General features: G+C 37.9%; 1 protein-coding gene and 1 long non-coding RNA gene across 2 annotated transcripts; one reads left to right on the top strand and one right to left on the bottom strand.

Moving 5' to 3' along the window:
* Positions 1 to 51,224: 51,224 nt before the first annotated feature.
* Positions 51,225 to 171,377, top strand: LOC145981577 (uncharacterized). The gene is made up of 3 exons (XR_014440972.1): positions 51,225 to 51,344; positions 117,532 to 117,588; positions 171,203 to 171,377. It is a non-coding gene; the product is annotated as an uncharacterized LOC145981577 (long non-coding RNA).
* Positions 171,378 to 272,181: 100,804 nt separating this feature from the next.
* Positions 272,182 to 272,706, bottom strand: LOC145981154 (uncharacterized). The gene has a single exon (XM_083114282.1). It carries the CDS (start codon positions 272,704 to 272,706, stop codon positions 272,182 to 272,184), a length of 525 nt encoding a protein of 174 aa, XP_082970408.1.
* Positions 272,707 to 288,358: the final 15,652 nt, after the last annotated feature.

Here is a 288,358-nt window from a genome sequence, read left to right as displayed (position 1 = left end):
TAATTGTTCCAAGCTCTTGGAGAAGATATACAAGTGCCTGTTTTTCCAGTCTAACCAGTTGGGTGCCAATAAAAAATTATCAACCATTAGTGTAGTTTTACCACAAGCAGATGGCCCAACAATAAGACACCTAATATTATCAGGTAGCAATTTGCCATTTCTCTTATTCTGTTGTTCAGGTTCTGGCAGCCTTTTTATAACATCCCAGGTGCTCATATTATTATTTTGTTTGCATCGATCCAGCTGTGTTCTGGAAGTCCTAGCCATTTGACAAATAACTTGTTGCCTTTTCTGCGGATAATTTTTTCTATGAGATATGTGTCAGGCTGTTTAGTTTTGCTGAGCTCTTGTTCATAGAACCTGCCTTTGAGAATTTCTCCTCGGTGATCTTTTATTATATATGTGTTAAGGGTCCCGGGTTTAACCTGAACCACTGTAAATAATTCAGTGCTCCAGTTTCTTGTAAAGCCTCTCTTGAATAAGTGCTTATATTTGCTGATTCTTACTTGATCACCCACCCTGTATTTGGCCTTTCTTGTTGTTGGCTGGTATCTAGGATAATAAACAGTGCTGATCAATTTTTGCTCATCAGATGAAGTTACTTCAGAGGGTTTCATGTTGATTGTGGAATGGACAGAATTGTTATATTTATGTAGAAGTTCTGGAAGAATATTAATCCATTTATAATTACCTTGAAGTGTAAATTGTTTATACATATGATTTTTTAAGGTTCTGTTGAATCTCTCTACAATTGAGGCCTTGAGATCACTGTAACTCGAGTAATGTTTTATTGCTTGGCTTTTAATAAATTGTTGAAACACTGAATTATAAAATTCTTTGCCATTATCTGTTTGCAAATAGCGCGGGGATCTTCCACTCTGATTGATGATTGTCCTGTAACACATTTTCCAGTCTTGGATTTGAGTGGCACAGCCCAGGCAAATTTTGAAAATGTGTCTATAACAGTGAGTAGATACTTGTAGCCCTTGTTGATTTTGTCTAAGTTTTTCAACTGCCCACTTGCCATTTCAATCAAGTCGCTTTGCCATAAATCATCTATGCTTTTTGTGACTACTGGGAGTCTCTTAAAATTATGTCGGGCTTGTCTGTGTAATTCATCAACAATAATTTTTCTAGACATAATATGTAAACAAGAATATTGCAACTATGGGGTGTTCAGCAGCTGAAACTGCAGGATTTTCTAAATATAATTTGTCTCCAATATGTATTTTAAATTCCAAAGAGCCATCATCTTCAACATAGGCTGTTTCTAATGTATTGGGGTCTGTAAAATCCTGTAACTCTACACTGGTGATTTTCACTTTGTTATCAGCATTTGTTATTGATAAGGTGGGGTAGTGGTGTGCCTGTGGTTGAAGCCAATATTTGATCTTGATTGGTCTCAATGTGCCCCCAATAAAAAATTGGTAATAAAATTGTGCAGGGGACAGCATATATATTTTGCCTCCTGGTGTAAATGGAGAATCATATTCATTGTTGGGGATGCTGTACAATTCAAGAATTACTGAATGTTTTGGATTCTCGATTATGCCAGTTATTTCTTTTTCTGCTGTGAGCAATCTGCTTGTTACAGATTCAAGGTGCTCATTGATGGTCCTAACAACATCATCATGGCCTGGCTTTATTTTTATGTCCACAACAAGTTTTTTGTATTGTTGCACAATTTCTTGTAGCTGGGTGGCAAAAACAGACAGAGCATTTGCTTGATTGGATTCCATGGTCCCTAGCTGTTGCTTGATATTAGCTACAATTTGTTGCAAATTTTCAACAACTGCCAATTTTGAATTTTGAGCTGTAAGATCATGGACCTGTCTTCTGATATCCTCAAATAGGGCATGCAATTCATTAATATGTTGATTGGTTGGTAGAGTGGCCACTGTCTGAGTGAGATGTTTGATCTCTGCCTGGATATTCTTGATATCTTCTGATTTCAATATGCGATTTACTGCCCTCTTAATATTTTTAAGTTCCTGTGATGTAGGAAGATTTGATACTGTATTTTGCAAAAATTCAAGTGCCAATTTCACATTGTTTAATTCAGAAGCATCAGCCACATTTTGCATAGCATCTTGGAGCAGGGCTATATCTGCCTGAGAGGGTGTTGATTGTTGTAAAATTTCAAGTTTTGTTTGGATATCATCTACCAAGTGATGAAAATGAGATAGTTCAGATTCAGTGTTGAGGTTTTCAAGCTTTGTGATTTGTTGCTGGACACTGACAAGGGTATCTACAATACCGGGCAATCGGGATTCTAGTACATTTGCCAAATCACTTTGCACTGCTGCTATTGTACCTTCAAGATGGGTTATGGAACTTTGAATTTTTCCAAAATCTTCATATGTTTCAAGTTTGCAGCTTAATATTTGCAACACTCCGAGTTATTGCATTCAAAGCATCAGAAGATGGCAAATTGTTCATAAAATTTTCAAGTGTCTCAATTTTTTCTTTAACCTCGGCTATGGCATTGTTCAAGGGGTCCAGATTAGGTATTTGGAGTGACTGAATCTGTTCCTTTAGAGTGGAAATCACTAGATCAAAATCTTCTTGTGATTTTATGCTTTTGACAATTGTTTGGAGTTGTGCCTGGACATTATTTATCTTCTAATTGTTGTTTCAATTGCTCAGAATTGGTGGCTTGGGTCTTAAATTTGGCTTGAAGAGCTGCTACAGCTTCTTCCAAACTTTGAAAATTATCCAATGTAGCCAGGTCAGTATATTTCTGAAGCAGCAATTTGAGTTCAGAATCAATTTTAAGAAGAGGGTCCATGCATTGTGATTGCAAATTTGTAATTTCTAATTGAAGACTGGCATTGAGTGTAGTTTGTAAAGCTTGTAAATCACTTCTTAATTTCTTGACTCTGACATCAAGCATCAAAATCTCATCACTGTGATCTTCATGTCTTGTATGGCCAAAAATATCATTAGGCATTTTTGTTTTAGTGGTTATTTATTATAGAGTATCTGATTCTTAATTCTATAGAAAAGGGTATAAGCTTGTCATAAGATCCAGGGACCTCAATATATAAGCAGTCACCAGCAGAAACAGTATAAACAGTGCCAGAAATCATGTTTGAGTGCTTAATTCTATAAATATTTTTCCCTATTGAAATCTTGACATTGCCCTCAGGGGTTGTAATAAATTGCAATTGCCCACCTACAGGTAATTGGTAATGATTTAAATTATTGTTAAATATGTACAATGTTTTACCTGTTTCATCATCAACATCTGTAAGTATGCTGTTCAGATGAATAATTAACAAGCCACTCAGTTTAGACAGTATAGACTGTATATCAGAAGAGGGTTGTGGTGCTGGCAGATCCATAATACCTTGTTTTTTAAACCCAAATAAGTTCATAGGCATGTTTATTTATTTCAAATCATGCTCTGGAATTGGGCATTGTTTCCCACTTTTCAAATCACAATGACCCCATGGTAAAGTATGTATGCCACATGATAAAATGCATCTCTTATCATCATGTGGGTCCAGAGCCACTTTTCTTACAGTATTGCTAGTCAATAAGTGATTCACACTCTGAATTTTGGATTCTGATGTTTTGATTGTGCTACATGATTTGAGGCAATTTTCATAATCTTCAAATTCAAGCTCTTTATCAACAGTCACTCTGCCAATACCCTTGGCTTTTTTGACAACAGCACTACATGTTTTAAAACTGTACATCTTGGCACTTAACCCAGCAAATGCCACAATAACATCACCAAGTGTCTCATCTTTTAACTTGCCAGGCACCTTTTTGTTGTGGTGTTGAATCTCTGTATGTTCACTGGTATCAAAATATTTAAACAATTCAAAATGTGACATATCTTGATAAACATTTTCTGTTTTAATATCAAGAACAAAACTATCCGTGTCCATGTACATTAATTTTATATTATCACCATAAAAAGGTTTCAACACATCATAATACAATATTAACATATGTGATTTGGCCAATTCCAATATCACAGCCCCTACATAAATAGGTTTATCAAACTTAATCTTTGTTTTTTTCATGTTGAAAATTGCCATATTTTCATCATAAATTCTTCTGTAATTGAAATTAGGCTTTGCAACCAATTTTTTGCTCAGGCTGGGGTCAGTAATTATTTTAACATCGGTATGTTTTCTGACATTTTCAACAGTTTTGCCATACACAGAATTGACCATCAATTTAAACAAGGCCTTATCAAATTGGCTCTTTGCAGATGTTCGAAGCTCTGTATTTGTATTAATATATGATTTCAACCATTCTGAGTGCCTGAACCTCAAAACTTTGCCAATTTTGGTGACTTGAACACCATGTTTTATCAGGAACTGGAGGTTTTTATAATATAAGACATAACCTTGTTTTGGCTCCAGAGTCATCATCAATTTCTTCTGTTTAGAGCCAGGTGAGCACTTAACCTCAGGAATTGGGGGCAGATCAGAAAATTTGTTGTGTAAATCATCAGGAATTGTCAGATCAACCTCTAAGAAGAGGCCATAGTCACTGTCATCAAAGTCCTGAAGATCTTCAATATTGAAATCTTCAACCCATTCAAGCCCTGCATATGGCAGTTTTTGCATCATGGCATAACCATAGAGGCTGTTTGCATCTACATACAGTATATAATTTGATGGTAATTCTGGATCATAATCAGGAATATATTTGTTATTTGCTCTGGCATATCTCTGAGAGCATTGCACCATGCCTCCTCTTATACATTGCTCCATAAACAAGTACATATCTTGATCTTGGATAAGATCCAATTGCTTTTTGGTGTTTAAAAACATTGCAGACCATGCTAGGCCCGGGGCACTGTAAAAATACACTGGGTCAAGCCTATAATTTTGCATAGAAGATTTTCTGAATGCCTGCAATATATCAGCTAAGAGGGTCACATCAAGTTTTAAATATGCCATGTGATAATCACCAAATGTCTGGCATTTTAAATTGTTCCACATCAATTGGGCATGGTGATAATCTTCATCAGTGATTCCAGATCCTCTGATTTTGCTGTAAAACTCTTCTTGTGGTGGCAAAGAACATTCATCAAATTTAGAAAAATCTGTAACATAGTCATATGGATATACACCCTTCCGCCTAATTAATTTCAGGTCCTGATTTGGAAACAAGGCACATGTAATTTTGAATTGATCATCAGATAATTGAGTGGCCAGTGTGGCCAGGCTAGCAGATAAAATTCTGTAAGAATCAAGAAATCTTATGTGAATAGGAACACCATTAACTTTAATTATTTTGCTAATAGATATATATTTCTCATCATTTTCAGCTAAAATATTTAAATTCTGCTTGTCAAACCCCTCATATCTGATCAGATGATGGAAATCATAATTGGATGCTCCATGGCAAAATATAGGGAGAAATTTTGGTCTCTTGATCTTAATATTACAGCTATTACACAGAGCCATTTTGAATTTACCATCTGTATGAGAATGGTGTTTCACCTTGATATTTGTATCTGAAAATTCAGAATCACATACCGGGCATTTTTCTGCATTGTTGGAATCTTCAATCTGTTTCTCTGTTAAAGGCAACATGGGTTTTGATTTTAATAAGATATTAGATGCTATGTCACGGCACTCAATTTCTATTCTATCTGCAAATTTTTTGATGGCATCTGGCCCCATGTATGAATATTCTTTACTAACAACACCATCCTGTACAATGACATAATAAAAGCTGGAAGGTTCATGTAGCTGGTATGGTGTAATTGAAGATTCTTCAGGATCTGGATTGCAGAATGCAAGAGGTTTGAGATTTGATTCAAAATCACAGACAATATATGCTGGGTGTTCCAACAAGGCTTCAAACTTTTTGAATTTTGCATTTTCACTTGGATTAGGCATCACCATATGAACAGGTTTATAGTTGCCACAGTATTTCAGATGCTCAATTAACTTGTTTTTGGCAATTTCTGCATTCACTTTACAAACCCCTTTTATTATTTTTTTACCATCAAATACACTTAAACATCTTCTGCACAACTTAAATATTGTATTGGATTTGACTAGTTGTGTTCTCACTAAAGCTTCAAGACTGTGTATCAGAGTGTAATGATATGTGCCATCCCCTTCAATTAAGAGCAAATCAATCGGAACAGCAGAATCATCATCAAATGTACTGATTCTGAGAGGTTCTATCAAGCAATTGCCACGGCCAGTGGAACAAATAAATACATTAATAGATAATTGTTTGCCATTGATATGCCTGGCCTTTTTTTCAAATTTATCAATATTCTGAACAGACATTGGATATTCTAAACCCTTCATTGCTTCATCAAAATCATGTTCATGCTGTTTATAATAAGTTATTCTCTCAGGATGCCTTGAAACTGGATACAAAGCAGCTAAAATACACCACAAAAAGCATTTCTCATCATTATTTTTTATATTAACCACGGCTGTTTTGTTTTTAATATTGGCAGGTAATGGCAAATATGTAGATCCTTGTAATGGGCTGAATTCAGAAATATTAACATATAACTTGTGTGGAGAGCCGCATAGGCTCCATCCAGACTCTTTTGCTGCAAATTCAGAGTGTTTAATATTCAATTGATCCATTAAACTGCTTATTATTGTGTCTGAATTTGCATTTGAATTTACGCGTACAGTTTCTGTTATGTGGGGCTGTGTAAATTTTGTGCCATTTGGTTTCTTATATTGTGCAAACAATTTGAGGGAGAGCTTATAAGAACCATTTTGTGCATTTAGAATTGCCTGCACATCAGGATTTACACTGTTCAAAAAATTCTCAATACCACATCTTGGCTCTGATACAAACCGATAATCTCTTAATTGGCTATTAAAACTGCTATGGATGGGTTCATAGCGTGGCTGCTTTGCAGGTCCAGCATTAACAGGTGCTTCATGCTTCCTTTTCAGATCAGATGTAGATGGTTGTGGGGGCAATGTTGATGACTGTGCAGAGCAAGTACCTTTATGTTTATATGTGAAATATTCCATGCTATATTTTCTATTGCATTTGGGGCATATTTTTGTGGGAGTTCTGTATTTGTCTGGTTTACAAATCTTTTGGTGCTTGGCCCAATTGGGGCTAGATATATTCTTTTTGCATTGATTACAATATTTTTGACTTGGCATTTTTGTTGTTGTTTATTATATACAATTTCTTGGGATACAAATCAAAATTCTATGCTTAATAAAAAATATCAATTGGGTTCAGCAGTGTGATTTGTGTGTGTATATATGTGTGTATGTGTGTTAATATTTTTGGCGTTGGTATTTTTGTTGTTGGTTTATTATATAAAATTTCTTGGGATTCAAATCAAAATTCTATGCTTAATAAAAAATATCAGTTGGGTTCAGTGCAGACAAAAAAACTGCATAGCTCTATGTCAATTAGTTCTTGAGTTTTGTATTTAGGAACCACTTTGGCCCCCCTGCCAAAAATTGGCTTTTATTGTATCAGTGTATATTGTTTCTATGATCAAAATTCTATGCTTAATAAAAAATATCAGTTGGGTTCAGTGCAGACAAAAAAACTGCATAGCTCTATGTCAATTAGTTCTTGAGATATTAATTATTTTGTATTTAGGAACTACTTTGGCCCCCCCTGCCAAAAATTGGCTTTTATTGTATTAGTGTATATTGTTTCTATGACCTTACTTGGGCTATTCCGCCAAATTATATGCTTCAAGTCTCCTATACTTTGGTGGAGCCTGTTCAGGTTCTGCCCCCCACTTGTGGGTTCCACTGCCGATCCAGCAATGGTGAAGAATCTGCACTGTGCCCTGGCTTATATAGATTTACAGAGCCAATAGAAACACTGCTTATTTAAACCAATCAGAATATAACACATAATCACATTATGTCATAAGCAACCAATCAGAAAACAACACGTATCTAATAATTTATTGGATAATAATTTGTTGCACAGCATGATGCAATATAAATAAACCAGAAATAGGCCAAAAATAGACCGGAAATGGACCGGAAATGGACCGGAAGTGGGCAGAAATGGGTAGAAATGGCCAAAAATATACCGGAAGTGGACCGGAAGTGGACCGGAAGTGGGCAGAAATGGGTAGAAATGGCCAAAAATAGACCGGAAGTGGACCGGAAGTGGACCGAAAGTGGGCAGAAATGGGTAGAAATGGCCAAAAATAGACCGGAAATAGACCGGAAGTGGACCGGAAGTGGGCAGAAATGGGTAGAAATGGCCAAAAATAGACCGGAAGTGGACCGGAAGTGGGCAGAAATGGGTAGAAATGGCCAAAAATAGACCGGAAATAGACCGGAAGTGGACCGGAAGTGGGCAGAAATGGGTAGAAATGGCCAAAATAGACCGGAAATAGACCGGAAGTGGACCGGAAGTGGGCAAAAATGGGTAGAAATGGCCAAAAATAGACCGGAAATGGACCAGAAGTGGACCGGAAGTGGGCAGAAATGGGTAGAAATGGCCAAAAATAGACCGGAAATAGACCGGAAGTAAATATGTATGGGTGGGTGTGGGTGTGGGTGGCTCTTATGAGCATCTTGGCTTAGTTTTAAGTGTGGCCAAAAAAAATATCAAGAGGGGCATATTTTTAACAAATTTATGGACAACAATCTCACAGAAGTGCCTTTTATAAGTATAGCCTCATCAATCTGAGGGGGGTCATACTTTCTCAGGAAATTTTAAGGGAATTTTTACAAAAATCTTGGATTAGACAGGGTTCCACACTTGAGCAAAAAGCTCATATGGGCATGTTGAGCTAGTTTTAAGTATAGGCAAATCTGCCAGAGGGGGGTTCATACTTTCCGGTCCTGGTTATATATACTTTCCCACTACTGAAGCCATTCTACAAGCGGGTCTATCTCAGCTTTTGCATGATATATTTGAGCAAGAGGTGATGTGTTTATAATATTTGTTGGGTTGTAATATGTTATTCCATGATTTGACCTATACTGGTGATACATGGGAATGGTTATAATTTTTGAATTTTGGCTGAATGAAAATATATCAATGTTCTGTGTGAAGTCTTTCAATTCTCTAAATTGATCCAATCTTGTGCTTATAATTGTTGCCCTTACAAGTTTTGCATATTTTATTTTATTTACAATCTGTGCAAACATCTTAAACCTAATAGGACCGAGCTCCATTATATCATAGGTTAAAACATCCAATGCGAGCAGAGATTCAATATTGTTTTTAGCAATAAATATGCTATCTTCTATATCCATCATGTCCATAATTGATAAGAAGACACAAATTTACAACTATTGTAATTGATTGAAGCAATGCGGTGAAACTTGATATTGCATTGATTACATATTTGTTGTGATCAAAGGCATGAGCTATGGCACATCCAGATTGAATGGCTGCATATATTAAGTATAAGCCAAGAAAAACAATCATCTGTAAGAAAATGCACTGCATTAAACACAGACACCATATGTTCCATAATCCTCTGCTGTAATGCCGAGACTCATGGCCTCATGGTTGATGTGATACTCATTCATCATGTACAAATTTACACCTAGATCCTTCAAATCTTTACAGAAATCTGGAATATTACAAATATCTTCTGGTGAGCACAAGCTGTGATACACAGTGACATATTTTAAATTTGGAAATTTCTCTCTGAGGATTTTCCTATCCTCATCTGTGGGGATACTATCAAAATGGATCCATGTGACTGTTTCTGTGTTTGGGATCATGTCATAATATGGGGAGAGGAGGAACATTGCAGGAATTTCTCACCGTACTTATTTAATCTGTATGCATTTTGATATTGTTTCACAACGGGCCTCCCATATTTCAGTGAGAGCTTCTTTCTCAATTCTGGCCTGAGCTGAGACCTGACTTTCTCAATATCAACTTTGTCGTCAAAATAGAGATCAAATTTTTTTATGAATAGGTATATCTGAACTTTCTTCTATTTTTTTCTAGATATATATTTCAACATATGTTGAAACGTTTATATATAAACGTATAATATATATATATATTCCCCTCCCCATCTGTTATAATATCTGCACTATTAAATCTAAACCAACCCCTATTATTTATATGAAGTTGGGGTATGTAGAAAAATACAAAAAATTTATTGTACAATTCAGCAAATGCCTCATAAATGTAAAATTCAACAATTCTTCTTATGCTGCATGTTTTAATGAGTTACTCATGTACATGCTTAGTGTGTAGAATTATATGCTATTAACATAGAAATACCTATTGCATGCAAAGTAATGTATTGATAAATTTTTTTAGATATGGCGCCCCCACCTGATTATAATTCATTTTATGGACCATATGTCTACACGGGCCCATTGTCCGAGTATAAAGAATCTTTTATTGTATTTAATAAGGAAGGGCAACTATTTATAGTTGATTCCATTCAAAATTCCAAAAAACACTATTCACAGCAAGAATAAGATTCTAGGTCTTGACCATGGTGTTACACCCCTATCACATCAGTGTGTAGAGATTCTGCTTCAACACAACATGAGTTTTGTGGGCAAGCAAAATTTGGATTTTGTTTGTGAGGGATTATACTTGGATGTTGATTGCAGAGACATGTTGAGCACCAAGCTTGTATATTTCTCTAAACCAGATTCGCTCAGGAATATTGCTGAGGAGATTAAAAAATTGAACACTGTTGTGAAAATTCTCATAGTGCATCTGAAAAATGAATTTATTGATGATCACACAACCCTGGAGGATCTGGAATTTATATCAAACATAAATCTGGTGTGCATATATAATCTGTCTGCAAAACAAGATGTTATGGATGGGTTTAAGAAAATATTTAGGGGTGATCACTTGTACTGGGACAGATCTGATTACAAACGCAATTATTCCTCACCAGACAAGCAATTTGTATATGCATACTCATATGATTATCTGGACACTATTGGGGGATCCAAAACTGAAAATGCAAAAGTCAAGTGGCTTTTACAAGATACAGATTTTTCAGAAAGCAGGCAATTCAAAAAGGTGTTTAAAAACCTGCACATTGTTCAGTTTGTTGGGGGGGGAATAATAGGAAAATACATGTGAGCCTTAGGGATCAGTTGAGACTCATGCTCCATTATAAGATAATACATCCAATTTTGTATAACATCTATAATATCAACAAGCCTATAGTTCAATTTTTCAGTTTTTAATTTGTATGTTTTGCCTTTTCAGGCAATGAAGGATCCACCACAGTCCATAAAATTTGTTGAGATTGGAGCATCTAGAAAAAAATAGAAGAAAGTTCAGATATACCTATTCATAAAAAAAATTTATCTCTATTTTGACGACAAAGTTGATATTGAGAAAGTCAGGTCTCAGCTCAGGCCAGAATTGAGAAAGAAGCTCTCACTGAAATATGGGAGGCCCGTTGTGAAACAATATCAAAATGCATACAGATTAAATAAGTACGGTGAGAAATTCCTGCAATGTGTAACAAATATGGGTCACACTTTTCTCCTCTCCCCATATTATGACATGATCCCAAACACAGAAACAGTCACATGGATCCATTTTGATAGTATCCCCACAGATGAGGATAGGAAAATCCTCAGAGAGAAATTTCCAAATTTAAAATATGTCACTGTGTATCACAGCTTGTGCTCACCAGAAGATATTTGTAATATTCCAGATTTCTGTAAAGATTTGAAGGATCTAGGTGTAAATTTGTACATGATGAATGAGTATCACATCAACCATGAGGCCATGAGTCTCGGCATTACAGCAGAGGATTATGGAACATATGGTGTCTGTGTTTAATGCAGTGCATTTTCTTACAGATGATTGTTTTTCTTGGCTTATACTTAATATATGCAGCCATTCAATCTGGATGTGCCATAGCTCATGCCTTTGATCACAACAAATATGTAATCAATGCAATATCAAGTTTCACCGCATTGCTTCAATCAATTACAATAGTTGTAAATTTGTGTCTTCTTATCAATTATGGACATGATGGATATAGAAGATAGCATATTTATTGCTAAAAACAATATTGAATCTCTGCTCGCATTGGATGTTTTAACCTATGATATAATGGAGCTCGGTCCTATTAGGTTTAAGATGTTTGCACAGATTGTAAATAAAATAAAATATGCAAAACTTGTAAGGGCAACAATTATAAGCACAAGATTGGATCAATTTAGAGAATTGAAAGACTTCACACAGAACATTGATATATTTTCATTCAGCCAAAATTCAAAAATTATAACCATTCCCATGTATCACCAGTATAGGTCAAATCATGGAATAACATATTACAACCCAACAAATATTATAAACACATCACCTCTTGCTCAAATATATCATGCAAAAGCTGAGATAGACCCGCTTGTAGAATGGCTTCACTTTTATGAACTTCCAGACAGTTTGGATTCTGTTTCAAATTTCAGGAACCTGAAACACATAAGCTTTGGGAGTTTTGTATGCAACCCGTACAATATTATTTTTCCTACATTTGTAGACAATATATTGCACAGTCCCGAATTGTTGAAGCTCCAATTGCAGTATAATTTTTTTGTCTGATATGGAATCGTGGAAAAATGATTACTCCATGCCATCGCTTGGAATTATGATTTTATGCGGTGCGTGCCTTGTAATGGTACTTGTGATATTAATTGTATTAGAATAGGTGTGACAGAATCCAAGGACTTGACATGTTCCACAGCAATGCTGTACTACAAAATTAATGCTGATCTTAGAAACAACATATTCCCACTCAAGGAACTTGAAATTGTTTGCAAAAAAAATATTGTTAGCACGTCTCTGTGCAATTTTCCTATCCTTTCTGTCAAGTGTGATGAGCAAATTAAAATACTCACCCAAAATGTTTCCAGGATACAATACCTGGAGCTTGGCATGGTGCAATTTTTTGAATTTAAAAAAATTGCAGAGATATCAGAATCAAAATACATACATTGTTACATAATTAACACAAACTCATCCCCAGATGACATATGCAGCAATATCGATGTATTTGAGTTTGAGGTTGGGTCATACATTCCAAATTTAATAGGGTATTCTGTCACAAAAACAAACAATAAAATTTATTATCACAGAGTTGATATTTGTTTCAACCCAGTCGACAATGGCCAAGTTCTAAGATTATTTTGCAATGCTTCTCCCGATTTGCTTATGGACTACAGTACAGAATAGATGCATTCTGATCTTGTTGGTGGTTACAAAACTATATACACTAACCTAAAATATTATCCAAACTTGAAATACATCACCATAGGATATAATCTGTATGATTTGAAAGATAAAATCACTTTAAGAGCTATCAATACAAGATACAAGAATGAGGTATTTTTGGGATTGATGTATAGGTTTGGGGTTTATTTTTGATTCTTTTGTAGCATGGATCCATTAACCCAAGCTATTGTTTATTCTTATGAGGATCGCCCTATTAGATTTTTATCTGAAATGCGTGGCATTGGAAGAGGTTTTGTTAGGAATGAAGACACAGAAGAGACATATGTTATGATTATCACAAAAAACAATTACTTCTTCAAGAAATGTACTCTGTCATATTTTAATATTGAACTTGGGGAAGTAATGAGAGTTACAATTTGCCCATCCGAATCTAATTTTTGATAATAGATAGTCAGGAAGATATTGAATATGAGATTGGATGTGATAACATTAAAATGTTTCAATTGTAGATGCCCAGCAGAGATCCCAAAACACATTTTGAGTTGTATAATAGGAGAGGAATTAAATTAAAATCTTATAAGCCACTAACGGGATATGGGACAAGAATAATAAGAAGAACAGACAGAAAATATTTTAAAACAAATTATGTCAAAATTTGCATTCAAGACCCAACAATTCACTATATTGGTGTTGAGTATTTCAACAACCGTGTATTTGTAGGTGAAACTATTCACCCGGGCAAGAGCCGTAAAATTATCATACCCAAGGGTATAAGATATATTGTTGTTAGGGTATATCTTGAATTCAGTGGAAATCACAATAAATTTTGCATTTATGCTTAACTCTTATTTTCTTGTAGATGAGCAAGTTTGTTAAATCTGAGGAGCTTAGCTATTTTGTTGATGAGTTTAATAAAGTTGGGAAGAATGGTGTTGCAACAATAGAGAGTATCAGATCTAGAGGAACACACATACAATATTTAGATTTGGGTAAAATAACACTTGAGGATCTGTGGCTCTATAATTGTTATTCTGGATATTGGGTTGGGTGTGAAATTGATGACAATTATTTTTGCCCTGTTATTCTCACACACCTGTTTCATATCCAAATATTTCATTCCTAACTATAGGATGCATCAACATCTGCTCCCCTAACGATTTAAAAAAAAACATAAGTTTTGCAGACAATTTTGATGTAATTTCTGACAGAAACAAGATATTTTTGTATCTAATATCCTGTTTTAATGTAAATTTTTAATTTCTTGTAGAAATGCAGTATGATTATGCCGGAAACACATACATGATATACCCTATTACAAAAAGGAGAAAAATTACAAAATTTGGCCTTGCAATCCAAGCTATACAGGGCAATCACACAAATATTTCCAATCAATTTTGTTGGGAAATATTGATGACTGTGCAGAAGAAGTATCTGTATGTTTGTATGTGAAGTACTTCATGCTATATTCTCTATGGCATTTGGGGCATATTTTTGTGAGTATTCTGCATTTATCTGGATTACAATTCTTTTGGTGCTTAACCCAATTGGGGCTGGATATATTCTTATTGCATTGATTGCAATATTTTTGATTTGGCATTTTTGTTGTTGGTTTATTATATAAAATTTCTTGGGGTTCAAATCAAAATTCTATGCTTAATAATAAATATCAGTTGGGTTCAGCAGTGTGTATGTGTGTGTATGTGTGTGTGTGTGTGTGTGTGTGTATGTGTGTTAATATTTTTGGCTTTGGTATTTATATAAAATTTCTTGGGGTTCAAATCAAAACTCTATACTTAATAAACCTATGACAGGTTGTCAAAAATTCTGTATATTAAATCAAATAGATTTGTAATTCAATTTATACAAATCTGCAATATTTTTGTGTTTAAAAAATATGAGCAGCACTGCAACAACACACCCTTTCTCTTCAACAACTCTCACAATACTGGCTGATATGCAATGCAAAATCTCTTTATATAGCCTAAACACGGACCGCATTGAAAACATCTGAAACAATAAGCCAATCAGAATATAACACATCATCACATTATGTCATAAGCAACCAATCAGAAAACAACACATGTCTAATAATTTATTGCATAATATTGGATAATAATTTGTTGCACAGCATGATGCAATAGAAATAAACCAGAAATAGGCCACAAGTGGGCCGGAAGTGGACCGGAAGTAGGCAAACCGGAAGTGGACCGGAAGTAGACCGGAAGTAGACCGGAAGTGGACCGGAAGTAGACCGGAAGTGGACCGGAAGTGGACCGGAAGTGTACCGGAAGTAAATATGTGTGGGTGTGTGTGGGTGGGTGTGGGTGTGTGTGGGTGTGGGTGGCCTAGTTTTAAGTGTAGCCAAAAAAAATATCAAGAGGGGCATATTTTTAACAAGCTTATGGACAAAAATCTGGCTGATGCAACTTTTGTAAGTGTAGCCAAATCAATCTGAGGGGGTTCATCTTTTCTACACTAGAATTCAAAATTTCTTAAAAATAAGAGCATATCACACTTGAAGAATTGGGGTATAAGCCCCTCTTGACATTGTTTTAAGTGTAGGCAAATCGGGTTGTTCAATCAAATATCTCTTCTTTTCTACACTTGTAAGTGGTGCTGGTTATATAGCCAATCCTACTACTCATAACAATTTTTGAGCACAAAAACATTCAAAAGTGTGTTCTAATAATTAGTGACATTTGTAATCCGTGAACCTTGAACTTAATTTTCGCTAGTGATTCCAATTGTTCAGATTCTACTTTACTAGGTTAAATACTCAGTGGAGGTACATAGTGGCCTGATTAACTGGGAATTTCTATTTACAACTGTTATCAATTGTACTCTACTGTTTTCTTGGAAATCTACTGAAATTGAATGGTTTTCTACCAAACACCTACAGTAGATCTAATGTACAGCAAAGAGAAAAAAATAATAGGCAATTAGTTCATCGATCTTTTCATTTTTTCATTCCACATCATATGTTGCTTTAAAGAATGGAATTCTGTTGAAGTGAAGAACATATTGTCCTCCACCTTTTTTACATTTTCATTGAAATTTCACATTGTGTAGAACAGACCAAATAAAAACTGTTATGGACAACTCGCCTACCATTTCTTTAACATATTGGCTGTAAATATAAATTGTCATTCCTCATGATAAACGATTTGTTTTCATATCTGCTTGAAAATCTACACACAGTAGATGTTTCAAAACACCTGTTGATGTACTGAAAACAGTACAGAAGAGACACTAAAAGTGTAAATCATTTCTTTAGTATTATTTTTAATGTGTATGTAATGTGCTTAGCATAAGATGATGGCTGCTCAGCAGGGCTATTTGTGCATAAAGTTGAGTAAAGAGAAACAGTTCGTACGAAACTGGCAACGTTAATCTTAATGGGTTTGAACAGGTTAAGAAAACGTAGACGTTCCTGCTACGAACGACTAACTTAAGAAAATGTAATGCCAAACAACTAAAAATTTGACATTTCTAAAAAGAAGAAAATTGAGTTTTCACGAGATATTGAATGGGTGGATAATTTAATGGTTTCTTACTCCCTGCATTATAGATGATAATGGCAAAGAATGAAAAATCAGCTGCCCGACCCTATGGCCGAGTGGTTAGCACATCGCGCTGCGACGCCAAGGGTCCCGGGTTCGAATCCCGGTCGGGCTTGGTTGTTTGTGAATCTCCATTCATTATTTCATCACTCATCCCCATCTTCGCAAATTAGCCAAGAGGCACAAAACGCGAAGTAAAATAAACTAAAGCAATCAATCAATCAATCATGAAAAATCAGCTGCCTTTACATTTTGCATCATTCAATTGCAACATAAGAAAAATAGTATTCCTTATACTATACATATTCTGCCGCATATGTTTCAACAGTGACATACAGTAGAGGGTGAGGTAAAACAGCATCTGTTATTAAATTTCGTGTATTTACACACAATTGCTTTAATTCAATGAGTATTTTCACTTTATACAAATTACTTTACGGTTACGCGTACATTACGATTACTTCGCAGTGCTAATAAACTAAACTAGTTTTCTATGCATTCTGCGTAAACAAACAACTCTCGGAATCTCGAAGTACGACATGCATCGATAATGTCAAGGAAATAGCACAACAATCGATAAAAATATCGATTATTTCCATAGATATTGCTTAGTTTCGCCAAGTTCACCACTTTCCTTGTAGCCGTGCGCTGTAGACAATTAAAGATGTAGTCGATTCTTAGTAGACGGTTTCGTGAATCGCACTTTACTACATCTTATACTACTAAAAACTACTACTTCGTTGTAGACTCGATTTTGTAGTCATTTTCGTGAATCGCCCTGCAGAATACTGTAGCTGCTTTGTCTACTTCTCAGGAAATCAGAGCTATGAGGAGAGCAGTACAACGAATTTTAAAATCTGAGGATATCAAAAACATTCAAGCAGGAATTGCGCAAATCAGATAAACTATTGCTAGTCTCCCCAACAATAAAATAATTAACGAACTACATGCATTATTTACAGAAATCAGAAGTCAAGTACACGATCTTGCTACCCAGAGTTCTAAATTGAAACTTGTAGAAAATTTACAAGAGATTATTTCTAATATTACGTCACAAATTACTACTCTTGAAGCAAGCCAATGATATGCTTTATCAGGTTCTGCTACTCAACTTCACGATCTCAAAGAGGAATATAAACAACTGTATGTTGATGTAAAAATCAAACCCAGCTACGATGAGTTGGTTCGTACTATCAACGAACACTTGGAACCGGTATTAAGCAGACTAGATGACGTAGATACTCGTCATTTTTATTCTATGGAAATTGCTAGGTTACAAAGTGTTCCAAATGCTCGAGGGCACTGGACGTACGCCAATGCTGGCAATGTTTACAAATTATATCCGTACACTCAGGTACATGAATTTTTTTGGTGATTGTAGTTTAGGATTTCTGAAGTTTAGTTTTCTAAAACATGGAAGACATATTGAAGTTCCTCAATTTACTATAGTGCGAAAAGATGGTATACACAAGGCAGTTCAAATACCTATTGCATACTGGGATGAGTCTATCAATAAATATAAAGACGAACAATTATCAGTTTTTGATATTGAAATTGGTGACAAGCTAGTATTTGACATAAAGCGGTTATACCCTGAGGACAATCCATTTTATGCGATATTCTCACTTCGAACTCGATGTCAAGACAAGATTAAATTCATGAATTACACAAACCAGCCCGTCGCAATTACTAGCGATTAAGTGTAGTAACAAAAGGTGTAAATGATCTGTTTCAGGATGATCTGATCGAGATGGCTCCTCGCCTAAAAGAGGGGACTTTAAAAAATTGGATAAGATAAATCATGGTTACAAATATATGCTTACAGTTATTGATACCTTTAGCAAATGTGCATGGGCTGTTCCCCTAAAATCCAAGACTGGTACTTGTGTTACCGAGGCTTTTAAGTCGATATTCAGTGAGGGAAGGATACCAAAATATTTACAGACAGATAGAGGGAAAGAATTTTACAATTCTACATTTGCTAAGTTAATGCAACAACATAACATTAAACATTATTCTACATACAGTGATCTGAAAGCTAGTATAGTGGAACGATTCAACAGAACATTAAAAAATCGCATGTGGAGACAATTCACTCTACAGGGCAATTATAAATGGGTGCAAATTTTACCCGAGCTAGTTCATGATTACAACAATACAGTACACAGTACTATTCGCATGAAACCTGTTGAGGTAACCAAATCTTATGAGCAACTGTTTATTGTAAAAAATATACATACACTACCAAGAAGCCAAAGTTTAAAATAGGGGAACAGGTAAGGGTTAGAAAATATAAACAGTTATTCGAGAAGGGATTCACTAAAAATTGGAGTACGGAGTTATTCTCATTGGTCCAAGTTTTACCAGGGAACAGAAATACATATATCATAGAAGATAATCATAACAAAATATTGAAAGGGAGATTCTATGAAGAGGGACAAAATATCGAGATACATATCTAATCGAGAAAATATTGAAGAAGAAAAATAATAAATTGTATGTGAAATGGCTAGGTCTGCAAGACAAAAGTTGGATAGAAGCAAACCAGGTGATTCTTTGACACCAACATGGAATGTGGTACAACGTTTACCAGATGTAGTGGAAACTAATAAGAAAAATGGAGAGTTGTTACCTGATAACATAAGATGCCTCATTGCAGGCCCATCAGGTTGTGGAAAACCACTTTGCTGGTTGATAATTTCTTGCTTGCCCCAATTGGCTAGATTGGAAAAATAGGCACTTGTATGTATTCTCAAAGAGTTTAGAACAACCGAAATACCAATAACTCATGAAGCTGTACGAGGGACTGGGCATAGCTACATTTGCATCCACAATAAAACCTCTCGACCAATGTTTGAAAAATTCTGTTGTGGTATTCGATGATGTTATTCTTTAAAATCAGAATGAAATTAGAATTTTTTTTACACAGGATCGTCACAAAGAAATAGACTGCTTTTATTTAGCTCACACTTATTCCAAAATTCCAAAACAGTTACTACGAGATAATACAAACTTAATCTGTTTGTTTCGTCAAGATCATAGTAATTTGAAACATGTATACGATGATTATGTGGGAGGAGACTTAAATTACAATCAATTTTCAAAATTCTGTTCATCTTGTTGGAACAGCGACGATTTTGGATTTGTCACTATCGACATTTGTCGTAAACCTAACAATGGTAAATTTAGAAATAAAATCAATGACTTTTTAAACGTTGAAACGATATAAAATAACAACTAATCAAAAAAAATATGACGAAACATAAAATAGAAGATAATTCGAAATTACGAGAGTACTTGTCCAAACGTTTCAAAGGTTGGAAATCAGAGAATCGAGGTTTTTACGAACAACACAAGCGTCAAGACCAACCTATTATCAATGCAATCAGTGGTCTCGGTAAAGAGATTAAGAGTGTGACAGAACAAAATAAAAACCTCATCAATGAATTGGTACCTCTTACTGGTAAAAATTATGCACATTTTCCTCCTACGCCTTTATCTAGTATCCACACTCCTCTGGTACTTAAGGAACCAGTCCTAAGGTAGCTATAGAAGAATCGGATAAAATCGAGTTGGGTCCCCTGGCAAGGGATTATTTGAGTACTTGAAAATTCAAATAAAGATGAAGTATTTGGCTTGTATCCAACTATGGAGGGTAATGAAGGTGTAGTATGGAAAATTTGCAAGTCTAAAGTAACATTCGATGAGGACAGCATAAAAATTAATTTGAGTGGGAGAAACAGCTGGTCCAGATATCCTGGTACCGTAGGGCTAGGGGAGCTCATACCAAAAAACAACCAAAACATTTTACAGAAGATGATTATCAAAGTTAATCTGAAATTTGGACAATCTCTGATGCTTTTTACCAAAATAACGATGCTAGTCAAAAGCGTGTAAAATCGAGCAGCGGGGATAAATACAAAAATCTGATTAAACCTATCTGGAATCAACTCAAAACCAGTAGTGGTATAAAACAATACAATACTCTACCTAAGCAATTTGTCTGGGTAAACGATGTGAGAAAACTTATAGATAAGTTGCTTGTTATAGCAAAGGAGGAAAATGCTGGGAACAATAATTTCCATAATGAGAAAATGGGTATTGTAAACATGATTAGTGACAAATTAGCTAATTTTATCGTAAACGATCCTAAAGGTATAGGATACTTAATTAAAATTATCAATACTTTACGTGCTAGATTCTGGAATATATCAGAGGGTCGAGGTTTAGTGAATTATATTATTAATAAACTTCCGTTCGAGTTACACGTACCTGATTACCAATATTGTGGTCCTGGTACAAAACTTGAGAAACGAATAGAGAGAGGGGACAGGGGTATTAATCCTCTGGATGCAGCTTGCAAAGAACATGATATTGCATACAACACACACAACGATCTGAATGATCGTCATGTGGCTGATCAAAAACTGGAAGAGACTGCATTTGGAAGATTAACAAGCAGAGATGCATCATTTGGTGAAAAAATAACAGAGTTGGGTTCAACTATTGCTATGAATACAAAACAAAAATTAGGGTGGGGTTTGTAATATAAATCCACTGAAATATAATAATAATAACAACAACAACATGAAACCAAAAGGAGTTGTGTACCAAATACCGTATCATGATCTTAAAAAATTAAAACTTAATTCGATTTTAACTAAAAAACAACAAGAAAAGAAGAGGCAATGTATAGCCAAAGGGAACGGAATGAAATTATTACTTAGTACACCACAATTAAAACGATTGCAAAATGCAAGAAAGAAAACACACAGTGGTGGATTCATATTCAGCATTCCAGCTATCCTGGCTGCATTGGGGGCTGTTGGGAGCTTGGCTGGGGGTAGTGCTGCTATTGCCAAAACTGTAATTGATTCGAAAAAGAAAAAGACAGAACTAGAAGAGCAAAAGCGTCATAATCTTGCCATGGAGAAAAAAATAGGCAAAGGTGTGAAGTCTAGAGCACTCAGAAAATTTAAAATAAGAAGAAGCTCTTACCAACTAAGACATTGAATCTTTAGTTAAAATATTTAAAATTAAACACTTCAGGGGGTTTTCATGTCTGATTCTCTCCCTAAAGGTAGTCCTCACTCTCAAGAATGTGGCGTGGTGAATTTGGACAAGTCCGAAAACGTTGGTACTCACTGGATATGCTATTATAAACAAAATAATAATGCTTTTATTTTCGATTCTTTCGGAGGGGTACCCCCTACAGAATTAATTCGTTACTTGAAACATGTTAAAATGTATTATAACGACGATCGTATTCAAGATTTTGATCAAATTATATGTGGCCATGTTTGCATTACGATGCTCAGAATTTTAATTAAAATACCAAACATCATATTAAAAGATTTTCAAAAAGCTGTATTATATATTAAATATGGGAATTTTCCATCTCTCCAGCGAGACTTCGGTTTTGAAACTACATCTTCATGATATTATCTGTCCAAAATCCATAGCTCTAAGAGCATTCTACAGTATGTATCTGATTCCGAATGTAACTACCTACAACAATACTATATTAGTAGGTAATGAAAAAATAATTATTCCTCCTGGACAGTATAACTTATCTACTTTACAGTTTGAACTTCCAAACACTGTCTTGCTTTCTCAAAATTCTGTAACACACAGAGTAGCGATTGTAACTACCAATGAAACAGTGGACTTATCTACCATGGGGGAACTTTTAGGATTTAAGAACAATAGCAAATTAGAACCAGGTCTTAGGGACGTAGATAAATTTATACCAAAATTCTTAGCTATAGAGACATTGAATATTCACTGTAACATTGCCAAAGGTATGATTATCAAAGCAGAAGAAAATTCGATTGGCAGTCACAAGGAGACAGGTATCATTGCTACATTTAAACCGAATTCGGAATGTATGGAACCTATCTTCTATTCCCCAATCCCACCAGTCTATTTCCCTGTTTCTATTGATAAAATTAATTACGTAGAGATAACAATTACGAATGTTAAAAATGAGATCATCGATTTTGCTGGTGCTAATAGCACTGCGATAATAGAAATTAATATTTAAAATATATAAATAAATACCAAAATGGAAAATATCGAGAGTTATGAATTACAGTCCTTCCCTCCAAACAGAAGAACATTTGCAAATTTGAATCAACCCAACAAGGAGATACAGTATGACATCACAGTAGGGGATGGGTTCATTCATCCACATAGATCTGATCTGTATATAAAATTTGATATTGTAAAACAAAGTAATGGTGAAGAATATCCCCTCAATGGGGCTAATATAAAACTTATAGATAATTTTGTTCCATTCTTCTTTGTTTCTCAAATTGAAGTCAGAAAGCATGGTATAGTGATTGACAGGATTGATTGTTCTGGAATTACATCCACTACAGTAGGGACATTGACACTGTCCAAATCAGAGAGTGCATATTATAAAGTTGGTGGGTTCGAAGCTGGAACAAACATTCAAGCAACAAGTCACACAGTACTGTTCCCCATGAGATTGCTATTTGGATTTTTCTCTGATTATAAAGAAATTATGTGGAAAGGTGGTTTGAGTGTCATATTTCGCAGAGCAGCCAATGATCATAATGCTATCATGAGACTTTAAATGCAGATTGAACAGCTAATGAGGCTAGTTTACCCGAAGCTGCGAAATGTGTGAACCAGTCTATGGAGTTGCGAATGCCTATAGTTGAATATGAATCGAATTATGCTCTCAAATACAAAGCCAACATTTTTAAAAATCCCCAAATTCCGATACAGTTTTATACATATCAATGCATTCAGAAACCGGTAGAGGTAAATAGTTTGAAATTTACCTTACTAATCAGTTCCAATCTTTGCAATATGACATGCCAGAGTTCGTAGCTGTGCTGTTTCAGACATGGAGAGATGACAGTCAGGAAAAAGATAGCAGCCAGCTTGATAATTGTGAAGTTAAAAATGTGTATCTGAAGAATGGCAGAAATGAAGTATTTCCTCGTGAATATTACAATTTAAACATTGCAGAACAAGATTAATTAAAATTATATGAAGCTTATAGTGCATTTAAACGAGTATCTGAAGGTAGCATAGATATGTATTATAATCCAGACGAGTTCATAATTCAGAGACCAATGATTTTAATCAATGCATCAAAAAGAAAATTAGTAGTTATAAATAATCGAACTAATATTAAATTAGTATGTGAATTTCATGAAACTCTATCTGAAAATACTACATGCAGTGCAATTTTAATTGTGGAGAAATCATATATTTATGATCTAAAAAATGAAAGAGTTATAGAAAACTTTTAATAGTATAGTAGAGAATAATATATAAAAAATTAAAGTACGTGTAGACTGCAATTATTTTTAACTTCTAAACTAAAGTGCCCCCAAGGCAAAGTACGGATTCCACACTCGAGAATACACCTCTTGTCGTCATGTGGATCCAGGGCTACATTTTTTATTTTATTTGTTGTAATCTCATAGTTTGAGCCTTGTATTCTATTATCCTCTCGAAGTATCCTCGGCTGTGAAGAAAGACAACAAATATAATCCTGGAATGTTCGTTTCTTTTCCACAGTATCTTTGCACGTTCCTTTTGCTTTCTTCGTGACGCTGCTCTCTGTTCTGAATGTATACATCTTCGAACGCAAACCAGCGAACTCAACAATAACATCACCGTTACACTCATCTTTGAACTTGCCAAGAACCTTCTTGTTGTGGGAAGAAATTTCAAATCTGTTGGGTTGAGGATAGGAAGAAGTGTTGAAATACCCAAGCATTGAAGGATGTTTAAGATCTTCGTAGAGGTTAGGTGTTTGTATGTCATAAATAAAACTATCAGTGTCCATGTACAAAATTGACAGCTTATCATTATAGAAAGTTTTCATAATATTATAGTGAAATTCGAACATGTACAGTTTTGACAAGTTGGGAACCGTTGCGCCAACGTAAATAGGTTTTCTGAATTTTATCAATTTTATATCTAGATGAAAAAGTGTTAAATTCTCATTGTAAATTTCTCGCGATTTCAATCTAGGATCAGATACTAATTTTCTACATTTATTGTTATCCGAAACCAATTTTATGTCTACATGCTTTCTGACGTTCTCCATCGTCTTTCCATAAACGGCACTATTCATTAGTTTATAAAAATCTTTATCTAATTCTGAAATGGCAGCTGTTCTGTGTGTCGTGTTGGTCTCAATATAAGATTTTAACCATGCAGAGTGTTTGAACTTGAGAATTCTTCTCACATTTACTACCTGAACACCCTTCCCAATCAAAAACTGGAGATTCTTGTAGTGGACGACCATATCTCTCTCTTCTCTCTAGAGTTAACATAAACTTGCTTTAATTAGAATCAGGTAGATATTTAATTTCTGGAGCCGGAGGCAAATCGGAAAAAGTAGTATGCAAAGTATTTGGAAATTCAATGTCCACCTCAATGAACAGACCAAATTCAAGATCGTCGAAAGTATTAATATCAATTGAAATAGGATCCAGCCACTTGAATCCTCCGTATGGAAGTTTTTGTATCATTGCGAACCCGTAGAGATTATTTACGTTAGCGTAAAATATGTAATTCGATGGTCGATTTGCATCGTATTGATTCTCAGACATGTGAATATTGTTTGCCTTTGCGTATCTCTGCGAACATTGTACCATCCCCCCACGTATCCCCCTTTATATAAAAAGTAACATGTCCACGTCCGATATCAATTCCAACTTGATCCTTGTCTGGAGCAATTTAGCAGACCACGCCAAACCTGGAAGGCAGTAGAAGTGTGCTGGATCTAATTTATAAATATTTATTGCTGTTCTTCTGAATACTTGGAATACATCAGCAAGTATTGTTACTTCTAATTTGAGATACGCATCGTGATAATCGCCGAGAGTATTGCATCTCAATTTCTTCCATATTAATTTCGCATGTTCGTATTCCTCGTTCGTGATTTCGTTTTTTTTTTTTCAGTTGACTGAAGAATTTTGTTTGAGATGGGAGAGTGTCATAGTCAAATTTAGATTCATCAGTTACATATTCGTAAGAATAAATGCCTTTACGTTTAATCAGCTCTAGGTGTACGTTGGGAAAACTAGCTTTTGTAATTTTAAACTGTTCGTCAGTAAGTTTACTCGCTAAAGCATCGAGACTTGCCGATAGGAATCTAAAAGAATCTAGAAACCACATCTCTATGATTTCATTCGTTGCTGGAATTTTTACTTTCTTACTTATAGAAATATAACGCTCTTCGTTTTGAGCAAGAATATCTAATTTATTGGTATCGTATCCAAGATTTCTAATTAAGAAATGGAAATCGTAATCAGATCCATTGTGAAAAAATATTGGTACGAATTTTGGCTTCTGGATCTTGAGGTTGCAGGTGTTACAGATTTCACTAATGTAGTTTCCGGTGAAGTGATTGTGGTGAAATACTTTCCGATTCTCATTCGTGAAATGTTGATCGCACACTGGACACGTCTCAATGTTATTGTGAGATTGAAGTTCATCGCTTGATAGTGGAAGCATTGATTTCGATTGACATAAGAAGCTGCCAATGTTCTCAACCTCCTCCACCATCTTTTTGAAAAAGAGTTCAATGACATTCGGTCCGCGATATATATATATGGCTTATCTATCCTATCTTGCCAAACAACAACATATCCAAAACTATTTGGATCATGAAGCTGGTACGGTGTTGTGGAAGACAATTCTGGATCCGGATCGCAATAAGACAATGGTTTGAGAAAAGCCTCAAAGTCCGCAATGATGATGACCGGATGTTCCAACAAGGCCTTATGCATTTTAAATTCTTCGAATTCATTTGCTTTGGGCATCAACATGCGAGCCGGTCTGTTAACTTTACAGTAGTTTTTATGTTCAGCAAGTTTTTGTTTGGCAATTTCTTGATTTTGGATATCTTGGTAATTACGTCTGTCACGATCCTCGAATACGGTTAAACACCTTGGACAAACTTCGATGTGTGCATCATGCTTGGTTGTTTGGATTCTGATCAAGCGGGAGAGTGAACGAATTAGCGTGTAATGATGAACATCATCGTCAGCAATGAGAAGCAGATTGATTTCCATGGCTTCGTCATCAACAATATTAGTTATCCTAACAGGATGCACAAAATTCTTAACTGAAGTATACGAATATACATTTATCGCTAATCGTTTTCCTTCTCTATTTCGTACCCTGTTTTCAAACTTTGTTATGTCGGAAATAGCAACAGGGTATTCGATGCCTATCATAGCGTATTCAATCTCATCAATATATTGTGTGTAGTGACTAACTCGATATGGATTATTTGAACGATGAACCGGGTGAAGCGCTGCTAAAATGCACCACATGAAACACTTATTGTCAGTGTTATAAATATTTAGCACAGCTTTCTTATGCTGAATTTCTACCGGAAGTGGAAAGTAGCTCGAAGCAGAGAAAGGTGTAAATTTGTTTACATAAGCGATTAACCTGTGAGAACTTCCACATAGAGACCAACCTGATCCCTTAGCCTCGAACTCATCGTGTTTCCTAATCAATTTACTAGTAAGTTTAGAATAAAAAACGTTCAAATTATTAATGTCTGCCAAATAAAGAACTTGGTTTCTCATTTTGTGAAAGAAAATATTTCTTGTACCATTGGGTTTCTCATATTCACTAATTAGATCAACATATACTTTTATGCAGTTGTTTTCTAGTTTATTTTTCAGAATATTTATGATAGATGTTTTAATTTCACTCAAGAAACTAGAAATATCACAGCGTGGGTTCGAAGTAAAACAGAAATCCAAGAGTTGGTTGTTGACTGCAGATCTAATCTGCTTTTGGTCATTAGACATCTTAATTTGTTTAGAAGTAGAAGCTTCAGTTTCAGGATGATCAACTTTTCTTTTCAATGTTCCATGTCCAGTTGATGCCTTGCAACTTTTCATGTGATTACTTAAATTAGCAATGCTAATTATTTTTTCGCATTGAGTACAAGGCCTAGTAGGTAACAAACGATTTACTTTCGAACCTGCTTCAATGCATCTTGCCCTATGCTTGCTAATATTAGTTTTGGAGATGAATTTTCCACAAATGACACATTCGATGAAAGTGGTAGATGACATTTTTTAAAAAACATGCTTTAAATAAATAACAATAAGACGCACAATCAACTCAAAATTCAATAAGGTAATTTTAAACTTGCGATAATTGATAGAATGTAACTTAAAAGAGACAATAGTTATAATAATAATTTTTTTTCAGCTCTGGTATTTATATACAAATTTTCTCCGAAAAAAAAATTCAATACAAATACAAATTCATACAAATTCAATCTGTGTGAAAAGCGACTTGAACCCTTTTCAAAATAAAATAATTGTAGCTATTACTACAAAATCTTCAGCTATGTTATTTATACAGAATTTCCAGAGACAATAGAAGTAGACCGGAAGTAGACCGAAAGTAAATTTGTGTGGGTGTGCGTGGGTGTATACTTAAAAAAAAACTGGAAAAACTCACAAGTGTCTGTCAAGTGGATCGGAAGTAAACCGGAAGTGGACCGGAAGTGGACCGGAAGTGGACCGGAAGTGGACCGGAAGTAGACCGGAAGTAAATTTGTGTAGGTGTAAGTGTAGGTGTGGGTAGGTGTAGGCGTTACGTACTTTAACTCGTAAGAAATTATAACATTCGTACGAAGTACGAGATGAAAAAACACAGATTTACAATAGTATAAAATCAACAAAAACATCATCAAAATAGGTTTTCAATTGTGGTTAAATCAATAAAAATAATAGGCCTCGTAGCAAGTATGATGCAGAACGTACCCGATTAACCTGCTTGGGTTCTCATTCTATTGTAATTATCATACTCTTACCATGAAAAGGTCTCCCGCGTACGAGTATTATCTGCGGTCCCAGGTACAAACTTAGATGAGAGCTCCAAAATATGGGTGATGACGCAACACAATTAATATAATTCAAAGACTTTTTAAGTCACATTCAGACATTATGTGCCTATTTGTTCCAATTTCTATAGAAAGCAAGGCATATACTATAGAAAGTAAACATTTTTCAGTTAAGTGCATCAGTATTAGTAGTTTTATTATTACGCAAAAATTTCGTTTTTTGGCGTTAAAATTACTTTACTTTTTGTTTTAATATTTACACAGTAATGAAACATGAATCATAATTGGATAGTTTCATATGGCCGGGTCGAGAATAGAATTTGACGTCATTTGTATCTCATCTTAGGAAGGTCTGCTTGGGACGATTCCAGACACTTTGGCGCCAGCGGTCAGCTGGGTCGCTCGGAACTTGCTTTTGACGCGGGTACGATTCGAATGGAAACAGACAACTCTGCTAGTGATTGTTGCTGTCTAATTCTTGAATGAATATTTCACTTGCTCTCATTGCCTTCACTAATTATATTTAAACCAGCCTAATAAATCAAAGAACAAAATAGCTATATTGGGAACCTTTCAACAACTCCCATGTTCGCAAAATTGTTCATATTGTGGTTGGTTAAGTCCACTTTATGCACAATAAGGCTAAATTGGACTGGACCTACAGTTTAAAGTGGGATCCGAGGCACTTGTGCCTCCACCGGGTATCGAACCCTGGACCCCTTGATTACAAGGCGACGACGCTACCACTGCGCCAGTGCATATTGATATTGTGACAGAATATTTTAAATAGCAGGTATTAATTGTATTTTTGACTGCAAACACGAGAATCTAATAAAAAATGTTCCTACATTTTTCATCACGTTTTAATGAAGTCAAAAATACAATGTTCAATCTTTCTTGTAATACTTTTCTAGATATCCAAGTTACAAGATGTTGTAATTTCTCAATGATAACTTTGTTGCAACATTAATATATTTCTGTCATTGTAGTCATCATTTCTCAGATAGGGTGTAGTAAACGTTCATGCAACTTCCAATTATGCACTTTTTGCGTGAGGCCCGCCATCATAAATTAGGAGGGAGGAAAAGAAACGGATGACACGCTCACTCAACAAGAGGCCTTGCATCAGTGGTGCTTTCAAATCTGGGCCGAATAACAATTACAAAAGTCGGAACGAGTTTACGCCATAGATTGAGCTGATACACTCGTATCCGGTTATTCTCAATTTTCAGTTTTTCTCATTTGGACAAACACAAATACCCATGCCTTACCCAGGACTCGAACCCGGAACCCCTGGCGTCGTAGCGCGCCGTGATAACCACTCCGCCAAGGAGGTCGACAGGGCCATCGGGGAGGCCTTAGGTGGAACTCGTACCCCTCTTACTTGACTGCGAGAAGAACTACCGAAGTAAGAAAGGACCGGGCGTCCGGTAAAAAAGGCGCGAAAACGAAATGCTTGTGGTCCAGGTGCTAGGACGCAAAGAAGCACCAGCAAACTTCATGGGTGACGTGGAAGTAGAGGTCAGGTGATCAACAGTTACTGTGATTGGGTGGTTGCAAGGAATGAGATTTATAAAACGTTTTATTGTTCGCTCTATTCGCGAAACAAACATTTCTGTACGCTTCACATCAAGTTTATACGTCAATCATTAATTATTAAAATTATGCCCCATTTCATGGGATCCCAAACTTAGTAGTTTCAAATCTTTTCCGCGGCGCCCAACTCAGAATGTAGGCATAGGCCTATCTAAAACTTGCAACGCTAAGTTAGTGTTGTTAGGTTGCTTGTCTTATGTTAAAAAATAAGCACATATTTCAAATTCAGAAACATTGTTTATGTAAAATGGACTAAATAAGCAAATGTTTGAAACAATCATATCTAAAACCATCTGTAGACTAACAAGTAAGTGGCATTTCAGTGAAAATATCTCACCCCGGGGCGCCGCGGAGCACACGTTGGGAACCACTGCCCTATTCAATATTGAATCAGTTTGTGAAGAAAGGTTTAATTAAAATGTCGATTAAGACTCTCACCATTATATACTTGGATAGTTTTACTGTACTGGACCTCTGGTAAATTAACACTTAATTCATTTTACAAATAAATTAAATAAGCTACTTTTCCTTTGCTCGTTTTGTTCAAATGTACAGTCTACATGAAACAGCCATCTCAAGCACCACACTCCTCCCCCAATTTAATAACTCCAACAGAAGTAAATTTTTTGTGGACTATAGTCTCCAAATTCTGTTCTCAACGGGAGAGATAAAATCGTAACAATTCTATTGCGAATGACCCTTCACAACGATGAGAAAAGTGAGATCCTAGTTCCAGCGAATAATTCGTTTAGGCCGCTTCAGTAGATTAAAGTGCACGCTGAGTGTGCACAGAAAATAGAGTTTCAAATATAATGAGTGGCTTCGCAAATGATCTGCGGAGACTGTATTTGTATAAGCATTCTCTTCCTTCCCTGAGGAGAATTGAATAAAACAATGGCTTGGTGTAGCTTTCAGAGGCGAGCGGCACGTGACACGCTTAACTTGCAAACCAGCATTCAGAAATAAATGCAACCTTTCGTATCAAAGCGACAGGACAAGCTGCACGTGTCGCTCCGATTAGGCAGTTTTCTCAATACCGTGCTCTTGTTAGCTCATGCGCGGTGAATGTTTGAATTTAAACTAACTGTGCTAGTGTCGCTTGCCGGTTGCAGCTTCTGTGTGAATTCTCCGTGTCGCTTGTCGCCTGTCACTTGTCGTCTGTCGTTTGCAGCTTTTTTGCTTTGTAAAGGAGATTTCACACAAAAGCGACAACCAACACCTGTCCCTTGGAAGCGAACCAGCAGTAATGAATTGAACCTTTCGAACAGAACCGACACGACAAGATGCAGGTGTCGCTTGTAGCTTGCGTGTCGCTCTGATTGGCCACTTTGTTAATACTTTGCATCATGTCGCTTCGTACTTTTGTTTGCGCATGCGCGTTGAATGTTTTGCCTTATAATGAATGGTCTAATGTCGCTTGTCGCTTTGGTATAAAATCTCCATGTCGCTAGTCGCCTGCCGTTTATGCCGTTTAAGCAGATTCCAGACCGAAGCGTAACGCGACAAGCGACAAGCCTCGGTAATCAATGCTACGTTTCGAACTGATACAGCACGGTAAGCTGCAAATATTGCATGTCGCTTGGTTGTGTCACTCAAATTGGCTATTTTATCAATGTTGTGCATCGTGAAGCCTCCACTTGTTGTCGTGCACGGGCGGTGAATATTTTAGTCTACAAGACAAAAGGGACCCGTGTCTCTTGTCGATGTGGAAGCACACTGTCGCTTGTCGCCTCCGTCAGAATTCTTCCCCTGACCCCTTCAAGGAGACTGGCAACACTGGCATGGACGTCAGCAGGGTTTTTTCCAGGGAGGGGCAAGGAAGGTATTTTTATTCCAGAGGGGCAAATAAGCCACATTTTCCCCAATGTTCCCTCAAAAAACATTGCTTACATTTGAATTTATCATGTTCGTGCATTAATTAAGACATATTATTGTGGCTGAAATGAAATTATATGTGTGAAATATATAATTTTTTATTGACTTTCATTTTCCAGGGGGCACGGCTCCCTTTACCCCCCTTCCGGACACCCATGAACACTGGCGACTTCAATCTAAAGCAAGAAATTCACAGCTCATGCACGAAAAACCTAATGATTCGACCCGCAAGTGACATGTGCAATTTGCCCTGTCGTATCAATGCGAAAGGTCGAATTTATTACTGAGGGTTCAATTCCAAGCGATACGTATCTCTTGTCGCTTGTTACCTATTGTGTTTCGCTTGGTAGCGTTCCAATAAAGAGCTTCGTTTCACGCAGTTGCGGCATGATAGGCCGCACAAGCATGCTTTGATTTCTGAAATCTTTAAACAAAACATAAAAGTATGCAAAGTTAAAATTAATATTCAGCGATTATGGTAAATGTGATTATTTTCTCAATTCCACAGTGGGGCAAAAACTCCTTAAGTACACCACTGACTGCGGAGCAGTTAATCCCTTCCTAACTCCGCCGCGAGAGGAAATCTTCTTTTCCCCCTCCCCCTTCCGAATGCTCTGCGCCGAGACAGATACGTCCAAGTTACGCGCTCTCAATTGACGCCGTAAAGCGCATTTCACAACTATTGCCCAATTCGGTATGGTACGTAGCTGCTTACACACAGGAAGAAATCATGTGACCTACAAGAATTGTGATTGGTTGGACGGTTTGTGCAATATTGATCGGTACCCACAACGGATGCAATTGTATTAAAATTACAACACGTAAATTAGACAGGTGATATTGGTACCAGATTCCAAAAAGAATAGTAACCATTTTTTCGTGAAGAAAACTGCATAAATGAAAATTTTCAAAAACCACGGTGGTATTTGTAATCACATGCATGGTCTCGACATTTTAAAATGAATTTGATTATGCTAATTCATCAAATTATAGTGGTTCCAACAACATATGTACACTCACTCGGGCCTTATAAGACCACGTTTACACGTATGTGTGTGTGTGTGTGTGTGTGTGTGTGTGTGTGGTAGACCCCCCCCCCCCAAAAAAAAAAAAAAACTGACCAACCTTGCGACGTCCCTGTATCTCAGAGTTCCACATTTTCCGCATCCGTAATAATATATTTTAAGAAGGAAAAGTATATAATCTTTTCCGAAATGATCGGGTAAATTATTGATTGATTGATTGCCGCGTGCATTAACCGCATCCTTTGTATTGGAGAATCTGTATGTTTAAGAGCTTTCCCTTTTTAAAATTGCAGTTTCAAAATGCAATTTCGAACACACTATGTATATTTGTTATAATGGACTAGTTAGTTGTAAAGAATGGGAAAGCTTGTGAAGTATACCAGTGAATTTTAGTTCGTTCTCTTAAATAACGTAACACGGATGAAGAAAGTTCACGATAGGTGAGGCTAGTTTATTGTGTCAGCTAATATTGTTCGCGTCATACAAGTTCAAAAATTTCTCGAAACTTGTATTTCGTATGTTCTCATGCATTTTTTTTGCACAACTGTAGTGCTTAAATTTAAGGCTGTAAATTAATTGTTTTGTGATTGTTGAACTGCACGAGAATCTAAATTTATATTCATGTGCAGTGAGGGATATTTCTGCATATATCTGTCATGGTTTTTTTAAGAAAAAAATAAGATAACGAAAAAAGCGTCTCGTTATTTACGCTTTATTTATCTAGAAAAATGCATTAGCTGGTATCCTTAGATGAATTCCAACGGATGTGTTCCGATACTGATACTGCTAATATCGTCCGATACGATAGATCAGCATCGATATCAAATCAGCTCTAGTGTAGACGCATCACCGATGAAATAGTACCAAATCGATTTTCTCTTACGTACTGGAACTTTAATTCTATAGTATTATTTTTGCCATTGCATATTCATATAATATTGAATCATTTCATCAGAACACCTTACAACGCCAATGGCACCTGCTTCGAAACTCGGCCTGGGTATGTGTGTACTTTGTCACTGTTCTATCATCAATGTCATCATATTATCCCTAATGGCAGAAGTACGAGGCAATATGAACTGAATCAATAAACCAATCAGTCAGTACTTAATCATTTGTATTTTCAAAAATGTAATATATTTTATATTCCTTTTGTGCATTTCACACATATACAGAGTGTCTCAAAACAACTTCAACAAGGCTTGGGTGCTCCTAATTTACATAAAAACAAATATATTTTTTTATGAATTTTACCTCAAGAGAGCTTCGTTCCTGCACTATAAGCGCTTAATATCTATCCTGAGTGTATGCAACCCAACACAGCAAACGAGCGCTATGACATATCATCCAGGGACGTGTGGCAGGTTTCGCACTAGCGTTCCTCGTTAACATAAATGACTTGAAAAAAAAAAACAACTTGGGATTCTTACCTGAGCAAAATTCCGATGTTGTAAGAAGCATTTACAGTATTTACAAACAGGCAAAGAATTTTGCAATAAATACGGACTGAAATCCAATAGTGTTCATTCCAAAATGCTTCCATGAACAAATTCACGAATGAACAAACGCAAACGTCAAGTAGTAGTGGTATTGGTGGTATGGAGAGGACAAGAAAGGAAGAGCTCTCCTCAAGCAGAATTGTCTACACTTATACCTAGCTCAACATGCCCATATGAGCTTTTGCTCAAGTGTGGAACCCCCTCTAATCCAAGAATTTTTGTAAAAAAGCCCTCATGGATTCCATGAGAAAGGAAGAGCCTCTCAGATTGATGTGTCTATACTTACAAAAGTCACTTCTGTGAGATTGTTGTCCATAAACTTGTTAAAAATTGGCCACACTTAAAACTAGGCCAAGACACACACCCACACACACATATTTACTTTTTGTTTAAGTTCAATTGGATGCCGGGTTCAAATTGTATATTAAAACAATGCAATTCTTCTAGAATTGCTCCGTGACTCTCTTATTTCTTACATCATATGTTTACATGTTTCATATTGATTAATATGTGAAATTTCTGAGTATTAAAGCTTTGCGTGCAAACAAAATTGCATCAGCCAGGAATTTCCCGTGAAAAATATGCCCCCTCGGAATTTTCTGTGAAAAAACCCTCGGGAAATTCTTGTAAAAAAAAACAAATTTCACGGAAATTTCCCGGCTGATGCAATTTCTGAGTATTTGCGTGCAAACAAAATTGCATCAACCGGGAAATTCCCGTGAAATTAGGGTATATAAAGAGATTTTGCATTGCATTAGCCAGTATTGTGAGAGTGGCTGAGGAGAATAGATGTGTTTTTACAGTGCTCCTCATACTTACAGGCTTGTTTGATTTAATTAAATATATATTGTTGCCTGACATCTAGCTTATTTGTTGTTATTTAGGGTCGGGCCTATACCTGTCACAGCTTGTCATATAAAAATCAATACATAACACTCAGTGCTGGGTCATTGCCATTCAAGATATGCATGTTCGTGCAGGCATTTGCGATAGGTCAGTGTGAATCAATTTTCTACTTGTGGGCTATTGGCCTTACAACTTGTCATAATAGGCATAAAAATTTGATTTAAAAACCCAGGAAATTTTATATAAATACCAAAGCGAGTAATATTAACACACATATACACATACACATACATACAAAGCACAGTGCTGAACCCAACTGATATTTTTTATTCAGTATAAAGTTTTGAATTGAATCCCGGGAAATATATATAATAAACAATAAGAAAAATGCCAAGTCAAAAATATTGCAATCAGTGCAATAAAAATATATCCAGTTCCAATTGGGCCAGACACCAAAAGATTTGTGACCCAAACAAATGCAGAGCTCCCACAAAAATTTGCCCCAAATGCCATAGAAAATACAGCATGCAATACTTCACTTATACACATAAAGATACTTGCTCTGCACAGTCATCAACATTGCCCTCACAACCATCTACATCTGGTCTGAAAAGGAAGCACGAAGCACCTCTTAATGCCAGAGCAGCAAAGCAGCCACGCTATGAGCCCATACATAGCAGTTTTAATGCCCAACTTAGGGATTATCGGTTTGTATCAGAGCCAAGATGTGGTATTCAGAATTTTTTGAACAGTGTAAATCCTGATCTGCAGGCAATTCTAAATGCACAAAATGGCTCTTATAAGCTGTCCCTCAAATTGTTTACTCAATATAAGAAGCCAAACGGCACAAAATTTACACAGCCCCACATAACAGAAACTGTACCGGTATATTCAAATGCAAATTCAGATACAATAATAAACAGTTTGATAGATCAATTGAATATTAAGCACTCTGAATTTGAGGCAAAAGAGTCTGGATGGAGCCTATGCGGCTCTTCACACAGGCTCTATGTTAATATTTCTGAATTCAGCCCATTACAAGGTTCTACATATTTGCCATTACCTGATAATATTAAAAACAAAAGAGCCGTGGTTAATATTAAAAATACCGACCAGAAATGCTTTTTGTGGTGTATTTTAGCTGCTTTGTTTCTAGTTTCAAGGCATCCTGAGAGAATAAGTTGTTATAAACAACATGAACATGATTTTGACGATGCAATGGAGGGTTTAGAATATCCAATGTCTGTTCAGAATATTGATAAATTTGAAAAAAAGGCCCGGGATATCAATGGCAAACAATTATCTATTGATGTATATATTTGTTCTACTGGCAATTGCTTGATAGATCCTCTCAGAATCAGTGCATTTGATGATGAATCTGCTATTCCAATTAAATTGCTCTTAATTGAAGAGGATGGCAAATATCATTACACTCTGATACATAATCTTGAAGCTTTGGTGAGAACACAACTAGACAAAACCAATAGAATATTCAGAATATGCGGAAGATGTTTAACTGTACTTGATGGTCGAAAAATGGTGAAGGGGGTTCGTAAAGAGAGTGCAGAAATTGCCAAAAACAAGTTAATTGAGCATCGGAAATACTGTGGCAATCATAAACCTGTTCATATGGTGATGCCTAATCCAAGTGAGAATTGCAAATTCAAAAAGTTTGAAGCCTTGTTGGAACACCCAGCATATATTGTCTGTGATTTTGAATCAAATCTCAAACCTCTTGCATCCTGCAATCCAGATCCTGAAGAATCTGCAATTACACCATACCAGCTACATGAACCTTCCAGCTTTTGTTATGTGGTTGTACAGGATGGTGTTGTTAGTAAAGAATATTCATACATGGGGCCAGATGCCATCAAAATATTTGCACATAAAATAGAAAATGAGTGCCGTGACATAGCATCTAATATTTTATTAAAATCAAGACGCATGTTGCCTTTAACAGAGAAACAGATTGAAGATTTCAACAATGCAGAAAAATGCCCGGTATGTGATTGTGAATTTTCAGATACAAATATCAAGGTGAAACACCATTCTCATGCAGATGGTCGATATAAACAGGCCCTGTGTAAAAGCTGTAATTTTAAGATCCAGAAACCAAAATTTGTCCCCATATTTTGCCATGGAGCATCCAATTATGATTTCCATCATCTGATCAGATACGAGGGGTTTGAGAAGCAGAATTTAAATATTTTAGCTGAAAATGATGAGAAATATATATCTATTAGCAAAACAATTAAAGTTAATGGTGTTCCTATTCACATGAGATTTCTTGATTCTTACAGATTTTTACCTGCTAGCCTGGCTACACTGGCCTCTCAATTATCTGATGATCAATTCAAAATCACACGTGCATTGTTTCCAAATCAGGACCTGGAATTAATTAGGCGGAAGGGTGTATATCCTTATGATTATGTTACAGATTTTTCTAAATTTGATGAGTGTTCCCTGCCACCACAAGAAGAGTTTTACAGCAAAATCAGAGGATCTGGAATCTCTGATGAAGATTATTACCATGCTCAATTGGTGTGGAACAATTTAAAATGCAAGACATTTGGTGATTATCACATGGCATATTTGAAACTTGATGTGACCATCTTCGCAGATATAAAGCAGGCATTCAGAAAATCTTGCATGCAAAATTATGGACTGGACCCAGTGTATTTTTTCAGTGCCCCGGGCTTAGCATGGGATGCAATGTTTTTAAACACTAACATGCAATTGGATCTGATCAAGAATCAAGATATGTATCTGTTTATGGAGCAACGTATAAGAGGAGGGGTGGTGCAATGTTCTCAGAGATATGCCAGAGCAAATAACAAATATATGCCTGATTATGATCCAGCACGGCCATCAAATTATATATTGTATGTGGATGCAAACAGCCTCTATGGTCACGCAATGATGCAAAAATTGCCATATGCAGGGCTTGAATGGGTCGATTTCAATATTGAAGATCTTCAGGGTTTTGATGACAGAGACTGTGGCCTCTTCTTAGAGGTTGATCTGATATTTCCAGATCATTTACATAACAAATTTTCTGATCTGCCCCCAATTCCTGAGGTTCAGTGCTCACCTGGCTCTAAACAGAAGAAGCTCATGATGACACTGGAGTCAAAACAAGGCTATGTCATATATTACAAAAACCTCCAGTTCCTGATGAAACATGGTGTTCAAGTGACCAAACTTGGAAAAGTTTTGAGATTCAGGCACTCAGAATAGTTGAAACCATATATTAATACAAACACGGAGCTTCGAACATCTGCAAAGAGCGAATTTGATAAGACCTTGTTTAAATTGATGGTTAATTCTGTATATGGCAAAACAATTGAAAATGTCAGAAAACATACCGATGTTAAAATAATTACTGACCCCAGCCTGAGCAAAAAATTGGTTGCAAAGCCTAATTTCAACTACAGAAGAATTTATGATGACAATATGGCACTCTTCAACATGAAAAAAACAAAAATTAAGTTTGATAAACCTATTTATGTAGGGGCTGCAATATTGGATATTTCCAAATTACATATGTTAATATTGTATTATGATGTGCTGAAACCTTTTTATGGTGATAATGTAAAATTGATGTACATGGACACGGATAGTTTTGTTCTTGATATTAAAACAGAAGATGTTTATCAAGATATGTCACAGCCTGAATTGTTCAAATATTTTGACACCAGTGAATTGCCAGGCCATTTGAATATTCAACCCCACAACAAAAGGTGCCCGGCAAGTTAAAAGATGAGACACTTGGTGATGTTATTGTGGAATTTGCTGGGTTAAGTGCCAAGATGTATAGTTTTAAAACATGTAATGCTGTTGTCAAAAAAGCCAAGGGCATTGGCAAAGTAGCTGTGGAAAAAGAGCTCCAATTTGAGGATTATAAAAATTGCCTCAAATCCCAGAGTTCAATCAAAACATCAGAATCCAGAATTCAGAGTGAAGATCACTTATTGACTTCAAATGTTGTAAGAAAAGTGGCTCTGGACCCACATGATGATAAGAGATGCATTTTATCATGTGGCATACATACTTTACCATGGGGTCATTGTGATTTGAAAAATGGCAATCAATGCCCAATCACAGAGCATGATTTGAAATAAATAAACATGCCTATGAACTTATTTGGGTTCAAAAAACAGGCTATTATGGACCTGCCAACACCACAACCCTCTCCTGATATGCTGTCTAAACTGAGTGGCTTGTTAATTATTCATCTGAACAGCATATTTACAGATGTAGATGATGAAACAGGCAAAATATTGTACATATTTAACAATAATTTAAATCATTACCAATTACCTGTAGGTGGGCAATTGCAATTTATTACAACCCCTGAGGGTGATGTTAAAATTTCAGTAGGGAAAAATATTTACAGAATTAAGCACTCAAACATGGTTTCTGGCACTGTTTATACTGTTTCTGCTGGTGACTGCTTATATATTGAGGTCCCTGGATCTTATGATAAGCTTATACCCTTTTTTATAGAATTAAGAATCAGGTATTCAATAATAAATAACTACTAAATCAAAATGCCTAATGATATTTTTGGCCACACAAGACATGAAGATCACAGTGATGAGATTTTGATGCTTGATGTCAGAGTCAAGAAATTAAGAAGTGATTTACAAGCTTTACAAACCACACTCAATGCCAGTCTTCAATTAGAAATTACAAATTTACAATCACAATGCATGGACCCTCTTCTTAAAATTGATTCTGAACTTAAATTATTGCTTCAGAAATATACTGATCTGGCAACATTGGATAATTTTCAAAGTTTGGAAGAAGCTGTTGCAGCTCTTCAAGCCAAATTTAAGACCCAAGCTACCAACTCTGAGCAATTGAAACAGCAATTGGAAGAGCAGATAAATAATGTCCAGTCACAGCTCCAAACAATTGTCAAAAGCATAAAATCACAAGAAGATTTTGATCTAGTAATTTCCACTCTAAAAGAACAGATTCAGTCACTTCAAATACCTAATCTGGACCCTCTGAACAATGCCATAGCCGAGGTTAAAGAAAAAATTGAGACACTTGAAACTTTTATGAACAATTTGCCATCTTCTGATGCTTTGAATGCAATAACTCGGAGTGTAGCAAATATTAAGCTGCAACTTGAAACATATGAAGATTTTGGAAATATTCAAAGTTCCATAACCCATCTTGAAGGTACAATAGCAGCAGTGCAAAGTGATTTGGCAAATGTACTTGAATCCCGATTGCCTGGGATTGTAGATACCCTTGTCAGTGTCCAGCAACAAATCACAAAGCTTGAAAACCTCAACACTGAATCTGAACTGTCTCATTTTCATCACTTGATAGATGATATCCAAACAAAACTTGAAATTTTACAACAATCAACACCCTCTCAGGCAGATATAGCTCTGCTCCAAAATGCTATGCAAAATGTGGCTCATGCTTCTGAATTAAATGATGTGAAATTGGCACTTGAATTTTTGCAAAATACAGTATCAAATTTGCCCACATCACAGGAACTTAAAAATATTAAGAGAGCAGTGAATCGCATATTGAAATCAGAAGATATCAAAAATATCCAGGCAGAGATCAAACAACTCACACAGACAGTGGCCACTCTTCCAATCAATCAACATATTAATGAACTGCATGCCCTGTTTGAGGATATCAGAAGACAGGTCCATGATCTTACAGCTCAAAATTCAAAATTGGCAGTTGTTGAAAATTTGCAACAAATTGTAGCTAATATCAAGCAACAGCTAGGGACCATGGAATCCAATCAAGCAAATGCTCTGTCTGTTTTTGCCACCCAGCTTCAAGAAATTGTGCAACAATACAAGAAACTTGCTGTTGACATAAGAATCAAGCCGGGGCACGATGAGATTGTTAGGACCATCAATGAGCACCTTGAATCTGTAACAAGCAGATTGCTCACAGCAGAAAAAGAAATAACAGGCATAATTGAAAATCCAAAATATTCAGTAATTCTTGAATTGTACAGTATCCCCAACAAAGAATATGATTCTCCATTTACACCAGGTGGCAAAATATATATGCTGTCCCCTGCACAATTTTATTACCAATTTTTTGTTGGGGGCACATTGAGACCAATCAAAATCAAATATTGGCTACAGCCACAGGCACACCACTACCCCACCTTATCAATAACAAATGCTGATAACAAAGTGAAAATCACCAGTGTAGAGTTACAGGATTTTACAGACCCCAATACATTGGAAACAGCCTATGTAGAAGATGATGGCACTCTGGAATTTAAAATACATATTGGAGACAAATTATATTTAGAAAATCCTGCAGTCTCAGCTGCTGAACACCCCATAGTTGCAATATTCTTGTTTACATATTATGTCTAGAGAAATTATTGTTGATGAATTACACAGACAGGCCAGACATAATTTTAAGAGACTCCCAGTAGTCACAAAGGGCATAGATGATTTATGGCAGAGCGACTTGATTGAGTTGTCAAGTGGGCAGTTGAAAAACTTAGACAAAATCAACAAGGGCTACAAGTATCTACTCACTGTAATAGACACATTTTCAAAATTTGCCTGGGCTGTGCCCCTCAAATCCAAGACTGGAAAATGTGTTACAGAAGCTTTTAGAACAATCATCAATCAGAGTGGAAGATCCCCATATTATTTGCAAACAGATAATGGCAAAGAATTTTATAATTCAGTGTTTCAACAATTTATTAAAAGCCAGGCAATTAAACATTACTCAAGTTACAGTGATCTCAAAGCCTCAATTGTAGAGAGATTCAACAGAACCTTAAAAAATCTTATGTATAAACAGTTTACACTTCAAGGTAATTATAAATGGATTAATATTCTTCCAGAACTTCTACATAAATATAACAACTCTGTCCATTCCGCAATCAACATGAAACCCTCCGAAGTAACTTCATCTGATGAGCAAAAATTGATCAGCACTGTTTATTATCCTAGATATCAGCCAACAACAAGAAAGGCCAAATACAGGGTTGGGGATCAAGTAAGAATAAGCAAATATAAGCACTTATTCAAGAGAGGCTTTACAAGAAACTGGAGCACTGAATTATTTACAGTGGTTCAAGTTAAACCCGGGACCCTTAACACATATATAATAAAGGATCACAGAGGAGAAATTCTCAAAGGCAGGTTCTATGAACAAGAGCTCAGCAAAACTAAACAGCCTGACACATATCTCATAGAAAAAATCATCCGCAGAAAAGGCAACAAATTATTTGTCAAATGGCTGGGTCATCCGGAAAACAGCTGGATCGATGCAAACAAAATAATAATATGAACACCTGGGATGTTATAAAAAGGCTGCCAGAACCTGAACAGCAGAATAAGAGAAATGGAGTGCTGTTACCTGATAATATTAGGTGTCTTATTGTTGGGCCATCTGCTTGTGGTAAAACTACACTATTGGTTGATAATTTTTTATTGGCACCCAACTGGTTAGACTGGAAAAACAGGCACTTGTATGTTTTTTCTAAGAGCTTGGAACAATTAAAATATCAGCAGCTGATGAAGCTATATGATGGATTGGATATTGCCACTTTTGAACCAGATGTTAAGCCACTTCATGAATGTCTCGATAATTCTGTTGTTGTGTTTGATGACATTATATTGGATAATCAAAACAAGGTTAGAAACTTCTTTACACAGGGCCGACACAAAAACATTGATTGCTTCTACCTGGCACAGACTTTTTCAAAAATACCCAAGCAGCTGATCCGAGACAACAGCAATTTTATATGTATATTTCATCAAGACCATACCAACCTCAAACACATACATGATGAATATGTAGGTGGGGACCTGAGCTACAATGATTTTTCTAAGATTTGCAGCAGGTGCTGGAACCAGGACAGTTATGGGTTTGTCACAATTGATATGACAAGAACACCCAATAGTGGCAAATACAGAAATAAAATCAAAAATTTTTTAGACATTGAAACATAAATAAATAACCATGAAAAGGCCAATCATTGATGATCTTAAGTTAAGAGATTATCTTGTAAAAAGATTTAAGGGATGGAAATCAGAGAACCGTGGAATTTATGAAAAACACAAACAAACAGAACAGCCTGTAATTGATGCTATTAATAATTTAGGTAAGAATATCAAAACTGTTACAGAGCAAAATCAAAATTTGCTCACAGAGCTTGTACCTGTAGCTGCAAGAAACATATTAGATTATCCAATCACCCCACTTTCCAGTATTCATACACCTAGTCCTCCTAGAAGAATTGAAGCTAGTCAGGATCCTATTGAATTGGGTCTTCTTGCTCAAAAATATTTAACAACACCTAAAGACAATAAAGATGAGGTTTTTGGCTTATATGCTGACACAGAGCTTGATGGCAGCATCATACATAGAATTGGCAATTTCAGAGTAACATTTATGGGAGATGATATAATTGTATATTCAGAATCTCGTCTTGGAGAAAAAGGTGCTTTTGTTAAGTACTCCGGAACACCTGGATTGTGGGAACTGATGACTAGGAAAAGGCCTGGCAGCTATACAGATCAAGATTATGAGGATTACAAAGAAATATTAATAAAATCAGATGCTCTATACCAGAACAATGATCCCACACAAAAAAGAGTCAAGTCTAGCAGTGGGGCAAAATACAACAATTTAATCAAGCCCATATGGTCACAGATCAAGACTGGCAGTGGAATCAAACAATACAACACCCTGCCTAAAGAATTTGTCTGGGTTGATGATGTCAGAAAACTTGTAGATAGGCTATTGGTGATAGCTGGGGAGGAAAATGCTGGGAACAACAATTTTTACAATGAAAAGGTTGGAATTATGGACATGATAAGCACCAAATTGTCTAATTTTATAGTGAATGACACTAAGGGGATTGGATATCTCATAAAAATTATTAATACTCTACCCCCCAAATTTTGGAATATTTCTGAGGGTCGGGGCTTGGTTAATGACATCATAAACAAACTGCCATTTGAATTACATATTCCAGGCTATCAATATCGTGGTCCAGGCACAAAATTGGACCATAGATTAAACAGAGGTGATCCTGGTGTTAATCCCCTAGATGCTGCTTGTAGAGACCATGATATTGCATACAACACACATTCTGATCTTGACAAGAGACATGTTGCAGACAAGAAATTAGAAGAGGCTGCATTTGGTAGATTTGTAAGCAAAGATGCTTCTTTGAGTGAAAAAATAGCAGCATTGGGAACCACCATAGCTATGAGCACCAAACAAAAACTGGGGTGGGGGTTGTGAATATAATAAACCTACAATGAAGGCCAAGGGTGTTATGTATCAAATACCTTATGCAGGTCTCAAATCTCTTAAAACTATTGACAGTCTTTTGACCAAAAAGCAGCGCAAGAAAAAAAATCTTGTCTTGCAAAGGGGCATGGTATGAAATTGTTACTTAGCACCCCCCAATTAAAAAAATTACAGCAATCAAGAAAAAAATCACATGTGGGGGGGTTCATATTTACCATCCCTGCCATCTTAGCTGCTCTCGGGGCTGTGGGGAGCTTGGCTGGGGGTTCAGCTGCAATAGCAAAAACAGTAATAGATGCCAAGAAAAATAGGGCAGAATTAGATGAGCAGAGGCGCCATAACCTGGCCATTGAGAAAAAAGGCAAAGGTGTTAAGAGAGCCATGAATAAGTTTAAAAAAAAACAAGAGCCGCTTACAAACCAAGATATTGAAGCTTTAATCAAGCCACTGGGCATCAAACATTTTAGAGGTGTGTACATGTCTGATTCTTTACCAGAACAACCACTCAACAAAGAGTGTGGCATTGTTAATTTGGATGAGTACAAAAATCAGGGCACTCACTGGATCTGTTATCTTAAATATTTAAAAAATGAGGCATTTGTGTTTGATTCATTTGGAGGTGTTCCACCTGAAAATTTAATAAAATATCTAAATTCAGCTAATCTTTATTACAATAATGCCCGTGTTCAAAATTTCAAAGATGTTAATTGCGGACATTTGTGTTTATCTGTTCTTAGATATATGTCTCAAATAAATAAACCATCAATTGAAGATTTTCAAAAAGCCTTGTGGTATCTGAAACATCATGGGGGTATTCCATCTCACCAGCCAAAATTCAATATTGAAACTCAAATTACATGATGACATAGTGTATCCCAAAACAATAGCTCTCAGAGCATTTTATGGCATGTACCTAATCCCTAATATTACACACCACAACAACACAATTGCAGTTGGGGATGAAAAAATTGTCATCACTCCAGGGCAATATAATCTATCCACTCTAAATGCTCAATTACCCAGAGGTATAGTGTTAAGTCAAAATTCTGTCACTCACAGAGTAGAAATTGTATCTGCTACAGAAACAGTGGATCTGGACACTATAGGAGAGCTGTTAGGCTTTGAGAACAACACAAAACTTGAAGCAGGCATCAAACACACTGCTATGAATATACCTAAATCCTTAGCCATAGAGACTCTGAATATTCACTGTAATGTAGCAGAGGGTATGATCACCAAATCAAATGGCATAGGCACTCACAAACAAACAGGCATAATTGCAACATTTAAACCTAATTCTGAATTTATGGAGCCTATTATCTACAATCCATCCCCAACATTATATTTTCCTGTGTGCCATAATAGAATAGATTATATTGAATTGATGGTCACTAATGAAAAAGAAGAATTAGTTGATTTTGCTGGAGCCACAACAACTGCTATCATAGAGATTAATATTTAAATAAAAATACATACAATGGAAAATATTGAGAGTTATGAGCTACAATCATTCCCTCCAAACAGGAGGACATTTGCAAATTTAAATCAACCCAACACAGAAATTGAGGTTGATCTTGATGTGGGGGATGGATTTATACACCCCCACAGAGCAGATCTATACATCAAATTTGATGTTGTAAAACTCGATGGTACAGATTATCCGGCAAATTCAAATATAAGACTTGTAGACAATTTTGTGCCACATCTATTCTCTGAAATTGAGATCAGAAAGCATGGCGTTGTTATAAACAGAGTGGATTATCCCGGCATTACCTCCACAGCTTTGGCCACACTAAAATTATCCAAAACCGAGGCTTCATACTACAAAATAGGCGGATTTGAGGCTGGTGATAAGATATTATCTAAGAACCACACTGTGCTGTTCCCGATGCGCCTGTTGCCAGGATTCTTCTCAGATTACAAAGATATTATGTGGAAGGGTGGTTTAAGAATCACATTTAGAAGAGCTGCAAATGATAACAATGCCTTGATGAGGTACAGTGCAATAAACCCTACAGGGGAAGCTCTGCCCAATACCCTACCAGATGCAGGCAAATGCATTATTCAGACTATGGAGCTAAGAATCCCTGTTGTTGAATACGAGGCCAGCTATGGTCTTAAATACAAAGCAGATATAATAAAAAATCCACAGATTCCTCTACAATTTTATACATATCAATGTGTACAGAAGCCCGCAACTGGTTCTTATTATGAATTTGATGCCACAAATTCATTCTCCAGTATTCAATACGACATGCCTGATTTTGTAGTGGTATTGTTTCAGACTGGAAGACACAATAATCAGGAAAAAAATTCAAGTAAATTTGATAACTGCAACATCAAGAACATATATCTTAAAAATGGCAGAAATGAGGTCTTTCCCAGAGAAAATTACAATTTAGACATGTCCAAGGATGATTTCCTCAAATTATATGAGGCATTTACGGCTTTCAAGAGGGTCACTACAGGCAATATTGACATGTATTACACACCAGATGAATTCAAAGCACAGAGACCCATGTTTGTAATCAATGCTTCAAAAAGAAAACAAGTTGTGGTGAATGACAGAACAAATATTAAAATTGTCTGTGAATTCCATGAGGCATTACCTGATGACACCATATGTAGTGTTATTCTCATAGGAGAAAAATCATATGTTTATGATGTAAGAAATGAGAGAGTCACGGAGCAATTCTAGAGGGTCTCTGCATATTACATTGTTTTAATATTGGATATGCAAGTTGAGGCTGGGGTCCAATTAAACTTAAATTGGAAGTAAATATGTGTGTATATGAGTGTGTATGTGTGTGTGTCTTGGCCTAGTTTTAAGTGTGGGCAAAAAAAATATCAATTTTTGACAAGTTTATGGACAACAATCTCACGGAAGTGCCTTTTTGTAAGTATAGGCAAATCAATCTGAGGGGCTCTTCCTTTCTCATGGAATCCATGAGGGCTTTTTTACAAAAATCTTGGATTAGAGGGGGTTCCACACTTGAGCAAAAAGCTCATATGGGCATGTTGAGCTAGGTTTAAGTGTAAACAAATCTGCTTGAGGGGGGCTCTTCCTTTCTTGTCCTCTCCATACCACCAATACCACTACTTCAAGTCTTGACCTCATCTTTTCGGACACGCATACTGTAATGTCATAACAGTTTCTTTTTTTATTGATTGGAAATAACACATAGATATTTTAGTCCTGTTTGTAATTGAGTCGCCACATAACACGAGGTAAGTCCCTTACTGAAAATAAAATAATGTAAAGTGTTCTTGCAATCAAATGTGAAACACCGTTTAATAAAAATGAATTCAGAATGAAACTAACAAAAGGATCACCTCCTTAATAAGAACTATGACCAAATAATCCATACTTACTGTATATCAAGCTCTGAGCTGCATAAAATAATAGCACTTCAAGAATTATAAATAAGTATCATTCTCTTGAACGAAATTTCTTATTTGTATGCAAGTAAACTATTATGTGGAAATTTTAGGAAACGTGAGTAAGAAAATACCTCGTCGTTGGTGTCTACAGGGACCGCGTAAGAAACGCAGAGAAAAGTTTTATGAGGCCAAAGTAATAATAATAATAATAATAATAACCAAAACACAATAAATATTCTAGACAACAGTGGCAAAAAGCATTCATCAAACACGTACTACAAACATTATTGACAAGTTCAGTGTCAACTGATATGCGTGTGAGGATAACTATTTGGTGTTACAAAGTGGGTTTCAAGAAATTTACAAACATTATTTGCCATACTTGTGAAACTTGGTCCCTTACATCGAAAGAGGAACATAAATTGAGAGTATTTGAAAATAAGATCCTTAGGAAAATATTTGGACCTAAAAGGGATGAGGAGACAGGTGAGTGGAAAAGGTTACATAATTTAGAACTACATAATTTGTATTCATGTCCGGATATTATTAGAATACTTAAATCAAGAAGACTTAGGTGGGCAGGCCATGTGGCACGAATGGGAGAGGAGAGAGGAGTTTACAGGATTCTTGTCGGGAAACCGATGGTAAGAGACCTGTAGGAAGGCCAAGACGAAGATGGAGGGATAACGTTGAGATGGACCGAAGGGAAATCGGTAGGGATGGAAAAGAGTATATAGATCTTGCTCAAGATAGGGAAAGATGGAAGGCCTGTGTTGCTGCAGCCATGAACCTTCGGGTTTAAGAAGGCTAGAGAGTTAGTTAGTTAGTTATTTGCCATACTAGGAAGATGTGAATTAAAAACTGTCGTAAAGTATAAGGTAAAATGCTCGCCTGTGCTTTATACTAATGCTTGAAGGCGTATAAGAGGTGTGGTGTTAGGGTCCCATATTTTCTTCGTCTCGGCCGAAGAGGAGGGGGTTATGTGATAAGCAAAACGCCACTGGCTACCTTTACCCCGCCGGAGTTTTCTCTAGGTGCCCACTTTTTACGACGGATCCGCTTGAACAGGTGTAAGAAGTAAAAAGAAATCATGAGTTAAAAACTGTCACAAAAAACTATCTTTCGCTCCCACTCTCTCTCTCTCTCTCTCTCTCTCTCTCTCTCTCTATCTATCTATCTATCTATCTATCTAGACAAACTGGGTCATATCAAATGCTCATTAAATGAAGTTATATGAAGAATTAAATTTTCTTCGAAATGAGTTCTGTTCCTTTGCGCGTTTATTCAACACTTCATGATATCTAATCACATACTCGCAATTCATACTGTATTTACGTGGGAATTATTTCCCTCATCTTGTGTTTTTGTAGATGATTTTTATCATCAAACGAGAAAAATTGTTAAGAAAGAAAAAAATGACAGCACATTGTCCATATGTTTCATGATTCATTTTAATGTAAAGGTGACATTTCCGGAAGTCGTCAGAATTTCAACCTTTAATTTACTATGTTGGAGATGACAAGTGAGTTTCTCAATTGGGTCAGTTTCCAGAACAATCCGTGTCTACTTCCATTTTTCTCATTTTATTTAACCTTTCTGCCTTTTCAGGGAAATCACATCGACGACGACAAATATTCCAGTGGCACCTTTATCCAGCCAGGAACTCGAACCCTCACCCTCTGGTGTTGAGATCGTGTGTCGATCATTCACAGTCATCGTCCACTGAGTCGGCTCGAGAATATTCCTTGGCAGGATTCCGCATTGCCTTACGTTATTTCATTGTGCATTCCGAGCGCACCATACAGCTCAGCGCTTGACATAAGTATAGATAATTTGGTTTTAGCTCTTAGTAAGGAGCTGAACTCATTGTATTGAACTAAATGACATTTTTCATTTTATAGCAAAAACCATTAACATTCTTTTCTTTTCAGCAATTGACTTGCTCCTGTATTATGTGAGGAACTCGATTAGAAACTTGGCTACCATATCTAGGTGTAATTTAAAAATAAATGAATTGTTACAACATTACAATCTGCCTGTTCCAAATAAGGCAGCGAACTATTATGTTTGAACTGGTTCGTTCGTCTATTTAATAAACACCTGTTGTCTCTTGCGATTATTCCAGTCCCAATTTGGAATTCTGGCCTGCACATGAGTGTTCTCTTGAGTGTATATTCATTATTTCATTATATAATCACGTAGTTCATCATATCAATTTCATCATATGATCACTCATCCTCATCTTTGCGACAAGCCAAAAGTGGCAGAAAGCGAAGTATATAAAAAAATGAATCAGCCAAGCGATTATTCACGTTGAATAACACTGGGAACACGATGGAGGCATTTTAAAATGAACACTCTTGACTATCAGTTCGTATTTATTGGAAAATCTTGGTGTTGGGCTTTTTGTAAATACCGTAAATACTTCTTACAAATCGCAACTACCATTATTCTTTTGTATTTTACTCGGAAAAGGCTCCCAAGTTGTTGTCTTGAAGTCGTCTCTCTTAACTAGGAACACTATTACCAACCGTGCCACGTGTCCACGGAAGTTACGATCGTTTGCTTTGTTGAGTTGCGTACATACACCATAGATTTTATGCGCAGAAAGTAAGCGCTTTCGAAGTAATTATTTTTAGGAAAAGTTATTTATTTTTATGATATCTACCAACATCCCAACGTTGTTGAAGTAGTTTTGCAACACCCTGTATATTGTATAAGTGGGAACACTGAAATTGAACCTGAATCTATATGCAACTCATCAATATCTTGTGTAAGTTGGGTTGCCTACTGTAACATGTCGTCGTACTATCAGTTTAGGTTAACACTGTACGTTTGATTAGTTTATTGTCAAGAGGGAGATCGTGAAACGTACTAGATACGCGTTAGACTAGAGCCACATCAGCAGGATACGATAATATTACGTAGCCAATGGAAAAATACCTTAATTCTATAGGCGATTTCACAAACGATGTGATGGATCATAATTTCCTTTTGGAGAATGAAAGGACATGTATTTCAAGGGGAAATGGTATTCCATTCCCTGAGCAGCACACTATAACCGAATCAAGAGGAAAACATTAGGAGATAAATATATCCTTCGTCAAGGATTTCCTGTAATGGAAGTATTGCGCGCATTTAGTGGAGTATAAATACGGCACGTAGTGGCTTGGCAACTAGACACACCAGCAAAAAGGCATCCATGGATTCTCTTATCAAGATTGTTCTACTCTTCATTTCATTTTTGGCCATGTCGTTCGCCTGCGAGAAATTGACTGATCCGGTAAGATAACATCTTATTGTAGTACTAAATTAAAAATAGTTTTATGTGTGTTATTCAATCTAGTTGGTACTAAATGCATGATTCATATCATATTAATTGAATATTGAAATATTATACTTGCATAAGTCTGCCTCAATAAATATCTGTGATTCGTTTGAAATCCTAAAAATGCATCCACATTTTCCGATTTTTATTGAACTCGAAGTTACCGAGATTTTACAATTTCCTATGTGGACATTTGTTGTTTTACATTATATTCGTACGTCACGTAATATCAGCAGTTACCTCCAACAAATAGACAAAATTTCGGTTTATTTATGCTTACCTATTATCATAGCCGCGGCAGCTAACTGGTCGACCTCTGTAGCAGAGTGGTTATCACGGCAAGCTCCGACACCAAGGATCCCGGGTTGGAATCCTGGTTAGGACATGGATGTTTGTGTTTGTCGGGGGATATTATCGCATAGGGATATAACATTTTAAAAAAATCGTGAAGGAGTCTGACGACCATGCGAGAGACCGGGTTCGATCCCCGGCGGGGACAACCGGTATTTTTTTACCTATTCAAGCGGCTACGGCGTGTACCCAGAGTCGTATAAAGTGGGTACCTGGAGGACATTATGGGTAGTAAAAGAGGTCATAGCCGTGATGCTGATCTCATCACCCCAGCTTCGGGCAAGATCAAGACAACGTTGGACCCTTTATCCACACTCCCTATTCAGGTATGTAGAGTACAATGGAGCAATTTACTTTCTTCAAAAATGCCATTATCTGTTATTAGTGAACTCACGTGTACTCTATTGATCTTCCTTTCTAAGATAAGCCAATAGATGGGAAGATGCATGTGACGATCACACAATCAGACGGGCACCAGAAAAGTACTGTATTTAGTACTTCATTAACATTGAAATATGAAAACCTAATGTTTATGTAAGTAACGTACATAGTAGTCTAAAGAACACAGTACCCTGTGTTTAGAATGTGACTGATTCCACATCAAATCACGAAGAAAAATTTCAAACTGTAACCAATCGATTCAGATTTTCATGTAACTTGGTGTATTGGTTATTATTAACAAGGTATGAACACATGCAAAAAATGTTCTCTACGTCCCTTAGTTACTGAGAAAGAGAAGGCTAATGTTCCAGAATTTTGCATGGTCAGTCAATACCGAGGGTATGGTGGTAGTCTGCAGTGATTAACAGAGAAAGTTATATCTCAGAGTCAAATCGAGATATCACTTTGCATTCTATTCGTGTAGTTCATACATCTATGTATATTCCACTTGAAAAGATATTCCTTTGTATAGAGAGCCAGAAAAAAATATTGTATTGAAAATAATGTTGATTTCTTGTGTCAACGTCTGACGTTACTAAAATTGCATTGTCACTAAAATGCACTGCAGTTATCATGTCAAGTTTTAAAGTATGTTCTAAATGGCTATGAAATAAAATGAGTGGCTTTTTCAATGCTTCTATTAATAAATCTTCATTGAAACAATTTTTATGTATATTGATATGGGTTATTACATGCCAAATCATCACAAAAAATGACCATTTCAATCTGACCCTTTCAATTTTCATGAAATTTGGTAGGATTGTTGAAGACATGAATTAAATTACATATGTAAATTTTTGGCCGGTGAAGCACGGTATTCATACAGCAAGGTTGCAAATATTATAACAAATGTATAACTTATGTGCTCACAAGGTAAAAAAAACAAAACAATTCATAACTTTGCTTTTAATTATGCTATAACTTCCATCTTGGGCTTGTTTTGAAGCTACGAGAGCATACGTAAAAATGTTCATCGAAAAATGCAGGCAGGACCAGTACATCTCCTGTGTGTGTCTATTCTACACATAAGAAAGCATAGTTTTCATAAAAAATATCTTTATATGGATATATTGAAACTTACACTACAAGGACATGATGTGACGTTGGAACTTGCATATGCAAACATATGTATGTTAAAGTTTGTGGGGAATAAAGTATGTTACACAGTTAAATGCAGTCTCCGTTTGGTAGAAGATTCATTTTGGGATCACGTTGGAAACAGGAATAAAAAATTACGTAGACTGCCCAAAACCCGTGACCACATCAATATAGAGTACGTCGTATAAGAGTTCTGGGTTGAAAATTTGCCAATAAGTTCACATTCTGTTTCCTCCATATAGGTTCTTTGGTAAAGTCATCGATTCGAAAAAAAGAATTTCCAGGTTTGATACCAGGTCGAGGTATAGCATTGATTGGATCCCACTTGCATCTGTGGTATATGTTGCGATCAGCGTGTCTGATTAAAGTGAACTTAAACACTCTAACCAGTGCCGGATCTACAAGCTGCAAAACCCCGCAGCGCGGGGGTGGGGGGGGGGGGCTGACACAAGTCAAGTAAGCCTTTAGGGGGCCCTGAGCCATTGATATAGTAGAGGGTATGTATATTTAAAAATCAACTTAGTTACTCAAGGGTACAGAAACGAATACAATATATACAGGTCAATGTAAATTTAAAGTTGTCTATGAATAAATAGCACCTTGCGAAAAGGCACATTTAGGGTATGTGGGCCCCTCATTTTTTCGATGTCGGCCACCTTGGAATTCATGTAGTGAGCACCACGCTGCGGCCGCCTGTACCCTCCCTCCGGTACCCTTTGATTTGAGGTTGGGTAGGCCCTAGAGCAGCTATATGCGGGGACAAAGCTGGAAAAAATCCAACCTCAGATCACCTACCCCGGGTTTCCCACGTTACAGTCAGACTAGAATCAAATCAGGCTAGAACTTCACGAGAAATACAGTGGTGAAGGTTTCTTCAACCTATCTTTAACCAGGAAAAAGTTATGACTCGATGATTGTAACAAATTTACCATTTTGCAGGTGTGAGAAAACAGTGTCATATGTATATCACATCACCACCTTCCCATTTAAAAATTTGAGTAAAATTCAATATTGTGGCCACAAGTACGGCGGACGTCCACTTGGAACACACCCCTAAGCCTAACCTGTTTCTATCATGACCAATTGTACCCAGCCTAACTCCTATACTTTTTATAGGCGGTGTTAAGGGACTTTTGAATTATCCTCTACGCCCTTATATTTGACTTTGTCAACATGAGATCAAGAATTACACACATACATTATATATGTGTGTGTGTGTATACATATATATATTATTTATATATATATATATATATATATATATATATATATATATATATATATATATATATGTGTGTGTGTGTGTGTGTGTGTGTGTGTGTGTGTGTGTGAGTGTGTGTGTGTGTGTGTGTGCGTGTGTGTGTGTGTGTAAAGGTAGGTAGGTAGAGGGACCTTTGGTAATATTTTGTGGGGGGCAAGTATATTAGAAATAGGGGGTGTTTTGGTTCGAATCCGGTCTTACGTAATTATTAGGCATGGATGTTCAGATATGTAAAAAAAAATGTACCACAATAATTAGACACGGTATTGTACGTCGTGTCGACGGTCCAAGAATTCGGGCCGATGGATAAAGACGCACAGGTTCCTTATACATTGGTCTTCATGTACGAGCCAAGTTCATGCCAAAGTTATTATTACAATAAGAAATCAGAAATCAAGACACTGAAACATATTATGACATAGTATTCAATGCACTGCAGATAACATACTTACAACACCTTGACACTCGTCTACACACGCACCATGCGGACAAAACACTATCGCCGACCCATACGTCTCTGGGTCGGAACAAGTTAGCAGCGGCTGATGGCCAGCGAGTGAGCACCATTTTCTAACAAGTCTAAAAGTTACAGTAGAAATTTCAAAAAGCTAAGATTCTAAACTTTTCAAGAGAGGAGAAAATATTTCCCTCTCCGACACGTTAAGGTGCTGAAACGAGAGTCTTAATCTGAATGTTGAACTGTGAATCTTGCACTGTGAATGTCTAACTGTGAATGTCAAGTCCTTACTTTTTCCTTTTCCCTGAGTTCCTTCGTTCCCCGGAAGAATTGTCTTTTTCTCTATTGGTCGTCGAACTTTGAACTCCGCCCACACGTGGTCATGTTTACACTGAAGGGGTGAGAATCGCATACACTGAAGGGCGTGAAGATGATAATCGCGCAGCACAAAAATACAATAACACCTTGTTTGAGAGCTGATCTCGAGAACGAAAAGTACCTCGTTCTAATTAATTTTTATTGCTCACAACTCGGACACTTCGTTAAAGTTATGCCTTCTGTGACTGTCTAAACTTCGCTGAGGCGAAGAGATATTTTCGGGCAGGGTTGTAGTTCAAGACTCCATATTATTTACCCTTGTCACTTCACTGTCACTGAACCAGACTGGTCGGCGCGATCGTAGAAGTTATGACGTCTCTTCGAGCCTGCTATGTGTAGAGCAATTGTCTCGATTCTGAGCCTGACCAGCTGTGAACTCCCTTGAGAACAGAGAGTCCTTGTTTGGGACGAGGCTGAGAGTCTTCGTTGTGGGTTTTAAATTTTTAAATGCCTGAAATTCCGTGATAAACTATATCTCTAGATTTCAGCCATCAGGCTGAGCTTGAATTGATGTTGACGTGAGCCGAATGTGGACTGGATGGATATGAGAGTTTATTGCGGGACACACTGGCTCCTTTATCTCGAAGTAGAGGCGGTGATATATGCGGGGTTTCATGGGAAAGAATGCTTGTTTACAGAGACAGCTGTCCTTTTCTCAGAGAGCAGAAAAATGAAATATTGGGGAAAAATGCGTAGAAAGACCGATGGTAGTTGTAATTGGTACATCAGATGGTAATGGTAATTGGTACATCGGTTATACATCCCCCTGCTCCCGAATAAAATTTGCTGAAATGTAGTGAAGCAAATTTTTCAGCTTGCTGTTGCAATACTTCATGCAGGACACCTGATGTTTCTTGCCTCATGATGTTGGCTTAGGTCAGAATGTTACTCTAGCACCCGTAGACTTAAGTGTTCGGGTCACATCTGCCTCTTATTGGCAAGTCTGCCTGTCTCTTTCGTTCTCCCATTGGTGGAGTTCTCGGCTGCTGCTTCCCCTCCTGCCTGGATTGGCTCTGGGCAAGTGAGTAGTGCCCCCACTGCTTCATCTGGTGTCCACTGCATCATCTTCCCTCTTCCAACTGCTAACTCTAGTGTCGAGTGGTTCAGGAATACGGTTGGTAATAATGGTGTGCCGCCCTCATTGCAGAGTCATCGTGCACTAGTAGCCCATCCTGGCCTCTTCTTCTGCCATCTGGTCTGCCTAGCTGGAGCTCTCATACCGGCTGGAGAAATGTGTCCGGGTTCTCCTTGGTGCATCTTCTCCTGCCATCTTATTGGCTGTAGTATCCTATTCTGTGAAAGTTCAAAGGCATTAGAATATGCTTAGTTGAAAGTCTTCATTTATCTTCATGCACTTTCTTCACATGTCACAACTTCAAGCCTCTTGACCACTTTAAATTCCTTGTCTTCATGTACTTGACCACTATGTCTCTTGAACTTTATTTCTATATTGTTGCTGTTAGCAATGAAAATTACAAAAAAAAAAAAAAATTGTAGCCTCTACACAAATAGTATAAGTATTAAAATCAATACATGATTTAATAAGATGTATTATATCCAAATTTGTTGGCTAGTTTTGAAATTAAAAATTTGAAAAAGTTACCTATATATATATATTAAAATAAGATAATTCCTTTTATTTTATATTTTTCATGCACCCTTCTCTGCAAATTTATCTCTTAGTATTTTAGTCTTTTTCAAATTCAATTACCGGGCTCAAGGTTTTACCAACCTTATTATATATCAGTCATTTTACAAATACATTTTAGCCCGACCCTGTGGCCGAGTGGTTAGCACATCGCGCTGCGACGCCAAGGGTCCCGGGTTCGAATCCCGGTCGGGCTTGGTTGTTTGTGAATGTCCATTCATCAATTTCATCATTTCATCACTCATCCCCATCTTCGCAAATTAGCCAAGAGGCACAAAACGCGGAGTAAAATAAACTTAATCAAATCAAACAAATACATTTTACAGGTTAAGTAGTATTTAATGCACGGGTATGCAGCCCTTTACATGTGCATATTTAAAACTATAATGGCCACTGTGGGCAAATTTTTTGCTCTATGGCAGGAATTATGTGTGCATCACAGGCACATTCTTTATGCTATGTGAAGCATAGGCCTCCTTGGGCAAATCAAAAATAGCACAACCTTCTTATAACAACAAAAACCCTTGTTGTGTGTTGTTGGCAAGTGTATGTGATAGATGTATTTATTCTGTGTCTTATACCTCACATTAAGTAAAAATATGCAACTTGAGCCACTTTCGATGCAAAATTTAAATATTCTCATTATCAACATAAAAAGCAAACAGTGAATACTTATTATGGAGATCTAACCTCCATTTTTTCCTGATTGAAGCTAAATGGTGCATGAACCTAGTTTTATTATATAAAAAAACATAGTCATTCTTTTGCTATACAGACCCAACATATTTTCTTCATCATCCATCACTGGCCGTTCCATGGCCCTGGTTGGGTTGGTCTGCCTAGCCTATCTAATATTAACTATAATAAATCAAAATACACTTTTAGATATAACATACATGAAAACATATCAGACAATAATCAATTTATATTAATATTTTCCTGTAAATATTGACTAACAAATAAAAAGAATAAAAAAAACTATTTCTCTTAAGGAGATAAAATAAAAAGATTACATGGCACATAACTGTGATAATTATCCTTAATAAACAAAATTATGAGTTTCAGTATTAACTAGATATTAATAAAATTATAAGGTGACTTACTGAGTCACGTGTGTGCATATATTGTGTTGCACCTGATTACGCAAGTTTACAAAAATTAGGATTACAAAATGATAAACAAAACATAAAACTCAAACACATCAAAATAATATAGGATATTATTGTTTAAATATAATAAAGAAGTTAATATGAACAAATGTAAGATATGAGTACAAACAGAAGACCTAACACCACCTTCTGTAAGTTACATCATAAGACACAAATCAAAAGATCAAAATACATCTATATTACAAGTGTAAGTATGCGTATGAATTTTTGCTTTTTGGTCGAGTGTATTTGTTATCTTAATTATTCTTAAGCAATTGTTGCAAAGTTTTAGCCCTACAGGGGTATTTTATGAGGCCTACGTAGTTAGGCCCTAACTTCTAGCAGCCAGATGTCGACCTATCACGTGGCTGATAGAATCCAGGAACCGAATACGTCCAAACCCAACCCGCATGTATATATAAAGAGTCCCCCCTTGAATCCGACAGCAAGATAATATGTTGATAAAAAAAATCCCTTAAAACCTAAAGAAGGCAAAGTGTAACATAAGATATGCTCCGCGCATGAAAACTGTCGAATTCCGCAATGATTAAGTCAATTCCATATTTAAAATCATGTTTAGCTCACGCTGCCATAGCGTCTTATGAGCTGTTGGGAGGACAGGTTACACGCGGTGTGCTCCAGTCTTCCTCTTCCTAACTCCTTAACTTCCACACCAAAAAATCTTTCCAAATAACCGGGGTATATCAAAAGTATTCCGAAATGGTGGCAAAATAAATTTTTGGTTCTAGTCTCCTTTGAGAATAGAAATTTTGATATTTTGAGGTTCTCTATAACAAGAAATTAACCCTAGGGAGATATATGAAACGTAGAAATTGGTCTCCCTTTTTATTAGACATTATTATCTACGGTCAGGCCATCCGTCGCATTCAGCATGTACAAGTGAGCACGCATGCTGAGAGAAATATTAAAGTTGATGGTTGCAAAACCATTTATAATGAATTGTTACTTAGTACTTATTACACTGTATGATTACACAAGTCACAGGTATGCTGGTTTAATCAGTACATCGAAGAAAGGTTATTTTGGAAATGAATTCCTCGGAACGTTGTACATTTTCTACAAAATTAGCGGGCAACACTGATCTTCATTAACTTTAAATGGTAGTTGGTTGCAAAACATCTTGAACACTTATATTAAATAATTAAACAAGTTAGAAGTAAATATCATGAAATAAAAGTAAAATTTTTACATAAATTCGAGGTTTCTCGGTTTACGAGTCTCCGATACGACACCTTCGTATAAAAACTGGATATTTAAAATTAACATTATGCAATTTCTGGTTGATATTTAGTAATTTTCTTCAAGGATAGTCTATTTATGACTCCAGTAATTAGTTTTCATAAAGATTTAACTGTAATTAAGCATTTTATGGTTGATTTAAAATTCAAGTTTTACGTAAAAGTATTAATTCAGACAAAATCTGGATTTTAAGTCAAAATAGTTCAATTTTATGAGGCAATACAAGTTTAACTCTTTATATTTAAGTAACTTAGAGTTTAATTGTTATTATTAAGTTTTGAATGTTTATAATTGTTACAAAAAGTATAGCTTTTATGCTGAAAATTCATTTCAAGTGCTTTATTTAACAGCGTAATGCTTTTAAGTTTGGAAAATGAAAGATAAGCCAAATATTGTTTTCAAGAACCAATTTTTAGGTTGAAGGAGAAATAAAGTACAAGATTCTATTTACGCCATCCTGAGAATCAAGTGTTAAAAAATCTCCCAGCCTCCAGTTCTTTAAGAGGACTTCCCTTTAGGTATGGGATTACGTAATGCTATTTGCGACATATTCTCAGACATCTTCATATTTCTCCAAAATACAGTTTTAAAAATCTTTCTTTTCCTTTTTTGTACTCTATAAATGTATTAAAATATCATTGTAGTGTTTAAACACTACTGTTACCAAAAATTCTGGTATGAAAAGTTTCTATTCGTTCAAAAAAGATAATAAAAATAATCATAGTGGCTACTATGCCATCTTGCAAAAATTTTGTAAAATACAGCTAATTTCTGATCTGATTTAGCTTTTGTTTTGTAAACAACTCAAAAACGGTATGTTGGTAAGAAGTATGGGGCGTTTCTGCTGTTCCGCAGCTACGAAGTTACTGAAAAAATTAATCCTAGAAGAAATTGCTCATTATGCACATGCATATCGGTGTAATATGTGTGTACATTGCACAGTCATCATAAAAATTTGGCCTCTTAACTTCTGGTACATTTGTGTACTTTACCTCTCTTCTTTTTTTCTGTTACCCTTCCATACTTGTACTATCTTATGAATATTTGATGCTGCTTGGCCCATATGGTTACGAGACGAGGCGAAAAAGTCATGCCGCCCTTTACCTGGGACATAATGAAGAGCTGTGCAGGTATTGCTCAGTGCTACTGGGGTCTCGTTAACTAGAATGCTGAGAAAATCTGCTTTAGTAACTTGGCTATATTTAAGTTTCATGAGTAGTGACATACTTTCATTGATGGTAAGGTTAACGCTAGCTTCCGTACATTTACTGCCCTTGACCAGTTCCTTGCAGGCAGGCAAATCATAGAGGGGTATCATTATTTCATTCACGTACTTGCTACCTTGAGCTATCATTAATGTAGATGCATTATTCTTGCCATTACTATCTACTTTCCCCCTTATTCCCCTTCTCTCATAAATTCTCAAACTTCCAAAGCTACGCAGCCTACTCCTAAACTTCTCATTACGGTACATCCATCCTATTTCACCATACTCAATTAGCCTTAATTCATCAGAGATAATCTTCCTAAAGTGGGTCATATCGCCCCTCACTCCTAGCTCAAAAGTTACTTTATTGCTACTAGCAAACTTATGCTTCTTAGCTGTAGGAATATCCATAAGAATAACATTGTCCTCATTAGGCCTAACCTCTACTGGCTGTACCTCACTATCCATTAATTCATCATCATCCACTTTGTTTACATCTAGCACTTCATCATAACAATCTACGAGTGCATCATATTTAGCATTTGTATCTTCTCTACACTTATCTACTTTATTTATCAGTTCTTCAGTTCCTTTAATTAAGGAGTCTAACTTTTCGTAATTCGCTCCTAATCTTTGGCTCAGACTTGCGTTACATGCATCTATTCTTTGGCTCAAACTTGCTTCTAACTTCTCACTTGTATCTTCGAGTATTTCCATTAGGGTAGACCTAATTGCTTCTATTGTCACTGCCATGATTGCAGTTACAATGTCACTTTATTTATGTAACAAACCTATCTCTGCCCCCTGGCATTATAAAACAACACTAGACACTTTTAATGCGTGGTCGTCTATTTATTTATCATACTTCATTTTTATGGTAGCGATTAGGTTATCTCGCCCTCAAAATTAGCTTTTAGGTCCATATTTTCCCCTTTCAGTATGTAACTCGATTTAGAATTTCACTTTTTTAGCATACGTGCTTTTCAATAAATATTAAGAAATCATTCGCTGTCATTTTCTCTAAGCGTGACGTATTCTACTCGGAAGTTAGTTCACTCGCGAGGCATGCTACTACGCAGTGTCCTGATTTCTTTATGAAATTTGTAAAATTTAGGGCAAATTTAGAATATTTAGAATTTTAGAAACGGTACATTAAATTTGGCTTGTAAACAAGTCCCTGTTCGGGCGCCATTTATATTATAAATAGGGGGTGTTTTGGTTCGAATACGGTCTTACGTAATTATTAAGCATGGATGTTCAGTTATGTAAAAAAATAAATGTACCACAATAATTAGACACTTTATTGTACGTCGTGTCGACGGTCCAAGAATTCGGCCGATGGATAAAGACGCACAGGTTCCTTATACATTGGTCTTCATTTACGAGCCAAGTTCATGCCAAAGTTATTATTACAATAAGAAATCAGGAATCAAGACACTGAAACATATTACGACATAGTATTTAATGCACTGCAGATAACATACTTACAACACCTTGACAATCGTCTACACACACACACCATGCGGACAAAACACTATCGCCGACCCATAAGTCTCTGGGTCGGAACAAGTTAGCAGCGGCTGATGGCCAGCGAGTGAGCACCATTTCTTAACAAGTTTAAAAGTTACAGTTGAAATTTCAAAAAGCTAAGATTCTAAACTTTTCAAGAGAGGAGAAAATATTTCCCTCTCCGACCCGTTAAGGTGCTGAAACGAGAGTCTTAATCTGAATGTCGAACTGTGAATCTTCCACTGTGAATGTCTAACTGTGAATGTCAAGTCCTTACTTTTTTCCTTTTCCCTAACTTCGTTAAAGTTATGCCTTCTGTGGCTGTCTATAATTTGTCACGCATGCAATGGCAGTGCCAATTGCCAAGGACGACGTGACTTCCGGTCGGACGTAAGTTTGTATACCCAAATATACTGTAGACAAATGAGGCACAGGCGAAGAAAAACGCACAACCACTGATCGGTCGCACGGCAGCTGCTTTACTGGACCCGACGAACGTCTCGACGCTACTGTCAACTCAACCTCTTTCACAGCGAGCGCGGCTCTGCTCGTCTTACCTAACTGCGAGACTTACTATGTCCGTTACGCGCGCTTATTCACGCATGAGGGTTGACCTTAGCTTTATGTAAGACGCAATTCATCTGCGTAATATATAAAGGGTCTTTCATTAAGAGTGATACTTCTTAAAATTTGAAAAAAAAAAAAAAACACTCAACGTATCAAAGTAAATTGTGCTTTATTTTGAAGCTTAGATATTGCAGTTATGTTCTGAACAAAATATCGTTCAAATGTCCACCACGGCTTTGAACACACTGACGCACACGATGGCTCCAATTGTTAATCTCTCTGTCCAACATTAGTGGCGTTATGTCTGCGATAGCCTGACGAATGTTCGCCTCCAAAGTTCGTGGCGTGTCAGCATAGACCTGGGCTTTGATGTAGCCCCAAAGAAAAAAATCAATGAATGTTAAATCACATGATCGTGGCCAATTCACACATCCACGTCTTGAGATGATCCGGTCGCCAAACGTCTCCCTCAGCAAATCGAGCGTAGCATCAGCTGTGTGGCACGTAATGCTACTCTGCTGGAACCACATGTTTTCAATATTTATGGTCTCAAGCTCTGACCACAAAAATTCGCGTAACATGTATCTGTAGCGGTTGCCATTGACGGTAACAGCTCTTCTATCATCATCTCGAAAGAAATAAGGTCCAATGACCCCGCCACGCCATAAACCGCACCACACAGTAGAGTTTTTCTGAATGCAATGGCAACTCATGGACCACTTGTGGGTTCTTCTCGCTCCAATAATGACAATTTTGCTTATTGACTAAGCCACTAAGACAAAAATGCGCCTCGTCTGAGAAGATGATTTTTCCAGTGAAATCAGGATCAGCTTCCGACTGCTGTACGGCCCAATCAGCGAACTCACGACGCAATCTGTGATCGTTTGGCTTCAACTCTTGAGTCAATACAAGTTTGTATGGATGCAGGACCAAATCCTTTCGCAAGATTCGCCAAGTTGATGTCTCAGATAGCCGCAACCGTTGAGATCGTCTTGAAACTGACACATTCGGCTCTTCCTCAACACTGGCCGGTACTGCTGCGATATTGTCCTCACTTCGTGATTGACGTTGTCTTCTTCGTGGCTTTTGGTCGTGTAGAGTGAAATACCGCTCAAATTTGGCAACAGTGCGGCGTATAGCCTGAATAGAGAAACGGTGATGGTGTCCCAATTCTCTGGTGAACAAACGATGAGCACCCACAACTGAGCTGCCATTTTGGTAAAAAATTTTAATGATTTCTAAACTTTCAGGAAGCATGAGTCGCTGGATGATGAAACTGCAATTTGTGCTGTATATTTTCACACCTGGAAGCACACAAAAAAATATATTAGAAACTGGAAATTACAAATTTAAAAAGTATCACTCTTAATGAAAGACCCTTTATATATGTATGTTCATATAACTATAACTGTGTGTTATTTCACTCTCCACTATAGATAGCCTTTCAGTAACACACACACAGAGAGAGCTGCAAATTATGGTAATCCTAGCCTGCCTCAATCTTCCAAATACCTTATGTTCTAATTTCACCTTGGCTAAAACTCAGACGGCTAAATGGGATACTCTGACCCCTCTCAGGTACGGGCTTGGTGAATAAAGCATTGAGAACTTAAGGGTGTTGTTGGTGAATCATGAAATAAATGAACGACTCTTCTCAAATTTTTAAGATTGGCAACTGCAACCTTCTGGGAGGTTACTTTGACCTTTCTTTTCATTCATTTTTATCCAGGAGATGGTATATTTCCAATACATACGAAAGCTTACATTACACTCAAGTTACAATTTACAGTCCATGAATATCCTTTAATTTAAAAGAAATACAGAATTCCCTGTTCGTTAATATTTGATTCGATGAATCCAGAATTCTAATTTGCTGCATGTCTCCACGGGGAAAAAAATCCAAATATGTATATGTGCAGGGAATAGTTACGTGTGTATGTGTGTCGCTAGAAGGAAGCCGTACCAGGGAAGAGAACCCTGTCGTTTTTTGCAACCGTAGACGAAGCTTACTGCCTACCATTCAGTAGCAGACATAAACTTTCGTACGTGCCCCTTCCTACAGTGTTGCGACCAAAATGTGTCACGAGTATCGATGTTAATAGGGGCAGGATTTAAGCAGAATAGAATCTACGGTCTCCACTGAGTACTTGGGATCGAGAAACGTTAATAGGCAGAGCTTGCATCAAGATACACGCCAATGATGACATTTCCATTGAAAAACGAGACATATTGCATTACATGTCTAATTTTTCTACCTTGTCCAAATAAGTGTACGTTGAATAAATTTTGAAGAAGGCCAAAATAAAGTTCGAAGATCTGAAATTAAATCATTTATCCGTAAGAATGAGAATATATGGGTCAACAGTGACAAATACATGTCCAATAGGCAGGCGTCATTAACCTCAAAGGATTTCGGCCGATCCTAACCTGTCGTCCCATAACATTATAAATTTCGAAGTATAAATTGTGCTTGGCGAAATACAGGTATCTTTATTCCCAAGTGTCATTAGATGTTTATATCGTAGAGCCGACGCTGATGGAATGCGTCTTACATAAAGCTAAGGTCAACCCTCATGCGTGAATAAGCGCGCGTAACGGACATAGTAAGTCTCGCAGTTAGGTAAGACGAGCAGAGCCGCGCTCGCTGTGAAAGAGGTTGAGTTGACAGTAGCGTCGAGACGTTCGTCGCGTCCAGTAAAGCAGCTGCCGTGCGACCGATCAGTGGTTGTGCGTCTTTCTTCGCCTGTGCCTCATTTGTCTACAGTATATTTGGGTATACAAACTTACGTCCGACCGGAAGTCACGTCGTCCTTGGCAATTGGCACTGCCATTGCGTGCGTGACAATTGGCGCCCCACGTTGGGCGCCACTTGATACGTTCTAGTATTTATTTTAAACGCTTGGTATTATTTTACTATTAATATTAACTTAATAATACTCAGCGGTGAACGATGAGACTCTGTGAAGTACACAGACTCCTCTCAGGTACAGGGATAGTGTTAGGCAAAGACAATATTCACAGCACAGAGAAATAAAACCACATTAATGCCGTATGTATAAACTGAAAAGTTTTATTCTTTATTGCAATTATAATGCAACTATACTTGAGACGAAGGCGAGGATTTCGCTTTGTCGATGAATTGACTCAATTAAAACGCATGAACTCAATGCGTGGCTATCGGCAAGCCTATGATTACATAGACCTAGCTTGCGCCCCGAACTACCACACCAAGAGATATGCAATGATAACTGAGCCAATATTTGCTCTTTAGCCTTTTATTTCCAAATTAATCCTTAGGCTAACTTTATTATTTGACGTAGAATGGTTGCAGTATTGTGCATATCATCAATGCATGGCCATCGGCGTACCTATGATCACATAGGCCTAGCTTGCGCCCCGAACTACCATACCAAGATGTATGCACAACACCGATGAGTTCTTTTTAATTTTAGAAGCTTCGTCGATCCGTGGCGAAAAGTGTGATGATTCTTACGCGATATCCTCGCTTTTATACTATTTTCGAGAACACAGATTAAAGTACAGATGAATCACTCACTATCTACAAAAGGATACTATCAACAAAACTGACATCTATACATCTTTAGAAATACAAATTCGTATAGTGCACTCTTTCAAACATGAAGATACATTAAACTACTCCTAACAGAGCATAAAATACAATAAACATTAAACAAAAGATGTACATTACAAACAAGGTGCATTATTACATATAATAACAAAGAAATTACGCTTTCTTTTACAAAAATAAATACATTAGTGACATATCTTCTACTGGGGACGTCACATAAGAATATGGATCATATCACATTCACTGAGGTTAAGAGATATTTTCGGGCAGGGTTATAGTTCAAGATTCCATATTATTTACCCTTGTCACTTCACTGTCACTGAGCCAAACTGGTCGGCGCGATCGTAGAAGTTATGACGTCTCTTCGAGCCTGCTATCTGTAGAGCAATTGTCTTGATTCTGAGCGTGACCAGCTTTGAACTCCCTTGAGAACAGAGAGTCCTTGTTTGGGACAAGGTTGAGAGTCTTCGTTGTGGGTGTTAAATTTTTAAATGCCTGAAGTTCCGTGATTAGCTGCATCTCTAGATTTCAGCCCTCATTCTGAGCTTGAATTGATGTTGAGGTGAGCCGAATGTGGACTGGATGGATATGAGAGTTTATTGCGGGACACACTGGCTCCTTTATCTCGAAGTAGGGGCGGTGATATATGCGGGGCTTCATGGGAAAGAATGCTTGTTTACAGAGTCAGCTGTCCTTTCTCAGAGAGCAGAAAAATGAAATATTGGGGGGAAATGCGTAGAAAGACCGATGGTAGTGGTAATTAGTACATCAGATTGTAGTGGTAATTGGTACATCGGTTATACAAGATTTGTAGATCCGGCGCTGACTCTAACATCTGAGATTTTACAGCGATATCAGAAGCAAAATTAGATATTAAGTAAAAAATTCACATTTTAACTAAACACCTTAGAGGATTGAGTCGGTGTATAATTTGAGTAACATAGGACCAAACTTAATAAGGTGGTTCATAAAATATCCTCCTTTCATGTGGTGCATCCATTCAAACTTCTCCTGGTGCTTTTCTTGAATTCTTTCTTATAATATATTTATGGAACTTCAGAAACTTTTATTTATGTAGAACGGTGTTAATAAACTTTTAAAATATGATTCGTCGTTTTGAAGGAGAGTAGAGACAAAATTATAAATAGTTTCATACTTTAATTGCCGTACAGAATTTTTATGCTGGAATTTTTACAGTATTCTTGTACCCTGGACAGTTGATTCTTGTGACATTCATCCGGGTCTTCTTTCTATATTGCGGACCAAACGTAGATTTCTTCTGTGGTGCTACTACATGAAGTTCTAATCCATTGGTTCAGAATACGTTTTCTTTGAGTGAGAAAGGAAAGTCTAGTCACATATAAGTAATCATACAGATCACGTTTTTCACAGAAATAATATAAGAACTATGTTACGTAATGCGTTATTTCAAAGCGACATGAGAGTCGGATTGTTGAAAGTCGTTAGTTTTATGACCACGATAGTTACATAATACATGTACTACGAACCATGAAATAGGTCAGAGTATTTAAGGAAAGCGAGAGAAATTCAATTCCTTTTAAGTTTAAGCATTTCAAAATCTTCTGATGTTTCATAAAACCTACTAGTCTGCATTTTGATCAGAAATTTTATCGCATAAATTTCAAGTGATTTTATTAAGAGTAGATATTTAATTTTAATTTTCTAATTAGAGGATTATATTATAAATTTTCATGGCTTTCAAATGCTTTGCCACATTTCGTAGGCGGTTAAGTGGTTAACGTTCCAAGTTGGTATTGAAATTCTCGTGTTGAAATCCCAGTATGAAAATGGGTTTAGATTGGCCCGTCATGATTCGTTGGTTGGTTGGTTTCTTGTTTTTAAGTCCATTTTAGGCACAGTAAGGCTAATGGGACTGGACCTACAGTTTAAAGTGGGATCCGAACTACATGTGCCTCCACCGGGTATCGAACCCGGGACTCCTTGATTACAAGGCGACGACGCTACCACTGCACCTTCAGGGAGGCCCTGGCCCGTCATTAAAATTTATTCATGATCAAATTATAAAACTCCGTCATTTTAAGTCATCATGCGACAGTCTACCATGTTTGCAGAATGTTAAAAGCTGCCGGGATATTTACTAGAATATCTTCCCAGTTTTTCACCAGAATGTATTACAATGGGGAACAGAATTGTTCTTGCATTGCTTCCAGCATTTGTTCTAACCTAATTTAGGTGCTCTGATTTCAAATCAGAAGTTAGTTTTTCTAGTATTTTTCAACTCAATATTTTATTTTTAACCTTAATATTATATTTTCAAAATTCTAGTCAACATTTTAAATTTGTGTGCCATCTTAGAATCCATCTTGGCCAAGACATGCTTCATTTATTCACAAAAACATGTACGTGCCACGACACGATGTGCATTACAGTTAAAAAATGCTGCAAAAGTAAATTATTTGATTGAAATATTATACAAATTTTAAATATACAGGGTGCTGCAGAGGAAACAAATGTTTTTCAAATAACAATAACTCAGTATATTTTCAAATTAAAGAACATTTAATGACAGAATTAAAACTAGTTTAATGCAGTTAATGTTGACAATTCGTGAATTACCTCCGAAAGGTGTAGGATGGTTCGCGACATGTAAGATGTATCCTATTTCTACATGTATATACTGGAAGCAAGTGATGAAAATAAAATATATTCGTAGCTTGCAAAGTTCAAGTAAGTTCTAGTCAAGCATGAATTTGCGCTTGTAGTTATTTGTTTGCGAAAATTCTCAGGGCAATCTTATTGGATGTCCCAGCATTAGTCTGCCATCATATTCTTGTCCCATCAACCCTGAAAACGCTCTTCCATCAATTTTAGGTCTTGATGAATGTGCGATCTCTGTTCATTTCTCAGAGTTCCATTGGTTTCGGGGAATTGATCACGGTGACTACTGTTCATGAACTAGATCTTTACACTCATGTTCCAGCCAAAATTGCGGAAAGCCAACACAATTCAAACACAACCTCATAAGTTGTAATTTCAATACATTCTTATCATTTTTATATATCTGCCACGAAAAGAGTCAACGCTGCTTTCTTCTAGTTATTCTATTTCCTCAAAAATTCCCCATCAGATACAATGATACGAATTTCATGTCCATCAAACGCACTTACTTTGATCTTCTTGAAATACAAATCAGGAAAAGCAGAAACTATATGTAACTACCATACTATTAGAATTCAATGATTTCACGAACTGCTTCATCAAAATGAAACGATATGAAACGGAGATAATGATACTGTCTAGGCTGACATTAGCTAATTCACAATGTCTTGCAACCCTGCTTCTAGAATGTTCACAGATGGGCATTACCTGTGTTTCTCTCGAGCATGGATACTTCGTGCAGCCATTCTGCTATTCAAGCTCACCATTTTGAGATTAACTCAAATCATAAAACATTTGATTCACGGCAGTAAACAAAGTATTCGTCTTAAAAAATTTACAAGTGTCTGGTTCCGCTTTCGAAAATATGACTCTTCGGTCAGCAGTGAACAAGATTTATTTCTTGTAACCTGGAGGCTAAAGACTCAGCTGATTTCTTATGTATATTTGTAAAAGATATAATCTGATACGAAAAACTGACAATTACGTATCTTTATCTGTGTTCAAGGTAAATCTAAGTGTCATTGTCAACCTATCCTCACTGTAAATACCAATGGATGTCCATTTCTGCAAACCGGAAAGTTTCAAATTGCATAATAACTATTGCGGGTACGAGAAAAGCCATTTCAGATTTGAAATGAGCATTGGAAGATATTCAGAAACAGTTGAAAAATCTAATGCAACAGAAAATGAGGAAATATTTGTTTTCCAGTATTATCAACAAAGCGACCATCTTTCTTACATGCGGAACATGCTCGATACATTATTTTTCTTCTTAGTTACTATTTTCAACACGTCAATTAATCCCGAATGCGCACATTAAAAAATAGTATCAAAGAAAGCTCCAAAATTTTAATATCTTATTTGATTATCGAGTTGATATTTGATTACAGTTATCCAGAAATTTTATCATGATATTTTACATGTAGGAGAATGTGGCCTATAATGGCACACTCAGTTAAAATAACATAGTTCATGTTTCTCGGATGTGAAGGTCTACAGGCGAGGGCAGTTCAGTCCTTCCGATGCACAGTGTAAAAACCTGGAACTTGTGAAATGGCCAATATGTACGACGAACTTGCTGTTGTTGGAAAGTGATTTTGTGAAAAAGTAGGTGGTGAAGTTTTCTCTTGCAAGTAACGGGAAATGTATTTGCACATTTTAAACTGTACACTATCGGATTAACAATAGGGATTTCTGTGCACAGCGTTCAATGGCTTAAAGAAGAATGTACTGTCGGTGGAATGTTCTATTGGCGTCTGAGAAAAACACTTCATAACTTCTTTTCATCTTGTCGTGCAAAACGACACATTACTGATAAGTCTAAAATTATAGTATGTCATTTTACCCTAATAGAGAAAATGAGGAAAAAATAATTTTATACTTACCGTCGTTTCCGGTGGAGGCGCATAGTGTTTCGGATCCCACTTTAAACTGTATGTCCAGTCCCGATTCGTCTTTCTGTGCATAAAGTTGACTTAAAACAACAATTCAATCAAAATTACACAGTATGTCACCATCACTTACTATGTAATTTTTGGCGTATTATTTCAGTACTTGAAAAATTGCATCTTGCCCTTCAAACGATTTAATCCAGTCCCTGTCCATAAGACCTGCAGAAATTTTGAGGTGGACAAGTTTTCTCTTTTGATCCTGTTAGGGCATGCTTCAAGAAAGGAAAAAATCTTGGGTAGACATCTGGCATACCTGGCCCAAATTTTCTAAGGGCCTATAGTTTCAAGATAGCCTTCGCTTCACGAACCAACAAAAAACATCGATCAAAACTCCTTTAACCTTCCATAACCGGCGCGGCGACCGCCTTTTTTTAAAATTTTGAATTATTTTCCTTATCAGCGCAATAATGATCAGGAAAACACTAGGTAACTTATCTTCACTATTCCCCGGAAAACATAGAGGCGTTGGCACCTCTTATATGTCGTTCTTTCAGTTGCTTACACGCCTGTGAAGTGAGCGGTCCCCCTTTGGCGCACTCAGTATTTCGCGAGGGAATGATTCATGTCTTAAACAACAACACGCCAACCATTCATTTTGGTGAAATAAGAAGAATTAAACAACGGTACGTTGTTCGGAATGCAAATTATTTGTAGGCAGAAACCATTGCAGTACCCATACGAAATGTCGGGGTTGTCAAAATAACGATATTGAAAAGTGACAACGTTCGGTTCCTTATATTTGAGTCAGTCTGTCTTTTCTTACGTGTACCTCGTAAGAGTACGAGAAACGAATTGAGATTTGAACATTTAAAAAATATTTGGTAAGTTTCTTCGAGGTGTATTATCTACATTTGATTGGGAGGCAGTAAGATTTTGACAGAGAGTTTTGGGACAAATAGTTCCTTTTACGCCCATGTAAGTTGCACGATTTCAATCCGATATGAAAAATACATTGAAAATTTTTGGAAAAAAAAAATACGTTGAAATTTTGGGAAAATTCTTTGATAATTTTGTGAATGGTGAGTTAATTCTTGAGTGCCTTTGTTATATGAAAAAGTTTAAATTACTTTTAGAATAATATTTTGGTGCATTTGCTTCAAGGCTAAGCGTGTAATTATATGAAACACTTTCATTTCTTTTACTTTTCCCATACTTTTTACTGATAAAAATGTCCGAAATGGACATGTTTGCGTTTATGTATATTTCACCTGATTTCCAGCACGTGCTTGTGTAATTCAACCTCAATATGCATCAATAATTCACGTAAATAACGTTTGTTTTGATGAGGTGGCACTGAGTGGGACATTTGTGCTGCAATGAGGACGCGGATGACGGAGGGTTAATATTAGTTATTTGACAATTTCGCATCGAGACATATTTTGTTCAGAATTTAAAACGGAACAAAATATATTCTTACAGTTTTTTTATATCTTGCACTGTTATGGAGATATATCCAGTGAAATAATTCCATACCTTTTTCTGCAAGGATTCTAAGCAATATTTTATATTGTTGGTGCGTGAATAGGCGGCCATCTTGAATTTTTGGGCCCCTAGAAAACTTGGGCCCGGTATACCAGATGACTACCCAAGATATTTTCCCTTTCTTTAGACATGCCTTAACAGGATCAAAACAGGATCCACCTCAAAATTTCTGCGGGTCTTATGGCCAGGCACTGGACTAATTCGTATCATTCTACAGAATGATGGAAACGAAACTAGACACCTCTAATGGGTAATGTAGCTTATTCATCATTCATCCCCAATGATGAGAGCATTCGTCATTGACATGACAAGTCAAATGCTTGGCAGTGCGAGAGGCACAACTGAAACAAAATACCTTAACAACTAGAAAAGACAATGGTCACTCATTGGGTTTTATGAACCTTCAAACGTGAATCATGGCTGGGTTAGGATAATTTCCTGTCTATCTGAAGAGTGATGATTCATTCAAAGTAACGTCGAATAAAATAAAACTAAGACCTCTCTAGGCTTCGTTGCACGTTGACCAGGACTCGCCTCACTTTCCCACAAGTCCTTTCTCCAAGCTCCTCTCTATCCTCAATCCAAATCAAAAGTCAGTCCCTTCTCAGTCTGCCTCACTTCTATATCATCCAGGCCATGGAGACCTTCTTTCATGCCGAATGGTGTTTTTTACTACCTCTATTGCAAACAGCTGACTCCATAAACCTGATGGAACGTCCTATATCCTGAATACATCAGGGAGTTTGCATAGCACAACACTGTGCATTATTCACATACCACAGAGGTTGAGACAACTGGAGTAAACAAGTGAATGCCCTGGTCAACCTGAAGCATCCAGAGAGAGTTTAAATAAAATATAATCTTATAGATTAATACGTTCTGCCGCCGTGGAAAAAAAAAAATCCATTTTGAAAATTTTAAATTTAAGTTGCAAATATTGTCATGAACCAGGTTCTCCAGTTTGATATATTTTTAAAAAAGACAAACACAAAATATAAAAACAACAGGATAAAAATAATTGAATAACTAAATATATCTTTCTCTTTTTTCTTTTATCAAAATTTACCTGTTACCCTAATAAACTTTATGCATGTCCTTAAATTGAGTAATATTGCTGGACTCAAATAGCAAGAGTTCATTTAATTATATAAGTGTAGAGAGAGAAAAAACTGATTACGACTGTTGCCTTGTAACTTTCAATGTCAATGTCATTGTAAATAAAAACTGCTGATATACAAATTTGAGGTATTGTCGCTCATTACCACGGAACACACAATCACAATAGCTGTACCGCGAGCGGTCGCCGTTCGTCTTCTGTCTATGTTAGATCGGTGTAGCCACAGGGATCGAGTTGAACAACTGCAGAGCGTTACCAGTGCTTGGTTTCAGCCCGGATGTAAACAAAAGCAATACATGCAAATGACCGCCGTGTGTTGGTATGGAACCAACAGTTCACCAATGTTTTCTATATCATAGAGCGCGAGTTGGACCTTTGAAATAGATATCGTGAACAAAAAAAGGTCCAGAATTAAGTTCACGATAGCGTGGATTCCCAAATATGTAAGTAGTATATAAATAAAGGTATATATTATATATGGAAAATATACGTAGCACATAGCACTGATTGTATGATTATCGTAACCAGATTTCATTGTAAAAATAAAAACGAATACACGTATCACTGTTATTTGGTTGAGTTGTACATGTAGAGAAAACTGGTTATACCAACGTATTGTTCGTCGTGCTTATTTGTGTAGCACCTTCACTTGTTACAAGACGAAACAAAGGATGTTTTCATGCACAGTTTAATTAAATTTTCCCGTCGTTAAAATTTCAAATAAGCTGATGTAAATATATTATAAACTAAATCAAGCTTGCACTGGGAGGTGTGTGTGTGTATATTATATGCACAGAATATCCAATCACTGGTTATTCCTCTATTCATCCATATGAATAGGGAGCTGGTTTGATGCATAAAATTGTTTTGCACTGGGATATAGAAACTGATACTGGCATGAAAACCAAAAAATCAAAAATAACACTTGGTTTTCTTCCCTGCATTGCTATAAATATTGTATTATAGCTTTGTAAGACACTGTTGATGTAAAACTGCATAATACACAACTAAAAAGTCTTGCATGTGTCCAAAAAAAAACTGTCTGTTCTGACTTTAAACATCAGAAATACAATTTCATACATAAAAAAGGAGTGTCATGTGAAAAGTTGTTCTTATCATACTAACATAGCTAAAGTTAAATGTGCATGACATTTTGTCACATATTGTGTTTCATCTTGGTGAAAATAAAATTAATGCTTGCATACTCACATGGTAACAGCTTGTAAATGAGCATATGCATATAAAATTGGGATAACAATGCACATTTCCTGTAACATGTTCAAAAGTACTGTAGAACTAGACTGCTGTAGGAATTCTTTGCTTATATTTGCATGTTCATATCGATGCACTTTGTAACTTCGGGGAGGGGTCATGTGTTTTCCTGGATAAGTTAGAACAAAATCACAATTGCATGTTCTTCTCCTCTTCTTATTCTGGAACAGTAATAGGGAAAAGGAACTTTGAAATTGTAGTGGGAAATTCTTCTTATGAAAGGTGTGGACACTATTTGTAGCTAGCACTTGATAATTTGGCAAAACTGCTTCATGTTGCTTCCATGTGTTATGGTGCATGTTAAAAAAAAAAACTACATGCGTTCATTTCTTGTTCCTTTTTTGTATGCAAGCTACGAGAATTGGCTAGCATGCATCGTAGAGAGCTTGACACATGATGAAGGGCTATGGAAAAGTGTTCTTCTCCGGGGTGCATGGGAAAATACCGCATAAGTACACATGGTAAAGGCTTACATGTGCATATGTGGGGAAATAACGAAGCACAGTTTTAACAACAAATCTGGGATTATTGTTGAAACCAAAACTGCTGCTGCGGGATATCTGGTCTCTCTACATCTCTTCTTGCTTCTCCTCTCATTGTTACTTATCTTCTTAATTTTAAATACGGAGAAACTAGTACTCACTTTTATCCGCGAAGCTGTTTTTTCTTCTTTTTCGATTAATTTCAGTGGCCACTGCCACCATCCTCGTTGGAACTTCTTAATTTTGTTCGGGTCAATGTAAAATGTGTATAGATACCCGTTGAACATGGGAGATGAGGAAAAATGTGTCACAACTGCAAACCATGGGTAGGAAAATTGTATCTGGTCCCTTCAAAAAATTATGGTGGATAATTTGTAGTCTGTGGTTCACTGAACTTGAGGATACATGGTCGAATTCTGTCCTTGCTTGGTAAGATGTAGTCCTATTGTAGCGTGGAAAATATGGTGTCTGCATGTCTCCTTCCAGTTGTTGGTTAGACGAGTCTTGGATTGGATTGATTTGTTATTTTAAGTCCACTTTATGCACAGTAAGGCTAATCGTGACTGGACCTACAGTCTAAAGGTGAATCCGAACCACTATGTGCCTCCACCGGAAATCGAACCCAGGACCCCTTGATTACAAGGCGACGACGCTACCCTGTCTGCATGGTAGTTAACTGCTGCTTGCAGAAGTTCTTAGTAAAAATGCCCGTGACTGGTGTAGGGACTTCTCGTCCAAGTTCTTTTGTATAGACAGGTTGGGTAATTCATAAGGAAAATTGAGATAAAGAAAGAAAGCTATTGGTAGTGGGTTTGATTGATTCAAGTCATGTACACAAAACCAAATTCATTATATTGCTTTTTTTAAAAATTAAATTAAATTAAATTGCCTCATCAAGAATAAAAATACTATTATAAAATATAATTAAAATAAATTGGGCACATATGTGCCACAATTATTTGAAAATAAATAAGGCAAATTTAAATAAAATGCATAATTGTAATTAAATAAGAAAATAATGTCCATGATTTACGTGTTGCCTTGAATAAATATAATATTATAAATTATTGCTGCATTTGTATACAAATGTACGTATATCTGCAAAATATATAGCTATCGCAGCACGAAAATTCATGTAGTTAGGTTGTCGTATTGATTGAGTTGGTGCCACATTCAGCTGACATATTCAGTTATGGAAGTTTGTGTTTTTTTTTTCAGTAAGTAAGGAACTTGTTGCGTTTTTGTAAAATAAATACAAGTATTTACAACAACGGTAAGTACATGTAAACCCTCGTCATTTTTTATAAAGTATATAGTGGAGATAGGGAATAAAGATACGGTTTCTTAGCGGATTCAAAGCTACAAGTACATAAAAGTTTGTTGAAATCCATGCTACTTGGTAACATTTCGGGTATTCATTGGGTGAATTCACATTGAAAGACTTAATATGCATATGACATACACGGGAAGTATTCGTTGTTTTGGTTTGGTTTGAGTTGGTGTTTGAAGTCCACTTTATGCACAGTAAGGCTAATCGAGACTGGACCTACAATTTAAAGTGGGATCCGAACCACTTGTGCCTCCACCGGGTATCGAACCCGGAACCCCTTGATTACAAGGCAATGATGCAAGCACTGCGCCATGGGGGAGGCCCTAAGTATTCGTTGTGAACAGCTATTTGTACAGTTATAAAGCATTTTTCAAGTCTTCGCAAAGAATACGATAACAAAGGATTACTTCAACACTTATGTTAAAAACCAGGGTCACTCAAACTGCGACGTCCAATCCACACATGACCCGCCATAGTTTTCATGTAACCCATCCCAGTATTTACAAAACTGAAATACCTAGGTTGTACGTTTTGCGTAACTTTTAATGCAAGTGTATGATGTACTCTACCCTGAGTCAATGTCTCAAGCACTTACTAGCAATGCATTTTAAAAAACACCCAAAAATATATATAAAAATATAATTTTGTCACACGTTTGCCTAAAACAATGACGACCACTTATCCCCAGAGAAAAAAAAATCCAATGGGGTTGTGACATTCGGGGCCTAGAATCGGACGACTAAGTAAAAACCCATCTTTCCGGAAAGTATTAGTTCAAAACACGAAGAACAATGATGATATACATTGATGAACTGAAAGCCAAAACTAAAAATGCAATGGATATCACTATGCATACCCGAACGTGGGAAGAAATTGATTATAGTCTTCACATTCTCCGTGCCACTAATGAAGCACATGTAGAAGTTTACTGATACAAGACATGTATACATTTTGAGTTCATCTATCTATCATTGCCACTAGTTCATCTCTATCTTAATTAGTTTATAATATATTAATACGTGAAATGTATTAGACACTCTTTGTAGACCGTGTATAACGTTGTTGTGCAACATTCTCTACAGATACTCTGTAGGGAAACGTGATCCCACATTTGTGGCATCATAACCAAAATACACAATATCTTCATGTTGCAGTAAGTTATGTGACGACGTTCACACCTCCCCTAGTATTTGCATTGACACTGTTAGTTACTTGGGTCAGCAGTGTCACTTGGAGACAGAAGCCTTCGTTGACCACACGGATTATGTTACATATGTATCTGTGCTTCCAAGTGATTTCTACAGCTCAGTATATTGATTTCCATTTAGAGAAATGCAAATGAATTGGATTGAATGATTAGTTTCTTGATTTAACTTATTTTACTTCCCTTATCTGCAATTTTAGGTTAATCTCTAGGATGAGGATGAGTGCTGGTATAGCGATTTTCATAAAGGGACACTCACAAAGAACGCACATTCCCAGGCCTGGATTTGAACCCAAAACCCCTGGAGTCATAGTGCGATGTGCTAACCTCTCCTACAAAGAGATTATCAGAAAGGAATTGAAAAATAATATCATCCAAATTCATACAATTTAAGATAATGAAAATATTTAAAAATTATTTTTGCCAAATAAACAGACTTCATTCTTCCAATAACGTACATTCATCTTTTTCAAATTATCCTCAACTGCATCGATCCACATCCCCCTTGATCTTCCTTCGGGCCTTGTTTCCCATATTTTTTTGGTTTAATACCAAGCGTGGTAACATGTCCTCCTCCATTCTCATTACATATCCTGTCCATCTTAAACACTGTGATATGATATATCTTCATCAATTCATCAAGTTGGATCAACTCTTTTAGCTGCGTGTAATTCCTAATTCTAAAGGATCCATCTGAATTCTTAATAGGGACAAAAATCTTTAGTAAGATCTTTCTTTCGAAACACATTACCTTGCTTTCTTCTTTGGTTGTAAGTTTCTAGGATTCTGCACCATATGCTATACCTGGTTTGATGAATGTCCTATGCAGTCTTAATTTTGTATTCCTGGAGAAGCTTTTGGACTTTAATAACTCGGAGTTTACTATCTCTTCTTTTTCTATATTGTTATGAAGAAGAGCTTCAAGGTAGGAAAAAGTGGAGACTCCTTCAAAACACTGTGTGCTTGCATTCTGAGCCACGAGATTTTGTTTGGTTGGCGACCTGGACATTCTCACGTATCTTGTCTTGGTTTCATTAATTAATTGTCCAGTCTTCTGGATTTGCTATCTATCTTCAAGAAAGTACTTTTAACCCTTATCCGGGCAAGCTATTTTGTAATGTGTCCGGGCAAGCAGTGTCTGTCGGACACTTCATTGTTTTAAATGGATCTTGCCCTACCTATGCGAGATTTCTATGTTTCATCGCTGTGGAAACAAGCGAGTAACATGAAATTAAACCTAATCATCATTTTTATGTCCATAATTCTTGTATTCATCATCATCATCATCGTAATTGCATGTTGTTGTAATTTTTGCGGAATAGTATATGAAACATGTTAGGCCGGAAGGTGATGTGAGGAAATTGTTTTATTTGCTCATATATTTTCCATTTTTTCTATTTTAGCGTTGATAATATTTTTATTAAACATTTGTTAATACATATTCAAGTAGACTTTTTTACATATCAATTGTGCACTGTGTCCGACAGACACTGCTTGCCCGTTTGCGTAAGGGAAATGGAAAATATTTTTTTACGCCTAACATTCTTTATCAAAAAAAGTCAAATATTGTGAAATGAAAACGAAGAGAGTAACAAACAAAGTCAAATAATATCATTTTCGCATGAGGTTAAGTTTGGAGTATGTGACAAAAAATATAAGCAACAGTGTCCGATAGACGGTGGTTGGCCAGTTAAGGGTATTTGCAATGGTCCGTGATATTTTCACAATACTGATTGATTGATTTGTTGTTTTTTAAGACCTGTTTGTGCAAAGAAAAAGTAATCGGGACTGGACATACAGTTTAAAGTGGGATCCGAAACACAATGTACGTCCACTTGGTATCGAACTTGGAACCCCTTGATTACAAGGCGATGACGCTACCACTGCGCCATCGAGGAGGCTTTTCACAATATCATCAGCATATGCGAGTATCTGAGTTGTTTTATAGAATATGCATTTCCGTTTTTACAGTGTACTGATAATATAATGTAGCACAATAATAAGAAATAAAGTGTCTCACCTATGTTTCTACTTTATCAGCTGGTGAGACTTCACCCTGCAACATGACTCCAGATGTTGTATTTTCTAAAGTCTTATTAATTTATCTAGGAAATGTACTTTATTTAATACCTTAGTTATCCCTGCTCTGCGCAAGTTCTCAAATGCTCGCTTGCAAGCTATAAACAGAAGGTGCAGATCTATATTATGCCATTCAACTTTTCCATAATTTGGGTTATGGTGAAAATGTGATATATAGTATATCTATATGAACGGAATCTACACTGATATTACCCTAACAATCCTATTTTAGAAGTTCTCATAGATAGATTACTGGATAATATTTTGTATACAATATTTAGCAGGGTTATTCACCTATAGTTACCACAGTTCATGTAATATGTAGAGTTATAAATACATTTATAATACTTAAACATTTTATAGTTCCAAAGATAATGTAAATACAAGATTTATATATATTTTAGATATTCACTGAACGATGAATTGGAGGCTTGAACCTATTCGGCAGGAAATATGAAACACAATATTCAACAGCATTCAATGGGTATCTTTTCTCGACAACATATGAATCTGAAAATTGAAGACAGTAGACATTCCACAAATTTCAGAAAGTTATGTTCGCCTATCTGAGGATAGATTAAAACATATTTTTCACAATTTCTCATACCCTCGAACAAAATCCAACCTGCCATAATGTTTCTGTTTGTGTGTGAATATATCTTCATGTTTCTTCGAAGAACTATATTCGATGCTTGTACTGTAAAAAGTAACTGTACATCAATCATTGAGATGTCAGAAGGATTATTTTTGGAAATAAATCACAAACAATAAATTAATGAATAAAATTAGTGAAATAACTCATGAGTTCAGATTACAAGTCTAATTGGAAAACGAAAGTTCATATAAAAATATATCTGTAAACTAAATTTTTGATGCAATATCAGCGTAACTGGAAACACTAGCTTTGTCATGAAACAAACCCATACAATTACATTGACTCCTGAAATTAAAATGAGCACTGAACTTGTTACAAAAGGTGTTGGAATTGTTGTCGTGCTGCAGTCACACATTTATGGCTTATTTGTGGAAACTTTTACGAACACGTATCAGTTTCTCTTCTGAAATACTTAATTTTCTCTAGTAAAACTTTCTCTACATTTCTAATGTTGGCATCAGGTTTAAGATTTCCACGCAGACGCCATAAAATGACTGTTTATTTGCAAGGCAACGGAGGGATTTTTAAATAGTATTCTCTAAAGTGGTCTGATTTCTTCTCAGTAAGCACACGCTGTTTTGCCCTTCGCTTTTTAATTAGAACAGACCTTGCTTCCCAACGCGTGTTTACAATATCCGTATACCCTCTCTGTGTGGAACGGGAACATCTAGAAATTCTACTGCAAAACGCATTCTACGAGTAACTTCCTTACAATAATTCATAATGACATGAGAGCCTAAACAAATTGTTTTAAATTGTACTACTAGCGTTGCATTATTATACCGCACAAAACACTAACAATACGTAAATTAGTGGGAGCAATATGAAATATTTGGTAACATCTTAACACGCCACCAACAAATGAGAACTGGACTCCAGCTATCTGGATACTGAACGTCCAGTGTCAAGGTCACAGAGTACAGATATGGGTCTCTAAATGTCCATATGCCGGCAGATGCCCTCTCATTGCCCGTCCTATTAGCCGTCGCTCTACGGCCAACTAGACCGTGAGAAGCACTCTATCTATATTTCTATTTATGCGATAACCGGGTTCTTTGAAGCATTGAGAGGCATCGGGACGTGAACGCTTGCTCAACTCGAATGAGTGACATATGTGATCCTCCTCAAATCCGCTTATCGCCCCTGCTTGCATCTATTTAAGGTGTGGAAAGAATAAAAGTCTCTTTGTCGACATATTTACCTTAGTTCAGGCAGTCTGGACAGTTCGTGAGCGACTCGCTGCAGGCAGTTTGTGTCTCGGTGCGTATCTTCGTGTGGAACGACTTGGCCAGGTAAAGTGGCTGAAAAATGTTCTAGCAAATTCCACATCGTGTGTTCCCTGCTACTCATGGAGTGCAGTTGATAGGTGTCGGCAATCTCGCAGGCGGATTGGACCCACGTCGCGACCGAGTGGATGTGAGCGTCAGTCTCGGACGGCCTTCTGTCACATGCCGTCCTTGAGGCGATGGGGATGACAGGCTTACGGATGGTGCCCAGAAGCCAGATCGAAGGGCCGTGATTTGTTCATCGCCCTAACGGTGTAATGTGATTCTCGGCAGAGGCTGGAAGGGTTGCATTCCACGGGATACTCTGCGTATCTCGTGCCGCTGACATTTTACGTCATATTTCGCAATCGTCGATTATCTAAGCGTCTCAATGAAACTATTGTTTCTGACTCCTTCTTCCAAATCTAGTTTCTTTCTTATTTGGTTATGATGTCTGCTGAACAATCTTTTTAGGATTATAGTTGTTTACATGTCTTGATCTCGCAGTTACACCGCCAGTAATTATGGTTTTCCCGGCGTTCGACGACATATAAGTGGCAGTTTGTTTGTCACAGCCTGTCCAAATTTTGGTTCATAATTTGAGACAAAATGATTTTGAGATTCTCCCTTTAACTCTCGACATTCTCTTGACAGCTGAGTATCCATTCTTCGAATGGTTGCTTGGGGGGGAAGAGGATGAAGATAAATACGTGGGTATCCTTTATTTAAAACAAAATTGAATATTACATGAATTTGAAAATGCTTTTTTACAAACATTGATTAGATATTGACATCCCTTAAACGACCTGTAAAGTTTAACAAGTAGTAATGATAAGAATGTGTAATATATTATTGCTTTGATTATCATGCAGTCCCTCTATTTTTCCATTCATAGTGACTCATATATTTTCACTGTGTTCCCTGAATATTTAGAGTTCTCGCGTAGTGGCACATTCAATACCTGTTGTGTCCTTTGGCTGCTCTTCTCAGCTTCGTTCTTGTTTCACATTTTCTGAATGTATATATAACAAGTCACTGAAACTATTAACACTGGGAGTATAAATTCTGGGATGACTGAAGTCTGACCGGGGAATGAGGTATGTAATATTGGGCCGGCAAGATATGCTAAAGTTATCCAGATATATGAACTACGCTTCTTTTCTCTTATTTTAGTTAATACGAGTATTGCAGATGTCTTACATTGTTACCATTCAATGTTCACGTTATTCCTTGTTTACTTTTTTCTGTATGTGTGTCTTGCCTGACTAACGTTGCAAGCAGGAATTCTTGTTTGGTAGCACACAGCGCCGCGACCTTTGCGAAATCGTTTCCGCATGCTTTTTTCTATCTGTCAACACATGCATCTCAGGAGTGTACGCATTCTGTGACTTTGAATCTGTAATTTTTACGTTGTTTCCAGGTTAACTCGAACGAAATAACTTTGCGCTTTATAATTATTTACTTGTTATTATAGCGTTATTATAACGTTTTTTAGTGGTTGCACTCTGTCCAGAATTATTTACTCATTCTTGTGGTTGCATATGCGTAAACGTGGCAATGCTGTCGGTATTCACTTGTTACTCAGCCTCTCCGTTTTTGACAGTTAGAGCGATGTTTTGCTGTCTCAACGTGTTAGTTAAATATTCTGGAAACTGGACAAAGAAAGGTAAGTGAGTGAATAGTAGAATGTGTAATTTATATCTTGTGTGCAAATAGATTTATTTTACATGTGGATTGGGAAAGAGATATTAAAAAAATAAGAAAACATGAAGGGGGTTGAGATGTGTTCGAGTCGATGTACAAAAATTGCTTTGCAGATCGCGGTATGAAATGGTGTGCGTATTAGTCAGTGCCTAAATTATTGTCTTCGTATCGTGCCTTCAGTCGGACTATCGTAATTGTATCCATTTTGTGCTATTTTGGACCATGTATGTAAGATACTTTTCAAAGAGTTTGAGTCCATTCGCGTCGGTACTTGTAAGCGTTTGCAAACGCCTTTGGCGTGTGTGGGACAGGAGAATTTTCTTTTGTTGTTCGGAACGCTTTATGAGACTTTCATGTGCCAATTTGCGAAATTCGGCCTGCTGCACCAAACGCATTTCATTTGTGAGATTCTTGATTTTAGGGGGGTCGAGAGAACTGATCCATAATAGAGTCAGGGTTCAAATGCTTGTGTTTGTTTTGCTCATTGTTGTTCGGCAACATTTGCGACGAGGATGCAGGTGGAAGATAATATTGCCACGTTTTGTCTCTTGCTCACAGTGCAAATCTTATCATGATATCTTGAAAGTAATCGAAAGACGTCTCTACCACTCCATTAGTGTGATAAGCTGCGGTGTTTGCAAATTTTAAATGCACCCCGTTAATTATCCTAGTTCATTCATTAAATTTGGCGCATTTGCTTGTGGACCTGTCTAAGATTATGGTGGACGGGATACCGTACTTGTTTTAGTAACCCGTCCGCGATTAACTGAGCGTCATGGTTAGGTATGGTGCATATCTCTTGCAACTGTCTACAACTGACATACAGTATTTGTAGCCTTTTGTGGTGGAGGCAAGGCCGAATAAGTGCATGTATATTTTCTGAATATTTTCTGTCACTTGGGACAGTATGTTCCAGTGTATGTTGCGTAGCCGGGGGTGGCGTTTAGCTATCTGGCAAGGTACACATTTTCTGACCTGTTCCTGAGTATTTTTTGTTCATGTTTGGAATGTAATACCTATTTACTAAGTGTTGGTAAGTCTTTGTCACTCCTTGGTGTGCGCTTATCATGGGGATTGTGTGAACATTATCAAATAAAAGCTATTTTTGATAGCCGGGTGAGAACCTAGTTAACCTGTAAATTATAATGTTTTCTATCGTAAACGAACGTGCCGTTTTTTAATTATGGATTGGCTCTCTGGTCATCTTTTTGTATTTTAATTATATTGGGGAAGAATGGGTCTTGTCTTATTACGATTGCCATGTCAAAAGTGTCACTTTGGGTTGTAAGAACGTGTTGTGTTATGTCATCGCTGTCGGTGTGAGTGTTATTGTCAGAGTGGTTGGGTATCTAGGACAGAAGAACCGCTTAGTTCATCTGCGAGTGCATTATGTGTTGATGATACATGTTGAATTTCTATATTAAATTTCTGAATAAATAGTGTTATTTTGCTAAAAATAAATTCTGTTCTTTTGTATTTCTTAGGAAAGAGAAAGCATAATTGTCGGTGATTAATAGAAACATCAGTTTATTAAAAAATACCGCACTGTCTTAAGAACATAAAATGCAGCTGTCACCTCGAGTGTGAAAACATCCATTTTTATTGGTGCCTGTGAGACAACGGCTGCAACATGCTGTACGCAAATGTCACCCATCCTCTTCTTCTTGCATTAGGACTCCGACTACTTCTACATTGGACTATTCACAATGATCAATTGTTTATTTTCTTTAGGTACGAGTGGCCGCGGTGGCTCAGTCGGTAACGCGTCTGACTACCTTTTCTAACGATGGAAGCGGCCCCGGCGCCCACTCAGCGTCGAATAACATGGGTACCTGGGGGAAACCCTGGGGGGTAAAGGCGGTCAGGGGCGTGATGCTGATCACATCACCCCCACTCACGACCGGATCAAGGAAGTGTGGGGCGTTACCCCCACACCCCCTATACGCCTTCATGGCGTAGTGCTATGCACAGGGGAGCACTTTACCTTTTTTTTACCTTTAGGTATGAGCGCCCAATTTACTATGAGCGCGCTTCAAATTATAGCCTTTAGTGTTTGAAACGCTTGTTGGCGTATTTCGAGCATTCAAACACTACGTTTCTCTTGAGTAAGCGGAATAAGCCTTCCGCTGAGATATAGATGTTTTTACGTGTATTCTGACAAAGTTGATAACTCCGGGAAAGCCTTTTAAATCTCTCTGCTTTGTCTGAAGGAATTGTGTAATGGCCTTAGTATATTTAGGATACTTTGATTCTCTTTTGAGATAATAAGTGTCCCAATACTGAAGCTTCTGCGAAATCAAAACGTCTTCTTTTGTCCCGGATTTGCAAGCTGCAAGTAGTTTCTGAAACTATTTCTCAATTGTTGGAAGCATTTCCGGAAAGCTATTTGTATAGCAAACGCATCATCATTATAGCAAAATACCTCAATTTTCGGGATATCACCTCGGACCATTTGCATTAAATGATTCATTATAATTGATCTTCTGGCTAAACCCATTTGTAAACGTCTACATTCCGAGTACCGAAGACCATTTATATAAAAATCAGGTAGCTACTTCGACACTTCCCTAATAGGAATTTTAAAGATAGCACCTTTCAGGTTTAGATTCGGGAGCCATTTTTTTAACATGTCCGCCAAAATTTGTTCAGTGTCAGCCAAACCACTGACAATTGTTTGATCCATGTGTTAAATGTTCGGAAATGACATACGATTCTGTATGAATTATCTCATTTTTTAACTAATATCACGAGGTGCCTGTAAGTCGGCCCTGAGGAGGGACGCAATATTTCCTCTTCAGTTAGTTTAGCGATTTAACTTTTCATTTTTGGCCATAAATTTAGTGGGATTTTATATTGCTGTTGCATGTCGGGATTTTCTTCTGTGAGTTCGATGTCATATTAATAACAGTTTGCTAAAACTGTTGGCTCCCCGTCGCACGTCATGACGTCAGCGTATTTTTACAATACATCAAGATTTTTTTCTTTATCTAAATCTGACGATTAGGGATTGAAATTTATTAAATTGACATCGAACTTTGTTGACTTGCATTTGAAGTCTCATTTTCGGTCTCGGTGTACTTGATCGAATATTTGTGGTTAGTCTTAACGGTTTAATTTTGTAAGACTGTCATTTTCGTAATTACTTCGTAAGACGAGTTTTCTCCTTTTGGTGTTACTATTCTCCGCCTCCTCAGCCGTTGAGATGACCATCCATCTTCTTCCGCCTTTGGAGGCGTTGACCGTTAGGTTGCTTCTTAGTCTGGCTCTTTACCCGCTAGCCTGCCCGACATGGGAGACCCTGCCAGTAGCTATGCTACCGCCGGTATAGCCTAGAGGATCATCAGAGCACGCAAGCCCCACCACCAACTACAAGGTCCTGCAACCACTAGGTGGGGGACCTAGAGGAGTAATACCTCTATAAAAAACCTTAGTCCACCTGGCTCCGGATGGTAGCACCTTGTTAGGGCCCCTTTGCCAGGGTTACGACATCTGTGGCGGAGAAGGAGACCTTCGGAACGGCAGAGATGGCGGAAGAGGCAACCCACCCTCTTGGGAGAAGAGGGAAACCACTGCCTTGTGGAGAAGGGGAACTTCAAAGGATAAGGGAGTAAACCCCAAAAGAAAATCCTGGTCCCCCAGGTTGGGGGTTGGAGTGAGAGGCATTAACTCTACCCGTAAAACATAGAGCAGAATAGCTAAGCTATGCTCATTGCAAGCCCAGAGGCAGTAAGGAGGCAGCCCCTCACTGGGCTAAAATGCTGTAGGCCAATCTCCTGCACATTTGAACCTACAATGATTAAAAGAAGAACAAGTGAGCAAGCCGGACAGATCACGATGACGACAAATTGGCGAGGATATGGCTCAGTGAATGTTGGAACATGGAATGTAAGAGCTCTAAATGGGAAAGAATGTGAATTAGTAAGAGAGATAAAGGAAACAAAAGTGAAATACCTTGCAGTTACAGAAACAAAGAAGAAAGGTAATGGAATTGATGAACTTGATGAAAACTTTCTTCTATTCTACAGTGGAGTACCAAAACAAGAAAGAGCAAGATCAGGAGTGGCATGTATGATAGATAAAGATAGAAAGGATAATATCAAGGGATGGAAATTTATAAATGGGAGAATAATGACAGAAGATACATTAGAGCAGAAAGAATTAACTCTAGTGATTGTATGTGCCCCTAACGAGAATGAAACTTCAAACAACAAAGAACTATTGAAAACATAGATAAAGAAGTTATTATCCTAGGAGATATGAATGCCAGAGTGGGAAATAAAACTGATCCATGGGGAAAAGTAATAGGAAAGTATGGAGAAGAAGTTATAAATAACAATGGAGAGAGACTATTGGAACTCTGCATAATAAATGATCTGATTATCACCAACACTATGTATATACATAAAGACATACACAAATATACTAGAGAAGAACCAAGTAGAAATGAAAAATCTATAATAGATTACATCATTGTGCGGAGAGATATGAAAAAGTTCATAAGAGATGCAAGAGTTAAAAGAGGGCCAGAAGGGAACCCTGATCATAAACTTCTCATATTAGATATGGCCATAGGGGTTAAAAGTAAGACATCAAGTATAAATAAAAGGTAGAAAACGATAAATTACAACATAAGAGAGAAGATAAAGGCATACAAGTTGAAAGAGAAAAATGTTCAAGAAGAATTTAGAAAGAAAGTGAAAGAAGAACTAGTAAATGAGCAAGTAGAAGAAAGAGAAGAGGACTTAGAAAAACGCTAGAGTAAATGAAAAGGGGCAATAATATCTGCACCTGAAGAAGTGTGTGGAACATCTAGAGTAGGAAGCAACAAGAAGAAGATAACAAATTGTGTGGAATCCAGAAATAGAAGCAGAGGTAAAAGAAAAAAAAGAAAAATTGAAAAAAATACCTGTCAGTGGGTACTCTGGAGGCATTTGAAGAATATAGAAAACAGAGAGATAAATTGAAGAAAGTGGTTCAAGAGGCAAGGAAAGAAATGTGGGAGCAATTTGGAAGAAATATGGAGCGAAATCGAAAAGAAAATCAAAAACTTTTTTACAAAGTTTTGAAGAACATGGAAAGAAAAAGATTGCCATTTAAAATTTATATATGATGAAAATAAGAAAATATTAACAAATTCTGAAGAAATAATAAAAAGATTGAAAAAATACTTCCAAAAATTATTAAGTGAAAATTAAAGAAGAAACGTACCAAATGAAGAGGAGGAGGAGGAGGAGAGAAGGCCTGAAGAACCAGATGTCCTAGATGTAGAACAAGACGTAATTACACGGGAAGAGTTAAATAATGCTATTAGTAGAAAGAAACTAGGAAAGGCAGCTGGTCATGATGGCATTGCACCAAAAATGATTAAGTATATGGGAAAGGAAGGAGAAGATCTGTTGCTCAGAATAATAAATGTGGCATGGATGGAAAAGAAGATAGTGAAGGATTGGGAAATATCAATACTAATACCAATATATAAGAAAGGAGATAACAGGGAATGCGGAAATCACAGAGGTATTTCACTACTCAGTGTGCCTGGCAAAGTCTATTCAAGAATTTTGGAAACTAGACTAAGACAAGAAATAGAGGATAAATTAGAGGAGACACATAGTGGATTCAGACCAGGTAGAGGTGTCCAAGATCACATATTTACAATAAGACAAATAATAGAGAAAGTTATAGAATACAATAAGTAGTTGTATTGACTGTATTATAAGGACCGGAAAGGAAGAGCTCTCTTCAGCAGATTTGTTTACACTTAAACCTAGCTCAACATGAGCATATGAGCTGTTTGCTCTAGTGTGGAACTCTGCCTAATCCAAGATTTTTGTAAAAATGCCTTCTCAGAAAGGAAGAGCTCCTTAGATTGATTTGTTTACACTTAAACCTAGCTCAACATGAGCATTGCTCTAGTGTGGAACTTTGCCTAATCCAAGATTTTTGCTCAGAAAGGAAGAGCTCCTCTCCAGCAGATTTGTTTACACTTAAACCTAGCTCAACATGAGCATTGCTCTAGTGTGGAACCCCCTCTAATCCAAGATTTTTGCTCGGAAAGGAAGAGCTTCTTGCCCATACTTACAAAAATTGCATCAGCCAGTCCATAAACTTGTCAACACCTGAAATTATGCCAAGACACACACACATACACACCTATATGCACACGTATTTACTTCCAATTTAAGTTCAATTGGACCCTAGCCACTCTCACAACACTGACTGATGCAATGCTCGGGAATTTCTATAACTAGTGGCGCTGGGGAGAACATATAAAACAAAAATCAATACCAGTGCCACTAGTTATAGAAATTCCCGAGCATTGCATCAGTCAGTGTTGTGAGAGTGGCAGGGGAGAACAGATGTGTTGTTAACAGTGCTCCTCATACTTACAGACCTGTTTGGTTTAAATATTCATATTGAACAATATAAAATCTGATATTTGTTGTAATCCACTCTTATTTAGGGTCAGGCTTATATTTGCCCCAGCTTGTTATACAAAAATTAATACATAACAAGGTTATTGCTATTCAAGATATGCATGTTCGTGCAGGCATTTGCGCTAGGTCAGTGTGAATCAATATTTTTCCACTTGTGGGCTATTGGCCTTACAACTTGTCATAATAGGCATAAAAATTTGATTTAAAAACCCAGGAAATTTTATATAAATACCAAAGCTAAAAATATTAACACACACACACACATACACACATACACACACACACACACAAAGCACAGTGCTGAACCCAACTGATCTAGTATAAAGTTTTGAATTGAAACCCGGGAAATTGTATATAATAAACAAACAACAAAAATGCCAAATCAAAAATATTGCAATCAGTGCAATAAAAATATATTTAGCTCTAATTGGGCCAGACACCAAAAGATTTGTGACCCAGACAAATACAGAACTCCCACGAAAATTTGCCCCAAATGCAATAGAAAATACAGCATGCAATACTTCACATATACACATAAAAATACTTGTTCTGCACAGCCATCAACATTGCCCTCACAACCATCTACATCTGGTCTGAAAAGAAAGCATGAAGCACCTCTTAATGCCAGAGCAGCAAAGCAGCTACGCTATGAACCTATCCATAGCAGTTTTAATAGCCAATTAAGAGATTACCGGTTTGTATCAGAGCCAAGATGTGGCATTGAGAATTTTTTGAACAGTAAAAAACCTGATGTACAGGCAATTCTAAATGCACAAAATGGCTCTTATAAGCTGTCCCTCAAATTGTTTACAGAATATAAGAAGCCAAACGGCACAAAATTTACACAGCCCCACATAACAGAAACTGTACCTGTATATTCAAATGCAAATTCAGACACAATAATAAGCAGGTTGATAGATCAATTGAACATTAAACACTCTGAATTTGAGGCAAGAGAGTCTGGATGGAGCCTATGCGGCTCTTTACACAAGTTATATGCTAATATTTCTGAATTCAGCCCATTACAAGGTTCTACATATTTGCCATTACCTGCTAATATTAAAAACATAAAAGCTGTGGTCAATATTAAAAATAATGATGAGAAATGCTTTTTGTGGTGTATATTAGCTGCTTTGTTTCCAGTTGTAAGGCATCCTGAGAGAATAACTTATTACAAACACCATGAACATGATTTTGACGATGCAATGGAGGGTTTAGAATATCCAATGTCTGTACAGAATATTGATAAATTTGAAAAAAGAGCCAGGGATATCAATAGCAAACAATTATCTATTAATGTATTTATTTGCTCCACTGGCAATTGCTTGATAGAACCTCTCAGAATCAGTACAATTGATGATGATTTTGCTATTCCAATTGATTTGCTCTTAATTGAAGGGGATGGCAAATATCATTACACTCTGATACATAATCTTCTAGCTTTAGTGAGAACACAACTAGACAAATCCAATACAATATTCAAGTTGTGTAGAAGATGTTTAAGTGTATTTTATGGTCAAAAAATGGTGAATGGGGTTCGTAAAGAGAGTGCAGAAATTGCTAAGAACAGATTAATTGAGCATCTGAAATATTGTGGCAACCATAAACCTGTTCATATGGTGATGCCAATGCCAAGTGAAAATTGCAAATTCAAAAAGTTTGAGGCCTTGTTGGAACACCCAGCATATATTGTCTGTGATTTTGAATCGAATCTCAAATCTCTTGCATTCTGCAATCCGGATCCTGAAGAATCTTCAGTTACACCATATCAGCTACATGAACCTTCCAGCTTTTGTTATGTGGTTGTACAGGATGGTGTTGTTACCAAAATAGATTCATACATGGGACCAGATGCCATCAAAAAATTTGCACATAAAATAGAAAATGAGTGCCGTGACATAGCATCCAATGTCTTATTAAAATCAAAACCTATGTTGCCTTTAACAGAGAAACAGATTGAGGATTTCAACAATGCAGAAAAATGCTCGCTATGTGATTGTGAATTTTCAGATACAAATATCAAGGTGCATCACCATTCTCATACAGATGGTCGATATAAACAGGCCCTGTGTAATAGCTGTAATATTAAGATCAAGAGAGCAAGATTTGTCCCCATATTTTGCCATGGAGCATCCAATTATGATTTCCATCATTTGATCAGGTATGAGGGGTTTGAGAAGCAGAATTTAAATATTTTAGCTGAAAATGATGAGAAATATATATCTATTAGCAAAACAATTAAAGTTAATGGATTTTCTATTCACATAAGATTTCTTGATTCTTACAGATTTTTATCTGATAGCCTGGATACACTGAGCACTCGATTATCTGATGATCAATTCAAAATCACACGTGCAGTGTTTCCAAATCAGGACCCGAAATCAATTAGGCGGAAGGGTGTATACCCATATGATTATGTTACAGATTTTTCTAAATTTGATGAGTGTTCCCTGCCTCCACAACATGAGTTTTACAGCAAAATCAGAGGATCTGGAATCACTGATGAAGATTATCACCGTGCCCAATTGGCGTGGAACAATTTCAAATGCAAGACATTTGGTGATTATCACATGGCTTATTTGAAACTTGATGTGACCATCTCAGCTGATATAATGCAGGCATTCAGAAAATCTTGTATGCAAAATTATGGACTGGACCCAGTGTATTTTTACAGTGCCCCGGGCCTAGCATGGTCTGCAATGTTTTTAAACACCAAAAAGCAATTGGATCTGATCCAAGATCAAGATATGTATCTGTTTATGGAGCAAGGTATAAGAGGGGGGATGGTGCAATGTTCTCAGAGATATGCCAGAGCAAATAACAAATATATTCCTGGTCATGATCCAGCACGGCCATCAAATTATATAGTGTATGTGGATGCAAACAGCCTCTATGGTCATGCCATGATGCAAAAACTGCCATATGCAGGGCTTGAATGGGTTGAAGATTTCAATATTGAAGATCTTCAGAACTATGATGACAGAGACTGTGGCCTCTTCTTAGAGGTTGATCTGATATTTCCAGATTATTTACATAACAAATTTTCTGATCTGCCCGCAATTCCCGAGGTTCAGTGCTCACCTGGCTCTAAACAGAAGAAGCTCATGATGACACTGGAGTCAAAACAGGGTTATGTCATATATTACAAGAACCTCCAGTTCCTGATGCGTCATGGTGTTCAAGTAACCAAACTTGGAAAAGTTTTGAGGTTCAGGCACTCAGAATGGTTGAAACCATACATTGATACAAACACGAAGCTTCGAACATCTGCAAAGAGCGAATTTGATAAGGGCTTGTTTAAATTGATGGTAAATTCTGTATATGGCAAAACAATTGAAAATGTCAGAAAACATACCAATGTTAAAATAATTACTGACCCCAGCCTGAGCAAAAAATTGGTTGCAAAGCCTAATTTCAATTACAGAAGAATTTATGATGAAGATATGGCACTTTTCAACATGAAAAAACAAGAATTAAGTTTGATAAACCTATTTATGTAGGGGCTGCAATATTGGATTTGTCCAAATTGCATATGTTAACGTTGTATTATGATGTGTTGAAACCTTTTTATGGCGATAATGTAAAACTGATGTACATGGATACGGATAGTTTTATTCTTGATATTCAAACAGAAGATGTTTATCAAGATATTGCACAGCCTGAATTGTTCAAATACTTTGATACCAGTGAATTGCCAGACCATTTGAATATTCAACCCCACAACAAAAAAGTGCCCGGCAAGTTAAAAGATGAGACACTTGGTGATGTTATTGTGGAATTTGCTGGGTTAAGTGCCAAGATGTACAGTTTTAAAACATGTAATGCTGTTGTCAAAAAAGCCAAGGGCATTAGCAAAGTAGCTGTGGAAAAAGAGCTTAAATTTGAAGATTATAAAAATTGCATCAAATCCCAGAGTTCAATCAGAACATCGGAATCCAGAATTCAGAGTGTGGATCACTTATTGACTTCAAATGTTGTAAGAAAAGTGGCTCTGGACCCACATGATGATAAGAGATGCATTTTATCATGTGGCATACATACTTTACCATGGGGTCATTGTGATTTGAAAAATGGGAATCAATGCCCAATTACAGAGCATGATTTGAAATAAATAAACATGCCTATGAACTTATTTGGGTTCAAAAAACAGGCTATTATGGACCTGCCGACACCACAACCCTCTTCTGATATGCTGTCTAAACTGAGTGGCTTGTTAATTATTCATCTGAACAGCATACTTACAGATATTGATGATGAAACAGGCAAAATATTGTACATATTTAACAATAATTTAAATTATTACCAATTACCTGTAGGTGGGCAATTGCAATTTATTACAACCCCTGAGGGTGATGTTAAAATTTCAGTAGGGAGAAATATTTACAGAATTAAGCACTCAAACATGGTTTCTGGCACTGTATATACTGTTTCTGCTGGTGACTGCTTATATATTGAGGTCCCTGGATCCTATGATAAGCTTATACCCTTTTTTATAGAATTAAGAATCAGATACTCTATAATAAATAACTACTAAACAAAATGCCTAATGATATTTTTGGCCATACAAGACATGAAGATCACAGTGATGAGATTCTGATGCTTGATGTCAGAGTTAAGAAATTAAGAAGTGATTTACAAGCTTTACAAACCACACTCAATGCCAGTCTTCAATTAGAAATTACAAATTTACAATCACAATGCATGGACCCTCTTCTTAAAATTGATTCTGAACTTAAATTATTGCTTCAGAAATATACTGATCTGGCGACATTGGATAATTTTCAAAGTTTGGAAGAAGCTGTAGCAGCTCTTCAAGCCAAATTTAAGACCCAGGCTAACAACTCTGAGCAATTGAAACAGCAATTAGAAGAGCAGATAAATAATGTTCAGACACAGCTCCAAACAATTGTCAAAAGCATAAAATCACAAGAAGATTTTGATCTAGTGATTTCCACTCTAAAGGAACAGATTCAGTCACTCCAAATACCTAATCTGGACCCTCTGAACAATGCCATAGCCGAGGTTAAAGAAAAAATTGAGACACTTGAAAATTTTATGAACAATTTGCCATCTTCTGATGCTTTGAATGCAATAACTCGGAGTGTTGCAAATATTAAGCTGCAACTTGAAACATATGAAGATTTTGGAAAAATTCAAAGTTCCATAACCCATCTTGAAGGTACAATAGCAGCAGTGCAAAGTGATTTGGCAAATGTACTAGAATCCAGATTGCCTGGGATTGTAGATACCCTTGTCAGTGTCCAGCAACAAATCACAAAGCTTGAAAACCTCAACACTGAATCTGAACTATCTCATTTTCATCACTTGATAGATGATATCCAAACAAAACTTGAAATTTTACAACAATCCACACCCTCTCAGGCAGATATAGCCCTGCTCCAAAATGCAATGCAAAATGTGGCCGATGCTTCTGAATTACACAATGTAAAATTGGCACTTGAATTTTTGCAAAATACAGTATCAAATCTTCCTACATCACAGGAACTTAAAAATATTAAGAGAGCAGTGAATAGGATATTGAAATCAGAAGATATCAAGAATATCCAGGCAGAGATCAAACAACTTACTCAGACAGTGGCCACTCTTCCAACAAATCAACATATTAATGAATTGCATGCCCTGTTTGAGGATATCAGAAGGCAGGTCCATGATCTTACAGCTCAAAATTCAAAATTGGCAATTGTTGAAAATTTGCAACAAATTGTAGCTAATATCAAGCAACAGCTAGGGACCATGGAATCCAATCAAGCAAATGCTCTGTCTGTTTTTGCCACCCAGCTACAAGAAATTGTGCAACAATACAAAAAACTTGCTGTTGACATAAGAATCAAGCCGGGGCACGATGAGATTGTTAGGACTATCAATGAGCATCTTGAATCTGTAACAAGCAGATTGCTCACAGCAGAAAAGGAAATAACAGGCATAATCGAGAATCCAAAACATTCAGTAATTCTTGAATTGTACAGCATCCCCAACAAAGAATATGATTCTCCATTTACACCAGGAGGCAAAATATATATGCTGTCCCCTGCACAATTTTATTACCAATTTTTTGTTGGGGGCACATTGAGACCAATCAAGATCAAATATTGGCTTCAGCCACAGGCACACCACTACCCCACCTTATCAATAACAAATGCTAACAACAAAGTGAAAATCACCAGTGTAGAATTGGAGGATTTTACAGACCCCAATACATTGGAAACAGCCTATACTGAAGATGATGGCACTCTGGAATTTAAAATACAGATAGGGGACAAATTATATTTAGAAAATCCTGCAGTTTCAGCTGCTGAACACCCTATAGTTGCAATATTCTTGTTTACATATTATGTCTAGACAAATTATTGTTCATGAATTACACAGACAAGCCAGACATAATTTTAAGAGACTCCCAGTAGTCACAAAGGGCATAGATGATTTATGGCAAAGCGACTTGATTGAAATGGCAAGTGGGCAGTTGAAAAACTTAGACAAAATCAACAAGGGCTACAAGTATCTACTCACTGTCATAGATACATTTTCGAAATTTGCCTGGGCTTTGCCACTCAAATCCAAGACTGGAACATGTGTTACAGAAGCTTTTAGAACAATTATCAATCAGAGTGGAAGATCCCCGCGCTATTTGCAAACAGATAATGGCAAAGAATTTTATAATTCAGTGTTTCAACAATTTATTAAAAGCCAGGCAATAAAACATTACTCGAGTTACAGTGATCTCAAGGCCTCAATTGTAGAGAGATTCAACAGAACCTTAAAAAATCTTATGTATAAACAATTCACACTTCAAGGTAATTATAAATGGATTAATATTCTTCCAGAACTTCTACATAAATATAACAACTCGGTCCATTCCACAATCAACATGAAACCCTCTGAAGTAATAAGCTCATCTGATGAGCAAAAATTGATCAGCACTGTATATTATCCTAGATACCAGCCAACAACAAGAAAGGCTAGATACAAGATTGGTGATCAAGTAAGAATAAGCAAATATAAGCACTTATTCAAGAGAGGCTTTACAAGAAACTGGAGCACTGAATTATTTACAGTGGTTCAGGTTAAACCCGGGACCCTTAACACATATATAATAAAGGATCACCGAGGAGAAATTCTCAAAGGCAGGTTCTATGAACAAGAGCTCAGCAAAACTAAACAGCCTGACACATATCTCATAGAAAAAATAATCCGCAGAAAAGGCAACAAGTTACTTGTCAAATGGCTAGGACTTCCAGAACACAGCTGGATCGATGCAAACAAAATAATAATATGAACACCTGGGATGTTATAAAAAGGCTGCCAGAACCTGAACAGCAGAATAAGAGAAATGGGAACTTGTTACCTGATAATATTAGGTGTCTTATTGTTGGGCCATCTGCTTGTGGTAAAACTACACTATTAGTTGATAATTTTTTATTGGCACCCAACTGGTTAGACTGGAAAAACAGGCACTTGTATATCTTCTCTAAGAGCTTGGAACAATTAAAATATCAGCAGCTGATGAAGCTATATGATGGATTGGATATTGCCACTTTTGAACCAGATGTTAAGCCACTTGATGAATGTCTCGATAATTCTGTTGTTGTGTTTGATGATATTATATTGGATAATCAAAACAAGGTTAGGAATTTCTTTACACAGGGCCGGCACAAAAACATTGATTGCTTCTATCTGGCACAGACTTTTTCAAAAATACCCAAGCAACTGATCCGAGACAACAGCAATTTTATATGTGTGTTTCATCAGGATCATACTAACCTCAAACACATACATGATGAATATGTAGGTGGGGACTTGAGCTACAATGATTTTTCCAAATTTTGCAGCAAGTGCTGGAACCAGGACAGTTATGGGTTTGTCACAATTGATATGACAAGAACACCTAATACTGGCAAATACAGAAATAAAATCAACAATTTTCTAGACGTTGAAACATTTTCTAGACGTTGAGACGTATATAAATAACCATGAAAAGGCCAATAATTGATGATCTTAAATTAAGAGATTATCTTGTAAAAAGATTTAAGGGATGGAAATCAGAGAACCGAGGAATTTATGAAAAACACAAACAAACAGAACAGCCTGTAATTGATGCTATTAATAATTTAGGTAAGAATATCAAAACTGTTACAGAGCAGAATCAAAATTTGCTCACAGAGCTTGTACCTGTAGCTGCTAGGAACATATTAGATTATCCATTCACCCCACTTTCCAGTATTCACACACCTAGTCCTCCTCGAAGAATTGAGGCTAGTCAGGATCCTATTGAATTGGGTCTTCTTGCTCAAAAATATTTAACAACACCTAAAGACAATAAAGATGAGGTGTTTGGCTTATATGCTGACACAGAGCTTGATGGCAGCATTATTCATAGAATTGGCAATTTCAGAGTAACATTTATGGGAGATGATATAATTGTATATTCAGAATCTCGTCTCGGAGAAAAAGGTGCTTTTGTTAAGTACACCGGAACACCTGGATTGTGGGAACTGATGACTAGGAAAAGGCCTGGCAGCTATACAGATCAAGATTATGAGGATTACAAAGAAATATTAATAAAATCAGATGCTCTATACCAGAACAATGATCCCACACAAAAAAGAGTGAAGTCGAGCAGTGGGGCAAAATACAACAATTTAATCAAGCCCATATGGTCACAGATCAAGACTGGAAGTGGAATCAAACAATACAACACCCTGCCTAAAGAATTTGTGTGGGTTGATGATGTCAGGAAACTTGTAGATAGGTTGCTGGTAATAGCTGGGGAGGAAAATGCTGGGAACAACAATTTTTACAATGAAAAGGTTGGAATTATGGACATGATAAGCACCAAATTGTCTAATTTTATAGTGAATGACACTAAGGGGATTGGATATCTCATAAAAATAATTAATACTCTACCACCTAAATTTTGGAATATTTCTGAGGGTCGGGGCTTGGTTAATGACATCATAAACAAGTTGCCATTTGAACTACATATTCCAGGCTATCAGTATTGTGGTCCAGGCACAAAATTGGATCATAGATTAAACAGAGGGGATCCTGGTGTTAATCCTTTAGATGCTGCTTGTAGAGACCATGACATAGCATACAACACACATTCTGATCTTGACAAGAGACATGTTGCAGACAAGAAATTAGAAGAGGTTGCATTTGGCAGATTTGTAAGCAAAGATGCTTCTTTGAGTGAAAAAATAGCAGCATTGGGAACCACCATTGCCATGAGCACCAAACAAAAACTGGGGTGGGGGTTGTGAATATGTATATAATAAACCTACAATGAAGGCCAAGGGTGTTATGTATCAAATACCTTATGCAGGTCTCAAATCTCTTAAAACTATTGACAGTCTCTTAACCAAAAAACAGCGCAAGAAAAAAAATTCTTGTATTGCCAAGGGGCATGGTATGAAATTGTTACTTAGTACCCCCCAATTAAAAAAATTACAGCAATCAAGAAAAAAATCACATGTGGCGGGATTTATATTTACCATCCCTGCCATCTTAGCTGCTCTCGGGGCTGTGGGGAGCTTGGCTGGGGGTTCAGCCGCCATAGCAAAAACAGTAATAGATGCCAAGAAAAATAGGGCAGAATTAGATGAGCAGAAGCGCCATAACCTGGCAATGGAGAAAAAAGGCAAAGGTGTTAAAAAAGCCATGAATAAGTTTAAAAAAAACAAGAGCCGCTTACAAACCAAGATATTGAAGCTTTAATCAAGCCATTAGGCATCAAACATTTTAGAGGTGTGTACATGTCTGATTCTTTACCAGAACAACCACTCAACAAAGAGTGTGGCATTGTTAATTTGGATAAGTACAAAAATCAGGGCACTCACTGGATCTGTTATCTTAAATATTTAAAAAATGTGGCATTTGTATTTGATTCATTTGGAGGTGTTCCTCCTGAAAATTTAATAAAATATCTAAATTCAGCTAATCTTTATTACAATAATGCCCGTGTTCAAAACTTCAAAGATGTTAATTGCGGACATTTGTGTTTATCAGTTCTTAGATATATGTCTCAAATAAATAAACCATCAATTGAAGATTTTCAAAAAGCCTTGTGGTATTTAAAACATCATGGGGGTATTCCATCTCACCAGCCAAAATTCAATATTGAAACTTAAATTGCATGATGACATAGTATATCCCAAAACAATAGCTCTCAGAGCATTTTATGGCATGTACCTAATCCCTAATATTACACGCCACAACAACACAATTGCAGTTGGGGATGAAAAAATTGTCATCACTCCAGGGCTATATAATCTGTCCACTCTAAATGCTCAATTACCCAGAGGTGTAGTGTTAAGTCAAAATTCTGTCACTCACAGAGTAGAAATTGTATCTGCCACAGAAACAGTGAATCTGGGTACTATAGGAGAGCTGTTAGGATTTGAGAACAACACAAAACTTGAAGCAGGCATCAAACACACTGCTATGAATATACCCAAATTCTTAGCCATAGAGACTCTGAATATTCACTGTAATGTGGCTGAGGGTATGATCACCAAATCAAATGGCATAGGCACTCACAAACAAACAGGCATAATTGCAACATTCAAGCCTAATTCTGAATTCATGGAGCCCATCATCTACAATCCATCCCCAACATTATATTTTCCTGTGTGCCATAATAGAATAGATTATATTGAATTGATGGTCACTAATGAAAAAGAAGAATTAGTTGATTTTGCTGGAGCCACAACAACTGCAATCATAGAGACTAACATTTAAATAAAAATACATACAATGGAAAATATTGAGAGTTATGAGCTACAATCATTCCCTCCAAACAGGAGGACATTTGCAAATTTAAATCAACCCAACACAGAAATCGAGGTTGATCTTGATGTAGGGGATGGATTTATACACCCCCACAGAGCAGATCTATACATCAAATTTGATGTTGTAAAGCTCGATGGAACAGCTTATCCGGCAAATTCAAATATAAGACTTGTAGACAATTTTGTGCCACATCTATTCTCTGAAATTGAGATCAGAAAACATGGTGTTGTTATAAACAGAGTGGATTATCCCGGCATTACCTCCACAGCTTTGGCCACATTAAAATTATCCAAAACCGAGGCTTCTTACTACAAAATAGGAGGATTCGAGGCTGGTGATAAGATATTATCTAAAAACCACACAGTGCTGTTCCCCATGCGCCTGTTGCCAGGATTCTTCTCAGATTTCAAAGATATTATGTGGAAGGGTGGGTTAAGAATTACATTTAGAAGAGCTGCAAATGATAACAATGCCTTGATGAGGTACAGCACAATAAACTCTACAGGGGAAGCTCTGCCTAATACCCTACCAGATGCAGGCAAATGCATTATTCAGACTATGGAGCTAAGAATCCCTGTTGTTGAGTATGAGGCCAGCTATGGTCTTAAATACAAAGCAGATATAATAAAAAATCCACAGATTCCTCTGCAATTTTATACATATCAATGCGTACAGAAGCCCGCATCTGGTACATATTATGAATTTGATGCTACAAATTCATTCTCCAGTATTCAATTTGACATGCCTGATTTTGTAGTGGTACTGTTTCAGACTGGAAGACACAATAATCAGGAAAAAAATTCAAGCAAATTTGATAACTGCAACATCAAGAACATATATCTTAAAAATGGCAGAAATGAGGTATTTCCTAGAGAAAATTATAATTTAGACATGTCCAAGGACGATTTCCTTAAATTATATGAAGCATTTACATCCTTCAAAAGAGTCACTACAGGCAATACTGACATGTACTACACACCAGATGAATTCAAAGCACAGAGACCCATGTTTGTAATTAACTCTTCAAAAAGGAAACAGGTTGTGGTGAATGACAGGACAAATATTAAAATTATCTGTGAATTCCATGAGGCTTTACCTGATGACACCATATGTAGTGTTATTCTCATAGGAGAAAAATCATATGTTTATGATGTAAGAAATGAGAGAGTCACGGAGCAATTCTAGAGGTTCTCTGCATATTGCATTGTTTTAATATTGGATTGAGGATGAGGTCCAATTGAACTTAAATTGGAAGTAAATATGTGTAGGTGTGGGTGTGGGTGTGTATATAGGTGAGGGTGGCCTAGTTTTAGGTGTGGGTAAAAAAAAAATATCAAGAGGGGCATATTTTTGACAGGATTATGGACAACAATCTCACAGAAGTGCCTTTTGTAAGTATAGGCAAATCAATCTAAGGAGCTCTTCCTTTCTGAGAAGGCATTTTTACAAAAATCTTGGATTAGGCAGAGTTCCACACTAGAGCAAACAGCTCATATGCTCATGTTGAGCTAGGTTTAAGTGTAAACAAATCTGCTGAAGAGAGCTCTTCCTTTCCGGTCCTTATAATACAGTCAATACAACTACTACAATAGAGAATTATACCTTTGCTTTATAGACTTGGAAAAGGCTTTCGATAGGGTGTCGTGGCAAGAGCTATGGAAAACCCTAAAGAAAAACAGTGTAAACAAGAAATTAGTACAAGCAATACAAAGTTTCTACAAAACAAATAGATGCTATGTCAGAACTGGCAATAACAGATCAGAGGAATTCATAATAACAACAGGAGTAAGACAAGGTGATATTTTATGTCCATACTTGTTTATCATTCTGATGGATGATGTTCTGAAAGAAATGAAACCGAAGATGAGAAAATTCAAAGTAGGAAATTGGAAACTGAAAATTGTAACTGTATCTGAACTTTTATATGCAGATGATATTGTATTGTTTGCAAATTCACAAGCAAACCTATAAAGAAATTTAGAAATAATAAATGGTAATATGTCAAAAAATATATGAAAATATACAAAGATAAAAGAACTATGTTAAGGATTGGGAGAATAGAAAAACCCGGCATTATAAGCCTTGAAGATTCAGAGCTAAAACAAGTACAAAGTTTTAAGTATCTAGGGGTTACAATCAATAGTAATGGAAAAATAGATGAAGAATTAAACACTCGAATAAAGAATACAAACAGATTATTTTATGCCATAAACAAAGGATTTTTAGGGAAAAAGGAAATATGCCAAAAAAAAGGTTGTGTACAAATCAACTTATGTACCAACATTGATATTTGGAAGTGAATCCTGGATAATTAATGAAAAACAAAAACAAAACTTACAAAGAGTAGAAATGAAATATTTGAGTAGAACAGTGGGAAAGACCAGAAGGGACAAAATCAGAAATCAAACAATTAGAATAACATTAAACGCAAAACCAATATATCAGGATGTTGAGCAGGCAAAACTCAGATGGTTTGGACACCTCAGCAGAATGCCTGAACATCGAATACCTAAACAGGTATGGGAAGCAAGAACGAGAGGATTGGATGCAAAGAGACCGAAAGGAAGACCATGTAGGTTATGGAATGAGGGAATGAAGGATATCCTAAGCAGGAGGAACATCTCGTGGAGTGAAGGAAGGAAGTTGGCAGAAGATCGTGACAGATGGCGAGCTCTCTGTAAAACCTCGACACCAATCGGTAGAAGAGGATCGGAATAAGTAAATAAAGGTGGTACTATTTTTTAAGGTGACCTGGTTGTTATTTCGGTTCATTATAACTATGTTCCCGGTCTTTGTGTTTATCACGAAGTGTGGCATAGAAATGTGAGTGAATAAGGTATGTTGGTAGTGGGTAAGTTGTACATTATTGTCGATCTTGTTTTGTTGAAAAATGATTAGTAAATAATTCCACATGTGTTGTTTCAGCGTAATATTGTATGAGATGGCAGCTCTTGTGTCAATTTTTCAATTTTGTTAATGATTTCATCAGAAACAATGTATGTTAGATGTTATTTTGGAATTTTTCAGCGTGGAATATGCCCAAAATTTCAATGGTTATTGTTCCTTCGCTAAGAAAAATGTCACATTTTTAGTGATAAGAAAGTCATTGCCTAGTATGCAAGGTATATTATCTGAATTTATTACTCTGAATGGATGCGAGCATTAAAATTTGCCAATTGTCAAAGGTAGAATTGCAATGTCAGACACGTTTACGAGATTTCCCGTTACTAATTTGATAGTTGTCTTAGCTGGGTATCCTTTTGTTCCTGACGGTATGCAATCTTTAGAACAAAGTTTTGAGGAAATATAAATTATTTTTTCTATTAGGGGTTCCCTGTGTTGTTGGAAAGAAGAGAGATCCGTGTACTTCTCGCACCTCTTCTAGTTTAAATTTTTCGTGGAGTTGTGGAAGCAATCTTCTGTTCGGTTATTAAGTAAGTTACATCTGCTACATTGATTGGTTGATTGATTTGGTGTTTTAAGTACACTTTATGCACAGTAAGGCTATTCGGGACTAGACCTATAGTTTAAAGTGGGATCTGAACCACTATGTGAATCTACCGGGTATTGAACCCAAGACCCCTTGATTACAAGGCAGCGACACTACCACAGCACCATCGGGGAGGCCCTACATCTGCTACAGAGAGTGGGGTAAAGGAAGCTGTGTCCCCTATTGGCTTGGTTTGCCCTTCTCGCTCTGAAAATTCGGCGAACGTTCCTATATGTACCTCTGAATGTCACGTTCCCCTGACAATAAACATTTGTTCGGGGGTTGTATGTGACACAATTTTAACATGTGTGTTGTTTGGGAATGCTATTTTGTGACGCGACTTCCGTGCAGTGGGAGATTTGCATGTTTTGTAAGTATTCCGTTATTTGCAGCACGTCGTTCTGACGGTGTCCAGCTGGTATTGCGTGTCGTGCCTCAGCGCGCACAGCTATGGCCGCTGGTGGTGTGACCTTTTGCGTGGGCGGTGCATGGCCGCATGCGTGACTGCAATGAGCAGTGCCTGCGTGGGAGCTTTGGTTTGGCGCAGTGACGTATGCGGGAGGTGTGTAGGAGGTTGATCTGTGAAGACATGGTTTTGTAGGCTAGGGTATGGATGTTGGCGAGAGAGGAAATATTTGTGGATGTGACGTAGTAGTCATGACTCGCGTTGAGAAGGGGGTTGTAGGGGTTTGTTGTGTGGTGTTGGGAAACGGAGTTCGACTGTGTTGCTGAATGTGCAGGTTTTGCATTATGGATGCTTGTTCTACTCTGCTCCTCGCTCTTTCTTGCCTGAATCAGCGATTCTTGCCTTTCGTGGTTTTGCAGGAATGATATTAGCTCGGAGGTGGTGTCAAACTAACTGTCGCCTAAAGCTTGAGTGTGCTTACTTCGCAACTCCAATATTATATATCACATAATTTGCACGCTTGTAGTTTGAGCGAAAAATTGTAATATAAGATATTTCTTTTAAATCACATAATGGCAAATTCCTTCGTTCAAATTCTGGTATTAATGTAATATGATGTGGGTGGGTTGCGATGGGCTATAGCTACCTTTGAATGACGTTAAAATTTCATTATTTATTTGATTGAATGATAGTGTAGAAAAACTGTTTCTTTCAATATCATTGAAGAGCATTAATGCTGGTACGTCTGAGTGAAAAGGGGACAACATTTCTTTACTTTGCTCGTTTGTCCAATTGGGGGCGTTTCTCAGGCTTTCAAGTGTTGAAAACAATTCTTAAACCTGTGAAAGAATTTGTTCCGTGAAGGTTTGGGGGTAGAGTGTGCTGGAGATATGTGCAGCCATGTTGGCTAATCCCAGAGATGTCAGGTGTTTTGGTTAGTGGAATTTTCTAATTTCGTTTAGTTGTTTCAAGGCCGGATGTAATTGTGAATAATTAATGTTCGTCTTGAACGTGTTAAAAGGATTGCTCAGATCACCAGCTAGATTTATTATCTCGTCAAGCGATTGGTTCAAGGCGTCATGCAGTGAAATGTTCGTTCATGAAGCCAATTCCCAAGTTTTCGTACTTACTTAGTCTCATACTAGAGGAGGGGAATTTGATATTGTTATTTGTATTTGTGGTTTGTTTAGTGTCATTTGACGCTGTTAGTAAGAGTCATTGGCATCGTTAGTACTGATTGTTAGGTTAATTTTGGGGGTATTTGCTAATTTAAAGAAAGATAAAACATTACGTTGTACAGTGACGTAAACAATGTTTGCGTAACTTGTACGGTAGTGTACAAAGCTACTGTAATGCCAGCATCTCCACCATGATGCGTTCACCGGGTTTCTTGAAGCATTGAAAGGGATCGGGAGGTGACGTTTGCCCAACTCGGATGAATGACAAATTTGATCTTGATTAAAACAGCTTATCGCCCCTGCTCGCTTCTAGTCAAGGTGTGGAGAGAATAAGAGAAGCTCTTGGTCGAAAAGTTACCCTCGTTCTGGTATTCCGACCAGCTCATGAGCGACGCGCTGCGGGTAGCTTGCGTCTCGGTGCGTATCTTTGTGTGGAACGAAGAACGGGAAAGTGGCTGACGAAGTTGTAGTGAATTTTACTTCAGGTTTTCCCTGAGACCCACGGAGTGAAGTTCATCGGTGTCGGCAATTTTGCAGGCGTATTTGGACGCACGTCGCGTCAGATTGGATGTGAGCGCAGGCTCGGACGGACTTCTGTAACACGTCTTCGCCGCGGTGATTAGAATGGCAGGCGGACGTCGACACTGGCTATCGGACAACGACCAGATGGCAGATCGAAGGGCCGCGATTGTTGTAGGTCTGTAATAGCGTGATGTGGACTTCGGCAGAGGCTGCAAAAGTAGCATTCCACAGAGTCCTCTCTCTATCTTGTGCCGCCGACTTTCAAAGTCACTTTACTCGATCCGCCGATTATCTAAGCGCCTCGCTGCAAATATGACTTCTGACCGCTTCTTCCAATAATTCCAGGATTACAGTTGTTTACTTGTTTTGAACCCCATGCTGTATGTAATCATTTTTGATTTAAGGGAACTAAACTTATTAATAGCTCCAATTTTACTTCAAATTCCACATATCTCTACGATTATGGTAGAAATGGCTGTTTAAAAGTTGTATTAAATTTTGGACTTTTCTAGTGCTAGTTCTTTTTTTAAAGTACCCTTAAAAGAGCGTTCTAAGGACATTACCCCCTTTTCTAATAACAATCTTGGTACCTTTAGGTATGGTAGTTTATGCCAGGGGTTAAAAACATCTCCCGATGTAATGAACCACGTAAACGACCTTGCCTTAATGGCATAGACAGTTAAGAACTTACTATATATACAGACGATGTGATATTATACATTTCGAGCCTCTCAGACAAGATTAATCTACTGTAAAGAGTCTTCCAAAGCCTAAGAAATTAATCCCTTAAAATATCATCTTCTAAATCTAGGCTGGCCTTTACTGAAGTAGAAGTTTATGGCAATTTGGTAGCTCAAAAGGGGGTTAGAATTTCTTAACATATTCTTAAAGCTATTGTGGACTCTCCCAGCACTAATACCAAACGCAAGCTTCGTAGTTTTTTGGGAATTGTGAACTTCATTAGGAACATTGTTCCAGGTTTTGCAGGACCGACAGAATGTTTATTCAAGCTTCTAAAAAAATGTCAACTTTGAATGGACTGACAAACACGAGACAAGTTTAGAAAATCTAAAACAAATAATAACTTCGACCTCTATCCTCCCTCCTTATGACCCTAAGCGCCACTCATTAGTGTTCATAGACGCCTGTGGGGATGGGATTGGATGAGCTCTGTTACAGTCTGACGAAGATGGAAACTTATGTCCTTGTGCTTACTTCACGAAATCCTTAACACAAACAAAGAAAAAGGCTGACGCATTTTCCCTTGAAATTGCAGGTGCTTACTGTGTACTGAAAACTTTCAAGTTCCTTCTTATGAATCAACGATTTGTGGTTCTTACAGACAATAAAGGATTATCCTATCTTCGTTCAACCAAACACCCTAGTTCCATTTTGGGAAGAAGAGCACTTTATTTCAAAATCAGGCACATCAGCGCAAACAAAAATGAACTTGAGGACGCAGTTTCCCGTGCAAGCTTACCGCTTGAAAAGACTAGTCATAACAAAAAGGATAACGATGATGATGATGATGATGATCTGTTCTTTCATCAAGTATTCTATACATGATCAGAAAATTTTGATATTATCCCAGAACACCGTAAAGACCCTTATTTAAAATACATTATTGATATTTTACAAAACAAAGATAAAGCTAACAATCGTAGGCTGGAAAAACTCTCCTATTTTTAGGTACTCAAAATAACATTTATTACAGAACAAGAAGAATCAAAACAGGACGTCGAGATAGGCTTTGCGTTCCCTACGAATTAAGAAATAAAGTGTTCGACCTTATTCATACACATAAAATGATTGGAAGTCACCAAGGTGCACAAAAATCATACAACTTAATGCTCATGCGCTACTTCTTCCCTAACATTAAGAAATATGTCTAAGATAACGTTCGACATTACATCCCTTTGCAGATCTCAAAGAAATCACACAGATCTACCTCCCCAACCTCAACCTATTCCCCTCTCCATCCCTTCCTTTCAAACAAATTAACCTTGACGTCTCTAGACCCTTAGTTTCTTCCAAGACACGCAAATACCAGCATTTTCTAGCAATAGTGGATTGTTGTACTAGATACGTCATCACAGCTCTCTGGCTAATCATTATGCACAAAACATAGCAACAGCTCTTCTTGAGAAAGTTTTCTCGGTACATGGTCTCCCGGACACTATTTATTGAGACCGCTCAACACCAAATTCATGCTTAATTTTAAGAGAGTTAGCAAATATTACCGGCGTGCAGCTCAATCATGTGGACACAGCCGCACATTTCACGAACGGGCTAGTTGGGAGTTCATTCAGCTACTTAAAGAAAGTCATGTTAGATTTTGCATTGGATAAAAAGTATGCATGGTGGGACTACCTTGCTAGTTCCACGTACATTCATAATATTATCCTCCATTCTGGATTACGTCAAAGTTCATATTTATTGTATGTATGAAGATAAAGAATTACAGTCAAACATCAATTTGCTGACCAAGGCAGAATTTATTTTCTTTTTTAAAAGAAACATAAATTAAACGATACGATTCAACCTTCTAGCAAGGTCTTCATCAGATTCCGTACCAAGTATGATTGAATTAATGAACAAAGAAGGAAGATATATATATATATATATATATATATATATATATATATATATATATATATATACAGGGTGTGAGAGAAGTTGTCGGTGTTGGGCGGTCCACTAAGAAATTGGGTTACGCTCTTGTCAAAGAATCACGCGGCAATCTTGTGCAATGTCGGCGCAAGGGATTCCCCAAAGGACGCGAACGAAGATGTTGATGGGAGTGGGGTGGGTGTGCGTTCTGCGTGAGCTGGTATTGACGAAAATTGGCATGTGTTGAATGGCACCAAAAAACAAAGAAATTTTCCTGAGCGAAGGGCAACATGACGTAAAAACGAACAAATGAACTGTCATGCCCTAAAGGGCACACAGTATGCTTAATGGAGATGTGAAGAGAACCTCATGACAGACGGTTTTCAAAGTGTTCACCATGTACTTCCAAGCAGAGGCGACAACGGCGAATCAAGGATTGTCTAGTGCGACCCATCAACCCCGGCGTTTCTGCTATCGATGCTGCATCTACATTGATACGGGCAACGAGGTCCTCAGCTGACACGACAGGTGTTTCGTAAACGAAAAGTTTCATCTCTCCCCAGAAAAGGAAATCCGGGGGCGTAATATCAGGCGATCGAGGTGGCCATGGCACGGGCCCTCCCCTGCCAATGCACTGGTTGTGGAATACGGTATTGAGAAAATGGCGCACATTTCGATCGAAATGTGGGGGTGCACCGTCATGTTGAAAGCACAGTCTTTGTCTCAGTGCCAAGGGCACGTCCTCTAGTAGTTCAGGCAAGACAACACTGAAACATTCTTGATAAGTGGGTCCACATAGGCGAACAGGGAGAATGTACGGTCCAATCAAATGGTCATGCAGTATCCCGCACCACACATTCACTGCAAATCTGTGCTGATGATGTGCCACTAGCAGGTCATGTGGATTTTCATGTTCCCACACATGATTGTTTTTACTATTGAACACACCAGTTTTCGTGAAGATAGCCTCATCAGTCCATAGTACCGTATTCTGAAAATTGGGGTAGTTTCAATTTTATGAACAAACCATTGGCAAAAGTCCTCACGTGGGCCAAAGTCCCGAGGTAAAAGGTCTTGCACTTTCTTCAATTTGTAGGGGTGCATCCCCTCTTCTGCCAGGACTCGCCACATATTCACATGTGAGGTGTTTTGTTGGCTGGCTAGTGCGCGCGCACTGGTGCCTGGATGATCCATCACTGCAGTTAGCACATCTTCCACAAACCTTCGAGTTCGCACACTTCGCGGTCGTCCAACTTCTCGACGAGGTGGAAACAAATTTCCTGTTTCCCGAAGTCGAGTGTCTACAGTTTGATATAAGGTGTGCGATGGTAACTCCCTATTTGGAAAACGTGCCCCATACAGACGCATTGCAGCACAGCTATTACCTCCAGCTTCCCCATAAATCAGATGCATGTCCGCCAGCTCTTGGGACTTGCATGCATCTGTTGTATTACCAACCACGGTAATATGATATAATAAATCATGTGGGTTCGATTTTAAACAAAATTATAATTTAATCCATAAATAAGAATATACAACATGGCTAACTCCATGCTTGATAAACCAAATCAACAAAACAATTGAACATGTATATTCAAAGATATAATAACATCATAAATGTTTCACAATCTAGCTACTGCAACTTTCCCCTTCTTCCAAATGACAGCTGCAACCTGTCAGGTGGTGTCCTCCTTCTCAAAGATCGTCGTGGACTGTTCACTGCGGAGGCGGTAACAGCTTCCTCTCGCCCAGTCTGCGGGCTCTCCTCACACGCTCTGTCCTTCGCTGACACGGAACCATCAAAGATCCAAAAGTTATCTTCTCCACTGTCTGTATCCGACCTGTTAGATTTAAACTTCACTTGATGCAGGTGTACCCTTCTCGTTGTTCCACCGGCATTGGCCAATAACAAGCGTCTTCCTAAATGACCCGTAACTGTAGCTCGTACGTATTTTGGAAATCTGGATGTATAAATTCTTGTCCACACAGTACTTCCGATTGATGGTAATTCTTCGTTCTTATTGGTCTCACTTCTCACCACTTCCTTCTCCAATATTTGCGACCAGGACCAATTATAGATATTTCGAGGTTGATATGACAAAAACAACTCTGCAGGAGTCTTTCCCGTAGCATGGCCAGGTGTAAACCTGGATACTCTTAACGCACCTTCCACCGCTTCTCTGAAATCGAAACTTCTTCCGAGATGGCAATCTTCTAACCACCTCTTCTTCAGAGTACTTTGTACGTTTTGGACCCACGTTTCGGCTAAACCATTACTGGGTAGATGTTATGGTGGTGAATGAATAATTCGTATTCCTAACTTAGTGCAAATTTCTTTTAGCTTCCTTCCGGAAAATGGAGGTCCATTATCACATGCTACTGCACTAGGATATCCGTATCTTTCAAAACATTATTTGAGACAATTTATGGTTTCTTCGCTAGATGTGGACTTAACTTTCCAAACCTCTATCCATCGTGTGCATGAATCAACTAACAATAAACATGTGCGACCAGCAAAATGAAAGAAATCCAAATGAACTCCTTGAAATGGCTTATCTGTTTGCTCCCAAGGTACATATTTATTTTGCGGAGCATTGTTCTGAAGTGCTTGACACTGTGGACAGTTAATATCTTCTCTTTCTAAGTCAATATCAATTTGCGGCCAACAATTCATAGATCTTGCTAATTGTTGTAATTTCCTCAAACCTAGATGATTTGGGTGCAGTTTTTTCAAGACTGTACCATTCAACGATCGTGGAATAGTTAACCTGTTGCCCCATATCAAACATTCTTTTACAATCACTATTTCGTGTTTTCTCCGGAAAAAGTGTGCAAATGGTGAATTTTGTTGATCTTTATTTAGCTTTGCTGGCCATCCTTCAGTAACATACAACTTTACCTGCTGCAATAACAAGTCTTTGGCTGTTTCTTCCTTAATACATTGTAACAAGACTGGTTCACATTCTAAGTGAAATACATACTCATCGCTAGAAACATCATCTATAGGTACTTCCATTAAGGGTAATCTTGATAACAGATCTGCTACTTCCACGTGCTTAGTGTACTCAATTTTAAAACCATACGTTGATAAAAGTAAAGCCCATCTTTGAAGTCTACTGTTAGCCGTAGAAGGACTTTTAGCTTTTTCTCCAAAAATATATTTCACAGGAAGAGAATCGCTATGTACAGTGAAAGTTCATCCACACAAATATTTGTGAAATTTCTTCACGCCATGTATAAGAGCTAAAGCTTCCCGTTCAATCTGACAATAGTTCTTCTGAGCGTCAGTTAACGTTGCTGATGAACAAGCTATTGTGCGTAAATTACTTTTGTACACATTACACAATTGACAACCTATTCCTACAGGACTTGCAACTGTAATTAGTACAACTTCCAAATTCTGATCGAAAGGAAAAATGACATCTGCTCTCTTCACCATTTCCTTTACTAATTCATATTCCTGTTGATGAACATCAGTCCATTCCCATTTACGTCCTTTCTTCAGCAATTCATGCAAATGAGGTATATGCGTTGACAAGTTGGGTATATGCCTATGGTAAAATGAAATACCTCCCAAAAATGACTTTAGTTGACTGACATTACTAGGTACAGCACATTTTAATATTGCTTCTAAGTTCTTCACAGATGGTCTAATTCCTTCACCAGAAATGCAAAATCCTAGATACTCAACTTCCGTAGCAAACAATTGACACTTCTTAGCATTTACCTTCACATTATATTTCTCAAGACGATCTAGTACATTCCTCACGTTATTATAACACGTGAGAATAAGTTACTTCTGACAGTATACCATCGGAAACTAATTTACTTATATCCTATTTAACCTGTTCACTTAAACTATAACGTACTTCATAAGCTTTCCTGAAAATTGGTGTACTGTTTGGTTTCACCGGAATCACAGCTTTAAAACATTTAATAGGCTCCCTAAGATCATCTGAAAATACTGCCTTGTACCCCGACAATAAATTATTCATCAGTACTTCCTTATTAGAACAACTCTGAACTCCTATCTGTTGTAACATAAAATTTTCCCTCCAGTTAGGCCATAAAATGTCCAGCCAAGTTCTTCCTACAATTGGTTGTGGCAGATTTTGCTTACAAACAAAAAAAATGTACATACTATATTTATTATTTTTCCACAATATATCCAACATAACCTGACCTTCTAATGGTAATGGTCTACCGTCAGCATTTTTCAAATTAATATTTGCAGGTTTAATCTTCAAATACGGAAAAGATTGGTCGAGAAATCTTTTATCAAACACGCTTACAAAATCTCCGGTATCGATCTCAAAATTAACTAATTTACCACTACAATTCAAATCAATTGTACATTTGTCAGCATTATGCAAAGTTCCAACTACAGAGTTAAATTCAAATTGCCGTTCTTTAGTAGAACCATACTTGTACAAGGGTAAGTGGAAAGTGTTCAAGGGCTCGCGTGAAATTAACAATTCTTGATGTTCCTTCTCTGTATTAAACTCAATAGAATCTTTATATTCTTTCGAAATTACATCAAGAGACACATTAGTTAAGCAACTGTTAGATTCAGTGAAATTAAATTGTAAACTTGATAAGTTTTTATCTGTCGGTTTATTACGAAATCTACAAAATTTCTGAATATGTCCTAAGAATCCACAATAATTACATCTAACTTGCTTTAAATAACATTTACCTCTTTCAATCGTCTTTCCACATTTATAACAAATCCATTGTCTTGAAGTTCCCGGTTTCTCATTAACTCTGCTCTTTTCAGTCTGATTATTAAAGTTAGTTTTCCTATTGGAGAAAGCTTGGAAAGCTGCTTTCATGAAGCTTATGTACATTATAATCAGTAGCAAAACGTTCTTTTTGATGGAATAGCCGTAGATCTTTTTCAACCATTTCCATATTCACGGCCATGTCGCAAGCTTTAAGAAAGGAAACGTCGCCTTCTGATAACAATTTCTTTCTGGTAACTTCACTGTTAACGCCAAACACCAGCTGATCTCTTAGCATGTCATTTAAGAATGCTCCAAAGTTACATTTAGTAGCTGCATGTTTAAGAGAAACAATATATTCTGATACAGGTTGACCTAACTCTTGCTTCAAGAGATGAAAACGGTATCTTTCTGCGACTACATTATGCTTCAGTTGAAAATGATTCAACAATACATGTTTTATTACTGCGTATGTTTTACTAGCAACAGAATCTGGAGTAACTAAATCCCTAAAAACATCATATAAATTTCCTCCACAGAATGCAATAAAATGACTAATTTGCTTTTCCTTTGGAATGCCATTAGCAACACAAATCTGTTCAAACATCTCCTAATACGAATCAATGTTACATTTATCCACATCGAAAGGTTCCAGAATCTGTCGTTGAATCCCATACATAGTCGCCAAATTGTTGTATTACCAACCACGGTAATATGATATAATAAATCATGTGGGTTCGATTTTAAACAAAATTATAATTTAATCCATAACTAAGAATATACAACATGGCTAACTCCATGCTTGACAAACCAAATCAACAAAACAATTGAACATCTATATTCAAAGATATAATAACATCATAGATGTTTCACAATCTAGCTACTGCAGCATCCATCCCTTACACCGGGCTACAAGTGTTTATGGCCGTTAACACTAGTACACTTCACAGAACACGATGGGATGTGGCTAACAATTAACACGTAACACCGTTAGGTCAAATGTTTGCGCAACACTACTGTCCAAGAACCTCACGTCTTTCTATTCAACCGTGAATGTTTAACAACCTGCTGTTGGCACAGCACCTGAAGCACGAATGACACAGACACGTGCGCTACTTAATGAGGAAACCTATAAGTTGGCGCCCCTAGCGGGAAATGTGGTACTTAACGTCAGATCATACAGACAACCATCTACGCTTCAGGGTATGCAATCTATGACAGTTCATTTTTTTCGTTTTTACGTCATGGTGCCCTTCGCTCAGGAAATTTTCCTTGTTTTTTGGTGCCATTCAACACATGCCAATTTTCGTCGATACCAGCTCACACAGAACGCACACCCACCCCACTCCCATTAACATCTTCGTTCGCGTCCTTTGGGGAATCCCTTGCGCCGACATTGCACAAGATTGCCGCGTGATTTTTTGATAAGAGCGTACCCAATTCTTAGTGGACCGCCCAACACCGACGACTTCTCTCCATCCGTTTTGCCATTATTCACTTCGGAAAATCATTTTCCCACGTTTTCAAACGTTAATAACTTGGCAACAAAGCCGTTTCCGGAATTTCGTTACATGAACTTTCCACCTTACTTTCATTCGTACAATCACCTCCCAAGCGTTGTAAACGAACTTGCGAAATACCCTATATATATATACACACAAATATGCCCCCTTCAGTTAAACAACAACTGAAACATCCATTTCACTCAGCAGTAAACAAAAAATAGCACTCACAGCAACATAACGAATTTGTTTTTTTCATTGCCATGAATACCACTTTTGGTATTCCCTTATTATTGGCCCTTTGAAATATCAAATATTGTTCCTGAAGCACCAGGTAAATTCCAGTAACAACATGGCCGGTGGTAGCGCATATATATTCTACCCATGGCAACCACCAATCCTCTCTTATTGTTCTATTTTCTCTTTTGGAAACCGCGTAGAAAGAATTGGCTGGTAACAAAAACATTTTCTTCTTTTTTTAAAGTGTTCATTATATGCTAATCTTGCACATATATTATCGAAATAAGCTGTATTTTTCACAGCCATATATATTTATGCATTGATGTTTTATTTGCATTGTATGAATTGGTGTTTTAAGTTCACTTCTGTACGGCTAATATGGACTAGAGATATATTTTATATTCAGAATCCCTGGTTACGAAGCAGCTACATTACAACTATATTATTGCAATTTATATATTAATATTTAATAGCCTTGTACTCAAACCATTATTTTTATTTATCAAATAGCTGATTGCCGGCGTTGCCCGGGTATTTAGTTATGCCAACCTTCCATTAGACAGGGATATAATGAATTCTAACTATACTGTAAAATGAACTTTGAGTTGAACGGCATAGGGAGTGTCACTATTCATCTTAGCGACTACGATTATTCGTTTACATATAACCCCTTCCCAACCTCTATCCTAGGGGTGCTAGGGGTGTCTCGGAATTTGAATGGCATTGGGAGTGTCACTATTCATCTTACAGACCCCGAAAACTATGGATTACACACTACTATCGGTCGTTATCGATTATTTTTACATGTCACCCCCTTCCCACCCCCACCTCTAGGGGTGTCAATGTAACTAATTTTATTCACAGGTAAATGTCATAGTGAATGTTACCAATTAGCTTAGCGACTCCGAAAAATGTGGATTCGACACTAATGTACGGCTACTTTTGATATTATTTTTGACATTTTATTTTTACCCCCTTTCACTACCCATGCGATAGGTAATGATCTTGGAATTGAACGGCATTCGGAGTGTCACTATTCATGTTAGCGAGCACAGAACTAAAGATTCCACACTAATATCGGTCGTTTTCGATTATTTTTATGTCACCCATTATCACCCCCACCCGTAGGGGTGCCAGGTGTGTCTTACCCTCATATTTTTTTCCAGATTGCAAGATTCAACTTTGGTTGAAATTGCTGCAGGCGTTCGAGAGTTATGCCGGAACAAACACACACACACACACACACATCCATCCATTTTTTATATATAGAATGATAATTTTTTAAAAATGTTTTAGGGATCCGTTTGCTTGTCCTTGTCCCAGTAAGATCAAATGTAGTTTGTACACAAACTTAAAACTAATAAATAATGAAAACAAGTTAGAAATTATAAGATTGGAACTTAATTTGTTTGAACCATTTTCCATATTCAAATACTTAGAAGTAATATTAAAAGTGAAAATTATATTAAAGAGGAAATAAAGAGTAGTCCTAATTCAGGAAATGCATGTTACTTCTTTCATCATAAAATTTTGTCTTCTCGTGTAATATCAAAGAAACTAAAAGTTAAAATTTACAAAACAGTAATTTTGCCTGTAGTATTATATGGGTGTGAAACTTGGTCCCTTACATTAAAAGAGGAACATATATTGAGAGTATTTGAAAATAGGATCCTTAGGAAAATATTTGGATCTAAAAGGGATGAGGAGCCAGCTGAGTTGAGAATTTTACATAATTTAGAAGTACATATAATTTGTATTCATGTCCAGATATTATTAGAATAATTAAATCAATAAGACTTAGGTGGGCAGGCCATGTGGCACGAATGGGAGAAGAAAGAGGAGTTTGCAGGATTCTTGTTGGGAAACCTGATTTTAAGAGACCTGAAGGAAGGCCAAGACGAAGATGGAGGGACAACTTTGAGATGGATTTAAAGGAAATTGGTAGGGATGGAAAAGAGTATATAGATCTTGCTCAAGATAGGGAAAGATGGAAGGCCTGTGTTTCTGCAGCCATGAACTTTCTGGTTTAAGAAGGCTAGAGAGTTAGTTAGTTAGTTAGTTAGTTAATTAGATAATTATCAGTGATTAATATTTTATGAAACCGAAACTAAAAATGCATGTTTCCTTACAATTACAGTGTGGAGATGGCAAGGAATGTTGCCCGCCACTGGATTGCGTGGGAATTTGTGCTTAGGTAAGAAGATAGATTAGAATCCATCATGCAGCAATGTGAAGTATAGAGTCTATTAATGTTAAGTTATTACTGTGCATATTTTCTCTCTTTTTACAATGGGAGGGAACATGTTAAAACTTTATTATTTCTTAGTTATTGGTGTGTAAGCGAATTTCGAGTTGGTTAGAGTTGCTATTCCACGAAGAACAACCACATGGAGGAAACTTCATGAATTTGTATTGTCTGTTCTCCATAAGGAAGACGCACGTGTGAGCAGGTGAATTCGTCGACAACACTTCCTCTCGTTGCAAGGGAAGAGATTTGACGTGTTAATTTATCGTATGTTTATATCATTTCATTACATGGAAAACATATTAGTTGATGATATGCATGACTAGTTTCCTACGTAAGATTTTACATTTTTATTTGACTTTAATATTTGCAAAGCTTAAACACATCATTTTCATTGCACAAAATATATTTTACCAAAGGCGTGGGATATCCATTGTGATAACAAAATAGAAATGCGAAAAACAATGTAATAGACTGGTATTCAAACCAAATAAAATGTCCCCAAAGAATCACTTTAACCTATTAAGTTTCATTCAGATCGTGACACAAGAGCAAAAATAAAATGAAGCTAGCATGAAGACGTTGAAAACAATAAATCAAGATCCACTTCAAATTTTCATCTCCTCTGAAGGAATAACTCACAATTTCCAAAAAGTATCTCAGAATGGGATAATGTGTTTGTTCTATTATATAGATGTGTACATCAGGAGATATGAAAATCTTGAAATTATTGCATATATTAGTATGTGTATTATCAACATGTCCATCAGCTATTCATTGATTTTAAAAAAAGCATATGATTCATTCAAAAGAGATAAATTATATAATATATCAGTCGAGTTTGGAATACCTAAAAAGCTTGTTCATTTGATGAAAGTATGCACCAGTCAAACAGAAAGTAAAATCCGTGTGGATATTGATATGTCTGACACAATTACAATTTATTATGGGTTAAAACAAGGAGATGCATTACCTACATTGCCATTTAATTTTGCCTTAGAACACGCTTTTAGGAAGGTAAAAGAAACTAACGAAGGACTAACAAACCGTCAAGTTTGTGGGATCTTACCATGAACATTAACCAATTAGTCAAAGGGTGATGTAACCTATTCATCCTTCATCCTCGATGATAAGAGCACTCGTCATTAACATAACGAGTTAACGCTTGGCAGTGCGAAAGGCACAAATAAAAGTAAACCCCCAACAAGCAAAACTAACAACTAGAAAATACAATGGTCACTCTTTGGGCTTTATGAATATTTGAACCTGAATAATGGCTGGGTTAGGATAATTACCTGTCTATCTGAAGAATGAAGTTTATTTCGAAGATTAAAATAAATTATGTCCTCTGTAGGCTTCGTTGCAGGTTGACCAGGCCTCGCCTCACTTTTCCTCAACTCCTTTCCTAAGCTCTTCTCTCTCCTGGAGGCCTATGGAATTATGTAAACCTACTGGCGAAAACTTGATGGTTATTCCCAATTTGTTACCAAGTTCCATTTAAAGTTTATATTTGAACGCTGAACCCCGATCGGTATAAATATCTTGTAACGTTCCATAGCGTAACACTACCTCTTCGTACACAAATTCAGCTGCTGTACTGGCCGTACAATCCGAAACTGGTTTGGCTATTTAATACCGCGTCCCCAAATCTGTTGCGGCAATTACATATCGGTGACGATAATTGGGCCAAAAAATTAATCCTGTCTCTGATGTTCCGCGACATCTGTGGTTGCATCAAAAAGTATAAGTGTCCTGGGTTCGAGAATGTCCTCTTAAATGTTGTCACCTTCTATATTTTCTCCACATTCTCTGCTGAGGGGATCGACGATGTTCTCTGTTGTTTTAACATGCATAGGAGTGAATGAAAAATCCTCCAAAAGGTTACTCCATCGAAGAAGTTTTGAGCTTAAATTACGGGATGTTCTAATGTACGCAATTGCTTTGTTGTCCGTGTGCAAATCGAAATGGCGTCCCACAAGAAAGAACCTAAGTGATTTTAAAGCATATAAAATTGCTGTTAATTCTTGTTCAGTTACACTCAATCTCTTTTCAGTGTCCGTCAATGTTCTACTACAATATGAACACTGCAAGTACTCTCCTTCTCCATTGGGCTGCATCAACACGCCACTGACAGCGTGAGATCAAGCATTTGCAAAAACTTTGGTGTTCTCCGCTGGATCGTAAGGCTACAAAACAGGTGTAGTAATTAATCCTTCTTTTAATTTCTCAAATGCTGACTGTTGTTCAGGACACCATGTAAATTTCTTAACTTTATCTTATCGAGGGGTGACGCTATTGTTAATTAATCAAACGCCACGTGTCGGGGGTGGAGGAGGAGATGAGTCATCGATGACTCATGCACACGTGTGAGTTTGGAATTAATGGTTTTCCATTAGTGCACAAAATATACTATTATGTATCACGTTTTTACCCTAACCTAACCCTATTGTTGTACTTTATATATGCGTTACAGCCGGATATGAATCATGGGTGCCGTATGCACACGTGGGAGTTTGGAATTAATGTACATTATATATTATTATATTATTATAATTTAATTTAAAAAATTTTAAATTAAAAAATTTAATGTGATTTTTTTCGTGATTGCTGTAATTTTTTTAATTGGGGGGTACTAAGTAATAATTTCATACCATGGCCCTTGGCAAGACAAGAATTTTTTTTTCTTGCGCTGCTTTTTGGTTAAAAGACTATCAATAGTTTTAAGAGATTTAAGACCTGCATAAGGTATCTGATACATAACACCCTTGGCCTTCATCCTAGGTTTATTATATACATATTCACAACCCCCACCCCAGTTTTTGTTTGGTGTTCATAGCTATGGTAGTCCCCAATGCTGCTATTCTCTCACTTAAAGAAGCATCTTTGCTTACAAATCTACCAAATGCAGCCTCTTCTATTTTTTGTCTGCAACATGTCTCTTGTCAAGATCAGAATGTGTGTTGTATGCTATGTCATGGTCTCTACAAGCAGCATCTAGGGGATTAACACCAGGATCACCTCTGTTTAATCTATGGTCCAATTTTGTACCGGGACCACAATATTGATAGCCTGGAATGTGTAGTTCAAATGGCAGCTTGTTTATAATGTCATTAACCAACCCCCGACCCTCAGAAATATTCCAAAATTTAGGTGGTAGAGTATTAATAATTTTTATAAGATATCCAATCCCCTTAGTGTCATTCACTATAAAATTAGACAATTTGGTGCTTATCATGTCCATAATTCCAACCTTTTCATTGTAAAAATTGTGGTTGCCAGCATTTTCCTCCCTAGCTATCACCATCAACCTATCTACAAGTTTCCTGACATCATCAACCCACACAAATTCTTTAGGCAGGGTGTTGTATTGTTTGATTCCACTACCTGTCTTGATCTCTGACCATATGGGCTTGATTAAATTGTTGTATTTTGCTCCACTTCTAGACTTGACTCTTTTTTGTGTGGGATCATTGTTCTGGTATAGAGCATCTGATTTTATTAATATTTCTTTGTAATATTCATAATCTTGATCTGTATAGCTGCCAGGTCTCTTCCTAGTCATCAGTTCCCACAATCCAGGTGTGCCAGGATATTTAACAAAAGCACCTTTTTCTCCAAGATGAGATTCTGAATATACAATCAGATCATCTCTCATAAATGTTACTCTGAAATTGCCAATTCTATGTATGATGCTACCATCACGCTCTGTGTCAGCATATAAGCCAAAGACCTCATCTTTGTTGTCTTTAGGTGTGCTTAAATATTTTTGAGCAAGAAGACCCAATTCAATAGGATCCTGAGTAGCTTCAATTCTTCGAGGAGCAAGAGGACTAGGTGTATGAATACTAGAAAGTGGGGTGAATGGATAACCTAATATGTTCCTTGCAGCTACAGGTACAAGCTCTGTGATTAAATTTTGATTTTGCTCTGTAACAGTTTTGATATTTTTACCTAATTCACCAATAGCGTCAATAATAGGCTGTTCTGTGCGCTTGTGTTGCTCATAAAAACCTCGGTTCTCTGATTTCCATCCCTTAAATCTTTTTACAAGATAATCTCTTAATTTAAGATCATCAATGATTGGCCTTTTCATGTTTATTTATATATGTTTCAATGTCTAGAAAATTGTTAATTTTATTTCTGTATTTACCGCTATTGGGTTTTCTTGTCATATCAATTGTGACAAACCCATAACTGTCCTGGTACCAGCACCTACTGCAAATCTTAGAAAAATCATTGTAGCTCAGGTCCCCACATACATATTCATCATGTATGTGTTTGAGGTTGGTATGGTCTTGATGAAACACACATATAAAATTGCTGTTGTCTCAGATCAGCTGCTTGGGAATTTTAGAAAAAGTCTGTGCCAGGTAGAAGCAATCAATGTTTTTGTGTCGGCCCTGTGTAAAAAAATTTCTAACCTTGTTTTGATTATCCAGTATAATGTCATCAAACACAAGAACGGAATTATCGAGACATTCATGGAGTGGCTTAACATCTGGTTCAAAAGTGGCTATATCCAATCCATCATATAGCTTCATCAGCTGTTGATATTTTAATTGTTCCAAGCTCTTAGAGAAGACATACAAGTGCCTGTTTTTCCAGTCTAACCAGTTGGGTGCCAATAAAAAATTATCAATCATTAGTGTAGTTTTACCACAAGCCGATGGCCCAACAATAAGACATCTAATATTATCAGGTAGCAACTTGCCATTTCTCTTAATCTGCTGTTCAGGTTCTGGCAGCCTCTTTATAACATCCCAGGTGCTCATATTATCACTTTGTCTGCATCGATCCAGCTGTGTTCTGGGAGTCCTAGCCATTTGACAAGTATCTTGTTGCCTTTTCTGCGGATGATTTTTTCTATGAGATATGTGTCAGGCTGTTTAGTTTTGCTGAGCTCTTCTTCATAGAACCTGCCTTTGAGAATTTCTCCTCGGTGATCTTTTATTATATATGTGTTAAGGGTCCCAGGTTTAACTTGAACCACTGCAAATAATTCAGTGCTCCAGTTTGTTGTAAAACCTCTTTTGAATAAGTGCTTATATTTGCTGATTCTTACTTGGTCACCCAACTTGTATTTAGCTTTTCTTGTTGTTGGCTGGTATCTAGGATAATAAACAGTGCTGATCAATTTTTGCTCATCAGATGAAGTTACTTCAGAGGGTTTCATGTTGATTGTGGAATGGACCGAGTTGTTATATTTATGTAGAAGTTCTGGAAGAATATTAATCCATTTATAATTACCTTGAAGTGTAAATTGTTTATACATATGATTTTTTAGGGTTTTGTTGAATCTCTCTACAATTGAGGCCTTGAGATCACTGTAACTCGAGTAATGTTGTATTGACAGGCTTTTAATAAATTGTTGGAACACAGAATTATAAAATTCTTTGCCATTATCTGTTTGCAAATAGCGCGGTGATCTTCCACTCTGATTGATAATTGTCCTGAAGGCTTCTGTAACACATTTTCCAGTCTTGGATATGAGTGCCACAGCCCAGGCAAATTTTGAAAATGTATCTATGACAGTGAGTAGATACTTGTAGCCCTTGTTAATTTTGTCTAAATTTTTCAGGTGTCCACTTGCTATTTCCACCAAGTCACCCTGCCATAAATCATCTATGCCTTTTGTAACCACTGGCAGTCTCTTATAATTATGTCTGGCTTGTCTGTGTAATTCATCAACAATAATTTGTCTAGACATAATATGTAAACAAGAATATTGCAACTATGGGGTGTTCAGCAGCTGATACTACAGGATTTTCTAAATACAGTTTGTCTCCTATATGTATTTTAAATTCCAGAGAGCCATCATCTTCAACATAAGATGTTTCTAATGTATTGGGATCTGTAAAATCTTCTAATTCTACACTGGTGATTTTTGTTTTGTTATCAGCATTTGTTATTGATAATGTAGGGTAGTGGTGTGCCTGTGGTTGTAGCCAATATTTGATCTTGATTGGTCTAAGTGTGCCCCAACAAAAAACTGGTAATAAAATTGTGCAGGGGACAGCATGTATATTTTGCCACCTGGTGTAAATGGTGAATCATTTTCTTTGTTGGGGATGCTGTACAATTCAAGAATTACTGTATGTTTAGGATTCTCGATTATGCCTGTTATTTCTTTTTCTGCTGTAAGCAATCTACTTGTTACAGATTCAAGGTGCTCATTGATAGTCCTAACAACATCATCATGGCCTGGCTTGATCTTTATGTCCACAACAAGTTTCTTGTATTGTTGCACAATTTCTTGTAGCTGGGTGGCAAAAACAGACAGAGCATTTGCTTGATTGGATTCCATGGTCCCTAGCTGTTGCTTGAAATTAGCTACAAATTGCTGTAAATTTTCAACAACTGCCAATTTTGAATTTTGAGCAGTAAGATCATGGACTTGTCTTCTAATATCCTCAAACAGGGCATGCAGTTCATTAATATGTTGATTAGTTGGTAGAGTGGCCACTGTCTGAGTAAGTTGTTTGATCTCTGTCTGGATATTCCTGATATCTTCTGATTTCAATATGCGATTCACAGCTCTCTTAATATTTTTAAGTTCCTGTGATGTAGGCAGATTTGATACAGTATTCTGCAAAGATTCAAGTGCCAATTTCACATAATTTAATTCAGAAGCATCAACCACACCACGCATAGCATCTTGGAGCAGGGCTATATCTGCCTGAGTAGGTGTTGATTGTTGTAAAATTTCAAGTTTTGTTTGGATATCATCAATCAAATGATGAAAATGAGATAGCTCAGATTCAGTGTTGAGGTTTTCAAGTTTTGTGATCTTTTGCTGGACACTAACAAGGGTATCTACAATGCCAGGCAGATGAGATTCTAGAGATTCTTGTACATTTGTCAAATCACTTTGCACTGCTGCTATTGTACCCTCAAGATGGGTTATGGTACTTTGAATTTTCCAAAATCTTCATATGTTTCAAGTTGCAGCTTAATGTTGGCAACACTCCGAGTTATAGCACTCAAAGCATCAGAAGATGGCAAGTTTTTCATAAAATTTTCAAGTGTCTCAATTTTTTCTTTAACCTCGGCTATGGCATTGTTCAGAGGGTCCAGATTAGGTATCTGGAGTGATTGAATCTGTTCTTTTAGAGTGGAAATCACTAGATCAAAATCTTCCTGTGATTTTATGATTTTGACAATTGTTTGGAGCTGTGCCTGGACATTATTAATCTGCTCTTCCAATTGTTGTTTCAATTGCTCAGAGTTGTTAGCCTGGGTCTTAAATTTGGCTTGAAGAGCTGCTACAGCTTCTTCTAAACTTTGAAAATTATCCAATGTGGCCAAATCAGTATATTTCTGAAGCAATAATTTAAGTTCTGAATCAATTTTAAGAAGAGGGTCCATGCATTGTGATTGTAAATTTGTAATTTCTAGTTGAAGACTGGCATTGAGTGTGGTTTGTAAAGCTTGTAAATCACTTCTTAATTTCTTGACACTGACATCAAGCATCAGAATCTCATCACTGTGATCTTCATGTCTTGTATGGCCAAATATATCATTAGGCATCTTGTTTTAGTGGTTTTTTATTATTGAATACCTGATTCTTATTTCTATAAAAAAAGGTATAAGCTTGTCATAGGATCCAGGGACCTCAATATATAAGCAGTCACCAGCAGAAACAGTATAAACAGTGCCAGAAATCATGTTTGAGTGCTTTATCCTGTAAATATTTCTCCTTACTGAAACTTTGACATCACCCTCAGGGGTTGTAATAAATTGTAATTGACCACCTACAGGTAATTGGTAGTGGTTTAAATTATTGTTAAATATGTACAAAGTTTTACCTGTTTTATCATCAACATCTGTAAGTATGCTGTTCAGATGAATAATTAAGAAAGCACTCAGTTTAGATAGCATAGACTGTATATCAGGAGAGGGTGCTGGTGTTGGCAGGTCCATAATAGCCTGTTTTTTGAACCCAAATAAGTTCATAGGCATGTTTATTTATTTCAAATCATGCTCTGTAATTGGGCATTGATTACCACTTCTCAAGTCACAATGACCCCATGGTAGAGTATGTATGCCACATGATAAAATACATCTCTTATCATCATGTGGGTCCAGAGCCACTTTTCTTACAATATTGCTAGTCAACAAGTGATCCACACTCTGAATTCTGGATTCTGATGTTCTGATTGTGCTACATGATTTGAGGCAATTTTTGTAATCTTCAAATTCAAACTCTTTGTCTACAGTCACTCTGCCAATGCCCTTGGCTTTTTTGGCAACAACACCACTACATGTTTCAAAACTGTACATCTTGGCCCTTAACCCAGCAAATGCCACAATAACATCACCAAGTGTCTCATCTTTTAACTTACCAGGCACCTTTTTGTTGTGGGGTTGAATCCTTGTATGTTCACTGGTATCAAAGTATTTAAACAATTCAGGCTGGGACATATCTTGATAAACATCTTCTGTCTGAATATCAAGAACAAAACTATCTGTGTCCATGTACATCAGTTTTACACAATCACCATAAAAGGGCTTGAGCACATCATAATACAATTTTAACATGTGCAATTTGGCCAATTCCAATATCACAGCCCCTACATAAATAGGCTTATCAAACTTAATCTTTGTTTTTTTCATGTTGAAGAGTGCCATATTTTCATCATAAATTCTTCTATAATTGAAATTAGGCTTTGCAATCAATTTTTTGCTCAGGCTGGGGTCAGTAATTATTTTAACATCAGTATGTGTTCTGACATTTTCTATTGTTTTGCCATACACAGAATTGACCATCAATTTAAACAAAGTTTTATCAAATTGGCTCATTGCAGATGTTCGAAGCTCTGTGTTTGTATCAATATATGGTTTCAACCATCTTGAGTGCCTGAACCTCAAAACTTTGCCAATTTTGGTCACTTGAACACCATGATGCATCAGGAACTGGACATAACCCTGTTTTGGCTCCAGTGTCATCATCAGCTTCTTCTGTTTAGAGCCAGGTGAACACTTAACCTCAGGAATTGGGGGCAGATCAGAAAATGTGTTGTGTAAATTATCTGGAATTGTCAGATCAACCTCTAAGAAGAGGCCATAGTCACTGTCATCAAAATCCTTAAGATCTTCAATATTGAAATCTTCAACCCACTCAAGCCCTGCATATGGCAGTTTATCCATCATAGCATAACCATAGAGGCTGTTGGCATCTACATACAGTATATAATTTGATGGCAGTGCTGGATCATAATCAGGAATATATTTGTTATTAGCTCTGGCATATCTCTGAGAGCATTGCACCATGCCTCCTCTTATACATTGCTCCATAAACAGATACATATCTTGATCTTGGATCAGATCCAATTGCATTTTAGTGTTCAAAAACATTGCAGACCATGCTAGGCCTGGCGCACTGTAAAAATACATTGGATCCAGCTTATAATTTTGCATGGAAGATTTTCTGAATGCCTGCAGTATATCAGCTAAGAGGGTCACATCAAGTTTCAAATATGCGTTGTGATAATCACCAAATGTCTGGCATTTTAAATTGTTCCACATCAACTGGGCATGGTGATAATCTTCATCAGTGATTCCAGATCCTCTGATTTTGCTGTAAAACTCTTGTTGTGGTGGCAGAGAACACTCACCAAATTTAGAAAAATCTGTAATATAATCATATGGATATACACCCTTCCGCCTAATTAATTTCAGGTCCTGATTTGGAAACAAAGCACATGTGATTTTGAATTGATCATCAGATAATTGAGTGGCCAGTGTAGCCAGGCTAGCAGACAGAATTCTGTATGAATCAAGAAATCTTAAGTGAATAGGAACACCATTAACTTTAATTATCTTGGTAATAGCTATATATTTCTCATCATTTTCAGCTAAAATATTTAAATTCTGCTTGTCAAACCCCTCGTACCTGATCAGATGATGGAAATCATAATTGGATGCACCATGGCAAAATATAGGGACAAATTTTGGTCTCTGTATCTTAATATTACAGCTATTGCACAGGGCCATTAAGAATTTACCATCTGTATGAGAATGGTGATGTACCTTGATATTTGTATCTGAAAATTCAGAATCACATACCGGACATTTTTCTGCATTGTTGAAATCTTCAATCTGTTTCTCTGTTAAAGGCAACATAGGTTTTGATTTTAATAAGATATTAGATGCTATGTTATGGCACTCATTTTCTATTCTATGTGCAAATTTTTTGATGGCATCTGGTCCCATGTATAAGTGTGGTTCACTAGCTACACCATCCTGTATAATTATATAACAAAAGCTGGAAGGTTCATGTAATTGATATGATGTAATTGAAGATTCCTCAGGATCTGGGCTGCAGAATGCAAGAGGTTTGAGGTTTGATTCAAAATCACAGACTATATATGCTGGGTGTTCCAACAAGGCTTCAAATTTTTTGAATTTGCAATTTTCACTTGGATTGGGCATGAGCATATGAACAGGTTTATGGTTGCCACAGTATTTCAGATGCTCAATTAACTTGTTTTTAGCAATTTCTGTGTTACATTCAGGAACCCTATTTACCATTTTCCTGCCATCAAATACAGTTAAACATCTTCTGCACAACTTGAATATTGTCTTAGATTTGTCTAGTTGTTTTCTGACTAAAGCTTCAAGATTATGTATCAGAGTGTAATGATATGTGCCATCCCCTTCAATTAAGAGCAGATCAATCGGAACAGCAGAATCATCATCAAGTGTACTGATTCTGAGAGGTGCTATCAAGCAATTTCCACGGCCAGTAGAACAAATAAATACATTAATAGATAATTGTTTACCGTTGATATCCCTGGCCTTTTTTTCAAATTTATCAATATTCTGAACAGACATTGGATATTCTAAGCCCTTTATTGCTTCATTAAAAATGTGTTCATGCTGTTTATAATAACTTATTCTTTCAGGATTCCTTAAAACTGGAAACAAAGCAGCTAAAATACACCACAAAAAGCATTTCTCATCATTATTTTCTAGGTTAAGCACAGCCTTTTTGTTTTTAATATTGGCAGGTAATGGCAGATATGTAGATCCTTGTAATGGGCTGAATTCAGAAATATTAATATATAACTTGTGTGGAGATCCGCTTAGGCTCCATCCTGACTCTTTTCCAGCAAATTCAGAGTGTTTAATATTTAATTGATCTATCAAACTGCTTATTATTTTGTCTGAATTTGTATTTGAATATACAGGTACAGTTTCTGTTATGTGGGGCTGTGTAAATTTTGTGCCATTTGGCTTCTTATATTGTGTAAACAATTTGAGGGAGAGCTTATAAGAGCCATTTTGTGCATTTAGAATTGCCTGCACATCAGGATTTATACTGTTCAAAAAATTCGTAATGCCACATCTTGGCTCTGATATAAAACGGTGATCCCTAAGTTGGCCATTAAAACTGCTATGGATGGGTGCATAGCATGGCTGCTTTGCTGCTCTAGCATTAAGAGGTGCTTCATGCTTCCTTTTCAGACCAGATGTAGATGGTTGTGGGGGCAATGTTGATGACTGTGCAGAGCAAGTACCTTTATGTTTATATGTGAAATATTCCATGCTATATTTTCTATGGCATTTAGGGCATATTTTAGTGGGAGTTCTGCATTTGTCTAGAACACAATTCCTTTGGTGCCTGGCCCAATTGGGGCTGGATATATTTTTATTACACTGATTGCAATATTTTTGATTTGGCATTTTTGTTGTTGGTTTATTATTTAAGATTTCCTGGGGTTCAATTCAAAATTTTGCACTTAATATATATATATATTTTGTTCAGCTGTGTGCTTTGTATATTTCTTGTATATATTTAATATGTTAATATTATTAATTTTTATCCTCGGTTTATTATATAAAATTTTTTGGGTTTTAAATCAAAACTCTATGCTTATTATGACAGGTTGTAAAGCTAATAGCCTACAAGTGGAAAAAGAGAATACATATTGATCTACACTGACCTAGCACAAATACCTGCACAAACATGCATGTCCTAGAAAGGCAATGACCTTACACTGTGTTATGTATTGATTTTTGTATAACAGGCTGGGACAGATATAAGCCTGACTCTAAATATGAGTGGATTACAACAAACAAGCTGGATGTAACAAATATCAGATTTTTTAATACAAAATATAAGCCCTTTTGTTCAATATATCAGAAATTGAATAATAAGAAATGTTATATATTAAACCAAACAGGCCTGTAGTATGAAAAGCACTGTAACAACACATCTGTACTCCTCAGCCACTCTCACAATACTGGCTGATATGTAATGCAAAATCTCTTTATATACCCTAAGCCGGTCCGAGAAGAAAAAAACAGGAATTTCCCGTGAATTTTGTTTTTACGGGAAATTCCCGAGGGCTTTTTTTACGGGAAATTCCCGAGGGCTTTTTTTACGGGAAATTCCTGAGGGGTCATATTTTTCACGGGAATTTCCCGAGAGCTTTTATTAAAATTATCTGTGAATTCCACGATACACTCCCTGATGACACTATATGTAGTGTTATTCTCATAGGTGAAAAATCATATATTTATGATGTAAGAAATGAGAGAGTTACTAAGCAATTCTAGAAAATCTCTGCATATTACATTGTTTTAATATTAGATAAACAAATTGAACCTGGTATCCAATTGAACTTAAACCGGAAGTAAATATGTGTGGGTGGGTGTGGCTTTTTGGCTTAATTTCAGGTATATCCAAAACAATATCAAAAAGAGCATATTTTTAACAAGCTTATGGACAACAATCAGGCTGATGCAACTTTTGTAAGTGTGGGCAAATCAATCTGAGGGGGCTCATCATTTCACAGGAAATTCCCGAGGGCATTTTTACAAAAATCTTGGATTAGACAGTGTTCCACACTTGAGCAAAAAGCTCATATGGGCATGTTGAGCTTGTTTTAAGTGTAGACAAATGTGCTTGAGGGGGGCTCATCATTTATCGCCCTTATATTATAGCAAATACAACTACTTATATCTCCTACAAGCCGTTGTAAATTTCATATTGGCCTGTGATTAACCATTCAACATGCTTTAGAGCCTAAGCTTTAAGCTTCATTCAGTGGAATTTAGTCCTGATTGTAGCAAAAATAAGCCTCGCATGATATAACAGATACAAATAACCCCTGATATTAAGTCTATCACTCCAAAAGTCAGTAATGCTTGAAAAGTATCCAGAATAAAAGACTATAAGGGTAAATATTTCTTCTAGGATAAAAAAGTTTGGCAGGTGGACTTCAAAGCCACGTAGTAATCTGCTAACATCGACTTGTCCTGTGATTTGTTATTATATTGTTATATTTAAGGGTAAAAATAAACAATATTAATAAACATCCAGTTATAGTACTCTTGGTAAAGGGGTTTCAGTCCTTAGCCACATAATAATTTTAGTGACAGTAAATGTGTGGCCTCTTATAAGTGCAAAAAAGTACGAATATTAAACATTTCGTACAGTTTATCTAGTAAGCAGAAGCAAAAATTCAATAACTGCGCAACATACTTAAAAATTAAGCAAGCCGTGATATTCTAGTGACCCTTAATAAGTCTAAAATATACTCGAAAATACTCTGACATAAGGTTGACGGTTACCTGAGATCGAAATTTTCAAGCTTTCTCTCATGCATAAAGTGGCTCTAGGAATCACTAAGCCTCAATAAAATGGAAACATGCAGTAAAGGCACTTGGAGAGTTGTGGTGATCACATCATATGGAAAACATGCAAGAACAAGAATATATGGAACCCTACTCATATATTTAGGAAACTTTACCTACCCTAACAGTAAGAAAATAACTCTAAACTCTAAAATATACAAACTTTCCTACGAAGCAAACCAAAAATAGCATAGTGGAAGTCAATAAACCCTAACAACAACAACAACATTCAACAACTACATAAAAAAAAATAATAATAGTAATAATAAAGTTTGTGGGTAAAATTTTACTTAAAAGTACTTCTTTCTTAGTGATTAGAGAATTTTTTAAATAAAGAACAAAACTCAAAGTTAAAAATTAATAAATATAAGATACAAAAGGCAATAAATAGAAAAATAAATAAAAGAAGTTGAAAAAATTATCTTTTCAAGTCTAAACTGCAATAAAAAAATTATCTTTGCGAGTCTAAACTGCAGTAAAAATGTAGCCTGAATAGATGAAATTGTGATATTAGAGGGAAAAAATAAGCATAAACTTGTAAATAATAAGAAAAAAGTTGAAAAAATATCTTTGTAAGTGCAAAATGTAATAAACACTCGTGCCAGAATAGCTTAAATTGTGTTATTTGAGTAACAAATGGAAATAAACTTTTAAAATAACAAGTTAAAAGTAGAAAAAAATGTCTTTGTGAGTCCAAAATTTAATAAAAAATGTTGCCTTAATAGATGAAATTGTGATATTAGAGTAAAAAATAAACCTAAACTTCAGCTAAAGTTGAAGAAACACACTTTGTGTGTCTAAATTGCCGTGCAAACTCTTGCTTGAATCGTTCAATTAGAGTTTTCTGAGTAAAAATACACGAAAAATGAGAAATATTGGCCCTAACAGTAAAAAATCTGGTCAATTTTACTTGAATCCTGATGTTTATAAGGCAATAATCAAAGGGTCCGTGGTTCGCAACCTATAAATAATTGCAAATAGTGGATCGCATCCACGTTAACCTGTAGATACTGGAACTGATTGTTCCTAGTTCAGCCAAATTACTTACGCTTTAGGTCAAATAGTCTTTGCAATGTTACGAAAGGCGGAAGAAAGAAAACCGCGTAAATTACTTCCACAAAATAAAATTGGAACCTCAAAGAAAATCAATGCAAGCGTTTCAAAATATATCGGCACCTGACTTCCATTCAGCTCTCGTAGGGGGAACATAACAATGGAGTATTTTCTCCCCCTCGCGCGGCAATGATCGCTCGCGGTTTGGGGTGACGATGAATGAAGTATTCTTCTTTTCTGCTGCTTTTCGCAGCCTTGTAGCAGGTTCTTGCGGAATTCTTCCCTTTTTTTAAGAGCAATTATTATTAATAACATGCATTCTGCCCGTATACTTCGATTTCATATAGGGTACATCGTTCAATTTCTTCGACTTTAAAGCGAACATAGGCAAACGCCGTATATTGTGTTATAATATATTCTACCTCCGATCGCGTCGGGACCGGTTGAATTCGGATAAATCCAGATCCTTAATTATACCTAATATGTTCCAGTACCGTCGCCACATGACGTCATCGACGCCTGCAAACCTTACCTGACGCCATGAAATGGCTTAGAATAGACAAAACGTGTCCTGAAAACGCATTAACTTCAAGTACCCCGACTGTATAAATCATCTGTGACTCATATCCGGCTGAAACACATATATAAAGTACAACAATACTGTAAGATTAGAGTAAAAAAACGGACTCCATAATAGTGTATTTTGTTCATTAGTAGAAAACCATTAATTCCAAACTCCCACGTGTGCATAAAGCACCCATGACTCATATCCGGCTGTAACGCATATATAAAGTACAACAATCGGGTTAGGTTATGGTAAAAAACGGACTCCATAATAGTGTCTTTTGTACATTATTGGAAAACCATTAATTCCAAACTCCCACGTGTGCATAAGGCACCCATGACTCATATCCGGCTGTAACGCATATATAAAGTACAACAGTATGGTTAGGTTAGGGTAAAAACGAGATACACAATAGTATCTTTTGTGCACTAATGGAAAACCATTAATTCCAAACTCACACGTGGTAAGAGTCATCGATGACTCATCTCCTCCTCCACCCCCGACACGTGGCGTTTGATTAATTAACAATAGCGTCACCCCTCGATAAGGAATAAAGAAAGCCATTAATGTCTATTAAAGGGTCTATTGTTTGGCACTAAGTATAATCCCATCAACTTCTAACCTCTTTTGTGGTGGTAGGAATTTTATAATTCTTAATTGATGATATTATCCTGTCGCTTATGCGATAACCATACCTGTCCACATTGTGTCCTAAAGTAATTGTCTCGTAATTTCCAACGATCATTTAGGCACAGCCAATTTTAATCCGGCAGGCTGTAGACATTGGAACATTTTTTCTAAATTTACTAACATATCCTTAAATGTATTTGCAAATACAAACATGTCGTCAATATAGAAGGCAAAATTATTAGCATTCATACCCGCTGTAGCGAGATGGACACACCGGGTCATCACCGCAGGAGATGTCACATGTCCCACGGGTGTAAAATTCATAGCAAATTGTCCCTTAGCTGGTATAGTGAAGGCAGTGTATTTTTTGATTCTTCTGCTAAAGGAATCTGGAAAAATCCTTGTTTAATGTCTGCACTACAGTAGTAGCTCTTACCGGCCATATTATGTAAAATTTCTGAAATGTTTCCTATCAAAACTGCATCGAAAACAGACCTGGCATTAAGTAACAGAAAATCCTGCACCATGCGGTATGCTCCTGATTCCTTCTTAACAAGAAAAACTGGGGAATTGTAGGGAGATATTGTAGGACTGATAACCCCTGCTTCTAGCAAGTTGTCAATTTGCTGATTAATTTCCGAACGCAGGTGTACAGGTATGGAGTAGGCTGAGACGTAAAATTCAGAATCGTCTTTTAACTTAATACGATGCGTATAATTTGTGGCACAACCAATGTCCTGCTGAGACCATGAAAACACATCTACATACCTCTCTAATAATCGTGGAAGTTGCAACTTCTGATCGGGTTCTAATGCCGGATTAATATCAAATTTTGCTGTGTCGTGCACTGTCTTTGTCATGGTGCCAGTTTCCTTGGTCACCATAACGTTAGGTCCTTCGTCATCTCCAGTATGACGAGGCTGGGACTGGATTTTGCCATGCCTCTGCGGTACCTAAACGTGCCCCTTTACTAATTTTAATTTTGTAAGAGTTAGGGTCGGTAATCCCAATTAAAAATGACCCAGGATTTACAATGGCTTGGGGTACCATTAAGCCCGTGTCCATTTGAAAGTGCAAATCTGGTTCTAAATAAGTTAAATTCTGATTACTAGAATTTGTCAATTTGACAGGAATACACAAATGACACCTAGGTTTAATTCTAATTTGTCTGGAAGTTACAAATTCTGGCACAAATAAATCCCTGATCAGGCTAGCAACTCTTATGGATACGTCAAAAGTTTTCCTGTGTTCCGTCCTTAACTGGTTTCCCTGAGGAGTTCCAAATCTCCTCAACATGAGTCGATTCTGTTCAAAATCCAAATTTGCTTTTTGAGGTCTTAAAAAATCATTACGCAAGATTGTCCCATGTTCAAAATTTGGAATCATCTGAAAAGGGTGGGTAAAATTGCGGCCATTTATTGCAAATGTTAACAAAACAATCTCTTTAATTTCAATTTGTTCCTTAGCTACTCCCCTTATGGCCGTATGAATTTTAAAACGTTTGGCAGTTGAAGGAATACCTCGATCACTAGTGACTGATACTTGGCCCCCGGAATCCACAAGAAACCTCTGACGTTGTCCCCCTATCGCTGTATTAATATATATAAGTTCCTCATAGGGGAAAGTAGGGACTGAAATTTGTTTCCCTACAAAATCTGCACATACGCCTCTTCTATGGGCAGTCACCGTTCGTTTAAAGCCTCCTTGTTCTGAAAACAATTGGCTGCTGAGTGATTGGGATAATTACAAATAGAGCAGCGTGGTCTTTCCCGTTGCTCTTCCCTACTTTCCTGGCCTCGCCCTGCTGAGGATGAGGAACCCCGCGAGTTCTGTCCGCGGAAGTTTCCACGTCCTCGCCATTGTTGGCCATTGCCATATCGCCTATTGCGATCTGAATTATGATTAGGGCGTGCATTTCTGTACTCCCTATTGTACTGCGGTCGTCTATTATATCCCCCGGTAGGAACCTCCATAATTATTTCCTGACTGGTAATTGCCTCCATTATACGGTTCTCTAAATTGCCTCTGTCCGGATGAGTCGGTGCAAGGGTGCTGTTTTTTATTATCAATGCTATCTAGTCTAAAAGTAAGACTAGCTAATCTAGCTTCCGGACCGGTTTCCTGAGCCTGGGTCTGAACCTGGTTACTTGGAGAGTTGTTAGCCAATTTCAACTGTTCGACCTCCTTCTGGAAGGCATTGCATCTTGCATCAATATCAGAAGTTAGTCGCAGCTGTGTAGATTCAGCAGTAGCCAGATTGTTATTGTGTAATAAAATCTGCTGCTGTTGCGAGAGTGTTGGTGCGCTGTTCAAAGGAAGGAATAAACTGTCCCTTTGATCTTCGCACCTTAGCTCTTTCAACTTGCGCTGCCTAATCAAAAACTGAAGCTCTTCAAATGATTTTAAGTCCTTGAGCAACCCATACACTGACTCATATTCCTTATGATGAATATATTTCATATAATCCACTTGCAATCCCAAAATGATTTGTTTAATCTGTTGTTGGACTCTTATTTTAGGATCTGCTTTAAGTAATAGTAATTGCTTGTCCCTAACATAGTTTGTAACCGGCTCAGTTTCTTTATGTAATTTATACCGTATTTGTTCCTCGATCTGCAGTTGATAAAAGGACCCTATAAATTCATCTTTAATTTTTAGCCTTAAGTTCTCATAAGAACTGTCTTGATTCACTTGTACATCTCTCCAAACCTGAAACCATCACAACGCTGGCCCTGCTAAAAGAGCTGGGAACATTTCCTGGTTTTTGGTACTGTTCCAGCCATTTAAAATAGCAAGGGTGTCTACCTTATCTAAAAATTTTGACAAATCTTCCCCGGCTATCCCTTGAAATGGGATACCCTCTAAAATCGTTGGGGAAACAAACTGAGACTGAGCCATAGCTACAAACTGTGTTGGGCCTAAATCTCTAAAATCCTGATATTGTTGCTCTAATTGTCTTTCCTCTAATTGCTTTTCATTTTCATGTTTCTCTAATAATTGTCGCTGAAGGCGTCTAGTTAATATTGGGCTACGTTTAAACTTGGGGGTTGAACTTGCAGTTGGACCGCTAACATCTAAATTAATACTCGCAGCCCCACGCGCTATGTCAAACAACTGATCCAATGTTTCATCGAGTTCGTCAGCAAGGTGAAAGCTGGACATCTATCATGGCATATATAAAGATTTTCTCCCCCCCCCATTAATGTTAAAAAAAACTTTAAGCCCTATGTATTTTCAAAATCAATTGTGGCAAGGACATACTAAAAGAACTAAACAAGTTAGAAAATTTTGCGTGGGGTTAATTTAAAACTGGTTAATAATTTTCCATCTCATTTCCGAAAAAATGAATTAAAGCCCTAAGCATCTCCATCCACGTAACGATACGGAGGTAGAGGAAAATTTCAATGCTAACAATCAACTGCAAGTCTTTTCATTTCCGAAAAAAATGAAAAGGCCTGTATCACCACCACGTAACGATGTGACTCAGCTGTTAGTATATGCAGATGATGCAGACTTACGGAGGGATGATGTACCTAAACACAATGAATAATAATGATAAAATATTTTTCAAAGCATCTAGAGAAATAGGTTGGAAGTAATTAAAGATAAAACTAAATATATGCTTACTGGCAGAAACCATGTGTTAGATAAAAATGAAAATCTAATTATTGATAACAACTCGTTTGAACCAGTTTCCATTTTCATGTACCTTGGATTAATACTAACAAATGAAAATGATATTAAAGATGAAATAAAAATTAGGCTTAATTCAGGAAATTAATGTTACCTTACTCTCATAAACGTTTGTCTTCTCGTTTAATATCTAAGAAACTAAAAGTTAAAATATACAAAACAGTAATTGTGCCTGTAATATTATATGAATGCGAAACTTGGTCCTTTACATTGAAAGAGGAACATAAATTTAGAATATTTGAAAATTAGATCCTTAGGAAAATATTTGGATCTAAAAGAGATGAAGAGACAGGTGAGTGGAGAAGGTTACATAATTTAGAATTACATAATTTTTATTCATGTCCAGATATTATTAAAATGATTAAATCAAGAAAACTTAGGTGGGCAGCAATGTGGCACGATGGGAGAGAAAAGAAGAATTTACAGGATTCTTCTTGGGACACCTGATGGTAAGAGACCTATAGGAAAGCCAAGACGAAGATGCAGGGATAAAGTTGAGATCGACCAAAAGGAAATCGGTAGCGATGGAAAAGAATATATAGATCTTGCTCAGGATAGGGTCTGTGTTGCTGCAGCCGTGAACCTTCAGGTTCAAAAAGGCTAGAGAGTTAGTTAGTTAGTATGTGTGCTTTTGTGTGTTTTATTGGTATTAATGTATTTTGAATATCAATTTTCGCGGCGAAATTTTAAATATGTAACAATAGAAATGAATGCTTTGTATATACATGTAGAATGGATTTGGTAAAGCCAGTTTATGTATAATTGGCAAACATTTCATGTAAAATCCATCTACTGAATTATTTCAATCTCTCTGGGCTTTTTTCTCTTTCCCTAAAATTTTCCACAGTTGTTGAACCGTTTTTTACATGCTGATAAGGCATAAGGCGAAATGGGGAAATGAAAAATTATATACTCTTCTTTTTGCGTTCCCTTGTGTCTGTTAAATAAAAATCTTTAGTATATTTTTGATGTATATTTGCTGATACTCATCTAGCATGCATTAATTTATATTTATTTTACTCGTTCAAATGAACCTATATTGGAAATTAAATTCTATGTCTATTAATTTCGAAAACAAACCAAACTCTTCATTTTATAATGAGTGATGAATCAAAATATTTCTGTTGTACTAATGTGTATTACAATTTCATTTTCTTTGCAAATTACCATAATTTACTTTGCAGCAATAACAACAATTGGAACAAAGCATATGATTCTCCTTAATTTCATATAATGTTTTATGTATAATTACTTGTAGTAGATTTTAAACTCGCTGTGATTGTAAACAGACCTAAAATAGGAGTATATCATTAGTGTAGTAGGGTAAAATAATTATCTATGTAGAAATATAGGTACTTCATGTTATACAGTACCGTTGTCACATGAGATTTTTCAAAATTCATATTCTCTAGAAATTACGTCGCTCTGTAACAAAGAAAGTGCTTCTAAAAACTCGTTCCATTATGATCTATTAAAAAGAAGGAAGAAAACTTCAAGATTTCACTGTACATGAATAGAATCACAGGCGGATTCTACAGCGCTGTAGCAAAAGCGTTATGTCCACAGCGTCAGGGGCTGATAAAGGGCTGGCCGACTGCATCAGGCAGTATACTCGGTGGGCGCCTTCCGCGAATATCGTCAAAGTTTAAATTTTCGTAAAAATGTGGCCATTTGTTTCTTTTAAATTTTGTTACGAACCAGATATTTCATATTGGAAACCATTGTACGAAATGGAAGTAAAGTAGTTTCGAAAATCGAAAGACAGATGGCCACTCAATGATAAAGAACATAAATAAATTGGCCGAGAATAATTGTCGTTTTACTGAAATAAATATGGAGTAGAGAGAGGTAGCAATTTGATAGACATGTATATAAATCAGATAATGGATCCAAAGGAATAATAGAAGTGTGTTTTATTGTTCGGCAACTTCAAATATATAGTCAGTTAGTAGGTTCGAACAAAGATGTACTGAAGAATGTAAAAATGCTCAGTACAGCCCTTTTGCCTTTGTTTGTACCATCATTATTATTTTCCTATTATTATGAAGCTATTATAAAAATGCGTAACTACCGCAAAAGGTTTTCTTACAGTAATACTTAAAATATTTTAAAAATAAAGTTACTATTATCTGATTTTAAACTGTTATTATGTAAAATGGTCAAGATATTTATTGGAAGTGGAGAGTAATATAGACGAGGTGTCAAAAATTCCCCTCGTACGGGTGAAAATTATATCTTGAAACCTCCCTGTACAGAGCTTGCCATTGCAGCGAGATTGAATCCTGTTTTTTTATCGATGTGCTTCAGTTCGCTGATCACTGCACATTACTTGCTAATTTATTTGTACGCCGTTAGAGAGCAGCAGGCGGAGAAAAGACAAAATGTAGGAGAGAAGATAATTTACCTTTTAATTCTCTAGTGGTGTAGAATATAGGTGGCCGCGTTGGCTCAGTCGGTAACGCGTCTGACTACCATGCTCAAGGTCCCGGGTTCGATCCCCGGCCGGTTCAAATCCGGGAACTTTTCTAACGGTGAAAGCGGCCCCGGCGCCCACCCAGCGTCGAATAACATGGGTACCTGGGGGAAACCCTGGGTGGTAAAGGCGGTCAGGGGCGTGATGCTGATCACATCACCCCCACTCACGACCGGATCAAGAAAGTGTAGGGCGTTACCCCCACACCCCCTATACGTCTTCATGGCGTGGTGCTATGCACAGGGGAACACTACCTTTTTTTACCTTTTTGGTGTAGAATATATATTTCCAAGTTAAAGGAAAACCTAATTTTCTTTGTATGTACCGGTTGAGACACAATAGAAAAAATAATTAAAAAGTTAAAATATACGATCAATATGTAAATTACCTCCTAACATTCTACTTAATTCAGAAAAATACTTTAGTTTTTATGCAAAATAAAATTGATTGTTAACTCACAAGTAGAATGACGTTATACAATTTTATAATTTTACAAAATTTTAATATACGAGATGCAAGGTTACTTTGACATGATATTCTCTATATGTATACATAAAGTGTGCACATAGGTGTGAGTGTGTGTGTCTGTGTCTATGTGTGCACACTGATGAGAGAGATGGAGCGAACACTGAAAATCATGCAAAATGACAGAGTATGCAAATGTTACATACGTTACAACGTCGGGCTCTGAGTTCGAATCCCGGCCTGGACATGGATGTTTATGAATGTCCATTAATCAATTTCATCATATCATCACTCATCCCTATCTTCGCAAATTAGCCAAAGATGGTACAAAAGTGAAGTAAAGTAAAGAAAACTAACTATTCAATCAACAAAGAGTATGCAATTGGCTACAACCTGAAGCGTCATGATAAGGCGACTTCGGCGACATTGAACCTGACGTCAGCGAACGGTGTTTGGGCCAGACGAGTGTGGGTAGTAACGCATCATGGTGAAGATTCGGTTTGTTTGTGTAGATTAACAATATCCCAATCTAGTGAAAATTTATCATACTTCCCAATAACAGAAAACACTCGAACAATTATCTACTAACGCTTTCTCAGACCACCCACAGGGCATTCAGCTTCTTACTCTCCTGATACTCAGCAAGCACACCCCGACTAAAAATTGAAATGCGGAATTAATATTGGAAACTGCGTTTACTTTAGCTCACTGAAATATTGTTTTATCTTTGCTCAAATGTTCAGTACACTCTATTAACTGACGCTAGGCCTTCGTGAATACGGTCCACCGTCCATCACGAACGAATGATTCGCTCCACACTGACCTATACAAATACCTCGATCAGATCTTCATTCTCACATCTGCATATACTGCAACCTCTCAAACTTCAGCAGACACGCCAACACCCTCATCCCATCACCCTCTCCCGTGCCGCCCTTCATGCATACACACAATTCCTGAAACCCCAAAAAGGTTACGCAAAACACCTAACCCTTTGACGAGCACTCCCAAACAAAACAAACACTGCCCAGCATGGTAATGACGAATATGATTCCACAAGCTATATTCCCATCCCTGTTTAGCGGGGAAAGACTAGCGTGGTAGAACACTTCTTTACCAACCTTTAAATTAAAGCTTTAATTTGACACCATTTAAAGAAAAATAAATGCTACCTCTGTTCCTATCCTAACTTGCCCTTCTTCCAAGCTCTCCTTTGAGCACATAAAAGATTAAATTTCCACCCTCTTCAAAGAATACCTTATGCCCATCCATCCGGTGCAGATCCTTTTCGAGAGGAAACATGGTTTAACTGAATCGGTTCATGAGCATATTATATCCAAAAAAATCACTAGTGCTACTGTACTTTCCTTGAGACACTGGCACACACATCCTCTCAGACATAATTACCGGACTGCGCTCAAAATGCATTGCATGTCTCACTGACAAGACATTCACGCAAACCAAAGGCCTGATCGCACACCTGGAAAATATGAATGACAGAAACCACCCATCCAAACCCGCTTAGCAGAAGAACCAAATAAACAATGGAGTTCCAGAACCCATTCAAAATACCTACAATCTTTGTGTACTCAATCTCCATTCCCCAATTTTCCGGAACCTTTGTAGACCGCATCAACAGTTCAAGCACCGGCTAATACTGCTTCATTCTGTCTCCAGAGTACCCTTCATCCAACATCCCTTACGTCTCTCCAGATCAAAAATTGATATGCTGGCACTCAATTCACTCCTAAAACTACCCCTGCTCCTGCACATTCTCCCACAGAGACGTATCGCTTGAAGTTCCCAGATTGCCTGCACAGCAGCGCCACCTACTAGCAATCTATAACTGATCAATACTAACCTAAATCCTACTGGCCAAACGAATAATCCTGTAAATGCGCTCTCCTATCAACTGGATAATTTTCCTCTCACGGACCCAAAAATTCAAAATAGGAATTCAAAGCTTGCTACACAGTGTAATGTAGTTAGAAAGACAAATTGAGACAATGAATCAGGTAAGAATTCGATTTCCCCTAATCATCATTATCCTTCGTCTTTACGTGCCTCTGGCTGGGTCCACATAGAAATTAAGCCTCTGCATTTTTTCCTGGTCTTCCAACAGTCCTCTGTTTCCAGGGTGTTCTAATCTTGTCCTCTTCTCCTAATGCTCTTTCCAGCGACATCTTGGTATCCCCCTAATTCCCACTGGTAGTCTTACTGTATCCTCCTCTTCATGTGTCCAAACCATCTCTCATCTGTGCCTGATCTATCCTGTCCTTGAGCTTCACTACACCCCCTGTCGGTCGGATGTCCTCTTTCCTTATTGTATCCATTCTAGTCTTCGCAACATACTCCTCAAAATGTCATCTTCATTGCCTGCATTTTTCTTATCTCTCTGTCAATGTCCGAGTCTCTATTCCGTACGTAATTATTGGCACATAGTGTGTGTTGTATATTTCCTTATTGCATTTCATAGGTAAATTTATGTTGCATATTTATCTTCGAACGCCTTGGTATAGTCATCCACCCATTTGTCCTCTTCTGTTTAACTCCTCATCTATTCTTTCACCAATAACCAATTTAGAAGTGGTTGAACGGAAATCACCATGGATTTAATAGAGCCGATGAGCTCGGCTGAGGTAATTTCAAAGAATATTTGATTCGGTACCATGAAAATGCACGGCGCTCTGTGTACTGTGAAAAACAAACCATTCCATGAGCCAGTGTTACTATAACCTTAAAAGGCGACAATTTTTAAAGTAACAAACACTGCGGCTCATGGAAACAGAACTGAAAGAAGGAAAACCATCGATACAGCTCTCATAACAGAAAGAAGGATTATACATTATACAGGCAATTGGACACAAAAAAACAGAGAAAATTCCTCTTAGATAACGAGTTCCAGATATGAATATATCCAAATTACATAGTTCCGGTCAATGTAAAGATTTACAGCATGTACTCCAGGGTATCATTTTCCCATTTACCCGCTATCGTCCTCTCACAACCAATTCTGACTCCTCAGAACCTCCCCGTCACCTATGATCTCGCACCACATTAACATCCCAATGCCGCTATAAATGACGATTCCGCAATCATTCATATTTTTATTAAAAATGTAGTCACTCTAAGAAATGACACCAATTGGCAAAGTATCATCATGCGAGATTTTAACTTGCAAGTCGTAGGTCTGATATAATACCATTCCGGACGTCAAACATTCATACATTTGTAAAAAATCATGCAAACATTTCAGAAATGAATTCACAGCAAGCAAAAATGAGATCCTAAATTGATCTATTTAACCTTGACCTCCGCCCGCACACATGCTGATGTGAAGTGGTGGCTTAGTGAAAAGATTTCACCTTAAAGATACAGTATCGACCGTCTAGACATTTGAGATAAATTATGAAACAAGATATTGAAAAAAATGCTCCCGCAACGTGTAATCAGTCGCTCTACGGGTAGCCCGTATAGGCATCCCGTTTTATTAGCACAAACAAGTGTTATGTATAATCGTGGTATATTTTAATGAGATGTACGTACAAACGTTAACTTACAATGTTCGGATTTTGATACCATACTTACCGACATGGCTGGTAAAAAAAACATACCACACTAAACTTAAGAAGGTATCCGAATTTCGGAATATGTCCTTACGGTAGTTGTAGAATTTCCATCCTTTTAAATTTGGAACTTTTAAATTTTATTTTGAACATTTCAAAAACTTTTGATGGCCCTTCAGAATGCTTATGTATTCCATTACAAATGTCCAAAGGACTAACAGAGCCACTCAGCACATGTTGCAGATCTTGCTCCGTTCCCTCTTCTCTGCCGCCAGCTCCACTTGGACGTTCTCCGTCTTCTGAAATGCACACAAATGAAAACGAAACTGGCCAATAATGCCCAAACACATTCAACAACACTTACAACAGGCGGCATCGAACATCTCCCTCGTCTTAAAACTCCCACCTCGGTACAACACGTGTAACTTTCACACTCGACAGCCAGCACCATCGTACTTCACCCTTAATCTCAACAGAAAAATTCTCCCCCTCCAGTTCTCTAAATTAATCAGAAATAATGAACAGATATTTAGTTTTTCTATCTGTATACCAATTGTGACGTCTTCGAACGGCGTTCTTTCCACACAGTCACGAGAAAATCGGCTGCACATTCCCGAATACGCAATTATGTAATGTTTGGACATCGCAAGGAAAATTGAAAAACAGCGGGATCAGCTGACATCAAAACGCCAAATATTTATGTTAGTATTTCTCTGCGAATCGTTACAGCAAAACGTAAGTACACGAACAGAAGTACAAAATGATCATAAATCAACATTACGCAAACGAACATCGGCTTTTGCGAACTACTCCCTCAAAAAAGAAAAGAAAAACATATTATTTTAACCAATGACAGATTTTCACAAGATACTTCCTCCTTAGAATGTTATTTTAAAAATATGACATATGAATAGTGCGAGGCAGTTTGTGTATGTATCTGCACGCGCACACATAGACCGACACACAACAATGAATCCTTGCAAACATTGAGATCAAAATACTAAAAGGAAATATCTAGTACACCCTGTTAGGAAGACATTTCAACATTCAAGTCCTTTCTTCTATTCAGAATCATGGACAGAATGGCAACTCAACCCACTGTACATTTCTAATTGTTCATGACAGTCATTAAACTCACAGTGATACCATCCTCTGTCTGATACGTGCCTACATTTTGTTCTGTAAACACACTCACCCACCACCATTCAACCCACAAAACAAAAGAAAGACGTCACAAACCTCAACAAAATCTTAAATCATCCAGCCTCTTGAACTTCTATCCTTATCAGTGACACGAATCGTGCTCCTAACCAAACCTCGCTTCCACCACCCATACATATCATGCACACAACTCAAAACGCCCCCTTACCACCATCACAATCATAAAAAAACTTACAGCTTGAATCGACGGATGATCATTGCATCCTCTACCACACCCATCACCCAAATCTAAATACTCCTTCTCAGTCAATTATATCAGCTCCCTCAACCTTCTCTAAAGTCGTATATGTATATTCACAACAACCATCAACATTTAGTACGACGTACCGCCAGTGGTGTGTATGATTCATTAGAACTGTTTCCACAACGTTTTCGCTATGTGTGATGTTATTTCAATTATACTTACGCTCGTATTGTGGTCTTGGATGTATAATCAGAATCACTTTTTATACTATCCTGTATGCAGTAACCTCAGGTGCAAGCACTGACAATAAGGTAATGAAGGGACGGGGCGAATGGGGAGAGGAGTACACGTTGCTGGAAAGGTTGGTAACTACAGTCGCTCTTCCTCCTCCAGGCGATCCCGTTTCCTCGCACGCGTTCATTGTTCGAGCCCTCTGGAGTCACAACTTTCATAGACTTCTTTCCTTACCCCTGACATTCCCTGGATAGAGTATAGATTGTGAATTTCGTAAACAGAGGTAACCATAATAATAATATTAAACATAAATTACATTTTTAAATTGAACAGTTCGTTTGAACGTCACTTTAGTTATGCACAGGCTGCAATATTATGCGATCTGACGGGAAAACCAAAATAGTCATAATAATATACTGATTTCAATACGTTAATATTTTGCCACTGTGCTCTGGAGAACGAATGAGGCATTTTAAATGTGCTCGTTATTTGAGGACTAAAAGTGGTAAACGTTGTAAGTGCCAAAAGCAAAAGTGTTGGGAAATCGCATCGTTCCGCACATCAGCCCGTATGAACGTGCACACTAGTGACCTCTTTACACGCCCTTTGAACTACTTACATGGCTACCAGCCACTTTTCACGTTTACCACATTATAAAGCATGTCACATTTCACAGTTTAACGTGGGAAACGGTATCTGAATTATTGTGGCACTTACAGCGTTTACCAATTTTAGTCTTCATTAATATCACAACATTCCACAACTTTCTGTTCAACACACTCAATATGCTAACTACAAATTCATATCTTATATAAAATGAAATTACGTACAATTACGGAAGCAATGTGGGTAATAAAGTTATTCAAAATCTATTTTACAAAGGATCATAAACATTCACCAATGTTGTCTTATGTCATCTTAATAGAGCCACTGCCCGCCGTCTGAAGAGCAAATCGTACAAAAGTGTTAACGTATGTAAAAACAAACAACACATTTTCTTAGAAATCACAATTTTGTATGCGAGTCATACATGTATAATAATACATTATATGATTGTACACTATTGGTGAACTGTAAAATGAATTAATTGAATATTGTATTTCTTTTAACAGGTCCATCCAATGATATTCTTGCTAAGGGATAAATGTTTTTGGAAACGAAAGACAAACCTTTATTATAAACTATTTCAATAATAATACCCATATCTAAAAATAAATTAATTAGATAAATTTTGAAATACTTTTGGATGAACATTTCCTTATTGTTCTAAACGTTCAAATTTAGACCTAGCATCGCCAATTATAATTACGTACTCAAAACTTTTAAAGGTTGGCAGGGGACCTAGTCTGTCTTCATAATACCTTCGGTCTACTTTATTTCCTCTTTCGGACCAAATAGTATTGAATGGCCTAACATATATTTCTTTGGAATTTTGAAACATCACCACACTAACAAAGGACTAAATACCTATCTCGTCTTCCTGTAACAGGACTGCCCATAACCAGCTTATACCACAAAGCGCTTACTCATGTATGAAAACTTTAACACTACATTTTCCTGAAACAAAACTCTAATTTGGTCTAATCCTTTTTAGTGGAAACACCCCATACAAATTTTTTGCATGCATTTTCTTCTTCAGTTAGTTTTAAAGAACAATCACTACTTGGAATTTGGTAAAATATGTAAGAAAGCATACTAATTTAAAGAAATCTCGCAGATTTTTAGGGGTATTTATTTGATTAACTACTTCCATTCGGACTTGGAAAATTATTGAATTTCCATTATTCTAGGGAAGTAGTGGTATTTATGCTATTATAAAATCGAGAAAGTACGAGGTATTGCCTGTACTAAAATTAGGTCAAAATGCCTATAAAATCTTATTGCTCAAGTGTCCTCCTCTATCAAATTTAAGATTTTTGTACAGAAAAAGTTTTTGAGAAAGTACGACCCCCCCTTCTTAGATTGATTTGGCTACACCTGTATCTGTCAGATTGTTATTCATAAGCTTGTTAAAAATATGTTTCTCTCGACACTGTTTTGGCTTCACTTAAAACTAATCCAATAAGCTCATAAGAGCTTTTTGATTACACAGTAGTACACTGTAATATAATCTTAAATACTTGTTCAAAATATTTTTGTACTATTATGTTAATATGTTGACCTGGAATGTTCTGAATATTTTAATTTAGGACCGGGCTCAACTGATATATCTAATACTAAGACAATGCATTGTGCAGAGGTTTTCTAGAATTGCTCTGTGACTCTCTCATTTCTTACATCATAAACATATGATTTTTCAGCTATAAGAATAACACTACTTATGGTGTCATCAGGGAGTGTATCATGGAATTCACAGAAAATTTTAATGTTTGTTCTGTCATTAACCACAACCTGTTTCCTTTTTGAGGTGTTGATAACAAACATGGGCCTCTGTGCTTTGAATTCATCTGGTGAGTAATACATGTCAGTATTCCCAATTGTGACTCTTTTGTATGCTGTATATGCTTTATATAATTTAAGAAAATCATCCTTGGATATGTTTAAATTATAATTTTCTCTGGGGAACACCTCATTTCTGCCATTTTTAAGATATATGTTCTTGATGTTGCAGCTATCAAATTTACTTGAATTTTTTTCTTGGTTATTGTTTCTTCCAGTCTGAAACAGTACTTCCACAAAATCTGGCATGTCATATTGTATACTGGAGAATGAGTTTGTAGCATCAAATTCATAATAGCTACCAGTGGCAGGCTTTTGCACACATTGATATGTATAAAATTGTAAAGGCACCTGTGGATTTTTTAGTATATCTGCTTTGTATTTAAGAGCATAACTGGCTTCATATTCAACTACTGGAATTCTTAGCTCCATAGTCTGAATAATGCATTTGCCTTCATCAGGTAGAGTATTAGGCAGAGCTGCCCCAGTAGAATTTAATGAAATGTACCTCATCAAAGCATTATTATCATTGGCAGCTCTTCTAAATGTAATTCTTAAACCACCCTTCCACATAATGTCTTTGTAATCTGAGAAGAATCCAGGTAACAGGCGCATAGGAAACAATACTGTGTGGCTCTTAGATATTATTTTATCACCAGCCTCAAATCCACCTATTTTGTAGTAAGAAGCCTCGGTCTTGGATAATTTTAGTGTGGCCAAAGCTGTAGATGTAATACCAGGATAGTCTACTCTGTATATAACAACACCATGTTTTCTGATCTCGATTTCAGAGAACAGATGTGGCACAAAATTGTCTACCAGTCTTATATTTGAGTTAGCCAGATAATCTGTACCATCGAGCTTTACAACATCAAACTTGATATATAGGTCTGCTCTGTGAGAGTGTATAAAGCCATCTCCTACATCAAGATCAACCTCAATCTCTGTGTTGGCTTGATTTAAATTTGCAAAGGTACTCCGGTTTGGGGGGAATGATTGTAGCTCATAACTCTCAATATTTTCCATTTTATTTTTTTTATTTTTGTATGTATTTTTATTTAAATATTAATTTCTATGATAGCAGTTGTTGTGGCTCCAGCAAAATCAACTAATTCTTCTTTTTCATTAGTGACCATCAACTCAATGTAGTCTATTCTATTATGGCACACAGGAAAATATAATGTTGGTGATGGAGTGTAGATGATTGGCTCCATATATTCAGAGTTAGGTTTGAATGTTGCAATGATGCCAGTTTGTTTGTGAGTGCCTATGCCATCTGATTTGGTAATCATACTCTCGGCCACATTACAGTGAATATTCAGAATCTCTATGGCTAAGAATTTAGGTATATTAATAGCAGTGTGTTTGATGGCTGGTTCAAGTTTTGTGTTGTTCACGAAGCCTAATCGCTCTCCTATAGTACCCAGATCCACTGTCTCTGTAGCCGACACAATCTCTACTCTGTGAGTGACAGAATTTTGAGTTAACACTATACCTCTAGGTAACTGAGCATTTAGAGTAGACAGATTATACTGCCCTGGAGTAATGACAATGTTTTGGTTACCAACTGCAATTGTGTTGTTGTGGTGTGTAATATTGGGGATCAAGTACATGCCATAGAATGCTCTAAGAGCTATTGTTTTGGGATATACTATATCATCGTGTAGTCTGAGCTTCAATATTGAATTTTGGCTGGTAAGATTGAATACTCCCATGATGCTTCAGATACCATAAGGCTTTTTGAAAATTTTCAATTGATGGTTTATTTATTTGAGACAGATATCTAAGAACAGATAAACACAGATGTCCACAATTAACATCTTTGAAGTTTTGAACACGGGCATTATTGTAATAAAGATTAGTTGATTTTAGATATTTTACTAAATTCTCAGGTGGAACACCTCCAAATGAGTCAAAACACAAATGCCTCATCTTTTAAATATTTAAGATAACAGATCCAGTGAGTGCCCTGATTTTTGTACTTATCCAAGTTGACTATGCCACACTCTTTTTTGAGTGGTTTTTCTGGTAAAGAATCAGACATATACACACCTCTAAAATGTTTGATGCCCAGTGGCTTAATTAAAGCTTCAATATCTTGGTTTGTAAGCGGCTCTTGTTTTTTTTAACTTATTCATAACTCTCTTAAGACCTTTGCCTTGTTTTTCCGTAGCTAGATTATGGCGCCTTTGTTCATCTAATTCTGCCTTATTCTTCTTGGCATCTATTACTATTTTTGCTATAGCAGCCGATCCCCCAGCTAAGCTACCAACAACACCGAGTGCTGCTAAAATAGCTAGGATACTAAATATGAAGCCACCTATATGTGATTTTTTTCTAGATTGCTGTAATTTTTTAAATTGGGGGTACTAAGTAGTAATTTTATACCATAGCCCTTGGCAAGACAAGAACTTTTCTTCTTGCGCTACTTTTTGGTTAGAAGACTATCAATAGTCTTAAGTGATTTAAAACCTGCATAAGGTATCTGATACATAACACCTTTGGCCTTCATTCTTGGTTTATTATATACATATTCTGGGATTAACTAGTTCAATTAAGTTGTAGCCAATTTATTTAATCTATTACAACCCCCACCCCAGTTTTTGTTTGGTCTTCATAGCTATGGTGGTCCCCAATGCTGCTATTCGCTCACCCAAAGAATCATCTTTGCTTACAAATCTACCAAATGCAGCCTCTTCTAATTTTTTGTCTGCCACATGTCTCTTGTCAAGATCGGTATGTGTGTTGTATGCTATGTCATGGTCTTTACAAGCAGCATCTAGGGGATTAACACCAGGGTCCCCTCTCTTTAGTCTATGGTCTAGTTTGGTACCGGGACCACAATACTGATAGCCTGGTATGTGTAGCTCAAATGGCAGCTTGTTTATAATGTCATTAACCAGCCCTCGACCCTCAGAGATATTCCAAAATTTAGGTGGTAAAGTATTAATAATTTTTATAAGATATCCAATCCCCTTAGTGTCATTCACTATAAAATTAGACAATTTGGTGCTTATCATGTCCATAATTCCAAACTTTTCATTGTAAAAATTATGTTTACCGGCATTTTCTTCACCAGCTATGACCAGCAACCTATCTGCAAGTTTCCTGACATCATCAACCCAGACAAATTCTTTAGGCAGGGTGTTGTACTGTTCGATCCCACTACCTGTCTTGATCTGTCCATATAGGCTTGATTAAGTTATTGTATTTTGCTCCACTGCTAGACTTGACTCTTTTTTGTGTGGGATCATTGTTCTGGTATAAAGCATCTGATTTTATTAATATTTCTTTGTAGTGCTCATAGTCTTGATCTGTATAGCTGCCAGTTAATAAATATTCAGTAGAAACTTGCATAGGTTTTTCTGACCATGATTCTAAGCTTATTAAGGTAAACGTAATAGAAGACAAGCGAAATCATAAACCACGCGCAAAATTCAGATTTGTCAGACCCACAAACAATGATGAGAACATTTCAAAATTCAGAAACGCGCTTAAATCAGAAACATGGGATTTTATAAACAATATGGCTGTTCACGTAAACGAGAAATTCGAAAAATTTCATGATACTGTAAGATACCATTTTAATAAATGTTTTCCCATAAAAAAAGCACGAGTTCACAACAAAAACAATTGCCTATGGATAACCAAGGAAATTAAAAATCTTAGCAAATTAAAGCGATCATTGCATAAACAGAGTAAATATGCAAACAGCCCTACCCTTAAAGATCATTACAAACAGTTCAACAAAAATTACAAGAAAACATTAAAACATTGCAAACAATTGTATGTTGATAAAAAGTTGAATAATTCAGAAAACAAAACTGCAGAACTATGGAAAATAGTTAATCGTATTACAGGTAAAAAACGAACACGAATCAAGATATCATATTAGAAACAGGTAATGTAATAGAGACAGATCTGCAAAAAATAGCTAATACTTTTAATAATTATTTTGTTAATGTAGCACTTAACCTGCAACGTAACATCAGCGTAACGGACACATACAAAGAAAAGTTAAATAACGTGAAAATATTTTTCACGCATTCTTTTTATATGACCCCTACTACAGACAAAGAAATTTCCAACATAATTCGAAATATGAAAAACAAAAAGTCAACAGGGCTAGATTCAATGCCGATTAACGTGATCAAAGAGGTTTGCACGTACATTAACGAGCCTTTGGCTAAATTAATTAACGAGTGTATGGAAAATGGCAGCTTTCCAGATTGTCTAAAAATATTAAAAGTAATACCCTTGTATAAGAAATGAAATAAAACAAAAATTGAAAACTACAGACCAATTTCCTTATTGTCAATTTTTTCAAAAATTTTTGAAAAATTAATCTATAATAGGATAATAAAGTATGCAGAAGATAAAAAGATACTCATAAAGCAACAAAATGGGTTTGTGAAATCGAAAACAACAAAAAATGCTATTTTTGATGTAATTGATAATATTCTTTCCGCCATAAACAAAACGTATTCTGTTGTTGCAATTTTTTGTGATTTATCAAAAGCGTTTGACTGTGTGAATCATCACTTACTACTAGAGAAATTAAAATACTACGGAATCCACGGTCTATCAAACAAATTAATAGAATCCTATTTATCGAATAGAAAACAGAGCGTTGCAATAAATAGCTTATCCAATAATGGGACGCAAACAACATATTACTCCGAATTGAAAGATGTGGTTATTGGAATCCCCCAAGGATCGATACTAGGACCCCTGTTGTTTTTATTGTTCATAAATGACCTTCCATCAAATGTTGATACCGCCCAAATTACTCTTTTCGCTGATGATACTACGGCTTTGGTAGATTCTGTTAACGATGTAACATTAATTCAAAAAACGGAAGAAGCTCTTACTGAACTACAAAGCTGGTTTTCAGCAAACAAACTTTCTATGAACAACGAAAAAACTAATATAATAAAATTTGGTGTATCTAGAGCCAAAAACTCTTCTATTAAGCAATATAATTTCACAGTAGGGCATGCCGTTATAACAGCTACTAACAATACAAAATTTCTTGGAATATTTATATATGAGTGTCTAAACTGGAAAGTTCACATAGATCATTTATGCAAGAGGCTAAACACCGTATGTTACCAATTAAGAACCTTAAAAAACAGTTTCAATACAGTATGTGTGCTAAATATCTATTTCTCAAACTTCGAAAGTATGTTGAGGTATGGTATCCAATTTTGGGGGAACTCGGCTCAATCGCAGAGGATTTTTAAAATTAAAAAAAAAGCATTGCGTATTTTGGCAAATGCACATAAAACTGATACATGTAAACCGCTTTTCAAAAAATTACGTATATTAACACTTCCAAGTTTGTACATACTTGAAACACTTACTTTCATACACGAAACAAAATCGAACTATCCAAGGAACATAGACACTCACGATTACAATACCAGACAAAAAGATAACTTCCACATTCCCAAAGTGCGGCTAACTGCATTCCAAACAGAACCTTTTTACTCAGGCATCCAGTTATACAATATATTACCAAAAAGTTACAGAAATTTTGAGAGAACCACAATCTTTAAAAGTAAAGTGAAAAAATTGTTATTGGAACACACATTATATTCAGTTCAAGAATTAAATAACTTGGTAAAATAAATTTAGATTGTATACACTATATAACATGCACTTTTACAGCACTAGTTCACTTCAACAAATAATTTGTCATTGTGTGTTTTACTATTATATTATGTTATATTATTATAAAAAAAATCTGCCAAATTGATGTATAGATATATATTATGTGCGATGTCAACATGTTGTATTTTTGGACTAGGTGTATGAATACTAGAAAGTGGGGTGATTGGATAATCTAATATGTTCCTAGCAGCTACCGGCACAAGCTCTGTGATCAAATTTTGGTTCTGCTCTGTAACAGTTTTGATATTATTACCTAGTTCACTAATAGCATCAATAATAGGCTGTTCTGTGCGCTTGTGTTGTTCATAGATACATCGGTTCTCTGATTTCCATCCCTTAAATCTTTTTACAAGATAGTCTCTTAATTTAAGATCATCAATAATTGGTCTTTTCATGGTTATTTATATATGTTTCAATATCTAGAAAATTGTTGATTTTATTTCTATATTTACCACTATTAGGTTTCCTTGTCATATCAATTGTGACAAACCCATAACTGTCCTGGTTCCAGCACCTACTGCAAAACTTAGAAAAATTATTGTAGCTCAAGTCACCACCTACATGTTTATCATGTATGTGTTTGAGGTTGGTATGGTCTTGATGAAACACACATATAAAATTGCTATTGTCTCTTATCAGCTGTTTTGGTATTTTAGAAAAAGTCTGTGCCAGGTAGAAGCAATCTATGTTTTTGTGTCGGCCCTGTGTAAAGAAATTTCTAACCTTGTTTTGGTTTTCCAGTATAATATCATCAAATACAACAACAGAGTTATCAAGACAGTCATGGAGTAGCTTAACATCTGATTCAAAAGTAGCTATATCGAGTCCATCATATAGCTTCATCAGCTGATGAAATTTTAATTGTTCCAAACTCTTAGAGAAGACATACAAGTGCCTGTTTTTCCAGTCTAACCAGTTGGGTGCCTATAAAAAATTATCAATCATTAGTGTAGTTTTACCACAAGCCGATGGCCCAACAATAAGACATCTAATATTATCAGGCAGCAGCTTGCCATTTATCTTAGTCTGCTGTTCAGGCTCTGGTAGTCTTTTTATAACATCCCAGGTGTTCATAGTATCACTTTGTCTGCCTCGATCCAGCTGTGTTCTGGGAGACCTAGCCATTTGACCAGTATCTTGTTGCCTTTTCTGCGGATGACTTTTTCTATAAGATATGTGTCCGGCTGTTTAGTTTTGCAGAGTTCTTCTTCATAGAACCTGCCTTTGAGAATTTCTCCTCGATGGTCTTTTATTATATATGTGTATCGGGTCCCAGGTTTAACTTGAACCACTGTAAATAATTCAGTACTCCAGTTTCTGGTAAAGCCTCTTTTGAATAAGTGCTTATATTTACTAATTCTTACTTGATCACCAACCTTGTATTTAGCTTTTTTTGGTTGTTGGCTGATATCTAGGATAGTAAACAGTGCTGATCAATTGCTGCTCATCAGATGAAGTTACCTCAGAGGGCTTCATGTTGATTGTGGTGTGGACTGAGTTGTTATATCTATCTAGAAGTTCTGGTAGGATAGTAAGCCATTTATAATTACCTTGAAGGGTAAATTGTTTATACATATGATTTTTTAGAGTTCTGTTGAATCTTTCTACAATAGAGGCCTTGAGATCACTGTAACTCGAGTAATATTTTATTGACTGGCTTTTAATAAATTGTTGGAACACCAAATTATAGAATTCTTTGCCATTATCTGTTTGTAGATAGCGTGGTGATCTTCCAATCTGATTAATAATTGTCCTGAAGGCTTCTGTAACACATTTTCCAGTCTTAGATTTGAGCGACAAAGCCCAAGCATATTTTGAAAATGTATCTATAACAGTAAGTATATACTTGTAGCCTTTGTTGATCTTGTCTAAGTTTATCAGCTGTCCCCCATGAGGGGCCATCTCAACCAAGTCACACTGCCATAAATCATCTATGCCTTTTGTAACCACTGGCAGTCGCTTATAGTTATGTCTGGCTGGTATGTGTAGCTCATCAACAATAATTTGTCTAGACATAGTATGTGAACAAGAATATTGCAACTATGGGGTGTTAAGCAGCTGATACTACAGGATTTTCTAAATATAATTTGTCTCCTATTTGTATATTAAATTCAAGAGAACCATCATCTTCAGCATAAGCTCTCTCTAATGTATTGGGGTCTGTAAAATCCTCTAACTCTACACTGGTGACTTTGGTTTGTTGTCAGCATTGGTTATTGATAAGGTAGGGTAGTGGTGAGCCTGTGGTTGTAGCCAATATTTGATTTTGTTTGGTCTGAGTGTGCCCCCAACAAAAAACTGGTAATAAAATTGTGCAGGGGACAGCATATATATTTTGCCACCTGGTGTAAATGGTCAATCATATTCTTTGTTGGGGATACTGTACAATTCAAGGATTACTGTATGCTTAGGATTCTCGATTAGGCCAGTTATTTCTCTTTCTGCTGTAAGCAATCTACTTATTACAGATTCAAGATGCTCATTGATAGCCCTAACAATCTCATCATGACCTGGTTTGATTCTTATGTCTACAGCAAGTTTTTTGTATTGTTGCACAATCTCTCGAAGCTGCGTGGCAAAAACAGACAGAGCATTTGCTTGGTTGGATTCCATGGTCCCTAGCTGTTGCTTGATGTTGGCTACAATTTGCTGTAGATTTTCAACAACTGCCAATTTTGAATTTTGGGCTGTAAGATCATGGACTTGTCTTCTGATATCCTCAAACAGAACATAAAGTTCATTAACATGTTGATTAGGTGGTAGTGTGGCTACTGTCTGAGTAAGCTGTTTGATCTCTGTCTGGATATTCTTGATATCTTCAGATTTTAGTATGCGATTTACTGTTCTCTTAATATTTTTAAGTTCTTGTGATGTAGGCAGATTGGCTACAGTATTCTGCAAAGACTCAAGGGCCAATTTCACAGCATTTAATTCAGAAGCATCAGCCACACTACGCATAGCATCTTGGAGCAGGGCTATGTCTGCCTGAGTAGGTGTTGATTGTTGTAAAATTTCAAGTTTTGTTTGGATATCATCGATCAAATGATGAAAATGAGATAGCTCAGATTCAGTGTTGAGGTTTTCAAGTTTGGTGATCTGTTGCTGGACACTGACAAGAGTGTCTACAATACCAGGCAAGCGAGATTCTAGAGTTTCTTGTACATTTGTCAGTTCACTTTGTACTGCTGCTATGGTACCCTCAAGATGGCTTATGGTACTCTGAATTTTTCCAAAATCTTTATATGTCTCAAGTTGCAGCTTGATGTTGGCAACACTACGAGTTATAGCACTCAGAGCATCAGAAGATGGTAGGTTGTTCATAAAAGTTTCAAGTGTCTCAATTTTTTCTTTAACCTCGGCTATGGCATTGTTCAAGGGGTCCAGATTAGGAATCTCCAGTGATTGAATTTGTTCTTTTAGAGTGAAAATTACTAGATCAAAATCTTCTTGTGACTTTATGCTTTTGACAATTGTTTGGAGCTGTGTCTGGACACTACCAATCTGCTGTTCTAGTTGTTGTTTTAATTGCTCAGAATTGATAGCCTGAGTCTTTAATTTGGCTTGAAGAGCTGCTACAGCCTCCTCTAAACTTTGAAAATTATCCAATGTTGCCAAGTCAGTATATTTTTGAAGCAATAATTTAAGTTCTGAATCAATTTTAAGAAGACGGTCCATGCATTATGATTGTAAATTAGTAATTTCTAGTTGAAGACTGGCATTGAGTGTGGTTTGTAAAGCTTGTAAATCATTTCTTAATTTTTTGACTCTGACATCAAGCATCAGAATCTCATCACTGTGATCTTCATGCCTTGTATGGCCAAATATATCATTAGGCATTTTTTTTTGTTTTAGTGGTTAATTATTATAAAATATCTAATTCTTAATTCCATAAAAAAGGTATAAGCTTGTCATAATATCCCGGGACCTCAATATATAAACAGTCACCGGCAGAAACAGTATATACAGTGCCAGAAATCATGTTTGAGTGCTTAATTCTATAAATATTTTTCCCTTCTGAAACCTTAACATCGCCCTCGGGAGTTGTAATAAATTGTAATTGACCACCTATAGGTAATTGGTAATGGTTTAAGTTATTGTTAAATATGTATAATATTTTACCTGTTTTATCATCAACATCTGTAAGTATACTTTTTAGATGAATAATTAACAAACCACTTAGTTTAGATATTATAGATTGTATATTAGAAGAAGGTGCTGGTGTTGGCATGTCCATAAATAGCTTGCTTTTTGAATCCAAATAAGTTCATTGGCATGTTTATTTATTTCAAATTATGCTTTGTGATTGGGCATTGATTGCCACTTATCAAATAACATGCCCCCATGGTAGAGTATGTATGCCACATGATAAAATGCATCTCTTATCATCATGTGGGTCTAGAGCGACTTTTCTTAGAACATTTGATGTCAACAAATGATCTTTACTCTGGATTCTGCATTCTGATATTCTGATTAAACTCTGTGACTTGAGACAATTTTTGTAATCTTCAAATCTGAGCTCTTTGTCTACAATTGCTCTACCAATACCTTGGCTTTTTTGGCAACAGCACCACTGGATGTTTCAAAACTATACATCTTGGCCCTTAACCCAGCAAAGCCTACAATAACATCGCCAAGTGTCTCATCTTTTAACTTGTCAGGTACCTTTTTGGTGTGGGGTTGAATCTTTGTATGTTCACTAGTATCAAAATATTTAAACAATTCAGGCTGTGATATATCTTTATAAACATCTTCTGTTTGAATATCAAGAATAAAACTATCTGTGTCCATGTACATTAATTTTATACTATTACCATAAAAAGGATTCAACACATCATAATAGAGTTCCAGGATATGTAATTTGGCCAATTCTAATATCACAGACCCTACATAAATAGGTTTATCAAACTTAATCTTTGTTTTTTTCATATTAAAAAGTGTCATATTTTTATCATAAATTCTTCTATAATTGAAATTAGGCTTTGCCACCAATTTTTTGCTCCGGCTGGGGTCGGTAACTAATTTAACATCACTATGCTTTCTAACATTTTCTATAGTTCTGCCATACACTGAATTGACCATTAATTTAAACAAAGTTTTATCAAATTGGCTTACTGCAGATGTTCGAAGCTCGGTGTTCGTATCAATATATGGCTTCAACCATCTTGAGTGCCTGAACGTCAAGACTTTGCCAACATTGGTTACTTTAACACCGTGATGCATCAGGAACTGAAGGTTCTTGTAATATATTACATAACCCTGTTTTGGCTCCAGAGTCATCATTAGCTTCTTTTGTTTAGAGCCAGGTGAACACTCAACCTCAGAAATTGGGGGCAGATCAGAAAACTTGTTGTGTAAATTATCAGGAATTGTCAGATCAACCTCTAAGAACAGGCCATAGTGACTGTCATCAAAATCCTGAAGATCCCCAATATTAAAATCTTCAACCCACTCAAGCCCTGCATATGGCAATTTATCCATCATATCATGACCATACAAGCTGTTGGCATCCACATAAAGTATATAATTTGATGGCCGTGACGGATCATAATCAGGAATATATTTGTTATTAGCTCTGGCATATCTTTGAGAACATTGCACCATGCCTCCTCTTATACATTGTTCCATAAAGAGATACATATCTTGATCTTGGATTAGATTCAATTGCATTTTAGTATTCAAAACATTGCAGACCATGCTAGGCCTGGAGCACTGTAGAAATAATTTGGATCCAGCTTATAATTTTCTATTGAAGATTTTCTAAATGCCTGAAGTATATCGGCTAAGAGAGTTACATCAAGTTTTAAGTATTCCATATGATAATCACCAAGTGTCTGGCATTTTAAGTTGTCCCACATCAACTGAGCATTGTGATAATCTTCATCAGTGATTTCGGATGCCCTGAGTTTACTGTAGAACTTTTTTGTGGTGGCAGAGCACACTCATCAAATTTAGAAAAATCTGTAACATAGTCATATGGATATACACCTTTTCGCCTAATTAATTTCAGGTCCTGATTTGGAAACGTGTCACAAGTAATTTTAAATTGATTATCAGATAATTGACTGGCTAGAGTAGCCAAGCTAGCCGACAAAATTCTGTATGAATCAAGAAATCTTAAGGGAATAGGAACACCATTAACTTTAATTATCTTGGTAATAGCTATATATTTCTCATCATTTTCTGCTAAAATATTTAAATTCTGCTTGTCAAACCCCTCGTACCTGATCAGATGATGAAAATCATAATTGGATGCCCCGTGACAAAATATTGGGACAAATTTTGTCTCTGGATCTTAATATTTCAGTTATTACACAGAGCCATTAAGAATTTACTATTTGTATGGGAATGGTGTTTTACCTTGATATTTGTATTTGAAAATTTAAAATCACATACCGGGCATTTTTCTGTATTGTTAAAATTTTCAATGTGATTTTTTGTTAAAGGCGTCATAGGTTTTGAATTTAATAAGATATTAGATGCTATATCATGGCACTCATTTTCTATTCTATGTGCAAATTCTTTTATAGCATTTGGTCCCATATATAAGTGTGGTTCACTAGCAACACCATCCCGTATAACTATATAACAAAAACTAGAAGGTTCAAGTAATTGGTATGATGTACTTGAAGATTCATCAGGATCTGGGCTGCAGAATGCAAGGGGTTTGAGGTTTGATTCAAAATCACGAACTATATATGCTGGGTGTTCCAACAAGGCTTCAAATTTTTTGAATTTTGCATTTTCATTTGCCTTAGGCATAACCATATGAACAGGTTTATGGTTGCCACAATATTTTAAATGTTCAACTAACTTGTTTTTAGCAATTTCTATATTTTTTTCACTAACCCCATTTATTATTTTTTGATCATCAAATACAGTTAAATATCTTCGGCACAATTTGAATATTCTATTAGATTTGTCTAGTTGTTTTCTTACTAAAGCTTCAAGACTGTGTATTAGAGTATAATGGTATGTGCCATCCCCCTCAATTAAAAGCAAATCAATCGGAATAGCAAAATCATCATCAAGTGTATTAATTCTGAGAGGTTCTATCAAGCAATTCCCACCACCAGTAGAACAAATAAATACATTAATAGATAATGGATTACCATTGATATCTCTGGCCTTTTTTTCAAATTTATCAATATTCTGAACAGACATTGGATATTCTAAGCCCTCCATTGCATCATCAAAATTATGTTCATGTTGTTTATAATAACTTATTCTCTTTGGATTATTTAAAACTGGAAACAAAACAGCTAAAATACACCACAAAAAGCATTTCTCATCATTATTTTCTAGGTTAAGCACAGCCTTTTTGTTTTTAATATTGGCAGGTAATGGCAGATATGTAGAACCTTGTAATGGGCTGAATTTAGAAATATTAATATATAACTTGTGTGGAGTTACACATAAACTCCATCCTGATTCTTTAGCAGCAAACTCAGAATGTTTAATATTCAATTGCTCTATCAACCTGCTTATTATTTTGACTAAATTTGTATTTGAATATATAGCTACAGTTTCTGTTATGTGGGGCTGTGTAAATTTTGTGCCATTTGATTTCTTATATTGTGTAAATAATTTGAAAGATAGTTTATAAGAGCCATTTTGTACATTTAGAATAGCTTGCATATCAGGATTTATATTGTTTAAAAAATTCTTAATATCACATTTTGGCTCTGATATAAAACGGTAATCTTTTAGTTGATTATTAAAACTGCTTTGAATAGGTGCATAGTATGGCTTTTTTGCTGGTTTATGATTAACAGGTGTTTCAAGTTTTCTTTTTAGACCAGATGAAGATGTAGATGGTTGTACATAACAAATATTTTTATGTTTATATAAGAAATATTCCATGTTATATTTTCTATGTCATTTTGGGCATATTTTTGTAAGTGTTCTACATTTTTTCGGATTGCAATTCTTTTGGTGCCTATCCCAATTAGAGCTAGATATATTTGTATTACATTGATTACAATATTTTTGATTTGGCATTTTTATTATTAATTTATTATATAAGATTTCTTGGGAGTTCAAATTAAAACTTTATACTTAATATAAAATATTAATTGTATTTAATAATATGCTTTGTATACTTAATATGTTAATATTTTTTATTATTAGTTTATTATATAAGATTTCTTGGTGTTTAAATTAAAATTCTATATTTAATATAAAATATCAATTAGGTTTAGCAATATGTTTTGTATACTTAGTGTATATATTTAGTGTGTGGATATTTTTTGTCCTAGGTTTATTATATACAATTTCGTGGGGTTCAAATCAAAATTCTATACTTAATAAATGACAGGTTGTAAAAACTAATAGCCCACACGCACAAAGATAGAATAAGTATTGATCCACAGAAGCAGTGACCTACAGAATCACTGACATAGTACAATTGCATGTCTGCACGGGTATAGAAAGTCAATGACCTAATAGCGTGTGTTATGTATCGATCTTGTATATCGCTGTATCTACCAAACTGAGAAACTCAACAAAATAAAAATACCGACGCGAAACCAAACAGAGAGACTTAGCAAAATAAAAATACCTACGCGCTGTATCTACCAAACTGAGAAACTCAACAAAATAAAAATACCCACGCAAAACCAAACAGAGCAATTCTAGAAAACCTCTGCACAATGCATTGTCTTAGTATTAGATATATCAGTTGAGCCCGGTCCTAAATTAAAATATTCAGCACATTCCAGGTCAACATATTAACATAATAGTACAAAAATATTTTGAACAAGTATTTAAGATTATATTACAGTGTACTACTGTGTAATCAAAAAGCTCTTATGAGCTTATTGGATTAGTTTTAAGTGAAGCCAAAACAGTGTCGAGAGAAACATATCTTTAACAAGCTTATAAATAACAATCTGACAGATACTGGTGTAGCCAAATCAATCTAAGAAGGGGAGGTCGTACTTTCTCAAAAACTTTTTCTGTACAAAAATCTTAAATTTGATAGAGGAGGACACTTGAGCAATAAGATTTTATAGGCATTTTGACCTAACTTTAGTACAGGCAATACCTCGTACTTTCTCGATTTTATAATAGCATAAATACCACTACTTAGGGAGAAATACTAGGAGAAATATTAGTGTCAATTTTTTTCATTTTGTCTACCATTCATTGATTCATTTCATTCATTGGGTGTTTTAAGTACACTTTATGCACAGTAAGGCTAATCGGGACTGGACCTAAAGTTTAAAGTGAGATCCGAATCACTTGTGCCTCCACCGGGTATCGAACCCGGGACCCCTTGATTACAAGGCAACACGACTACCACTGTGCCATCGGGGAGGCCTGTCTACCATTATGTACAAATGTTTAAAAGAGAATCCCTTGTATTTCGATTTTTTTTTTAACCCGATAGTTCCACTGAGATCTTCCCTGAAAATAGAAACATTTTCATGGCGTATTAATTTTCACCCGGAGAGAAAAGTACGATACTGAAACTAATTTTTCAATGACCAGCGCATGCGGAACTGTTAGAGACACCTTCCCCCGTCAAAACGACGTCTCGAGTACTCATTATTCCAAAATAAAAGTGCGCTCTCATAAGGTATGCGATCGAATGGTTACAAAACTCAATACACATTAATTATTTTCTCACTTACCTTTCACCTCCACTATCCTCTAAATTAAAAACAAAAGAGAAAGCAGAATGCTAAGATGGGCACTAAAAATATGCTACGCTCTTCCCAGTCACACATAGTAAACAATTTGCTAGCCTCACACGTTGTTCTTGTAACAATCGACGTGGGAACACTACAGTGCGACTTACCTTAGCGGCTAAGAAGAAGCATGTTGATGGTATATCAGGTTTAAGTTCATGAAGAATATTTTTATATTCTGAGTCTTCAAATCAATTCTAAACCTTATATCACTCCGTTTCCTTTAGAATAGAACAATACGAAAATATTTTTCAAATCTTTTTTATATTTGTCCGCTCCTTTTTTAATGATCTTTTCAGTATTTTTCCGCTTTTTATTGCATTTTTCTTATTTTTTATGGCTCATTTTTCTCCTTACTCTTTGTTTCGTGAATTTTAAATGCATTTGCTTTTAAAAATCTTTAAGAGCACGAATAGTATTTTACGCCATTTTTTAAAAATATTTGTAATTTCATTCATTCTTCTTCTTCTATGGCACTCCGGTCCATAGAATTATCCAAGGCTTCCCCAATCCTCCACCTGCATCCCGTCCTATCCAAGGCTGATCTCTTCCAGTTCCTAGTTCTCAATATTTGTACTGCATCTTCTCCAACCGCTCCTTCCCATCTGTTTCTGGGTCTCCCCACGGATCATTTCCCTCCAAAACTTACTTTGTATCACCTTCTTGGGGATTCTGCTTTCATCCATCCTGATTACATGTTCTGCTCACTCTATTCTTTTAGCTCTTATACATGTAAGTTGGGATGGGGTGATCTTTGTAAATTTCAAGAAAAAATTCTGATTCTTTCCTATTCTACAAATATCTTGCATTCTTATTGGTTCAAATATTTTCCTCAATATTTTCCGTTAAATCAAGTCCATCATTTCGCCTGCGCTTTTATTAAATTCGGTGTATCTCTCCCGTATATCATTATGCTGCGAATTAGCGTTTTATATAAAGTAACTTTGGCTCTATGGTTTACTCCATGATATTTAATCAATAATAGTAATGAGAAGTATGCTTTATTGGTTTCTTTGTTAATGTCATTCTACAGGTCATCAACTTCCCAGACCAAGTAATGACTAAGCTATATTTCGTATCTGGTTTCTGCACCTGTGACGTGGTATCTGCCTGCTGCAAATAGCTGTCTGGACTTTAGGGTTTACAACTCTTGGAAGAAATCAACGATATTTCCATAAATTTGAAGAAAAAGTTCGTAAAACGCTTCTCACCTTAAGAAAACGTTTCTGCTGTGGTTGGGAATCGATCTTATGACCCCTGGCACGCAAATTCATCACATTACCATTACACCACAGACGCCTTAACACTTAACATCCAGCTTTAGAGTAACATTCCACTGCTTAGGTATTTTTGTTTATCAAAGTATCGTATACGAATTGAACGTCTGTTATCTGAAACGTGTTGGGATACTAATGGATATGCAAATAATGCGTTCGTTTCGTCAGAAGTTCGAAGTACTGACAAATGTTGGAGAAAGAAGAGGGGTCAAGCACGAGCCTTTCCGATCTCACAATTGGGAAAAATGAAATTATACATGTATATTGATTGACAGGAAGGGAAGGAGAAAGATAACTCACTAATCTAGCTGAGTATTTATAATTTCATTTTGCGTCATTTTAGATATACGGATACGATAAATTGTTAAATTAAAATACCAAAATATTGGACTAACAATTTTCACATCGTATGTTGAGTGCTAGTGGTGCATGTGGTGTAGTGGTAACGAGCTCGACTTGTGGACAAGGCTCGTAAGATCAATTCCCAACCCCAGCAGAAACGTTTTCAGAAGGCAAAGAGCGTAACGAAATATTTCTTCAGACTCATGGAAATGACGTTGGTTTCTTCCAAGAGTTGAAACCTTAAATCTCAGACAGCTATCTCAATTGCAGCAGAACATCACATAGAACGTGACAGGTACAGAAACCAGATAGGAAAAATAGCGTATTAAATCACATACCACGTGACAGGTACAGAAACCAGATAAGAAAAATAGCTTATTAATGGTCGAACAGACCATCAAATTTGAAACGCTACACCCAAATGATATCTTAATCCAACATCGAGGTCGCAACCCCTCCTGTCGATATGATCTCTCAAGAAAGATTACGCTGTTATCCCTAAGGAAACTTATTCTTTCAATCACTAATAATGGATCCAAATAACAAAAATTTCATCACTAGGGCTCGGAAGTTGATGACCTGTAGAATTACCTTAAAAATATTCTAAAAATGGCCTAAAATACTTTTAGCGCTGAAAATTAAAGCTTGAATAATTAGATAAAATCCGATTTTGGTGGTTTAAACTACTAAACTTCTGAAGCAAACAGATAATTGAACTTCCTATATTTTAATTTCAAAGTTACATAACATGCACAGCAACTATCTTTCCCTGTAAAAATCATTCACCTCCTTTGAGAATTGATCTTCCAGCAACTGATAATACAGTTGTGTTTGGCGTACATAAGATTATATATTTTTTAAAGATTGTGACTAATTTTGCCTTAAGTCCTCCTCCCTGGTCGTGTGGTCCAAAGGCGCTATGCTCTGGATTCCGACTGCGGGACGGCATAACAAGAGAAGGACAAGATACTGAAAATGACAAAAATAACAAAAAGGGCCTACAAATGCAAGAGAAAAATACAATAAAGATATTTTTATCTGGTTCTATCTGAAGGAAGACAGACTGATATAAGGTTTAGAATTTTGAAGACTCAGAACAAAAATTATCCTTGAACAACTTCCGAGCCCTGGTCAACACATTCATTGCAGAAATCCTTTGTTTTGGAATACGGCAAGAATTTAGGTATTTTTCGATCCAAGTTGATGAATGTTCCTATTGCTTTTAAAAGAATAATAGAAAGAATGACTTAGAGTGAATGGTAATAACAATCAAGGATATGCTATGTAAATTGGTTTCAAAATAATTGCAGACATTTACAGTCGGTCCGCGATAAGAAACGGTGTGCAATCAGAACGCAGAACGGCAGAACGTGACCAAATTCTGTCTCCTCGTTGGCTGCCATGTGGCTGGGGGTTTTCTGCGTTGCCACGTTCGCACAAACAGGCGGACAGACTAATCAGCTGTTTGCAAGCTCGGGAAAAAATAAAACGTCACGCGAAATTAAGCACGTACGTATCAGTATGCTAATATATGTTATTTCCGTCGTAAAGTGATAAATTAACGAATCTAGAAGTTTGAATCTGAAGTTTCTTGTAGGTTGACGCTAACTTCCCGTGTGAATTTTACTTTCTGGCTAAACAGAAACATTTTCTCTTCCTGCTCTACACAGCAAGCGAAAACCTTCACTGAAAGAACCTTTGTTGTGTTTTTATTATGGTACATTGCAAGCATCAGCTACCGGCATCATTTTACTTCTGTTGTATCGTATCACAATTACCAACAAAAGAAAATGCATCTTGTGTTATGAACAACACTGTGGCAAATCGTTCTCCTTTGATTTCTCTTTGCCTTCTTTGTCACGCCGCGATTGTTCAAGCTTCAGAACGTACAAATGAAATGTATTTCTTGAAAATTAGGGCGAATTACGTATAAGCAAATTACGTACAACTTCGTTTCGTTAACACGTTTTTAAAATATATTTTGCGGAACGTATGTACAAAAATTCACCTCTAAAACAGAATTTCATAGAACTGAGTTACTGTATTACGGAGAAGAATTTATCAAGAACAAATCAATTGTGTGTGAATTGATTGATTGAGTTGGTGTTTTAAAGTCCACTTTATGCACACTACGGCTAATCTAGAATGGACCTACAGTTAGAAGTGGAATCCAAACCACTATGTGCCTCGACAGGGCATCGAACCCAGGACTCCTTGATTACAAGGCGACGACGCTTACCCTACCACTGTACCATCGGGGAGGCACATGTGGGTGTGTGAAGTGAGTTAATTTTGGAAGCTACATGACAATACAGGCTCTGGAAATGCAGAGTTCAATAAATTACAACGAAACGCTTGGCAATTGCTCGATTTTCGTAACATTAATTATACATTTGGTACATGTGTTATTAATGCTTCGAGCTACCTATATGTAAAAACATAAAAAAAATGAAAGAACAGAAGTATTTAACGTTGTTCCTTTAAATAGGAAAAGAGTCGGAATGAGAACAATGGAAGGGTCTCGTTGTTGACTGTTCAACCAGATGTTTAATCCTACACGTGTCTCTGTGGGCTCGCGAAAATCCTGAAGTAGGTCAATCCGGCAACGACGCGTCACTACCAGAGCGGGTGGTTCCACGCCGCTTGCTAGCGCGTCCCGACTGTATACATGTAGCATGCTTAGATTGAGTGTAAAGTTAGTGCTGTGAAAAATATCTCAACTCTGAAAAGTATACTTAGTGCAAGAAATAAAAAGCAAATATATTGAACTGCTGGAAACATTTGTCGAATTCCACACCGAATTAATTCTTGCAAACAATGTGAAACAAAATTATTCAACTTAATGAATAAACTCCATACTCAACGTATTTCAACGACATACGAACAAAAAAATACCTTCAAGAGTTTCGAATTTGAACCCGAAACCCATAATTCTTACGGATAAGAAGAGATCTGTGACGCGAGTACTTTACCGAAACTCCCCAACATCGCTTGTACTGGGACTATTAATTATGAATTAAAGAGACAATATATAAAGACTGAATAATTGTGTCCGGTTATTTTCCGATACTAAATCTATATTTATGCAATGATCACTAACTACATACCAACTCTTGAAACCCTTGCGTTGGTTGACCTTCCTGTGAACAGAACTGTGGGTAAAGGTTTTCTATCCTCTTAAGACAAGTTATCTTTGATTGGCGAATCGGTTTATAGTCACATTGTACCAACAAAATTGCGAGAGACGGTGGACTTAAGCAAATTGGATGTAACATATATTTTGAACTGTTCAATACTATTTATGTTTAAATTCAAATATTAAATTTATTATACAGTGCCTTCCAAAAGTTAAGCACGCAATGTAAATTCTCGATAAATCGGTAATTTCTCGATTATGGAAACAATTTCATACATGTCAAACAGTTGCCCGGAGTCCTGTTCCCGGTCGTCCAAGGGCTACCGCCCCCTCTGATAATCGATATATTGCTATAGTAGCCAAGCGGAACCGACGAGCCACCTCCACGGCTGTTATATCCATGGCTGCAGCGGCACTTGATAAGACAATATATGCCAGTACTGTGCGCCTAAGGCTCCACATGAAGGGATTGTACCACTTGTTTGTGTTTCACTAACCGTCCAAGCCAGTGGAGCAAGATTAAAGTGGTGTCGTGCACATGTAAATTGGACTGTGTCAGATTCTTGCAACGTCCTGTTCACGGACGAGTCCTGATTTGCACTGGAATCAGACGATAAGTGTGTAAGGGTCTGGAGAGAACGAGGCACAAGTAATCAGGCCAATAACATCATCGAACATCACGCATTCAGAGGTGGTAGCGTCATGGTGTGGGCTGGAATTTCAATGGGATATGACACCGAGATGAATCCCCAGACCCCATTGTCAGACACTACACTTCAGCAGTCGGTCTTCATTTCCTTCTTATGGACGATAATGCCGTTCCCCATAGAGCCATCATCGTTCACGAGTACTTGGAAAGTGAAGGTATGTCTCGTATGGAGTGGCCGGCTTATTCTTCCGACCTCATTCCCATTAAAATCATTTTGGATGTTCTCGGGCGTGCTGTCTCTGCACGTTTACCTTCCTCCACCCAGTCTCAGAGAGTTGGAAACTGCCCTAATGGAGAAATGGCCATTCCTCGCATCTGCGACGGTTGATCTCCTCATTGAAAGCATGGAAAATCGATGTAAAGTTTGTGTGAAAGTCCTGGGTGGTCACATACCATATTACTGTACGTTTTCTGGCTCAGTGCCACTTGCGCCGTGTCACTTGCGCCGGTAGGGGAAATCGTGCCACTTGCACCGATTGAGGAGTGTGAGAGAAAATAGCGTGCCACTTGCGCCGCTGGGCATTTTTCTATTTACATTTGTCAACTTAGTGAATCGAAAGGTTTACAAACTATAAACTACAGTAAAGGATTATAAACAGAAATAAATTTCTACAATTTATTAAGTAAATCAAAACATTATAAACAGAAATAACTTTCTACAACTTATTCAGTAAATCAAAAGAGGAATTATCACACGCAACTAACAGTGCAAAACCTACGCAGGTAATTGTCACAATTCATCACAAGCAGAAATTATTACAAAACAAAACAGCAATTATCACAATGAAATAACCTATGAAGTAATAAATTGCCAGAGTTCATCACAAGGTCACAATGTCTAGCTGAAACTATTGCAATATGAGTCTTCGAATGCACTTTCTCAGATCGCCGTTGTCCTCTAGAGATTTCAGTATCTTCTCGATTCTTTGATCGAGCTTGATGTAAGTTGGTTTCCTCTTCTTTGCAGGGCACGTGGCTTCCAGCCTTTGATAAGTGTGATAATTTCCTTTTGCGTCGTCCATCAGAATATATATAAGCCTGTACACATTTGGTTCATTTTTGCGAGTGATCCGGTTGAGTCGTGAGTGCAAACTTTCTAACATATTATTTATTCTGTGACGTTGATTGTAAGTGTTCCAGAGGCTGGTTGGAATGTGGGAATTTTCCATCCGTTGAGAAACGAAGTAGTCGTTGAAACCTTCTCACTGGAGGGACACTCTTCCATTATCAGCAACCAGGTGTCTTCTATGTACTGTGGTGGGACAAGCGAGAGTACTACACACATTTTAATGTGAGTTTTTACATCTTGTTTATTGTGATACTCCTTAGCAAGTCCAACGCTTTGTACCTGTACCTTTCGCCAGATATTTTGATTAAAATGGAAATTACATCCAGAAATGCGTGATTTTGGAAACACTTTTCTCAAGGCAGAACTGTTTGGAGCAGCTGCTGAACCTACCGTTCATGAAAACACATTGACTGCTTTCTAGAGCATGTTTCAAGCCCTCATACGCAAAACAAAGTATTATTTTCCCATCGACAGTTTCATCAAGTTGCAGAAATGTTGCTCCTTCTTAAAAAGCAGATTAGATTCTTGCAAACTGATATCACTGGCACAAGTTGTATCTTGTTTCACACCTAAAGCTGACCTCCTGATTCGATTTAACGCACTTTTTTAACTAGAATATACCGGGATCGATGTTACGAGATCCAATCCCTTGTTCACTGGCATCATCATTTCAGTTCGAAAGATGTCGCAAACAGGAGTTTGAACTTCATCTCGGGCACGTTTACGGCAAACTGCTAGTTATTTCTTAATTTCGCACTTCACCTCATCTGGAGCACAAGAATGGGAAGTAAGTTGGAGGATATTTTCCCCCTCTGTCTTTAATAAACCCTTGCATTTCATCTTCTTTTCATTGATGCAGGTCTGAAATGATATATAAAGTGTGATTAAAATGCTATACAATTCACAACAAGACCTAACATTCACAACAAGTATGTCTACATAAATAGACTGTTTATATGTTATATGTTTAACTGTTAATAATATGTAAATAACGTCCACACAACTAACAATTTTAGACGCAGTCCGGTGCAGTCACTTCATGTAAACAAGTGTACACCTGTGTTTTGATTCACTGCGACGTTGCCGAATGTAAATATAAAATTGCCCAGCGCCGCAAGCGGCACACTATTTTCTCTCACACTACTCAATCGGTGCAAGTGGCACGATTTCCCCTACCGGCGCAAATGGCACGGCCCAAGTGGCAACAAAGTGGTATGTTTGCCTTTAAACATCTTTATGTTAATGAGCCAAATGTGACGTCATCATATAAGTTACGAAAAGTAAATATCTTTATCATCTTTGTACACAATTCTGGTTTTCTGTAATGCATAAAAACATTTGCTACCTTCATGTTCAAATTTATGTTAATCGAAGATTTAATTTTCCATTTCTGTTGATTTTACTATCGTGTGCTTAACTTTTATAAGCGTGCTTACATCATATTCAATGTGATTTGTCAGACCCTTTTTCTCCGATTTTAATAAGAGTACATTTTGATTTTCAGGTTTTCAATATGACTCGGAAGCTGACGTTCGACCCTTACTGCAGAGAGTCATGCACATTTTGCACTTAAGGTAGATGTGATCACAAGCACATAGAAACATTTCATGTTCTTATACCTTTATAAACAAATAACATTTGTAACAGTATTGACAATAAATTATGTCATAAAATAATAATATTGTTGTGATTATGTAACTGGTAAATTAGTTTCTAATAAATTTGAGAACTCCAAAGAAATTTCTTCATCCGTGTATATCTTTTTAAAAGAATCACATCATTATCTCGCTCTCCCTTGAATAAAAATATTCTTCATCCAATTACTTGTGTTTCCGACGACAACTACGCGGCTTAGTCTTTTTCCTTTCAGGTTTAACTTATGTCCGATACAGAGTATTAAATATCAGAAAGTAACAAGAAGAACTGAACTATCTATATTGACGAGCTGTGTATTTGCGATTGGACTTCGGTTCTCTTACGTCCCGGTGGCGTACGTCCAACAAGCAGTATTGATTGCTTGATTGATTTGGTGTTTTAAGTCTACTTGAACCACAGTAAGGCTAATCGGTACTGGACCTACAGTTTAAAGTGGGTTCCGAACGGCTATGTGCCTCCACCGGGAATCGAACCCCGCACCCTTTGATTACAAGGCAACGACGCTGCCACTGCGCCATCGGGGAGGCACCAACCAACAAGCAGTATAGCTGCTTGTATATGTGTATCAAAATTAGATATTTAAGCATCTTCCTTTATATCAAATATAGGATCTTTTCTTCTCAGCTTAATTATAACTAAAAAGCTACTGTTCATACCAGATAAGGGTTATTATTGTAGGATTAATATTATACCTGGATATACCCTACTCATACCTTGCGTAGTCATCCTGATGGTACAGGGGTAACGTTGATGTCAAGCAATCAAGATATACCGAATTCGATACACGGTTGAGGCACATAGTGTTTCGAATCTCAATTTAATCAGTCCTGATTAGAGGAATTTTAAAACAAGACAAAATGAAACTCAAACTTACCCATCACGTCAGAACTTTCTATCATGTCATTACACTTGTCTGAAATCACCTAGCCTACGATTTTTCATTGAAATATTTTTAACGTGTTAGTTACACGTATAAAGTTCGCGATCTTGTACAGAGGCCATTGGAAAACTAAAAGATACCAGCCCGTGTGTCTGCTTCACATACTAATCCGTCAACATATTGATTTCGGTTGTACTCCTGCGTTGACACGCTGTCTAAGGCGGTGTGTTTTGGACTCCTAATGGGACGTCAGGGGTCCGAGTACACCTGGGTTCAGTTCCTGAGTGCTTGGCCTGTGTATAGGACGGGTGGCAACCAACCATCTTGAGGAAAATGGGGAGTTACGAGTGAGTAGCTTAAACCTGTGTGAGATATCTTTTATAACGGTTTAGGGTTCGACGTGCTGATCCCTAGTAATCCCATTAATGGTTGAAGATCTCCACACATCTAGTTAGGATTGTGAGAGGGAGACTGGCAGTCGGAAGATAGGTCGACGTCCTTCTATGCCTGTCGAGCCACGGATTATGATTATTGTTTGCCGGTCGAAAGAAACCACTCTAACTTTGTCATTAAATTATTATGTTTTACCTTTTTTAATGTTAACTATGTACACTCTTGAGCGCAAGAAAATAACTCTCGAACATTTCAAGGTCCGCGTCTGCATATTGTGACAGAGTGGGGCAGAAAAACAAAACTCACGTGCGAATGAGTAACATCACCAGTACGGCGAAGTCTTGGTGATGTATAACATACATGTCATTTACATATTTATTTCTGACAAACAATTCCAGATAATTAAAGAACTTTCCATTGGTATATTTCAAGACTCATTCTTTGCTCCTTCTATATTTCTGAAAATTGCCATTACTGCACATAACTTTAAGGATCGATCTTGTGAAACGTGAAAGAGGACTGGTATGTTGGCTCCAAAAAAGCGGCAAATTAGAATCATTTTTCAACTTGAAGAACATTATGTGCTGACATTTTGCATAACATATATTCTGAAAAAAATATATACACTCGCACAATACTTATATAGGCATCAATGAACGCAATTTTAATGCGTATTCGGTGATGTAAACCACACACGTGTTCTTCGCAATTACGTGCCTATTATTATAAATATTATTATGTGACGACAAGGTACGTGATAGTACCAGTAATTTCCAAGGTTGTGTGAAGGCAGCACTGCCAAGTGGCAAAGTGGCAATGTACCGTGATGTGTGACAATGTCGAGGAATGTCGTTGACTACCAGCTATTTAAGTTCAGTGGAATGAATATCTAGGTAACTAGTTGCAACAAGATGCCAGCAAAACCAGACATTGAACTGAACAGACTTCAAAGCAGTTAGAATCCCGCCTTCGAGGCGTATTACAGCAACAAATATCTACGGTTCAATCCCAAGTAACTGCAATGCAAGAAAATGTTGCCTCCTTGCAAGAGAACGTCGCAGCTGTATTGTATTAGTTGAGTTAAGGGTATTAATAAAGGAAGGTAGTGCTTAAAGGCCGTGTATATTAATTTACCCCCAAAGACTAATTAAACTTAGAAGTCACTAGATTCGAATGTAAATTCCACGTTGTTACAGGATGCCTTAGATCTCGTACGAGGATCAGAAAATAGGGGACCAAGTAAAGTCAAACCCAGAAATGGTAATACAGATAATACACGTAAGTATTGTTAAAAGTAAAACTTCGGTATGGCCCCCAACACTTCTCGCTCGTTTCTTTCGTCATTTTCAACATTCGTTCTTAACTGTTCTGCATTACGAAAGATTCTTCAAGGTGGTATTTTGATTTTTTTCAATTTGTGACATGACGAGTAATTATTGTTGTTCCTTATTTCACTTCCGTAAGACACAATATGGTGAGACAACTTGACTACATCATCATTGGGTATGCAGTGTTTCAAACCTTGTCAACCGAAAAATCCCCACGAACCATTCACGGATAACCCCAGTTCATGAATAGATCAACGAACCATGCACGGAGAGCCTAAAATTCATGAATAGCCCCACGAACCATGCACGGATAGCCCCACAAACCGAAAAATCCCCAGAAACCATGCACGCTTAGCCCCACAAACCATTCGCGGATAGCCCCAATTCATGAATAGCCCCACGAACCATGCACGGATAGCCCCAGAAACCGAAAAGTCCCCACGAACCATGCACGCTTAGTCCTACAGACCATTCACGGATAGCCCCAATTCATGAATAGTCCCTCGAGCCATGCACAGATAGCCCCAAAAACCATGAACGGCATGGTTAGGTTAGATTCGGTTACGTTACGCAAACATAGTTAAAATTGTCATCTTCTTGCAAAAACGGCATGGTTGGAAACACTGACAAAGAGTTAAGTCATCAAAGATTCGCAACATTTAGTTCACGTAGTGCAAGGAAATTTAAGAAACGACAATTGTGCGTCGGAGAGATATTTCTGTTCAAAATACATGATTTCCCAGTGAAATAGATTCCACGGTGAAAGAAAATACCGCCACGAACTTATAAATGCTACAGAAACTCATTTCCATAAGTAGTTTCTTGTGCAAAAATGAATAAATCCGTTGGCACCGCTTCGAAGTTTTACCTTGTTAAATTTATAAAGAGTGCGGCAAATGCGTGTGTGTGTGTGTGTGAGTACGCAGATATATTCTTGTGGGAACCGGCGTATGTTTAAACACCTTTCTTAATTGGACCAAAAAATTTGTTGGGACTTTTTGCCGGTCCCAACAACGAAAAGACCACAGCGAGACTCTTGAGACACCTTTCGACATGTACGCGAAGTATTTCTAAGGTACCAAAAAGTCCCTATTTGTTCGATTTGTGTGTTAACGTCTGTGTTACACTCTGCCACCTGCAGCTAAAATCTGGAAGCTTCACGTCTGTGTAAAGTGTGGTGTTTAATCGCATCTCTTGGGACCAGGAAGTGTGGGTGTGTAAAATCTTGTATCTACTTCGCATGTATTGGTACCGAACATCCCAGGGGGTTGAGGGGCGAGGAAAACTTCATTCCGCGGCCGACGGGATTCCCCGCCCGCATTGGCCGTCTTGATGCTTCCGAGCTGTCAATGTTTGCCAACTTAAAACTTTGGCGCCAGATCTTTTTTTCTATTATCTTTTAATACTACAATTGTATTTGTAATTAATGTGCTTTATTTTACTGCGCTATTTGTGACATTTTGGCTAATTTGCGAAGATGAGGGATGAGTGATGATATTTGAAATTGATGAATCGACTCTCACAAACATCTATGCCCAAACCGGGATTCGAACCACAGACCCCTGGCGTCGTAGCGCGATGTGCAAACCACTCCACCACGAGGGTCTTCTTTAATCCTACAATCAAACAAAATGCTACCATATAATTTCTTCCTCCAAATGTGACCCCAAACGTGCGAGTCTCGCGTAGTGAGGCAAACTTACGGGAAATATATTAAGATTAATCGTACATATCGTGGTCCTATCAACTATTTACAGTAGGATATTAGGGAAAAAGCAAGGAATAAGACTTAGGCAATAATATGAAGACGTTTACAGCAAGTAATAACAATAAATTGCGTTATACAAATCAAGCAAAAAGTAATCACGACTATCATCAAGTATCAAATATAAAAAAGTAATCACGACTATCTTTAAATTAGTGTTGCACACGAGACGAGACTTTGGCCTGTCTCGTCTCGTGGAAATGCTGTCTCGTCTCGAAAATATTCGTTTGTCTCATGACACATGGTCAATCTCGTCTCGTCTCGAATTTTTAAAAGCCTGTCCCGTCTCGTCCCGTGGGCAACACTACTTTACATCACCGCTACATTGAAATCTAAAGTTGCGTATGGGAAAATAAATTCAATTTTACGTATGAAATATTTCGCTACGCCACCAACACTTGTTATCCTTCATACCTTCAAATTTTCACAGATTTGTTATTTATAATGGCTTGTTCATAATAATTTATATATGTCTAATATATGTAGGATGCAGCTGTTGTTATTTGACGTCGCTTTCTACGTCTTTATGGTAACCGCAACATTAAAAATGAATGATGAAATGATAAATTTGATGCGAGCGTCGGCTAGATGAGTGTGGCAACTCTATTCAAATCAACATTTCCCACGTAATTCACTGTCCACAAACTATGGGAAAACTACAGAAATATTCTACCTAAACTGATTTGTGTTTAGAAAACCGTAACTCAGATATATTTTATTTTCGAAAAATTGAAATATGCTTTCTAGACATTGTAAAAGGATAGAATCTAATGTCGTGGGAAAACGTAATTCCTCAATAAAAGATTAACTTCCTCCTCCCTTTGTGGATGAATTACAAAGAAACTCGTGCCAGCTCGATGGCCAATGTGGTCAAGTGCGTTAAGTGTTTGATTTTGGATCCCGTCATCAAAGTTCCCGAGTTCGATCACTCGTGGGCATGGTTATTCTTTGTGACTGCCCTTTAATCAATTTCATGTGATCATCACTCATCGCCGCGTTTAACCAAAAGTGGTAGAAAAGCGACGTCAAATAACAAACACATAAATAACAGGCCTGGCTTCTGTCTTGGTTTAGCAATGTGATTTGTTAATCACTATATATGGTGGAGGCTGCACATACTTACACACACACAATATTTATATATATGTTATATATCCTGAGGACAGCCCAATTGTATTAACTTCCACGTAGTACACCCTGTACTGCACTTTGCATGCTAGCGACTAGCAAGGCTCTGGCGTCTGGACTCGTGGCCAGTATAATCCTTGGTGGGGCTCATATTGTATTGGCCTTGCATGTTTATGATTGTCCCTGCATCTACTTCATCATATCATCATTCATCCTCATCTTCGCGATTAGCCAGAAGTAGCAGAAAAGCGAAATAATAATACATCAATATGTGTGTATGTATGTATGTGTTCTTTTTTTTAAGGCGAATTTCTACCTCTTGGGTTGATCGCTACGATGAGGATGAATGATAAACTAATGAAGTTGAAAATGAAACAAACATTGCTATATTTCTTACTATGTTTCGAACTGGGGCCTCTGTCTTCCTAAAGCGTTATGTTGTCATGGAGACTGGTTATATACATGTAAGTAAGTCCCTCTGACTTACTCAATCCTTTCCGTCCAATCTTACTTTCTCTCTCTCGATCCTGGTACACTTATGTTCATGGTATAATTAATTAAGTTAGTCAGCTACTTGCATGAAAATATGCCCACGAGACTCTACCTCCATCCCCTCCAGCACACACACAAGCCTATAAAATTGTTTGACTTTAGGATTCTTCGGGTGTTCTATTGTGTTAGTCTCAAGATAAGACTCTCATCTAATAATCATTTAGATCGGTATTGATGCTAAAGCCATTTTCGTCCTCTTCCTCTTCTAAGAGAACCAAACCCAACTTGCCTAACCTAACACCCACAGATTATTTATCACCCCCAAAAAACTAACAGCCAATGGACATGCTTGAAAAGGTTGTAGCAGCAATTACTACCAATCATTTACCTTCATTGCTGTGTCTTGTAATCAGGGGGTCCCGGGTTCGATACTTGGTGGAGGCACATGGTTGTTTGGATTCCTCTTTAGCCTTACTGTGCATAAAGTGGACGTAAAACACCAAATCAATCAACCAACCAAGTTTATTGCTGCATTTAGAAGTGTTGACAAATAGCGTTAAAGAACCAAAGACATGGATGCCTTTTTTGCTGGGTTCAGCATGAATTTACTCGTCTGCCATCCACAGTTAACTTGAAAAGGTACAGGAATGCAGTGAAAAGAAACTGCATGTTATTAACATTGTTTCCCAATAGCCATAATCGCCTCCGTGAGGTTATAAACCTGCATGCTTTTACATGTTATCAAGCGACCCGCAACTGAGGAACCCTCTTTTTTTACGACACCCTAGCAGAAAACATTCACGCTCGCCGTAGCGCGCTAAGCCGGAATAGCACCCCACCTACTGTGACAACACAGGAGCAAGTCGCGTTGAGCGTGTACTGCAAGGAAAGAGCCTCCCTCTACGATGTTGTCGGGTGCAATGTTTCCTCACTTTTGAAGTCACCCGTTGAGTAAGGCAGAGCGAGTGGGAAGTGTAAGTTCTAAATACGTGTGGCAACGTCGCAAAACACGTCCAACTCTATCGCTGTCGCAGAGCGGAAGTGGAACTTTTGCTTCAACAAACAGTGTTGCCAAACACGGTTGTTAAAAATGAACTGCATTGTAATTAAAAATGGGGTTAAGGATTGCGATCAAGCTGTTAACTTTGAGAAGTATAAACAATTGTCTCCGTGTTCTATGACTAAGGATCATGTGTTGGAATTCCGTACGAGTTTAGCGAGCTTCCAGACCGAAGCGAGAAGCGACACGTATCACTTGGAAACAGATATTAGATAATAAATGCAACATTTCGAAAGATTCGAAGCGACATGACAAGGTGCACGTCTCCCGTCGCGTCGTTCTGGTTTGGTGGTGTCTGCTGGCAGAGCAGCTGCCGTGAATGCTTTCTTATATTCTTAAGAGGTTCGTGTTGCTTGTTACTTCGGTGTGAAACCCCTAGGTGCGCCTCAATTCGGTCTGAAACCTCCCTGTTGAACTTTCGTACCGATGCGACAACTAGCTGTTGGAAACCAAAATTCTGAAATAAATAAAACTTTCGAATAAATGCGACACGACAATCAACACGTGTCGCTTGCATGTTTCTCGCACTGGACCGTTATCGTGTTGCCTCGGTCTGGTGGGCATGCTAACAGAGAGATTCAAACCGAAGCGACAGGAAACAATTAGCACACGACGCCGGAAAGTATATATTGGCCGGTTCAAAATAATACTTGGTACGAGCTCTTTTTTAGCCTCTTTTTTTATCAATTCAATATCACTTTTTGACATATATTGACAATTTTTTGTCGATGTTTTAGCGCTTAGCGATGTTTTAGCAAAATTTTCCATTTTTCCCACTCATACTTGGTACGAATGCCACGATCTTACGTGATATAACTTAACCTATCCTTTTTTATTACGTGCTAAACTACACGAGAGCCTCTAGTAGTGCAGGTGCCAGGGTTGACAAACATCAATTGGGGTTCACCAAAGTAGTACAATAAGACCGGTTGACAAACATTAAGTGAGGATCAAAAAACCTCAAAAACTCACTTTCTCTCCACGTTCCGTGCCTCATTTATTGCGCTGACGATGTTTCACAGCATAGAAAACAGCACCAAAACTTCAAAAACTCACTTTGATTAAGTGAGGATCTCCAAAATCTCAAAAAAAAACTCACCTTCTCTCCACGTTCCGCGCCTCATTTATTGCGCTGACGATGTTTCACAGCGAAAGAAGTATGAATGCTTCGTTCTGGAACAGTCCTTTGGTCTACTTTTTTTATTTTACGACGTTTTACGGACTAAACTAACCTACAATGAGAGAAAAATGGACAGAAATAGCTCTGGCATCACTTTTTTAAGCTATTTTTTACCTCCTGCAAATTGTGCTCTTATGCTAACTCGTCCTTTGACCTACTTTTGAAATGATTTACGACATTTTCCTATAAGTCTGTCTCCTCTTACTGTAAGGTCCCTCAGTGTAATCTACCACGACCTTGCTCTCAGCGTAATCTGCTACGATGTTTTTTTTTAAAAAAAACTCATGTGTGATCTTCTGCGGTGTGTGTGTGTGTGTGTGTGTGTGTGTGTGTGTGTGATAATCAAAATTATTTTTGTTAAGGCCCTCAAAATATTAAAAAAAATATCCCGCCAGAGAGGGGTGCGTGGTGCCCAACACCAGTTCTAATGGTCATGGCTATCAAAGCCATGCCTCTGTAGAGTTTCATGAGTTATTATTTTTTTTTTATTTGCGCACCGAACTAACTTACATTGGATGCCGATCGTGGTGTGCAATGTTAATTTGATCGGAGGCGCCTTATCGGCTGGATCGTCGTCATTCTGCAGTACCGTCGAGGTGAAGTCTAAATCGTACACGCGCTTGCCGAAATGCTTTCGTATGTACGGAAGGATGTGCTCGGACCAGTGCGGAAATTTATTTTAGCACCACCGAGGTGGTTTGTGGGAGTCTTCGTACTCGAAGTGTGCGAGGGGCTCGTGGTCGAAGATGCGTCCGTCGTGCTGGCGATGCTCGTCATCGTAAGTGGTGTCCTTTTAATTCGTCGTTGGTCGGGACACTAAGGCTTCGATCAAAAACGGATTCAAAACAATCCTGTCGGGCTGGCGCAAGTCCAAAACTAATCCACTAGGGTGATGAATTAATTGTAAATTTGCAGCATCGACGTCGGACGACGACCTAAACCAGGCGCGGCATTTTTTACACACTCTGTAGTTCGTGATGGGTTGCAACGAGGAAGGTTCGGTGCCTACGAGTATAACTTTTAAATCCGAAGAAATGAGCGTCGGGGTTGTGTTGGTCAGCGTCTGCAGGAAACACATCGTGTGGCAAAATTCGCAGCACGAGTCCGGTACGTCGCAGCAGGAGAATTCGATGCGAACGCCGGGGATGAAATGGAGCAAGCAGCACGCTTCGTTCTCCTGCTGGTCGATCTGGTCGAGGATCAAGTTGAATCCCAACTTTGGAGAAACGACCGCTTTCACGGTGTTGTTTGCCTCGGTTCCGAATTGCCTGGTCCCGAAATTGCGATCTTTCATGTGAAAGTAAGAAAAAAGCGTTCGCACGACGTCGACCCACGGCGAGGGGATCTTCACCCAGTTCACGCGTTCGATGCGCTCCCGAACGAATGCGGAATCCTTTTTGGGAAAATAGCGTTCTTTGCTCGCGTCCAGGTTGAGAGAATCGATGTACGTGGCCCAAGACCACACGTGCTGGTGGTGGTGCTGCTGCTGATCGCCGCCACCCTCTACAACCTGGTGGAAACGAAAATTATCGGGCAGGATCGTCCGTTCGAAGGTTTTGTACTGAGTCGATATTCTCTTTTCCGTCCTCGGGAGGCGCAGAAATTGAGTTTTGAACGCGTCAGTTTCGGTCACGTCCTGGTACAAATCTTTCAGGACGTTCAACTTGTTGTCCGGAACCGTATAGTGCAGCACCAGGTAGTTGATGTTGCAGTGTATGATGAAGAACGTCGGTATGATGCAGCAGAATCGATAGATCAGACCCCAGCCGAGAAAGTGGAAACGATGCTGGGTCGTCCACGTGAATTCGTTCAGAACGTGGCCGTCGCAGACGGTGTTCGGAAAAATCGTTCGCAGGTACATGGCCGGATCCTTTCCGAAAACCTTCTCGAAAAAAACGTGACGCCAAGCCAGAGCGTTGATGCAGTCGCTCTTGAAACTAGCCGGCTGTGGGGGCGGACAGATCGAGCTTCCTCCCCAGATCGAATTGAGTCGCGTGCCTTTCCACGAACTCCGAAATAAGCCTTCGCCGTGGCCCACACGATGCTCGTGACGATCTGATCTTTGCATTCCCCCGAGAAATTCTATATAAAATAACATAGCCTGAAATTCTATTCACAGTATAGATTGAATTTTTTTTGAGTTTTGTAATCACCCCAAGAAATTCTATATAAAATAACATACCTGAAAATTGTATTCACAGTATAGATTGAATTTTTGAGTTTTGTAATCACCCCGAGAAATTCCATATAAAATAACATACCTCGAAATTATTTTTTTGGTTTTGTGTGATCTGCGAAAGCATAATGGAATCCACCAGTTTGATCGAATGTGTTACTTGCGAAAAATTAATATCTAAAACTAATATTAGCAAGCACAGGGCAAGATGTAGCGAAACAGGTTCGAGAATTAATCGTTCGTTACCTTCTAAGTCTTGTGCTCGATGCGGAAAGATGATCAGAATGCCAAATTTAAGTAAACACCTCAAAATTTGCAAACCATCGACCAGACAAGCATCGAAAAGGAAAATCGATAATTCAGAAACGGAAGCTTCCACTTCCAAGCTAAGTAAATTATCCAATGAACCCAAACCAATTAGATCTGCATTCAACGACCAACTCCAGGATTTTTCAATTAAGTCAGAACCAGGTCGTGACATTCTAAGTTTCTTGGACGAAACGAAAACATCTGTACTAAATATTTTGAAAGATAAACTTGAAAACAACTCTATAAAAGTATATGTTGTTCTGTTTTCTGAATACGAGAAAGTTGATGGCACAACGAGTATTTTTTATCATCGTACAAAAAACCAGACACTTTATTTTGCTGACGTCGAAAATTTGGACAACTTCTATTATAAAGTTTCCAACGAGCTGGTTAAGAAACATGACGATTTCGAGGCTAAAGGGTCGGGATGGTCTCTGCGTGGAAGTCCTCACACGTTAACTGTTTACGTGAACCGATTCTCGCCTCTTCGAGCTTCCAGCTACGTTCCTCTTCCACCAAACATTCAACACAAGAGGGCTGTGTTAAATATACAGAACAGCGATAACAAGTGTTTCCTTTGGTGTGTGTTGGCTGCACTGCATCCTGTTAATTGCAAAAATAATTCACAGTGGGTTGGACATTACAAACAATACGAGTCCGACTTTCAAAGTGTAATGTCTGACATTGAATACCCGGTGACATTGTCGGATATAACAAAGTTCGAAAATCGTGCAGGAAAACGCATCGCTATTAATGTATATTCCTTTACGTCAGATAAATATCTCGTGCATCCCGTCAGGATAAGCGATATCGACGATGACGATGCTTGTGTAATAAATCTCCTTCTCATTTCCAACGAGGATGTCTATCATTACACGCTAATTCGTTTAATGTCTCGATTACTAGGAAGCCAAACAACCAAGCATGAACATTGCATCGAAGTTTGCCCGAGATGCCTAACCACGTTCGACGATCGAAAACAACTCAATTATCGAAATTACACTGGACGTCAAATTGCTATCGAGAAACTTGCCGAACATAAAATTTATTGCGGTGACAACAGACCGGCTAGAATGTTGAGGCCCGAAACGAACGAAGTCGAAGAATTCAAAATGCACAAGGCATTGTTAGAACATCCCGCAATCATCGTTGCTGATTTCGAGGCGTTCCTCAAACCACTCTCATACTGCGAACCGGATCCTGAAATTTCCTCCACAACGCCGTACCAGCTTCATCAACCTAATAGTTTCGGCTATGTTGTTGTGCGACGTGATAAAATAAATGAAACATATATATACCGCGGGCCAAATTTAATCGAAGACTTCCTGGAAAAAATGGTGGAGGAGGTTGAGGTAATTGGTAGCGTACTGCTTACCTCAAAACCGATGGCACCTTTAACTGAAAATGAACTTCAAAATTACAATTCCACTGAGGTGTGTCCGGTATGTGTTCAAAGTTTCACTGATGAGAACAAAAAAATATTCCACCACGATCATTTCAGCGGAAACTACATAGGTGGAATTGGAACACGTGCAATCTTAAAATCCAGAAACCTAAATTCATCCCCATATTTTTTCACAACGGAAGCGGATATGATTTTCACCACCTGGTGAGACATCTTGGCTACGATCCGAAACGTATAGGTGTCTTGGCCGAGAATGAAGAACGCTACATTAGTCTCAGCAAGCAAGTGTCGATTCCGGGAACGAAAAATACAATCGAGATGCGCTTCCTGGATTCGTATAGATTTCTCTCTGCAAGTCTGGATGCTTTAGCGAACAAACTCACCGACGATCAATTTAAAATAACTAGAGCTAGTTTTCCCAACGTAGACATAGAACTCGTTAGACGTAAAGGGGTTTATCCTTACGAATATGTTAGTGATGGTTCTAAATTTAACGACGACGCTCTCCCACCTCCAACAGAATTTTACAGCAGACTCAGAGAGAAAGGAATCACGGACGAAGAATACCAACAAGCGCAACTCATGTGGGAGAAATTAGAATGTAGGACACTCGGAGACTACCACGACGCATACTTAAAATTAGACGTGACGATACTCGCGGATGTTTTTCAAGCGTTCAGGAAAACGGCAACGAATATTTACAAATTAGATCCAGCGTATTTCTACAGTCTACCGGGATTAGCGTGGTCGGCAATGTTATTCCAGACAAAGGTCAAGTTGGAACTGATATCGGACGTTGACATGTTACTTTTCATCGAAAGAGGGATACGAGGTGGAATGGTGCAATGCGTACAGAGACATGCAAAAGCTAATAACGTACACATGAAAGAAGATTACGATTCAAATCGAGCATCGAATTACATCTTCTACGCCGACGTTAATAATCTCTACGGACATGCCATGGTTCAGAAACTTCCTTACGGGGGATTCGAATGGTTAGATCCCACTTCGATAAACATTATTCATTTCGACGATAGCGAGTGTGGTTTCTTCGCAGAGGTAGATCTCCAATTCTCCGACCACCTGCACGACACGTTTTCGGATTTGCCTCCGACTCCCGAAATCAAATGTCCACCCGACTCGGTTCAAGACAAGCTTTTGTTAACATTGGACCCTAAACAGAGATACGTCGTCCACTACAAGAATCTCCGGTTTTTGATTGGGAAGGGTGTTCAGATAGTAAATGTTAGAAGAATACTAAAGTTTAAACATTCCACGTGGTTAAGACCTTACATAGAAACTAACACACAACATAGAACAGCTGCCACTTCCGACTTAGACAAGGACTTCTTTAAATTAATGAACAATCCGGTGTACGGAAAGACCATGGAGAATGTTAGAAAGCACGTAGACGTGAAATTAATTTCCGATAAGAATAAATGTCGGAAGTGGATAGCCGATCCTAGATTCAAGTCGAGAAAAATTTACAACGAGAATTTGGCACTTTTCAATCTAGATATAAAATTGATGAAATTCAGAAAACCAATTTACGTTGGCGCAACGGTTCTCGACTTGTCGAAACTTTACATGTTCGAATTTCATTACGACGTGATGAAACCCTTCTACAATGATAAAATATCACTTTTGTACACGGACACCGACAGCTTTATTTACAGCATACAAACTCCTAACCTATACGAAGACATAAAAAATCCTTCCATGCTTGAGTATTTCGATACTTCTGCGTATCCTCAACCCAACAGATTTGGAATTCCATCTCGTAACAAAAAAGTCCTAGGTAAACTGAAAGATGAATGTAACGGTGATATTATTGTCGAGTTCGCGGGTTTGCGTTCGAAGATGTATGCCATGAGAACAGAGAGTAGCGTCACGAAGAAATTACGTCGACGTACCTTCTTACGACAACGTTCAAAATATACAGTTCAGCGTTGATTCGCTTCAAAATGATTTGGCCAAATTACAGCAATTTCAATCGAAAAATGAAGATTTGGAAAAATTGAAACTCGAAATCGAAGAACGAACTTCCGCAATCGAAAAGAACTTCTCTGAACTTCAAACCGTCGTGAACGATATCGACGTAGAACGCTTGCACGTCGTCGTTTCCAAATTACAAGAAGAATTCACCTGCACGTTGGAAGAAATTAAATCCAAGTTGCAGACTTTGGAAGATACCATGACGAACCTACCATCGTCAGACGAACTGCAGGTTATCGGTAAAAGCGTCGCGAACATAAAACTTCAATTGGAGGCTTATCAAGATTTCGAACACATTCAAACCACCATCGCAACGCTTCAGGCGTCTCTGGAGTTGATCAACGAAGAAATTAAAAATATTCACGCTCAAGCGAGCGCGTTGACGAGCATTCAGGACACGTTAAGCACGGTTCGGCAGAAGATCGAATATTTAGAAAATTTGAACGTCGAATCCAATCTTGCTCATTTTCATCACGTGCTGGACAACATACAGGGTGACTTGGAATCGTTACGGACGAGCGTGCCTTCGAGCGAAGATTTGGAAAAATTGAAAACGGCGGTGACGGCACTATCCGATTCGAGCGACATCAAAAGTTCATTGAGCGATCTCGAGAGTAGGGTGGCCAATCTCCCCACCTCCAAAGAATTACACGCTTTGAAAAGGAACATATCTCGAATGTTGAAACGACTGGAAACGGAAACGGCGAACGTGGAACAGATTCGAGACGAAATTAGTTCGCTGGTGTCGATGCTGCCCACTTCGCAGAGCGTCGCCGACCTTCACACGCAGTTTACAGAGATGCGAAGCATCGTGAACGATCTTACCGAGAAAAGTTCGAAATTGAATCAAGTCGAGAACCTTCAGAACATTGTCGTCAACATCAGAGATCAAGTTGGAGTGCTAGAATCCACGCAGGAATCGACGCTGGCCTCTTTCGGTGCCAAGTTGCAAGAACTCAACGAAAACTACAAGCAGTTGAACGTGGAAGTGAAAATCAAACCGTCATTTTCTGCCGTAACGGATACCATAGTCGAGCATCTGTTGCCCATCGAAAATAAACTCGGACACGTTCACAGTAATCTGCTCGGCGTCGACACTAAATTCGCCAAATTGTTCACCTTGCAAGCCATCGAAATCAACAGCGTACCCAATCAGCAGAGAATATCCCCGTTCGTCGAAGGTATCAAACTGTACATGTTACATCCTTATCATCCGTACTACAAGTTTCTCCTCGATGGCACGATTCAGATAAACGAAATTTCGTACTGGTCTCACGGCAGAAAAGCTAGCGTTCCCACCATGACCTTAATATCGAATCGTGGTGTCCAGAAAGCAGGAAACATTCCTCTGGCACGTTGGAACGAAACGCGCAACATATATGAAATACACGAAGACGAAGATCTTACCGTTTTCGACGTGAGTGCCGGCGATAAGCTGATCGTTCAAAACACGAGCGAGGTGCCACCCTCTTTGAATCCCATCACGCTGGTGCTTCTCTTGAAACGTAATCTCTAAAAAAAAAAATGTCTAGGCAAGCCATCGTCGAAGAATTGCACAAACCTGCACGCCGCAAGTACGAACGTTTAGCGGTGGTGACCAAGGGCATCGACGACCTCTGGGAAAGTGACCTCGTCGAGATGAGTAGCGGCAAGTTAAAAAACGTACATAAATTGAACAAGGGCAACAAGTACCTCCTCACCGTCATAGACACATTTTCGAAATTCGCATGGGCTCTACCTTTGAAGGCGAAAACGGGAACGTGCGTCACGGAAGCATTCAAGACAATTTTTCGCGAAAGCGGCGGCAGACGACCTCGGTTTCTGCACACGGACAAGGGGAAGGAATTTTGCAATGCCGTATTCCAAACGTTTATTCGGAAACACGACGTTCGACATTACTCGACCTTCAGTGACGTCAAAGCCAGCATCGTGGAAAGATTCAATCGCACTCTGAAATCGCGCATGTGGTCACGCTTCACGCTTCAGGGAAGCTACAAGTGGGTCACCATTCTTCCGGAACTCGTTAACGACTATAATCACACGGTGCACAGAACGACAGGCATGAAGCCAGCTGACGTTACCAAGTCCGACGAGCAGCGTTTAATTTCTAGCGTTTACTGCCCAAAGTACACACCCACGACAAAAAAAGCTAAATACAAAATTGGAGACCAGGTGAGGGTCAGTAAATTGAAGCGAACGTTCGACAGGGGTTTCACACGAAACTGGAGCACGCAACTTTTTACCGTGGTTCGAGTTCTACCCGGGAACCGTCACACGTATATAATAAAGGACAGTGGCGGTGAAATTTTATTGGGGCGCTTCTACGAGGAGGAACTCTCTAAAACTAAATACCCCGACACGTACCTTATCGAAAAAGTTTTGCGTAAGAGAGGCGACAAACTTTTGGTGAAATGGCTGGGACTTCCGGACACAAGTTGGATCGATTCGAACGAAGTGATTCTATGAGTACGTGGAATGTTGTGAAACGTCTACCTGATTCGGAAAATCAAACGAAGAAAAGGAACGGCGAATTGCTCCCCGACAGCATACGATGTCTGATCGTAGGACCTTCGGGGTGCGGAAAGACGACACTGCTCATTGATAATTTTATCCTCGCACCCAATTGGTTAGACTGGGAAAACAGACACCTCTACGTATTTTCGAAAAGTCTCGAACAACCGAAATACTAGCAACTTATGAAACTGTACGAGGGACTGGGCATTGCAACTTTCGCAACTGAAATCATTCCACTGGACGATTGTCTCGAGAATTCCGTTGTGGTGTTCGACGACATGATCTTGGAAAATCAAAATGAGATTCGTAATTTTTTTCGTTCGAGGTCGTCACAAAGGATTGGATTGTTTCTACCTGGCACAAACTTTTTCCAAGGTTCCGAAACAACTGCTACGCGATAACGCTAATTTCATATGTTTGTTTCGACAAGACCACACCAATTTAAAACACGCACACGATGATTACGTAGGGGCTGACATAAATTACAATCTATTTTCTAAATTCTGCTCCCACTGTTGGAACAGCGACGCTTTCGGATTCGTGACCATCGACATGACTCGAAAAGCAAACCATGGAAAATATAGGAATAAAATAAACGTTTATCTAGACGTCTCAAAGGCTAACAAGAGGACAATTTCAGATTTGCAACAAGAAGAAAAAAATCCAAAAAGAATCAAAGGTCGAGAGAATCTAAAAAAATAAAATTTGAAAAAAAAACATTCTTTTTTTTTTCAAACGTCTGACAAGCATATGTAAAATAACCATTACAACAAAAAGTGAATGTTAGAAAAAGTGGATAGTCTCAAGCGGGTGACAGCAGAAAACTACGAGAACCGAACGTATAGGCTGAGAATTCAACGTTTCAGAAACGTTTCAACGTATATAGCAAAATGTCAAAACGTCAATTTCAAGAAGAGGACAATCTCAAGTTGCGAGAATACCTCGTGAAACGCTTCAAAGGTTGGAAATCCGAGAATCGCGGATCCTACGAAGAGAAGAAACGTCAGGATCAACCTGTGATCGATGCCATCAGCTGTCTAGGTAAAGAAATTAAAAGTGTCACGGAACAAAATAAAAATTTGATCAACGAACTCGTACCACTCGCAGCTAAAAGTTACCGTACCCACGCCCATTTCGAGCATTCCTTCGACGCCGTTCGAACTGAAGGATGTACCGGCACGACGTCGAGCTATAGGTAGCACGTCGTCGTCTTCGGATAAGATCGAGTTGGGACCTTTGGCACGAGACTACCTGAGCACGGGGAAGTTCGACAAGGATGAAGTGTTCGGATTGTATCCGAGCATGGAAACCAACGAAGGCGGTGTCGTGTGGAAGATTGGAAAATCGAATGTGACCTTCGAAGGCAACGACATTAAAGTTAATTTAGGCGATAAGGATAGTTGGACCAGGTATCCGGGTACGGTGGGACTGTGGGAACTCGTTGCCAAAAAGCAGCCGAAAGATTACACCGACGAAGATTACCAGAGTTACAGGGAAATTTTCATCATGACGGATGCCATGTACCAGAACAACGATGCCTCGCACAATAGGGTGAAATCGAGCAGCGGCGAGAAGTACAGGAATCTCATCAAACCCATTTGGAATGAGGTGAAGAGTGGAAGCGGCGTCAAACGCTACAACACGTTACCCAAAGAATTCGTTTGGGTGGACGACGTGAGGAAGCTCGTGGACCGATTGTTGGTGATAGCCGGCGAAGAGAATGCAGGCAATTTCTACAACGAGAAGGTTGGCATCGTGGACATGATCAGCACGAAACTTTCCAACTTCATCGTGAACGACGACAAAGGCATAGGTTACCTGATCAAAATCATCAACACGCTGCCTCCGAGATTCTGGAACGTGGCCGAAGGAAAGGGACTCGTGAACGACATCATCAACAAGTTACCTTTCGAGATGCATTTACCTGGCTACCAGTACTGCGGACCGGGTACCAAACTCGAGAAAAGATTGGAGAGAGGAGACAAGGGTGTGAATCCGTTGGACGCGGCATGCAAAGATCACGACATCGCTTACAACACCACGCAGACGGATCTGGATGCACGTCACGAAGCAGACAGAAAGTTAGAGCACGCATCTTTCGAAAGATTCGTCAGCAGAGACGCTTCGCTGGGTGAAAGAGTTGCAGCACTGGGCACCACCATCGCCATGAACACGAAACAAAAATTTGGGTGGGGTGTGTAAATAAATAACATACAGTAAAAAAACAACATGTCTCGTATAACGGATTCTCCGCACGAACTGCTATATAAAATATTTAAACACGCAGTAAACGGAGATGTTAATAAACTTTTAATCATAGCGAGATCAACGCCGGATTTTCGCATCCCTTGTGAAATGGCTGTCAAGAATTATCTTCGGGAGATCAGCGGCATGAGGTGCGGTGATCTCGACACTCTTCTTTCGGCCGCAGGGGAAAAATTAAATGATAGGATGGACGAACTGCACGAGGAGAGGCAGGGGAGAAGACGATACACGGATGATTGGCGCAAGTCTAAACAGGAGACCGATGATATCATAACGCACATCATCGCGTTTTCAGAAGCACGAACTTTCTTCCTCTGTGAAAAAAAAATAATAATATACGTGTGAAAAAAATCTTCGGTATATATATAAATAACACACATCGTGAAAAAAAATAATCTTCGGTATATATAAATAACACACATTGTGAAAAAAATTAAATTTCTCTAACACTCTGAAATTTCTCTTCGATATGACGACTGAAAAAATGAGTGATCTTCAAGCGTTAAAACAAATGCTAAATTTGTCAGTCGAATATGTAAAAATTCAGGAATTGGAAGTCGACAAACCTTACACGATAACTTCCGGTTCAATCGTTTCTACCCAGTATGGTCCCAAGGTGCGTCTGTTGCTCAACGGACAATACAGTCTGTTTTTATCAGATCGATACGCTAACATGTTATCCGACGAGAAGCTATCTATTTTGATCGAGAACAAAACTCGAATTGTGTACAAGGGGACAAAGGAACTTCTTGGTAAGAAAACAAAGCACTTAATAGAATTTGTGTAACGACTGCGCGGAGTATATATAAAATAACATACCTCGAAAAAAAAAAATTACACGAGAAAAATCTCGGAACATACATATATATAAATAACATACCGTGAAAAAAAAATTACACGAGAGAGGGAAACAAAAAAAATCTCAGAACATTTATATATATAAATAACATACCGTGAAAAAAAATTTTTGGGCATCAACATGAAGCCCAAGGGTTTCGTGTACCAGATACCATATTCGAATCTGAAAAATCTAGGTGCCCTCGATGGGTTACTTACCAAGAAACAACGCGAGAAGAAACGTTCTTGCTTGACGAAAGGACACGGAATGAAATTGCTTCTCAGCACACCTCAATTGAGACGCTTGCAGCGTTCGCGGAAACAGCAAAAGATCGGAGGTTTCATATTCAGCATCCCGGCCATCCTGGCAGCATTGGGGGCCGTTGGAAGTTTGGCCGGAGGTAGCGCCGCCATCGCGAAAACCGTCATCGACTCGAAGAAGAACAAGGCGGAATTGGAAGAACAGAAACGTCACAACCTGGCCATGGAGAAGAAAGGAGGGAAGGGGGTCATGAAAAAGTTTAAAAAAAAGAAACAGCAGCACTCACCAACCGAGACATTGAATCTCTGATCAAACCGTTACAAATCAAACACTTCAGGGGAGTTTTCATGTCCGACTCGTTACCTTCAACCGTTAAAAGAAGAGAATGCGGAGTAGTCAACTTGGACAGTCAAGAAAATTCAAGCACGCATTGGATATGTTACCACAAAAATGATAAAGCATTCGTTTTCGATTCTTTCGGAGGTGTTCCACCTACAAATTTAGTCAATTATCTGAAAACGAACAAAACCTCTATATACTACAACGACGAACGCATTCAAAATTTCGGAGACGTGAACTGCGGTCATCTCTGCCTCTCCGTTCTCGCGTTTCTCTCTAAAATAAATAACCCTACGATCGAAGATTTCCAGAAAGCACTGTGGAACCTGAAACATCATCACGACAATGGACGTGTTCCATCTCACGAGCGAATCTTCGATCTTGAAACTCACGCTGCACGACGACATCGTCTATCCTAAATCCGTAGCTTTGCGTGCATTCTACAGCATGTACCTCATACCTAACGTCACGCAGCACAACAACAAAATTAGCGTCGGAAGCGAACATATCGTCGTCACGCCAGGCCAATACAATCTATCCACTTTGCAAGCTCAGTTACCCAAAGGAACGTATCTTTCTCAAAATTCGGTCACGCACAGAGTGGACATCGTGTCCGCGACGGAGACCGTGGACCTGGGCACCATAGGAGAACTTTTAGGTTTCGAGAACAACACCAAACTCGAAGCTGGCATCAAACACGTAGCAACCAATATTCCTAAATTTCTAGCCATAGAGACTCTGAACGTACACTGCAACGTGGCCGAAGGCATGATCACGAAATCCTCGGACGGAGGGTTGCTGGGAAGTCACAAGCAGACGGGAATCATAGCCACTTTCAAACCCAGTTCGGAATTCATGGAACCGATCATCTACACACCCTCTTCGCCGATCTATTTTCCAGTATGTCGCAACCGCATAGACGACATAGAGTTGGTGGTGACGAACGAGAAAGGAGACGTGGTGGATTTCGCAGGTGCAACGACCACTGCCATCGTGGAGATCAACGTATAATAAATAACCATACATCATGGAACAAATCGAAAGTTACGAATTGCAATCTTTTCCTCCGAACCGTCGCACGTTCGCAAATTTGAACGAAGCGAACCGGGAGATCGAATACGACATGGACGTAGGGGACGGGTTCGTTCATCCTCACAGAGCGGACCTCTACCTTCAATTCGACGTGGTGAAGAAAGAAAGCGGAGAAGCGTTTCCGCCCAATGCCAATTTGAAACTCGTGGACAACTTCGTGCCTCACCTGTTCTCGCAGGTGGAGGTGAGGAAACACAACACCGTCATCGACAGAATCGATTATCCAGGCATCACGTCGACGGCAGTGGGAACATTGAAATTATCCAAAACGGACGCAGCGTACTATCAGGCGGGAGGATTCGAAGCGGGGACCAAAATATCGACGAGAAATCACACGGTGCTCTTTCCCATGCGTCTGCTGCCGGGATTCTTCTCGGACTACAAGGAGATCATGTGGAAGGGAGGACTGAGGATCACGTTTCGAAGAGCGGCCAACGACAACGACGCACTGATGCGATACTCCAACTTGAACGCGGACGGTACGCCGATAGCCAACACTTTACCCGAAGCAGCCAAGTGCGTCATCCGGAACATGGAATTGAGAATGCCGATCGTGGAATACGAAACGAACTACACCCTCAAGTACAAAGCGGAGATCTTGAAGAGTCCGCAGGTGCCGATTCACTTTCACGGTTACCAGTGCGTGCAGAAGATGGCGTCGGGAAGTCACATGGAATTCGACGTGACGACGCAGTTCAACAACATACAGTTCGACATGCCAGATTTCGTCGTGGTGCTCTTTCAGACCGGGCGCGATAAGAATCAGGAGAAAGATTCCAGCAAGTTCGACGACTGCAAGATCAAGAACGTTTATCTCAAGAATGGACGCAACGAAGTGTTCCCGCGCGAGAATTACAACCTCGACATGACCAAAGACGATTACCTCAAACTTTACGAAGCTTACACCTCTTACAAACGCGTGACCGAGGGAAACGTCGACATGTACTACACTCCCAGCGAATTCAAAATCCGCAGGCCGATGTTCGTCATCAACACCACGAAGAGGAAGCAGGTGGTGGTCAACGATCGCACCAACATCAAGGTCGTCTGCGAGTTCCACGACGCGCTGCCTGCCGATACTCTGTGCAGCGTCATCCTGATTGCAGAGAAGTCATTCGTCCACGACGTGAAGAACGAGAGGGTGACGGAGCAGTTTTAAAAAATAATTCGTAAAAAAAAAAAATTGCCACATACTAAAAAAATCAACAAGGTTATATAAAATAAATGTAAGTTAGTTCGGTGCGCAAATAAAAAAAAATAATAACTCATGAAACTCTACAGAGGCATGGCTTTGATAGCCATGACCATTTAGAACTGGTGTTGGGCACCACGCACCCCTCTCTGGCGGGATATATTTTTTTCTATTTTGAGGGCCTTAACAAAAATAATTTTGAATATCACACACACACACACACACACACATACGTGTAAACGTGGTCTTATAAGGCCCGAGTGAGTGTACATATGTTGTTGGAACCACTATAATTTGATAAATTAGCAAAATCAAATTCATTTTAAAATGTCGAGACCATGCATGAGATTACAAATACCACCGTGGTTTTTGAAAATTATCATTTATGCAGTTTTCCTGACGAAAAAATGGTTACTATTCTTGCTGGAACCTGGTACCAATATCACCTGTCTAATTTACGTGTTGTAATTTTAATACAATTGCATCCGTTGTGGGTACCAATCAATATTGCAAAACCCGTCCAACCAATCACAATTCTTGTAGGTCACATGATTTCTTCCTGTGTGTAAGCAGCTACGTGCCATACCGAATTGAGCAAAAAGTTGTGAAACGCGCTTTACAGCGTCAATTGAGAGCGCGTAGCTTGTCTGTCTCGGCGCCGAGCATTCGGAAGGGGAGGGGGAAAAAAAGAAGAGTTCCTCTCGCGGCGGAGTTAGGAAGGGATTAACTGCGGCGCAGTCTGTGGCGTACTTAAGGAGTTTATGCCCCACTGTAGAATTGAGAAAATAATCACATTTACCCTAATCGCTGACTCTTAATTTTTACTTTGCATACTTTTATGTGTTGTTTGAAGATTTCAGAAATCAAAGCAGGCTTGTGTGGCCTATCATGCCGCAACTGTGTGAAACGAAGCTCTTTATTAGAACGCTACCAAGCGAAACGCAATATGTAACAAGCGACAAGAGATACGTATCGCTTGGAATTGAACCCTCAGTAATCAATTCGACCTTTCGCATTTATGCGACAGGGCAAGCTGCACATGTCGCTTTCGGCTCGGTGCATTAGGTTTTTCGCGCATGAGCGGTGAATTTCTTGCTTTAGATCGAAGTCGCCAGTGTTCATGGGAGTCCGTAAGGGGGGGGGCAAGGGGGACCCGTGCCCCCTTTTGGAAAATGAAAGTCAACCAAAAATTATATATTTCACACATATAATTCCATTTCAGCCACAATAATATGTGTTAATTAATGCACGAACATGATAAATTCAAATGTAAGCAATGTTTTTTTGAAGGAAGATTGGGTAAAATGTGGCTTATTTGCTCCCCCTGGAAAAAAAAATACCTTCCTTGCCCTTCCCTGGAAAAAAAACCCTGCTGACGTCCATGCCAGTGTTGTCTGTCGATTGTCGCCTGCCACTTGTCGCTTCGATCTGAAGTCTCCTTGAAGGGGTCAGGGGAAGAATTCTGACGGAGGCGACAAGCGACAGTGTGCTTCCACGTCGACAAGAGACACGGGTCCCTTTTGTCTTGTAGACTAAAACATTCACCGCCCGTGCACGGCAAGTGGAGGCATCACGATGCACAACATTGATAAAGTAGCCAGTTTGAGTGACACAACCAAGCGACATGCAATATTTGCAGCTTACCGTGCTGCATCATTCGAAACGTTGCAATGATTACCGAGGCTTGTCGCTTGTCGCGTTACGCTTCGGTCTGGAATCTGCTTAAACGGCATAAACGGCAGGCGACTAGCGACATGGAGATTTTATACCAAAGCGACAAGCGACATTAGACCATTCAATATAAGGCATAGCATTCACCGCGCATGCGCGAACAAAAGTACGAAGCGACATGATGCACGGTATTAACAAAACTGGCCACGCAAGCTACAAGCCACACCTGCATCTTGTCGTGTCGCTTCTGTTCGAAAGGTTCAATTCATTACTGCTGGTTCGCTTCCAAGGGACATGTGTTGGTTGGCGCTTTCGTGTGTAATCTCCCTTACAAGGCAAGAAAGCTGCAAACGACAGACGACAAGTGACAGGCGACAAGCGACACGGAGAATTCACACAGAAGCTGCAAGCGGCAAGCGACACTAGCACAGTTAGTCTAAATCCAAACATTCACCGCGCATGAGCTAACAAGAGCACTAGGTGACAGGATGCACGGTATTGAGAAAACGGCCTAATCAGAGCTACACGTGCAGCTTGAACTGTCTTGATACGAAAGGTTGCATTTATTTCTGAATGCTGGTTTGCAAGTTAAGCGTGTCACGTGCCGCTCCCCTCTGAAAGCTACACCAAGCCATTGTTTTATTGAATTCTCCTCAGGAAAGGAAGAGAATGCTTATACAAATACAGTCTCCGTAGATCATTTGCGAAGCCACTCATTATATTTGAAACTCTACTTTATGTGCACACTCAGCGTGCACTATAATCAACTGAAGCGGCCCTAACAAATTATTCGCTGGAACTAGGATCTCACTTTCCTCATCGTTGTGAAGGGTCACTCGCAATAGAATTGTTACGATTTTATCTCTCTGGTTGAGAACAGAATTTGGAGACTATAGTCGACAAAAAAGTTATTTCTCTTGGAGTTATTAGATTGGGGGAGGAGGGTGGTGCTTCAGATGGCTGTTCCATGTAGACTGTACATTTGAACAAAAGGAGCAAAGGAAAAGTAACTTATTTAATTTCTTTGTAAAATGAATTAAGTGTTAATTTACCAGAAGTCCAGTACAGCACAACTATCCAAGTTTATAATGGTGTGAGTCTTAATGGACATTTTAATTAAACCTTTCTTAACAAACTGATTCAATATTGAATAGGGTAGTGGTTCCCTAAGGGTGCGCCGCGGCGCCCTGGGGTGCCGCGAAATGTTCCGGAATTTTAACTGAAATGCCACTTACTTGTTAGTCTACACAGGGTTTTAGATATGATTGTTCCAAACATGTGCTTATTTAGTACTTTTTACATAAACAATGTTTCTGAATTTGAAATATGTGCTTATTTTTTAACATAAGGCAAGCAACCTAACAACACTAACTTAGCGTTGCAAGTTTTAGATAGGCCTATGCCTATATTCTGACTTGGGCACCGCGGAAAACTTTCGAAACTACAAAGTTTGGGATCCCCTGAAATAGGGCATAATTGTAATAATAAATGATTGACGTATAAACTTGATGTGAATCGTAGAGAAATGTTTGTTTCGCGAATGGAGCGAACAAGAAAATGTTTTATAAATCTCATTCCTTGCAACCACCCAATCACAGTAACTGTTGATCACCTGACCTCTACTTCCACGTCACCCATGAAGCCTGCTGGTGCTTCTTTGCGTCCTAGCACCTGGACCACAAGCATTTCGTTTTCGCGCCTTTTTTACCGGACGCCCGGTCCTTTCTTATTTCGGTAGTTCTTCTCGCAGTCAAGTAGGAGGGGTACGAGTTCCACTTAAAGCCTCCCCGATGGCCCTGTCGACCTCCGTGACGGTGTGGTTATCACAGAGCGCTACGACGTCAGGGGTTCCGGGTGCGAGTCCCGGTTAAGGCACGGGTATTTGTTTGTCCAAATGAGAAAAACTGAAAATTGAGAATAACCGAGAAATGAAAATCTTGATAATATAGTGAAAAACGGGGGATACTTCCGGTTAGGGGTATTCCTTAAAAAAAATGGCGTATTGGTTGCTTCGTCGCCTTGTAATCAAAGGGTCCCGGGTTCGATACCGGTGGAGGCACTTTGTGGTTTGGATTCCACTTTAAACTGTAGATCCATTCCCAATAAGCCTTACTGTGCATAAAGCGGACTTAACCAAGCACAATATGTACTATTTTGCGAATGTGGGAGTTGTTGAAAGGTTCCCAATATAGCTATTTTGTTCTTTGATTATTGGGCTGGTTTAAATAGAATTAGTGAAGGCAACGAGAGCAAGTGAAATATTCATTCGAGAATTAGACTGCAAGAATCACTAGCAGAGTTGTCTGTTTCCATCCGAATCGTGGCGCGCCAAAAGCAAGTTCCGAGCGACCCAGCTGGCCGCTGGCGCCAAAGTGTCTGGAATCGTCTCAAGCAGACCGACCTGCAGTGAGCACACAGGCAATGAATTCGGTTTCTGGTGAAGTGACACTTATATATATACAAGACCAGGAACGTGACCGGGGATGGAGGGTTGGGACAAGATATACTTTGTTAAATTTGGACCAAGTTATCTGTTTTTACCATGTATTTAGTAACTCTATAGTCCAACAGCCTTTTGAAGACCAGAGCTTATCAAATGGGTTCTTCGTTGATCGCATTCAGTCCCATCGACGCTGTTATCAGACTTTCTCAATAGGAGTCAGATCGTCCTTATTAAAAAAAAAAAGTGAAGGGAAAGTGCTCCCCTGTGCAATGCACCACGCCATGAAGGCGTATAGGGAGCGTGGGGTTAGGGCCTCACACTTTCTTGATTACGGCCGAAGGTGGGGGTGACGTGATCAACACCACGTCCCTTGCCGCCTTTACCCCCAGAGTTTCCTCCAGGTACCCACTTTATACGACGATGGGTGGACGCCGGAGCTGCCTGAACAGGTGGAAAAATTTCCGGTTCTCCCCCGCCTGGAGAACCTTATTAAGTCTTTGAATTATATTAATTGTGTTGCGTCATCACCCAAATTTTGGAGCTCTTATCTAAGTTCGAACCCGGGACCGCAGATAATACGCAGGAGACCTTTTCATGGTAAGAGTATGATAATTACAATGGAATGAGAAGCCAGGAGCTAGATATTTGGCACCCTAGTAGTAGGGTGCCCATAATATTTTGACCCCAAAACGGGACATCCCAAGGAGATCAGTGTACCTCCTCCCCTCCTGAAAAATCAGTTAGGCCTAATTATAAATTTATTGTTATAATTAAAGTATTATTATTATTTTATTATTTGAAATATGATCTCTCGTTGTCAAAAGCTATTATTTATTATAATCTCGGTGTGACTTACACAGTATTTCTGGTTCCTTCTGATCAACCTTTGATGTTAGCCCTACGCAGAAGTTGGGGAGTGCCAGAAGTATGTATCAGAACAATCAATCTTCTTGAGAGCGGCTTTATTTTTCACCAACCGTTTGTAAATCTCCTCAAAAACCTTACCCCACACATCTGACGCGTGATTTCCCACTTCAGTTTGTGGTTTGTCCCAAGTTCATATTGAAACTGCATATACGTTTCTTGGGCATGCTTATGCACTCTCTACAAATAACGGAACACACGCAAAACAATACAACTTTTTTTTTTAGCATGAAATGTCTCAACTTTATACTTGGTTTTCAAGCTAACCCCTAGGCTTTTCTAAAACGGTACACATAGTGTTTTTAAATAATATCGAAGGGACGACCGGGACACGCCTCTCAAACGGGACTGTCTCGTCACCCTATATAAATGACAACATAACTAAGGACCTAATGAGTGAACTGTTAGAAGGCACTCCAATATCAGCGTTTCCACTTCCATGTAACACGCCTCAGAAACTACGTTCTTGAAGGACATTGATGCTAAGTCCATAGTTAGTACATATTCTGCTAGGTTGTTAGTTATTCTGCGATTTGTCCATTAAGTACCGACGCTCCTCCACAGCCAGTTCTTACTGTTGCCTTAAAACTATAGTAGCTATTATTTTCTTCCTCTGTAACTGAATCATCACGTTATTGTATTTACGGCTGGAACAGAAGGGGGAAGTCTAAATCACTCGCTCGCTCCTTCTGAATTCCAGATATTTCAAACCATCAACATGCGCATGTAATTTGATATGATCGAACAGTGGCGTGAAGAAGAAGGGTGGCCAATATTCCGACTGTGCTGCAGCGTTTCTATGTGGAAAGACTCGCGCACTTTTGGCGTGGCCATTGGCCACGACTTGTACGCTCGCATGCTTGACCTTCGGCCACGTTGTGGGCCCAATCATGTTATAGCTGGGGTTCCTCAGTGATCTTAATGATTTTGAAGATGCGTGCATGTTGTATTGGATGAAGGGAAACAAGTGTATAAGTTCGCTTGCGTGTGTATATGCTCTAATATTTTACAAATATTTAACACATATTATTGTCTAGTTTCATTATAATAAACTGGGTACATATGGTCCGTTTCAAAATATTTAGATATTTCATATAAACGAATTAAATAGCGACATGTCTCGTGCGCTCGCCGACGTGGCTCCCTTATTTGAAAAGTTCTGAACATAAAGTTATGTGTGTTCGGCCTCTTGTTTACTTTCTTAATAATAAGCTGGGTAAGTAAAAACAGTTTCAAGATAGTTAGTTGGATGTTTTCCGTAAACGGATTCAATAGGGACACTAAATTGGAAAAGCAATATTTACGTATTTTGTGGTTTTCACAAATTAAAACGTAATTGAAAAATAATTGTTTTCCGTCATTCCCCTCGAATTCCTCTGTAATAAATTATGAGGCTCATATTTTGAAATTCGAACAGTCTAGCATAATTCACTTAGTAGTTTCTGGGGTGAAAATGAAGTTCCCTAGCAACGTCTGTTGCCATGGTCAACAACAAGCAAGTTAAGCTCTGATATCATAGTAAAAAGCCTGGAATATGAGCAACTTCAAAAGAATTCCATTTCAACAACAACACAACTAAACACCTGGCTAAACAACAACAAGCTTTCCCTGAATGTTAATAAAACAGTTCTAATAAATTTTAATCCAGCAAAACAAATAAAAAACTTAAGAAGTCGTCAAAGAATGCAATGCAATAAAATTCTTAGGAGTATTGACAGACACAAACCTGTCTTGGGACATGCAAATTACTAATTTAACTCAAAAGTTAAGCAGGCTCTGCTACATGATGAGAATTTTGAGAAATGTTTTAACTTTGAATGTTTTAAGAACAGTATATTTTTGGACAGATTCAAACTGTGCTTACATATGGTATCTCTTTCTGGGGCAGCTCACCCAAAATGCAGAAAATTTTTATTTGGCAAAAACGCAAAACGCAAAACGCAAAAGTCAACATCTTCTAAAGTCCAAAATTTAGCACTAAAATATTTCTCTAGAGGATGGTTTACTTTAGTTAGTCGTTAAAGTCACACCTTGGAGTAAAAAGTATTCTTTGACAATTAGGCTATTATCAGTCCTTCTGATTTTTATCAGCCTGGCGTGTAGCATTTTTCATTGCATTGTATGGGTCATAAGTAGATAGCTCGGTGGTCGAGCGTGTTCAGTGGTATACTGGCGACCTAGGTGCCAATGGATCCGGGTTTGATTCCCTGTGTGAGGTGTAAGGCGTGACGTTTGTGAAGAGTACGAATTCCACGCAGTAAAACCCTGGACCGCATTCTGCAGAATAATGAGGATCTGGAGCCCAGATGCACGGACAGTATAATCCTCTGCGGTTGCGTGTTGGCGCCCTGCATGCTAAGTTGCCCTTCGCAACATCTGTTTTTAACTAGGGTGTACAGACTTGAGTCTTCAGACGACGGCAGTTCTAGTATTTGCCTCGACTGTACGTAATCACTGCCGTAGGCCGAGGGGGGATGGTTGAAGGGGCTACGGTCCACTCCGAAATTTTAAGAAAACCAACATTTTCAAATGAAGGCAGTGAAGAACTGGGAAATTGGGGACCAGAGTGAGTGTTAAATGTGCTGACGTGTCCATAATTTAAATAAATCAATCAAGTATTTTTAAGTTCCGGCCTGCATGAGTCTACCTTTGTAAGTGTAACTCTCAATTCATCTTCGTCGTCGCCAATAGTGGCTGAAAAGCGATGTAAATATTAATGAATGCAAACATAAATTCTAGCTCTACGCTGTAGCAATTCTGACCACCTCTCGTACATAAATCAATTTTGTATACTTTTTCTCCTTGTCGATGCTTCTCAACAATATCTGGTTAGTAAAGGTAGAATGAGAATGAGAGAAAGGGAGATGTTTCCAGCTTTGGCTGCAAATCGCTTCTCCCATCTGGCTAGAACTCGAGAAAAACCAAACTGTTAAAATTCCAATTTGGAGGCATTACGGGAAATATAACTTTCATTATTGTAGTGGTTGTTTCTACATATTTTATTTTTTGAGTACACATTCGAGGGTGGTCAGGTACCATTGGCGCCCCCCGTGCTCAAGACTATGCCCTCACATATCAATTTTCATTTGCTTCATCTGTAGAAGAAAGTATTGACGGTAACCAAAATTAGCGATGTTGTTTGAAAGTGTGTTAATATCGGGTGTGTTGTAGAAGAAAAGAAAGCATTATTTACACTGTTACTCTTCCTTGCACTCGTATTGTGTTTCGTTTGTTAACTGGGACCTCCCCGTTGGTGTAGTGGTAACGTCGTCGCCTTGTAATCAAGGGGTCCCAGGTTCGATAGCGGATGAAGGCATAGGAATATAGTGTTTCGGGTTCCACCTTCAACTGTAGGTCTAGTCCCAATTAGCCACACTGTGCATAAAGTGTACTTAAAACACAAAGTCAATCAATGAATCGTTTGTTTACTGAACGGTGCTATTCGAATATGAGCAAAGCGCTTTCGTTACTTACGAAAAATACTTCTACTTTAACAGAATTATAATCGAACCTTTTTATATCTTTCAGCTATGATTGCTTGGAAAAGTTAAAGGACGTTAGTATTGTAAAATCTCGGTGGACTCATTATCTTAGCACCAAAAATTCTGGGTTGGAATTCCTATGTCAGTTTCGTATCTCTAATGAGGCAAATAGGAAATAATTTGGAAATATGCTCTGCCCCAGGTTTCTCTGCAGCGGCCGAACGAAAGCAAGTCTCTGCGCAATCAGTCAATATGGAGGACTGACTAATGAACGCGTGCGAGGGAACGGGATTGTGGTAAAGGTGAACAACGACCACCCTTTCCAGCAGCGCTCCGCTTACTCACTCTTCCCCTTTCTTGCGCAGCCTTGCTCCATAGATACCCGGGGCAGAGTATAGAGAGAATTGGAAGAGACAGCAAACGTGCCATTTTGGTGGCAGAAGTCCTCACTGCATCTACGCACAGTATCGGCAGTTTTAAAAAACACAATGGCATCTATTTGCGTTGGTAATACATCAAAAGGTGAAGAAAAGCAAATGCTGTTATTCACTTTGTTGATGTCTGGTTAAGTATTTTCCTATCTCGTTGTTGTTAACTTTATCGAAAGAAATTTTTTTTTTACTCTGCAAAAGATAAATCGTAATTTTGTCACGCCTTGCAAGAATCCTGCAGATAAATATTGACAACAGTAAAAACGCAACAAAACCAGTGTAACAAAGGACTTTGGCCACGTGTGTAGAAATGAACGTTCCTTTCAACGAAACTCGCACGACTCCACCGCTATCTTTTACTGGCGCCTAAGAGTCTGGACTCTGGAGTTGTTTCGCCCAGACATGTGTGCTGGATCTGCTGTGAGAGCTCGAGTTTCGGGTTCACTTCCAAGTGAACGAGAGTAATGTATACACCCAAGTGTCAGTGGCGTGTGCAGGGGGATAGTTATAGTTGGGAACGCAATACCCCCAATTGATTCAAGTTCGCTGCACAATTAACGTGAACTGCAAAGAAAGATGGGGAAATAGTATTTATTACTGCTGTCCGCTATGGCAAGTCACGTAGTGGTAACGGTATCACATGTGACGATGCGGCGGTCTGGCGTTCGATCCCCATTAGAGCCTCAGTGGTTCAATTTCCACTGCATGATATTCATTGCGCGAAATCACACCCACCGTCATGGCCACGATTTCGGCAAACGTTTCGGGGTGTTTTTTTAACACACTTGATAGGCATTGCGCCTACAGTATTTGTGGCAGTGACTGAAGGTACGCATATAACGATTACATTCTAAATGCAGTTCTTCTTCATTTTGTTTTAGTCTCGTAAAGATTAACAGACTATCTAAAAAGATGTGTAAGGCCTCACACACTCTTCGATCACGGCCAATTTGGAGGTGATGTGATCAGCACTACGTTCCTGTCGCCTTTACACCCCAGAGTTTTACCTCTAGTTACCCACCATTTATTTGAGGCTGGATGAGCTCCAGTCGCTTTACGCGGGGACAACGGCGGAAACATTTCGACCTTAGATCATCCAAGGGACTCCCGTGTGGCAGACAGGTGCCCTACTGACTAGATTACATTATATTGTGCATAACCATTATTTATTTGGAATCAGCCCCTCCCCCGCGCCTTAATTAAAATGATATATTGTTAGCACTAGCTTACCCGGGTGGGGGGGGGGGATTCCAGGCCAACCAAATTCTCAACTGTGGACATTTGTATTTAAAAAATGAAAATAAATTAAAATACGTTGCAATGGTCCCTACCAATATTTCTGAATTACTTTTGCTCATACAATGATGAAATTAACGTACATAGGAGGAAAATTCACGCTGTGGGCCTATCAGTATGTTCCGCCATGAAACTTGTGCCTGTAACAGTGTACAATTGGTTGATAATTATGGTAATTAATGTAGCTATTATAATTACTTGAGAACAGCACATACGAAAACAAGAAATACCATTGATTCAACATTAACATGTAATTTTGAGGTCTAGTGAATGATAAAATGTGTGTGACACTCGTGTAATAATTGGTTCACATGATGGTCATTTTGCAATTATTATATTTGTTATATAAGTTATATGAAAAACAAAAGAAGAAATGTTTCATTAAAAAATTGTTCCATGAATTTTAATTTTAATGTTAAAAAGGAAAAAAATTTCTGGGCCTCTGAGGCCCCCTCAGGTATGTTAATTTCTTGTACGCCAGGGGAAGCTAGGGATAAGAAAAACCAAACTTATTCCAGTCTTAACTATAGTTCTTTTGTAAAACAATGTTTTTATGCTTGCAATCATGTATTACGTATATGGTATTGCTGCAAGGGTTCTTCGCTTTGGTCAGATTCCCGTTCATTCAACAATTTGGCTGCCACCTTTCCTCTTCTGTCTTTTACTCCTGAGCTAGAATAAAATTCAAATGTAGTCGAAAAAAGGTATAGGCTAGGTGATGTAATTTGAAACTCTTTCATCTTCGATTCCTACAGATCATAAAATTGTAAAGTCACGACTTCAATAACACAAATAATTTTCGTCGGAATAACAGTTTTAAGTAAGTTATAAAAATGGCTACAAATTGGCCGTGCTTCAACTCTAGATATTAGAGAACCAAGTTATATCATTTGAGCAGGTAAAAATACAAAATACGTATGTTGATAGGATATACGTATTGTAGAACAAAGTGAAAACTATAAAAACCATTGAAATTGAAATAAATCTACATTTCTCAAGTAAGCATAAAGGAAAGGAAAAGTAACGCACAATTCTTGCAGTAATGATAAAATATTACTAATAGCGAGAGCTTAACCGTGAAACGATTGCCCCGCCATCGATATGGAGACAGATGGGGACGAGGAATACAATTCGACAAAGACTGCTAGGCCTCTATTTTGACGTGAACCAAGCTTCGTAAGTTCTTTTTAACAAACATTGTTTGAATGTGCGCGAGCTACACCTCCGCAGTTCTATTCACTGGGAATGACCTACTAAAAGCGCGAATTTTCATGAAAGGCTAGCATGTAAGTCAATATGTGAAGAACCCCGTCTCCTCGGATTAAAAGCGCGGAGTTAGAGTAGAACCCAGAGCACCCTGGTAGCAGCAGATTTTTTGGCGGATGGAGTGGGGGAGGGTTGCACGTAATATTTCGTTTATACTGTAGGAAAGTTCAAGTCCGTGCTTCTCAAATAAGACATGGATGCGGAAATATTGAGGACAGCGACAGAGTGCTGAAAACAACTTTTACAACCCTCTTTTTAAATATTTTTTTTACTAGCTTTTTGGATAAGATCGATTGATTAATTTTTTGTTTCAAGTCCACTTTATGCACAGGAAGGCTAATCGTGTTTTGGATAAAAGTATTTACATTTTGAAGGCATAGTTTCCCTTCCCTTGTAGGAATAATGCGGTGAATTCAGCAGTCCTACATAAAAGTAAAACATTTTACCAGTAGTCTTTAGGTGAGCCTACCTACAAAGATTTAATTTTCCATAATTGTAATTGCTAGTCAGTTAACAAAGCATACACCCTTAATCCACCATCGTGGAATTAACATTTATTTTCGCATGCATTTCTCAAAGTTCGACTACAGAAACACAATTAATTGACTTGGTGTTTTAAGTCCACTTTATTCACAGTCAGATTAATCGGGACTGGACCTACAGTTTAAATTGGGATCCGAACCACTAGTGCCTCCACCGGGTATCGAACACGAGACCCCTTGATTATACAGAAACACAATGACCGAAAATATGGGAATAAATAATATCACCCATGAAACAGCAAAATCAAGTTAAGGTTTTGCAACTGATGTGGTGAACGCTCCGTGCAGACTTGAAGACGCCAATGCAACAGTCTCTTTTCATCTTCCCAGTTATATCGTTTACGTCTCGGAAATCACTCCCGCAAGCCGGCTCTGTGGCTGAATTGTTAGCGTTGCGTGCCACAAAACACACGGTGTCCTAGGTTCGCATCCCGGTTAAAAAACCTGGACATGAAGTTGTGTTTGTTCCAACAGTCTGTTTCATCATTCATCCTAGCCTTCACATTATATGCGACATTTGCATGAAGACACAACATTTGCTGCTGTTATCTACTTATTGATTTGATTAGTTTACATCTCGCTTCTGTCTCTTTTGGTCACGCGAAGATTAGGGTGAAATTGAAGCCAGGCAATGACGAACACGCATGGGCGGTTAGCAACACACAGACTGAGTGTGAGTCTAGACGCCAAAGCCCCGTTTGTCTGCAAAATGCACACTCTGTACTAATAGCACTTGTGTAGTTTAAAATATCGATACATCTGATTAAAAATATTCATTAAACTTCGTTGTCCTTTAAAACTGCCACTTTCAATATATATTTCGCCATATAACACAAATACCGCAAACGCACTAAAGGAAAACAATAGCCACACTGGACGCGAACCAAGAAACAAGGATGTTGATTTCAGTCTTCAATATCTCTTTACTTGACTTTTAATTGTTGGCATTCAAAATGTTTACATTCTTATTTCGAGGAACAATTGTTTATATTCGAGCAATAAAATTGTACATATTGTTTGTATCACGTGACCTTTGAAAATATGGTCATGATGTAAGAACTTATTTAAGCGCTAGATACTCCTTCGTTCATGAAATTAGCAAGAAAAAGGATTTGACATGTTCTATTCTGCTATTATAACAACGTTAAGACATTTTAATAGTCCATGGTCTTCTTCACTTCTGCTCCTTCAGCTTCTCATTTTTGTGCGGCCCTAGGTATCCTAGTACCAACCCCCGCCCCCCTTCCTTGAGTCCATCGTGTCATACCTAAAAGAGACGTTGTCATTTAGGCGCTTGAAGGAAAGTCATCCCTTACACCCCGCTCCTGTTTGTGGGTAATATTCCCACCCTTTCAGTGGCGTGCCTATAAATGTAGTAAAGGGATGTGAGCATAAGGAGATTATGAGTTATTTCTTACCACTCCTGGATAATGCAATTTTTTCCTAAATTTGACGTTTTCTTAAAAGGAAAGTTGCTCTAAAACCCCTTGTACGAGTAGATAGGCAGCTGTTCCATAACTTTCTAGCTGGCATATCATAACCAAGTGACAGAATTCGGCTCTGTTTAGCGTGAAACACAATACAAGCTGACGTAGTGGTTAGGATAACAGACTGATTCTTCAATATTTTCCCGCTCATCTTATCAATTAATCATCTATATAACAGTCACGATGAATAAACTCCGTGGCGAAACTGCCCTTGAATAACAAACGCCTGTTGATTGGTTGACACGTGATCAGAACATCGAATCGCATTGCCGCTGTTATCTGGTTTTCTCGATCGGATCCCACTAATTCACGTAGCTTCCCACCTGGCTTCAAGAGCCAGAAATGTTCGAGCTCCCACCGGTAAATAAATCTGTTATCACGCTAACTTGATTTCTTAGTTTACTTTATGCTAAGATGGGCTCATCAAGACTGGACCTACAGTTTAAAGTTGTATCCGAACCACTGTGTGTCTCCCCCGGGTATCGAACTCGGATCTCCTTGATTACAGGCCGAAGAAATTACCACAACTACATAGGGCTGGCCGTATATGTTAGGCAATAACCGTTCGACTGCTTCAAAGCACTTTGAAAATCGTGGGTTGAGTACGGAAATAATATTGGTAAAGCAAACACAGTTACAGTAATCTTTGCGGTAATGAATTACCAGTAAATCTTTTGAACAAACCAAAGAAAAGTTTCGCAAAGATACTCCGTAACACCGTCTTTCAGCCCTGAAAGATGGGTCAAACGTTCCTTTTGTAGCATTTTGACTATCTATTCCGTCCGCACCACCGGACACAGGTCTTCTTGTACTGCATGTACAATGTAGTTTGGCGAAAGGGAAAAAAAAAGCACGCAGTTCTTATCGCTTTCTTGCAGGAAGGGAAAGTGACAGAGCAGAAACGTTTTTCATCCTCTTAGCTTCTTAGTTCTTACACAAGGCATGATTTTTCCTGCATTTACTTGGGTCTCCCCGATGGCGCAGTTGTAGCGTCGTCGCCTTGTAATGAGAGGTCCCGGGTTCGATACCCGGTGGAGGCACACAGTGGTTTGGATCCCACTTTAAACTGTAGGTCCAGTCCCGATTAGCAGAAAGTGCTATTCAAACACCAAATCAATCAATCCTGCATTTACTTGAAAGGTGAAAACGTATCAGCATCAAAGGACGGAATTAGCCGAAGAATGATTGAAAGTCGAACTTCAGCTAAGAAAAATAGAGAGAATGAATTTGATGTTTAAGCTTGACCAAGATGAGAAAAATCCACTGGCCCTGTTATTTAATTTTCAACAGTAAGGGAGCGGTCGGAGAGTAGTGACGCAATGAGCTCTTTACCATGTGATCCTGCCCCTGCGTTGCCAAAATGTTCAGCATTCTTCAACAGATGGTCGTCACCTTTATTCAGTGCTAAGCATTATCATTATGAACGTCACACATCGAAAGTCGAGATGTAATATTTATCGTTGTTGAAGCTTTTGATAACGAAGGAGTGAAGGAAACTGGCAACACGGCGGTACTCGGGTAAATGCGGAAGAGAGAGGAGAAAACAAATGACTGCCAGTGACGGATCTACATATTTTGGGCCCATGGCAAGCATCACTTAAGGCCCCTTCAATGTAAAATACAGAAGTATGTGAAAGGAAATGTCAAAATCTTTGCTGCTATTCCGTTTCTTCAATGTATGTATATATTGTTCGTGTGTGCGGGCCCATGGAAAAATTTGATTTTGTTATTTAGCGTCGCCTACAGAGTGTGTCTAATCGCGACGATGAGGATGAGTGATGATAGGATGAAATTACGGAGTGGATGCAGCAACACTCGCAAAGAACAGCCATGCCCAGCAGAGATGCGAACCCGTTACCACTGGCGTCGTAAACTCTGTGCTAACCACTTCGTACGGAGGTCGGTATATCTCTGGATTTTTTACGGATAGTTTTAAGTCCATTTTTATGCACAGGTAGGCTAAATGGGACTGGACCTAACGTTTTAAAATGAGATCCGAACCACTATGTGCCTCCACCGGGTATCGAACAAGGTATACCGCTGAAGAGGAAGGTGGAATTGGAAAGGTAGAGTTTTGCAAAATCATGGACAGATGAAACTTTTGATAAGTCACTTATGAGAGATGTCTAAAGATAAAACTCAGCTGGGAATGATGGACCAATAACTGTTTCTTAATACATTTCATTCTACATTTGCTCGTTATTTCTTTTAATTTGTCAAGCTTTGGGCTGGGTATGCAGTAGTGTTTAGGTAAGCAAATCATGTTTGATGGTTCCCAACGTAAATAGTAATTTCGTTCTATCTACGGGATTTTCGTCCCTTGCTCCGCCTGTCTGTTGCAATTATTACTCATTCATTGGACAAACCATTCGTAATATTAATACTATGCAGGTTCTCTCCAAGAACCAAGTACGAAGGTTAACTTTTGCATTCCGAACTCAGTCTCCCTTTGCCTCGGGGGATTTACAATTTCAAATAAGGTATTCTTACTTTTCTTTGATTGTCGTTGTAAATACAAGATTTAGAAAAATAATACAATAATAATATTACATTTAGAAAAACTGGGAATGAAACGTTCGACCACAGGTGAGTTTCCTAAGTAAACTGTCACAGAAAAACCAACGCTGTTATTCATTACGTTAATTCATAGTTCATAACTTTGATATCCCGTTGTTGTTAGTTATTGGGAAAGAGAAAAGTATTTCACTCCGCAAAAGGGCAATCATAATTAATCTCTAATAATAATCGTCATGTTATATGTGGCATTAGGTATAATTTTGTTACACCTTGTTACCCGACCCTGTGGCCTAGTGGTTAGCACATCGCGCTGCGACGCCAAGGGTCCCGGGTTGGAATCCCGGTCGGGTTTGGTTGTTTGTAAATGTCCATTCATCAATTTCATCATTTCATCACTCATCCCCATCTTCGCAAATTAGCCAAGAGGCACAAAACGCGAAGTAAAATAAACTAAATCAATCAATCATGTTACACCTTGCTTGTAGCCCGCAGCGAAAATTAGATACCAGTCAAAATAATTCTTAGGCACTACTCTCGCAGCCAAACAAGTGGGAGAAGCGGAACGACTGTAGATTACGGCAGCAGATAACACCCACTTGCGCAAGCAGTAGAAAAACACTGCCGTTGAAATATCGAATTGGGACGTTAGTACAGTCACTGACACTGCTGGTTTGTAATTGTCGAATTGAAAGTCAATGAAATCGTTACAACCCAGAACTGTTCGTGACTGTACAGCTGTCATGATGCAAGAAAGACAAGTACAAAGCATGCTTTTCTGGGATTCGAAACCTGAAACGTTACCCTTGCGCGCTGCACGTAAATAAAGACGGACTGGAAGTAAAATTTAGATCTGACATTTATGTTAATCAGGTTCACCAGAATATGACGAAGAGAAACACTCGTGTTTTAATTCTTAGTTGAAGTTTGTTGTGAAGGAGAGAGTATAAGCAACATATCTTTGGTCTTTGGAAACACTCATGTAGTCTGCAGGTCATGCTAATTTCGTGTTAAAGAAAGGAACATACTAGTATTACATTTTCGGGTTAGTGTACTATTTTTTTTATTTGTCCCTAAGTAATTTGGAGTTCTCGATTATAATTTGGCTGGTGTGTCTTTAGAGGCTCTCCCCGATGGTGTAGTGGCAACTTCGTTGTCTTGTAATAAAGATGTCCTGTGTTCGATGGAGACACATAGTGTTATGATTCAACTTTAAACTGTAGGTCCACCATGACTAGCCTATTTCTACACAAAGTTGATTTATAATAAAAGCTCAAGTCAATTTAAATCACCTGGTTCGTCTAACCTATTATGCACAAAACATCAACAAAACATAGGACAGCTCTATTACTCAGAAATCCTGGTAACGACGAATTGTCCATCGCCAGAGGTGGCAAGGGGGCACTTCCTCCCTTTTTTTGCAACTTTTATGCTAAACCTTATATACAAAGGGAAACTAAACTGTCCTTGCCACCTTCCCCCCAGTTTTGGCATCTTCCCCCCCCCCCCCCCCCCCCGTTTTGGCACCTTGCACAGCAGTTTTGGCACCTTGCACCCCAGTTTTGGCGCCCAATTGCCGCCACTATCCATCACCATTTTCATTCAGTCTGTATTACACAGTGTGATAATAAATATTTGAAATAATAACATCAATAAGCAGAGGCCATTGCCCGCTTCGAACTAACGTAGTTTACTCCTAAAAACAACATAGGATGTACAATAGAATGAAAATGTAATGAAAATAGCGTTGGGCAATTTTCCTACCATTATCTTTGCCGTTGACTGTGCCTTGGAAGTGTCAATCCCAGAATAAAATGCGTAGGACAGCCAGTTATGGATTTTAGATACCAGGTTTCGGTGTATCGAAATACAGGTCACATCAAAGATGCAGAACATATTTGTTTGATGCCAATACTTGGGGGTCTGCTATATTGATATTTCCAGCAGCCGTAATAAGTATCACGTTTCTTACAAGTTGTATTTATATTGCAATCAGACAACGTCCTGCATTTCTGCACTTCTGTGGGTCCAGTTCCGATTAGCTTATCTATGCATAAAGTGGCCTTAAAATACAAACTCAAAACTAAAAATATATGGGGGGTGAACGTGCGTTCGTTTTTTTTTTTACTAAATTGGGAATCAACGCAAAAGGGATAAGCTTTATGAAAATAATGCAACTTTAGACAAATTAAGTATTACTTCTATTTATACTAAGTAATTTTATGGCACTTTTGTTTGTATTGGGTTAACCGTGACGATCTTATATACTTCTAAACTGTGAATAATGTGAGTAATGTTTTACTAATATATTAGTTTAAGCGTATCCTTCTCTCACTGACATTCGCCAGAATGCACAGTCAAACAGCTAAACCATAGGAAGGGGGAAAGGGGCGTGACTTTTCGTGATAGGCAAACGACGGGTCAATTTTCCATTTCGGCTAATTATAACACACATAATACGTAACGTCGTTAACTTGTAATGAAAGGGTTCGATACTCGGTCGAGGCGTAGTCATTTCCCACTTTAAAGTGTGGCCCAATCCAAATTAGCCTTTTTGTGGTACTTAAAAAGTGGAATTAAAACAAATTCAACAAGAACCACCACATAATATTGTTTGTTACCGAGACACTTTTAACTGATTGTTGAAAATTTTTCCGTTTTTCTTACTTGATTTGGTTATGCATAGCTCAGGGCACGGTCTCTCATAATGCACCACCTCCAACATTTCGGTAGAAGTTCTTCAACTGAATGAAAAAAGATCCCTAATCGAGTACTTACCTGCACCACTGCAAATCGGTGGCTCGTCTGGTTTGTCATCCATGGCGGTCATTTTCAATATAGACCCTACTTTCACTCGAGATAGCAGAAGCACCACACGAAAGAACAGAATGACACAGGACGATGGCCACAGTAAAGAAAACACGTGTCCGCAGCAGCCACGCTACGCTACCAAATAGCACCCTCTTCCTCACCCTATTTGCAATGTTACATACGCTCTATATTTCGGAGTTACTGATCACATGCAGGATATGCCCAAGTTTTGGTTGGTGATTTTACTTATAATAATATACCATACGGCCATTGATCATTGCCTAACTTTATAAGGTAATGTGTTGATTACTGAAAAGTTTCACACACGCATAATCGTACCGAGTTAGCTGGTTCCACTGATGCATGTAAAATTCTGGAATTTAGAACACTTTTGGGCAGCGTAGACGAGTTCTTTCCAACACCCTTGCCAAGGACAAACGCGGGCCTGGAATCGCTTTTTATTTAGCGTGAAGGGGGACGGACAGTGACCATGTAAGAACTGCATAAAGCATGACGTCCACTGAGACGCGGATAAACTCAGCAAATGAACACGACAGACCCGTTTCCGGCGTCTCAGTGGGCGATAATCTGTAAGATAACCTGCCAAAAATTTCGTGCTTCGGTTTCGCGCGTTTCACTGTAGTGGGCGTTACACCATTTGATTTAAGTAGAAGCAGACAGCAGATCTGTTGCCGGAAATTTCCATGTTTCGCCGCGTCTCAGTGGGCGTCAAGCTTCAGTCTCTTCCTTGTAACGCGATCAGCTAACCCGCGTGGCTGAGCGAGCCGGTTTATGTTTGCAGGCAATACCACTGCAAATAGGAGAACTGAAAGGTCTGCACATGTAAATATGTTGTAGAAATTAATTCCATTCTAAGGTGTTAAATGCATTGAAAGACATGAACTTAAGATACAAAAATGTTAAAAAAAAAAAAAACCAAGTTGTGCTTGCTCCGTTTCCTTTACCGCACGCTTCTGAAAAAGGGGGGGGGGGGTGTTTTCCCAGTGCGTCTCGGTCATCAGCTGTGGCTCTTTCTACGCAACTCAATCGCCCTTCTGCTAGCTCGCTGCCTGTTGGGGCAAAGAATATATACAAACCATAATAATATTAATAGTGATAATAATAAAATCGTCTTTACTAGAGCGGGCGCTTTTCATCCGTTTCTAGCCCGACCCTGTGGCCGAGTGGTTAGCATATTGCGCTGCGACGCCAAGGGTCCCGGGTTCGAATCCCGGTCGGGCTTGGTTGTTTGTGAATGTCCATTCATCAATTTCATCATTTCATCACTCATCCCCATCTTCGCAAATTAGCCAAGAGGCACAAAACGCGAAGTAAAATAAACTAAATCAACTCAAATCAAATCATCCGTTTCTATCATAAATATAACAATGAGTCGAAGTGGTTGGTAGATGAGAGCAAATAAATTCAGACGCGCACAAATATTCTCGTAGGGCCTAACGTTAGTGCCTCTACTCTTCAACCTTACAAGATATAAATGAATGTCACCAATAAAGAGAGTACTTTATGTTGGTTACCGAAGATACCGAAAATGTCGGTTCTCAGTATATCGATATTTAGAGGTCATATTTTCGAGTACAGATAACGGATATCGATGGTTTCAGCAACCGGCCTCCGTGTCGGAGTGGCTAGCACAGCGCGCTACGAAGCCAGGGGTCCCTGGTTCGAATCCTGGCCAGGGCATGGGTGTTTGTGCGAGTCTCTTCATCAATTTCATTAGGCCATATCATCACTCATCGATGGCGCAGTGGTAGCGTCTTCGCCTTGTAATCAAGGGGTCCTGGGTTCAATACCCGGTGGAGGCACATAGTGGTTCGGATCCCACTTTAAACTGTAGGTCCAGTCCCGATTACCCTTACTGTGCATAAAGTGGACTTAAAACACAAAATCAATCAATCACTCATCCTCAACTTTACAATTAAGAGGCAGAAAAGCGAAGAAAAATAAACCAAATTAATCAATAGTTTCAGCAGCACTAAATATACCCCGATTATGCAACCATTTCAGGACATTTTTGTTTAATTTTGCCTGCTTTACGGTGCATTATATACACCAGCAAGTTAACCTCAAGGAAATGAAGTAATTAGCTCACGAAGCGGATTACATAAAAAGTAACTCCATCGTAGGTTCCAGCCGAGGCTACTCCCTTACTATCGTGCCACAGTAACCATCAGCCATGGAATCACTTCTTGGTGAACAAGGGTAATTACATTAACATATTATTATTAATAATATTAAATAGAATAGGATTATACACAGTGGCGGCGATTATGGGGGCGTGGGGGTAGTTGTCTCCTCCCAAAAAGCCCCCGCAACTGCGTCCTCTAACGAAATTTCCTGACACTCCACTTCAAAATCAATGGAATAAAGAAATGAGTATGTTAAGAATTAATGACCACAATTAGAGGCAAACCAGAAGAGTGATCATGTGAGAAGTCGACCCAATCCTTGAAATAATTTGATTTCGATCAGTCAAGTATGAGTTTTTAAACATTTAACAACGTTTTAGATGAAAATCTTTTTATTACATGAATGTGTGCGTTTCGTTGGTTCTCTTCCTACCGCGCCCATTTGCCATTCCTTTCTCTCCAACGTAAAGTTTGGGGGAGATTCTAACCCGAGGCCACGTGATCAACAGCTTGACATGCTTTGCCCAGATGTCAGCTCGTTTTGCCCCGTCGCACGGTAAAACTAAAAAGGAGCTCCTCTCCTATCAGGAGAAAGAAAACCTCCTAAAGTGACACCCCGCAGACTTCCTGACGTGAGGTGATGATCATTACTAGGGCGAAAAGGGGCTAAAACATCACCCTAGTTGTTGCAATCAATGGCAGAATTGCGATCCAGTCCCATGTCTTCATCTTTGCTTATGGGCGCGAGAAATCCCCCCTTCCTTTCCCTCCTGCAGCCTGAGAATTCTCATTTCAAGTGCTGGAGAGTAAACTTATACCTTGCAAGTGTCAGTCTTAGAATATTACGAGTACAGAGTGAGTTTTAGATACCCTGGTTCAATATCTCGAACTACCGGTTACATCGAAATTGCAGAAAGTACCGGAAAATAACGAAGGTACCGTTTCGATATATCGATATTTCGTTGTTGCCAATACCTGAGATTCCTGTATTTTCAAGTAACGGTAAATCAATAACTCCACCGTCTTTAGAAAGTATCACGTTTCTTATCATTCATATTTATTTTCTAATCACACACTTTTACATATGTATACATGTGGAGTCTGTGTGCCTGTGCATTGCTTCTTTCGGAAGAAAGTATTCAGGTACTGTTTCTAAATTCGTAAGCAACACAAAAGGAAAATCCAAAGTTAATAAACAACTATTTATACTCGGTTATTTACAGCGCGTTCAATTTAAAATTGTACCGCAGTCCGCCTATTTACGAATACCTAACGCAATGCATTTATATGTTTGTAATGGTAACACGACGGCTGCATAGTCACGTAGCTTGGTGTGGAACGAAGAGGCAAGGAAATGGAAAAGGAAATTAATACTTACTCTCATGATGCTTTTCCGGGCTTATCTTCCTGTTTTGTTAATCGCGACGATTTTACATTTAGGTACTCCAAATTAATAATTTTGTATATTCACACGTCAACCTGCCATTATCCTTCACAGTTATGTTTTTACTTTATCAGTGACTCACTGGCAATTGCCATAATACATAGTCGAACATCTAAGCAAAAAAAGGGCGAAAGAAAATATTTTCGCACTGCGTCTCGGTTCTATTTAGGGGTGAAACCGTTGCACATTACTCTATCGCGTCTGAACTGAATCTCCTACCTGCCCCAAAGGAACGATTGATTGATTATATTGCTTTACTTTACTTCTCTTTTTGTGCCACTTTTGGCTAATTTGCGAAGATGAGGATGAGTCATGATATGATGAAATTGATGAATAGACACTCACAAACATCGATGCCCAGGCCAAGATTCGAACCCGGGACCCCTAGCGTCGTAGCGCGATGTGCTAACCACTCTGCCTTCTGGGGCCGGCCCAAAGGAACGAGTAGAAGTTAGTTATCTAATTAACTTACATATGTTTGTTGGACGAATAAACTGGTCGCTGCAGAAAATGGACATTGCTTTGCGTTGATTAAAAAGAGTCTCAAAATATTTTATCATATATACTTCATTCAAATTAGAAATCTCGTTACATAAGTTTCTACAAGCTTCATGCTTTTAGCGTCTTTAAATATTTTGGCTAAAGAAGAGTAGTTGGATAGCCTCAGGCTGAATTTTTCAAAAGAAAAGACGAATTGATCTAAAGTTAAAGTATTTTCTGATCATTTTTTAATGTATTTAACAGTTCTGCTGTACACTCAGCGGCGAAAGAAACAGTAGGCGAATTGTCCACCCCATTTTCATTCAGTCTGTATTACACATTGTGATGATACTGAATCTAAATAATGACGTCAATATGAAGAGGGCAATGCCTGCTTCGAACCAACACAGGATGTAGAATAAAAAGTAATGAAGATAGCAATGGACAATTTGCCAACCATTTCTTTGCCGTTGACTGTACAAAGTAAAACGAAAACACTCCTTGGTGGGTTCCTTTATTTTCCACAGTGGTCTTTCAGAACACCACAAGCGATAGCTAATGCTGTGCAACTTGGTTCTTGACCTCCCTTGCTGGCAGCGTCAGCTGAGTAAAGAATGGCGCCAGGAAGTCTCATCCCCCGGTCGGAAAAGCTACAGACGCAAAATTGCGTTTGCATTCGCTGCTAGTCACTACGTACTTCGTTTTTGCCATCGTTGGTAATATCTGTCTATCATCCACTTATGAAGGATATAACTGGAGTCAATACATGCGAACTACAAAGCAAAACGAATGATTGGGGGGGGGGGGGGTCAATGTTGTTTCATCGTTTACTTATTATACGTGTCAAAGCAAAACTTTGGTCAAACCACGCTTATCTGTGGTTTAACTTTGTTTTGAGTCCACGTTTTGCATGATAGGCTAATCGGGAAGGACCTACAGTTTAAAGTGGGATTCGAGCCTCTGATCAATCTGCCCCAAACAGGCATGAAAGTTCGATCTCGGAACCTCTTCATTACAAAGCGACAGCGTTGGGCATGAAACAATCAGGGAGGCCCTTATCTTTGAAATGGAAGGCAGAATATGGGTGTAACATCACCATACCGACTCTTCTTCGTTGCCTTGTAATCAAGGGGTCCCGGGTTCGATGCCCGGTGGAGACACATAGTGGTTCGGATCCCACCTTAAACTGTAGGTCCAGTTCTGATTAGCCTTACTGTGCATAAAGTGAACTTAAAACACCAACTCAATCAATCAATACTGACTCTTCTTCTTTTTGCTTCGTGTACATGGTGTGAAATCACTGGTTGAGGTTTACAAAGATCTTAATCTACACGTACGTGCGCGCTAATATGTATACGTATTTTAAATACAACATTACTAATTACTAAATCACTAAATATTTAAAAATAACATTATTAAATACATTTAAAGGATTTTTTTTTACTTTTATAAATATCAGATTTGCATCAAGTAGCAAACTGATTTCTTTACTAAGTGGTTAAAGATGTCAATTAACTTCAAAATTGTTGATGTACAATGAAACCGATGAAGGGACACTCACAAATACCCATGCCCAGGCCGGGATTCGAACCCGGAACCTCAGGCATCGTAGCACGCTATGCTAACCACTCCTCCACGGATGTCGGCGTAACACTTGAAACATTGTGTTTAGTTTTTCTATTAATATAAATCAATTAGCTTTCATTCTTATATTTATTGTCCTTTCTTGTTTCACATTAATTGTGAATACGTTGCTATTGCTGTAGATCTGTTAATGATCTTTTGAAAGATAGATTGTTGGGGAAATACCCCCATTGCACCTTGCCCTTGGACCTCTCCACTCCCAATAGTTCTCATGCACTATCATCCCCTGAGAAGAGATCGTTTCCAGGGATATTGAGCAATCGAGTGTTACGGTTAAAAACCTTCCTTCGTTTCACTTCAGGTGACAAGAAAATCGCAAAAAATCAAGTATAAAGAACAGATTGAACTGTTTGTGACATTTTGATCATTTTTGTAAGATTGTACGTGTAAGATGTACATGGTAAGATTTCACTTACCGTGGTTTGCACCAGAGCCCTTCATTTAATGAATTTATTTTGCCTATAATTTTAGTTTTACGTTCAGTAACTCAGGGCTGGACCTAAAGTTAACTTCTCAGTACGGACCTTCGGGTGCACGAGTTTGGGGTGGCAAAATGCATTATCTTATTTAAATCTTCTTTTCGTTAACATTCGTGAATTCTAGTGATAGTGAGTTGCATGTTATTGAGTAGGAAAGCAAGCAGAGAACAGCAATTTCAGGAAATCAGGCTGTGATTCAGCCCGTTGGAAAATTATTTCTCACTTATTGCAGACGATTATTTGAACAGAACATTTGATAACTTGCAGGAAACATCCCGTTTCTTCCGTTCTGTACGCCCTCTCATATCCACAACAAAATTATATGCAAGGTAATTTCGTACTTTGTAAGTCAGAAGTATATAACCTATACTGAATAAATGAATGAATACTGCATTTAATTTCTTTGAATATTGCTCATGTATTTGGGGAGTCTACAGACCCCACCCCCCACCCCCGGTACGCTCTCAGATAAAAAAATGTAGAGTAAAAAGTAAAGTTGTTGCGTGGAAATATGGCCATTCTATTCAATTGCTATTGCCTTCTGTTTGTAGACCGATTGATTATAAAAAAAAGTGTTTTCTAAACTTTTTTTCGAATAGCTTGCATTTTCTGCAGCTTGCGTTTGCAACGTATGACGTTGCAGCCAGGAGACAGGACAACCTTACTGTCAAGCAGGCGATCTTGTTTCTCTGCTATCGGTATCTAAGGTTGCCAGACACTCATCTTTTATGCTTAACTTCGCTGCTTTTAAATAACGTTATTTTTTCAACATTAAAACATAAAGTTGGTTTACACATTTTAAATTGAGAATATTTCTGTTATACGTTTCGTGAAGCAATGCAGAGAGAACACGGGAGGGGGCGTTCTTAGTTCTCTCTCTTCCCACACGACCTGCATGTGTTTCTGAGGCAGTGGCAACCATGCCCACTAAGTCCCTCGCCCTCGCAGACAAGGGATGAGGGGAAACCACTTTAGATGTTATCTGTAGAAGCACTTCCCAGGTTTCTCTCGCTCTTCTTGTGTAATTTGCGAAAAGTACAGAATTCCTATGTTGTGCGTACAATCGAAGGCAAATGTAATAATAGACGAATTGCTCATCATTGTTAATTAAATCTGTTTTTCTCAATGTGATTTTGAAGGATCGGAATCCTCATACAGCTTCTTAAAAAAAAGCCACTTTATTCACATAAAGCATACACCCCTTGTTTGGGAATGAATGTTTTATTTTTGTGTAGTGTATCGTGCAGTGGGTAACACTGTTGCCTTGTAATCAAGGGGTTCCAGGTTCTATTCCCTGCGGAGGCACATTGTGGAGTGCCTCTTTAAACTGTAAGTCCGATCTTAGCAAGAGGTTGACTTAAAACAAATTTTTAATTATTTTTTGTCATTTTTTGTCTTCATCATTTGTTCCCATCGTCGCAATCAATCAAAAGTGTCAGAGAGGAGACGTAAAATGAAGAAAGTTATAATACGACAAAGACGCTTTTCTGATGTCTTGGCTGATATTGAACAATTTATCAGAAGAATAATTCAATCTAGAGTTTGGTATCCAATGCAAATTACGCTAACCAAACCACTTAACGAAAAGTTCTTTCAGTAGGGGGAAAAGGAAAAAGAGAATGTATGAATTGATGTAATCTTAGACGTTTTTGTTTCAGAATGTATACAACCAGTATACAGTACTTACAAAAATGTGTATATTTTCACTATTTTATCGCTTGTGGCCACTGTGTTGCATGTTGCGCGGAAATCTCAAATCATTATTATATTTTCTGGAAATTGCACTCGTAAGTCCTATTGACCGAGATACATAATTTGTAAACACATGTAATAAGTTATCGTTAGAATTTGTTTTTAATCACTTTCTGCATTTCTAAGTACGTATTCTTTAATCTTGAATTCTGAGAATTCTTGAGATGCTCAAAGTTAATAACTTCTGCATTTGTTTTCTCATATCCCTACAAAACAGCTACTTAAGTTGACCGGACAAGGTTTTCAGTCAACTCAGTCGTGAAACAAACTGGACGCAGGGGTGTCCGGGGTTGTGACACGATGCTTGATGGGAATTACTGGAGGGGAAAACAATATTTGAGCTTTGATAATATAATACCAAAACGTTTAAACGTATGTTTATACTATTTCTACCACTTCTACCTAACTTCACACAAAAATGTGTATATATGCATGTGTGGTTGATTTGAATTGTTAATAAAGTGCACTTTATGTACAGATAGGCTAATCGGAACGGGGCCTACAGTTTATAGTGGGATCCGAACCACTGTACTATGTGCCAGGACCTCTTGGCAAATCGACAACGGCCCGACCCTGTGGCCGAGTGGTTAGCACATCGCGCTGCGACACTAAGGGTCCCGGGTTCGAATCCCGGTCGGGCTTGGTTGTTTGTGAATGTCCATTCATCAATTTCATCATTTCATCACTCATCCCCAAATTAGCCAAGAGGCACTAAACGCGAAGTAAAATAAACTAAATCAATCAATCAAATCGACAACGTTGCAACTACACCATCGGAGAGGCCCCAGGTATTACGTGTGTGGCGTGTTGGAGCAGAGGATTACTTGCGAAAGTCAAACTAACAAATAACCAAGAGCACGGTTCGATGCGCTAAAAAAAAGTGCAAAGTTTGTTTTGTTTATTTTTATGTTTCATAACATAAAGTGTTCTTAAATTTCCTTGGACAATCTTTTAATTTCAACTTCGGCAATGGAGATTTGAAAGATGCGCGGATCCAGAAACTGCCAGTTTTATTTTCTTCAGCCTTGGTTTCAAGTTTGGTCCTGAAAAATGGTTAACGGATTTGCGACCGCCCAAAGGGATGGTCTGATTTCTCCGGCCCATTTCTTTCAAGAACTTTTAAGAAATAGTCGGGCTGTTTGCTTTGCTTTATATCCTGTGTAAACTCACTTTTCTAGGGGCCACATATCTTCGCTTACCTACGAACATTTGAATCCTCTATTAAATCTGTTTGTAATTTTAAATCTCCTCTCCTTGCCTTCTTTCGTTTATTTTCGAATTAAACTTGCAATTTAACTACCAGGTTATTAGTTCTCACTAGTGTCGCACAATATATCGTCAATAAATTTCAGAACATCTATCGTGTCAGCGATATATCGTCACGACATTTGGCGATATTTATCGTGAAGACGATATATCGCCGCGGCAGGCCCCCGTGGAGGACTGGTTAGCACATCGCGCTACGACACTAGGGGTACCAGTTTCGAATGCAGCCTAGGCAGGGATGTTTCTGTGTTCATTTATCAATATAAGGACTAAAAGTGGTAAACGTTGTAAGTGTCAAAAGCGAAAGTGTTGTGAAATCGCATCGTTCCGCACATCAGCCGTAAGAACGTGCACGCTAGTGACCTCTTTACACGCCCTTTGAACTACTTAGAGAGCTACCAGCCACATTTCACGTTTATCACATTATAAACCATGGCACGTTTCACAGTTTAACGTGGAAAAAGGTGTTTGAAGTATTGTGGCACTTACAGCGTTTACCAATTTTAGTCTTCAATTTTATCTCAATTTTCGAAAATAAAGGAAATCGATATATCACCGTTATCATTATACGTAAAAATATCGTATCGTCTGTGATGATGTTTTCGAGATATCAAATTTCCGATATCGTCCATTCCTACCTCTCTCTAACTCTAAAGTGGATTTCATGAAGTAAAATTTTATTTTTATAACAAGGGTACTGCTTCTGCATTTGTGCATGTTTTCACATTCAAATATCTTCGGTTGTTGCCACCTCGCCTTTCCTTCATGTTGGCTACATGCAGAGGATGCAAGATTGCTGGCGCCTTTAGCTGCGGCGGAGGGGAGAGGGATGCGTCACCCCACAAGGTAAGGAGAATGAAATACGTATATGTATGTTATTGAGTTTCTTTGTATTATATCCCGCCCGAAACAAAGTTAAAGTACCTACACGTGTGATTGCAAGTACGTTTAGTTCCACGCCTACGCGCATTTGCGTATTATTAATATAAGAAATGGTCGAACAGTTAACAGTGTTTACCAGTTTTCGATGTTTAACAAATGTAAAAGAATAATCATGCTTAAACGCTTTTCGAAATCATTTTAAATACAGATGTCTGAAAGATATGTGCAATCAAACCATGACCAGTATTAATGGAAGGACTATTATGCCTACTCATTTTATACAGGCACACTTTGTGCTTGGGGGAAGTGGGTGGTCTGACGAGGCACTTTCTGACTCTCCCAAATAAATCAACATTACATTCTGACCTCCCAGCAGCCTCTTACGGTTAACAACATTTTACTGTAGTATGCAATTTTAGACTAAATATTTGGTCAAAATTGCCTGTTTTACCCTCAATTTTGCAAAAAAATATTTCTTGCTTGCTTCGATTGTAATATAAACATTTCTACACGTCACATTTTGAAAGAATTTGCGACCTATTCAATTAAAATGTTTCCTATATAGCTATTTCTATTTTGGTTATTTTACGTCACCGATCTATTTTGTGGATGAATCCAGACAATGATGTGGAATGATAAAACGTTGAAGGTAGAATTACGATGTCCATGACACCATATTATCGAGTCTATTCTTTAGATTTAGCTATACTTTGTATAACAAGTATTAATGCAATCTTTCAAACCAGAATTTTGGTAATAGTTTGAGACCCTCAACGCAACCCATGTACGCAATTGGATCTCCGACGCTGTTTTTCCTTGCTTGTGGGCTAGGGGACGTCAAGGAAGGGGAGGGAGTGGGTGACGCCGTTTTTGGCTGATTCCAGGGTTGTCGCTTGAAAGTACGGAAAGGGGGGAGACTATGCCATTCCTGTTTTCTCTGTGTTGTTACTATTTGAGGGCAATTGACCTGAAAGGGAATGATTGTCTACAGTCGGATTAAACATTATGGAAACTCGAGTTTGAGCTCCAATCAAAACATTAACCAGTAGAGCTACGTATTTAAATTTCGTCACGATTGGACCACAAGTTTTTTAATTACAGAATCTCAAAGAGAGTGTAGTTTGGAAAACACCAAAAAAGCGGCATTTTATTTGGTTCTCACGAGGATAAGAAATTGAAGGCATAATTGAAAAAAATAGTTATTATAGCTTAATTCACAATTCAATAACTTAACTGGCTAATTTTTAATTCGAGAGCAAACTCGAGTAGCCATAATTTTGAATTGGACGGTAGTTCGGCGGAATCTTTCTTTATTGTTTCATTTATGACGCAGTGTTTGTGCAAGAGATCGTGATGATTAGATATAATGAGATATCGCTGTTCGGGAACAGCACATGTTAACGGCTTGTAAAGCAATCGCCTGTTCTCTGTCCCCTTAGCACATTTTAAGTCTTAGCGCCTTTCAACTCATTCAGCAAAGTGTCATGATGTTTTAACTTGATATATAAATAGCAGATATTAACATACTAATTAGTTTAATAATTTAAATGAATAATAGAAATATGGGTACACATAACACGTACGCAAAATTAAAAAGTATTTAATAAATTGTGTTTCAAATCGGAGAAACTTGAATTCAATTTATCATCATAATTATTTTCTTTCTTTCACTTTCCGATCTCGGAATGTAGTCTTGAGGCTTGGGCCCCCTTCTCTCGCAGTGCGGTGTGTGCGAAGTCACCTATACCACTAACACTGCGTATATTTTTCGGGCGAAGAGAGACAGCATAGAATTGTTGCAGTAATCAGGTCATCTTATCATATTATGCCCTATAACTCCACAGTCCACACTCCCGTGATATTCAGTCATGGCGCAATGCACAGGGAACAGCTGTACTTTACTGCATAGACAGGTCCCTAGCTTCCCCCTTCCCTGCATTGAGGGAGCTGCTGCTATGCCACTGGTCACCTCTGAAACCTACTTTGTTCTTTTTTATGTCTTATATTTTGTTCAGTTATAAGCCCACGAAATGATTCCCTGTTCAAAAGGGACGTGGGGGGGGGGGGGGGGAGTTATGGACTGTTAGGTTAATTTGTGCAGTTATGGACAGTACGAAGCTTTGTCGTTGGCCAGGCCACTGTTTTTTAGAAGTAATTTGTATTTGATATTTATTATTTATTTTACGTCTCTTTTCTTCCATTTTTGGCAATTCACGACGATGAATCTTGATTATGTTAAATGGATGAAGAGAGACTCGCAAAACAGCCTCGTCCAGGCTGACGGGACTCGAACCCGGAGTGTACGATCACCAAACGCACTCAACAACAGAGTCGAACTTTTATAAATGGGGGAATTCATCTTTTCGCACCATATTTCTCAGGAAATTACGTTACGACTATGCGTCAATCAGTGAGTGAAAATATGAATATATGTTAATAATAAGTTGAGATAGGATTATTTGTGTGTAAAATATTTGTGTTGACGTAAGAAAGTGAAGAGAAAAAGCTGTATAGTTTGATCGGGTGAACAGGCTCTTTCGTTGCAGCTGTAAGGGATTAAGGGATTAGCGAGCAACCGATAAGTAGGTCAGTGGTACAAACATTGTTCGAACGTCGATCTCTCCTTCTCAGGACGAAGCAGCTGAAATAGGCTGGAATAAAATACTTGAGTGATGCGGCAATGAACTTTCTTATGAGGGAGCAATAGAATGTAGTTGTTTTTTTTATGTGGTACCATATAGGCAAAATTAGAATAAAAAATTTGACATGTTGTATCATAATGTGGAGGAAAGTAAACGAACCATGAAAGAAATGAGCGTCCGGCTGGAAGATAAATTGGATAAGTTAGAAATTAAAGTATATTAATTGAAAGAGTAATGTAGTTTAATGTAGAAAGATAGGTCCAATGTTCCATTTGTAACATTTTGACTATCTACTCCGTCCGCAGTCAACCACCGGTCACAGGTCTTCTTGTACTGCATTTGACATGTTTAACTCAATGTAGTTCGGCGAAAAGAAAAAAAGAAGCAATCACTTCTTATCGCTATCTTGCAGGAGGGCGAGGGACAGAGCAGAAACGTTTTTAATCCTCTTAGCTTCTTACAGAAGGCCTGATTTTCCTGCATTTACTTGGGCCTCTTCGATGGCGCAGTGGTAGCGTGGTCGCCTTGTAATCAAGGGGCCGCGAGTTCGATACCGGATGGAGACACACAGTATTTCGGGTTTAAACTTTAGGTCCAGTCCCGATTTGCTTTACTGTGCATAAAGTGGACTTAAAACACCAAATCAATCAATCCTGCATTTACTTGAAAGGCAAAAACGTATCAGCAGCAAAGGAAGTGAATTATCCGATGTATGATTAGACGTCGAACTCCACCTAAAAGAAGTAGATATAATGATTTTGATTTTGATGTTAGAGCTTGAGCAAGATGAGAAATTCACTGGCGCTGTTGCAAAATTGTCAACTGTAAGGGAGTTGCCAGAGCCTGCTTGACGCAATGAGCTCTTTACCATGTAATCCTGCCTCTGCGTTGCCAAAATGTTCAGCATTTTTCAACGGATGGTCGTCACCTTTATTCAGTATTAAACAGTATAATCATGAAGCTTACGCATCGAAAGTAGAGATGTGATATTTATCGTTGTTGAAGCCTTTGTCGACGAAACATTGATGGAAACTGGCGACGTCTCGATACTCGGGTGAAGGCTGTACGGAAGGGAGGAAAAAAACAATTGACTGTCAGTAACAGACATATTTTGGATCCATCGCAAAACATTACTTAATGTGCCTTCAATGTAAAACACACGTAATTGTGAACTGAAATGCAAATCTTTTACTGCTACTAAGTTTCTTCACTGTATGTATGTTGTTTGTGTGTGATTTGATTTTGTTATTTTGCATCGCTTTGCTATCACTTTTGGCTAATCGCAACGATGAAGATGAGTGATGATACGATGAAATTACGAAATTGATGCAGGAACACTCACAAAGAAAACATATGTCGTTACCATTGACGTCGTAAACTCTCCTAACCACTCCGTACGGAGGTCGGCATATCTGTGGATCTTTTTTACGTAAGTTTTTAAGTCCACTTTTATGCACAGATAGGTTAAACGGGACTGGACCTACAATTTTAAAATAAAATCCGAACCACTATGTCCCTTTACCGGATATCGAACATGGTATATACCTATAGAGAGGAAAGTAGAATTGTAAAGGTAGAGTTTTGCAAAATAATGTGCAGATGAAACTTTCCATAAGTCACTTACGACAGATGTTTAAATATACAATTCAGCTGGAAATGATGGACCAATAACTGGTTCATAATATTTCTACATTTGCGCACTTTTAATTTCAATTTGTCAAGTTTTGGGCTGGGTATGCAGTTCTGGTTTTGTTGTATCCACGGGATTTTCGTCCTTTGCTCCGCCTGTCTGTCACAATTACAAATATTATACATTCATTGGACAAACCATTCGTTATATTAATACTATGCACGTTCTCTCCAATAACCAAGTACGAAAGTTAACTTTTGCATTTCAAACTCCCTCAACCTTTGGCTCAGGGCGGTTAACAATTTCAAATAAGACATTCTTACTTTTGTTTGTTTGCTTGTCCTTGTAAATACAAGATTTAAAAAAATATTTGTAAAATAATAATAAATTTAAAAAAAACTGGGAACGAAATGTTCGATCACAGGCCAGTTTCATAAGTAAAGCGTCAAAGAAAGGCAAACGCTGTCTGGTAGCTATTGTCTTTGTTTTGATTCATAGTTCTTTACTTTGCTATCTCATTGTTGTTAACTTTAGCGAAAGGGAAAACTATTTCACTTTGCAAAAGATCAATTCATAAATAATCTCTAATAATAATCGTCATGTTATATCGCATGACTAATTATTTTGTTAGACCTTGCTTGTAGCCTGGAGCGAAAATTAGATACCGGTCAAAATAATTCTTACGCACTACTCTGGCAGCCGGATGAGTGGAAGAAGGGGAACGACTTGACGATTACTGCAGCAGATAACACTCACTTGTGCAAGCAGTAGAAGAACTCTGCCGTTGAAACCATTTGTACAGTCACTGGCACTTCTGGGTTGTAATTATCCAACTGAAAGTCAATGAAATCGTTACAACCCAGAACTGTTAGTGACTTGTCATGATGCAACAAAAGACAAGTACAAAGGCATGCTTTCCTAGGATTCGAACCCTGAAACGTTACCCTTGCGTTCTACACGTAAACAAAGACGGACTAGAAGTAAAATCTAGATCTAGCATTTTTGTTTTTCAGACTGTCCAGTATTTGACGAAGAGAAACATTCCTGTTTTAATTTTATATTGAAGTTTGTTATGAGGAGAGCGTATAAGCAGCAGATCTTTGGCTGCGACTAATGCTAATTCCGTGTTAAAGAAAGGAACATGCTAGTATTAAATTCTGTGAAGTTAGGTATTTTTTTCGTGTTAGTGTAGTATTTTTTTTGTCCCTAAGTAACTTGGAGTTATGAATTATAATTTGGCTGTTATATCTGTAGGGCCTCCCCGATGGTGTAGGAGGAACGTCCTTGCCTTGTAATCAAGGGTCCTTTGTTCGATGGAGACACATTGTGTTATGATTTAACTTTAAATTGTAGGTCCACAATGACTAGCCTATTTATATATAAAGTGGGTTTGAAATAAAGCTCAAGTCAATTTAACTCACCTGATTCATCTAACCTATTAAGCACAAAACATTAACAACATTTAGGACAGCTGTATTATTCGTAAATCCTCGTAACTTCTTTTTCTCTTAAATTTTACAATTATTTTACACTTCTTCTTACAATCCAGTAATATAGTATTTTTCCCAGTGCTGACATTTTTCTGTACATATATTAATAGTGGACTAAGAACGCTGCCACTATATAATCAAGCTTTGTAAGCTAGTGGTCTCAGATTGGATGTCAGGTGGAGGCACATAGTCCGGATCCCATCCAGTCCCGATTAGTTTATCTGTTTAAAAAGCGGACTTGCAACAAATCTTTAGCTCTTTACCTGAGCAGTAAGTTGTTGATCTGAAATAATTCTACACACGTTTATGTAATTTATTTATTTGTATTAACATCATTAGAATTAAATGCAAAATTAACATTAAAAGTTTTCCTTCTAAATGCTTTGAATTCAAAGCTTTATTCTTCCATAGCATTTGAGCTTCAGAGGGAAGCAGGCGTGAGAAGAACGCTTGGCACCTCGAAGTCTGGACAAGACTCCCCGAAGATTAGGGATGAACAAGCGAAAGTAACTAACAATTATACCAACACAAAATTAGATTTATTCAATTACTTTAATTTTGTTACTTCCAGTTTCCAAATGCAGCAGTAGGCAAGTTGTCCATCATTGTGAATATTATGCACATTGTTGTATGCAACAAAAAACGAGGATTGAAAGAAAAGCTCTAAGAAAACCGAACACAATATCAGAATGTCAAACAACAGGCACACAGTAGTGATAAGAGAGATGGGAGAAGATAATGTAACGCAACGTGCACACGTCGCGAAAATTGGCTGCTAAGGCCTAAGAGCCTTAAACTTGCCCTCCTAACCTAACAACGTAGGCAGTATTAGAATTATAATTGTAAAAAATATATACCTGCTAGTTACTTAGGAGTGTTAAGTTTGATGCAGTAAGCAAATTTTATCATCACTTGATCCCGAGCGGCGTTCACCGACAAGAAAACATAGACCGGCTCTATTTAGTGCCCACATCAGTGAATTTCGAGTTCAAATTTTGTCATTGTTGACGTGCATTTTGTCTATTTCGTATTTTTTTTTTAAAAAAAAACCGACACTGTATAAAATCTCAGGAGCTTAGAGACCACCATCGCGGGGGCGGCTGCTATGCCACTGTCATAAAGGAAAGAAATCGCTATCTTCAACTCAAGGTTTTTTCCTTCCCCAAAGTTTCCTGGTGGGGACCATTACCAAAGGTACATTCATTGTTCTCTCTGTTGTCTTGTATATAGGAAAATGTATTATACGCATAGACGAGTATCAATGCTAATATCCCTGCGTAAATATTTGTATGTTGTTTCTTTATATTTTTACTTTGAATGCACACATTTAAACAGAAAGTTCGGCAAAAGACAACGAGTTTTGGGCGCGGCCTTGCCAGATGGAGCTGGAATACTGTGACCAAGGATTATAGAGTATTATAGAAAGAGCATTCCGATACACAGCGGTCTCTCATTGGCCAGGAGCAGCTACAAGCTCTGACGTGAACAAGGCATGCGAGTCTTAATCGTACATATCTTGGTTCTATCAACCATTTACAGTAGGGTATTAAGCAAAAAGCAAGGAATAAGACCTAGGCAATAATATGAAGAAGTTTATGGCACGTAATAACAATAAATTGCGTTATACAAATCAAGCAAAAATGACTATCATCAAGTATCAAATATCAAAAAGTAATCACGCTACATTGAAATCTAAAGTTGCTTGTGGGAAAATAAATGCAATTTTACGTATGAAATATTTCGCTACGCCACCAACACTTATTATCCTTCATACCTTCAAATTTCCACAGATGTTCGTTATTTATAATGGCGTGTTCATAATAATTTATATATGTCTAGTATATGTAGGATGCAGCTGTTGATATTTGACGTCGCTTTCTACGTCTTTATGGTAACCGCAACATTAAAAATGAATGATGAAATGATAAATTTGATGGGACCGTAGGCAAGATGAGTGTGGACACTCTGTTCAAATCAACATTTCCCACGTAATTCACTGTCCACAAACTATGGGAAAACTGCAGAAATATTCTACCTGAAGTGATTTGTGTTTAGAAAACCGTAACTCATATATATTTTATTTTTGAAAAATTGAAATATGTCTTCTAGACATTGTAAAAGGATAGAATCTAATGTCGTGGGAAAACGTAATCCATCAATAAAAGATTAACTTCCTCCTCCCTTTGTGAAACTCGTGCCAGCTCGATGGCCAATGTTGTCAAGTGCGTTAAGTGTTTGATTTTGGATCCCGTCATTAAAGTTCCCGAGTTCGAGTCACTCGTGGGCATGGATATTCTTTGTGACTGCCCTTTCATCAATTTCATGTGATCATCACTCATCGCCGCGATTAACCAAAAGTGGTTAATCGCTTGTCGCCTGTTACGTGTCGTTTGTCGCTTCAGTGTGAAATTTCCCTTACAAAGCGAGAAGCTGGACAGGCGACAAGCGATATGGAGAATTCACACAGAAGCTGTAAGCGACAAGCGACACCATGGACGGTATTGAGAAAACGGGCCAGTTTGAGCGACACACAAGCTTCAAGCGGCACGTGCGGTTTGTTCTGTCGCTTCTGTTGGAAAGGTTCACTTGATTACTGGGGGTTCGTTTCCAAGCGACTCGTGTCGCTTGTCGTCTGTCGTTTGTCACAAGGTGTGAAATCTCTCTAAAACTAAACATTCACTGCAAACAACGGACTAAGACAACAGGATTATAAAAGCCCAATTCGAGCAATACGCGAACGACAAGCGACACAGGCAGCTTCTCTTATCGCGTGTTTCTTTCCTCTCGAAGCTACATTAAGCTATTATTGTATTGTCTTCACCTAAGGAAAGGAAGAAAATGCTTACGCAAAGGCAGTATCCGCAGAACTTTTGCAAAGCCACTCACTACATATTTTCTGTGCACACTCAGTGTGCACTATAATCTACTGAAGCGACCCTAAAAAAATATTGCTGAAACTAAGTTTTCACCTTTTTCAACGTTCTGAAATGTCAGTCACAATACAGCTGTTAAGATCCTTGCGCCCTGGGCGTGATCAGATTTAGGATACCCTTCAGTCAACTACAATAGATTGATTGATTGATTTGCTTTATTTTACTTCGCTTTTTGTACCACTTTTGGCTACTTTGCGAAGATGGAGATGAGTGATGACATGGTGAAATTAATGAATGGACATTCACAAACATCATGCCTAGGCCGGGATTAGAACCCAAGACCCCCGGCGTCGTAGCGCGATGTGATAACCACTTCCCCACTTAACTAAAATTTTACCTCTGTTGGAATTATTTGATTGGGGGAGGAGGAGGTCGCATCACGTGGCTTTTGCGAATATACTATATTTCAACAAAGAGAGCGAAGGAAAAAGTCACTTATTTCATTCCTTTTTAAAATGACGATAGTGTTAATTTTAGAAGGCCGCGGTGGCTCAGTCGGTAACGCGTCTGACTACCATGCTCAAGATCCCGGGTTCGATCCCCGGCCGGTTCAAATCCGGGAACTTTTCTAACGTTGGAAGCGGCCCTGGCGCAAACCCAGCGTCGAATGACAGGGGACAGGGGCATGATGCTGATCACATCACCCGCACTCACGAACGGATCAAGAAAGTGTGGGGCGTTACCCCCACACCCCCTATACGCCTTCATGGCGTGGTGCTAAGCACAGGGGAGCACTTTACCTTTTGATAGTGTTAATTTCTCAGAGATCCAGTACAGTAAATTTACAAGAATAAAATCGTGTCTCTTAATGGAAATTTCAATAGAATCTTTCATCTCAAACAAATTCAATATTAATTGAATAGTGCATAATTGAATAAATATCTAATGAAAGTAGAGAGTATAAACTTGATGTGAAGTTTACAGAAATGTTTGTTTCGCGAGTGGAGCGAAGATGAAAACGTTTTCTAAATCTCATCCTTTGTAACCACCCAATCACGATAACTGTTGGTCACCTGACCTCTACTTCCACGTCATCCAAGAAATCTGCTGGTGCTTCTTTGCGTCCAAGTTCATAGACAATTAGCCTTTCGTTTTTGCGCCTTTTTTTTTACCGGACTCCGCTCCTTTCTTATTTCGGGATTTGTCCCTGCAGTGAAGCACGAGAAATACGAGTTCCACCTGCGCCAAAAGCAAGCATACAGTCACGTTTAAATATCGTGTGTGGATGTCGATACCCTGTCTCAAACGCGGGATACAATAAAGAACCCTTTTTACCACCTTGTTGCCTCGAAACACTTCATCCTTGCGATAGGCAACCGCAGGGAGCAGGCAAGGTTGAATGAATGAATGATTTGATTTATTTTACTTCGCTTCTTGTGCCACTTCTGGCTAATTTGCGAAGATGGGGATGAGTGATGATATGATGAAATTGATGAATGAACACTCACAAATATCCATGCCCAGGCCAGGATTCGAACCCGGGAACCCTGGCGTTGTAGCGCGATGTGCTAACCACTCCGCCACGGGGCCGGCGCAGGCAAGGTTGAGACCAACCTCTTCTCAGCCTTTCATATACAAGATTATGAAACTTCGAGTGACGTTATGAGGTAGTGACATTGCACCAATGTTGTTTCTGTGTCCTCTGCGTCTCTGTGTTGATTCAGTGACATTTTTCTTTGGAATCTCTGCCCGTCAGCATCTCATTGTAAAATACGAGTGTATTTGTTCTGACAGACAGTTGTTACTCGTGTACAGTAAAATATATCACATATTCCTTTATTCTTCCTAGCTTACTAGAAACATACTTTGTACATTTTTCAAACTTTACAAAATATTTCCTCTTTAATGTGCTGTTGCAACTTACATTTGAAACTTCTTTCGTGTAATATTCATTTTGTTGCAGCCCACCTCCCCCGTGGCGGAGTGGTTAGAACATCGCGCTACGACGGCAGGGGACCCGGGCTTGAATCCCGGCCTGGGTATGGATATTTGTGAATGTCCGTTCAATCCTCCGTACTTTCACGTGTCGCCAAAATAGAAAAACGCAAGTACAATCTATACTTGGACTCCCTTTTCGGTTGCCGTGTTCTTGTGGATCCCTCGCTGTTCTTTTGTTTTCAATCCAGCGCGTCGTTAGGTAGTAATATACAGGTGGGTCCATTATACTTGTTTCGGCGATTTGAAGTGTGACGTCAGCAGGAGTAGGTTATTACGTACTTTTGAATATCAAATTCAATTAACGGTTTCACCTTATTAATGTTGTGTTATATATTTAATATTATTTTCTAATTAATTATTTTTATTTTCTACCTATTAAAAAGAAATTGTATCGATAATGATGCATGATTTTTATATGAAGTTCACTCACAAATGAACCAACATGTCCTGATCAAGACTCGAACCTTTAAACTACAATTTTGCCCGACCCTGTGGCCGAGTGGTTAGCACATCGCGCTGCGACGCCAAGGGTCCCGGGTTCGAATCCCGGTCGGGCTTGGTTGTTTGTGAATGTCCATCATCAATTTCATCATTTCATCACTCATCCCCATCTTCGCAAATTAGCCAAGAGGCACAAAACGCGAAGTAAAATAAACTAAATCAATCAATCAATTTAAATTACAATTTCGAAATCGCGAGTCGACCACTCAACCAACCGAATCGACTGCCAGAGGCAGTGGCGGCGATTGGGTTCCAAAATTTGGGGACAAGGTGTAAAAAGTGGGGGTGGGGGCAAGGACAATTTACTTTCCCTTGGTACATAAGATTTAGCATAGTGCGGGGACAAAAGTTGGAAAAAGTGGGTGGGGGCAACTACACCCCTCGACCCCCTAATCGATGCCACTGGTCAGAGGCTTTTTCGAGTCCCTTACCTCTACCTCATAGCGCTGATGGAACCAGTCGGCTGTTGCCTCAAACATGGCCTAAAGGAATACGTAGAAAGGTAAACTGAAGTGACATCCATCCCAGTCACTAATGATTCCGTCCATGATATCTGAAATCGTATCCAAGTTAAACGATTTATGCTGAGCCCTGAATGTCTATGGTACAGTGATTCGGACCCCATTTTCAACTCTATATCCAGTCCCAATTAACCCCGATTAGTGGCTCTAATCGGTTTGGCGTCTGACTGCCACACGGGATACAAGAGTTCTATTCCCGGTGTGGTGATCTAAATTAGGATTTTTTCCGGCCTTGTCACCGAATTAAGCGGCTCTGGGGGCTATCCAGCTTCAAATCAGTGTGTACCTGGAGGCAAACCTACAGGTTAAAGGCGGCGCTGGTGCTGATCACAACACCTCCAAAATGGCCGAGATCGAGAATGTGTGGAACCCTAACCTAGTTCCCCTGAATGTGGCACGGTGCAGTATGCACGGGGAAGTTACCTTTACGTTACCAAATCCTTTCAACTAGACAGAGATACGAACAGAGGGTCTGTTAAAAAGGTTGTTATGTATTATTACAATATAACTTAATTCCAGTCGGGAAGGACGCGGACGCCTTGTAAAAAATGAGTACCAGGTACGATTCCTGGCGAGACACATTGAACCGTGATTTGAATCCGACATTTGAGAATAAAGTGAATTTGAAACCAATTTGGCTAATCAGAAAGACTAATCCCAGAATCACGTAAAGATTTCTCAAAATTGTAAGGGCAATTACGCTGTAAATGTATGGGAATTACAAATCTATTTATTAATTCTATAATATAACACATGGGGGAAAAATATAAGGACAGATAGAATAGGGAGAAAGAAGGGTGGAGCAGAGAACACTGGAAGCTACGCATCGTGATTCCGTGGCGCCGTCTTGTCCGAATCGAATAACAGTTGCAAGAGGCTTAACGATTTGAGAGATGGTTTGATAAGGTAACATCTGCTGCAGTCTGACTAAGCTTTTCTGTTGTTTGGTGTAGTCACTTCAGGCCACTGGCGTACGCACAAGGGGGGGGGGGCTAAATGGGCTACAGCCCCCTATATTTTTATAAAATAAACAAATGAAAGCAGAAAAGTCGGGAACCCCCCATTAAAGTAATCCCCGATAACCATTGTTGTCTTTCAATAACTTTTAAAACGAAGGTTTAAAATCGTATTTGGAGCTCATATCTGATAAAAAAAAGGGACATTATAGAAATTGACTTACAGCGATGTAGCTTATTCTATGATCCAAGAAAGATATAATCTCTGAACCAGCGTTCACATTCAGCTGTAGATATTGGAACAATTTTGATATAATTCACATAAACTTTGAGTGACGTGGCAATGTGTTGTGGAGTTTCTTTGTAGGTGCGAAGATTTTTAACTATTGACGCACACATCCTTTCGCTTACAAAGTTTGCCTGACATCTCACACACCTTCACAATTATCTAAATACCATGTATGTGCATTTTATGGGACTGTATGCGAAAATATACCTGAGTCTTCAAACCGGCTATTCATATTATTCACCAAAGAAGAAAATGCTTTGGAACATGGTTATCCTTAACTCCGAAACTATCGTCCTTCAAGGTGAATCAATTGTTTTCGATGCTTAAAGTGTAGCCATGTCTAAATATCTAAGAAACTGAACTGACGAGACGGAACTGAACGCTTCCAGATAATCACGAACCGGAAGCCGTTCCGGTCGGCTACGGTCCATTTCGAGCCCTGACCTCACCTTATGCTTCGTCTGTGTTTGTAAAATAACAATCTACGTGTAAATATTTTGTGCCAAACTTCCTTTGTTTTCGTTTTTGTAATCGGTGTAAAATGGGCGCACAGTACTGTAGGTACTAGGTAAATAAACAAATAATGTGGTGTCCTGAACTGGAGAAGGGTCGGCGAAGAGTAGGAATCAAGGAAGGAGAAAGATAACGTTTGCTTCCACAAATTAAACTTGCAGTCAGTGGCGTGCCCAAGGGGGTGGGGGATTAGTGGCGGTTATAACCCCCCGTTTGGCCCAGCATTCCTAAAAGAAAAATGTCAAAGGTAGGAAAATATGACAAAATGAGGGCAGACTGCCAAGACAAAGTATACGTAACCCCTCATTTTGTAAACTCCTGGGCACGCCACTGCTTGTAGTAGCATACTTTTATTTGCATTCTCTTATTTTAAGTTTGCAGGCAAGTTGTCCTTCACTATGTTTATAACTATGCCATATGCAATACAAAATTTAAGGATTGAAAGAAAATCGCTAAGGAGACCTAGGACAACGGCAGAATATAAAATTGCACGGCGTACTTCGGCGATAACATAAAGGGGATAAGTTCTATACAACCTCTCACCTCACTGAAAGCAATAAACGATCTTTCAAACCCATATATTTTATCTTCATATGTTTTTATGGGTATCACTGTAGTTGAGCCTGTGACATTTTATAAGCTAAGCCTAATGGCGGAAAGCGACTAAAAAGTTGGGAGTTGTGTTAATCACGGAGGAAAAAAAAGTTTCTCGTACATTTTTAAAGCGCACACATCGATCTCTTTTACTAGCAGATATCTGCATTTCTTATCGCTTTTATTTTCTATTTAAACTCATGTAGTTGTGGAAGAAGGGTTTCCTTTAAATAACAGTGCGTGATGACTAATTCGACTAAAATATCGGGATAAAACTAGAGTTCAACTTCATCTTCGCGATTTGCCAAAAGTGGAAGAAAAGTGAAGTAAAATCAAATCAATTAATCAATTAGTAGTGTGTCATTACCGGTCGAGCATCCTTTTCTCCGTCGTTATTTAGATAACGATACGATACGCAGTCTCATTCATGCATCATGATGCCGGGGAATACATATTCAGCTTCTGGAAATGTCACTTATACATTTGGTTAATGAATTTTTCAAATATACGCTCTCCTTTCTCTCTCCTCCCCTACACATGCGCACGTGCAGACTAATTCATATGGGAGTGCCTAAAGGAGTGTTTCAGTTGACTATCTGGACAATGTTAGCCTATTTGTCACAAGTTAATTTTCCCCTTTCACGGAAACCATAAGGTGTGTGAAGATGAAATTTTAACTTATGGTTTATGAGTATGCGTTTTCACGTGAGCACACGTTTTCTTATTTTTGTGAAGATATTTACGTTATTTACACATAAATAAATCTAATTAGAATTCAGTAACGCAACTGATATGCAAGAAAAACTGTATGCCATGTCTAGTAAATGGAATAATAATAAAGAGAATATTGATCTATTTTACGTACTTTGTGATGAATACTATAAATGTTGTGAGGTTGAAAAGTTTGTACTTCGCTAAAACACGGGACGTTAGAGATTTTATTGCCACAGCCAATTCCTGACGCGCACTTCTTCTCTGTGGAGGCAACGGAAACTGTTTGAGGAAATCTAATAAAACAGGGGAAAGTCAAAATTCTACAAATAACTAAGTTGGTACTTTCTTCAGCATTCCTTGGCACTTTCTATTTCTTTTCAACCGATAGCTGCACTGAGTTCACTAATCGAAGAGAAATGTACAAGAACCAGATAATTATTTATTATTACCCACACAGATTGATTTGATGGCACCCAACAAATGTCAATCATTTCGCTAATTTCCATCATTGTTGTTTCTACTGCTTGACCACTCTAGAACAGATCCTATTATTTTTTTCTGAAAATAAAATAAAGTGCATCCATAAAATATTTAGGGTACAATGACTATCTTTCTTAAAAAACATCTTGAAGAGCAAGCTCGAAATTATGACTCAAACAGTGTCATTCCATTCAAAGTACACGTTCAGAGGGGGACATTTTCTTCCCATGGTTGGGAATGAAAATATAAATGTAGAGCAGAGCATGGGAAAAATAGAGGGGGGAAATTCCCCGGTTCACCCCTTCATTCGAATACTGCTTCATCCATCCGATCCTATTATCATTCACCTTCATCTTCGTGATTAGCCAAAAGTAGAAGAAATGCGACGTCAAAAAAATCAAATCAATCGAACTCTACTTCAAACCCTGTTTTCTCTAACGTAGACTGTTGCACCACTACAAACATCGCACTGATTAGGTAGATCATTTTGCAAACTATTGTGGGTATTGTTAGCATTGTATTATTATTGTTTTGTCAAAATAGTTTGCTTGACACTCGTTAAGCAATCAAGGATTTCCTCTTATCACTGGTGAATCCCGAACGAAGGGTCATCTTTCTAGGCGGATTCCAGCTTTGGCTGCAAGTCGTTTCACTCTTCTGTCTTTAACTTTAGAAAGATCCGACCATTAAAATTCAATTCTCGAGACAGCAGAGGAGACATTATTTTCATTGTTATAATGGTACTTTCTACATTCTTAATTTTTTGAGGACGCATTTTGAGGTGTTCATGCACCACTGGCAACCACCGTGCGCACTCCTATGCCCTCACATATCAATTTTAATTTGCTTCATATGTACAAGACGTTGTTTGAAAGTGTGTTAATATCGGGTGTTTCATAGACGAAAAAGTATATATATATATATATATATATATTGGTTACTGGGACTCCCTGTTGGCGTAGTAGTAAATGTCGTCGCCTTGTAATCAAGGAGTCCCGTGTTCGATAACCAGTTGAGACATAAAATGGTTCGTATCCCAGTTTAAACTGTACGTCTAGTCCCGATTAACCATACTGTATGTAAAATGGACTTAAAACACGAACTCGATCAATCTATCAATTTGTTTACTGAAAGGTGCTATTCGGAAATGAGCAAAGCGTTTTCGTTACTTAAAAAAAAAATATCCAACTTTAACCAACAAAATTATAATCGAAACGTTGCTTTATATATCTCGGCTATGACTGCCTGGAAAAGTTAAAGGACGCCACGATTGTTAAATGTCCGTCAACTCATTATATTAGCACAATAAATTCTGGGTTCGAATTCCTATGTCAGTTTCATCTGTCTATGTGGCAAATAAATAATCAATTAGAACCAGAGATATACGTATATAAAGAGACAGTAAACATATCATTTTGGGGGGAGGGGTACTGACTGCATTTACGCACAGCATCGGCAGTATTAAAAACAAGGTCGGTAATTGCTTTGATAATATATCAAAAGGTAAATAAAGCAAACGTTGTTATTCACTTTGTTGATTTCTGGTTAAATATTTTTTTTACTATTTCATTATCGGAAGAAAAAATTCTTACACTCTACAGAAGAGAAATCATGTATTAATTTCCGAATAATAGTAACCATTTTATATCATATGCATATCATTAACATTATTCTGTTAAGGCTTGCATGTATCCTGCAGCGAAATAGGACACCTGCCAAAATACTTCATCGCAACCAAAGCAGTGACTCAAAGGCCAAGACAGTAGAAATGCATGTTCCAACGAACGTCAGTGGCTTAACCGTTATCTGTTTCACGGCGCCTGGAGTTGTCTCGCTGAGAGCTCGAGTTTCGGTTTCGCTTGTAAGTGAGTGAACACTTATATACACAAGCAACAGTGGCGTGTGCATGGGGGCAATTAGTTGGGAATACAGTAATCCCAATATGATTCAAGTTCGCTGTATTATTAACTTCAACTGCAAATAAAGATGGCGAAAAAGTGTGAATGTTTTCTGCTATCGCAATTGTCCCCAATGGCGTAGTGGTAACGGTATCACATTTAATGGTGCGGTTAGGCGTTTGATCACCATTAGAACCTCAGCGGCTGTTTCCATTGGATGATATTCAGCCAACAACTTCCCCGAAAATTGTTTGCGCGAAATCACACCCATTGCAATGATTATGGCAAACCTTTCGGAGCGTGTTCCAAACACTTTATAGACATTGCACCTTCAGTGATTGTGGCAGTGATTGAAGGTGCAAATATAACGATTATATTCTAAATGTAGTCCTGCATTTTGTTTAGTCTCTCAACAATGACAAGACTATCTATTAGAGTAGATAAAACGATGTGTAGGGCCTCCCACATTCCTCAATCGCGGCTAATTTGGAGGTGCTGTGATGTGAACAAGAAAAAGCATTGATTCAATATTAACATATTATTTTGAGGTTTAGAGAATGATAAAATATGACGTGTGTAACACTCGTGAAATAATTCGTTCCCTATTTATTAATGATGATAATTTTGCAATTATTTGCAACAAAAGAGGAAATTATTCATTAAAAAATTGCTTCTTGAATTTTAATGTTAAAAAGTATCAATATCTATTCATGTTACTGATTGGGAATGATCTACCAAAAGCGCGGATTTTCATAAATGACTAGCATGTGAGTCAATATGGGAAAACAACCGTCTCCTCGAATTAATAGCACGGAATTAGTGTAGAAACTAGAGCCCCTGGTAGCAGCAGATTTTTCATTTATCCTTTATTAAAGTTCAAGTTGCTGCTTCTCATATAGTACATGCATGCGAAATATTGAGGACAGAGTGCTGAAAACAATTCTCCCTCTTTCTTTGTTGCTACTAGCATTTCTAGTTTTAGATGAGAGTATTTACGTTTTGAACGAGTTTCCCCTCTTCCCTTGAAGCAACAATGCGGCGAATTCAGCAGTCTTTCAACAACCACCCCTTCGCCCTCTGTGATGTCCCCAACTTAAAATATATATTAGCTTCAAGTACATTAACTTGACATTTGTGTGAAAATGTAAAACAATTTACCAATTGATTTTAGGCGAGTTTAACCACAAATATTTAATTTTCGATAGTTATAACTGCGAAAGTCAGTTAACAAAGCAACACCTTAAATCCACAATCATGCAATTATAATTTATTTTATTTTAACGGTTATCCCATTTTTCATATGTCCCTGGTCATTAACACTGTGTTACACATACATATCTGTAAGTTGGACGGCAGAAATACAACAACTTGAAGTATGGGGGCATACATACTATTCACCTTGAAACCACATCAAGGTGAGGTATTGATACCGGTATGGTTGAATGCTCGGCGGAGACCTGAAGGCGCCAATGCAAGTCTTATTCATCTTGCCACTTTTATCGTGTGCGTCTCGAGAATCACTCCTGCAAGCACAAAGTATTTCAGGTCGGCTCTGTGGCTGAATGGTTAGCGTAGCGTGCAACAAAACTCGGTGTCCTAGGTTCGCATCCTGGAAAACCTGTACATGAAATTCTTTTTGTTCCAACAATCTGTTTCATCATTCATCCTAACCTTCATGTTATATGGGATATCTGCGAGAGGAATCCTCAATTTGAGGAAGACACAGCCATTTGCTGGTGTTATATAGAGATTAATTCGACTAATATTACTTCTCGCTTTTGTCTCTTTTGGTCAATCGCTAAGATTAGGATGGAATTGATGCGAGGGCAATAACAAGAATGTATGGGCAGTACGCAACAGATTGAATCTGAGTCTAGACGCGAAAGCACCGATTGTCTGCAAAATGTAGCCCATCCAGAGCGGGATATATAGAATTTGGACTATCCTTTATTTTGGGCACTGTAGACATTTTTATTAATAATTTGTTCTCATGGTACTTAATTTTCACTAACTGCATCATGCTCTGTACTAATAACACTTGTAAAGTTCAAAACATTGATACATCTGATTAAAAATTACTCATTAAACTTCGTTTTCCTTTGAAACAGCCACTTTCAATATATATTTCGCCAGACAACACTAATACCGCACACGCACTAAAGGAAAACGAATCAACACTACCTTATGGTAGCCACACTGCACGCGAACCGGTAAATCGGTAAACAATGATGTTGATCTTGGTCGCCAATATCCCCCCAATTGACTTTTATTTGTTGGCATTCAAAATGTTTACATTAGTTTTTTTCGAGGAACAATTACTTATATTCGAACAATAGAGTTGTACATACTCTTTGTATGATCTAGGTGACGTTTGAAAATAGGCCATGGTGAAAGAACTTATTTAATTGCTAGATAGTCCTTCGTTAACGAAATAAGCAAGTAAAAGGATTTGGCATGTTTCAATTTGCGATGGTTTTCACTTCTGCCCCTTCAGCATCTCATTTTTGTCTGGCCCTAGGTTATAGCCTAGGATAGCCTAATGGCAACCCCCCTTCCTCCCTGAGTCCAAGACGTGGAAGAGAGGTTGACATTTAGGCTCTTGCAGGAAGGCCATGCATTACACCCCGCTTCTGTTATCGTTATTTAAGGAACCCTCTCCATTTTATTTGCGGGCAGTATTCCCCACGCTTTCAGTGACGTACTCACAAATGCAGTAAAGGGATGTGAACATAAGGTGGTTATAAAGGAGTCCCGGGTTCGAATCCCGGTGCAAGCACATGTGGTTCGGATTCCACTTTAAACTGTAGGACCAGTCCCGATTAGCCTTACTGTGCATAAAGTGGACTTCAAACAACAAATCAAATCAAATCAAATCATAAGGGGTTATCAGATATTTCTTACCACTCCTAGATCATGCCATATTTTCCTAAATTTTATTTTTATTTTATTTTAAGGAAAGTTGAGCAAAAATAAGACTACCTAGTTCTAAAACTCCTTCTAAATACGCCACTGTTCTTAACTTTACAGCTGACATATCATAACACCCATCTATCACCCAGTAACAGAATTCACCTCCGATTAGCGTGAAACACAATAATAGCATGTTTTGTTAATATTTTCTCGCCAATCTTATATAAAATTAATCATCTCCATAACAGCTACGATGAAAAAACTCCGTGGCGAAACTGCCATGAATAACAAAGGCCTCTTAAGTGGTTTCCTTATAAGTTGACACGTGGTCAGCACATCGAATCCCTTTGCCTCTGTTATCTTTATCCTCTATTTCCCGTAGCTCCCAAATTGCCTTCAAGAAACCGAAATGTTCGGTAATGGAATTGAGTTCTAAGTCTACTTTATGCAAAGATGGGCTAATCGGTGCTGACCTATAATTAAAAGTGGTATGCGAACCACAACGTGTCCAACAGTAAGGGAGCGGTCGGAGCGTGGGTGACGCAAGCAGCTCTTTACAATGTCATGCTACCCCTGCGTTGTCAAAATGTTAAGCATTCTTGAACAGATGGTCGTCGCCTTTATTCAGTGCTAAGCATTTGTATCATCATGAACCTTAGACATCGAAATAAGAGATGTAATATTTTTCTTTTTTGAAGCTTTTGACAACGTAGCTATGAAGGAAACTGGCAACAAGGCGGTACTCGGCTAAAAGCGATGTGGAGAGGAGAAAACAAATGACTGTCAGTGACGAATCTACATATTTTTGGCCCATTATTTAAGTTGCCTTGAATGTAAAACAAACACACTTGTGAAAGGAAATGATAAAACATTTCCTCCTGTTCAGTTTCTTCTATTTATGTATGTTGTTTGCGTGTGTCTGCAAAGATTTGATTTTGTTATTTAGCATCGCTTTTATACCACTTTGGCTAATCGCGACGATGAGGATGAGTGATGATAGGATGAAATTAGGAAATTGATGCAGAAACACTTACAAAGTACACCCACGTCCAGGGGGAGATGCGAACCGTAACCATTGGCTTCATAAACACTGTGCTAAGCAGTCCGTGCGGAGATCGGAGTTTTTTAAATGTATAGTTTTAAGTTCACTTTTTTGCACAGATCGGTTAAATGGGACAGGACCTATAGTTTTAAAATGATATCTAACATGGTATACCTCTGTAGAGGGAGGTAGAATTGGAGAGGTACTGTTTGGCAAAATCATGTGCAGATGAAACTTTCGATAAGTCACTTGTGACAGATGTTTAAGGATACAATTCAGCTGGGAATGATGGACCAATATCTGTTGCATAATATTTCTACATTTGCTCGCTTTTACTTTTAATTTGTCGAGATTTGGGTTGGGTATGCAGCGGTTGTTAGGTAACTAAATCACGTTTGATGGTTCCCAATGTAAATAGTACTTTCGTTCTATCCACGGGATTTTCGTCCCTGTCGCAATTATTAATCATTCATTGAACAAACCATTCGTTAACTTAATATTACGCACGTTCTCTCCAAGAACAAAGTACTAAAGTTAACTGTTGCATTTCGAAGTCCCTCCCGCCTTTCGTTTCACGCTACGGGGTTAAGAATTTCAAATAAGACGTCCTTATGTTTCTTTGTTTGATTTTCCTTGTAGATACAAGATTTAAAGAAGAATAATATAATATATAATAACGAAATATTGGATCACAGGTCTGTTTCCTAACTAAATCGTCAAAGAAAAGTAAACGCTGTTATTAATTTCGTTGATTCATAGTTCATTCTTTGCTATCTTCTTTATGTTAATTTTAGCGAAAGAGAAAACTATTTCACTAATTAATCTTTAATAATAATAATAATAATAATAATAATAATAATAATCGCCATGTTATAACACATGAGGTATAATTTTGTTACACATTGCTTGCAGCCAGCAGCGAAAATTACATACCAGTCAAAATAATTGAAAGCACTACTACTCTCGCAGCCTGGCAGGTGGAACACGGGAGTGTAGATTACTGAAGCAGATAACATCCACTCCTGCAAGCAGCAGAAGAGCTCTGAAGTTGAATTATATCGAGCTGAGGCATTTGTACATCTTATCATGATGCAAGAAAGGACAAGTGCAAAAACATGCTTTTCTGGGTTTCAAACACTAAAACTTTAACCTTTCGCGCTACACGTAAACAAAGACGGACTGCAAATAGAGAAACGCTCGTTCGTTTTTTTTTTATTTTTAGTTGATCTTTGTTATGAGGGAAAGGGTATATGCAGCAGATCTTTGGAAACACTCATATAGTTTGCAGGTAATGATAATTCCGTGTTAAAGTATTATATTCTGTGAAGTAAGGTATTTTTTGGGGGATCAGTGTAGTATTTTTTTTGTCACCAAGTAACTTGAAGTTCTAAATTATAATTTGACTGGTACAGTCCGGCCAAGGGAAACGAAACTAGCTGGAAAGTACGATTCCAAACGCGAGAAGGGAAGCAGGTAGAACACCACCCTGTGGCTCTTGCTTGCTATAGTAAAACCACAAGCAAAAAAACCTGCTCAGACCAGCAAAGCCTGTGCACCGTACTCCTGCGAGGAGAGGAGGGGGAGAGTGGACCAGGCTTCCTTATGGCACGAGCTGAACGCTGGGACATTTCGTCCATGGTTTTTTTCCTTGTGGTCGCTCTGTATGGTCCGCTTGCTGTGTTTATTACTGCTTTCTGTGTTGTGTTTGTGATGTCTCTTACAATTCGTAACAAACCGTTTCGAAGTGGAACAAAGAAAACAAAGACCTATTGGTCCCTGTTGCACATTCTACAAAACACCCTTGATATAATACACAATGCCACAAACCAATCAGTTACTACATGTTCTTTACTGTATTTATAATAGTTTGCATAATAATACTGTTGATACTATTCTGATTACTGCTGTGTACATTTGTGCTAATTATACGATTTAATAAGGATACCAATTTAATTGAATGACCGAAAATGAAGTTCCATGTTTACAAACAAGTTTATCTACTAATGTGACGTAATGAATACTTTCCTGATATGTTCCGTTTGCTTATATAGTATATGGATGGTTATTTCTTTCATTCTGTACCCTTACATAATTCGTAAACATCTATACGTATTTTGGCGGCGATGTTACTACGTTTGAAACTTCATTGTTTTTTCAACAGCTGACGATTTTCACGAAACCGGCTTCCTGAACAAAGTGCCCCTATTTTGCCAATGCGCACTTTCGTTCATGGTCTCAGCTAAGGTAGCCAGACAGTATGTCTGTAGGGCCACCCCGATGGTGGCAATCTCTGTGCCTTGTAAGCAAGGGGTCCTGTGTTCGATGGAGACACGTAGTGTTATAATTCAACGTTAAACTCTAGGTCCACCATGACTAACCTATTTGTACATAAAGTGGATTTATAATAAAACCTCAAATCAATTTAACTGATTCTTCTAAGCTTTTAGGCCCAAAACATTAACAAAATATAGGATATATATTATTCGTAACTCCTTTTCGCTCTTAAATTTTACAGTGATTTTATACTTCTTTTTTTTAAATCCTGCAATATTGTATATTTCCCACTATTGAAATTTTTCTATACATATATTAATGCTGGACTAAGAACGCCTCAATTTCCAATCAAGCTTTGTAATCAAGGGGTCCCGGATTCGATGTCTAGTAGACACACATATTGGTTCGGATCCCATTCAGTCCCGATTAGTCTATCTGTTCACAAATCAGACTTGCAACAATCCATTATCTCTTTACCTTAATATCCAGGAACGGTAACTTGTCGATCTGAATTCTAATTTGCTAATTCTTCACATGTTTACCAACACGAGTCTGCGAGGAGTAGCGATCGACAAGCGAAAATAACAATTATACCAATACAAAATTAGATTATAGCAGTATACATTGACTTGCATTTTGTTACTTCCAGTTTGCAAATGCAGCAGTAGTCACGTTGTCATTGTGCACATATTTTGATTGAAAGAAAAGCTATAAGAAAACCGAGGACAATGTCAGAATGTCAAAGAACACGGCACACAGTAGTGGCAAGAGAGAGGGGAGAAGGTACGAAAATTGGTTGCTATTGCTAAGACCCTTCATTCATTTCTGACATTCACTTGCAACCTCGCAATTAGCCAGAAGTGGTAGAAATGCGACGTCAAATAAACTAAGTAAACTAACAATAAGTATAAAACAATTACAAAAAAACATGCATGACGCTTCGAAATATGGATTTTTGAATTTAGTAATCCTCTCTCAACAGTGGCGTAGCAACATATAGCGAAGCCCTGGATGAGATTAGAATGCGAGGCCCCCATCCAATGGTGGAAATTAAATGGAAGTGGGGGTGAGCAGTCGCTCCCCTCTTTTTTCAGAACTGTGCTGAACCTTATCTGCCAAGGGAAACTAAACTGACCTTGTAATTTTTGTTTTCTAATCATTGATGCGTGTTTACAAGACATTCCAATTTAGTCGGAACAGTCTATTCTTTCAAATCCCTGTCCCAATTTCTTTCAAACTCAAGTCGTAATTTGACTAAATGTTTCGAGGTTTTATTTTGGAGGCGTTAACCCCCATTTAAACATGTTCTTCATTTTAATAATGATTGCTAATTATTAATAATAATTAATTAATAATTATTTCTTCCCGATACTTTGGACCTTAACATTGCAACTCTACAATTCTACAATTAGGAAAGATAATAGTAGGCAAATTGTTCACCACCATTTTAATTCTCTCATTACTCTTTAGTGTTGCCCATGGGACGAGACGGGACAGGCTTTTAAAAATTCGAGACGAGACGAGCTTGACCATGTGTCATAAGACAAACGAATATTTTCGAGACGAGACAGCATTTCCACGAGACTCCACGAGACGAGATAGGCCAAAGTCTCGTCTCGTGGGCAACACTACTCTACATCCTGTGTTCTTCTAAGGGGTCATTGATTCTTTTGATGCGAAGCTTATGTTGACTGCGTTTCTATTTCAACCCATTATCATGACACTGTGGAAAACAGACTGAATGAAAATACAGTGGAGATGGACATATTGCTTTTACCGTTGGGTGTACACTTAGCACTATTCGAGCTACGAGCTAGCACTAGCTCGTACAATAATACTACCGAAACATTGGTGGTCACATCCAGTACTCCCAACAGCATTTCACCGACCAGGGTCGACCACCTGGTTAGCACAACGCGCTACGACGCTGTGGGTTCCGGGTTCGAATCCAGGGTTGGGCATGGACGTTCTTTGTGAGTGTTCCGTGATCAATTTTCATCATATCATCACTCATCCTCATCATCGCGATCAGCCAAAAGTGTCAGAAAATCGACGTAAAATAACCTAACTCAACAAATCCAATAGAATTTCGGATCTTCTCTTTTGTTCCACATTTTCGGATCTGTCTCCAACCTCCTCAAAAAAAATCTGGGTACGGGCCTGTTCTAGGAAGGAAGGAAACAACGCAAGCGTTGAAATGTCTCGCGCTTGCTTCGTGCCAGTTAGAGGTGTTTGTTGTTAACTTATTAAAATCGGGAGTGCAGGGTCAAGAGATTGAAGAGAATACAATACATAGGACATTCTATTCAATGAAAGAATAAATGTGTAAAAATGTCTAAGCAAGTTTTCGTAAATTTTTCCTAACTGTTTCACATGAGAAATACGACGATCATTTTTTACTTCTTTCGTGCCCCTTAGACTTAAGACCTGCCTGCCTGTATGTTATGCCTCTGATTGGACGTATTCTTTCAAATTATAACGTTTAACTAGAATTTAAAACCAGATAAATACAGAATGTTTTAATATTACTGCTCACAAAAAATAGCATTTTCCATGACCCCCCACTTCTATTTATAACATTTTTCATATCAAGCTCCTTTAAGCGCGAAGTCCCGTGCGGTCGCGCACTTCTTCCACCCCTTGCTACACCCCTGCCTCTCAATGCCTTGGATTGTCTCGAAAGTGAATATTCTTTACGTTGCTAAACTAACATTTTCCCCCTAGGATAGTGAAATGATCCACATTAATGAAGCGACTGAAGAATGCGACGTATGTTTACGTTAATTTTAAGCGTTTTTCTACGTCGTAGGTTAATCGTTAATGAGCATTAATGGTGGAATCCGAATGAACACGATGATATATTCATTCCTCACCCAGGATTCAAAAGTAGGGCTTCTGGCTTCGTAGCCACTTCTTCATGGAGGCTGGAAGGTAAGTAATGAATACATTTGATTAGATGATTTTTAGCGTCGCTTTTTTCATTTTTGGCTAATCCAAACGACGAGGATGAGTAATAATATGATGAAATTGATGAAGGGCACCGTCAAGGGAACACCATGCCATGTTCCTCCACCGCGTGTCGAACCCGCGACCCCTAGATACATCAGAGCGTGGTGTGTATCATTCATGTATCCTTCACTACGGCAGAGATCGAGAATGTGTGGAGCCATATCATTTGCTCGAATGGTGTCACGGCAGACTGCCATACACAGGGGAGAACTTTACCTTTTGTAGCAGTCGCCACAGATATTTTGATGGCATAAAATCTTCGCTGTCCCTTCAAGTACAGTTGCTTCTGTAACTTTGTAAATATTGTTATATAAAGACCACACTGAGGGAAGGAATACGCTATCTTTCACTAAACCTGAATACTGTGTGACCATTTACTTCATTGCATTATTAATTATAAAATTCAATCAAATACACGGCTATAAATTATCAGGTTTAGAAACGGGAAGAGTATTTATGTCGTTTACATTTTATTTTGCCATCTAGAAAGTAATGTTTACTACAGTGGATTTAATATTTTCGTTAAGGTCATAGAAGGCAAACATGTTGTTTGCAGGCATTATTTATCAAAAAGGAATGAAATCGATGTCTTCAACTCGAGCTTTTTCCCTCAAAGTTTTCTGGTGGGGAACATTATCAAATGTACATGTCATTGTTCTCTCGGTTGTTTTATGCATAAGATGGCGCAGTGGTAGCGTCGTTGCCTTGTAATCAAGGGATCCTGGGTTCGATAACCGGTGAAAGCTCATAGTGGTTCGGATCCCACTTTAAACTGTAGGTCCAGTCCCGATTAGCCTTATTGTGCATAAAGTGGACTTAAAACACCAAATCAATTAATCAATTATGTATAAGCGAATATCTCTGCGTAAGCATTTGTATGTTATCTTTTTACATTTGAACTATGAAGAAACACACGCAAACCGAAGTGACGAGCAGGACACAGTTCCTACTTTGTGAAAATAACGCAATGGAGAGATCAAGCGTAAGATACCGTGACAACAGACACAGGGGGAAAATGCGCGGTGAAGTTACTACAAGCAGGGAAGCAATTGTTTTGCCCCTGCGACGTTGTCGGGTGAAGACTTTCCCCTCTCGTTTAGTCGCACGTTAAACAGAGCGAGCGAGTGCAGAAGACGTCAAATACGTGTAGCATGCAACGTCGCAAAAAGACATCGCAGCTCTCTGTCCACGGTTTCGGCGCGGCTGCAGAGGCGAGAGTGAAAACTTCGCTTCACTTATCAGTGTTGCCAAACACGACTGTTAAAAAAGAACTGCATTGAAATTAAATGTAGTTAAGGATTGCAATCAAGCCGTTAACTTTGAGAAGTATAAACGTTTGTCTTCGTGTTCTACGAATAGGGATCCTATGTTCGAATACCGTACGAGTCTTGGGATGCTTTCAGACCGAAGCGAGAAGCGACACGTGTCACTTGGAAACAAACACTCAATAATATATGCTATGCTGCACGGGTAGTGTTACTTCAGTGAGAAACCCCTCGTTGCTCGTCGCTTCGTCCCAATGGAACTTTCGTACCGAAGCGATAAATGGCTTTGGAAACAAAAATTCTTAAATAAATAAAACTTTCTAACAAATGTGATATGACAAACTACACGTGCCACTTGCATGTTTCACGCACTGGGGACGTTATGGTGTTACTTCGGTCTGGTGGTCATGCCTACGCATTGAATGCTTTCTTGCAGACAGATTTTAAACCGAAACGACAGGCAACAAGTAGCAAACGACGGCTGCAAATGACACTGAAGTTCATACCGAAGTGACAAGCGAAAAGAAAGACAAGCCACTTCAGTCTTCAAGTAAGCATTCACTGTTAAAGCCCGAACACCAGACCTAGGTGACCCAATTCAGGATATTGACAAACGGAAGTAACAGGCGAGACTTGCTTCTTCGTTTCGAAACGTGTCGCTTCTCGGCTTCCGCTTCTGAAAGTCATGGATGTCATGCAGCGTGTCGCCTTGGTCTGTTAGAGCATTTGAGAAAAACGCTTGCTTGTAGACAGAGGTATCGTGTCACTTGTCACTTCGATATGAACACCCCCTCCCTTTTGCCGGATCGCTTGTCGCCTTGGTCAGAAATCTCCATTCTTATCCTCATCATGGCCGAAAGGAGACAAGTAACGAGTTTCTACTGATAGCATCGTTTCCTGGTAATGGAAGAAAATGAGCTTTACAAATGGATTTCTGTTTACCAGTATTATAGTAAAACCCAACTAATAATTTGTTATAGGCACATATAGAAGGGTCACATTTGGAGGAATAAATTCTATTGTAGCATTTTGTTTGATTGCAGGATTAAAGCCGACCCCCGTGGTGGAGTGGTTAACACATCGCGCTACGACACCAGGGTTCCCGAGTTCGAATCCCGGTCTGGGCATGGATGTTGTGGGAGTCGATTCATCAATTTCATGATATCATCAGTCATCCCCATCTTCGCAAATTAGCCATCAGTGGTACAAAAAGCGAAGTAAAACAAAACAAATCAATTACAATTACACTTGGAGGGTTAGAAGATAATAGAAAAACAGATCTGGTTCCAAAGTTTTAAGTTGGCAACATTGACAGCTCGGAAGCAACAAGACGGCCAGGCGAGAGGGGAACCCCGTCGGCATTTGCACGTACCTTTCCTCGCCTCTCAACCCCCTGGGATGTTCGGTACCAATACATGCGAAATAGATCCAAGATTTTACACACCCACACTTCACGGTACCAAGGGATGCGATTAAACACCACAGTTTTACACAGCCTTGAAGGTACCAGGTTTCACCAGCAGGTGGCAGAGTGTAACACAGCGACATAAACACTAATCCAACAAATATGAACTTTTTGGTACCTTCGAAATACTTCGCGTACAGGTCGCAAGGGCTCTCAGGAGTCTCGAAATGCCTTTTCCTTATTGGGACCGGCAAAAAGTCCCAACATTTTTTTTGGTCCCATTAAGAAAGGTGTTTAAAGATACGCCGGTCCTAAGAAGAATATATCTGCGTACCCACACACACACACACACACACACACACACACCGCAGAAGATCACACATGAGTTTTTTTTTTAAAAAAAAAACATCGTAGCAGATTACGCTGAGAGCAAGGTCGTGGTAGATTACACTGAGGGACCTTACAGTAAGAGGAGACAGACTTATAGGAAAATGTCGTAAGTAATTTCAAAAGTGTAGGTCAAAGGACGAGTTAGCATAAGAGCACAATTTGCAGGAGGTAAAAAATAGCTTAAAAAAGCGATGCCAGAGCTTTTTTTCTGTCCATTTTTCTCTCATTGTAGGTTAGTTTAGTCCGTAAAACGTCGTAAAATAAAAAAAGTAGATCAAAGGACTGTTCCAGAACGAAGCATTCATACTACTTTCGCTGTGAAACATCGTCAGCGCAATAAATGAGGCGCGGAACGTGGAGAGAAGGTGAGTTTTTTTTTGAGATTTTGGAGATCCTCACTTAATCAAAGTGAGTTTTTGAAGTTTTGGTGCTGTTTTCTACGCTGTGAAACATCGTCAGCGCAATAAATGAGGCACGGAACGTGGAGAGAAAGTGAGTTTTTGAGGTTTTTTTGATCCTCACTTAATGTTTGTCAACCGGTCTTATTGTACTACTCTGGTGAACCCCAATTGATGTTTGTCAACCCTGGCACCTGCACTACTAGAGGCTCTCGTGTAGTTTAGCACGTAATAAAAAAGGATAGGTTAAGTTATATCACGTAAGATCGTGGCATTCGTACCAAGTATGAGTGGGAAAAATGGGAAATTTTGCTAAAACATCGCTAAGCGCTAAAACATCGACAAAAATTTGTCAATATATGTCAAAAAGTGATATTCAATTGATAAAAAAAGGCTAAAAAAGAGCTCGTACCAAGTATTATTTTGAACCGGCCAATATACACTACTGCTGAAGATTTCCACAGAATTGACAAGCGACAAGAAAGACATGACACTTCAGTCCACAAGAAAGCATTCACTTCAAAAGCTGGAACACCAGACCTACACGATCCAATTCACGATATTGATTTGATTTGATTTGATTTAGTTTATTTTACTTCGCGTTTTGTGCCTCTTGGCTAATTTGCGAAGATGGAGATGAGTGATGAAATGATGAAATTGATGAATGGACATTCACAAACAACCAAGCCCGACCGGGATTCGAACCCGGGACCCTTGGCGTCGCAGCGCGATGTGCTAACCACTCGGCCACAGGGTCGGGCTTCACGATATTGAGAAACGGAAGCAACAGGAGAGAAGTGCAACTTGTTCTGCTTCTTCGTTTCAAAATGTTGCATCCTTGTTTCTAAGCGACACGTGTCGCTTTCCGCTTCTGTAAGTCATGAATGTCATGCATTGTGTCGCCTTGGTCGGTTTGCATTTGCATTTGAGAAAAGTGCTTGCTTGTAGACTGGGGTACAGTACTTGTGTCACTTGTCACTTCGATATGAGCACCCCTCCCTTTTGCCTGATCGCTTGTCGCTTTGATCAGAAATCTCCATTCTTATTTATTTATTTTAATAAAAATAATAATTCATTTTCCCCGAGCAATTCATTTTTCTTCATCATGCCCGAAAGGAGACAAGTAACGAGTTTTTGCTGATAACATCTGATAACTCTGATCTTTGTTTCTTGGCTATGGAAGAATGGATCTAACTGCAGCATTTACCAGTATTATAGTAAAACCCAACTGAAAATTTTTTTATAGGCACATAAGAAAGGGTCACATTTGGAGGAAGAAATTATATTGTAGCATTTTTTTTTGATTGTAGGATTAAAGCCGACCCTCGTGGTGGAGTGGTTAGCACATCGCGGTACGACGCCAGGGGTCTCGGGTTCGAATCCCTGTTTGAGTATTGTTTGTTTGTGAGTCGATTCATCAATTTCAAATATCATCACTCATTCCCAATCTTTGCAAATTAGCCAAAAGTGGCACAAAAAGCGAAGTAAAATAAAGCACATCAATTACAATTACAATTGTAGTATTAAAAGATAATAGAAAAACAGATCTGGGTCCAAAGTTTTAAGTTACCAACATTGACGACTCGGGAGCAACGGAACGGCCAGACGAGCGTGGAACCCCGTCGTCCGCCGAACGAACCTTTCCTCGCTCCTCAACCCCCTGGGATGTTCGGTACCAATACATGCGAAATAGATCCAAGATTTTACACACCCACACTTCCTGGTCCCAAGAGATGCGATTAAACACCACACTTTTACACAGACGTGAAGCTTCCAGAGCTGGCAGAATTTAACACACACAAATCCAACAAATAGCGACTTTTTGGTACCTTCGAAATACTTCGCGTACATGTCGAATGGGGTCTCAGGAGTCTCGCAATGGCCTTCTCGCTGTTGGGACCGGCAAAAAGTCCCAACAATTTTTTTGGTCCAATTAAGAAAGGTGTTTAAACATACGCCGGTTCCCACAAGAATATATCTGCATACTCACACACACACACATACACAGAGTGCTCTTTTTGCGGTTTGAAACGGTACGCTGTACCGGCACTTTGGTATAGAAATTTAGTAGAAATTATAGCAAAAATGTGACACAGTTTTACAATAACATTTGAGACGGATATCGACTCGAAAAATCCACGACCATTATTTGGGAATCTAAATGCATAATGAACTCATAACTTAATAGCGTCTAGAGTAACAACATAAATTTTAGAATATTTTAAGATATCCATGTATTTTTCTGTTAGATTTGAGTCACGAGACAAAATTTGTCATTAGTCCTTATTTTTGTAAATTCTTCTGAAAAATATTTAAAAATAGAAGATATTCTTGAATGTTGCATTCACTGACAAGCATCGTTCTTGTGGTCTCTTTTTGGCCTTTAATGGACTAGGCTCAGATATAAAAGATGGGTATGTGGGGACAATCGCGCAAAAATGAAAAGTGTTCATAATGAAGTTAAAGCTAGTCATCTTATGCGGAATGGTACCAGAATCGAACATGGCCCCAATTTATTCAAGGTGACCGTGTTAACCACTACGCTTAGGAGACGCCCGAGTCTCTTGCAGCAGCTGATTATATTCATTTGAAAAATGATAACTTTGGAGTGTTTTGGCAAAAGATTGTATTATTACCTAGTTTTACTTAGAATATTCATACAGGAAATGTAAATTGGGACGATACTGATTGGCCTACACGATGTTCTGAAGGTGGTTTTGAATACATACTTTTCAAAATTTAAATTAATGTATTTGATTAATCTTACTAGGCTTTCTGCCACTTCTGGTCAATCGCGAAGGTGAAGGTAAGTGATAATATGATGGAGTCGAAGGTGTTCGCACAAGAAATGCCTATGACCAGGCCGGGATCCGGGCCTCAGAACCAATAATAACTGACAAAATTGAAAAAAAAAAAAATTGGATGAATTGTTGTTATAATGTTTTTAACATGCATACTGGTTTATAACTGAAATCTATGTATTACGTACATTTTTAAATGCCAAGGGTACATTATAATATTTTGTGAGAATGTATCAAAACACTTTTACTATTTATTGCATTCTTGATAAAAGTGCAAATAATGTACTAAAACAAAACGACACAATGAAGTTTCTACATGTGCCAACATTACAATACCTTGCATCAGATGTTGAAGAAAACAATAATGAGGAAGACAATATTACTGAACGAACGTGTAGATATTACAAGTAAAATTATTTGTTTGATGTTGAATAAAACATTAACGAAGTAAGATAATATTACAGAATGTAAGTGTTCATATTGAATGCAAAATTATTTCATTTAGCATTGATACATGGGATTGGTATTTTAACTTTGAGGAAATCACCTACAGGAGTAAACACACAGGGTCATATTTTAAATGAATTTGGGTTAAATATAACCCAATTGAAATCACTTGAATACACTTACATCTCCATCGAATATATTATCGGGAGGTGTGAACGCATCTGCTTGCTCGTATCTTCTCTATTGAATATAATGAGAGTTGTAAGGTTCAAAGGCAAAACCCTTTTTTTGTCTCAACACGTATATTTGAGACCTCTTGTTTAAGAAACATGTTAGTTTAAGGGGACATATTATATCATAATTTAGTACTAAACAATTCTATGTAGGGTTGTACTAATGTTTTCATCTCATAAACAATTTTGGTTTTCGTCTAATACAGACATTGCAAAATATTCGGTTCAAAATGAGGTTTGAATTTTCAAACATATGTTTGGAAACCTTGATTTGAAAAATTCATTAACTTCAGATATATTATATATGATAAATATTGTTATCATTTTGATACTAATGTAAATATATTAGATATTCCATAAATAATATACTTGGAATTATTCACTCGATATGTTTCTCTTTAATGTTTTTAAAATACCTCCATTAGGGAAATGTTAATTGGAGTTATATTTATGTGCTGTATTCTTCTTTTCAAAGCAATATAATTGCCACAGTTCTAGATAATAGGATGAACATTCTAATGTACGATATACATAGGCATGCACTGACTCCTTTATTTATGGGTGCAATTAGGAGAGTTTCTGTTGCCTCTGAACATGTTATTTTACTCCCAGGAAAGTAAAGGCAACATCTCGAACCAATAATGCATAAAACATGTAACTCTGTATTTTTGGGCGTGCGATGTTGAAAGTAAACATGAAACATGCATACACATCTTAGTCACTACGTCAATTACCAAATAACTTTTAGCAGGTGCCAATGAAAAAAAAATAGCATACTAGCGACTTCCTTTATTCTTGCTTGCTTTAACCCCAACCCCAAGTTAGGAAATTTTAAGAGATAAACCTTGTTCAAGTTAGGCAGATGGCATAGGTTTTGACTCCAAGATAGTGTTCAAAGATTGTAAACATACAAACGCAAGTTATTGTCTTATTGAGTTGCGCATGTAGTGAAAAGCAAGGAAAAATATTAATTATAATTTCTTTCGAAAACCATATTTTTTATCCCTTGCTATAGAACCAACAGAGGATAAAATTCCGTTAATGTTAAGTTAAAGCAAATGTTAAATATGTTATGCAGGTGAATAGAACTGCTCTGTGATTAATTTGTGAGTGTGTGCAAAAAAAAAGTTCGCTATGAAAGCTGAACTTCTGGAATTTGATAATGATAATAACACGTGAAAAATTTTCAAAACAGTGTGGTCACTTTCATGTTATTATCAAGTCACTTTTATATACTAATTCACTTTGTTTTCTCCAATATCACGTGCGTTCAAATGCGAATTGCGAAATAACAAATTTCGTTCTTCCGCTCTTTTTCTCTACAACAAACTCACATTCGAATCTTGACAAGAGCCTCGAGGTTACGTAGAAGTATGCGTTAAGGAAATGACTACCCGCTACAATACAAATCATGTTAAATCATTCCCGTTGAACAATGTGATGACATTTTGAAATACTTGAAAACTTCGTTGCACTGTAAGTTCGAGAAAATAGGCCTTTCTTAACAATTCCATAAAGCGAAATAAGAAATAAACCATAACCACACCAAGCTGTAGGCAATAATTGCAAAGCTACGATGCTACGACTGCACCATAAGAGAGGCCTGAGTGCACGAGGTAACGGGGAAGAGAGGGGATCAGGAATAACTCCATAGGGGCCAATTATTCCAAGGAAAAAGTTAATTTTAACTAATACCAGGGATGTTTGTATCCCCCTAACTTTAGGCACTTTTTAGGTAAATATTATAATTTAATTTTGAAATATGTGTGTGCAAAAACTAAATTTGCTTCATAACAAAAAATCATCAACATATACGCGAAGGCGCGAAAGCTTTGGAAACACATTTTTTGTGTGAGAAATGAGTAACTAATTTCGTAGCTTTGCCTTGTGAGTCTAGATATTTGTTATTATAAAGTTAATTTATTTCATCTCAAAAGAGAATATATTTCCTTATAGATGTATTTCCTCTTTACTCATGAAACCCTCTGCAAAAGAGGAAAAACTTTAATTCTCAAACTGCAAACACATAGTTATTCGAGCAATAAATATCAAAGTGGCTTGAAGATTGCATTTTTTGTACATTTTACGATACATCTTGACCACTACATTATCTGTCAAAATGCAAGAGAATTTCCACTAGACCTATATTTTCAGGCAATGCAATTATGCTACATAATTCCATAGCGCATTAATTTTGTATTCATTATGGTAACTAATCGAGGAATAAAACAGCCCTCGATTTTGGGGGAAATTTTGTATACTTTCAAATCAATAGTTGAGTCTGGAAGTATTTTGAGTGCTGATCACGGAAAGCACATCCATTTCTCCCATGACGTCAGGAATTTTCACAATTTGAGATTGAAAATTCTAATATTAATTATTCCATTACACCTATTACAGAACACAACAACATAAATTTAAACAAGGGAAATTTCGGTTGTTTAGGAACCAATATCTGATTCTTCAATTATTTTAATGCTGATCACGAACATGCGATCCATTTTCACCCCATCATGTCAGAATTTTTCACAATTTCACAATAAAAATTTTCATATTTGCCATTCCATTACACCTATTACAGAACGGAACAAAATTAATTTAAGCAAAGGAACTTTCGGTTGTTTACAAACCAATAGGTGTTTCTGGAAGTATTTTCAATGCTGATTACACACATGACAATCATTTTCCCCTACATCAGGATTTTTCTCTACGTCATTAAGTTCAATCAAGCACCACATTATAAAATTGAGTTTTGTACATTTTATTAAGTAAATTTGTATGAGGGATTTCGAAATAAGAACTTACGTAATCAAAGTTTACAACTTTCATGACAAGGTGTCTTGTGAAGATAGAAGGTGGATTAAATGCTTACTATTTTATGTTCATTTATAGTTCAAAATTGGAGGATTTGTATTTTCTTTAAAAAAAAACAACAATATTTTACGACCGTCTAAACAAAGCCATCTATTGAGGAAATGATGGGACTACAAATTTTATTGTGAAATTAAGGCAGTCAATATATTGCTGTTTTCTGAAACAACAAGACGTCTTGGGTAAAAATGGAATTTATTTTTGGAATCAGCATGCCTAAATTATCCAGAAACGACAATCATCTGCGAGTTATCCAAACTCATGTTGACCGGTGTAATCGTAAAACGGAAGTCTCGCTTGCAAAAGATCGATTAGCTTCTCTGGACCAAGCTCCATTTGAAACCTTGATGCAGGAGCGCCGAAACCGGGGGTGGGTCAGGAGGTCTTGACACCCAGTTCTCGTTTGCCCCTTCCATAAAAAGCACAATGTATAAATGTCAACACGATTTCATTTTGTGGCAAAATACAGCGTGTCCACAATGAGACTCCAACATTTTGAAAGTCTATAACTTTTTCATTATAAATTCTACAGCTGTGATTCCGGAAGCAGCTGAAGCAGAAACTCGAAAAGAGTATGTGGTAACGTTTTAGTGCGCGCAATAGCCGTACTGGCGCTGCAGCAATCGATTGTTTGAAAATGGAGATTCCAAACGAGGGTGCACAGGTTGTGTGGTGGTGTGCAGAAACAAAATCACTTATTCAAGTGCAACGAAACTTTCGTCGTGTGTACAATAAGGATCCTCCGACATTCACGACTATAAAGAAGTGGTGTGATCAGTGTTTGGCGACCGGCAATGTTTTGAAAGGACACTGTGGTGGTAAACCCAGAATCCAGGAACAGGTTGTAGAAAATGTGCGGAGGTCATTCGAAGGAGTCCACAGACGTCAGTAAGACAAGCAGCGAGAGAACATGATATGAAACGGTCGACAGTTCACACACTTCTTCACTGTTTTCTTACTGACATCTGTGGACTCCTTTCGAATGAACCTGTGCACGCTCGTTTAGAATCTCCATTTTCAAACAATCGAGTGCTGCAGCGCCACTACGATGATTATGCTCACTAAAACGTTACCACATAAACTTTTCGAGTTTCTGCTTCTGCTGCTTCCGGAATCACAGCTGTACAATTTAAAATGAAAAAGTTATAGACTTTCAAAATGTTGGAGTCTCATTGTGGACACGCTGTATTATTTGTGTGTTGGAAATTTTATAAATTATTTAAGGACTCTGTGGGAAATTATTATACATTTAAAACAATTGGCTGTGACCGATCCCGAAATATAGTTATATCTTGTACGAGCCTGGAATGAGAAGTATAACTGCAATAAAAGAGAAGCAGTCCTTGTTCAGGGTGAAGTGGCCTAATGCTGTACCTATCTAAGAGACGCAAAATCTATTTTTTGCAAGTGTTAGCTGTATACTAAACAAAAAAATTAGATAATAAATAAGGAATGAGAAAAGATTATTATTATTTCGAAATAATAAGGTAATTTGGAGAAAATTAATATCTAAATTGAACTATTATTGAACTGGAACTGTAAAATAAATAACGAAATATGTATCAGTATTTAATTTATTATGATATATCCTCATTAGTAGTATAAGTTCGTAAAATATATCTAACAATATGCTAAAGATATGTCATATGCCACTTTCAGATCAGAACCCATGGTGCATAATTTGGAGAACTATTGACACTAAAGCGACCATGAAATATTTGATTGAATATTGCTTCACGTCGCAAAAGTCCAGTGGAAGTTGAAATTATTCTGTTTTGCTATATGCTACTGTTTTATTTATTCAAGATTAATATGTTCTTTTACTTATACCTGTAATCAGATGTGTCTTACTTCATACTGCATTATTGTGCCTAGTGTTACATATTTATGCAATGCGTAACTAATGTTAAAAAATACATTTACGTCTACATGTGTGAGCATGTGTGAAGGCATTAAACTACCATAAAGGATTGCGTTCAAAAGTACAGTTATAAAGAGAATGATAATCAAACTCTCAACCAAAAGTTATATAAATATAAAATCACAACATAATATTTTTTGTCCAGCTCATTAAGTTTATGTACCCTGATATATGTTACCAAAGCTAGTAATCGTAATTACAATTTTTCGAATGTTAACTTAATTGGGTATATTCTTATGTCTCCACTATTGATTTAAAAAAAAAAAAGAAAATTCTTAGCCCCCTCAAACGGAAATAGATTGTTATTTATGCTTTGTTTAGCTTTGCACACCCCCTCCAAGTATCTGAAGAATTCGGCGCCTATGATTGACCGTGCCTTTGAACCTACATTAATATGTACTGTAAAACGACTGCAGTGATGAGTAACATGCAGGTCGTGCACCAGGAAGAAAGCATTTGCCCATGCGCTCGCGAACCTGTCAAATGGCTCTAGTAATATGTTCCTTCCGTTGCGTGGCGACCAATAGGAACCCCACGTTAAAAGTTCCCCGAGCGGTTAGCAACAAAAATGACTCGTCTCGTTGTGTCTTATGGGATCCGGTGTGCGCTAGCTTTCAGGACGGCGTACACTGAGACGCTCAAGGAAAAATCCGACAACTGAGCTTATGTCGTCTGCTTCTATTGCAAGCAATTGGTTTAACGTTAACTACAGGGGAACGTGCGGAACCGAAGCACGGAATTTCCGACTAGAAGTCTGCAGGTTATCTTGTAGGTCATGTCCCGCTGAGACGGGAAGAGACACTGTTCCGTTCTGTTGCCACGCTTCCGGCGTCTCACTGTGCGGGTCCTTTAAGAGGCCATCTGAATATACAACAACGAAGAAAGGAAAATAAATCTTAACAACAATGCTGAGGAAGGAAATACAACATACCTTCATTTGTGTAGAGACAGCCAAAACTACAGGAAAGTAAATTAGTCTTCTCTTCAGGGTTCAGGGGTGCTCATCCCCCCAAAAGGCAATGAAGCACCCCCTCCTCCGAAGATCATGTCATAATCCCCACAAAGTATTTAATTAGGACAGTGTTTTCTGATATTTTTTCATTTAGTATTAATGAACACTTTACTTCATACTACCCGTCCTGAGTTATTCCCTTTCTTTATCTAACATGTCAATATCACATCAAATACTGTGTAGTGCAAAGTGGAGACTCTATGGTCTGTTTTGGGTCTAGCACGAGCAAGATTTTCCACTAATCAGGTGATTAAACTACATGGTATGGATATAAAGATAACTCTTAACATATTTAACGTCATACAATGCATTATGACTTTTAATCGGCTATAATTTATATGAAATAACAATGTGCGAGTTCTGTTAAGAGAAAATATGCTGCATATTTGGAAAAACAATACGTAGGAATTATAATTATTTGGATTTTAGTAAAGATATGTATTGACTCTTTACTATTTATTTCTTGTGCTCCTTCATTAAAAAAAGTGTATTAACAAAATGTACAATTGTGTTCCTAGTAAGGAATACAAACTTAATATTTTGTAGAAATAAACCAATTAATCGTATATATTGAACCACGGCTTACACATTACATTTTTATGACGACAAAAGAAATCTTAAGTTCTCAGAGTATCACGTGAATGGCAAGCCATATTACTCTGTTTGCTTTGTTTTTGGATTACTCATTGAAAAGGAATATCACAAGTAGAACGTTTGTGCTGTTTTCAAATTAAAGTTTATTTACAAGACAACCTAGATACTAAAACAAACTTTTGTATGAAGATCTTATAACAAGCTTTTGTCTCTGAATACTGGACCTTGCAAATTTATCTATTATTTTTTTCATTTGGAATTTATGCAGGAATGTCACTCTCACTACACAAAACAAGCAAACTTGACAATAATGAATTCCCTAAACTGAAACGCAACCTACTTTCAATAACGTTTAACCGTACATCACTCCAAGACCTTTGATGCATTACCTCCCCAATATCGTTCATTACACTCCCCCCAAATAGTTTTGAAGAATAAGTAATAACCGAGGTTTATTTGAATACAATACCATGTTAAACTGTCCATATATATTTAATAGTTCTGTTGTCGAAATAACGGAAAGCTAGCACATTGATTCGTTAAGTGTAATAAGTCAAGTTATATAAAAATGCATTCATACAGTGTTTGTGAATGGAGAATAAGATTTGAGTATTTAACAGAAATTGCACAACTTAAGAAGAGAAAATTCAACCTTGCAAAACCAAATAACATGATGCAGCCGTGTGACGAATTTAATTATTGCTTCACGAGACGTTACAGAACCTTAGCTAGAAATTCCTAAGCTAATGACGAGAAGAACTCGCACCCTTATTTTGGTAACCCATAAGCAATAATTACACTGCTCTGCAATTTTTTTTTTTTTTTTTTTTTTTTTTTATGTTTTGGTTTCGAATGTCGTTTCCCCCTAATTTTGGCGCGCTGATTCCAAATATGTAAGCATTTTTCTTCTATCACGTCCAGATTGTTGGAAAAAGATGAAAACAAAATTTGCATATTGAACCATTAATGACATATATTTATTCCCTTCTACAATATCATTGCCATGCTTAAAAACGTGGTGTATATTATAATTATGTAATTGTAAACACAATGTACCTACAGTTCACAAGAACTACCAACAAGTGATATTATTTACAGTGACCTAACTTATTTTACAGGCAGGAATTTTCGCCTTTTTAAACTTCTTCCATATGCATGAGAAGTACTTTCCCTTTTCAGGGATCAACAGTAGTCTGCCATCATGTTCACAGTCCAACCACCATGGTATCTTCTTTCCATGTCTTTGAAATCCTCATGGAAACGTTCACCCTGTTCCTCGCTGTAAAATCCAAGGCAGGTATCTGGAAATAGTCAATGTGAGCATGTAGAAAGTGTAACTTTAAATTCATGTTACAACCTAGTTTTCTCAAATTTTCCAACATGGTGTTCACAATGGTTTTGTAAGCTGTATTCCTTCTGTTTCCTAGGAAGTTTTTTTTTACATCTTTGTAGCTCTCCAAGGCTTGCTTTTCTGTTTGGCTCATTGTATCCTCAAAATTAGGGTCACACATTAATTTCCTGATCTGAGGTCCAGTAAAAAAACTGCTTTCAGCTTATCTAGGGTCATTCTCTGATAAACACTACATATGTACTTTAAGTACTGTATATGTATATGTAAGTAAGATATGCACTCACTGTTTTTATCTAGGGCACGTACAAACTGGCTCATGATACCCAATTTAATGTGTAGTGGAGGGAGAAGAACTTTTGTGGGTTCCACAAGGGACATATGCATAACATTCTTTGTTCCGGGTATCAAGGGCCCTCTGGTTGGCCACTCCCGCCTTTGCCAGTGATTTTGTCTGTCTCGACTATTCCACTCGCACAGGAAACAGGGCATTTTTGTGTATCCCATTTGTAGTCCCATTAAAAGGTTGATAACTTTGAAGTCACCACATACAACCCACCCATACTCGGAGTACTTCACACACTGCAATACAAACTGCAAACTTTCATATGATTCTTTCAAATTAATAGAATAAGCAACTGGTGCAGATCCAAGAATATTGCCATTGTGGAGTAAAACACATTTTAGGCTGGTTACAGAAGAATCTATGAAAAGCCTCTATTCAGAAGTTACATACTTTACACGAAGGCACGTTACAAGTTTCGGTATGTCATTGCAGAAGATCATATACCCTTCTTCTGAAAATAAAGAAACTATTTCTTGTTCCCGGGATCTGTAACATGAAATGTTAGTGCCAGGTTACAATAAATGTCTGCCTTTCAGTACAGAAGCTAAGACTTCAGAACTTTCCTTTGGTAACCTCAAGATCACGTACCAAGTCATTAGGTGCGGTCTCACTAAATAAGTGTGGGGTATTATCACTTTTACTGATCCACTGATGCCGTTGTATCGCTTACAACTAACTTCCTTTCGACGCGATGTACAGCTTGAAGATGGACGAGAAGGAATAGGTAGACTTTCGTCATGTTTGATTGGTCTCATTGCAGATCGCAAATGAGGATACACTATGTCACTTTTGTTGTTGGCACTGAAACCTTGCACTTGAACTTGACAAAAATAACAGTCTTAAGTATGGTTTAATTGTTCCCTCCATACCATTGGCAGAGCAAAATAGAATTTCTCTCTTTGTCCGTTCATCCAGAACCTCAAACCTTTCACACAAGTCTTACATACTTTCTGGGGTGCCCATGGTTTATTTTCATCGCCAAGCACAAGTCCATAGTATGCAAGGTAGGCTTATTTGTCGAATGGCGTTATCTTTAGTCTTTGTTTACACACCATGTACTTCCCACATACTTAACAGAAAGTGTTCGGGTCGTTTTTGCAGCCACGTAAAGACATTGTTGTACGAATATACACGATTTGTCACTTCATGCAACCGTTCAGCACTAGCAATACAACACACTCGACTACCTGTGAAACAAAAAACAGTTGAATTAGTGTTGCCAGACCACATACAAAGGTGTAATCGCAATTTAACTCTAAATACTCTCAATGCCCTCCTATGGTATATAAACGGGACTTTTATTAAACACAAATTCCTGATTTTCTCGAAAACGATAGGGAAAGACGGATTGCACCGTTGAACTCAGCGTGAAAATTCTATTTAGGAACACTCATTCATTTGAAAACCTCATTTTTTGCTGCAGAGCAGTGTTATGTGGATTGAAGGAATTTGATATTATTTATTTTTATTTTTCTGTTTTATCGCGTAACGTGCAATATGTTACTGTACGAAGTACATTTAGTACAATTATTACAGCATACAGGGAATCAATACTACAATAATACTGCAAATGATGCACCTGGTTTAAATTAAGTAAAATGCCTACACCATAAGCATTATATTTAAGAAATGGTGTTATGTAATGCAGCTATAGTATAAAAGTTTAGTAAAATGCGAATAATCCATTTTCCTGACACAATATTCCGAGCAAGAAAATTTTTACATTCATTTCTTTGCAGTCTTTCAAGAATATTAATTTAATGATATGGCAATACTTTCTTAAGACCCGGCGATATTTACTCTTCTCCACCTTCTATTATCCCACATTCTGCGCCAAAAAACGTGTGGATGCCTTATGGCTAAATATAATCCCCTAAATGTAATATTCGAACTCTTCCCCACTACAGAAATCTATTCAAAATCTAAGATTTAACATTTATCAAAAGTTTCATATCTCCCCCTTTAAACTTAATACTCAAATTTCCCACTAAAAATTTCAGTGCCAATTTTAGACTTGCTGTTTATGAAAAACTCAATATTCTGACCAAGGCAGAAATTTATTTTATTATAAAACATAAACTAAACTTAATGTTTCAACCTTCTAGCAAGGTCTTCTTCAGACTCTACACCAAGTACAAATGTAACAAGGTACAAAACAGGACTCTATATATATATATATATACACACAAAAATTACTCCCCTCCAGACTATTAGAAAGTTCTTTTCCTGAAACATTCTAGAAGGTGGCCTTCCCTTGTCAACTGCACTTTCACCTGACAGGCGATTTAGCTAAACATATTTTCTTTCATCTGGAATGTGGTTGGACTCTTTATCATACGCTCTTTTTCCTTTCTTTTTTCATTCTTGTTCCTTCTTCTCTCCTCTTTTCTCTTGTTCTCTCCACTCTTTCTAACACCGTCTTCCATTCTTTGTTTATTCAGTCCCCCATTCCAGTTCATTGTGTCTTCTTCACCTTTCTTCTCTATTTCCTTGACCTCCTTCCATTTTCTCACTGGTATTCTCTTCTCCCTTCCTATCTGCATAGTTTTATCCCACTCTATATCATGTCCTGTTTCTCTCGTGTGTTTAAATATAGCATTTCTCTCTCTCTTAAGTCGTACATCATCCCTACGTTAGAGTAAAATGGGGGATAAAATAATGTTAATGACTGAATGACTGAATATAAGTTCTAGCCTAAGCCTAAAATTGGCTGAATTGGTAATGATTGAATTGGGAATGAAAGTGGTAGAAAAAGGAGATGACAAAATAATTCTGTTTTCCAGATATGTGGACGATTGTTTTGGTATATGGAAAGGAACGTAGTAGCAGCTCGACATATTTGCCAAAGAAATACAAGATGAAGAAAGTCGGATATTGTTGGAACTCGAAATAGAAGAAGACAAGATAAGCTACCTAGATATATTGATGGAAAGGAAGAGAGGACAATAAATTGAAAAAGCTTGGCATCAGAAGAAGTGTGCAGCAGGGGTATTCTGCCACAAAAGAAGTGATGTAAGTGAGGTGACAAAAATAAATTTTAAAAGAATATGGAGGACAGATTCAAGAAAATATGCACGAAGGATTTTGAAAAAGAAGGCAAAACAAATAGCCTATGGAAACAGCTGGAAAATAATGGATATGAGAAAGAGGATAGACTAGACATAAACAGAAGAAGGAAGAAAAGTGGCGGGAGAATTGGAAGAGAAAGAAAGAGAGGAAGAGAAAGAAAAGGAGAGGAGCTTTGGAATAAGGAGTATGGGGAAGACCACAGAAAATATATGCAAAGTGCTTAGGAAAGCGGGCATTAAAACTTGCAGGAAGGGAGGGAGAAATATCTTAAGAATTGTGCAGAATGCAAACAAGAAAAAGGAAAACAGAGAAAAGGAAGAGGAAGGGATTATCTACGAAGTGAAATGTAAAGAATGTTAGAGTGTGTACATACGAGAAACGAAAAAGAGGCTGAAATTCAGGTTGAAACAACATAGGGATGTACGACTTAAGAGAGAGAGAAATTCGATATTTAAACACACGAGAGAAACATGACATGACATAGAGTGGGATGATGCTAAGCAGATAGGAAGGGAGAAGATAATTATAGTGAGAAAATGGAAGGAGACCAAGGAAATAGATAGAAAAGGTGAAGAAAACACAATGAACTGGAATGGGGGACTGAAGATAAAAAAGTGAAAAGAAGGTGTTAGAAAGAGTGGAAAGGACAGGAGAGAAAGAGGAGAGAAGAAGGAAGAACAATGAAGAAAGAAAGGAGAAAGGAAAAATAGCGTGTGATAAAGAGTCCAACTACATTCCAGATGAAATAAAATATGTTCAGCTAAATCGCCTGTCAGGTGAAAGTACAGTTGACAAGCGAAGGTCAACTGCTTGAATGTTCCAGGGAAACAACTTTCTAATAGTCTGGAGGCGAGTAAATTTTGTGTATATATCGTCCAGTTTTGAACCTTGTTACATTTGTACTTGGTGCAGAGTCTGAAGAAGACCTTGCTAGAAGATTGAAACGTTACTTTTAGTTTATGTTTTATAATAAAATAAATTTCTGCCTTGGTCAGCATATTGAGTTTTTCATATAATGGAAACAAGGGTTAATGGTGTTATTACTGTTTATGTTGAAGAGTGGATGTTTCCTCTTCCAAAAAAATAATTCACAATCACAAGAATTTTCGCAACAGTCTCTATTTTATCCCAAAGTGGGCTGGCTTACAGGGGCGCCTCGAAATGTTCCAATAATTTCAATGAAATTATATGATTGTTCCAAATATGTGATTATTTAGTACGTTTTACACATACAATGCATCTGAATTTGAAATATGTGTTTATTTTGTATCTTAAGGCAAGCAACCTAATCACACTAACTGAGCGTTGCAAGTGTTAGAGTGGCCTATATTCTGACTTGGGCACCACGGAAAAATCTTGAAACACTAAGAACGCCGTGAAACGAAAAAGTTTGGAACCCCTGGTGTAGACAATAATAATATACGAGAATTGGATACCCCCTCAATTAAGAGCTCAATCGCCTCCTAACTAAAATACCCTCTATAAACTTAGACTTAAAATTCATATTCAAGAATTGGATCCAGAATCCACCTGTGAATATGTAAGATTTGGACATTTCCTTCCACGCCTTTCCCTATAATACATATTACCCTTTACATTTCCCTTGGAAGTCTAAAAAAATGCTATTTATGTAACAGTAATGGTAACTTGTGTCCAATGCATATTGTTCACGTCAAATTTCCATTATAACCCCCCCCTTCAAATTGGGTGGACGCAACGGGCATCCGCACACCCACCTGTGATAACCCCTGCCCCTAAGTACTTTTCTTTCTTCATCTAATGGATTAAATATAGTGCATTAAAGGTGTAAAATTTTTAGATATATTTTAGAAAAATTAAGTCTTCTATTTTATGTTATTTAAAAGGGGAAAATTCCTCCCCAAAAATCTCGATGGCGCAGACTGTGCCATAGTACACCCCTGTGAGTACTCCTGCTTCTCTTTCAAAGTAGGGACAAGGGCTTGCCTATTGTATGTAATAATAACCTAACATTTAAGTTCAAAATGACGACATAAAGTGTTATGTAGTCAATAGTGTCTTAGTTTAAAAATAGCTGTTCAATAAGGGTGGTAGAAGAAAACAAGCACTTCTTCGTAACTCCCCCCCCATCCCCCGGAGCCTATCCTCCTCAATAGATATGATGCATAAATGTTGTAATTTAATTTTCCTTTTTCACAGAAACAATTCGGGACATGAAGATGAAACTGAAATATTAAAGTTTCTGAGAATTTGTTATCATATTAGCACAAGCATTCCTATCATTGTTATGATATTTTCTTATTAAAATAATAAAGTAAACAATTGAAAATCAATATTAATACAGCGTAACGAACAGTAGCTAATGTAATACAGTAGAAGGATACATCTCTATAGGAAATATTAGCTGAATCCCTCTAATTAAATAGATCTGTCCGTTAAAATTTTCCACTTTTTATAATGCACATAACTTCGTAAAACATAATATTGTACCTAATCCCTTGAAAGTTAGTATAATTTTAAACGATAGGATTTCAACCTCCTCATGCAAACAAAATCTGAAAATACATATTTTCGATATATTTTAACGTCATAATCTATATTGAGGGAGTTAAAACAGTGCGTTCTATGCCTTAAAAATTTACATGACACAACTTATTTTAATAAATTAGTAATATTTCAAATAAAACCGTTGCAATAATATAATACTTATTAAATAATTAGAGCAAATTTCACTCAAAACACACAAACATATATTCATTTATAATAATCCGCGGTGGCTCAGTCGGTTACGCGTCTGACTACCATGCTAAAGGTCACGGGTTCGATCCCCGGCCGGTTCAAATCCGGGAACTTTTCTAACGGTGGAAGCGGCCCCGGCACCCACCCAGCGTCGAATAACATGGGTACCTGGGGGAAACCCTGGGGGGTAAAAGCAGTCAGGGGCGTGATGCTGATCACATCACCTCCACTCACGACCGGATCAAGAAAGTGTGGGGCGTTACCTCCACACCCCCTATACGCCTTCATGGCGTGGTGCTATGCACAGGGGAACACTTTACCTTTTTTTACCTTTTTTTAATAATCCAAGGCTCGAAGACAGCCATTGAAGTGCCTTCACCTATCTCCCAAATGCCAGTCTCCCTCACTCAGTCCTACCTAGAGATGTGCAGATCTTCAACCGGTAATGGGGTGACGTGGAGTGTCACGTCGAACCCTCAGTCCATATAGAATATTTCTCAGACCGGGTTACACTACTCACGTAGCTTCCTAATTTTCTCACGATGAGGGTTGACACAGCTTCTATACACACGCCGAAAATCCAGAGGCTGATTCCAGACGTACTCGAACCATACCGTCAAGAAGTCGGAGCACAAAGCTCAGCGTCTCTGTCCCCACGGGCAACCACTGAGGGGGACATATATATTTGTGTGTGTGTGTGTACATGTACACCTTTAAGCAAAAAAAAGCGCCCACCCTCGAAAATTTCAAAGTCCAGACCTGCACAAGGCGGGGGAGTATAACAAATCTCACGCTCGAGAATTTAGCATCACCAGTACGTCGAAGTCTTGGTGATGTTATTGCAGATATGTAATTAAGGTATTTATTTAATTTTTGACGAGAAATTACAAATAATTGAACAATATATACATTACACGACACATTCTTTCCTCCTGTTTGATTTGTAAATATTGCTATTGTTGCAGATAACACGAAGGAAACGCGGTGAAAACGTGAAAGAAGATTATGTTATATCCAAAAAAGCTACAAGAATATTGATTTTTAACTTCATAAATATTACCTGCTGAATGTTCGCGTGATATGAATTCTGATATAAATTTACATACATAGAAGTACGCACACACACACACACACACACACACACACACACACACACACACAAACAACCCCCCCCCAACACACAAACACATATATACCATCACGCACATACCATCATACACATAAATACGATGTTCTCTGTTTGTGCTCTTCAAGGCGGACCTAAAATATACGTCGGATTTTCAAATGATACAACCACAAATATTACGCTATATTCAAACGTTTGAAACTACCCACCTCAGACTTTACATCGCATCTTCCTGCATCTGGAAATGCTGGACGTGAATCGCATAAATATCAACGGAAATATCCAAGAAACTTAGAAAATAATTATCGTCCAAAGTCGTTCACTTTCCGAAAAAGATTTTGCAAAGAAGTAGGTTTGAACCCATGACCTTCCATTTCGCAAGCAACACGATTACCCCTATTTTTTTTATTGTCTCATTCTGATATACAAGTTATGGAATTACATTGTTGTTGACATAAGTGTATTACTGCTATTACAATTTGTATTTCTATCTGGTTAAAACCTTTACATTTTTGTTTGACCTAAATTAAGTATAAAGTACTATTAAGAAATTTGCATACCATTTCTTCCTTGTTTGGAGATGAATTTTTTCGTATTGTTCTTGCAAGAAGATACTGAATTGTTTCTGAAAACTGCTCTCGTCATTGTGAAATATATATACAGTGCTCAATAAAAGTTTTGCATATTCAGGGTTTGTGATCATTTTATTGCACTAGATACATGGAATCATATTTAAGAGTACAGGGGAGACATATAAACAGAAAGAAAACAGTGCAGCCATGCAGAAGAAACAAAATCATATCAGAATAACACCACAAGCACAAGATTTAAAATGTGGGATGCGAAACACAAAAGAAAGGCAGTGAAATACCGTGTACCTACGGCTCGCAGGCATGCTTGGGATCAACAGATCGGAGTTCAGTACCGTGTATAGCCACCTCGAGCCCGATGGCATGCTTGAACACGACGGGGCATGCTAAGGATAAGAGCATTCAACTTCTCCTGAGGAAGACTGTCCCACTCTTGTATGGCAGCCTCCCGCAATTGCACCTTGTTCACGGGAGGATTTTCGCGGCTGACAATTGCTCGCTTCAGATGTCTCCATGCATGTTCCACACAGTTTCATGTCTGGTGAATACGCCGGCCACACCATGCGTCGAATGCCATGCACTTCAAGGAACTCTTGAACCACTTTGGCTCGATATGGTGGAGCGTTATCATCCACCAGCGTGAAGCCATCCCAACCAGTTGTAGGGAAACCTCCTACCACGGGTTTGAGAATAGCGTTTCTGTACATCAGACCAGTCATGTGACACTGGAGAGGAATTAGGGGCGTACGTCGACCAAACATGATTCCACCCCAAAACATGATGGAGCCCCCCCGCTGCTGGTGACGTTCCTGGATGAAGGGCTCGTTCAATCTCTCATCTGATCGTCTCCAAACCCTTATGCTTTTGCTTAACAGGTGCAAACTGATGGCGACCTCGTCTGTAAAGAGCATGTGCTCCCACTGTTCCTGGCTCCATTTGCTGTGAATTGTTGCCCACCTTACACGGTCTCTCTTATGGTGTGGTTTCAGAGGAACCTTGGGTATGAGTATTCTTGACGTCAATCCTTCCTCATGAAGTCGATTCCGCACTGTCTGATTGGAAACATTCGCTCCTCAGGACCTCCGCAGATCCTGGCACAAACTGTTAGCAGTTGCAATGGGTCTACGACATGCCGAAATCACCACGTACCGATCTTCCCTGTGTGTTGTTTTGCGTGGTCGCTCTATCCTTGGTCAATCAGCAACTGATTGTGTCTCCCTGAACTTCTTCCACACTCAAGAGACATCACCTTGGCTCACTCCAACACTGGCAGCGACGTCCACTTGGCTATATCCCTCTTGCAGCAGCGTTACAATTCGAATGCGGTCCGTAGCAGAAATGGTTCCTCGAGGCATGTTGCCCTTCGTTTTCCACACGCTCTCTGTGCAGTTTCCAACTCAGAAGTGCAGATAAGACACGGACAATGCCTCCCATCGGGCTGCTTTCAAATCTGCTCAGGGATCATGTGGCAACTACTGCCCTCTATCTGCTGAATATCGTACTCAATTGGGGCATTATGTCGGTTTGTGTCTCGAGTATTGCTCACATAATGAATATTTGTACCTTTTGGGGACATCACGAATATAACTGCATGCAATCATAATATGCAAAACTTTTTTTGATCACTGTAATAAGTATTCAGTTATCAACCATTTTACTGATCGTTGTTTTGTTGGTGGAAAAAAATTGAAATCAGGAAAAACTATACCTGTATCCGTAAACTTTGTTAATGAGGTGCGGCATATACGACTGAGCATTGTTCTCAATTTGTTCTATGCCGTGGAGGAGATTCGACACTTCGTTATTCTGTGGGCTAAAGAGTCTGGCACGTTGCACGATATACAGTTAGGATAGTCGCTGATTACATATTGGCATGTCCTATCTCTTGTCACTATAACACGATGGACCACTTTGTACCATATTGATTGGCCAGCTTTTGAAAGGTGTTTGGCGGAGACATTTTCCCATATTTGTGGCCAATTATGTGTATTGAAATCCCTGACTATTCGTGGTACTGTGTTCTTTGAACTATTAATTTCACTATATTACTTTTTAACAGATGGTGTAATTGTCTCATGTCGTAATAACTGGTAGCATACTTGTAATGGAATGTCCTTATAAAACAAAAACCTTTTGGGGATTCTTTGGATATCGATGGGATCTTCTAAAGGAAAGTTCCGTATTATCGTCTGTATACATGCTTGGGTCGTTGACTCGTGCAGTGAGAAAGCTGTTTGAAGGCCAGTCTGTAGAAACAATGCTCTTGCCTGTGTGTTCACGTGTATTAGTGCCAAACCATCTGTCTTCTCTGATAACGTGATCTCATTTATCGCCACCCGGAAAATTGTATCGTGCCACATAAAGCAGCCAACAGTTTGTTGACCTTAGCTAAGTGCTGTGGTTTGAAGGGCAGGATTTTTCTACATACCAAAGTTTAGAGAGAGCAAAAACGTTGATAAATCTTACTCGTGCTTTTAAACTCAGAGGGCGCATCTTGTTCGCTCTGAGGACGTACATTGCTCTCTCGCACGTGAGTTTACTATTTGCTTCGATCGTTTCATCGATATTTGCATAGAAGTTTATACCTAAAACTTTTATTTTCTTGTCTACAGGGATCTTCGTGTTGTTTGTGAAAGGATTCTCCTTGCCAAGAGGCATCAGGAATGACTTTCGATTGTTTAGTTTTGCTCCTGATGTGTGCTCAAAATTATGTATTTCGTTTGAACACTGTACAGATCTCTTTCATCCTTGAGGAAAATGGTCACGTCATCCACGAAACTGCATACTTGTATTGTTGTGGATGCCATAGAAATGCCCTGTAATTGATGCTGGATACTAAACAGAAAGGGGGCTATTGTGAGGTCGTACAAAGTGCTTCTCAAGGGACTACCTTGTAGTACACCTCGTCGCATTGTAAAACTTGTTGTCAAGAAACCATTTATTTTGAGTTTTAGCAGCGTGTGATTGTATAAGGTTTTGATCCAATTAATAAAAGTGTCTCAGATATTCATGGCTCACTCTGTCATATGCTTGGGAAACGTCTAGAGATAGAATTGCCTCCGTTGCTTTCTTATTTTGTTTGGTAATAATTACGTCTCTTATCGTTTGCAACAAGTGATGTATACTTTGAGACGTATTACAAGCGAACTGTAAATTGCCAATAACTTTAACCATATATTTTTTAAACGCTGATTTATGCACCTGCTTATAAGTTTGATGTCACTACTCAATATTGAAATTGGCCTAAAATCTGTGACGAACTTTGGATTTGCCTTTTGGGAAACTAACACTATAACTCTCGTGCTACTGGTCTTCCTTATTGTCCCAGTTGTCAACACTTCGTTGACCCATTCCGTTAATTCGTCTTCTATTAAATCCCAGAAACATTGATAGAATTCTGATGGTAATCCATCTTCGGCTGTAGTTTTATTCCTCGCAGCTTTGAATACTGCATTATGAACCTCCTTTTTACTAAACGGTTGGGTGAGCTCAGTTCTTTCATTTTCCGTCAGTGATGCAGGGAGGTAGTTCAAAAAATTACGTTGCGTTTCTGTTGGTTTAAAGGCTTGACCAAGAAGATTTTTATAGTATTGCAAAAACCTGTCGTGTATACTATGAGGGCTGGTGTCAACTTCACAGGAATCTGAAATTAATTTATGAATGACGTGACTCCTGGCGTGTTGATGTTGTTGAAGAATGTATCTTAGTGTGGCTTGCTCGTCAGGGTCTATAGGGAGAATCTTGCTCTTTATTATTGCTGCAGATTTTCGTTTCCTATGTATAGAAAGTAATTGCGCTTTTATTTCATTTGCATCAGGACGATCAAAATTACCTTGCAATGCTAAACGATGGAGATCATTCAAAACTGCATACAAAAAATTATATTTGTTTCTTTGATCTCTACTAACTTCTGCACTGATAAATTTACTGACCTGACGAAATTTAGGCTTAACTCGAGTTTCCCACCACTCGATTAGGGTCTTTTGCACTGGCCGAGAGGCCTTGAGTTCGTTCCATGTTTCCCTGTTTAGCTGGACATAACTACCATTTTGTAATAATGTGCTATTTAAAAGCCAGTATCCGCTACCTTGTCGGGGTTTGATCAAATCTAAATTTATTTTGCGAATTGGTACACTATGGTCACTAAAGCATACTGGAAAATTTTGAACACTAAGTATATAGTCCTGAAATCTTGGTGCAACATAAAACCTATCTATCCTTGACGCACTATTGGAAGTGATATGTGTGTAACCTGGACTTTCACCGTTGGCGTGTATCCAAGCGTCACGCAGTTGTAACCCCTCCGTTAATTCATAGAGCGTACGTGAGAAGTTGTATCCTGGGTTTTGATCTTGTGAACGAATTACACAGTTAAAATCCCCCACTAGTATAGTGTCTAGTGTGTGGGATGTCAACTCGGGCCCTACAACTGTTGAAAAAAAATCTTCTCTTTCCCGTCTGTTTTGGCTTCCTGACGGAGCTTACACATTACAGAGAAACACTGAGCCTAATTTGGCACTTATTTGTCTGCCCGTGGAATGGGGCACTACATTTCGTAAATCCAAGTGTCGCCGACATGCTATGGCAGTCTCGTGTGCAAAGGGAGTAAAATTGTTGTATAGTTTAAACATGCTCAGTACAGCAAAATAGTCTATGGCGACCTCTTGAAAGAGGGCGACATCAATAGACGATTCAATGAGAAAGTCATTGAGAGCAATCATTTTGGTATTACTTTGCATTTGATTCAAATTTATATATGCCAAGGTAAATGTTTCCATGATTATAATTGTCCACAACAGAAAACTAAAGTTACTTACATTCTTCAACATTAGTGATCGCTAATTTCTGCCTATAATGCATTAACTATGCTTTCCACTAAATAAATCTGGGGTAAGTTTGTTACTCGTTGAAGGTTTTTCTTTAGTTACATTTGCTGAATTACTTGTTAAACTAACCTTTGAAACATCTTGTTTTGGGGTACCAGGTTCTACTCTAAATTCGTTATGAACTATTGTGGAAATTACGCATTCATTATTTTTCTTCTTCTTCCTACGTTGCACCATGGACTCTTCCGCCACTGACCGTAACCTTGATACAGATCTTCACCGTGATTTCCTAGGGGAGGTAACTACGGGGAATTCTGCCTCCGTGAACAAAGCACTTGGGGGTGGGGGTATGGGATGCATATCTTCTGAAGTGGTCAATTGTGGCTGCTCCATCCCTTCCCTTCCTGTTGGTGCATTCTTCACACTAACTTCGTGTCTGGTGCCTGTCTCCTCGTCGGTGATTCTGGAGCTGTCCGTGTTCCCTCCATTGTTATCTCTTGACGCAAGGACTTCTGCAACTGATAGAGCTGAATCTCTTGGTTTAGTCAATACGGGTAGCACAGTAGGTTCATATACCATCGTTACGTTGTCAGCGGGTATATTAACTGGCCCCCTGCGGGACTGGTTCCCAGGGGATCGTCGCTTGGGACACTGGGGCACTAATGGACCTTGCCGAACACGCGATGCATGTACGAGCCTGCCCAGGGTATGTTTCCCAATAGGAGTCTCCATTCACTATTACATATGAGAGTATGGGTTTACGTAGTATCATTTTAATCCAGACACGTCCAGTTCGAGTAGGGTAAATGTGATCCGCCGGGTATGTATCGTCGTCAATTTTCAACACTTCCCCATAAGACCTCATGACGCGACTTATCATTTCTGCATTAAATTCAGTTGGGACTACATGGATTCTGACAACTACATGTCGCTGTTGGGCCCATTCTACTTCTAACTTATGGTCACCATCTACGTCACTATAGATTACCTCAGCACCAAAATCATTTAGTAACCGTTCTCCTACCACTTTTGTCACAAATTTCACGTACAAACACTTACGAAAGTAATCTATTTCAAAACTGAGCACTTGGTTCGTAGGCACTTGATAGACATCATGAAACCATCGATGAAAATCCAATGACGTGGGTCGCGTTTTTACATCAATGAAAACAAATTTCAAGGTGTTTTCTCTTTGTGTATTCATCGTGATCTATTTCATCGTATCTTCACTGGCTCTCGGTAATTGTAAACAAAACCTCGCTTGTACTCTAAAGGAAAAAAACAAAAACTAACACACCACTAGCAAACCGTATACGGCCCTATCTAACTCGGACAGTTCGATCACTAAGCCTTCTCACGCGAAGAGCGGAGCTCGCTACGAACTGTTCCCTGCACGAGTTGCAGGCAGACTGTGTCGTTTACTTTCCGAAAAAGATTTTGCAAAGAAGTAGGTTTGAACCCATGACCTTCCATTTCGCAAGCAACACGATCCCCCTACACCACATGGCTCACGTTATTTATGCACTCGGTTCGAAGGATGAAGACATACGCATTTCTGTTGTGGTGTAGTTCAGCGTGAAGTGGAAAGTTTTAGGTGTTTGTTCGAGTCTTTAGGATAGCTGAGGAATGCTTGTAGGATTAAACATTATGACTAGGGCTCGGAAGTTGGTGGCCTAAAAACAATCAAAAGATTGCATATAGAATGACGTAAAATGGTAAAAAAATATTGTAAAATAATTTTCACTCTCAGAATGAAAGCTTGATTTCTTCATAAATTATAAGAAAGTAAGTAGTCTAAAAATTCGATGAAGCTTGTTGTTTGGTTGTTGAAACTACAGAAGCAAAGGGGAAAAGAGCAACTAAGTGATAATGTAGGTTTCTTTGTTTACTTCAAGGTTACATAAATATAACTCAAGGTTTTTCTTTATAAATTATTCATCTCCTTTTTCGGTGGGGCATTTAGTGGTTTGGATCTCACTTTAAACTGTAGGTCCAGTCCCGATTACCCTTACTGTGCATAAAGTGGACTTAATACACCAAATCAAGCAATTCATCCCCTTTCAGAGTGGGTCTTTTACGATACTGTAGTCGGCCAGCATCGGAAAATACAGTTCTGCATCGCGTACACCAGAGAGTAATTTCATTTAATATTGTGACTAGTTTTAATTTAAAACCACAGATTAAAGCGATAATAGTGTCCACAAATAGAACCTCAAAGTAGATCTTCACACAAAGTATTTTAATCCATTGCCAAACATTTCAGTTGAGAATGATATTATGCTTTTCCATTGAACGTATTTTCGATTCATCGTGAATTTGCTGAAAGGACCATGTCAAGAAACCAAAATATGTAAGTTTTACTAGTAAATGCATTTAAAATGCACGAAACAACAGGGAGGAGAAAAATAAACAGAAGAAAATAAAAATGCAACAAAGCCTGTTAAATATACTGACACAGAAACTAAAAATAAAAAAAAGCTGAGAAATGCAAAACAAATGTAAATAGAAAGTGTTTTGAGACTCTAACTGAAGGGAAACGGACATGATATGAGGTGAGTAGTGTGTTTGGTACTATTATTAGGCCACACATAGCGTACAAATGAAGAGGTCATTTGATTAAACAGCCCGATTTGGCTACACTTAAAACTATGCCAAGATGCCCATATGCCCCATTTGCTCAAGTGTGATATGCTCTCAAAATCCCAAGAACCCTGAATCCTAGTGTACAAATGAAGAACCCTCAACAGACAGATTTGCCTACACTTAAAACTATGTCAAGTACCCATATGATCTTATTGCTTATAGTGTGCTATTCTGTCAAAATCCCAAGAATCCTGAATTCTAGTGTACAAATGAAGAACCCTCAACAGATTGATTCGGCCATGTGTACAAAAGCTACATCTGTGAGATTGTTGTCCATAAGCTTGTTAAAAATATGCCCCTCTTGATATTATTATAGCTACACTTAAAACTAAGCCAAAAATGCTCATATCCTCATGCTCTAACAACTTATAGATCTAATTCAATATAGGATTACCTTGGACAAAGGCAGTTGCAAATTGAAATGTTACGTGCTTTCTTTCTAATCTTTGATCAGTTTTATTGCCCGGGGTAGTAATTGCTTAGCTCAGAAATGTATTAATTTTCCCGATCGAAATTGTCTGACAGACTAATACATTTCTGAGTTAAGTAATTGCTTAGGGGCTTAGGGGCTTTCATATTCCATTATTGATATGGCATTGACTCCAATTCACTGGAAGAGCATAAAACTTCAATTAATATTTCTGTGTAATAGGGGAAAATTCTTAGTAAAAGAACATTACCCTCTTGCATTACAGCATGCAAACCCGACTCTATTTCCATAAGTTTTATGCTCTGAAATAATATATACACAAGTAAGACTTTGAAGAAAATATTCACTGCAAAGCTGATATCCAGCTTAGAGCTCCCGGTCTGAAGACCGGTAGAGAGTGTGGGCATAGCTCTATGGCTTTTATGCCTTGTAATCAAGAGGCTCCTGGGCTCTGATACTCAGTAGAGCGTGGCATAGCCCTATGGCTTATATGCTTTGTAATCAAAGGCTCCTGGGTTTGAGGCCTCTTCATGGAGAAGTGTTAATATTGCTGCCTTGTAATCCAAGGCTCCCGGGTTTGAAACCTGGTAAAATGTGTAGGCCTCCCTGATGGCAAAGTGGTGGTATTATATGCCTTGTAATCAAAGGCTCCTGGGTTTGAGGCCTCTGCATGGAGAAGTGTTAATATTGCTGTCTTGTAATCAAGAGGCTCCGGGTTTGAGACCTGGTAAAATGTGTGAGATTGAAATACATGTGGCATAATAATATCCCCACACGAGAGACTTTGAGAATATTCACTGCTAGCTGATATCCAGCTGATAGCTCCAAGATTTGATACCTGGTAAATTGTGTTATACAACAGCATACTAGAGCAAAATTACTTTATATTGGGGATCACCAGAGCCTAGTTACTGCTGTTGTCTGGGTATAAAAGCACCAGCTCAGCTACTAACTGCTGTTATAATTGTTTTGGCATATTATCCATAGTTCTGTCTTTTTGGACCAAGAAATTTTATATAAATAAACAATAAAAATGCCAAACTTGAAATATTGCAATCAATGCAATAAAAATATATCTAGTTCTAATTGGGCTAGGCACCGGCATAATTGTGATCCTAAGAAATGCAGAAAGGCAACTAAATTGTGCCCAAGATGCCATAAAATATTAAGCAAAGCATATTACAATAGGCATAAGTGTACTTGTTATGCACAGTCATCAATATTGCCCTCACAGCCATCTACATCTGCTCTGAAAAGGAAGCATGAAACACCTGTTAATGCTAGAGCAGCAAAGCAGCCACGCTATGCACCTATCCATAGCAGTTTTAATCCATAGCAGTTTTAATGGCCAACTTAGGGATTACCGGTTTGTATCAGAGCAAAAATGTGACATTAAGAATTTTTTGAACAGTATAAATCCTGATGTGCAGGCAATTCTAAATGCACAAAATGGCTCTTATAAGCTGTCCCTCAAATTGTTTACACAATATAAGAAACCAAATGGCACAAAATTTACACAGTCCCACATAACAGAAACTGTAGCTGTATATTCAAATGCAAATGTAGACAAAAAAATAAACAGTTTGATAGAGCAATTGAATATTAAACACTCTGAATTTGCAGCAAAAGAGTCAGGATGGATCCTATGCGGATCTCCACACAAGCTCTATGTTAATATTTCTGAATTCAGCCCATTACAAGGATCTACATATCTGCCATTACCTGCCAATATCAAAAACAAAAAAAGCCGTGGTTAACATAAAAAATAATGATGAGAAATGTTTTCTGTGGTGTATTTTAACTGGTTTGTATCCAGTTTTAAGGCATCCTGAGAAAATAACTTATTATAAATAGTATGAACACAATTTTGATGAAGCTATGGAGGGCTTAGAATATCCAATGTATGTTCAGAATATTGATAAATTTGAAAAAAAGGCTAGGGATATCAATGGTAAACAATTATCTATTAATGTATTTATTTGTTCTACTTGCCGTGGCAATTGCTTGATAGCACCTCTCAGAATCAGTACATCTCATGATGATTCTGCTGTTCCGATTGATCTGCTCTTAATTGAAGAGGATGGCACACACCATTACACTCTGATACATAATCTTGAAGTTTTAGTCAGAAAAGAACAAGGCAAATCGAATACAATATTCAAGCTGTGTAGAAGATGTTTGACTGTATTTGATGGTAGAAAAATGGTGAATGGGGTTCGGGAAATGAATGCAGAAATTGCTAAAAACAAGTTAATTGAACATTTAAAATACTGTGGCAACCATAAACCTGTTCATATGCTTATGCCTAACCCAAATGAAAATGCCAAATTAAAAAAATTTGAAGCCTTGTTGGAACACCCAGCATATATAGTCTGTGATTTTGAATCAAACCTCAAACCCCTTGCATTCTGCAGCCCAGATCCTGATGAATCTTCAATTACATCATACCAGTTACATGAACCTTCTAGTTTTTATTATGTTGTTGTACAGGATGGTGTTGTTAGTAAAGAATATTTATACATGGGATCAGATGCCATCAAAGAATTTGCACATAGAATAGAAAATGAGTGCCATGACATAGCATCAAATGTCTTATTAAAATCAAAACCTATGTTGCCTTTAACAAAGGATCAGAATGATCAACAATGCAGAAAAATGCCCGGTATGTGATTCTGAATTTTCAGATACAAATATCAAGGTGAAACACCATTCTCATACAGATGGTAAATTCTTAATGGCTCTGTGTAATAGTTGTAATATTAAGATCCAGAGACCAAAATTTGTCCCTATATTTTGCCATGGTGCATCCAATTATGATTTTCATCATTTGATCAGGTACGAGGGGTTTGACAAGCAGAATTTAAATATTTTAGCAGAAAATAATGAGAAATATATTGCTATTAGCAAGATAATTAAAGTTAATGGTGTTCCTATTCACTTAAGATTTCTTGATTCCTACAGAATTCTGTCCGCTAGCCTGGCTACACTGGCCAGTCAATTATCTGATGATCAATTCAAAATCACATGTGCTATGTTTCCAAATCAGGACCTGAAATTAATTAGGCGGAAGGGTGTATACCCATATGATTATGTTACAGGTTTTTCTAAATTTGATGAGTGTTCTCTGCCACCACAACAAGAGTTCTACAGCAAACTCAGAGCATCTGGAATCACTGATGAAGATTATCACCATGCCCAGTTGATGTGGAACAATTTAAAATGCTAGACATTTGGTGATTATCACAAGGCATATTTAAAACTTGATGTCACTCTCTTAGCTGATATACTTCAGGCATTTAGAAAATCTTCTATGGAAAATTATAAGCTGGATCCAATGTATTTTTACTGTGCTCCAGGCCTAGCATGGTCTGCAATTTTTCTAAACACTAAAATGCAATTGGATCTGATCCAAGATCAAGATATGTATCTGTTTATGGAGCAATGTATACGAGGAGGCATGGTGCAATGTTCTCAGAGATATGCCAGAGCAAATAACAAGTATATTCTCAATTATGATCCAGCACTGCCATCAAATTTTATACTTTATGTAGATGCCAATAGCCTCTATGGTTATGCTATGATGGATAAACTGCCATATGCAGGGCTTGAGTGGGTTGAAGTTTTCAATATTGAAGATCTTAAGGATTTTGATGACAGTAACTATGGCCTGTTCTTAGAGGTTGATCTGACAATTCCTGATGATTTACACAAAAAAATTTTCTGATCTGCCCCCAATTCCTGAGGTTAAGTGTTCACCTGGCTCTAAACAGAAGAAGCTCGTGATGACTCTAGAGCCAAAACACGATTATGTTATATATTACAAAAACCTCCAGTTCCTAATGAATCATGGTGTTCAAGTGACCAAAGATGGCAAAGTCTTAAAGTTCAGGCACTCAAGATGGTTGAAGCCATATATTGATACAAACACAGAGCTTCGAACATCTGCAATGAGCCAATTTGATAAGACCCTGTTTAAATTGATGGTTAATTCAATGTATGGCAAAACAATAGAAAATGTCAGAAAACATACTGATCTTAAATTAATTACTGACCCCAGCCTGAGCAAAAAATTGAATGCAAAGCCTAATTTCAATTATAGAAGAATTTATGATGAAAATATGGCACTCTTCAACATGAAAAAACAAAGATTAAGTTTGATAAGCCTATTTATGTAGGGGCTGTGATATTAGAATTGGCCAAATTACGTATGTTAAAATTGTATTATGATGTGCTCAAGCCTTTTTATGGTGATTTTGTAAAACTGATGTACATGGACACATATAGTTTTATCCTTGATATTCAGACAGAAGATGTTTATCAAGATATGTCACAGCCTGCATTGCTTGAATATTTTTATACCAGTGAACATACAAAGATTCAGCCCCACAACAAAAAGGTGCCTGGCAAGTTAAAAATGAGACACTTGGTGATGTTATTGTGGCATTTGCTGGGTTAAGAGCCAAGATGTACAGCTTTGAAACATGTAGTGGTGTTGTTGCCAAAAAGGCCAAGGGCATTGGCAGAGTAACTGTGGACAAAGAGCTTGAATTTGAAGATTACAAAAATTGTCTCAAAACCCAGAGTTTAATCAGAATATCAGAATGCAGAATTCAGAGTGAGGATCACTTGTTGACTACAAATATTGTAAGGAAAGTGGCTCTGGACCCACATGATGATAAGAGATGCATTTTATCATGTGGCATACATACTCTACCATGGGGTCATTGTGGTTTGAAAAGTGGGAATGAATGCCCAATTACAGAGCATGATTTGAAACAAATAAACATGCCTATGAACTTATTTGGGTTCAAAAAACAGGCTATTATGGACCTGCCAACACCAGCACCCCCTTCTGATATACAATCTATGATATCTAAACTAAGTGGTTTGTTAATTATTCATCTGAACAGCATACTTACAGATGTTGATGATAAAACAGGTAAAACATTGTACATATTTAACAATAATTTAAATCATTACCAATTACCTGTAGGTGGTCAATTACAATTTATTACAACCCCCGAGGGTAATGTCAAGATTTCAGTAGGGAGAAATATTTATAAAATTAAGCACTCAAACATGATTTCTGGCACTGTATATACTGTTTCTGCTGGTGATTGTTTATATATTGAGGTCCCAGGATCCTATGACAAGCTTATACCTTTTTTTTATAGAATTAAGAATTAGATATTCAATAATAAATAACCACTAAAACAAAAATGCCTAATGATATATTTGGCCATACAAGGCATGAAGATCACAGTGATGAGATTCTGATGCTTGATGTCAGAGTCAAGAAATTAAGAAGTGATATACAAGCTTTACAAACCCACTCAATGCCAGTCTTCAACTAGAAATTACAAATTTACAATCACAATGCATGGACCCTTTTCTTAAAATTGATTCAGAACTCAAATTGCTGCTTCAGAAATATACTGACTTGGCAACATTGGATAATTTTCAAAGTTTAGAGGAGGCTGTAGCAGCTCTTCAAGCCAAATTTAAGACCCAGGCCACCAACTCTGAGCAATTGAAACAACAATTGGAAGAGCAGATTAATAATGTCCAGACACAGCTCCAAACAATTGTCAAAAGCATAAAATCACAAGAAGATTTTGATCTAGTAATTTCCACTCTAAAAGAACAGATTCAATCACTCCAGATACCTAATCTGGACCCTCTGAACAATGCCATAGCCGAGGTTAAAGAAAAAATTGAGACACTTGAATATTTTATGAACAACTTGCTATCTTCTGATGCTTTGAGTGCTATAACTCTGAGTGTTGCCAACATCAAGCTGCAACTTGAAACATATGAAGATTTTGGAAAAATTCAGAGTACCATAACTCATCTTGAGGGTACAATAGCAGCAGTGCAAAGTGATTTGACAAATGTACAAGAATCTCTAGAATCCCGCCTGCATGGTATTGTAGACACCCTTGTCAGTGTCCAGCAACAGATCACAAAACTTGAAAACCTCAACACTGAATCTGAGCTATCTCATTTTCATCACTTGATCGATGATATCCAAACAAAACTTGAAATTTTACAACAATCAACACCTACTCAGGCACACATAACCCTGCTTCAAGATGCTATGCAATGTGTGGCTGATGCTTCTGAATTAAATAATGTAAAATTGGCACTTGAATCTTTGCAGAATACTGTATCAAATCTGCCTATATCACAGGAACTTAAAAATATTAAGAGAGCTGTGAATCGCATATTGAAATCAGAAGATATTAAGACTATCCAGACAGAGATCAAACAACTTACTCAGACAGTGGCCACTCTACCAACTAATCAACATATTAATGAATTGCATGCCTTGTTTGAGGATATCAGAAGACAAGTCCATGATCTTACAGCTCAAAATTCAAAATTGGCAGTTGTTGAAAATTTACAGCAAATTGTAGCTATTATCAAGCAACAGCTAGGAAACATGGAATCCAACCAAGCAAATGCTCTGTCTGTTTTTGCCTTCCAGCTACAAGAATTGTGCAACAATACAAGAAACTTGTTGTGGACATAAAGATCAAGCCAGGCCATGATGATGTTGTTAGGACTATCAATGAGCACCTTGAATCTGTAACAAGTAGATTGCTTACAGCAGAAAGAGAAATAACTGACATAATCGAGAATCCTAAACATACAGTAATTCTTGAATTGTACAGTATCCCCAACAAAGAATATGATTCACCATTTACACCAGGTGGCAAAATATATATGCTGTCTCCTGCACAATTTTATTACCAGTTTTTTGTTGGGGCACACTTAGACCAATCAAGATCAAATATTGGTTACAACCACAGGCACACCACTACCCTAAATTATCAATAACAAATGCAGACAACAAACAAAAAATCACCAGTGTAGAGTTAGAGGATTTTACAGATCCGAATACATTTGAGACATCTTATGCTGAAGATGATGGCTCTCTGGAATTTAATATACAAATAGGAGACAAACTGTAATTAGAAAATTTTGTAGTATCAGCTGCTGAACACCCTATAGTTGCAATATTCTTGTTTACATACTATGTCTAGACAAATTATTATTGATGAATTACACAGACAAGCCAGACATAATTATAAGAGACTGCCAGTGGTTACAAAAGGCATAGATGATTTATGGCAGTGTGACTTGGTTGAGATGGCAAGGGGACAGCTGGAAAACTTAGACAAGATCAACAAGGGCTACAAGTATCTACTCACTGTCATAGATACATTTTCAAAATTTGCCTGGGCTGTGCCATTCAAATCCAAGACTGGAAAATGTGTTACAGAAGCCTTCAGGACAATCATCAATCAGAGTGGAAGATCACCGCGCTATTTGCAAACAGATAATGGCAAAGAATTCTATAATTCTGTGTTCCAACAATTTATTAAAAGCCAGTCAATACAACATTACTCGAGTTACAGTGATCTCAAGGCCTCTATTGTTGAAAGATTCAACAAAACCCTAAAAAATCATATGTATAAACAATTTACCCTTCAAGGTAATTATAAATGGATTAATATTCTTCCAGAACTTCTACATAAATATAACAACTCGGTCCATTCCACAATCAACATGAAACCCTCTGAGGTAACTTCATCTGATGAGCAAAAATTGATCAGCACTGTTTATTATCCTAGATACCAGCCAACAACAAGAAAAGCCAAATACAAGGTAGGTGATCAAGTAAGAATCAGCAAATATAAGCACTTATTCAAAAGAGGTTGTACCAGAAACTGGAGCACTGAATTATTTACAGTGGTTCAAGTTAAACCTGGGACCCGATACACATATATAATAAAAGACACCGAGGAGAAATTCTCAAAGGCAGGTTCTATGAAGAAGAACTCAGCAAAACTAAACAGCCTGACACATATCTTATAGAAAAAGTCATCCGCAGAAAAGGCAACAAGATACTTGTCAAATGACTAGGACTCCCAGAACACAGCTGGATCGAGGCAGACAAAGTGATACTATGAACACCTGGGATGAAGAGAAATGGCAAGCTGCTGCCTGATAATATTAGATGTCTTATTGTTGGGCCATCGGCTTGTGGTAAAACTACACTAATGATTGATAATTTTTTATTGGCACCCAACTGGTTAGAATGGAAAAACAGGCACTTGTATGTCTTCTCTAAGAGCTTGGAACAATTAAAATATCAGCAGCTGATGAAGCTATATGATGGACTGGATATTGGCACTTTTGAATCAGATGTTAAGCTACTCCATGAATGTCTCGATAATTCTGTTGTTGTGTTTGATGATATTATACTGGATGATGAAAACAAGGTTAGAATTTTTTTTTACACAGGGCCGACACAAAAACATTGATTGCTTCTACCTGGCACAGACTTTTTCTAAAATACCGAAGCAGCTGATCCGAGACAACAGCAATTTTATATGTGTGTTTCATCAAGATCATACCAACCTCAAACACATACATGATGAATATGTAGGTGGGGACTTGAGCTACAATGATTTTTCCAAGTTTTGCAGTAGGTGCTGGAACCAGGACAGCTATGGGTTTGTCACAATTGATATGACAAGAAAACCCAATAGTGGCAAATACAGAAATAAAATTAACAATTTTCTAGACATTGAAACATATATAAATAACCATGAAAAGGCCAATTATTGATGATCTTCAATTAAGAGATTATCTTGT

This window comes from Lepisma saccharinum, chromosome 29 (genome assembly GCF_977018435.1).
Source record: "Lepisma saccharinum chromosome 29, izLepSacc3.1, whole genome shotgun sequence".
Classification (NCBI taxonomy): Eukaryota; Metazoa; Arthropoda; class Insecta; order Zygentoma; family Lepismatidae; genus Lepisma; species Lepisma saccharinum.
This window is presented reverse-complemented; position numbering and strand designations above follow the sequence as displayed.

Bases quoted from the DNA above. Each gene is read 5' to 3' on its own strand.
- LOC145981154 (XM_083114282.1), bottom strand. From the start codon at position 272,706: ATGCTCTTTACAGACGAGGTCGCCATCAGTTTGCACCTGTTAAGCAAA.